The sequence below is a fragment of the Canis aureus genome, chromosome 7 (assembly GCF_053574225.1).
Source record: "Canis aureus isolate CA01 chromosome 7, VMU_Caureus_v.1.0, whole genome shotgun sequence".
NCBI classification, from domain to species: Eukaryota; Metazoa; Chordata; class Mammalia; order Carnivora; family Canidae; genus Canis; species Canis aureus.
Window position 1 is genome coordinate 5,570,132 of NC_135617.1, and position 205,003 is coordinate 5,775,134.

Below are 205,003 nucleotides of genomic sequence, written 5' to 3' on the forward strand. Positions count from 1 at the left end.
GTGTGTACATAACACACACATATGTACATATACATTCATATGTATGGCTGAATGCCCAAGAAAGAAAAATCTTCAGGCACACAAAGCTCAGCGAGAGCCTAGAAGGTATAGCAGGAACCTTCTCTGCAGTAGTCCTATGAGTTCAGTGCTCAGGGTGGTAGAGGCCTAAAGCCCAGAGAGAAGGTTGTGTTAAGGGAAAGGATCAGCATGGAGACAGCTGCCCAGGGGGACCTTTGGAGTGCCACAACCTCAATGTGAGAGTCCCAAAACACCTCCCTTCCTCATCCCCACCCCCCAGCCCAAGAAAGCCTATCCTTGCTGTAGCTCTGGGAGGAAAGAAGTTTCCCATGAGAATTTGAAACCTCTGGCCTGTTTAAGGAGTTGAATTTATATTAATCTCATGGGGTAGGAAAACCATAAGCTGAGAAATTAAGATAAACAGAGAGAGTGAAACGTAAGGGTATATGGCAGAAACAAATGTAAAACCACTGTGAAGGGGCCCTTCAGCTCAGGCTACAAAGGATTTCTTTCCAAAAAAAAAAAAAAAAAAAAAAAAAAAAGAAAGAAAGAAAAAAAGAAACAAGACCTGCTTAAGATGAATTCCTAATAAAAAATTACAACTGCCAAGGAAGTGAGATAGAATTGACAGACACAATAAATACTGGGATTTTCAGCCCAAGAAGTTGATGTAACAAGCCTTAAAGAATAATATAAATTATTTAAAATGATTAAAGGCATAAAAGACTATATAGCAACCTTAAGAAAGTGATATATGAAAAGCAGGTAAATATAAAAAGGTATAAATAGGGCTTCCATAAAGGGAAAGTCATTGGAATAAATTTAATAGATTAAGACAGATTAGACACAGCTGAAGAGACTGCAAAGCAAACTGGAAGATAAACTTGGAGGAAACTACCCAAAATGTAGCACAGAAAAATTTATATTCTAAACATATTTTCAGTAATTTGAACCTTAGAATTCCTTTCCGAAGACAAAGCAGTAAATATTTAAGCCATGGGTGTAAAGAGTGGTGCTAGACCTGTTGTGTGTAACATGGCAGCCATTAGCCACAGGTTGCTATTGAGCTTTAGAATGTGGCAAATGTAACTGAGGGATGGAATTTTATATTTACTTTTAATTAATTTAAAAACTTCTACCTCATTCAATTATTAGAAAATTCAGATATATTTGCAACAACTTGGGCGACTTGGTGTGAAACAGGTAAAATTATGAATATTTAGTGTCTGAATTGAGACGTGCTGTTATATGTGAAATACAAACCAGAGTTCAAAGACTTGGTATGAGGAAAGTAAAGTATTTATTTAAAAAATAATTGAGGGGCTCCTGGGTGGTGGCTCAGTTGGTTAAGTGTCTGAGTCTCAGCTCAGCTCAGATCTCAGGGTCTTGGGATTGAGCACCATGGCAGGCTCTGCCCTCAGCTGGGAGTCATCTTGAGATTCTCCATCTTCCTCTGCCCCTCCCCCCCAGCTTAGGCACTGTCTAAAATAAGTAAATCTTTTAAATTAATTGAATGTTGAAATAATACTTTGCATATACTAAATGAAATATGAAAATTAATATCCTGTTTTTTCAATGTGGCCATTAGTAAAAAATCATACACATGAAAAAAAATTACCCACATGACTCAACTCACATTTTCTGTTAGTACTATTCTGGAACATGTACTTAAAGAATGTTTGAGATTTGAGATAGTCCCTCAGATCTCAAATGCTGAAGGGTGTGAATAGGATGTAGGGAGCTAAAAAACTCCTAAAGATGGTGATTGCAAATACCGGAAGCTGTGCAGGCAAAGGAGTTGTCTCTGTCACTAAAAATGAAGCCACTCTAAGGACTCTGGCTGCAAGTTATGACTTCTTTTCCCTTAAGTTCCCAATAAAATGGCTGCATTTAGGTTAAGAAAGTGGTTTCTAGTTATTAAAATGATCATGAACACAGAAATATAAAAAATGTATATACATACACAAACCTAAATATGCATGCATGCACACACACGTATTTATTTTTGGTTAGCAAAATTTCTCTTGATTTTTTGTGTACTAAACAGTGCCATTTCTGAAATACTCAAGATAAACTCGGATTTTACTGCATTGGCTCTCCTCCTTAGTGTGACTATCAACTGGGGCCCTTGCTCAAAGTGCTGAGTTTGACCCAGTGACTGAATATACACATATTTTTATATATTCACAATTCATATATATAAACATATATTTATATAAATAGCAACATATTTCTCAATTGCAATCTTTTGTTCATTCATTCATTTTATTTACCTACTGATCAAATGAACATTTGAGAACGTGAATTTTGAGCCTTGTGCTGTGATGATAGAACCTTTGGGTCATCTCTTCTCCTTTGTAGGTCCCCTTAGCATTTGCCTTGTTTCTACTGTATTTCATCAATTACTGTGTGATCCACTAAGATTGAATGCTGCCAATTAAACTGTGACATATGATTGATTTTAAGACAGAACCCTATTTCTGAGATGTCAAAACGTGGAAAACTTGCATCTTTGATGAAGTATAGCATCAGCATTCCCTAGGTCTCACTTTCAGACCCAAATTGAATACCGCTGACAGGTATGTGGACCTGGATGGCACCTCGCACTTGCCTTCCCTGTACCTGAACTCATTATGGCTCCTCCAGCTAACTCCCATTTTCTTTTCTTCTGTATCTCAGTGGGTAACACCATCTCCAGGTGATTCTGGTGTAGATGGTTCTCAGTCCAACACTGTGGTTCAAGGAAAGCCTTCTACAATCATGGCTAGTGTTGCAGTCCTGATGGCTGTCATCCAAGGGTTTATTTGATAGTTCATCATCATTGTTTTCCTCCCAGTAATTTATAAACGTGCTAAGGACATCAACCAGCCTCACAATGCATTGTCAAGAATCACTCTATACTTTTTTCCTTAGAGAAATGCCTGCTTGATGCTATTCCCTGTTTCTTAAAACTGTCTCCTTAGGACAAAATATTCCCAGCTTGTGCTTCAATATTTAAATACTCATTTGATTAAAACTTTCAGTAAAGCCTCACGTTTAATCTAAGCTTTAGGAAGGAAATCTATCTTGGGTGGAATAAAAAGGTAGCAGTTGGGAAAAGGTAACCACTTAATTCCAGTAACAACACAATGTTGAGACTTTTTTAAGCTGGAAAAGAACCCTACTCATTTGTGTACTCTGAAATGGGTGCAGTCATGACTCAGTGCCACCACTGAGTAAACAAATATGGAATGTGTTAATCTGTATGCTCTCAGTGTGCTGTCCTGTATTTTTGTTACTTAACTAGAACCCATTAATAAGTCGTATTAATATACCATCCCCACCTCTAAAGCATCATATCTCCCCACAGAATAAAAACAACCCATTTAAAATCTGCAAATGGTTTGTTGTCTCAACGGTTAAGACTTAAGACTAAGAATGAAAAATTCGGTAACACTTTCTATAAAAAATGCTTTATTGAAAAATATGATCTTTTTTTTTTTTTTAAAAAGAGAACTTTTATATACACTTAGTTTAGAAAGTCAAAAACACAATAAAATAACCAGATTTAGAAATTATGATCTGTAACATACACAATACTGATGCTGAACAAGATAGTTTAAATGATTAAATCTTTCTGTCCCATCACATTTCAGTCATTCACATTTGTTAAAACCAGTGGTTAGGGACTAATGACAAGGTCTTATGTGACTTCCTTCCTCTTCAGGAAGTGACAGCCATGCTCCCTGGCAGATACAGAAAGGCAGCAGCCAGACAGTGTATTCTTATTTCTTTGAGTGTCTGTGTGCCCCAAAATAACATGTCTGGCCATTTTTATTCTTTCTATTTTCTTCTTTGAGATTTATTTATTAATGTGGCTATAGTGCCAGGTAGGTCATCTATACCAGGGCTTTTTAAAAATTAATTTTTAAAAATCGAAGTTCTAAGTATAGGGAGCATGAATTGCTATTGACAGCCCAGGACTCAGAACTAATGCCCTTAGGATATCGACATTCAACATGATTTTGGTCTCCAAGTCAGCCCTCTGAGCAGCTATGAACCAATGTTTTTAAGCATGGTACTGAAGTATTTCAAAGCACAAATACCTTACAGAGATTTATAATAAAACAGGAAAAATGGCTTGTCAACCAAAGTGCTGTTAGCTATTATATTCAAGAGGCCATCTTGATTTCACCATCTGAAGTTCTTAAACTTTTTTTTTTTTAAACCAACTAGTTATTGCTTCTCAAAATGGGGAACCATAGCCATCTTCCTGGAGTGTCAATTTTATTCAAAGATTTGGAAAGAAGTTAAAAATTTTTCTAATCTTAAAGTTCTGTCGAATATATTCACAAGCAAAATCAGAATAATTTTACAGATCAAACATACAACTTCAAAGAAATTACAAGCTGACATTTTGGACGATGCCCTCATACCCTATCTCCTATGAGGAGTATTTCAGTAGTAACATCCATGAATCAATGACCTAGGAGACCCTGATTTCTGGAGGTGTAGCCAGGTCTGTACAGATAGTAAACACAAATAAAATTCAAACTCTTGACTCAATTCTCTGGAGTTTCACCTTCAAAAATAACATAATTCTCTGATTATATATACTCCTGTCTATACTGATCAGGAAGAAAGCCAAGGAAAAAACTCTGGACTGCTTATTTTCCATTGTTTACTAATTAGAGGAATGCTGCAGTCCGAGAAGATTGCTGGCTTACAAGTAAACATACAATGTATGTCATAAAAAATAGTAGAAGTCCTGAATCCAAAAGATTTGAACTTGACCCACCAAAAATAATGGAAACCATAATTGTGGGTGGTTTTATCCTTCTTTCAGATTCACATTAAATTACATCATCCCTGCTCCTTGCTCCCCTTTGTGTGGAAGAGGTAAACATATGGTGCCTTTCAGAATTATCTGTCATTAATTATATTATCTCCTTTAACACCCCAAATCCACCAGGGATTCTTCCTCAACTCCAAAGAGATCCTTTCAGTATGTCAAGGGGGTAAACCCAAACTGCCTGCCAACAATGACTACTCCCCAAAGAGAAAAATCGATGGTCATTCTCTGTATAAATAACATCTATAAAGAATGAAATGAAGTTGCCAATGAATTTATAGAAGTCAAATTTACAAAAAAAAAATATATATATATTTTTCAACAATGGGTCAACTTCATAAGGCCATGTAAGGAAATCATAATTTGTAAATCAGGTTGTCATCCAACACATTTAATAATTAATTAAATATAGTTAAATAGGATAATGGATCAAAAAAGACCCTAGATAAGACTAATCTCATTAATCCCACAATTTAATGAGACCATCCCAACCACATGTTATGACTTTAGATGTCTCATGAGGATGCCACACTGCACCTATACACACTTTATCATGAGCTTTAAATCGACTGTAGAGTTTTGTGGTCTTCCAGTCCCAGATGTTCAATTTTCCATTTCCATCTCCCGAAATCACGTAGCTAGAATGGGAAGAAAAATAAATTCAAATTGTTCAAACACCTTAAACTGACAAAGTGGATAAGGAACAGAGTTTATCTTTTCACAGTAACATGAAAAAAAAGTCAGTGTGAATATACAGTACTCAGCGAGAATAACAAGGTAGAGCATAAAGCAGTCTTTATTTTAAACTTCTACCAAGAAACCTCTCCCCATTGAGCTACCTATCTGTGAGTAAAAATGTATTAACTTGGAAGACTGGGAAACCCAGGGGCCATAATAAAAGCAACATCAAATTACTCTTGAGATAGAAATAGTGCGGGGGAGTCGGTTTCACACAGAGCCAGGGACACTCGTTCTTACCTTAGACTTGACCACCTTCATAGTTATTTTTTGGCTTTAACGTCTTTTGAAAATGTCTATGACTGACTCAGAGGTAGGAGTCTAAGATACAATTCCCAACCTAAACATACAAGGTTATAGAGATTTCTGGATTACTTCTACCTATATATTTTAGTTAAGAATGGGGAAATGAATGGAGAGTTTCACTCATAAAAAGACTGGACCTGGCCTCCACAAATCCAGTGTGGCCTAGAAATAGGCAAGAGCTGAATTTGAGGTTTCACCACAGAAAAGTGCAGTGAAGTTGTTAATGTCAACGTGGCAACACGGAATTAATTCTGTCAGTGTTTAATCACAACCATACAGTGATTACAGTCCTCTTAGCCTTGTGAGAAAAGCAGAGAGGAGATAAGGCATAGCCCCTATAGATAGGAACAGGACTAAGCAAGATAAAGAGACCCACTAAAGGACTTAAGGCCAAATACAGTTCTCATAACTTGTTTTTGCCTTTCCATCACACATTGTTACAATCTGCACGATTATCATGCAGTTATCAAGTGAAAGTGATTTTTAAAGTGTTGTTATTTGTATAACAGTAGTTTATGTCATCATATTTGAATATGAGAATACATGAGAGGATTGAAACTTACCTCATGTCTGGTGAAAAGTCCACCTGACAAGCATAACCTGCTACCATATGGCCCTTAAAAATTTTTTTCTTATTCAATCTAAATCTGTTCTGTGCTCCAAAAATTAAGATTTGGTTGTCCATTGATTGGCATGCTAGCCATTTCCCTGTAAATTCAATAAATGAGACATTTTAGAGCAAGACTGGAAATTCTAAAGAGATTTTTTATTTTAAAAATGTTCAGACATTAATATTCTTTTGTTTTCAACTACTTTATAATAATATGAAAATGAATTTACCATACCATCTGTAAAGTGTTACAAATTTGTCACTGATAAGAGGGATTTATATATAAAGTAATGGATTTTGCTCATATAATCCCGTATCACTGAGCATTCCTCATATAAAAGCTTTTTTCTGTTTAAATAAGGATATACAGAAATTCTGAGTTTAGCATTAACAGAACTAAAGTAAAATTTTATGAAATGAAACTAATTTGGAGTAAGTACAGACAAAAGAGACTTCTCTATGCTAATTATGGAAAAGGAAAGATTAACTCTAAGTGAGAGAACCTAAGATTATTAAATAAAACTATATAAAAAAGAGGTATGATCAAAAAATTATAGGAACTGTTACTGAAAGGCCAAACTGCTTTTATCTACCCAAGATACACCAAAGTCTCTAGTGCCTAAACTACTGTTATCTTCTTGCATCTGATGCATTTGCAGCCATCAATAACTAAGGGAATACTTTTTTTTTTTTTAAGGGAATACTCTTAATAAAATTCAGTCTGAGTGGGTAAATAGCCTTGTTCAGGATGGGCACAATATTTGTAATGGGCAGTATAAAAATAAACTACATAAAATGTAGATACAGGAGAGACAATGTGACAGTGTACAATATGGTGATTATCAAAAGAGGGCCCAGTTAGGTTGCTCTTCTCATAAGATCACTGTTTACCTGTGGCAGATGCCTCGATGGAAGAGCAAACTATTTCTTGCCTCCTCTTCCTTGATCTACACTCACAGGAGCTATGTGCTATGTGAGTTAACAGTGGCTTTGATGACAGTGTTGCCCAAACATCAGATCCTCTACTTTAGCACCCTCAGATAGAGCTATAATTATATCAGCATACTGTCAGTATATTTACATCTGCAGTAGAGATTACTTTGTACTTAAAAGGCAATGCACTACTGAATAGAAAACAGTATTGGATTTATCTTTTTTATTTTGTCGGAGAAAATCTTTGATAGTAAATTGCTAAAGTATTCTTATTATGGGGAACCAGGTCAAAACTTCTATCTTCTGAAAGAAAAAGAGCTCAGGATAAATCATTAAATGATTGAACATGATTCTGCTGGAAGGAAAATTATTTAAAAAACCTGATCCTCCCTCATATGAAAATCCTTATATGCTCAGTCAATGTTAGTGTAATTCACTGTTGTTTATTATTATCATTTTTAAAGATTTTATTTATTCATTTGAGATACAAAGATACCAAGAGAGAACATAAGCAGAGGGAGGGGCAGAGGGAGATGGAGGAGGGAGCTTGATGTAGGACTTGATCCCAGGACCCTGGGATCATGACCTGAGCCAAAGGCAGAGGCTCAACCATCTAAGCCACCCAGGCGCCCCTATTATTATTAGTATTATTTATAAAGACAAGAGAATGGGTGAGGTGACTCACAGATGAAAACCAGTGACTATTTCTAATATTAAAAACGTTTCTTTATACAAGTATGGCACTGTGACAGACTTCCCCTAGGAAGAAATGGCCAAAGTTCTTTTGAGTACAGAAATCACACTTTGCGCCTTAAAGGCTCATTTATTTTTATTTTTAAATTTTTTTAGAGGCTCATTTAAAACCACATTTGCCTACTCACCATTTGGAGACAAAGTCACTGCAGGCATCGAGTGCATACTGGGCTCTGCTATATACTTAAAATCCACAGGGATATCCCTAAAATTTAAAAACAGTTTATCAGAATAAGTAATTTTAAAAAAGTATCTTTAGAAGAATTAACTTGGAAACTAAAGAGATATTCTTGATATATTTAAGAAATCGTTCATGAAACTTCCTGGGGGGAAGGAAAATCACAAAATGGCATCCTGTTGCTTATTACAAATCTGTACTTCACAAGTGCCTTTCCATGATAATTATAACAGTGTTACTGATTTAGTTTTTCAGCTCTATTTGACTTAAACTTTGGCCTTTATGTTAAAAAAAAAAGTCTGTGACTGAAGTTCTCTGACAATGAACTCATCTAAAAATGTACCATGGTAGGCAGCAGCAAAATGTTTGAGGCAAGCCTACAAGGAGGTATTCTTATTTTACCTGCCAGTCAGCCTTAACTTGGTACTCTGCAAGCAGGTGAGAGTGTTAAAGAGCCTTCAGTAATACAAAGGGATAGTAGGCGAAGCTGCACAGGGATCTGCAAGCAGGCGGAGCCCATCCAGAGATAATGAGATTTCTGGATGGGTAAGGGGGAGTAAGTGCTTGGTATCTGGACATCTTCTATTATTCTAAATGTGTATGGTGCAGGAGAAAAGTGCTTTAAAGAAATTCTTAGGTGAGTGATACAAAGGATAAAACAAAGACAATGAAAGTCCAAAACTAGTCACCTAAATCTAGAACCATGAAAAGTACCAAATGCCTTTTTGCTTTTAATATTCTCCGTGATAAAAATTTCTTTAGTAATTCTGAAGGATTTTGGTCTTGTGGCTTTTCATAAGTGACCAGAAATGTTTTTTTAACAGGAGCAAATATGTGGAAAATGTAATCTGATGAATAACAGAATACAAAGCAGCAGTATCAATTTCTAACTATGGTTCAAGTTCTAAAACTTTGATTACTTAGAAAATAATAATAATAACTATAATAATAATAATCTGCCTTTAAGTAAGGATCTTCTCTACCCATCTACCTACCCATCCAGAAGCAGCAAATGATTAGAAAAAACTTCTAGTAGGGTCTTGGTTAGAAGAAAATATTTTTAGGTGTAACCTGAGGAACAATATCATTTATCACATCTCCAATTGTTTACACCTCTAAGGTACCAATGAGAAGTGACATTCAAAATGACCCAAACATACTGAAAAGAAGCTCAGTCTGAAAAAGGTTCAACTGTTTTCCCCTCCTCATAGAAAATTATTAGCCAATAATAATCAATAACATAGATTAAAACATAAGAGCATTTCTAAACTAACCACAGTCTAGGTTCAGATCAATGATTTCCGAAAATTAAACAAAAAGAATGTACACAGATTCCTTATTTCAAGGACTCTGTACAATGATCTCTAGAACAAGAAATGGGTCTGAACACTGAAAATTGTTGCTAGTAAAAATGTCTGCTAGGCATAGTTATATTTAATTAACAACACTCTTTTCTAATTGAAACTGTAATTCATTATAAGCTAGTAACTTCTATCTTACAAATAATCTTCAGTTTGGGAATGAAATCATTGAATAAACCTTAATAAAAATCTATGACATTTTATTTTATTTTTTATCTATGACATTTTAAAGATAAAAGATACACAGTAGGATCAACCTCTGTCAAATTTTCTTCTAAAAACATTTTAACACAATAAATACCTATGGGAGAAAACATGTCTATGACATCTCATGAATTTAGCCAATTAGCATACCATAGGCTGTTCAATATCTAATTATAATCTCTTACTCTCCTTTAAAACTGTCTGCTAGTCTTAATAATCTAGTATTGTTTAAGAAAACCAAGTTTCCTTTAGTTTTTCTTGTATCATGTGCTACTCTTAGCAGGCATAGGATCTAAAAGTTTGGCAAACACCACCTGTCTGAAGGCTCTAGTAAATAAGACTTTTCCTACTGCTGGAGTCAGTTCTCACTTTGAGGTGGTCAGGGCCTCCCTTTCTTTCCCAAGCAAGTTGCCAGTAAACACTAGTAATTGCTGTCAGGGATGGTTGTATGTGGTAAAGGATAGCTCCAGGGATCCTGAGGTGGTTTTGCTTCCTGTCTTTGTAGCAAGACTGATCCTCACGTTTCCTTCTGATTAATCAAACTGGAAGCAAGTTATTTTCTCTTCCCACCAGATGCTTCGTTCATCTGACTATCCAGCCATATGATTAAGAATTCAAGCTCTGGATGCTTTATAGAAGCCTCATAGTATCCACAAAGCAAAAAACCTGTACACAAAAGATAAAGAGAAATCAAAGCATACTACACCAAAGAAAATCATCAAATCACTAAGGAAGAGAGAAAGGAGCAAAGGGACTATAAACAACCAGAAAATGACTAACAAAAGGACACCAGGAAGTCTAGACCTCTCAATAATTACTCTAAACATAAATGGACTAAATTTACAAAAGACACAAGTTAGCTGAATGAACAAAAACAAAAACAAAAACAAGACCCAACTATATACTGTGTATAAGAGACTCACTTCAGTTGTAAGGACACATACAGACTGAGAGTGAAAGGATGGAAAATATATCCCATGAAAATGGAAACTAAAAGAAAGCAGGGGTAGGTGCTATATTTGTATCAAACAAAATAGACTTTTAGCCAAAAACTGCAATAAGAGACAAAGAAGGTCATTATATAATGATAAAGGAGTCAACTCATCAAGAAGATATAACAAATATAAGTATTCATATATCCAACATCAGAGCACCTAAATATATAAAGCAAATGTTCACAGATCTGAAAGGAGAAATAGATAACAAGCAATATAATAATAGCAGGGGACTTCAGTACCCCATTGTCAATAACAGATATCATACAGACAGAAAATCAATAAGGAAATATTGCACTTAAATGACGCATTAGACCAGATGATCCTAATTGACATACAGAACATTCTACCAAAAATGGCAGCAGAATACACATTCCTCTCAAGTGCACATGAAATATTCTCCAGGATAGGTCATATATTATGCCACAAAACAATCTTAGTATATTTAAGAAGACTGAAATCATATTAAGCATCTTTTCTTACCACAAAGGTATGAAATTGGAAATCAATTACAAGAAAAGTGGAAAACATACAAGTATGTGGAGATTAACAATGTGCTACTAAACAAAACAAGGGTTAAAGATGGAAACAAAAGGGAAATAAAAAAATATCTGGAGACAAATGAAAATAGAAACAGAACATACCAAAACTTATGGGATGCAGCAAAAGCCAGAGCTAAGTTTATATGGATAAATACCTATATTAAAGAAGAATCTCAAATAAACAACTTAACTTTACACTTTGAGGAGTTAGGAAAAGAAGAACAATCTAAGATCCGAGTTGGCAGAAGAAAGAAAATACAAAGACCAGAGAGGAAACACACGAGAGACTAAAGAGATAATAGAAAAAGATCAATGAAACTAAGAGCTGGTTTCCTGAAAAAGAAAATAAAATTGACATTTAGCTGAACTAAGAAAAAAAAGAGAAAAACTCAAAAACAGAAATGAAAGAGACATTACAACTGATAATCCAGAAACACTAAGGATCACAAGAAACTACTACGAACAATTATATATCAACAAATTAGAAAATCTAGAATGAATAAATTCCTAGAAACATGCAACTTACCAAGACAGAATCATGAAGAAATAGAAAATCTGAACATATCAGTAATGACTAAAGAGATTGAAACAGTCCTCAAAAACCTCCCAACAACAAAAAAAGTCCAGAGTCAGATGGCTTCACTGGTTACACACCAAACATTTAAAGAAGAATTAATATTAATCCTTTTCAAATTCTTCCAAAAAATAGAAAAGGGAACACTTCCAAACTCTTTTTATAAGACCAATATTAATTATCCTGATACCAAAGCCAGACAAGGACGCTACAAGAAAAGAAAATTACAGGCCAACATCCCTGATGAATATAGATGCAAAAATACTCAATAAAATTTAGTGAACTGAATTCAACAGTACATTAGCGGAATCATATACCATGATCAAGTAGGATTTATTCTGGGGTGCAAGGATAGTTCAACACATGCAAATCAATGCAATACCAAAAGGAAGGATAAAAATCATAGTATAATCTCAATAAATGCAAAAAAATGACAATATTCAACATCTTTTCATGGTAAAAAGTTTCAATAAACTGGATATATAGGGAACACAGCCATGTGTGACAAGCCCACAACTAACATCCTACTAACTGTAAACAACTTAAAACTCTTTCTCTAAGATCAGGAAGGGTGTCTGCTCTAATCACTTTCATTCAACACAGTATTGAGAGTCCTAGCCAGAGCAATCAGGCCAGAAGAGAAAGGTGTCCAAATAAAAAAAGAAGTAAAACTATCTCTGTTTGCAAATGACATAAAATTATATACAGAAAACCCTCGTGACTTCACAAAAAAACCTGTTAGAACTAATAAATCATTTAATAGAGTTGCAGGATACAAATTCAATATTCAAAAATCAGCTGCATTTCTAAATGCTTAAAATGAACTATTGGAAAGAGAAATTTAAGAAAACAGTCCTATTTATAATAGCATCAAGAACACAAGAAAATACTTAGGAGTAAGTTTAACCAAGGTGAAAGATCTGTATACTGAATTAGTATTGTTTTTTTTTATTATTTTTTTTTTTTAATTTTTATTTATTTATGATGGTCACACAGAGAGAGGAGAGAGGCTGAGACACAGGCAGAGAGAGAAGCAGGCTCCATGCACCGGGAGCCCGACGTGGGATTCGATCCTGGGTCTCCAGGATCGTGCCCTGGGCCAAAGGCAGGCACCAAACCGCTGTGCCACCCAGGGATCCCCTGAATTAGTATTGTTAAAATGTCCAAAATAACCAAAGCAATCTACAGATCCAGTTGGTATCTACCAAAATTCCAATGGCATTTTTGACAGAATTAGAACAATTCTTAAATTTGTATGGAACCCCAAAAGACTCTAAAGCAATCCTGAGAAAGAAAAAAGGTGGAGACATCAAGTTTCCTGATTTTAACTATAGTTAAATAAAAGTTTTAGTAATCAAGAGTATGGTACTGGCACAAAAACAGATACACAGATCAAATGGAGCAGAACAGAGGGCCCAGAAATAAACCCATGTATATATAATCAATAAATTTTCAACAAGGAGCCAGGAATATATACTGGAGAAAGGATGCTAGTCTCTTCAATAAACGGTGTTGGAAAAACTTGATATTCACATGCAAAAGAACAAAATTGGACCCCTAACTTATACCATACACAGAAATCAATTCAAAATGGATCGAAGACTTGAACATAAAACCTGAAACTCCTGAAAGAAAACACAGGAGATAAGCTCCTGGACTTGGGTGTTTGCAAGTATTTTCTGGATTAGACACCTTAAGCAAGGGAACAAAAACAAAAATAAACAGTAGGACTACCTCAAAGTAAAAAGGAAAGTCAGTCAAAATGCGAAGGCAACCTAAGGAATGGCAGAAAGTATTTGCAAACTGCATCTATGATAAGGGGTCAATATCCAAAATAGATAAGGAACTCATACAACTATTATCAAAAATCCTAGTAACCCAGTTAAAAAATGGGCAAAGGGAAAGCTGCCATTTCAACATGGATGAACCTGGATGACATCATGCTAAGTGAAATAAGCTAGACAGAGAAAGACCCATACTGCAGTGTGTATATATAGTGCATGCTATATATGTGTGATAATAGGGATATTATCACTTATATGTACACTCTTCAAAAAAAAAGATCAAACTTCTAGAAATAGTGTAGATTGGTGCTGCCAAGGAGTCGGGTTGGGGTAGGGAACTACGTGAGGCTGGTAAAAGAGTACAAACTTTTATTTGTATGATGAATAAAGTCTCAGGATCTAATGTATGACATGGTGACTACAGTTACAATACTGTACTATATAACTGCAATTTCCTGAGAGAGTAGAAGCTAATTGTTCTTACCAAACAAACAAAAGAGGTAAACATCCAAAGCAGTAGACGGGCTAAGAATCCTTTCAGAATGAATATATCTAACAAATTATGTTATTCACTTTAAAAATATTACAATTTTATTTGCCAATTATACCTCAATAAAGCTGGGGGAAAAAATCCTAAGCTTTTTTTTTTTTTTTTTTGGAATCAGCTTAATATAAGCTTGAATTCTGGCTTTTCATATTTCATGGAATCTTGGGTAAATTACTTAACCTATATTAGTTTCCTCTTCTATAAAACAGGGATAACAAATTACATCTATCTCGTAAGACCACTTTGCACATTAAATCAGAGAGTTCACATAAAAGGCTGAGCATGCTCGATGCACACAAAGGGCTCAACAGATGTAGCATCATTAATAATTATGACAATAACATCTTCCTTAGGTACGCAGCGCATCCAATGTGCCGGACACTGTGCTGGTGCTGGGTATATGGCTATGACCATAGCTGACACAGAACAAATAGGCAAGCACTTAAACACTGTGAGAAGCAAAGTGTTGTATGGGATCATGGACAAGGGACCTATCCTCACGTAAGGACTAGTGAGGAAAGCTCTAATAGCAAATAAGAGGTCTAAGGGATGTTATCATTTAGAATGAAACACTATTATGACTCCTAGGAGCATTTCTTAAGCTCTGAGAAGGGAAAACACGAAACATGCTGACATTGCCCCTTAATTTAATCAAAATCTTTTGCTGACCAATGCTCTAATTTAGAAAGCACACACAAGTGTTCTGAGAGCCCCTGTAATTGGTGCATCATTTATATATTTACCAATTTCTTTTATACCACTCCACATTTGAAAATGGAGCTGAAATATCATCTTAAGATGGAAACATCTGAAAATTTAAGTATAATCAAACTGCTAATGTATGTAAACAAAACAAGTACATGTGTATGTTTATTCTTCAGAGTATGGTGCAAGTAATCTAAGGCTGCTCATACAAAACTTGACGTCCATATCAGATTCTCTGCATGTAACATCATGCAGAGATGTACATCATTTCTGAAGTAAGAAAGATCTTAGTTATAAGAGAGTCTCAAATCATACTTTTATGTATAATATATGGTTGGCTCTCCATGAATGTGGGCAATCTGAAGGGGTGTACTGGTGGTGAGCGTGGGAGAAACTACTGTTAAATTACACGCAACCTTCAATTACCCAAATTTCTCTGACAATGGTTAGGGACATGCTCAGCTCATTAGAGGGACTTAATTTCAGGAGCAAACTACTGGCTTTCCAATTCTTAAAGCAGAACAATTTCTGGACTGGGTAGTCCCACTTTCTAGTCACTGCAAGGCTATATCCAGGGCAGAGCTGTGCTTCCTAATGGACTATAAAAACAAGCTGGGCTCCATCCAAACATTCATTTGAACAAAAAGATTATCATACATTTCTTTGTAAATAAATTATAAAACATGATCTATGATACTTAGTGAAACTAGCTTTAGTACTTCTTGACTTCAGAAAAGTTTTTTTCTCTCTTGAGGAAAGCAAAATTCACCAATATATTCTACAAATAAAACATTTGTTTTCTACGATTATGTTGTTTTGAGTGGCATGGGGCAATTTTCAGTATTGAATAATCATAAGGTAAACATTTAAAAACTTATGAGATTTTTAAATATTTTTTGGGGGTTAACTCTGAGGCCAGGATCTAATGCTCAGTCTTAACCACATATAATGTAGTCTACACATTTGTAGGCCCTACATCTCATCAGTCATTTTGCAAAGACAAAGTACCTAAGGCAACACAATATAAACTTTTCACCACTGCAAGAAAAATGACTCAAAACATAAAACTTTTAGATAGACTGCCCAAAGACTATGAGACGTAACATATCTTAAATTTTTATTTCCATATTCTTGGTACTTAAATATTTAAAATAGTTTGGTTGGCAAGCCAGAGATCATAGCTGTGAAAATATTCAAATGGTTGCATATTATCAGGCTTTTCTTTGGCTACAGATTTTTAAATTGCTTGCTATAATTATATAAATCACATCTTCTACTGACAGAAACTTACCATTCCCAAACTCTTAGGCTCTTATCATCAGATGTGCTCACAAATCTCCTATTTTCATCAACAAAAACAATGGTGTTGACAGCTCCCAAATGCCGGTCATACTCCTGCACAATTTCTCCACTTCGGATGTCCCACTGTATATCACACGAGAGAAAAGGTAAAGACAGAAGTGGAGTAGATATGATAAAGACAGAGTGGAGTAGATATGAAAATATAGATAAAAACTATGGAAAGTGAAAAAAAAGATATCTAACATAATGTTTGCAATGACTGTTTTCTACTACAAATAGACCATTAGCAGTCCCTAAAAATAGCAAACATTAAACAAGTTAGTTTTACTTACTCCATCCCCTAATACAACATTAACTATAGGAATCTTACTAAAACTACTGTAAAAAGACTTACCTGCACAATCTTTTTATCAGACATACCAGCTACAAAGAGATTTTGCTTATCTTCATCAGGATTAAATTTGACACAATAGGGCACTTTGCGGTTTGTAAATCTTGATATACACTGTCCTAAAACCAAAGATTCAAATTAAAGTAGGTAAAATAAATTTGACCACTTACAAGACAACCCTGGGATTAGAATCTAGAGATCATCTACCTAATATATTTTGGGGAAGGGCAGCCTGCTTGTTCTCGATTATAAACGATGTTGTTCCTTGTCATAGATTCTTTATGTTTAAAAATATTTTTTTCAAAAGTAAATCTGTATCATCAGTTAGCAGAATAGATAAAGTAATTCTGATGTGTAGCCAGAGCTGAGAACCACTGTGCGCTAAGAGCATGGGCTCTAATATTAGGGAGATCTTGGTTTATTCAGCCACTTACTAGCTATGTAGCTCTGGAAAAGCTCCCCTTTAAGCTTCAGTTTCTTCATTAATAATAATAATAATAATAATAATAATAATAATAATAATAAGGATATTTTAAGAACCCATATTTTAAATGCAATGCTGGATATAAGTACATAGCACAATGCCTGGCAAACAGTTAAGTGTTCAAAAAATATTAGCTATTATCTTTACCCTTAAAACTTAGTAAGACGAAAGATGGTTCTCTAGTTATATGAAATCATACTAGCCACAATGTACTGATACAATTATGGTTGGTGAATATATAAAACCAACTGACCCATGGGTCTGGAAAGAGACTTACATTTTAATCAATGTGGGCAATTAAATTTAATTTTGTTCACCTGCATTTATTGTGCTTCTATTATGTGCCATGCAGTGTGCTTGGTGGTGGAGGGGAACAGAAAGATCAATTAAATGGTCTATGGAAGATTTCAAATTTGCTTGTCTATCAGGATGTTTGCTTTATAAGTTGTATTTGATGGAAACAAAATTTCATAGTAAAGGAGCTACTTATAAAGCTGAGTTTGAACTCTACAAACGTTTATGGTATTAGCTGATAGTCGATAATATGAGAATCAGCAGTTACAGAAAGGCACCGTTTTGCCACAGAAGACCACTCATGTTGTTTAATTTATAAATGCTAAGTTATAAGATAGATACATATTGGCATTAGTGTAAGTGAGCTCTTACCTGTTTCAGTGTCCCAGAGTTTAAGGTATCTGTCATAAGCTGCGCTGAGGAACTGTGTTCCTGCAGTATTAAAGCAGATGTCCCTAACAGCTTTGCTGTGACCTAAGGCAGGGACAATAGAAATGGAGGTAAGGTAAAGTATCTTCTCTTAAAACACAAACACTATAAGAGAAATAGCATATTCAAGACACACTGTGAGTCAAAATTTTTGGAATCCTATTCCCTGACTTAATGACTCACAATTATGTTAGGTGTGGGCTTGGGAAAGTAGGTGTTTTTTTATTCCCTCTTCAAGAAAGCTGGGTGTTTCTGATGCAGAACATTAGGTAAGAACCAAGAGAAAAGATCTAACTTTTTTTTTTAAAGTTTGTCATAGAAATCTTTTAATATGTAATATACATAATTGATGACTAAGCAGCCAAGAATTTTAGGAAACATAACAGACCAATTATTGCCAATGAGAGAGAAGGGTCTAGTGACATTTAGGAGGTTCATTCTCCAGATTACTAACTAAGTGAAACAAACCGACCTAACTCTAAAGTTCATGGAATCATAACCTTTCTTCAATAACTGCGAATTTCTGCAATCATATTACCAAGTTTCAGAGAAGTGAATTCAGAATCTCAGAGTAAACCTTTTTGAAACAAGTATTACCTTCAATTTTGTCTTAAGATAGCTTTTTGGCAACTAATTTTAAGGTACTTTGCTTAGAAATCAGTCTGCCAGACCAATCAACTCTTTGGAAAGTTACAGGGACAAATAAAACATGGCTAAATGAAAGCAGAAACTTTCCTATTTTTCACCACCCCATCATGACCAAGACTGACAAATACAATTGTGCAAAATATGCAGTGTACAAATCGGCAACCACACACAGCAGCCCTGGAACACCATCACCAATGCACTCTAATTAGGCTATGTGCCACAGTAATTAGACATTTATTCTATAGCAAGAGTCCCATCTTCCAAAGCTGGTCATTTTCAGTTTTCCACTGAAAAACAGCCTGCCAGTGCTGGGGAGACAAATGGGGACCAAGTCCACTACATATACAGGAGGCATTTTGTTCCCCTGTCTGCTGCTGAGAGTCTTCCTGTAGGCTGCTAGGGCACCTTGTGCAGTATTTATTTGTTCAGCAAGGCCCTAAAATCATAACAAAGGAGTGCAGAACGGACTCCCACTTGAATCTAAAAACAGAGCCACTACGATTCACACAGTGTTTCAATGATGTACAGTTAAAATTGGAAACGTAACCAGCCTTCCCATGAAATCTCACAGAGCCAGTAAACTATTCTCTACTGAAAGGGCTAGTTTGCCACAAAGCTGTTCTCTTTTTGGCCTTGTTTTCTCCTTCAAGGAGTTAGTTCAATCTTATCCTTTTATATGCTTTAGCTGCCAATTCTTAACTTCTTTTCAAAGCTCAACATCTGGCTAGTTGCTTACTGGACATTTTCATCTCAATATCCCAAAGGCAGCTCCAATTTAATAAGTGACACCTCATCATCCTCTTATGTTCCCTCTCTTGGCAAGTGGCACCACCGTTCAGCCAGCCAGGTGGGGGTCACCCTAGATTTCTGCTTCAGTCTTATCACTCATGTCCAGTGACTAAGTCCTGCCAATTTTAACTCTTGACGGTTCCTTTCCTCTCTATCTGCTGCTTTCATCCAGGCTCTCATCATCTCTAATCCAGACTGATGAAATAACCTTGTCATTCATTTCCCTGCCTGCAGGCCTGCTCCACCAGAGTATCTTCCATACTGCCATTGTGATCTCTGTAAACTTCAAATATGATCAAGTTAATTTCCTGCAAGAGCTGTTTAATTAAAGGGCTGGCTTTCCAAGGCCCTCTGGATAGATTCGACACTCCTTATTAATGGTGCATAAAGTCCTCCATGCTCTGCCTCTGGGTATCCTGCTGTTTCCTCTTGTCATCTCTCACCACATCCCATACCCTGGCAATTCTGAAATATATCTGGCTGCCTCAAAACACTTTTGCTTTTGCTATTCTCTCTTCCCGGTTCCCTTTTTTGTCTATGTGAGAGGACTTACTCCCTCTTAAGACTCAGCTTGAGTCTTGGAAGACTTTCCTTCATCATCAGCATAGTATTATTACTGTCAATGATGTTATCTTGTTAAAAAGTCTTTCCAAACAGATTTATAGATTTATATATAGAGAGAAAAGTATTACCAATAAATGTTCGCAGACAGCGTCTGTCTCCATAAACCTCCCACAGCTGGGGGAAAAAAAACCACATAGAAATATTAAATTTAATACAAGACTTTGATAAAATGACAATCAATAACAGTAACCATATGCCAGCTATGTGTCTGCGTATCTGAATGTACTGGGGATTTAACCAAAGGCATTATACATTGATGGACATGTTGCTTGGTGCTGCTAGGCTGTGTTGCACCATTTGGACTATACACACACACATAAATTTGAAATCTGATACTGAAAGATACACCAAAATATCAAGAGAACTTAGACGGAGCTAATACAAGTGATTTTCACTTTCTTCTTATTTATTTCTACATTTGATGTATTTTCTACGATAAAAGTTTCTAATTATGTCATATCACAAGCTTCTTTCGGAAGAACTAAATGTTATTAAAACTGCCATGTTTATGACATTTTGGTACAGATTTTTAAAAATTTTCTAAAGTAACAAAATATTATAGAAGCTAAATGAAAATGATGATCTAGACTAAAATGTAATAGGTTAATAATTCTTATTACACCTAGAGTGAATTAATACAATAGCTTCAAAACTACCTTTATTCTTGCCTGGCTCGAATCCAATCCTTGATAATGTTGCTAGTGTTCTAAAATAGCACTTCCTGGCCACCTGGTGCCAGTAGGATAAAGACTCAGTTCCCACAGCATACCAGGCAAGGATCTCCAACACCTGATCCTTTGCCTATGACTGTTACTATTCTGTATCTCTCAGATCTGAGACTCCAGCAACCATAAACTGCAGTGTTCAGCACATGCCATGCCTATTCATTGTATTCAATCATCTCAGAAAGACTCTCACTAACTACACTCCCCTCCCCCACCACAGCTTTACTCTGTTACCTGCTGAACTATGCTTCCTTTACCTGACTCTATAACCATCATTTACATCACAATGAAATGACTACCTTGAGGGCAGGGGCAGGGCCTTGATAAGTTTTTAGTCTCAGCCCCTTGCACATAATAGGTACCTGATAAATGTTTACAGATGTGAACGAAACAGAACTCTATGCTTTTTTAATTGGTCAAACAGACATTAATCTCAATGAACAATACTTTGTATGAAGTCAAAGTTAAACGAAACAAGGTTTTTGCTCCAAACTGTTGGCCTGTGATTTTAAGCTACTGAGTAGAGACAAATGCCTAAATGATGGCTCTCATCAAGAAAAGCTACCTTCATATATTTTTAATATCCATGAATTGTTTACAAAGAGTAAAATTTTAATGATTTGACTTTCCAAGCCTCAAGAGTACTACAGAGTTGATATTTCTTGACCATCATTAACAATCTAGACACAAAAGACACACAAAAAGATAACTATGCTTTCAGATTTAAGATTTTGAAAAAAGGGTTTCCCCATGTTCAAGCTGACATGCATTGGCAACTGAGTTTTTTTTCCTACATATTCTATTGCTGAAACTTAGCTTAAGGTGAGCTTCCCAGGACTATAAAAACTGAGAGAAGAGGCGGGGCAGATTTCTGCTACTTGGTATCTACTTGCATTTAAAAGAAAAAGGAAGAGTTACATTGTCTACTTTCTAAAATGGGATTTCTATTGTTTGTTCTATTTGTATGACTTTGAGGAACAAATGAACTCAGTTACATATCCAAAAACCTCAATAAAAGTGCATTATTAGTGGTTAAGTATTTATGTATCTGAAGCCAAAGTGATTGATTACCTTCTAATAGTTATCTAAGCTTACAAAAGAGCCTAGCCAATTGGACCACAGAGCCATATTTGAATCAACATGTTTGGAAGCAGTTCATAAATGGCTGCATTCATGGGGCCTAAGAGAAAATAATTAGCCTCTAACTGCCTAACAAACCCAAATTTATTTATAATAAACCAAACAGACTTTACCAAAGTCTGCAGCACTCCTACTCTGCCATTGAAAACTCACCTTAATTTTACAGTCCATGGAACAAGACAGCAATAAATGGCCAGAGAGGGGAAACAATCTGACAGCACTGACACCCTATAAAAAGGTATTACAGTTATTAATCAGAAACATTCTATCAGCTAAAAATTTAAGCAATCTAATTTACTATTTTTCTTCATTCCAAAAATCACGCCCCAGAATAACCTTTGTTAGTATTCTAAGAGCAGCTCTTATTGACACTAAGCTTTTGAAGATTTGTTTTTCAACCTTTTAATATTGACTTTCTCACCCAAGGGAATTCTTAGTCAATCAAGCTGCTAATGCTCTCTCTCCTCTTCTTTTACTTAGTTTTTTTGTTCTTCGCTTAAGAGCTGGGAATTATCAGTTGGAACAGTGCAGATGACAAGAAATATCCACATCAAAAGTATCAAGTATCTTGTTTCTCCATTAGTTTAAATATTACCACAGTTTACAAATCAGAAACCATCTAATCTTCTCTTCAGCATGATAATTCCAAGAGCTAAGGCAAAATTAATGAGGTGCTACTACCAACCCACCGTTCACTGATGTGGTACCCCAGAAAAAGCAGATTGTGGCAGCGATTTCTGTTGGAAGGCCTGGGCTACCCATAAGGGACTAGGACACCGAATTATAAATGTTATGTCATGGTCGATCCATATGAGCAATCTGCTTACCTTTGTATGTCCAGACCACACATGAATTTGTTTTTTGGGAAGGTAACATTTCTCAGGTGGCACAGTGGACCGCAGATTAACACCAACATCCTGAGGTATGTGAAGATAGGATCTACCTTGGTAGTCGTACATTTCTTTAACTAGAACAAGAAGACAAAGGAAAACAGTGAACAAATTCAAGTTGCAGTCATAAAATCTATATCCTAAATGGTAACACTTTATTCATAGGGATATTGTTCCTTATTAAGGTTTAGGTGGTAATACTCTGATAAAGTTAAGACCAAGAGTCAGCTAATGAAATCTTGAAATCACTGCTTGAAATCACTGCTATTATTTACAATTAGAGGTAGTATTTTGGAATTTCTAAATACACAGAGAATATCAGACCTTTAAATAAGATCTATACGTCTTTTACTTAGTTACACATTTTAATGGTATATAAAAAAGACTTCACTGCAGTGTAATTACAGCGAGGGAAGAAAAGAAAATACTTGGGCCTTCTGAGTTACTGGCAAAGACCAAGGAAAGAAAGAAGCTAAAACAAAAATATCAACCATCCTTTTACTCTGTCTTCCTCTTTTATGTTCTTCCAGGTTCCTTTTCCATTCTCTTTTCCACTTTCAACACAAATTGTTCAGTGAAGTCACTTGTGGAACTTATATGACATAGTATATATAAAGCATTCAGTAGCATGCCTGGCACAGAGTAAGGCCTCAACAGATGTTGGCTGTTATTTTTATTATGGTTGCAAGCACCACAGTATTAAATAGCATCACTGGAGAGAAAACTGAAGTTTAAGAAACCAAATATGGCCTCATCACACCTGAATATATTTGATGTGTGATCTAACATTAGAATAATCAATACATTGGTACTAAATTATTCTTTACAGTTTGATAATCACTACATAATTTTCCAAATATAACAAATTATTAATGAACCAGGTACATTCTAGAATAGTTGTAATTTATTTTGGAATAGATTTCCTGAATATGCATTTCCTTCCACATATCAAAATTAGCATAAGAATCTTAAATCTCCAACCTATTCACATGAAAAACAAAGCTTTCTTTTAAAGTATAATTTGGTAATAGTTATGAATTATGAGGATATCTGGAGATTATTTGACTAGAGTTAAAAACAAAAGGTTAAAATGACTGGGGCAAGAGTATCTTCATAGGAAAGAATAGATTGTGGACAATTCAGATTTCTTTATCTACTATTTTAAAAAATTCACTAGCACTTCAAAGAATCACTTGCAGCAATCATTAATCATGTTATTTTCTCTCCTTTATTAGAATATGGAAGAGTCTGCTGTAATTTCTTTGAGGTACAAATAGTCAAATACAATTATTCTTACTAGAGTGAAGGATAGCAGCTGATTAGTAAGGGCAATTGATACTGTATGAACAGGGAACAGAATAAATATCTGAAAGTTTACCATAAAAATGAAAAGGTCTAAGAAATATATTACCATGTAAGATTGTCTTCTCCTCCCCAGGTTTCTCTTCTTCCTGTTTGCCTTTTTTCTGCCTCTTTGCTGTGATTTCATCTAATTCTTTTTGTTCTTCCTAAGGAAATTAAGGAGTGAACTTTAAAATGGATGTTTTAGAACTCCACTGTGCCCAGAGCTGGTTATAAATACTTTATAATGAGGTCCAATTTTTGGTGAAGCGATAGCTGTAAGTATGTCTCCCGGGATAACAGTCTCAACTCTGACAGATTACAAAAAAGACATTTAACACAAAATGGGTAGTAGTTAATACTTTTAAGCTCATTTTATACAAAACCCATCCTTCTGGAACACCTAGAAATAAATTTAATGTATTATGCTAATTATGCACACAAAAAGACAAAGTGGTTAGAAAATCTAGTATCGGAAAGGAAACTCAATTTTTCTATACAATGTTGTTCTCTAATAAAGAGCTTTTACTAAATCATAAGGATATAAGCAATGACTACAGATTTGTGACACCACTTTTATGGGAGGAGTAGTGGAAGGAAGGTGGGGTAAATAAATCTTATCTATAATAACAAAGGAAAATCTTGTTTATTAATATAAATAACCTTCACAAACACAGCAACTACCTGAACTGGCAATGAAAAACATCAAAGCTTACTTCTGAGGGCTTGGCTACATCTTTTTCATCCACATATTTTGCCCATGGTCCCAGGAAACCATCAATATTAGATGCATCATTTTCTTTGAACTTTTTCCTCTTTTCTATCTTTTTCTGACCAGTTTCAAACACAGTTAAACCTACATTAAAAAAAAGTAGATATCACAAATATATGTATTTTCTAAAGAAACAGTAGCATATATATCATTTTTATTTTATATGGTTAGAGAAAATTGATTATTCAAGTAACCAAAGATTTATTAAAGAACAAAATATAAAATCTACATGAATCTGCCAGGTAGACCAACTCATGCTATACAAAAAGAGACTCAACCTTCTGGGAAGAGCAGCTTTCTACTACTGCAATATTTTGTTAAGTCCTAATATATAAAGAAAAGACCTGGCTATGTAATCCTAAAAGGTACACAATCCTTTTAATGAATCATGGACCTATATCAGTGGATTTTACCACTTTTTGAAAGGAATCCAGCAACTTAATATTGCTAAATAATGATAAAGCTACTCTTTTTTTTTTAGATTTTATTTATTTATTCATGATAGTCACACACACACACACACACACACACAGAGGCAGAGACACAGGCAGAGGGAGAAGCAGGCTCCACGCAGGGAGCCCGACGTGGGATTTGATCCTGGATCTCCAGGATCGCGCCCCGGGCCAAAGGCAGGCGCCAAACGGCTGTGCCACCCAGGGATCCCTACTCTTTGTTTTTTAAGAAAGAGAATGTACATGTGGTGGAGAAGGGCAGAAGGAGGGGGAGAGAGAGAATGTCGAACAGGTCCATGCTCAGCGTAGAACTGGACACAGGGCTTGATCTCATGACCTTGAGATCATAACCTGAGCTGAAATCAAGAGTTGGATTCTCAACCAACTGAGCCACCTACGCGCCCTGCCTGATAAAGCTACTTTTGAAAGCAAGAATAAATTAAAATTTATCATTTAAAAATGGAATCAGATTAAATTAGATTAAGTAATTAACAACTCTGATTCACTTGTTATTTAACTATATAAATTAAACAAGGTTTAACAAGAATCTGGTATTCTTCTATGTGATCTAAATCTAAACTTGACCTCAATACCATAAATCTTAGATTAAAAAGAAAAGAGGAAAGAGGATGTTTCTGGTTGAGATTCTTATTTGACCTGTAGAAGGTAGCAAGCTGTGTGTAGTCATTAAATTGGAAAAAGAAAGGTTTAGGGGAGTCATAGTCACAATTTAACTGTTAGCGGAGAATCTGATCACATAAGATATGGCTTGTAGAGGTTTAACTTAAAGAAAAAAGCTCACCTATATTAATTCAAATCAGTGCTGTTTAGGTTGTGTGCCACAACAAAAGCTTGTCAAGATTCTATTTTAACAATAATGCAGCTCATACACTGAAGGTAGCTGGATGATATAGGGTCTGTAGCTACTAATATATAGCAGCATATTCTTTTTCTAATGAGCATATTTTATGGGAAAGATACAGATGATGAGCTTTGTGACAAGTCAGCATTTATAGTATGATGCTTTGTCTTATAAGTACAAAATGAATGTGAGCACAAACATATATCCCAAAACATACTCAAACTTAGTCTTCAAAGCAACCCTAAGACAATCTCCATAGATAATGTATAATAAAACTTGTTCTGTTCAGTAAAAATGTAGCTTGACATTAGTGTTGAGAAATAAACTGCAAACGTTTGCTATACGTTAATTATAATTTATGGAGTGACTTCTCCATGGTAGCACTGTGTCAAGTACTCATAACAACCCAGAATAATAAGTATCAACATCTTCTCTACAAGGTTGAATGTCTCAGAAGTGGTAAAACCAAGCTCTAAACTATAATAGTTCTAAACTATATTGCTCTAAAATTTCTTACTGATTTGTCTCAACTTAAAAATAAAATCGACTTAATAAAATACTAGTTTCTTCTACTATCTCAAGTCAGTTTGAAAGACAATAATTACAAGTGTATGTGTATATTTACATATGCTTTATGAAATATTTCAAATAAATTTGAATAAATTACCTTGATTTTTTTCAGCTTCTTCTACAGAACCAATATATTTAGTAGACACTTGATGATTATCTAATGAAGGGTCTAATGCATAACCTGAAAGGAAAAAGCACATATTACTGACTCCATTTTTGCCATTTATAATTCATTTTTATTACTATATAAATACACTCACCTCACATTTTCCTTCCAGATGTTGAAATGGTCTTTTTAACTTAGGACCACTCTTTCTTTCCTGAGCTATATTCATATTTACAACAATTAACCCAAATCTCAGGGCTGATCATGAAGGACTTCAGGTGAGTAAGAAGTATCTTATAGGATGAATCTAGCACACTGACATTACATTAACAGTCTCTCTAGTCAAGGTATCAAACTTTAGTCCAAAATTTCTAAGATCTTACAAATACATGTATATCACACATTTGAAAGTTTAGAAACAATTTCCTTTTTGTTTTTGGTAATAGATAACACATGGCTTTAGCCTATCAAATTATAGAAGAAACTATTAAATAATTTAAAAATAGGGTAAGAAGAATTATATAAAACTTAGCTGTTACTTTGAAAATGTTATTCTCTGTAAAGACAGTCTTCCCTCTCAATTTTATTTTATTTTTTAAAAAAGATTTTATATATTTATTCATGAGAGAGAGAGAGAGAGATAGAGAGGGGCAGAGACACAGGAAGAGGGAGAAGCAGGCTCCATGCAGGGAGCCTGATGTGGTACTTGATCCCAGGACCCTGGGGTCACCACCTGAGCCCAAGGCAGATGTTCAACCCCTGAGCCACCCAGGTGTCCCTTCCCTCTCAATTTTAAAATAATACATTCATAAATCATTGTATCTGTTTCCTTCGTAAGAAAAGTAAGCAAGAAAGCAAGAATATTTACTGGCATGTGAATACACTCCTTTAAAAAGTGATGAAAGTATGTAGCTACTATCCATTTAAATGCAGTCTTCAGTGGGGTCTTTATTATTTTCTTTTTTTAAGATTTTATTTATTTATTCATGAGAGACACAGAGAGAGAGGCAGAGACACACGCAGAGGGAGAAGCAGGCTCCATGCAGGGAGCCCGATGTGGGACTCAATCCTGGGACTCCAGGATCACGCCCGGGGCCCCAGACGCTAAACTGCTGAGCCACACAGGCATCCCCTTCAATGGTCTTGGAGGACTTAAGAAAATCTATCTATATTAACTCAAATCAATTTTTCCTTAAGTGGGGGGTGCTATAACATGATATTTGTTTAGTAAAATTAGTTTTAGTAATCAGCATATTTACAAAAGAGAGCTAGGTCCTTAATCAGTTTACAGTCTACGTAAAGTTGACACTTTAATTTTTTCAACTAAAGATTAAAGAGAACTTTTTTGGGGAACAGAAAAAGATTTGTCCTCATACTTTTCAAACAGGCTAAGGATATAGGTGTTCAATTTATCCTCATGAGATGGTAGAAGAGGACCAACCACCTGGCTGTTAACTCAATTGCATGTTGTTTTTTCAGTATTAAAATATGTTCTTAGCCAGAGAGCTTGATGGCAGAAAAGCAGCTTTGGAGTAAAATCTCTGAAATCACAGGTTCAAATCCCAGGAGTTATTTTATCTTTTGTCTCTTTGATCTACAGAACAGTGTTCTCTAAAAGATTTTTAAATGGGATTTTATAAGGCTTATATAAAATTTAGACAAACATATCTGATGTTAAAAATCCCCATCTCAATCATATAAACTTATCTAGAATGTAATTCTGTCTTGACAGAGACTTATGTCTATTCAAATGACACTGTATATATTTGGAGGGAGATCCCTGGTACTTCCTGTGATAACCTATGTAAGTACCAATCCTCAACTCATTTGGCCATAGTCTTGTTTCTGAGGACAAGATTTTACGCTTTCTTGCTTTTCTATATCATCTATGGTAAAATAAATCCTTATTGCCATTATCACCATTACAACTACTGCCTCCCACAGGTAATTAAGGGACAACAATATTTTCCCTTTATAAATAAGAGAAGTTAAATATTTAGCTATATGCCCTACTACAGTCAGCCAGTGACAGTGCAAGATAGAATTCTAAGACTATAGAATTTTAGTCCAATTACTTTCCTATTATCCTATGTCTCAAGTAAGTGACTATGTCTGCATTTTTGTTTGCATTTTAGTTCTGAGATATTCTCATCCATCTTTCTAAAGTTTATTTTCCTTTTTATATTTTTAATACAGTTAATGTCTACTTTCTTCCTTTGTAGTCTTATTTGAAATGGCTCTTTTTAAAATTTTTTATTTAAATTCAGTTTAATTAACACATAGTGTATTATTAGTTTCAGAGGTAGAATTGAATGATTCATCAGTTGCATAGAACATCCAGTGCTTATTCCATCAAATGCCTTTCCTAATGCCCATCACCCAGTTACCCCATCCCCCATCCACCTCTCCACCCCAGCAAACCTCAGTTTGTTTCCTAAAGTCTCTAATAATACCAACTTTATTATTAGATCCTTAAGATTATTGATACTAATATCCCAATGTATAAATAAGAAGAACAATCTGCAAAAGAATGGTCACAAATATGTGGAAAATCTTCAACCTCACTAGTAGTCCAAAGGAAACAAATTAAAAAGATATAATATTTTTATTACCACATAAAGGAAAAACAATCAAATAGATCTCAGGTAAAGAGAAACAGGACTTGCACATGTGGTGGCAATGGAAGTTGGGAGAATTCTTTTGGGAAGCAATTTGATAATATATAACAAGACCTTTAAAAAGATTTATATTCAGTAATGTGTAGGAAACTATTACAACACCACTTGGGCTGTGTTCTCTGGCTGCTGCCGCCACCCCCTCCCTTGCCTCTGGTGCATATTAAAGATCCAAAACCATGACTGACTCCAAGCATTTCACAATCAAAAAAAAAAAAAAAAAAAGGAGAAATCTTTGAATTGAAGGCTGAACTCAACAATGAAAGGAAAGAAAAGAAGCAGGAGGCTGTGAAGAAAAGTGAGTGCTGCCATGACTGTGGGGAAAGGATGTTAGCTCTCTCTTTCAAGATGTAAACTGACAATCTGGAATTAAAGAAGCTTGTGTTTCTCTATTTGAGGAACTATGCCATGAGTCAGCCAGACATGGCCATCATGGCTGTCAACAGCTTTGTGAAGGACTGTGAAGATCCCAGTCCTCTAATTTGGGTCTTGGCAGTCAGGACAATGGGGGTGGATCTAGGTAGACAGGATTACAGAATATCTCTGTGAACCCCTCTGCAAGTGCTTGAAGGATGAAGATCCTTATGTTCAGAAAACAGCAGCAGTCTGTGTGACAAAACTCCATGGTATCAATGCCCAAGAGGTGGAAGATCAGGGATTTCTGGATTCTCTCTGGGATCTCATAGCAGATTCAAACCCAATGGTGGTGGCTAATGCTCTAGCAATATTATCTGAAATCAGTGAATCTCATCCAAGCAGCAACCTATTTGATCTGAACCCACAGAACATTAATAAGCTGCTGACAGCCCTGAATAAGTACACTGAATGGGGCCAGACTTTCATTTCAGACTGCCTAATTACAACTCTAAAGATGACTGGAAGGCTCACTGCATCTGTGAGTGTGTAACTCACTGGCTATCTCATGCCAACTCAGCAGCAGTGATTTCAGCAGTAAAAGTCCTAATGAAATTTCTAGAGTTATTACTTAAGGACTTGGACTACTACAATATGCTGCTGAAGAAGCTGGCCCCTCCACTTGTCACTTTGCTGTCCGGGGAGCCAAAAGTACAGTACATTGCCCTGAGGAGTATCAATGTAACTTTCTAGAAAAGGCCTGAAATCTTGAAGCAGGACATCTAAGTCTTCTTTGTGAAGTACAATGATCCATCCATCATAAACTAGAGAAGTTGGACATCATGATTCATTTGGCATTCCAAGCAACACTGCTCAGGTTCTGGCAGATTTAAAGGAATATGCCACAGGGTTGGATGTTGACTTTGTTCGCAAAGCTGTGTGGGCCGTTGGATGGTGTGCTATCAACGTGGAGCAATCTGCAGAGTGTTGTGTAAGTACGTTGCTTGATCTCATCTAGACCAAAGTAAATTGTGTGGTCCAAGAGGTTACTGCCATCAGGGACATCTTTCACAAATACTCCAACAAGTATGAAAGTATCATTGCCACTCTGTGTGAGAACTTAGACTCACTGGATGAACCAGACACTTGAGCAGTTATGATTTGGATTGTGGGAGAATATTTTGAGAGAACTGACAATGCAGAGGAGTTATGGGAGAACTTCCTAGAGGGTTTCGTGATGAAAGCAGCTCACTCTGCTTACTTCCATAGTGAAGCTGTTTCTCGAGAAACCAGAGAAATATAGGAGCTGGTAGAGCAAGTCTTGAGTTTGGCAATAAAAGATTTGGATACTCCTGACCTTTGAGACCGGGGCTATATTTATTGGTGCCTTCTCTCAATGGACCCTGTCATACCCAAAGAAGTAGTCTGAGAAGCCACTGATGTCTGAGGAGACAGATCTTTTTGAGCCTACTCTGCTGGGTGAGCTAATCTGCCACACTGGTTCTCTGACCTCACAAGGCTTTAGTGGAAGGCAGTCATGGAATCCATCACCAACACGTGCCAATACACCATGGGAGCACTGATGCACGTTGACAGCCCTGTTGGCACCACCGCTGCTACCAACCTGGAACAGTCTCAGGTTATCGTCTCCCAAGGTGACCTACTAAGAGGTCTTAATCTTAAATCTTGACTTTGGTCCCCTAGTTAATTTGCCACAGGTGTCCTCCATGCAGATGGGAGCTGTGGATCTCTTAGGAGAAGGACTGGATAGTCTGGTGGGACGATTCTTCATCCCCTCATCAGTGCCTGCAACCTTTGCTCCTTCACCTATTCCTGCTGTGATCAAGGGTGGTCTGAATGAGCTGTCTGAACTCTCCATGGGGACAGGCATGGCACCAGGTGGATGTGTAGCTCCTAAGGCTGTCTGGTTGCCTACAGTAAAAGCTAAAGGCTTGGAGACTTCTGGAACATTTACTCACCGCCAAGGGCACATCTATATGGAAATGAACTTATCCAACAAAGCTCTGCAGCACATGACAAACTGTGCAATCCTGTTTCACAAGAACAGCTTTGGTGTTATCCCCAGCACTCCTCTAGCTATCCATAAACCACTGATGCCAAACTAGAGCATTGATGTCTCCCTGCCTCTCAACACCTTGGGCCCCAGTCATGATGATGGAACCTCTGAATAAACTGCAGGTGGCTGTAAAAATAATATTGATGTCTTCTACTTCAGCTGCCTCATCCAACTCAATGTGCTTTTTTTGTAGAAGATGGCAAAATGGAACACCAGGTCTTCCTTGCAACATGGAAGGATATTCCCTATGAAAATGAACTTCAGTTTCAGATTAAGAAATGCCATTTAAATACTGACACTGTTTCCAACAAATTACAAAACAACGTTTATACTATTGCCAAGAGGAATGTGGAAGGGCAGGACATGATGTACCAATCCCTGAAGCTCATTAATGGCATTTGGATTTTGGCTGAGCTACATAGGCAGCCAGGAAACCCAAATTATATGCTGTCACTGAAGTGTAGAGCTCCTGAAGTCTCTCAGTACATCTATCAGGTCTACAATGGCATTTTGAAAAATGAATAGACTGGTCAGTTGCCCTCTGGCCACTGTGTGATTTGTGCAAGCCAAGAACTTTTAACTGGAAGAAATTGTATTACTGTGTAGAATCTGAACCCAAACACACTGAAACCACCCACCAAGGGAGTGACTAGTCTAACCTGTGCTAACAAGTTAGAGCACAACCTCTTGGATAGTTTTAGCTAATCTTTTGTCTTTAACTCATTAAATAGTTCAATCTGTGTCTTAGTCCACTATCTCCTAAAGAGAAAGGGAAAAAACACCGGCTATTTAAAAAAAACAGGCCCAGTTTTGAAACCAAGTCTAAAGCCAACTGAGTAGGTTTAAATGCTTACTCTTACCATAGGATAATTTAAGAAGGAAAATAGGTATCAGATAAACTTAATTGGACTTTTTCTTTTCTGTTTAGTTTTGAAGTAGTCTTAGCTATCTGTATTATTGTTTAAGTCCTTTCTAAAGTCTAAATAAATAAGCAAAGTCTTTAAAAGCCTGTCTCATTAAAGGCTAGAATATAATAAACTCATGATGCAATAAAGTTGATTTTTATGTGAATATATACTTTATATTTACTTGGGATCCCTTATACAAGTAATGGGTACAATGCACTGATAACCATTTTTTTGGACTGGAAGTATCCAACCCTTCTAGGTGATTTCAGAGGTATACAGTCTTAGCTTCTGGCACACTGTTAATTATAACCTTGTCATGGTGATATATGATCTAATATATGACAGTCTTTACAACCAGTTTCCAAGAATATATTGTGATAATTAACTAAGACTATGTGTATTAAACGCTTAACTAATTTACAGTGAGTCAGTTTACATCATTCCCTAAAAATTAGAGAAAAATAACATTCCAACATTAGAATAATTATGTAAATTATGGTATAGCCAATTTATGGATACTAGATAGTTCTTAAAAAGGACAGATTATAAATGAACACTGGAAAATGCTTATGATAGAACACTGAATAAAAAGGTGAGATGCAAATTTTTCAGTATAGAACAATTACAGTATAGAGTAACATGAAGGAATAAAGATCAATGCTAAGAGCAGATATTTTAGTCTAGTGGGATTATACTAAAGGTTTAAAATTTGTTTATAACTGCTATTTTTATAACTGCTACTAAAACACATCATGAATAGATATATTTCATATGACATTATTTTCTTAACCTTTTTAGATCCTATCTTCTAATGATGGAAGTTAATGGCAGATAGGACAGAAAAATTTGTTCAGAAAAATTCTATAAGAAATACAGGAAAGAGGCAGATTCTGACTGCAAAGGAAACTAAAGAAAAAAAAGACAACTTATTGATTTCTAAAGATGTGATTATTAAATCTGTTGTAAAACTCTAAGTTTTCTTTTTCAATTACCATTTTGGGAAAGAAACATTAGCACAAGTAACTAATGTATACAGAAAATCACAACTACAAAAGGCAAAAAGACACAGATGAGATTATAGAAAGAGAGAAGAAAGGCACCACCAAATATTAGCAAATCTGATTATCAGTGACCAGGAACTATATCAAGAAGGACATTACAAAGATCATCTTCTTTTAAAGGAGATTCCCAATCTTGTATGCATGTTAACTTTCTTAAATTCTACCACTGATAGGAATATACTTATTTTATACAATGAGTCTGTGGCCGTTCTATTTCCTGATGTCCTGTAGTGAACAACAGAAAACATTTCAGAGATAAGATCTGAGAAACAGAATAAAGTGAATCAGTAAATAACAAGATAAAAAGAATGTGCCAAAAAACCAAATAATCCAACGAAAAATGGGCAAAAGACATGAATAGACATTTTTCCAAAGAAGATATCCAGATGGCCGACACACAAAAACATGCTTACCATCACTCATCATCAGGGAAATGCAAATCAAAACCACAATGAGTATCATGTCACACTTGTCAGAATGGCTAAAATCAAAAACACAAGAAATAACAGGTGTTGGCAAGGATGAAGGGGTGGGGGTGGGGGAAGGAACCCTTGTGCACTGGGAATACAAAACTGGTGTAGCCACCATGGAAAACAGCACAGAGGTTTCTCAAAAAATTAAAAATAGAATTACTATATGATCCAGTAATTCTATCTACTATTATTTACCCAAAGAATGTGAAAATTATAATTCAAAAAGATACATGTAATCCTATGTTTATTGCAGCATTATTTACAACAGCCAAATTATGGAAGCAGCCCAAGTGTCATTTGATAGGTGAATAGATAAAGATGTAATACTTATACAATGGAATATTGCTCCACCATAAAAGAGAATGAAATTTTGCCATGTGCAACAGCATGGATAGATCTAGGGGGTATAATGTTAGTGAAGTAGATTGGTCAGAGAAAGACAAATACTGTATGATTTCACTCATATGTGGAATTTAAGAAATAAAAGAAATGAACAAAGAAAGAAGAGACAAAGTAAAAAACAGCCTCTTAACTATAGAGAACAAACTGATGGTTACCAGAAGGGAGGTGGTGGGGGGGGTGGGGGAAACAGCGGATGGGGGAAACAGGTGATGGGGACTAAGAGCACACTCATTGTGATGAGCACTGAGTACTGTATAGAATTGTTTAATCGCTATATGGTACACCTGAAACTAATATAATGCTGTATGTTATACTACTACCATGTTGTATACTACTATATTATACTACTGTTACTGTTTCGTAATATTGGAATTAAAAGTAATCTCTTAACACTATCCAGTCATTTACCAACTTCAACAGCAATCTGCATAGAATGGACATTCGATAACAAGTGTTCATTATCAAGCACAACAGAGAATATTCTGTTTTTAAGATCACAGAATATTTCTAATACTCAGAAATCACAGCAACTTTAGAAGGATAGCTAAAAATATTAGTTCATCTTCCCATTCGTATAACTATTTATAAACGTGTTTAAGAAAATGCACTACCTTTTTAAAAAGAAATCTAGATTAATAGATTTAAAAAGCAAGAAGATAAAACAGATTATCCACATAAAAATGTGTCAAACTGGAAACTGTAAATCTTATCACCTTACCGTATGTGGCAAAAGTTCTCCTTTGCTGTTCAAACATAAAATCATTGATATGAGCTGGTTCAGCATACCCAGAAAGCATATTTCTAGGGGCAGCCATTTGCTGTGTCCTAAAGGGATTTTCTGGTCCAAACTGCAATGTTATAAGAAAAAAACAAACTTAAATTCTGAGTATACAAAGCTAGAATTACTAGAATTATTGTACAATATGTTTTCAACTCTAAATCATTAGAGGCTGAGTAACCTAAATGGGAATATGCTCACCACACATGGTTCACTGCAGCTGGGCAATGGCTGATTAACATTGTTTGTCAGCCCTAGGACAGAAGAGGAATCCAGCTCACTTAAGTCTATGTGTGGCTATTTAAATTGAAATTAATTAAAATAAATATTCAGTTCTTTGTTCACACTAGCCACACTTCAAGACTTCAAAAGTCACTGTGGTTATTGGCTACTACATTTCAAATCATAGCAGGATTTCTATTTGACAGTGTGCTCTTGGTAACTGAAAGTTACTATATTTTTGTCTAAACCATGATTTGATTTGAGGGATTTTTGGTGACTTTTCTATCAGTCAATGGTGGCACCATGATGTAATTTTAAAAATACATGTTTCTTCTCCACTAGGTTATGAGTTCCTCAAAGGTAGAGATTTAAAATCCTCAATACTTACCATAATGCCTGGCATATAGAAAGCACTAATGAAGGAAAGATTAATGAGAACCCCACTGGGAGCAGAGAATAGGAAACAGACAATAAATGTAAAATGCTTGAAGAAGTCTCTAGAAAAGTCATTATAAATGAAAATAAAATTTCTCTGCTCTAAAAAGTCACACTATGAAAGTCTTACACAAAATAATACATTATTATCTTCCTGTTTATAATGCTTTGAGTTTTCATAATGGTTTTCAAATTATTTAATTTGATCTATACAAAAGTCCTAGAAAGTTAGAGAAATAGTCTTCTCATGTTAGAAATGAAGGAAAAAAGCCAAAGATGATGTGTTTTATTTGCCCTAAAGTCAAGTTTTATTCTTAATTGGTAGAACGAGGTTAGAACAAACCCTAGTCTAGGATTCTACTGCATCATAATATTCCTTAAATGTATAATCATACTAACTTTTAAAAAAATTGGGTAAAAAAAGTACCAGATAATGTCAAACACACTATTAATTTATAGATATTTATTTAATGGTAATGGAAAATCCAACTCTGTATTTTCTTTTTAAATAAAGAATAAAATGAACTCCCCACCTTGGAAATATTGGAATTAGACAAGATATTTTTATTTGAACTCTGGAAGGTTAATTGTCATAATGAAGTATTTGGATGTTAGAACATTTTAAGTCACTACCATTTGAAACCACCTTTCCTATGATACATTTCCAGAGCCATAAATATAAGTTATTGATCTTCTCTTAAGCAGAACGCTGCCTTTTCTAGATATCAACATTATACAATGCATAACAATATGAAAGTACATGTTACACTTGCCTTAGGGTTTTTTTCTGCGCAGAAGAAAATAAACTATTACAATATTCTTTTATATTGACAGCTTCTATTTCTTTTTTTTTTTTGACAGCTTCCATTTCTACATTTAAAATTATCCAATTTAAAAATATCTGATTTACATACAAAACTTTTATTACTATTTATTCTGTATTATAATAAAGGGTAGTGCCAAGATTTCACAGCCCCAAATAGCTCCTCCTTTCTTTTTTTTTTTTTTTTTTTAGCTCCTCCTTTCTAATGGGTGGAAATGTAGGGGAGAAAAAAAATTTAGACTGTTGAATGCTTGAAGTTACAGTAACTTCGTTCAGTCATGAAATTTATTACAAAGACAAGGAATAGCCATAAAATTAAAGATAATAAAGTGATTAAAAAGTTTCTTCGATGTTCTACCTAATATAGTCAGCTATCGTCTGCAAAGCAGTATCTGATATTTGTGGGGCGAAAAAATCTAAAATGATAAAAATCTCTAAGTTAATCATAACATTTATACTTTCCAATTTGAAAAAGGAAAATACAATTTCCATAGTCTTATTTTATTAAGATTTTACAAAAAAAAAAACAATTCTTCTATCAGCCACACATATCAAATCAGCTCCACCTTTTAAAGAAAAAATCTCAGTGTTAAGGAACTCTGATCTCTATATCAATACAGGTCCACATATTATAGCTAAGTATATCTTATATAGGTACTATTCAAAGGAGTCTAAAAACTTAAATGTGCTATATTTTATAGATATTTAAGCTGAGACAACAAAAAATCCTTCTAATGATATAGGAAGCTGGGTTGCGGGAGGATCTATCTACTTCTGGCTCACCTTAAACTGCCTGGTTACCAGCAGCTATTGGAACTGACCTCAGAGACATTAAATAAATGCCAACAGAGAAAGGGACCAGATGTTATTCAGCAGAACTCTCCTCTTCCCAATTACTTAAAAATTATGTGTCCCAGATTCCTGGTCTCTGTGAATATGCACTTCTTTTAATTCTGGGTTAACCATTAAAAAACAAAACAAAGCATAGGTGTGCCCGGCTGGCTAAATTTCTAAAGCATGTGACTCTTGATCTCAGGGTTTTAAGTTTGGGTCCCATGTTGGGTGCAGAGATTACATAAAAATAAAATGTTAAAAAAATAAAAAACAAAGCATATAAAAAACACACAAAGCTGACTTCCAAATATTCTTTTTAACCTCTGGTAATTAAGTTGAAGAATAAATTTGCATTCAAGGAATTTTTTAAATATATATTCAAATTAATTAGGCATGAGTATTTAACAGTTTTTGGCTAAAACCTTACTGAAGAACACCACAGTCAATTGTAATCTTAATCTCCCATATGAAATACACACATTTAAGTGGGTTTTTTTTTTAACACACATTTAAGTGTTAATGAATAATTCAGATCACTGTGTCTCAGGATGTTCCCAAGTGTGCTTACATCTTTCACCTGAGTGAAGTAGTGATTTATTTATACAGTAGGAGAAAAGCATTTTTTTAAAGATTTACTTATGTTTGAGAGACAGAGTCTGTGTGCATGTGTTGGGGGAGTAGCAGAGGGAGAGAATCCCAAACAGACCTCCCCCCATGAGGAGCAGGGAGCCTCACGCAGGCAGTTCCCACCACCCCTGAGATCAGGAACTGAGTCTAAACCAAGAGTCCAAGGCTCAACCAACTGAGCCACTCAGGGGCCTCCAGAAAAGCATTTTTAATTTGTTAAGACGCTGGTAGATAAATCTAAGAAATCTGTGTGTTGTAAGGCAGGGATTCCCAAAGGTCTTCAGAAGATAGAGTACCTGAGGGTCAATGTTGTAGTAGTAAAACATAACATCACAGTAATTAAGAAAACTTACATTAAAGTAAAAGCTGACAAAAGGAAATCATAATTGTAAGTTTACACACCGAATGCATCCCTTCAGGTTACTGAGCTAATAATCATATTATACTTTGATTGATGGTGAGTTTTTCATTGATGTTTTCTGTGGTCATCAATGTTTAAACACTTATAAACAGACTTTGAGGTGAGAAGAAACTACTGAATAATTTATTTTTCACAAATTTGGAAAAGATCACCACCATTCAATGCTATTGGCAGAATGTCTTAATCTCGTAACAAGCACAGTTTAAATATGACTAATATAAGGATGCTTTATTAGGGTGGGTTCTATGACCTTAGGCCTCAGTTTCCTCTTCTATAAAATAAAAGAGCTCAACTACGTGATTTCTAAAGTTCATTCCAACATTAATTTTTACAGCAGCTTTATGGCCAGATTTTTAACAGAAAATAGGGGTTTTTTTTTCCTTTTAACTTTGACATTTTTTTTCTATTCCTAAAAGTGCTATTATTTTAAATCTGAAAATCTCCCTAAGGCTTATGGGTTTTACATTAAGTCTAGAAAGGCTAACAAATACATTTTTCTCTAAGTAGATCCAAAAAAGATTGAGTGAAATGAAGAAAATCAGTGGACTAAAACCATGGCTATTATCTCTTCAAGTTCTAGCTATAATTTGAGGAAACTTATCTGGATACTAGGTTAGACCATTTAGGAAAACTCCTTGGCTGAGAGGGAAAAACATATTTTAAAAAACAGTCAATTCATTTACTGAACTAGCAAAGTCAAAGGCATAGAGGGGTGTAACATGGGAACTCCATAATGGTCTGCAAACCGGTCTTCTAGCCACAGAAGAATCCTTAGGAGTGATGTGAACTGACATTTCCAAATATGTTACTTGCTGGAGTATAACCCGAGACTTGGTTTTCTCGCTATAAAATAGGGATTAGAGTATTTAATTCACAGGGTTACTGTGAAGACTAATGGAGATAAAGTACACAAATATATAAATCCCTCAGTATGGTGCCTGGTATGCAGTAATAAATGATAGTTTTATTTCATTAGTTTTTATCCCTGTTCTTTTCCATCATGCAAGCCCTTATCAAGTTAACCTTCCTACAAATTCAGCTTTAATCATGCCACTCTTTATAATAAGGACCTTAAAAATCTATTTATCATTTATTAAATCAAGACCAAACTGCTTACTGTGGCCCCTAGATCCCTGTGCAACACTATACAAACTACCATTCTAGTCCTACCTCCCTATTTTCCCCTGCAGACAACAACCAGAGTATTCCTGTTCTTTGGATCTTTAATGATTTAGCTAATGCTTTTCTCTTCTGCCTGGAATCTTTCCTCATAAAAACCTTCCTAACATTAATGCCAATAATAGTAACATAAATAACAATAAGGGGCTGCTAGTTATTAAATGCTTACTCTGTGCCAGAGAGTTTCCTAAGCACATCATACATTAGGGCATGTATCCATATAACTCAGTAAAGGAGAAATTATCTTCATTTTATTTATGTTGGAAAACTAAGGTAATCCAAGGTTACACTGGAGCTAATAAGTATTGTATTTAACCCCAAATCTCAGGTTCTTAACCTGGATTTTATTGCTTATTTTAAATACTTCTTCCTCCACACAACTTTTTCTTATCTTTACAACCAGATACAATCTCTCCTTTAACTTGAATAGCACTGTAGGCATAGGAAACAGTCTGGTCTCTTTCTTTTTAAAAATAACACTGAGCCGATCATCTCTGGTGAACAGTAGGTTGAGGAGAAGGACTGTATCGTGTTTCTAATAATGAATTCTCAAAATATGGGAACTTGAATTTCATCAAAGTTCCTGGTGACACCTTTCCATACTTTGTTAAATTGTATAGATCCTAGTCATAAAATTCAAAGGTAATACTCTATTATGTAACAGATCATTCATTTGGCAACCAGGAAAAATATTTTCTTCAGTTTTTCTCATGTCTCTTTTCTTAATTTGGTGACAAGCATCAGTGTTCCTAACATAAATTTGTATTTTATTTTATTTTATTATTATTTTTTTTAAATTTGTATTTTAAATGTGAGGTTTCCTAACATGAAAAAAAAAAAAAAAAAAAAAAAAAAAAAAAAAAAAACCCAGAACACTAAAAAGACTGGTAATCTCACAAAAGAATGATAGGCCTAATGCCCCATCCATATCACCAAAACAATCATCATCTTTTAAATTTCGAAAACTGTAACCATAGCAATATATTAGTTATGTACAAGATCTAAAAATTGGAGAAACAGACTTCATATAATATACACTGACATAAGAATGTCACATACTACACTACTTCCAAATTTTCTCATTTTCTGAATTTAGTGGCCCTGTTTTATTGAAGTAGTTTTCATTTAAAAAATCATGAAGCACATATGTAACATATAACCATTCTGTGCCAGCTAAAATGGTGCCAAGGGATATGAAACAGTCTACAGGTTCAATAGGCTAGAAGGATTTAAGAAAAATAAAATAAAATTTAAAATGTACTACAGTCTCAAGAATATGAGAATGAGATTTTTGCTTACTGTACACCCAGAGAACTGCTATAGCACTGTCTAGATAATACCACTGACATCATCAGCTGTGCTACATATTTCAACTGCCACATTTTAAGTGATTACAGAAACCTGAGCAGGCAAATTATATAAAACAGCTTTATGACTCTGCTTTATCAAAAAAAAAAAAAAAAAAGGACAATGACTATATGCTAAAAACCAAAAAATTAAAAAGTACTTATTTTCCCACACAGTTGCAATAAAATATGCCTCCTCACCCCCATTTTTAAAGTATTTCTTAAAGATACTCCTACTGAAGGCTTATTTTATTTTATAATGACCATTTTTTGGCATTTCCATTTTTCTCAATCAAGCATTCTTTCCCTTTTTAAAAACAAAATATCTAGGAATTTAATTTTTTCTACAAAAGCTTCCTAAATGGACAATTTTGACTGGTTTTCTTTGCCTTTTTTTCTTCCTCATCTTCTTTATGCTTCCATCACCGTTTATCATCATCATCATCATCACCACCATTACCATCCCCATCACTATCATAAGATGTCTCACCCAGGGCAGGCAATATATACTGTGACTACTACTGAGCAATGAACATGTTAGCATGGCAGTTCTTCCTAGCATTTCACACAGGAGCATTTGTAACCAGATGTTTCATAATGTACTATGCACTGATGATGCTAATAAAACAAATTCTTTCTCCTTTATGGTTAATTTATAATACTCCCTTAACAATACTGAGGAAGATGTTAACTGCATTCACATCTAAGAATCAGATATTTAAAAATTTCCTTTTTCAAAAGACGTAGTTCCATTCTATCAGATGTTGTACATTGGTAGATGTAGAAGTACATTTTCTTTTCCATTTATTTAAAAATTGAGATATAATTGACATATAATAGGACCTATTTTTTGGAAGTTTCAATAGTACACTCTTGTGAGAAAAAACTGAAAAACTCACCAACTGTTTATCTACCTATGTATAATTCAAACGTTTTAGCAAAAGACAGAATCTTAAACATGATGTTTTCTCACCTCAGGAGCAAACATGGTCTCATAGGTAGGATTATACTGAACCTCTTTGACAGCAGGGTCAAGGTGCACTCCAGTCTCCAAATCTTCCTAAAAGAAAACCAAATGAACATTAAAGATCCGACAAGTAATACCAATTTTATGATTATGATGCTAGTGTCATATAATTAACAATTCTAATCCTCAAAGACTAATAAAGTAATGTGTGTAAGTATAAAGGTTAGAAAGCATAACAATTTTTTTTCCTTTCAAAATACTGACTTTATCCCATCTGAACAAATTAAAAATTTCTAAATAAGCTAATAAGCTACTCAAAGCTTTAAATTAGGAGCCCAAGTCTTCTTTCTTATGAATTCAAAAGACTTAACCTCTGGTTCCAAATTCAGAACAACTCCTTTATTCAGCAAGACTTATTAGACATATACCAAGACAGCACATGGTTTAGGGCTACAGAAATGGCAGGGCCCTAAAATCTTACACTCTATGCCAATATTTCAATCTTTCAAAATTCATCCCCAGTTTAATGAACATAAAAATCTCATGGACATGAGATTCCTGGTCCACTGGAGAATTCCTGGTGATCTCTACTTTGTGTAATCACACCACACTCTAGCCTGACCTCTCCTCTGAACTCTAAAGACTTGTGTATCTAACCCTTAACTCAGTATCTTTTCTCCCAGGATGCCTAACAGATCTCTTAAACTTGATATATCCCAAAGAGAACTTCTGGTCTCCTCTTCCCCAATGACTTCTTCCAGATTTACATTTGCTCAGGTAGAAACTCCCTGAGTTATTCTTGATTCCTCTTTTTTTTTTTTTTTAAGATTTTATCTATTTATTCATGAGAAACACAGAGAGAGAGAGAGAGAGAGAGAGAGGCAGAGACACAGAGGGAGAAGCAGGCTCCCTGTGGGTAGCCTGATGCAGGACTCGATCCCCAGACCCTCAGATCACACCCTGAGCTGAAGGCAGATGCTCAACCACTGGGTCACCCAGGGGTCCCTGATTCCTCTTTCTTTCACATTGTATCTCATTCCAATCAGCAAATCCTCTACCTTCTATATACATCCAGAGTTCAACCACTTCTCAAGTTCTCTTTCACAGTTATCTCACAGTCCAGTTTACCAACTCACACCTGGATTACTGTAATAGCCTCTTAAATGGGCTCCCTGCTTCTACCCTTCTCCACCTGCAGCCTCATTCCACGCAGAAAGCTGTGTGATTTAAAAAAAATATTAGATTATTTTTATTCCTACTCTAAACCCTCAGGTAATACAGGGCATTTTTATCTTCCTGTATTGTCCTGCCTGAGAACTTACATATTAAAAACATGTTATTCGTACATGTTTAATTTACATGTGAAACAGGCTCTAGGTACTTTACCTTTAATTAGGGCACTCAAGCTATATTTTGAAAGTTTTAAGGAAGTTACAGATCATCTATGAATTATATTTCAGTAACACAGAATGACTGAATTGCTATTACAAAATGAGGATGTCTGAATCTAAGTGGTTGAGAATAATCCTCCCCTTCTGAGATCTCCGAATGATCTGCCCTCCCCTCCCCAAACCTGTCCCCACGAACTTCTGTCTTCATCTGTCCTGCGCTGGTGCTCATCAACTCCAGCCTCACGGGCTCACTTGCTATTCCTAGAATTCATCAAAGGCCAATTCTGCCTCGGGGTCTCTGCACATACTATTCTCTTTTCCGGGAATGTTCTTTCCCTAGATATCCATGTGATTGTTCTCTTTTGTCAGGTTTCTGCTCAATTTTTCTACTTTCCTCTTATTACTTTATTTTTCTCCATTATATTTATCATCATCTGACACAGGTATTTATTGTCTATCACCCCTTACTAAAGTATAAGCTACACAGGTCAGATTTCACATGCACAAATGTATCCTCGACCCGTAGAATTATCCCTATCATATCACTATCTTTATTCTGTTGGCCTTTTGCTGACATAAGATACATTTGTCAACACAATACAAAACAATATTCAAAGTAACATCGAAAAATTTCTTTAAAAGGTGAGATATCACGAAGTTGACTGTGATGTCGCAGAAGCAGCAATGCTACTGGCAAATGAAGATTTGGTAAACTTAGCACAACTAATGACCAAAGACTAGAAAATAACAACAAAAAAATAATACTACAGGCACACAATTACTGTTCCAAAATTTTTACCACTTTTAAAGTGACCCTCACCCAAAGCAGGTAACTTAATTTCTCTGCTTCTCAAAGACAGGGTTCCTCAAGTATGATTCCCTTAAACTTCCATCCTTTCTGATTTCAAAATGGTCCTATCTTTACCTTATCTTCTCTTTCTCATGACTTCAATCTCCACCACAAATTTTTACCTGTAACCATGACCATACTCCTGGCCTCTGGACTCACATATCTAAGTGCCTACTGAACTACATTATATGGATGTTCCAACAGCATTGAACACTTTGCTATATCTTATCCCATGATTCCACTTTTACTCACTAACAAACACAGCACCAAGTCTTCTTGATTCTATCTCTGAAACATTTCTCCGGCATCCTTACTTCTGTCTTTCTCCACATCTTTGTCCCTACTATCCTAGTACAGATTTCATTATATTTTGCCTCATCTATTAGAATACCTCCTTATCTGGTAATACACTCCCATTTTGCCTCATTAGACAAATTACTCATTTTTAAAAATATCAAGCACTTTCATCCTTGCTGTGTGTTAGCCATGTTACTGTCTTTGTTCTTTATGCATTTCCCTTTATTATCTGATAATATGTCATCTTATAATTTTCTCTTGTACCTTCCCTTCTCTTGGCTCAGGAGAACTGCTTTTCTATAGTCCTAAGGAACGTTTTATGTAATTCTTTATAGCAACTGTGATTTTATATTATTTGTTGCACATGACTTTTACTAACATTACAACCTTACTGCCTAAAGAATGCAGGGTATTCAGTGCATGTTCAATAAGTATTTGTTAAATTGAAGAAGAAAAAGTCAAATCAACTGAGAAATTAAAGAGGATGAAGGTTGACTAAAGATCATTAAATCTGGCAATACCGTCACAAAAAAACTTTGCCAGAGCAATTTTGTTAGTGGCGTAGATGATAGAAAAGCAGTCCCAGAAGGCAAGGGTATAACTAAGGATTCAGAAAAAAGAATATAGCAATAATTTTTACTCTCTCAAGACATTCGGCAATAAAGAAAAGAAGAGATGGGGTGCTATACTGAAGGATTTTCGAGGTAAAATTAAATTAATTTTTCCCTCCTTAAGAAAAGACTAACCCAAGTTTTAATCATTTATTAAGCTACAGGATAGGCGTGAGTAGGAAGAAACATAGGAAAAAGAATGAGGGGAAAATCAATGGTATGATTACCCTGGAAGAGGTAGGGAAGGAAAGAGGCCAGGACACAGTTGGAAAATTATCTTCTGAGAAGAGGAGAGCCCTCTTTGACATGAAACGGAGAGGACCGACAAGGATAGGTGATGGTGACAGATGTTTGGAGCCGGTGGGAGATGTCAGAACTCATAACTGATCTTATTTTCTTGTGCAGTTGGGGGCACAGGCCTCTTCACAAAGCAAGTATGGTAACTTAAAATTCATTTATACATTCAACAAATATTGATTGGGTGTCTACAATGTGCCAGGCATTGTTCTAGGTCCATAGAAACAGACAAAGCTCCCTGTCCTTATAGAGCTTATATTCTAGTGGGACAGACAGACAATAAAGCAATATAGTAAGTGAATTATATAGTTTGCTAAAATAGGGTAAGTGCTATGAAAAAAAAAGTGTTTAATGACTTTAGCGTTGTCTCACCTTCTCTCATATAATTCCTATAGCATTTCTATGAAATAAGTACTAGCAAAATTAAGTCACCGCAAGATGCTAATAGAATAAATGAGAACAAATTTCAAGTAACCACAAGGAAAAATGTTAAAGACAGCCAATTAGCAGCAAACAAAAAAATCACCAGCAGATTATCAGTCAGGGTCTCTTAGCTGCAAGGAGCTGAGATCCTCACAGACCAATTAAACACTATTGAGTCCTTTCAGGTATGGAATCCTTTCTCTTAAAGAGTTGTCAAGAAGGGTAGAGAATCAGTTGGGGGAAATAGGCATAAATAAGGGTGAGTATACAGATGGAATCACATTTGAAAATCAATCATATCATAGAACCAGTCCACTGAGGACAAGACTTCGACATTACTAAAATCATTATTCAACCACTGTTGCTGCCACTGGACGCTGCTGTTGAGACTACTGGCCCGAGAAACTAGATGCTGGTCACCACTGCCACTTCACATATTCTCCTTCTTTGCTTCTTTGAGGATTAACTTTATTTATTTTAAAGATTTTTTTTTATTTGACAGAGAGTGAGAGTGAGGACATGAGCCGGGGGGAGCTGCAGAGGGACAGGGAGTGGGAGATGCAGGCTCTCCGTGAGCAGAGAGCCTGATGTGGGGCTCATCCCAGGCCTGAGCCGAAGGCAGATGCTTAACTGACTGAGGCACCCAGGTGCCCCTGTGGATTAACTTTAGGTTAGAATTTAGGTGAATGAGTTTGTCAGCTCAGCCTCAGGTTTGGTCCTGAGCCTTAGCTGAAAGGGAGGTGAGAGAACAAGAATCTGGGCTTTTGGCCTCTAAGGTTGGGGGCAGCAAGGGCTGCTCCTCACATTAAGAAATACCCTTAGGGAGGGGACTCAGATGCTGGATCATCTAAAATATGTTACATATACAGGTGACCGTTGACTAACCACAGGTTTGAATTTAGATGCAGATTTTTTTCAATAAATATGGAACAGTAGTATAAACGTATTTTCTCTTATGATTTTCTTAATATTTTCTTTTCTCTAGCTTCCTTCATTGTAAGAATACGTTATAAAATACACATGACGGAGTATTTTTTAATTGACTATGTTATCAGTAAGGCTTCCGTCATCACCAGTAGGCTATTAGCAGTTAGGTTTTCGGGTAGTCAAAAGTGATACTTGGATTTTCAACTGCACAGTGGAGGGGAGGGGTTGGTATCCCTAATCGATTCATCCTTGTTCAAGGGTGAACTGTTTATTACCCTAGAATGCACACTAAAATCTTCATTGATAAGAGATAGCATCTAATGTTGAATAGCAAAATTCAGTACCATAAAATTAAAAGGTCATATACAAATGGCTTCCACTGCATGAAAACTAAATTAAATGTGTTTCTCAATATTTAATTCCAGTATACACTGCTTAAAATAACAAGGCTTAGCCACATTCCTACCTCCCCAGTGGATTTCATAGAATACAGTTGCTAAAATCACTTTATGTTTTACCAGATCTTTCCAATTACAGGTATTTTAAATTTGAATTATTTTGAATAGAGTATCATGAGATACAAAGTTTTAAAGCAAAGTACAATATAAAAAGAATTACTCTTATATACACAATAGTGACAGCTAATAAAAAATATAAATAGGTCCCAGTCTCTGGCTCCTGCTAAAATTATAGAACAGATCCAACAACCCTCCAGAAAATGAAGAGTTTTTAATTATAAATTTAATTAGAAAATCTTGGACAATACCACAACCTTGTTTTAATACCCATGGAGTTCAATAATAATTAAGCATGCAATTGAAATTACCACAGAATTACAGAAGACTTCTATTCAGTTTTAATTATCCATAAAAATTAAAGTGTAGTGAGTGCAGGGTATCCTATGGGTCACATAAGTTTGAATAGGTTATCTTCTGTTGATTCAAAGTAATTCGAGAATAAAATGAAATAATATTTACTTTGGAGTCCTTTTCACATTTTCTACCCTTGTACAAATAAGAAAATAGATGGGAAAGCACTTTGTAAACTATAAGGCAGAAAACAACTATTAATCATTATTATGAACTATTTACCAATTTATAGTTTTTTTTTCCCCAGAAAGTAGAAATGACTAGACTTTCTAAGATGGAAGATTGATGAGATAAGAGAAGTTCACATAAAGATATCCTTTGAGTTTGGCCCTTAACAAATGTGATCTATTTGAAGTTCATTAAGTAGGAGAAAGATTGCCCAAAAAGAAGAAATTTTTTTAAATGCTCAAAATTAGAGGCAGAATTTTCATTTTACTCAAGTCGGCTATGTTAAGGCAGGGACCGCACTGGGGAAAAGTAACACAGTCACGGACTAAAATGAGAGAAAGCCAGGTCTGCTTTCAAAATTGATGTTAAATTTTAACATCAATTAACAAGCAACTCTTGCAACCCAGTGGGCTTTTGCCAAATTTGACAGTGTTGCATTAAAATACATTTTTAACCGGAAAACAATTATTGTCATATATCAGTGAACACAAGTATCTGGAGTTCTAGCAGAAGAGAAGTGAGAACAGGACTAAAATAATACGGGAAGAGATAGGAAAAAAACTTCCCAGAAACACCAAAGATCCACTCTCCAAACCAATCAATTCCCAATTAAAGACACTCCGCAAATTCTGAGCAGGAGAAACAAAGAGAAATCCACATCTGGGTACCCCATAATGAATACACAGACTGAAACTACACTCCAAATAAAAGGGGGCACAGGGTAAGGGTCTTAAAAGCAGTTTGAAGAAAAAAAGCAAAAAGCTACATGGACAACTGACTTGCTATCAGTGACACTGAAAATCAGAAAATAGAATATTTTAAATATGCTGAGAGGAAAGAATTGCCAGCTAAGTAAACTAAATCTGGTGAAAAGATCCTTTAAAAAAGACGGTTAAATAAAAACATTTAAGAAACCAACTAAGGGGGAACCTGTGTGGCTTGGTCAGTTGAGCAGCCAACGCTTGATTTCTGCTCAGGTCAAGTTCTCAGGGTCATGGGATCCAGGCTTATGTGGGGCTCTGTGCTCACTGGGGAGTATGCTGGAGATTCTTTCCTTTTGCACCCCCCCCACCCCCACCGTCCACATATGCACTCTTTCTCTCAAATACATAAATAAATCTTAAAAAAAAAAAAAAAAGACAAACTAAAACTGCAAGCAGTTGCCACCAGTTAACTTTCACAAGAGGACATGAAGTATACAGAGTAGGGAGAAAGAAAGCAACCTCCTGCATATGAGATGCAAGAATCAGCTTAGTGCACCGACATCTTCTTAGGTTTAAATATATATAAAAATAAGAGACAATAATAGCTAAAGTAGGGGTAGGGAAATGTCAATAAAATTGAAGTGTTCTAAGATTTTTGCACTGTTCAGTAAGAGGCAAAGGTGCTAATTAACTCAGATGTTTTAATTTCTACAGTTAACTACTCAAAGAGCAGAAACTGAGTGCAAAATTTACAAATGAGTACAGGAAAAGAATGGAATGATAAAAAAAAAATCAATCTAAAAGCATGGATGCCTAGCATACTAACTTTCTGTCTGCCTTCTTTTCCATTACTTGTATTTAAGACTACACTTAAAAAGAATTTTTTGCTATGGCTGCATCTCACATGTTCTGTTATTATTTTCCTTATTGTTCAGTTCAAAATATTTTTCCATTATCATTATTTTTTACTTTGGCCCATGGTTATTGAGGGACAATTTCATAATTTTCAAATACAGTAATTTCATTAGTTATTTGTTTAATGCATGGTAGTCAGAGAATGTGGTAATATGATTTAAAGTTTATTGAAACTTATGTTATGGCCCAGTGTAGGCGTTGGCAAACTAGTTTGTAGGCAAAATCTAGCCTAAGGTCTGTTTTTGTACCAATAAACTAAAAATGGTATTTAAAGGCTTGTTTAAAAAAGAAAATATGACAAACACTGTATATGGCCAGCACGGCCTAGAGTCTTTACTATTTGGCCTTTTACTGAAGTTTACCAGTTCCCGGCGTAGAATATGGTCAGCTTTTAAAAATGTTTTATTAGTGCTTGAAAACAATATACTGCATTGAGTGCAAGTTCTTTACACAGTTTGTTAATTTTGTTGTACAAATTTACCGTTTCATTATTGGTATTTTTTGCTTGTTCTACCAATTTTTGAGAGGTATATTAAAATCTCCAGCTGTGATGGTAGATTTGTCAATCTTTCATTGTATGTAGTTCTATCAACTTTTACTTAAATATCTTCAGCTTCGATTATTAGGTGCATATGAATTTAAAACTGCCGTACCACTTTCTGAATTGAGCCCTTCTATCATTAACGAAGTCTACTCTATGGATCTTAATACAACCAGTGCTACTTTTTTTTGCTTAGTATTTGCCAAATGTATTCTCTTTCCATATTCTTACTTTTGATCTTTCTGGAAAATTTAGCAAGCATGGCAAGAAAAGAAATGAAAGAAATACAGATTCAAAGAAAGAAAAAAATACTATCATACTTGCAGCTGATTTAACTATGTTAAATAATTAACAGTTATAGCACATGTAACTGACAAAGGATATCATCTAGAATATACAAAGATCTCCTATGAATCCGAAAGAAAACCACCCAATAGTCACTTCAAATAGAAAAAAAAAAAATCAAATCACCAATAACACATATGAAAAGATGTTCGATCTCATTAGTGTTCAGGGAAATAGGTTAAAAACACTGCCTAAGTTTATACTCTTGTTAAAATGCTTGCTGTCTGTTACAATACAATTAGTCAAATACAGATGAACGTATTTGCATGCTTTACATCTCCCTTTGTCATTTCTCTATCATCACGTTTACTACGTGTAAGGTTTTGTTTGTTTTATTTGCATATAAACAAAGTAGCGATAATTAACATCCCTAACTCTCTTATCACAGAATTATCTGGGTGGCGAGGGGGGTTGGGGGAATGCTTTAGCCTCAGCTCTGTGCTCTGCTTCTAACAGACCTCTGGTACCTTATGCAGCCTCTCTTCCTGGATTACTTTACTTAAAACTTGAGGTGACTGAACAAAATGAGTTCTAGAGACATTCCCTCGCCCCCACCCAATGTACACTGATTCTTAATGTATGTGCTTTTTCAAGACTTTCTTTTGCATTTACTCTTTCATTCATTCTCTCACCAAACACCTTTCCCTCGATCTTGTATACTAGGCATAGGAGACATGAAAATAAATAGACACAACCATCTCTGGTCTCCAGGGTCTCACAATATTTCAGGGTAAAGAAAAAGTTAATAAGTCACAGCAAGTCAATGCAGTGAGGGCTATAACGGAGGTACAAAGGAGGGCGCCTGGACAGAGAAGGAAGTGTGTGCAGTGAGATGGAAGGACAGTAGAATTTGGGGCAGGGAGTAGCATGAAGTATGAGGAAAGGGATTTCCAGGCAGAGAGACAAGTATGGCCAAAAATCTTGAGAGCATAAAAGGAAAATAAGGCTTTTGGGGCTTTGTAGAGCATTCAGCAGGCCTCATGTTACATAAGGATCTGAGAAATTATCCAGTAGTAACACAGTGCCTTTGGGCAGCGAAGTGGTAGGATGCTGGAATTTACAAAGATTACACTGTGAAGGGAGGAATGGTATATGGATGGAACTAGGAAACAAGAAAGGAGTAGAAAGACCAGTTAGAAGGTTATTATAATGGTCTTGCAGAGAAATGAGAATCTGAAATAAAATAATTGACAAATACCATTGTGTCACAATGAGAGGACCCACTACCCAAAAGCAGGGGTTGAGAGAGAAAGACAAGAATGACTCCTGGGAGAAGTAATGAAGACATGAAGTAAGCCTGTATCAGTGGAAATGCAGAGGAAGAAATTAATTTGAGAGAAATTAACGAAGCAGAAATGTTAGAACCAGCTAAAGACTAGCTTCAAGGCTGAGGCAGGAGGAAAAGGAGCTATCTAAGCTCCTTTTTTTTTGGGGGGGGGGGGGAGTATGGATTTTTCAGCACATTGGATTGCAGGTGCCTGAGAACCACCTGGAGAGAGAAGTTTAATAGTTCTGGAGCCAGCAAGGGATTTAGAGTGGGGAATAATAAGGATGGTGTGTCTGACAGTGTTATGAGTGCTTAATGTGCTTTACAATAGGTCTGTCCATGAGATGGGTCCTAGTGTCATCCCCACTTTCCAGAGGGGAGAAGCCTTTGGGACAGAACACTTAGGTAGCTCATGCGAGGTCACCGTTTGGGTGAAAGCCAGAACAGTATTTGAATCCTGACGGTCTGGATTCCAGAGGCTCTGTGCACCACTTCAGAGGGTTCACCTGTGAGGTGACACCTTCAGACTGAAGCTGAAGGCCTGAGAGAGCGGGAGAGATGAAGGGGGTGGGGGTGGACTAAGGGCAGGGTCCCAGGAAACACACATGGGAACACAGAAGAACAGGGTATGGGACGACCGACGATGGCCCTACAGAAGCCACAGGGAGAGAAAGTTCTAAGAATAGTGTCACTTGAGGCAGATACTCAAGTCAGATGGCAAAACCTGACAAGTTCTCACCATTTCTTAGGGAGAGGAAGTAGCTTCCTAAGAGGCTGGAGCTAGGTTGTGCTTGGTTGAGGAGACAATGAGATGAAGGGACAGCTCCAAAAAAGCCAAGCTGTGAAAAGAATGACGCCTTTCAGACGTGGCTAGAGTGACACAAGTTTGGGGACTTTGTCATAAAGATAGGAGGATCCTAAGCATTCTTTCCTACCATTCTATAAATGAAAAAAGCAATATTCATAAAAACTTGCAAAAGTCTCAAAAGTTATAACAGTAGACTTGGGAACATCTTTTTTTGTTTTTTTTTTTTTTAATTGAAGTCTAATCAGATACAATGTCATATTAGTTTCAGGTACGTGACACGTCGAGGTGACGATTCTTTTTTTTTTCTTTTTTTAAACAAATCCAAAATGGTTTAATGTCATATACGACGATTCTATAGGAAACATCTGAAGTCCAAAGTCATTCTTGTACGCTGCCTCCCATCACCACATGTTGAGCTTCCGGTCACCCCCACTTAGCTCTCCTGGGCCTGTACCAGCTGGTGGATGCTTTCCTCTGGTTCTAGACACACCAGCCCTTCCTCAGATCTTCAGACACACTAGGCTCTTTGGCCATGTCAAGGCTCTGCTGTCTCCTTTGGCAACTCTTGCCTTACCTTGCACATGTCTGGCTTCTCCTCCTTCTTCTCAAAGCTGCCTTCTCCGGAAAAGACTTTTCCCCGGCCCATCTACGGAAGCCACGCTCCTAACCTTATTCCCTCTCACAGAACTCTTTTATTTTTTTTATTATTATTTTTTTTCCTTCAGGGGGCTCAATCCAATCTGTAATCACTTTATTTGCTCACGTGTTAAAGGCTGCCTCTTCCACTATGCATCGAGATGGCAAAGGTGCCTGGCTCACTGGCCTCTGTGTCTTCAGCCCCTGGAAGAGTCCCTGGCAAATAACATGTCTCCAGCAAACAATTAAGTGAACTCGTACAGCCCGGTTTCTCCCTCTATCACTTTCCCCACCTGGGACCCAGCACGGCCTTTCCTCGCTGTGTTACTATACGTCTGAGTACAAAAATACACATAGGGGATCCCTGAGTGGCTCAGCGGTTCAGTGCCTGCCTTCGGCCCAGGGCGTGACCCTGGAGACACGGGATCGAGTCCCACGCCAGGCTCCCTGCATGGAGCCTGCTTCTCCCTCTGTCTCTCTCTCTCTCTCTCTCTGTGTCTCTCTCTCTATATATATGTATATCATGAATAAATAAATAAATAAAATCTTTAAAAAACATATACATAGACGTACCTACACACATACCTATAATCACAAGGGGGTAAACTGACATTTATGGCACTTTCAGTAGACGCTACAATCGTTATCATTTCACTTAATTTTTGCACAACGCTCTCGGAGAGAGAACGCACTTCTAAACGTAGCCCCGCCGGCCGGGTGATGGAACAGCGGAGGTTTGCAGGACTTGCCCAAGTTCACAGACGTGGCGGAGCTGCCATCAGAATCCAGCTCTGACCTCAGCAACAAAGCCGCGCCAGCGCGCACCTCGACGGGAGGCTAGTTTGGGAAGTTCCGATTCACACCTGCGCCACCCAGGCCACGTCCTGGTCACAATAAATTCAACGTTCACGCCCCCCCCTCACCCCCCCCCTCACCCCTCACCCCTCACCCCTCGCTCGGTGGCGGCCGGAGAGCGGAGGGCAACTTCCGAGCCCCGGCTCCCCCCCGAGGACCACGCCGGCAGGAGGAAGAGGAGAGATCCGAGCGCGGGCGACTTCTACCTCAGCCCCGCGGAGGAGGCAACGCGGGGCCTGACGATGGCCGCGGCAGAAGCGGGCAAGTCCCGCACGCACTGCCTCAGGGGCCCCAGAGCTTACCTTAACTGCCACCTCCGGAGCCGAGTCCACCGCCACTGCCAGAGAGGGCTTGGTCGAAGCCGACTTCGTCAGGTGCATGAGCGAGTCGGCGGCTGGCAGGCAACACCGCCCGCCCTCACTGTCCGAGTCCGATTCGGACCCTGAGCCCGAGCCGTAGGACGCAGCCAGAGCTGCAATCGCAGCCGACATGACGGCGACAGACCCTCTGCGGAGACCAGGCCCGGGCGGAAGAAGCGGCTTCCAGGTCCTGACAGATGACCTGACGGATTATACACACACACACACACACACGTTATTTTACTTCCTTCGCTAACAACTCACTTACGGCATTTTAAGATGTACACAACGTGGTATTCGAAGACGCACAAGAGGGCTGAGAACACGGAAGCGCTTATCTAGGAAAATTAAAGGAAAAATTCTAGTCCCTAAAAACTTCCAGGACCTACGTGGCCAGACGAAAGACTACGAGTCCCGAAGTGCCTCGAGGCAGCCAGGTCCTACACTCCCGGCGGGCAGCGCGGCGGGAAGTTGGCAGAGGCGCAGTGGGAAGTGTAGTTCGGAGGGAGGGGCGGGGCGGGGCCAAGTGGGCGGGCCTCTCCGCGGCCCCGCCCCCGGACGGAGGGTTCATTCAATTGGCTCTCCTCTTCCCTCACTCCCGGGCCGAGCGCTGTTCTCTCCATCCCCTTCCCCCAAATTGAGGATCGGGCAGTACCATAGAGCCTCGGGAAATGGGGGGGGAAGCCGTCTTCCTGCCCTGCGCCGGCTGAGGGGGCGGAGGCCGAGTTCTCCACCGCGGCGGCACCCGGGCGCTGGGAGCTGAAGAGGACAGTGAGGAGCTTGAGTTGGAAGCCCTTGAGTGGTGGAGAATAGGTCCTGATGGGAGGGACGGGAGATTAGGTGTCGAGGTCCCGCGGTCGCCCCCCCCGCCCTCCCCCGCTGCAGGCGCGGATCGCCGCGCCCGGTTGTGGAGCGTCGCGCGCGGGGAGGGGGCGGGTGGGGGGCGGCGGCGGCGGCGGCGGCTCGCGGCGTTGTTCGCTCGCGCGTCGAGCACACGGTGGGTCCGGCGGCGCGGCGGCGTTCCCGGGAGCCCGGAGCCCGTTCCGCTCCGGAGCCCGTCGCTCCTGGAGGCTCTGAGGTGGAGTCGCGGCGGCCGAGGGGGGACCGAAGCATGAAGACGGGGTAAGGCAGAAGCCCCCCCGCCCCCCATGATTTCACGGTGAGCGCGAGTCTCTCAGGAATTGTGTTTCGGGGGCGGGCGCTGCCGCGGGAGGAACTCCTCCTCACCGGCCGGAACGCGCGGAGGTGTGTGTGTGGCGCTCCCGCCCGGTAAAGGTGACGGGGATGGGCGCGCCGCCCCCGCCCCCCCCCCCCCCCGGCCGCGGGTTTCCGGAGCTCCGGCCGCCCACCCGCCAGCCGCGCCGGGGGCTGAGGGAGACGCCGAGGGAGACGCCGAGGGAGACGGCGGCCGCCCGAGGCCGCCCGAGGTGGGGACACTGCAGGGGTCACCTGGGCTGCCGGGCACCCCCTGCGGCCCCGGGGGTGGGGCGGGGGCGGGGGCGGGGAGCCCCGGCTCGCGCGACGTGCGGGAGGCTCCGCGCAGCCGGCCGGTGCGTTTGCGTGTGGGCGCCGCGCGTCTTTCTGTCACGGACCGAGAGGTAAGGCGACGCCCCGGGGCCGCCCGCCCCTCCGCCCCGACGTCGGCCCGACTCGCCCATTGTGCCGCCCGGATCATTATTCAACTCTGCAGCATCCATCCATTGCACCTTTTTCTTCCCATTTCTGTTTTCCCCTGGCTACAGCGTGCCCCCTAGCTTCGGTGTGCTCCGACGCCGCCGCCCGCAGGCGCTCGCCGGGGGATGCGCGCGGAAGGAGGACGCGACCGAAAGCGCATCCCATCCCGGCCCGAACCTTTACAGCCTGGCGCCGATTAATCCAGCCGATTAATTGATCTAGCTAACCCCCGGCTAGCGAGACGCTCGAATAGGACCCGGTCTCATCCCGCCGCCCCCCCCCCCCCCACCCCGTTTCCGCAGGAGGGGAGCCTCGGCTCACAATTTAACGTCGTCTTCGGTGGTGGATCCGCGGACCCGTTAAGTCCTGTTTCTCGTGCGGTAACTGATGTGTGGGTCCTCCGCCCCGTCTCCTGTGCCCACCCTCAGTGTGCGCGGGGGGCAACTTCCATCTAAGGGCTGGTAGTACTATCGCATAATTAGAAACGCAGGCTTGCCTCTGCTCCCAGGAGCGGTTTCTCCCCGCCCCCCCCCCCCCCCAGGTGCTTGACTTTGTGTTAGCAAAGTATTTTTTATTTTACGGCGAGTGTTGGAAGAAAGGACTATGATCTACAGTCTTCTGGAGTCTTGAATGAGAAAAGTTTTGGTGTTTGGTTGTTTTTCAGTAATAGAATATTTTATTGCTGATCCTAGCCTTCAGTTGAATGAAAGGAAGCCTTTCATATTGAAGGTGGGGGTTTTTCAACTGCCAATAATGAGCATTTGCTAATTCCTCTAATTTTATTTTATTTTCATTTATTCAGTTCTTTGCAATATCATGTATTTAACATGACTTGCTGTTAGGATATTTTCTGTCTCTGTCTCTCTCTCTCTCTCTCTTTTTTTTTTTTTTTTTTCTAACTTCTCTCTCCAAGGATGGGCAGGCTCCAGTTTTGCACCATCTACCTGAAAGATGGAATATGTTTCTGAAAATGGAAGGAACAACTGTTGGTTACGTGATTATGATGTTAAAAACTGTCTACCTCTCCTTCCTTAAAAATAAATGATTCACTACCAAAAATAAGTGTTTTTGTTGTTGTTGTTTGTTTTTGTTTTTTGTTTGTTCTTTTGGTAAGCCTCCCCTTCCAGCTTCTCTTGTTTAAGCTTGTTGCCATAACCCTCTGGATAAAACAGAATTGCACATAGGCATCGCAGAGGCAGTTGTTTTAAGATACAGTAATTGTTTTATGGCATTTGGAAGTGGCGCACATATAATATAACTTGATAGCGTAGTATCAGGTGATTGGTTAGGAAATGACCTTGCAATTTACAAAATGGACACCTCTGTGCCTTAGTTTCCTTATGTGTAAATGGAGAAAATACTCATTTATGTCACTGAGGAGTACGCATAAATTCAATATAGATGTTTTCATAATGCTTTTAAGGAAAATTTAGGTATTTTAACTGATGGATGATGAAAATATTTCAGAGTTAAGTACAAGGATGTCATTAGGATATTCCGTGGCATTTTAGAATGGCTGATTTACATTGAATTTTGCTTGGGAAATCATGGCTCTATATTGAAAAAGGTTTCTCATCAAGAGTTTCTATTAATTGCAAATTTAATGGGCATTATAGTTGATATCTATTTATAGTTATAACTATAGATGTAGTTTATATCAATGAAAAAAAGTTATATGGCTTGGTAATAAACAAGTAGAATCTTGAATTAAGTTAAAAAAAAACAGAAATTGAAATATTTGCACATGACATGGCCCAAAATACATAGTTGTGGTCATTTGTAAGGTATGATATGAAGTTTTATTATTCAAGTTTGTAAATAATCACATTCAGATGCAGTGTATTTATATTGTATCATACTATATTTAATTATACATTTTGCTTCATTTTCAGAATAGTTTAAGGTATCTATTTCCAAGTGTTTGCTTTTCAGTATCACAGAGATGGTAATAGTAGCTTTTGATTTCCTTACTGGAGTATTATTAACTCAGTTAATTTTCATAGCAAAAGCTACTGTTAAGATATTAGGGCTTTTTACCAAAGCCATATTTTTGGTTACTTTGTGGGGAAGCCTCATATAGATAAGTTTATACAAATGTCTTTAGAATTACCATTGTGTAGTTTCTGTTTTTGAAAATGAATTTAATTGGATTTTTAATGTTTTATCAAATGACCAACTTTAAATTCAACTGTCATTATCCCTTGGGTAAATACAGTTAAAGGGGGTGGGGGTGACTGAGGGGGGCACTTGACGGGATGAGCACTGGGTGTTATTCTGTATGGTGGCAAATTGAACACCAATAAAAAATAAATTTATTATTAAAAAAAATACAGTTAAAGGTTTTTCTAAGCTCTTTGAGGACAGGAACTAACCTGAGTCTTATTGTCATAAATCCAAAGTTGCTAGCATAGTGTTTAGCAAATAGTAGGGGCTTATTTTCATTGTTGTTGTTGTTGTTAGACAAATAAAATGAATGGGTGGAGAATACCCATTGATTTAATAGACTAAATAGAAAATTTTAAAAACAGATTTGTCAAACACACTGTAATTCATGAAACATAGCTTTATCTCAGGAGAAAAGAGAAAATGTTTTAGAGGTTTTTTGAACTTTATTTACCTGTTCAGATAGAATTCCTTACCTGTGCATTTTTTGAAAGAGTACAAAATACCTATATACTATAATGTGGGTTGTCAACCTTTCATTTATAAAATTATTAGTTTTACTTCTTTTAGGTCACTTCATTAAAAATATGCATTAAAGTTTTTTTGTTGTTTTTTCTAAATTAGATAAGTTTAAAAATGTTTTTGATTCTTTTTTACTTATATCAGCTTTCCAATGAAATAATATTAAAAAGATGTATATAAGTTATATCCTGTGCTAAATGTGCCTGACTACCAAATTTTAGAAATAAATGACACCTGAGGTAAAGCTTTTTATAAAATGAAGAATCTTGTATTTTTAATTTATCACATTCAGTTTATAATATTGAGTCTTTGTGTATTGCTGGTTCCTAATTTAGCATGAGATCTATATTTTAAAACTTGTAAAATGGTTTAGAACTTGGAACTTTCTCGAAAACAATATGCTTGGTGGTTAGATTTGCAGACAGCCCACCAAATTTAACCCATAATGTACCTAAATTATAAGATTTATAATACCAACTGTATTAATAGTAATTAGGATAAATATATTGAAAATACTTACACTATGTACAACAATTTTTCTTTGGGAAAATCCATTCAGAATTTTCCTTGAAATGCCAGGAATACACTTCTCTTGTGTTAGATATGACATTTTTAGGAATTGTTCTCTAACACCCACTGGTTATGAAGGGGAGGATCTTCCTCAGTTCAGTGATCCTTACATTATATGGGGCAAGAGGTGAGAGAATGAGAGAAATTGGAGCGAGGGTCTTCTGTGTGATGTTTGACAAGTCATTTTACTTTCCACTTTTCAGGGTCTTTGGTTTTCTCAACTGTAAAATGAGAAGGTTGAAGTAGATCATCTCTGAGTTTCCTTTCAGTTATAAGTAAAATTCAAAGACATTTATTTATTTTTTTTAATTAATTATTTTACATATACATAGAGATAGGCTGTCAGTTGAGCAGGGAGCCCAATGCAAGGCTCGATTCCAGGACACTGGGATCATGACCTGAGCTGAAGGCAAATGCTTATTAACCCATTGAACCACCCAGGCGCCCCTCAAAGGCATTTTTTTCTGATAGTTCATTTTTCCTTTCTAATGTTACTGCTTATGTACCTCCTCTCAGATAATTTCTCTCCTCTGAATCTACCTCTGAAAAGATTATAGTCTTAATCTTTTTCTCACATGCTTACTCTTGGAAGCAAGAGTTTTTAGGGTTTTTAAAGGAGTTCTTTGTAATGTTTGTCATTTCGTCTGCTTTTATTTTTATTCTTTTTTTGTTTTTTAACTCCTAGTACCACCAAGAAACAAAATTAAGATGATTTGCTTTGTTAAGTTTTTTACTGACAGCTTTTGAATAAAGTCAAGTTAGATTTTATTTATTCTTTGGAGAAAAATCATATCCAGTGAATCTCCAGAGAAATTTTTTTATAAGGAAAATATTGGAACTAAAGTTTTGGAGTGGGTTTATGAAAGTAAAGTGATGGAATATGGCTTGGGAATAGGGTTGTCACATACGTATGGGATATCCTGCATTTTTATTTGTTAAATCTGGCAGTCTTACATTGAGTGCTCTGGAACTTTGGGCATGGCAGGAGGGTTGGAGGCAGAATGAGAGAGTGAGTTCATGGATTCCTTGAGAACAGAGACAGTTTTATTGTTGTTTTGGTTGATTGTTTTGTTTTGCTTCATTTTTGTGTTTCCAAAACTTGTTCTATAAGTTAAATGGATAGTGAATACAGTTAGTACAGAAGAGCAGGTAAGTAATTCTCTTAGGTGGAAAGATCAGGATGCTCTGAGAAAAAGGGTCATGAAATGCAGCTATGTTGGTCATACACATTGGAGTATTTTAATTAACTTATCTGGAGGTTAATAATATTCAAAAACAATAGGTAACGTGTTTTTCTTAATGATAAAAAATAACATTACATGCTTGCTATATATACAAATCACTCTATAGCTACCATTATATCATTTTATTTAATTGGTATCATAGTCCCATTAGAATTTAATGGAAGAAGAGAAGTAACTGAAATAAACAAGTTTATTCTTCTCAGCAGAAGCACAGCTTCTCTGAGAATCACTTTCTCTTCCTTTTCCTCAGTAAGTTACTGCGGAACTTGATAACAGTAATTCTGCTAGCCTGCTACCCTTCCCCTCATCTGTAATTGGTCAGTCTAGTGGTAGTTACCACTCATCCTATGCTAAACCAATTATTAGCACATAATTATCGAAGGCCAGCTGGGTGCCAGAAGTCTACAATGGAGAGCAAAACAGAGGTCTCAATTCTCTTGGAATTCACAGTATAGTAAGAGAGACAGTTACTGAATAAATACACGTATCTGTAATCAGGAATTGCGGTGAATGCTATAAAGGAAAAAATAGGGAACCTAATTTACCTTGGGAGTCAGGGAAGGTTCTTTGAGGAAATATTAGTGGAAGTTAGCTATGTAAAAAAGGAGAATGCAAGGGGTACGTGCGTTAAGCAATCTTGAGGTGGGAGAGAGCTTGGTAGGTTCAACTAAGAACTAAGAAAAGGGCAAAGTAAATAAAACTCAACTATATAGTGAGCAAGGGGGATTGTGGCCTAACGTGATAAGATTGTAAAGATAAATGGGCGAGACATGTAAGGTCCACATACGTCGTGTTTCAACTAGGGTTGTGGATTTTATTTTCAGTGTATTGGGGAAAGCCTTGTAGGGTTTTAATCAGGTTAACAAGTGGACCAGATCTGTCTTTTTAAAAGATCGCTCTGGGAGATTCAGTCACAATTCTGCCCATGTCTGGTGTTTGTTGGTGCAGTTCTATACTTCTGCACTAAGCCGGGAGGACACTTAAGAGCTTTTCCTGAATCCTAAGTACCCAGAGGTTTGACTGCTTTGTTTTTGCTCTAGTGGCTGAAACTGTAAGATCTTCAAACCCAGAAACTGGTATTGTTTCTTGTCATGTGAACTAGATAAACAGGGGCATTTGGAAGAAAGAACGAGAAGCTGATACACAGTCTTGGCTGTGTTCACCTGTCTTTGTCCATGGTCCTGAGATTGGGTTAAATACCACTCCTTAAACTACTGGTTCTAATGGAATTCTGAGGGAGGCAGAGGTTGGGTGTAGTTGATTGATACCTGTTAGGTGATGATGACAGCAATGCTTTATTTTGGGTATGATTTGCAATGGTATGGCTTTTTGCCATTTTTTTCTCTTAAGTAACAGTTACTCAGGTCTACTCTAATAAATTAATGTTTCTATACTGACTTAACTCATTTGAAGAGAAAAAGAAAAATCTTGCATGTCAGGGCATAGATTAACTTACTTGATTTTTCTACCAAAAGTATGAAGTCTGTCATTTTTTTCACATTATGCTACAAAAGTAAGTTTTTTTTGTTTGTTTTCCACTCTTTAATAACACTCTGTTGTCTTAAATGTGTATATATTTTTTTGAGGAAGGATAAATTTTGTAATGTGCTAGAAATGATGTTGGAACATTGTGGAAAGGTTAAGGAAAAAAGGAACAGGAGAAGCATTTTATATTTTAGTTGAGGATGAAGACTAGCACTTATTTACTCTAAAAACCAAAGTAAATGCTTTGTGTGATGACATATCATAATATATGGCTAGAAACTTACCAATTTTGTTGATATTTTCAAAGAATCTTGTGGTTTCATTTGTTTTCTTTGTTGATTTTTTGTTTTCAATTTTGTTGATTTTTCTGCTTGCTTTTAGGTTTATATGCTATTCTTTCTATAGTTTCTAAGATGGAACCTGAGAGGGATGCCAGGGTGGCTTAGGGGTTGAACATCTGTCTGCCTTTGGCTCAGGGCGTGGTCTCGGTCCTCTTACTGAGTCCCACGTCGGTCTCCCTGCGAGGAGCCTGCTTTTCCCTCTGCCTCTCTCTGTGTATTGCTCATGAATAAATAAATAAAATCTTTTTTAAAAAAAAGATGGAACCTGAGATTATTGATTTTAGATCTTTCTTCTTTCCTACTGTATGCATTCAGTGCTATCAATTTCCCTCTAAGTACAACTTTTGATGGATTCCACACATTTTGATAAGTAGTATTTTCATTTTCACTTATTTCAAAATATTTTAAAATTTCTCTTGAGACTTCTTTGACTAATGTGTTATTTGGAAGTGTGGTGTTTAATCTCCAGATATTTTGGGATTTTCTAGCTGTTGCTTTCTATTTTAATTCCATTGTGGTCTGAAAGCATACATTGTATGATGTCTATTCTTTAAATTTTGGAGGGTATGTTTTATGATCCAAAGTGTGATCTGTCTTGGTGAATGGTCTATATGAACTTGAGAAGAATGTGGTTTCTGCTGTTGTTGGGTGAAGTACTATATAAATGTCAATTAGATCCAGTTGATTGATGGTGTTGTTCTGTTCAGCCTTGTCCTTACTAATTTTCTGCCTGTTGGATATGTCAGTTACTTATAGAGGGGTGTTGAAGTCTTTATAATAGTGAATTCATCTATTTCTCCTTAGAGTTCTATCAGATTTTGTCTCACATATTTTGGTGCTCTGTTGCTGGGTGTATATACATTAAGGATTGTTATGTCTTTTTGAAGAATTTACCCCTTTATATTATGAATGCCATTCTTTATCACTGAAAAATTCCCCAGCTCAGAAGTCTGCTTTCTCTAAAATTAATATAGCTACTCCCTCTTTCTTTTGATTAGTGTTAGCATGTCTCTATCCCTTTACTTTTCATCTCTCTGTATCTGTATATTTACAGTAGTATCTTGTAGATAACACATAGTTGGGTTTTTTAAATCCACTCTGAAATTCTCTTCTAATTGGTATATTTGAATCATTCACACTTATGGTTATTGATATAATTGGATTAATAGCTATCATATTTGTAACTTTTTTATTCTCTACAGTTATTCTTTGTTTCTTTTTTTCCCTCTTTCTCAGCCTTCTCTGGCTTTAATTGTGCATTTTATATGGTTCCATTTTCTCTCCGCTCTTAGAGTACCAATTATACTTACTTTTTTTTTTTTTTTTCAATTACACTTTTTAAATGTTTTTTAGTGGTGGTCCTAGAGTATGCTGCTTAATATAAATAACACATTGCCAGCTAACAGGTGTTGAGATTTTTTTATATGGAGAATTCCCAGTTTCTCTCTTCCATCCCTTATAACATTGCTGCCATACATTTTACATATCCATATGCTAGAATCACCTGGAACTTTGTGGCTATTAGCCCTTTAAACAAACAATTATGTTAGATTCAGGAATTTAAAAAATGAAGATTTTGTCTCCCCTTCATTTATTCATTCTCTGTGGTTCTTTATTTATGTAGATTGTAGTTTCTAAGCTATGTCATTTTCCTTTTCTCTAGAGAACTTTTTTCTTGCAAGGCAGGTCTACTGGTGACAAATTCTCTCAGTTTTTATTTGGCTGAGAAAGTCTTTATTTCTTTCCATTTTTGGAAGGTAATTTCTCTAATGACAAAATTTTAGGTTGGTGTTTTTTTTTTTCAACACTTGAAATATTTCATTCCACTGTCTTGTTTGAATGGTTATGGATGAGAAGTCCAACATAATTTTTATCGTTGTTCCTCTATAGGTAAAGTGTTTTGTTTCGTTCTTTCCTGATTCCTTTCAATGTTTTTCTCTTTGTTTTTATTTTTTTTTTGCAGTTTGTATGTACTTAGGTATAGATATTTTGGTATTTGTCTTTGCTTGATATTTTCTGAGCTTCATGGATTTATGGTTTGGCTTCTGTCATTAATTTTGGAAAATTCTCAGGTATTATTACTTCAAACATTTCCTCTACTCTTTTTTTTTCTTTTCTAGTATTTCTTACATATCTGTTGCACTTTCTTTAATTGTCCATAGTTTTTGAATAGTCTTTTTTTTATTCTCTTTTCTCTTTGCATTTTAGTTGGGGAAGTTTCTATTGATACTTCTTTGAGCTCATTGATTCTTTCCTTAGCTGTGTCCAGCTTACAATTATCCTGTCAAAGGCATTCTTCATTTCTGTTACAGTTTTTTTTTTTTTCTGATTTCTAATGTTTCTTTTTGATGGGTTCATAGAATTTCCCTCTCTCTGTTTATATTCCATTTGTTTATGTTGTTTACTTTTTTCCATTAGAGCCCTTGCCATGGTAATCATAGTTATTGTAAATTTCCAGTTTGATCGTTTCAAATCCGCTGTATCCAGATTTGGTTCTGCAGCTTTGTCATTGCTGAAAATGCTTTTATTTCTTTTAGCATGCCTTATAGTTTTTTGTTGAGAGCCACACATGATATGCAGGATAATAATAGAAACTGAAGAAGGTAAGTCTTTTGTATGAGGTTTTATATTTCCCTAACTGGGACACAGGCTGTGTTTATTGTTTGATCTTGCTGTAGGTATCAGAGATTTCAATTTCCTATAGTGTTCTTGTTTTTGTTTCCCTTCCTGTCTTCTGGTTTCCCTAGAAATACCTTTTTAAATAGTCTGAACCTTGTAGTTTTTTTTATTCTTAGCTATAATCTTATTGTTGTATAGAGGCCCTGTTGATATGGTGGTAAGGTGTGGGAAGTGGGGAAATAGTCTATAATCCTATGTCAGCTTTTTTTTTTAAGACTTTACTTTTAAGTAATCTCTATACCCAACTTGGGGCTCAGATTTACAACCCCAAGATCAAGACTAGCGTGAGACTAGGCTGCCTAGGACAATGTTTTGAAAGAAGATATTATGATTTATTGATAATTCTGAGAAAGGGGGCAGAGTTGATTCAGAGGAAGATAGCTTAGCAACAAGTACACCTTGAAACTTAAAGACTAAATTGATGAAATAATATGTTGATAGGGAATATCGTTCAACTTAGGTTAGAATACATTAGGTTTTATGAAGATAAAGACTGAGAAAAATAAGCAAAGCTGTTTTTAATTAGTTCTGCAACTGGGCAGGCATTCAGTATATTCCTAAAACTCTTGATAATCAGATAGAATTTAGATATTTCACTTACTTCAATATTATTCTCCAAACAACTTAGCAATTTTTGAGGTAACAGTTTTTAGTGACTTGACACTCAAAAGTGATCCATGGACCAGTAGCATCAGCATCATATGAGAACTTGTTAGAAGTGAAGAATATTAGGTATACCCCTTACCTGCTGAATCAGAAATACTGAGTCAGTTTAACAAGATCCCTGGGTGACTGGCATATGCATTAATGTTTGAGAATCTCTGACTTACTGTGCTTTAAATTTTGCAATAGAGAAAGACCATTGTCAAGGTTTTCAGTTATTTTTATGGCTTATGGTTTAAAGAGAGAAGTGCATACTGGCTTAAGTGTAACTTTAGCAGTATTGACAAAATTGTGCTAACTAATGGGATACGCTAATCTATTTTAAAAATCTTATATACTCGGGGCACCTGGGTGGCTCATTTGGTTAGATGTCTGCCTTTGTCTCAGGTCATGATCTCAGGGTCATTGGATGAAGCCCCAATTTGGTCTCCCTGCTCAGCAGAGAGTCTACTTCTACTCCCTCTGCCCTTTCCTCCTACCACTATACACACTGGCACGCTCTCTGTCCCTCTCAAATCTTTAAAAAATAAAAATGAAATAAAATCTTATATGCAAATCTGATGATTTATAGGTCAAAATTGAAATTTAAAAAATTTGGTTAATTTTTTGTTGGTTAATTTTTAAACTTGTAAAATGTGGTAATGTCTACATCTACACTGAGAATTGAGATATTCAATTTACATGTTTTTTCCAAAAAATATAGCTTCTCCCTTTAAAAGTAAAATTTGTATTTTAATTACTTTATACAGGAATAGTCCTGAAAGTATTATACAGTTCTCTGTTTCCTTAAAAAAAGTATATGGATTGTGATATAGCTTTTTCTTAATGACAAAGATACCCCTGTCATCTACTGAAGCCTTATATGTATAGGTGCTTTTGGGTTAAACTGATTAATTAACTCATTATGAAAACTTACTGTTATTGTAGTTTGTTGTAATTCAAAGATGTTGGTTATTAGGGAACATAGGATTATTTATCCATATAATAATTTATCCTACCTTGCTGGCCTATATTATTGTGTTTGATACTTTAATTTTTTTTTTAAGATTTTATTTATTTGAGATACAGAGGAAGAGCATGAATGGGAGGAGGCCAGAGGAAGAGGGAGAATCAGACTCCCTGCTGAGCACAGGGCTCCATACAGGGCTCCAAGTGGGGCTCAATCCAGGACTCTGAGATCATGACCTGAGCCACCCAGGCACCCCTGAACTTTCTTAGTATTTCTATCAATATTACATGCCTACTTCTAGCTGCTTCCCCTTCTAAATTGTTGGCTTCTGATCTACTACATTCTAGGAAACCAAATGAGATTATATATCATAGGAAGGTCTTGGCCTCTCCATTAATTAATTAATTAATTAATATTTATTCAGCAGTTGTTAAGTGCCATGTTCTGCTAAGTGTTGAGTATTCCAGTAGAGAACAAAATCCTTGCTCATATGTGGCTTAAATTCTTGTGGGGGAGATAGGGAGTAAGCAAATAGCAATGCAACAAAATGATAGATGGCAATAAGTGCAATGAAAAAAATAAAGCAGGGCATAGATATAGAAAGTATAGGAGGAGCAACTATGTTAAATAAATAGGGTTGTTAAAATGAGGGGAGCAGAGACCTGAATGAAGTAAAGTGAGATATAATAGTTTTTAAAAGAAGAATACAAAAATTTAAGCACTGGGCCTTCCTCTTTATGTAGAATCTCTAGGTATTTACTTAAGGTATACATTTTAAGTATACCTCAAAACCTGCGGTTTTGATTTTGTTGTATAACATGGGAACCAAAAGTATGATTACCATCACACCATCTAAGAATTTTTATGCTAACTTCTGGGTTGAAAGGCAGGCTGAAAGATGGAGTTTAGATGATAAAATGTTGGAACTTTTGGAATGTTGAAAGGTTTAAAGGACCATTATAATACAGTAATCTACATTAGAATTGCTCTAGAGGGGATCCCTAGGTGGCTCAGTGGTTTGGCACCTGCCTGCCTTTGGCCCAGGGCATAATCCTGGAGTCCAGGGATCAAGTCCCACATCCGGCTCCCTGCATGGAGCCTGCTTCTCCCTCTGCCTCTGTCTCTGCCCCTCTCTCTCTCTGTGTCTCTCATGAATAAAAAAAAAAAAAAAAAAAGAATTGCTCTAGAAAATTTAGGACATAGATTGATTTAAAATAACCCTGTAACAGATGTGTGCTGTAAACAGTCATCTGAAGAAACAGAATGGCTTCGCCCTTTGGCCCTACTGCTTCTGACTTAATAGTGACACCAGTAATAACAGTACCATTTTTTGAGCCATTGTTATATGGTTGGCCCTGTACTAAGCATATGTGATACAATCTTCACAACCATCCTACAAAAAGGTACAATCTAAGCTAATTTTTAGGAGATACAAACTAAGCTTTAAGCATAGATTGCTGCAGAATCTTTCAATACTAGCCAAAATTGAATTGTCTGTTCTCCTAATGCTTATTCATGACTCAAGCTTTCTCTGGATGTAAGGGAAAAATGGAATTATTTTTACTTATTTGTTAGGCAGCAAAACTGGAGGTATGTGTTGGAGATTGGTTCCAGAGTTCAAGCCATGCAGAGAGTAAAAATAGTGTACCAAATTAGTGTGTCATCAAAGGAATTAAATGAAAATGACTATATCATATTCCTTTGATGAGCTTGCAGTTATTTTGCTGGTAATTCACACACAATCAAAAGATCAGCAAACTGATTAGTAAGGAGTTCAGTACTTTGCTTTAATTTAAAGGTGTTCTCAAGTTCTTTTTTTTTTTTTTTTTTAAATTTTTATTTATTTGTGATAGTCACAGAGAGAGAGAGAGAATGAGGCAGAGACACAGGCAGAGGGAGAAGCAGGCTCCATGCACCGGGAGCCCGACGTGGGATTCGATCCCGGGTCTCCAGGATCGCGCCCTGGGCCAAAGGCAGGCGCCAAACCACTGCACCACCCAGGGATCCCTGTTCTCAAGTTCTAAGTATAATGTGCTGCTGTTACTGGAAATAGAAAAGTCCAAAGAATGAGTAAACTTTCTTTTTGGAGAGTCATGGAAAATGAATTTAATCTTGGATGTATTGAATTTGGGTTAAATGCTTGTGTTGTCTGGCAGACTGATAGCTCAGGGTTAAATATTTACAGGGATGTTGGGGTTGTTTGTAGAAGTAATTTTGAGGTGATAGTTCAAGACTTAAAAATAGATGGATTTATGGAGAAGAGAAAGAGTGAGGTATAACAAAACTGTTGACTAAGACTTAATATTTGCAAGGTTAAGAATTAAAAGGAGAACCAGAAGAGGAATGCTGAAGGTATGGTCAAAAAGGATATAATATGTTGTATTCTGATAGGACTGTTCTTTTGGGACCACAGGAGGTAAGATCTTGTGGTCTGGAGTCCTTTTCCTTTGAAAAGGAGTCTGAAATGGTAGTGAAGTAGGAGGGGAAGCAAAGCCAAAAGGATGTTGATGGTTTTGAAAATAGAGGAGAATGAAAGGATTGCAAGGACTCTAGAAGGACACAAATTTTATGATGAATTGAAGGGGTAAGATAGAATATTTAAATCAGAAAGAAACATTTCAGAAATGAAGGTCTTTGAGGTAGAACTGTATAAGAATCTGTATGTAGACACTTCATGTATTTAGTAGAAGGGAACGTGCTAACTCAATCCTCAGGTTTGGAAGTACTAACAGTGGAGCCCTCAAGAGAAGTGGGGTACACTTTGAAAAGCCTTGCTCTAATCTACATGCTCCTAATACATGATTTGGGGCTGGCCAGCAATACATGCCACATCATCTGAGGTGGAAATCTTGGAGGGAGGAAAGGAGTCATGGACTACTAGTGAGTGCTCAATTATAAATGTATTCTTGCTTGCAAAAATAAATCTATTTCATTGTGATAGAGGCAGCCAACATCCATGTACCTAATATCTAATAGATCAGTGTTAGTAACATAAAAATCATCATTTTCATTGTCAGTCTAGTCATGGAAATAAATGAAATTAAGCATGTGTCTCTACCGATTGGTCTATAAAGGATTTAGTTTCATTAATTAGCATTAAAAAGAAAATGTAAATTTCTTTTTTGTAATGTTATACTAAATACAGAAAGATGACATTAATGACCTGTCGTCAGTTGAACATGAATTTTAATATATATTCCTTGTAGTGGGGATGGATTTATGATTCTCCAAGTAATTTTAAATTCATTAAATTCACTCATTTAAAGTCTTACTGTTATGTGAGAGGTCATGCTAGGAGCAAGAACTGCTGGTTAGAATAGTATTTATTGTAATATCCTTGTGGAGTCTTTTGTAGGGTAAAATGAGATGATTGTTGTAAAAGGGCCTTTGAAACAAGTCTGTATTAATATAGGATGTTACTGTTATGTTATAGGCCCACAGGACTATGACTATAGATAAGGCCATGATTGACTTTTTAATGGAAATATTTAATGCGGTATTTAAATGTTTCTAATGTAATAAATGACTAGACTAAATACTAAGTATTTGTTTTGGTACTGATTAATTTGACTTTATTTTAAATTTTAAAGTAACTCCCTCTATCAGTCGTATTGAAGTGAAACTAAAGAAAGATGGTGAAGATTTATTGAAAATTAAGTCACTTATTTTACTTAGTTTTTTTGTTTCTATTTGAATCTGTTTTTCATCTGCAACTGCATCCCCAAATAATGGTAGAATTACCTATAATTGGTTCTATTTGATGATGACAGTAAAGCATATAAATACAAATTAAATATAGATGTATCTCACTTTACGAAAATTTAATCTGAAATTACTAATGGGATAAGTGTAAATAAAAACAAGAAAAAAGGTCCAGGACTAAGTACTGCCTGAAGTACTCTAAGATTTAGATATACAGAAGATGAGAAGTTAGTAGGAGAAAAGCTAGGAACTTGAGATCTCCTGAAAGCCAGATTAAAAACATGTTTTCAAGGAGTGTCGGATGTAGTTAAGAGGTTGAGTGAGAAGAGGACTGAGAATTAGCTTTTCTGGGTAGAGTAGATAACTGACCATGGTGAGAGGGCTTGGTACCGTGCTGGGAATGAAAACCTGCATGGGACAAATTTAAGTAAGAATTGGAGGAGAGAATCTGAGAACTCATTCAAGAAATATTGCCATAAAGGAGCGCAGAGAAATGGGGAGGAGAGTTAGAGTTGCTGGAAGGAGAAGTGGGACCAAGAGAGGTTTGTTTTTGTTTTTGATTTTTTTTTTTTTTTAAGAAGGGTGAAATTATAGCATGTCTCTTATGCTGATGGCAGTGATCCAGTAGAGGGAAAAACAGTGATGCAGAAGAAGGAGAGGATAATTAATCTCTACCATTAGGATTTGGGAATGGTCTGGAACTTTGCCAGCATGCAAAGTGGTTTCTATGAAAAACTATATGACTTTGATATTGGCAAATTACAAATTTCTAATAAACCAACTCATTTTCTGTTTTATAGTTGTGGATTATTTTTAGTGATGGGATGGGAATTGTTAAAGTTGCACACTTAACCAGTTTTCCATGGTGATTACAGTATTTATTTTCAAGCCAATAGGACTGTTGCATGTGAACAGAGGATGGTAAAGCTCACTGATCTACCTGAACCTGTCTGAATTTGCACTGTTTTAAATCATTAGTCTTTGAGTATCTGCTAGCATATTTCAAGAAAATTTTTTGAAAAACCATATCCTCTCATATTGAAGACGATGTCTAATATTACAATTAAGTTTAAATAGTCCATTTTTTGTTTATGGGTAGTAGAAAAGCACTTTATGAGTATTGACTATATTGGAATAATGAATCTGTTTCATTAAATGGATTTTTGATAGCTTTATTGAAATATAATTGACCTGCAATAAATTACACAGCTGGATAAGTTTTGACTTATGGATGCTTTCTTGAAACCATCATGACAAGAATTATCTTGTCTAATGAATCCCCCCAGATTTCCTAGTCTTCCTTTATATTTCTGTCCTCCCTCTCCCTACCTCTTCCACCAACCTTACCAACCCCACCAACCCCAACTTCCACCCTAGGCAACCACTAATCTACTTTTTGTCACTATAGATTAGTTTGTACTTTCTAGAACTTTATATGAATGGTATTATATAGTATATACTCTTTGTTTGGCTCCTTTCATTCAGCATAATGATTTTAAAATTGACTCATGTTGTTTCATCCATAATTAGTTCATTTTATTACTGAATGTTATTTTATTGTATATGAACACTCTCCCAGTAGATAACAATTTGTTATTCATTCATCTGTTGATGGACATTTGGGTTTTCAGGTTTTGGCTATTAGAAATACAGCTGCTGTGACCATGTAAAAGTCATTGTTTGGACATATGCTTTCATTTTTCCTGAGTAAATACATAGAAGTGGAATGGCTGAGCCATATAGTAGGCATTTGTTTATCTTTATAAGAAAGTGCCAAAGTGTTTTTCAAAGTGATTGTGCCATTTAATATTTATTTTATTTTTTTTTAGATTTTATTTATTTATTTGAGAGAGAGAACGAGCATCAGTTGGGGAGAGGGGCAGAGAGAGGGAGCAGCAGACTTCCTGCTGAGCACAGAGCCTGATGCCAGCTGATCTCAGGACCCTGGGATCATGACCTGAGCCAGCCAGTCAGAGGCTTAACCAACTGAGCCACCCAAGCTCCCCAGTTAATGCCATTTTATATTTCTACAAGCCATGTATGAGTTCGGTTGCTCTATATCATTACCATTGTGATTTTAGCCATTTGAATAGGTTGTATCTCATTATGGCTTAAATTTGTATTTCCCTGATGACTAATGATCTTGATCATCTTTTCATATGCCATTTGTCTATTTTCTTTGGTAAAGTATCTGTTCAAGTCTTTGGCTATTTATGTATTGGTTTTTTTGTTTTCTAATTGGATTTGCCACATTTTTTATTCTAGATAAATGTGCTTCATCAGATGGGTGATTTGCAAATATTTTCTCTTAACCCATGGATTGTTTTTTTTTGTTCTCTTAACGATATCTTTCAAAGAGCAGAAGTTCTTGATTTTAATGGATTCCAGTTTACTAGTTTTTCATTTTATGAATTTGTTTTTTTCTAAGAATTATCACTTTATATTCTACATTTAGGTCTATGACCCATTTTTATTTGGTGTGATGTAAAGAACAAGGTTTTTTTTTTTTTTAATGTGAAAAATTAATCGACCATATATATGTGGGATTATTTTTATAATAAGTATAGAAGTCCAGTAGTATAAATCCTTAACTAGTATTTTCCATTTTCAGTGGACTATATAAATTATTTTTTTCTTCTTGAATGAGCTTTAGTAGTTATGTCTTTCGAGGAATTTGTTCATTTCACTGAAGAAGTTGAATTTATTAGGATAAGTTGCTTATAATATTCCCTATTCTTTTTATTAATTGTCTCTTTATTTATTTAAGTAACTCTATACCCAGTGTGGGGCTTGAACTCATGACCCTGAGATCAAGAGTTGCATGTTCTTCCAACTGAGCCAGTCAGGTGCCCCTCCCTGACTATTCTTTATTATCTGTTACTCATTCTGGATATTGGCAATTTGTATCTTTGTTTTTCCTTCCCTGATCAGTCTGGCTAATGGTTTATCAGTTTTATTGATGTTCTCAAGGAACCAGCTTGTGGTTTCCTTTTTTTTCCCCTCCATTATTTTTGTTTCTGTTCCATTGATTTCTATTCTTGTCTTTATTATTTCCTCTCTTTGCTTACTTTTAGGTTAATTTGCTCTGTTTTTTTTCTAGTTTCTTGAGATGAATGTACTTGAGGCCATTCATTTGAGACTTTATAGACATTTTAATGCTATAAATTCCCCTCTATACACTGCTTTAGCTCCTAACTTCACATTTTGATATATTGTTTCCATTTTCAGTTAGTTCAAAATAACTTGTAATTTTTCTTTTAATTCTTCTTTGACTCGGGATTATTTAGAAATATGTTTTCTAGTTTCCAGATATTTTTCTATTTTCCAGGTATCCTGATTTCTAATTAGACTGGTTAGAAAACACACTTTGTAGGACTTGAATCCTTAAAAATTATGCTTATGCATTTATAGCACAGAATATGGTCTTTCTTAGTAAATGTTACTTGTACACTTAAAAAAATATGTCTCTGCTGTTTTTAAATAGAACATTCTATAAAACTTAATGAGGTTGAGGGTACCTGGGTGGCTTAGTTGGTTAAACATCTTCCTTCTGCTCAGGTCATGATCCTGGAGTCCTAGAATAGAGCTGCCTTGAGCTCCCTGCTCAGTGGGGAGTCTGCTTCTGCCTCTCCCTCTAACCCTCCACCCCCTCCCACCTGCTTGTGCTCTTTTTCTTGTGTGCACTCTCTCAGATAAATAAATTAAAAATACAAAAAAAAAATTCAGTTAGATCAAGTTGATTGATGGTATTCTTCAGCCTTTGTGTTCTTATTTTCTGTCTACTTGCCCTATCAATTATTGAAAGAGATGTTGAAAATTCTGACTATAGCTGTGCACTTTCTATTTTTTTCTTAAAGTTCTGTTTTTGCTTTACTTTAAAGCTTTTTATTTTTATTATTTTTTAAAGATTTTATTTACTTGAGAGAGAGCAAGCAGAGAGAGACCAGCAGACTCCATGCTGAGTGCAGAGCGGGATGTGGGGCTTGATCCCACCTTCCTAAGACCACGACTGAGGCCATCACCAGCACCAAACCAAGTCAGATGCTTACTGAATGGACTGAGCCACCAAAGCACCCCCAAAGCTATTTATTAGAAGTTGCATAAACATTTTAGATTCTTGTGTTTTTGGTGAATTAATTTTTATTATTATGAATGATCCTCTTTATCTCTAGTAATATTCTTTGCCTTTTTGTCTGATATTAATACAGTTACCCTAAAAAAATAATACAGTTGCCCTTTTTTTTTATTCATTAGAGTTAGCATATGTCTTCTTCCATTGTTTTACTTTTAACCTGTATGTGTCTACATATTTAAAGCAGATTTCTTAAAAAAAAAAAAAAAAAAACAGATTTCTTTTAGGCAGCATATGGATGGGCCTTGCTTTTTTTAATCCAGTCTCACAGTCCCTGCCTCTTTATTGGCATGTTCAGATCATTTATGGCTAATGTGATTATTGATATGGTAAAGTTTAAATCTACCATTTTGCTATTTGTTTTCTTGCTGTCTTGACTATTCATCAATCCTATTTATCTCCCTGTTATCTTTTAGATTGAGTAGTTTTGGGCTTTTTTTTTTTTTTTTTTTTTTTGGTACTAATCTCATTTTGTCTCCTTTGTTGGCATAATAGTTATAACTCCTTGTGATATTTTAGTGTTTATTTTATAGTTTATAGTATTCATCTTTAACTTGTCATAGTTTATTTTCAGGTGGAATGGTGAGCTTTTTACAAATTAATTTAAGCTTTCAGATTAACAGTATGTCATTTTGAGCTCATATTCCTTTAGAGTTTGAGGTCAAATCTACCTGATTCAAACCCTAGCCATGCTACTTAAGTCACTGTAGGATTGCTTACACTTTTTATGCCTTAATCTTCTCGTCTATAAAGTCGAGTTAAACTTTCTCATACTCTTCTGTGCAATAGAAAACATTTAAAATAGTATCTCACATGCAGAACTATAACTGATAGCTACTTTTATTAAAAGTCATGTTGATGAAAATGTCTTAATTTTTGTCATCTTGACATCATTCTACTTCTCAGCCACCTTAGTTAAAATACTTATGACTTCTTTACATTAGTCACTGGCCTGCTCCTCTTCCTTTTTCAATTTGAATCAATCCTCCTGCCAAGTTAAATCTTTCTCTAGTGTAACACCAGTCATATCATGTCATTTCTCTGTTCAAACTATTTCTACCCAACTACTCACTTTCTCCAGGATGAAGGACAAACTCTTCATCCTGACAAGCAACAAAGCCCATTGTATCTGTCCTTCAACTTTCTTTAAGTACTCTTAATTTTAGTCAATATAATTCAGTCAAACTTCGATTCTCTTTCTAGTATGTACTGTATGAGTGACCCTTGGACAACACAGGTTTGAACTGCACAAGTCCACTTACATATGTATTTTTTTTACAGTAGAATACTGTAAATGTATTTTCTAATTTTTAAACATTTTTCTCTAGCTTACTATATTATAAAAATATAGTATATAATACATATATAATATATGTTAATCGACTATATTATCTGGTCAGTAATAGACTATTAGTGGTAAGTTTGGGGTAGTCAAAAGTTACACGTGGATTCTCAACAGTGCAGGAGTCAGCACCCCTAAACCATGCACTTTTCAAGGGAAGTTTCCTGTTGCTGAATTTGTTGTTGCTGCTTTGCATATCTGAAAACTTTTGGGAACAACTATGTCTGAAAATTACCTTTTGTAAGGTTTACCTGTGTTCACCTGTCACAGTCCATTGCACCTTTGAAGGCTCTCATCAAATGCTATCTGTTTCATGAAGTTTTTAATGGTTGTGGTCTCTCCATTCATTATGTTTCTGTAGTTATCCTGTGCTTTTCTTATATCACTCCTCTTATGCTACCTTGGATTATCGGTAATTCCTTATCTGTAATTCTGAAGTCCAAAAGACTCTGAAGGCTGAGAGTACTTTTTTTTAACTCTTCTGGTGGCTATGGTGTGCAGAATATTGGACCCTCAAAGATGTCCATGTCCTAATCCCTGGAACCTGTGACTTTGTTGCCTTACATGGCAAAAGAGACTTTGCAGAGGTGATTAAATTAAGGATCTTAAAATGGGGAGATGAGCCTGGATTGTTGAGACAGGCTCAATATAATCACAAGGGTCTATATGAAGGAAAGAGAGTCAGGGAAGGAGATAGGATGGCAGAAGCACAGGTCAATGTGATAAGATAACTGATTCTGAAGAGGAAAGAAGGCCAGGAGCGAAGGAACCCTGACAGCCTTTAGAAATTGGAAAAGGCAAAGAACAGAGTCTCTCAGATTTTCTAGAAAGAACCCAGCCCTGCAGACATCTTGGCTTTGGCTTAGGGAGATGTTTGACTTCCAAAATTGTAAGATAATAAATTTGTATTGTGTAAGCCACTAAGTTTGTGGTAATTTGTTATAGCAGCAGTTGGAAACATACTGTGATAAAATCTTATTTGAACTAATGTGAGGCTATATGTAGTCATCATTTATACCAGTTGATATAAATATGTGTACATTTTACTATATAAATAATAAAGTTTGATCATACGGTAGGGACTTAGACCTTGCTAAGTGGTTATTTAATATGAGCATATATATTGTATTACCTTTCTAAAATTTGAGAAATTTTAAATTCTGAAACACATTCATCCCTAAGGGTTTCAAAAAAAGGGTCTGTGGATCTAGAGTCATTTACACTAACTAATGTCTCTTTCCCCACTGCAAGATTATGAGCTATGTGAGGGTAGAAATTGAGACTTATTGCTCATCTCTTTGTCCTCAGCTTAATGATTTACAGGTAACAGCTTGAAAGAATATTATGAATTGACTCAAGTTTTTGTGTACACTAAAAAAATATACACTATATATCTCTTCCCCTAAAAGTACCTGTGAACTGCCCAGATCATCTCAGATCCTAGTAAGGGAGGTAAGACATATATTGGCTCATGATGCGGTACCATAATATAAGTGACATACAAATAGTATAAGGAATGAAATAATCTGTGGAAGTTTCACCAAAGAGGTGACATTTATCTGTAACAGTGACTATCATTTAGATAGCACCTAAGGTACTAGGCTGTTAATGTGTAATATTATTATTATTTTAGTTGAAGTAGAATTGACACACCATGTTACATTAGTTTCAGATGAACAACATAGAGATTCAGCAACTCTGTATGTTATGCTTACTGCAAATATAGCCACCATCTGTCATCTCTGTCATCGTACAATGTTATTACAATGTCATTGACTATATTTCCTAATCCCATGATTTATTCATCCATAACTGGAAGCTTATAAAATCCACAGAAATTTTGTGGTAAAACAGATGCTCAGAGATGCTAAATAGCTCTTAATCTTAAAAGTGAGTAGATTAAGATTGGGTTCATTCTTTGAGGAGACAATGGCATGAACAAAAATCTATAATTGAATAGGGACAGAATATATAGAGAATTGGATTCTCTTTAAGAGTATACCTACATAAAAAAAAAAAAGTATACCTACATAATACTGTAGTCAATCTGAAGTATAGTTATTTTGTTGGATAAAATGTTAACTGTTCTCTAGCTGCTGGGATTTGAGATGATTTTATGTAAGTGAATATTTCCCACATTTTCTTCAAGAAACATATTGATAATGTAACCAGCAGTAAATGTTATTTCACAAAATAAAAAGACAGGTTTATTGTTTCTGCATATAATTGGAATACTTTGATAACTACTATTTGATATAGTTTTTGAAAATTAGTGATCTACTTAAATTTAGTTCTTAAACTAATTTACATGCCATACAGACATGTTATTCCTCTTTAACTGATCTTAGAAATTCTCTCCTTTCAACTACCTGAAAACAACCATTATTTAAAAATCTGTTTGAACACAGTTATGCTTTTATACCAAAAACAGTGTAATCCCACTTGAGAAAGTTATTTCTAAATATTTTCAGATTTAATTGCCATTCTGAATAAAAAGTTTATTATATTTTCTGAAAAAAAAAACAGTGTAATCCTGTTTTTGGAACTACACTATGCTGTGCTTGGGAATTAGTATATAAATTTCATTTCTGTGTGTTTCAGCTACCTGGTATTTAACCTGGTAGATGCTCTTATAGTGAAATAGGAAAAAATGGAAAACCTATTGTGAAGTCACATTAGCAGTGATATGATTATCCCGGTGTTTCTAAGTAGCAAAATGCTAATCCTAGATACTCCAGTCACATAGGAACTAGCTTTTATTTGTCAGACAATTAATAATTTAGGTGGTGGTAACAGTTACTTATTTTAGGTAATAAATTTTATTTTCATGTTGTGTGTTGACCTTGGAGACCTTTTCATTTTAATCCCCTGTGGTGAATTTAGTTTTGTCCCTTCTGCTTTCATTATCTGCTGTTGGACAATAAACCAGTATGATGCCATACAGAAAGTAAACTTGGCTTATTTTTAAAATACCTATTGAACTCGTACTATGGAGCGAGCAGTATCCTAAGTATTGGGACACTAATGAATGAAACATAGTTTCTACTCTCAGGGAATTTATAGCCTAGTAGGAAAGATATAACAAAACAAGTAAATATATATTTATAAATTGAAAAAAATGCTATGAAGGAAACAAATAGGACACTATAATGGGATAACAAGGGGATCTATTTAAGAGGAATTAGGAAAGGCCTTTCTGAGCCTTGAAAAATGAAAAGGAGCCAGAAATGCTAAGGGGAAACAGTGCATACAAAGGCCCTACAGTGGAAAAGAGTGGTGTGCCAGCAAAGAGTGTGTTACAGGACCCCTAGGATCTTGTAATCAATTCCTACACAACATAGGATGATATAGTGGGAAAAAAACATTGAACTAGGTAATACCGAGAAAACTTGATTTCCAATTTTGATTCAGCTGTGTATAAGTAATAGTATTTTGGGCTGGTAACTAGCTTCTTAAACTTCAAATTCCCTTTACTCATATAAAGTAGGAATAGTCTATCTCTCCCATAAGGACTTTTTGTAATGACTTAATGTAATGACTAAATACATAAAAACATATATATCTACATGTATAGCATTTAGCACAAGTTCCTGAAACAAACTAAGAGTTTTATTTCCTTAAAAGATCTTAACACCATACCCAGTATGTAGGTCTGTGGTAGATCGCAAAAATGAGCTTGGCTTGGTAGACCACCTATTTTCTCTCAGGAATGTTTCTCTTTTTCCAGCCATACCTATATGCCCCTTAAATCTAATTTTGCATTACTGCATCTCTATTCCTTTTCCTTTGATAAGATCTTGGCCTATCCATTTGACTTTTGTACCTTGCTCCCTTTCTTTATTTCTAGAATACATGCCCCCTGTGAGGAACCTATGAGAAGAAGTAGAGGGGTACTAAGTCTTCTAAAATACTCTGTGCAAACTTTATCATGCATCCTAATTACCTGAGGATCTTGTTAAAAAGCAGATTCTATCAGAAATTCCAGAGTGGGACTAAAATTCTGTAGTTCTTACAAGTTCCTAGGTCATGCTAATGCTACTGATGCTGGTTTTAGAACCACACTTTGAATGAGCGATGCTATAGATGATCTAAGCCAGAAGGAAGTAGTTAAAAAAAAAATTGCCTTAAAGGAGAGACTTAAATGCTAATTTAAAAAAATAATTAATAAAAGCTCCCTAGTTCCTTCCATCATGTGAAGACATGGTAAGAAGACAGTCATCTATAGAGAAGGAAGGGGGCTCTCATCAGACATCTTGATCTTGGACAGCTTTGATCTGCCTTAATCTTGGACTTCCCAGCTTTCAGAACTGTGAGAAATAAATTTCTGTTGTTTATAAGCCACCCAGTGTCTTGTATTACAGCAGCTCAGATGGGCTAAGACTGGGTAAAACTGAATAAGAAGAGGTGGAAATGAGACATCTAAATAAAATATCTTCTTGGTTCCTAATATTGCTAACCCTCTTAAGACTTTTTGAAAATGATGGTAAAGTATACATAACAAAATTTACCATTTTGGCCATTTTGAAAGTTCTTTTTTTAACAGTTCTTGGCATTACGCACATTCAAATTTTTTATGACTTAAATAGACTTTATTTTTTAGAGCTGTTTTAGGTTTATAGCAAAATTGAGGACAAGGTATAGAGAGTTCCCACACTCACCTTCAGGACACACATGTACAACCTCTCCCACTACCAACATCTCAACATCTCAACATCTGCACCATAGTGGTACATTTGTTACAATCAGTGAACCTACACTATCACTCAAAGTCCATAATTTACTTTAAGGTTCACTCTTGGTGTTATATTTCTGTAGATTTTGACAAATGCATGATAGCATGTATCCACCACTTCAGTATCCTACGGAATGCCCTAACAATCCTCTGTGCTCTATTCATCTTTTCCCTCTTCCCTAAGCCCTGACAACCACTGATTTTTTTTTTTTACCATCTCCATAGTTTTTCCTTTTTCAGAACATCATATAGTTAGAATTGTACAGTATGTAGCCTTTTCAGATTGGCTTCTTTCTCTTAGTAATATTCATTTAGTATTCTTCCATATCTTCCTGGCTTGTTAGCTCATTTCTTTTTAGCACTAATATTTCATTGTTTAGATATACCATACCCTGTTAACCCACTCACCTGCTGAAGGACATCTTAGTTGCTCCCAAGTTTTGCAATTATGAATAAAGCTGCTATAAACATTTACGTGCAGGTTTTTGGGTGGACATAAGGTTTCAACTCATTGGCTGTGATGCTAGATTATATGGTAAGGGCTTGTTTAGTGTTGTGAGAAACTGCCAGACTGTCACCCAAAGTGGCTGTACCAGTGTGCATCCTCCCCAACAATGAGATTTCCTGTTGTTCCACATTCTCGTCAGCATTTGGATTTTGACATTGTTTCAGATTTTGGCCATTCTAATAGGTATGGAGTAGTATCTCATTTTAACTTGTAGTTCTCTAATGACTTAGGAGGTTTTGCATCTTTATACATGTTTATTTGCCATCTGCGTATCTTTTTTTGGCAAACTGTTTAGGTCTTTTGCCCAGTTTTTAGCTAGATTGTTACTTTTCTTACTGTTGAATTTTAAGACTTCTCTGTATATTTCGGGTAACAGTCCTTTTTCAGTCTTTTGTGAATATTTTCTCCCAGTCTGTGGCTTGTCTTCTCATTCTCTTGACAGTATCTTTCACAGAGCAGTTTTTAATTTTTGTAAAGTCTAGCTTATTTCTTAATGAATCTGGTGTTCTATATAAAAAGTTATTGCCAAACTTATGGACATCTAAATTTTTGTCTGTTAACTTCCAGGAGTTTTATGGTTTTGCATTTTACGTTTAGGTCTGTGATCTATTTTGAGTTAATTTTTGTGAAGAGTGTAAGGTCTATATCTAGAGTCTTTTATTTTATTTATTTATTTTTTTTGCATGTGAATGTTCAGTTGTTCCAGCACCATTTAGTGAAAAGACTATCTTTGCTCTATTGTATTGGTTCTGCTTCTTTGTCAAAGATCATATATTTATGTGAGTCTATTTCTGGGTTCTCTGTTTGTTCCACTGATCTATTTGTTCTTTCATCAATACCACACTGTCATGATTACTGTAGCTTTATGGTAAATTTTGAAGTCAGATATATCGGTCCTCCACCTTTGTTCTCCTTCAGTATTGCATTGGCTATTCTGGTTCTGTTGCCTTTCTGTGTAAACTTTATAATCAGTTTGTCAGTAGCCATTAAATAATGTGCTAAGTTTTTTTTTTTTAAGATTATTTATTTATTTATTCATGAGATACACAGGAGAGAGAGGTAGAGACACAGGCAGAGGGAGAAGCAGGCTCCATGCAGGAGCCCGATGTGGGACTTGATCCCAGGTCTCCAGGATCAGGCCCTGGGCTGAAGGTGGCGCTGAACCACTAAGCCACCCGGGCTGTCCAATGTGCTAAGATTTTGATTAGGATTGCATTGAATCTATAGATGAAATTGGGAAGAACTGGCAAATAACAGTATTGAGTCTTCCTATCCATGAATATGAAATTCTCTCCATTTATTTAGTTTTTTTTTTTTTTAATCAGAATTTTGTAGTTTTCTTCCTACAGATCTTGTGTGTATTTTGTTAGATTTGTACCTAAGTATTTTGGGGTTTGGGGTGCTAATATCAGCATGCTTTTAATTTCAAATTTTAATTGCTTATTGTTGGTACATAGAAAAACAATTTGAGTTTCATGTATTAACCTGTATCCTGCAACCTTGCTATAATTGCTTACTAGTTCCAGGAGGTTTTTTGTTGATTCTTCTGTATTTTCTATATAGACAGTCATGTCATCTTGAATAAAGACAGTTTTATTTCTTTCTTCTCAAGTTGTATAATTTTTCTTTTCTTAATTGCATTAGCTAAGACTTTCAGTATAGTGTGATCAGAGGGGAGATCTTTTCCTTTGTCCTGATCTTGGCAGGAAAGCTTCTAGTTTCTCACCATTAGGTGTGATGTGAGCTCTAGGTTTTATGTAGATGTTCTTTGTCAAGTTGAGCAAGATACCCTCTGTTCTTAGTTTGCTGAGTTTATCATGAATGGATGTTGGATTTTGTCAAGTATTTTCTCTGCAGCCACTGATGTAATCCTGTGATTTTTCTTCTTTAGCCTATAGAGGTGATGGGTTACATTAATTGATTTTTAATATTGAATCAGCCTTCTGTAACTGGAATGAATCCCTCTTGGTTGTGGTGTATAATTTTTTATACATTGTTGAATTCACTTTGCTAATTTTCTTGAGTATTTTTGCAGCTATGTTCATGAGAGATACTGGTCTGTAGTTTTCTTGAAGTGCTGTTTTCTGCTTTTTGTTTTAGTGTAATTAATGCTGGCTTCATAGAGTTAGGGAGTATTTTCTGTACTTCTGTCTTTTATGACTTTTGAAGAAGAAATATGCTGTCTACCTGGCATATCTTAGTTTATTAGTTCTTGCGTGTCTTAAGAATACAGTACAGTGGGAAAGCAAAAATATGATTAGGTCAGAGTGGACTCACACAGAAGAATAATCATGGAAAGAATAGGGGAAGTGAAGTAGAATTTATCTCCCTATAGTCTAGGACCTGTCCCCCAAAATAGATATTTTTCTTCATATCTAATCATTCTTGATATGTTGACATTACTTTTACTCGCTCAAACACTTTGAATTAGTTTTCTTAAATATGCTGACATAAGTTCCCAATAATCACCAGAGATGTCCATGAGACAGACAGAATTCTGAATTTCATCACTTAATTGTACTCTTTCAAAATTGCCTAACAATAAACTTTGGATTTATTAAGTTCATTTGGAGGTAACCAAGTCCCCCTCATTGCATGTTTTGTTTTGAACCCCTTTTATTTATTTGCTTATGAGTGCAAAAATATTAATTGAGGACTTCACATATGGGCTAGGTTCTTGCTAAAATGCATCCTTCCATTGTGGTTAGGTTAAGGCTGTGCCATGGTTCTTGCTCTTATATAGCCTGTTCATTGAACATAAAGTAACATTCATCATAGTAAATGAGAAATCTGGAACACAGACATCTTTCTAATAATGCATTAAAATGTAAGTGTAATCTGTGTAATTAAGTGTAATCTGTATGATACTGTATTTTAGGCATATAGGCAACAGAATCAAAACATTGAAAATATGTTGGGGGTGGGGAGTAGAATTTAGAAAGAAGGGACTTAAATCTCTGCCTCTCAACTCATCATCATTCAAACAGTTTGTAGACTCCCACTTGTACAAAATAGTAACTTTATTTGTAATAACTCTAAACTGAAAATAATCCTAATGTCCATCAACAGATGAATAGGATGTATCCATACAATGAAATACTATTCAAAAAAATAAATGAATTATTGATACATGGAACAACACTGATGAATCTCAAAATTGTTAGGCTGAATAGAAAGAAGGCAGGCAAAAGAAAAAAAGACAGGTAAAAAAATACTTTATGATTCCATTTTTGTAGAGTTCTACAACAAGCAAACAAATCTGTAGTGACAGAAGGCAAGGCAGTGGTTGTTTGTGGGTATGGGTGGAGGGAGGGATCACAAAAGAACACAGAAAATTTAAGGGGTGACTTGTGATTCACAGTGTTAAACTGTGTTAAAACGGTTTTAAAACTGACCAGACTGTACACTTTAAGTATTTGCAGTGTGTTTTCTGTTGCTGGTTAATGAATTGCCACAAATTTAGCAGATTAAGACTATTAATTATCTAACAGTTTTGTAGGTCAGAAATCTGGATGGGCGTGTCTGTTTTTCTCTTTAAGGTCTCACAAGGCCAAAATCAAGGTGTCAACTGAGCTACATTCCTTTCTGGAGGCTCTGGGGAAAAATCAGCTTATAAGCTCATTCAAGTTGTCAAAATCCATTTTCTGCAGTTACAGAATTTGGGTTCCTGTTCTATTCTTGGTTGTCAGCCAGAGGTTACTCTTAGCTCCTAGAGGCCACACTCAGGTCCTTTTCAAGTGGCCCCCTCCATCTTCAAGCCAGCCATGGCATGGTGAATTTCTTATGCTTTGTATCTCTGATTTCCTCTTCTGCTATCAGCTGGAAAATACTCTGCTTTTAAAGGGCTCATGTGATTAGATTAAACCTACATATATAATCTCCCTATATTAAGTTAATTACATCTTTAAAATCTTTCTTAACGTGCAATGTAGCATAATCATAGAAGTAGCACAAGGGGCAGGAAATTTGGGGGCCATCTTATATTACATGTAGTATATCATGCCTCAGTAAACTATATATTTCCTCCTGAAAATAAAATGTAGATTGATTATTCTCACTGATTTGATTCAGCATAGCATTTCCATGTCCATGTCAGGGAATAGAATTAAAATGTTGGCCCCCCCGGAGGAAGTTACCCTCAGAAATGCGGAGAACGGCAGCAAAGAGCGGAATCCCTGGCCCCATGGCAACGGAGGCAGCCAGCGGCAGCGATGGGAACAGGCAAGGGGTCGATGGGAACGGGTAAGGAGTTGAGACCGCCATTGGAGGAGGTGTAGAAGTGCGACTCCCTGAAGGAGATCTAGCTGGTGATCCATGGGCGAGTCCATGATGTCACCGATTTCCTTAAAGAGCATCCTGGAGGAGAAAGAGGTCCTGTTGGAACAAGCTGGTGCAGATGCGAGTGAAAGCTTTGAAGATGTAGGCCACTCCTCTGATGCCAGAGAAATGCTAAAGCTGTACTATATTGGTGATGTGCATCCGGATGACCTTAAACCTGAAAGTGGTAGCAAGGACCCTCTGAGAGATGCCACGTGCAAAAGTTTCTGGTCGTATTGATTTTGCCCATCATAGGCGCCATTGTCTTAGGTTTCCTGTACCGTTACTACACGTCGGAAAGCAAATCATCCTGAGGAGGCTGTGGAAGTTGGAAGCATATCCATTGGGAGTGTGAGCTAGAGACTTGTTTGGAGGCCGAGCGATGCCCTCTTCTTGAATCCTGCCGAGTGTGTGCTTCCCCTTTGGAGCCCAAATGGTTGGCCAGACATCCACCCCAGACCTGGGGCCAGAGTCCTTCACTTCCCAGAGCCTTATTCCTAAAGCACCTGCTCATTGTTCTGTGTCCCTGCCAGTGGCCCCTCTCCCTGCTGGCTTCCACCAGCCCCTTTGCGTTTCCCAACTTTGTTTTATAATTACAATCCCAGATGTCCTAGTGACATTGTCCTTTGGTAAAAATGCCTGCTTTTCAATTCTTTGAATGCACATTCAACATTCTTAACAGGGCAACACACTCTGGTTTTGAAGCTTTCCTTTTTTCGTTTTCCTTTGAAGTAAATATATATATGAATTAAAATGTTAATAATATTTGTATTTTCTTTCACCTGTCCTGAAAGAAAACAACAAGAAAGTGAGGATGTAACTAAGAATTGAACATGATAGAAAAGAGATAATTTTGTAAGTTTCACAAGTTCTTGACTCAAAGTGGTGATTAATATTGTAACTTTATGTTTAGAAATATAATAAAGTCTCTATTTTTTACTTAAATTTATATAATAGATGACTCAGTGTAGCTGTGCATTTTGTTAATCCTATTGTTAGACCAATTATAGAATTCTCAAGTTTACAGAAATTTTACATTACAGAATCTATAGTGTTTCTATAGCATGGAAGAGGTTTTATCTACCGATTTACTTTCCAGAAAAGATGAAATCAAGATTAATACATTTAATATTTTATTATAATTATTTAATGGCTAAAGACATTAGAAATTAAAATTTTTGATAGACTAAATGAAACTTTAAAATGTGATTAGTCTTGCATGGGTCATCAAATTATTAATGTATAGGGGTGCCTGGGTGTCTCATTTGGTTGAGCATCTGATTCTTGGTTTTGGCTCAAGTTATGATCTCTTGGGTTGTGGGGTTGAGCCAGGTGTCAGGCTCCATACTCAACAGGGAGTCTGCTTGAAGATTTTCTCCCCCAACTTGCCCATGTGTGCACGTGTTGTCTCCTTTTCTAAAATAAAAAATCTTAAATCATTAGTGTATAATACCAAGTGTTAGCAAGGATTCAAACAGCTGGAATTATAAATTGCTGGTGGGGGTATAAATTGGTTCAAGTACTTTGGAAAACCGTTCAGTGATACTTACTAAAACTGTACGTACGTATGTGAATATATACCACATATATGAATGATCCAGCAGTTTACTGCCTCATCCTTTCACTTTTAGTCCGGAGGAAACAGTAAAATCTCCTTAAAATTGTCTAAAATCAAATGTTTGTGATCTTTTACTTCCTAAGAAGAATCGTGTGTTCTTCGCTGAATATCAAAAAGTTCAAAATCTTCAATTTGATTGCATTTATCTTTAATTTCTACCTTTCTACCTCTGTGTATCTTTTAAGCAAGTTTTCTTATATTTCTTCCTGTATGCCTATTTAACATGTCTTCTTGCCATTTTATTCATCTTGGGCATCAGTGCTGTCCCTTAGAACTTTCTGTAGTAATGGTGTAATGTTCTGTAGTTGTGTTGTCAGATGTGGCAACCACAAGCCACATGTGGCTTTTGAGTACTTGAAATGTGGCTAGTGTGACTAAAGAACTGATTTTTAAATTATTTAATTTTAATTTAGCTGCATGAGGCTAGCAGTGTATTAGATAGCACAGGTCTGTTACCAGTATTGTCTTCCTTAACCTCTAGCTTGTTTTGATTTCGTTCTCTCTGCATACCTAGTAATTTGTTTTATCCTAGTTTTTTTCTTTTGTTTTGTTTTGTTTTGTTTTATCCTAGTTTTAAACGTTAGCTATCCATATGTTCACTTTCATTATTTTTAAGTTTTTGGCACATGTCTTTGCTTCTTCATTATCTTGTAAGCTTTTGGGTGGTAAGGTATTTTGCTACTTTTATATCTCTTTTACCACCTATATTTTGATCATCATACATAAAAAGTATTTGTTGAAGGGGAGGTAGTCATCTGGGAAGTAGGGAACTTCAAAATACCACTGAACATTTTTTAGGGTATTGTGAAATTTGGGAGACTGATTTCTCAAGAATATAAAATGGATTTTAAAAATGCTTGGGTGGCTCAGCGATTGAGCATCTGCCTTTTGCTCAGGTCGTGACCCCAGGGTCCTGGGATCAAGTTCTGCAGAGAGCTCCTCACAAGGAGCCTGCTTCTCCCTCTGCCTAAGTCTCTGCCCTTCTCCCTGTGTCTCTCATGAATAAATAAATAAAATCTTAAAAAAAAATAGTAACAGATTAAGAGCATGACAGTAGATTTAAAATCTGGAAACCTAAAATCTGATCATAGCTCTGCTGTTAATTTTGTTAATAACTTAGATAAATTTCTTAACTTTTCAGGTAAATTTACTCATCTACCAAAATGGAAGATGAATTATTTGGCTTCTAATAATAAGATTCTTAAAAATAGCTGGGTTTTCTGAATTAAAAACTATTAACACTGAGAATTAATGTTGGTACTAGTTTTATCCTGTATTTTTTAAAATGTTCAGGAAGACAAAGTACACATTGAAATACCCAGGTTTAAAATGCTGAAACACTCTTCTGTGTAGGAAAATACCAAGATAAAAAATTATGTGAAGATCTCATGAGGCTGTGAGTGGGCAGGAAAATAGCAAATCAGCTTTTTTTGTATCAAACAGTAAATGCAAGCAAAGAAAAATAAAACTATATTCAAGTGATTATTTATTCCAGGTAATTAGTTGCAAATCCAGGAATGAAATGTAGGAGAAAATATCAGTATGTTATAATGAAGGAAACCACTGAACTGGAAGTTAGAGTGAGATATTTATTCCTCTGATTCCAGTAATTAGCTGTAGGACAGTATGTGGTAAAGTTGGAAAGGGTAGTTACTTCTGCATCATCTCTTGACACCTTTAGGACCATAGCATAAACCAAAGAGAATGCTCATATTCTTTTCGAAAGACTTAGAAATAATTCCATTATGTTTCATCTCACTGTTTCTGAGTCAGCTGGCAGAAGTACAGGCTGCCTTTGTTTTCTGTTATCTTCTGAACTAGCATCTTGATACTGCTTTGAACAGTTCCTCATTTGACCCGTTTCTTCATCTTCCTCAAATCCTTCCACTGTTTTCTAGAGAGTTTCTGCTTCTGTGACTTGCAAACTTCCCTGTGTATAATTATTTTTGTTCTCTTTTCCAAACTTAAACCTTCAGTCTCCCTGCGGTAACTGGTAACTAGCTAGTCCCTAAAATTAGTGTCATCTGTATCCTCTTGTGTGGAAGTGCTACCTATATTCATATATTCCACATATATTAAACTTGGGAAAGGTGTGGATCAGTATCTTCTTACTCTCTGATTTTGCTTTTGTATCATTTTTCCCCACTTTAAAAGGAGCCGAACAGGGGCACCTGGGTGGCTTAGTCAGTTGAGCTTCTGATTCTTGGCTTCCATTCAAGTCATGATCTCAGGGTTGTGAGATCGAGCCCTGTGCTCAATGCAGTCTGCTTGAGATTCTCTCTCTCCCTCTCCCTTGCCCCTCCCTCCCCACACTCACTCACTCTCTCTCTAATAAATAAATATTTTTAAAAATGAATCAGAGTACTGTCAATTCTCTTAACAATGTTGCTGAGAAATTATAATAGTAGTAATATTTATTGTGCACTAAACTGTGTAACAGGAACCCCCCCACACACACACTTTCTTGAGATGTGATTAACATATAACAACTTGATAACTTGATACACGTATATTGTGAAGTGATTACCACAGTCACACACATAATTACCTTTTTTGTTGTGGGCACATTTTAAGATCTACTCTCTTAGCAATTTTTAAGTGTATAACAATATTATCAACTATAGTCACCATGCTGTCCTTTACATTCCCAAACTTATTTGTCTTATAGCTGGAAGTTTGTACCCTTTGACAAATATTTCCCATTTCTCCCACCCCCACCCCCCCAAGCCCCTAGCAACCATTGTGCTCTGGTTTCTGTGGGTTTAGTGTTTTTTGTTTGTTTTTGTTTGTTTGTTTTCTCACCTTAATTTTTTTAGTTCAGCTTTTTTAGATTTCACATATAAGTGAGACCATACTGTATTTGTCTTTCTCTGACTATTTTACTTAACGCCCTCAGAGTTCAGTTCATCTATGTTGTTGTGAGTGGCAAGATATCATTTTTTTTATGGCTGAATAAAATTACGTTGTATATATATTTACCACTACTTTTTTATCCATTCATCCCCCAATGACCACTTAGGTTGTTTCCATGTCTTAACTATTGTGAATAATGCTGCAGTTAACATAGAGATGTAGGTATTTCTTCAAAATAGGGATTGCATTTTGGGGGGTATATATCCAGAAGTAAGATTGCTGGATCATATGGTAATTCTACTTTTAATTTTTTTTTTTTTTTTTTTTTTTTTTTTTTTTTTTTTTTGAGGAACTTCCGTACTGGCTCTCATAGTGACTTTGCCAGTTGATGATCTCACCAACAATGCACACGATTTCCCTTTTCTCCTCATCCTCACTAGTATTTATCTCTTGTATTTTGATAATAGCCATTCAAACAAGCATGAGGTTGTGTGCATGGTTTTGATCTGCATTTTGCTGAAGATTAGTGATGTTGAGCATCTTTTAATGTACCTGTTGGCGATGTGTACATTGTCCATAGAAAAATGTCTATTCTTTCCTCTGCCTGTTTTTTAATTGGATTGTTAGGGGCTTTTGCTATTGAGTTGTGTAAATTCCTTCTATATTTTGGATAGTAACCCCTTATCAGATAAGTGATTTGCAAATATTTTTTTCCATTCCATAGGTTGTCTCTTCATTTTGTTGATTTTTTTCTTTTTCTGTGCAGAAGCATCTTAGTTTGATGTAGTCACACTTGTTTGTTTTTGCTTTTTTTTGTTTGTGGATATGATGTTATATTCATAAAGCATTGCCAAGACCAGTGTTAAGGAATTCTTTTACTTTGTTTTCTTGTAAGAGTTTTATGGCTTTGGTTATTACATTTAAATCTTTAATAGGTTTTGAGTTAATTTTTGTGAGTGGTATAAAATAGGGGTCCATTTTCATTCTTTTGCATGTGAATATCCAATTTTCTCAGCACAGTTTATTGAAAGAACTATTTTTTCCCTATTGAGGATTCTTGGCTCCCTTGTCAAATATTAACTGACCATGTATCCATTAGTTTATTTCTTGTCTCTCGCTTCTGTTCCATTGACCTGTGTGTTTATTTCTATGCCAGTACAGTACTGTTTTAATTATTACAGCTTTCTCGTATTTAAAATCAGTAAGTGTGATGTTTCCATCTTTGTTCTTCCTCAAGATTGCTTTGGCTGTGCTGGGGTCGTTGTGGCTTCATACAAATTTGGGGTTGCTTTTTGTATTTTTGTGAAAATGCCATTAGAATTTTGATACGGGTTGCATTGAATCTGTAGTTTCCATTTATTTGTGTCTTCTTTAATTTTTCCAGTGTCTTACGGTTTTCATAGTACAGATCTTTCACCTCCTTAAATTTATTCCTAACAATTTTATTGTTTTTGATGCTGTAAATAGGGTTGTTCCCTTAATTTCTTTCTCAGATGGCTTGTTGTTTCTGTAAGGAAACACAGCTGAAAAAAAAAAAAAAAAAAAAGAAACACAGCTGATTTTTTTGTATATTTTGTATTCTCCAACTTTACTGAATTTATTAGTTCTAACATTGAGTAGTCTTTAGGGTTTTCTAGTTACAGTAATCATCTTTATATAGATATAGTTTTACTTCTTCCTTTCCAATTTAGATACTTTTTCTTTTCTTTGTTTTTTGCCTAATTGCTTTGGCTAGGACTTCTAGTACTACGTTGAAGAAAAGTGGTAAGAGTGGGCACCCTTGTGTTGTTCCTGATCTTAGAGGAAAGCTTTTAGCTTTTCACTGTTGAGTGTTACAATTACTATGATCTTGTCACATACAGCCTTTATTATGTTGAGGTATGTTTCTTTTATATCTAATTTTTTGATGTGGAAGCATGTTGAATTTTGTCACATGGTTTTTCTGCATCTATTGAGATGTTATTGAGATGTTTATCCTTCATTTTATGATGTAGTGTATCACATGTACTGATTTACGTATGTTTAATCATCCATTCATCTCAAGGATAAATCCTATTTAATCAATAGTGTATGATCCTTTTAAAGTGCTGTTGAATGTGGTTTGGAGTCTTCTGAGAATTTTTGCATCTGTATTCATTAGGATTTAGCCTGTAGTTTTCTTGTAGTCTCTGTCTGGATTTGGTCAGGGTGAATGCTGGCCTCATAAAATAAGTTTGGGAATATTCTTTACTCTTCAGTATTTTGGGAAGAGTTTGAGAAAGACTGGCTTTAAATCTTCTTTAAATATTTGGTAGAAATCACCAGTGAAACCATCTGGTTCTGGGCTTTTTGGTTACAGATTTGATATCCTTAACTTGTTATTGTTTTGTTTGTATTTTCTGTGTCTTCATAATAATGTCATGATAATTTATAGGAATATTTGTAGGTAATATTTCTAGGAATTTGTCCATTTTTTCCTAGGTTATCTAATTTGTTGCTGTATAATTGTTCATAGTAGCTGCCTGTGAACCTTTGTACTTCTGGTATCAATTGTGATGTCTCCTCTTTCAGTTATGTTCTTGTGTATTTGCATCTTTTCTTTCATGGTTAGTCTAGCTAAAGGTTTGTCAGTTTTCTTTATCTTTTCAAAAATCAGCTCCTAATTTCATTGTTTTTTTTTTCTATTGTCTATTTCATTTATTTCTGCTCTAAACTTTATTATTTTCTTCCTTCTCCTAACTTTGGGCATAACTTGTTCTTTCTTTAATTCCTTGGAATATAAATTAAGGTTATTTGAAATCTTCCTTTTTTTCTTAATGTAGTCATTTATCACTATCACGCTCTCTCTTAGAACTGCTTTTGCTGCATCCCTTAAGTTTTGGCATGTTGTGTTTTCATTTTTGTCTCATACACCGTAAATAACAGAACTGAGAAAGTATTAAAGTATTCTCATGTGTGGTAAAAGTGAAAATGGAATGATTTTATTGGAAGCAATTTGGAAATAAATATTTAAGAGTCCTGAATTTTGGGGCACCTGACTGTCTCAGTCAGTTAAGCGTCTGTCTTCAGCTCAGGTCATTATTCCCAAGGTCCTTGGATGGAGTCCCGCATCTGACTCCTTGCTCTGAGGGGAGCTTACTTCTCTCCCTCTCCCTCCCTCTGCCTGCTGCTCTCCCTACTTGCGCTCACTCTCTCTGTCAAAGAAATAATCTAAAAAAAAGGATCTTCAATTTTTCATACTCTAAGAAAATAACCAGGAACTTATATAAATATTTATATAATGTAAGTTTATCAAGTATGATTTATTATAATGAAAATTTGGAAGTAACCAAAATGTCCACAATTAGGAGAATGTCAGATAAATTATGATATACCTTACAGAGTATAATAAGGGTATTTGAAAGCCTATGTGTTTGTATGTAGAAATATAAATATATACACAAAAATTCTGGAAGATTTTCAAAAATTTTAAGGAAAATGTCAGCAGTTTGATATCAGCAGATCATCTGCTAGGAATTGAAGAGATATTCTTATACAGATTGGATTTGATAAGATTGAAAGGAGTCAAAATAACTAGGCTATACTTTGATGGAGCTGTTAACTAATAAAAGAAATAAAGAGCTAGGTTTTTGCTGGGGAAAAATAATGACTTTAGTTTGGGGCTTGTTATTTTGCGGTTTTATTCATGGGGCTATCCAGAAAGAGATAGTCAATATTTGGAAATATGTATGTGGAGATAAACGAAGAAAGAACATGAAAGAAAGATAGTGGGAAGGGGTTAAAATTTCCCATATTTTGGCATGTCAGGTACAGAAGGAGTCCATTGGTGGGCTTGTTATCATCTAAGATATATATAAGTGATGTACTTTCTACTTAAAAATATGTGTTCATCTGTTTCAGTTTGTGAAAGAATCATTTTGTTTCTCCTCTTACATGAAATTTTGCTCAGTCCCTGAATGGTTTTTGAAAGTGCACATTGTATAAATTCAGCTTAAAGTGAAAGAAGCAATAGAGTTTGATACAACATCCATGTATACAAATAGGTTCTGTTCCTAACCCTGCCTCTTGAACAACTCATTGCACCTCTTTGAATGAGGTCTTCAGCTTGGCCTAGAATGGGTCTCAGCCTGGACGTATTTTTGAATGTTTGTGAGTTTTCTTATGTGAATTTTTAAAACTGTTTTGAGTATAGTTGACAGAGAGTTATGTTAGTTTCAGGTGTACAACATAGTGATTCAGTATCTCAATACATTGTGCTAACCTTACCACAAAGTGTAGTTACCATCTGTCACTATGCAACGCTATTACAGTATTATTGACTATATTCCCAATGCTGTACCTTTTATTTCCATGACTTATTCATTCCATAATTAAAAGTTTGTATCTCCCACTCCCTTTTACCCATTTTACTCTCCATTCCTCTTCCCTTAGGCAATCTTGGTCTGAATCTGCTTTTTGTTTGTTTATTCATTTGTTTTATTTAAAAAATTCTTTACTTTAAAAGGACTTAGTAAAAGCATATTTTGAATCATTTAAATGTCTACCTTATAATGAGTCCTGGGAAATAATTTTAGTATCTCTGTTTATGATTGTGTTTAGCATAACTTTGGTGCCAACTGGTACAACTTTAATTGTTTCAGTCTAATGGTATTACAGGGACATATTTGTACCTAAATGTTGTATTTGAACATAGTAAAGCCTAAGGGTGTCTGGTAACAAATAAAATTTCACAGTAGTTCAAATAAAGGAAAGACTTTATGTAGCAGGATAGTCATGAATAAAATAAAGCGGATTTTGGAGCAGTCAGTACAGGATTTATATAGCCAGCAATGATTGAGTTAAAGCAAAGTGATTTTTGTCATATCTATTACTGCTATTTGGAATTTTATGGACTTTTCTATTTTGGCTTTCGGGGTGCCTGGGTGCTTCAGGCAGTTGAATGGCCAGGTCAGGATTTCATCTCAGGTCAGGGTCTCAGGGTCCTGGGATTGAGCCCTACAGTTGTCTCCAAGCTCATCAGGGAGTCAGCTTGAGGATTCTCTCTCCCTCTTCTGTCCCCCGACTCATGTTCTCTCTCTCTCATCCTTAAAAAATACATAAATAAATAAAAAAAATTTAATTCTGGTTTTATAGTTGTATAAGGAGTTATAAGCATAAGGATTTTACATCTGATTTTATATATGTATACTACTAAGTAACATTATATTCAAAATAAGTATCAGGGACCTGAAATATTTTTTCTTTCAAAAAGCAATGTTATTAAATTTTTAATGTACAAACACAGTTTTTCCTGTACTATATGTCACTTCACTGTTAAGATACTTAAGGAGGTCTTTTAAGTGCTCTTTTGAGTGGCAAATTTCAAAAAAAAGAGAAAGAAAGTAATTGGCCCCATAATGAATGTACAGTTCCATAGAATAGTGTGACTGTTGCCCTTGTCAGCGGTCACCATCCATTTTGAGTTTTAATACACATGAAAATGTTTTACAGTTAAACATTGGAGAAATTGAATTTTTCATAATGTAGATATGTATTTTTGCCATGCTTATTTCTTCATTTCTTTTCAGCTTAGCCTATCAAAATTTAATACTTTGTTATTGTGACTCGAGATAAAAGATATAATTATCTACCTATTTATTTTTGGTATAAGGTAGCACTGTTTTTAGGGCAAATTCTTTAATAAGGCCGGAACATCTCAAAGCAATCAAATAAAGAGAGATGTTTAGCATGACTGGTAGTTCTTTAATCCTAGGAGTGTCTAATTTGGAATTGCCATATCTTTGTTTGTAGAATTTTAGAGATTTATGATTGATGAGTAATTTTGAAGTTTACCTTATAACAAAAAGGAGAATTGCTATTTTTATATATTTCCACTGTTGTTTTATATAAATTTATATTGTTTCACCAGTAAGTTCAATTACTTTCTATTTCAGTTTACTTATAATATGAGAACAGTTTGGGATATATACATTATAGATTTGGGGAGAAGGTAAGTTATAAAAATTCTGTTCTTGATATATTTAAACATCCTTTTTTATATATTTTAAATTATAGCACTTTATTTAAAGACCTATGGTTTTACATAATTGAAATATTTTAATTAGATTTGATATATTTGTTAATGTGAGCTCTTATTTTGTTCATTCTTATTTCAAAAATGCTTTTTATTATTTTAGTCCCTTGTGTCAGAATTATAAAGCATTTTGTCACTTGCATAGAAGCTTATTGGGAAAACTATTTCCATGAAGAACATATCTCCATTTAAACATTCCTGTGCTCAAATTACTTAGGTTATACATAATTAAGTAGCTTCTAATCTTAAGAAGTAGGATGTTTCTTAAAAATCACTGGCTTTCTTAAAAATTCTTAAAGTATTCAAAATACTGATTTTTTTTTAATTAGAATAGTTATTTTATTCTAACCCATTCTCTTAGGTATTCCAGTATAATCCTTTAGTTTAAATAGTGTTAGGAAAATTGAAAATTGTATTTCTATAATTTAACATAAAATTTTCCTTATTTAATATTGTTATTTTATAAATACAGAAACACCCTTAAATGATCATAGATTAGTTGTTTCATTGATGTATCAGGATAAGGAATTAATCACTTGTCATCAGTGACATAATAGAATACTCTTAATTCTTACGTTCTTTATATAATCCAAAGGCAATTATTAACTATAATTATCTTATGGAGGTTTTTTTTTTTTTTTAAAGCAACTCTTCTTATTTTTCTTGCAGTTGATAATTGGAGGAATCCTTTAAACATCTTAAAGTTTGCAAACCATTTTTGAGTTCTGAAAATGAGAATTCAGATAATGTAATTTTCTGATTTCCAGTGCTCTGAGATCACTGTGATACCTGATCTTGGGTTATTTTTAATACCTTACATCATTGCTTTATACTTTTAGACAGATATATAGTCTCAATTTGGGTCAACAGAAGCATTCTTAAAATAACTTAGAGAACATATTGATATTAATAATAGTCACCAAAATAGAATTTTAACAAAGAATTGTCAAACATCTTGCTATGCTCAGATTTTAGTTTCATTTTCCTTATTCTTCTGTAAGAGGGTTTTTAATAGGCTAGTTTAATAAACATGATTCCTGGCATGCTTGGCTGTCTCAGGTGGTTAAGATCTGACTTGATTTTGGCTCAGGTCATGATCTCAGGGTTCTGAGATTGAGCCCCACACTGGGCTCTGCCCTCAGTGCTCCTCCCCCTGCTCCTCCCCTTTCCCTCTGCTCTTCCCCCTGCGCGCATTCTCTGCTCCCCTCCCCTGCTCACACATTCTCTCTTTCTCAAATAAATAGCTGAATGGAATCTTTAAAAAAAAAAAAAAAAAGACAACAACAACAAAAATATGATCCCTTTAGCAGTATTGGAGCTAATTTTATATTTTAATTTTAATATTCATATCAGGATTTAAAATTAAACCCATAAAATGTTCTTTGAATTAAGAACAGATTTATTGAAATTTTGGCTGAATTATTTTATCTTAAATAATTTAAAAATCTTTAGAGGATGTAGACTTTCGTTTTCATTCTCTCAATCTCTTGATGTTTCCATCAATAATTGGCAGTTTAATTGCTAGGAACCCAGGAAAATAAATGAAGAAGTGTAGGAATGGTTTTAGCAAACAATTACTTTTTTCCCCCTTTTTTAAAAAGATTTTATTTGTTTATTCATGAGAGACACAGAGGGAGAGAGAGAGAGGGAGAGAGGTGGAGACATAGGCAGAAGCAGGCTCCATGCAGGAAACGTGATGTGGGACTCGATCCCAGAACTCTGGGATCACGCCCTGAGCCAAAGGCAGACACTCAACCGCTGAGCCACCCAGGTATCCCAAACAATTACTTTTATAATCCCATGGATTATGTAATAGTTGGGAAATTTTTGTTTGCTATGATGTTTAGTTATGACCTAAGAAAACAGATTAACAATTTTTAGAATTATTTTGTTTTAGCACAATATACTTTAGCTTTTTTATTAAATAAAAGATTTTCGGGATCCCTGGGTGGCGCAGCGGTTTGGTGCCTGCCTTTGGCCCAGGGCGTGATCCTGGAGACCCGGGATCGAATCCCACATCGGGCTCCCGGTGCATGGAGCCTGCTTCTCCTTCTGCCTGTGTCTCTGCCTCTCTCTCTCTCTGTGTGTGACTATCATGAATAAATAAATAAAATCTTAAAAAAAAAAAAAGATTTTCACCCTTAAATAGGCAAGTTAGTCAATGATGGATTAAAAGATGTTAAAATTTATGTTATTGGTTCAATTCTATGTAGTATTTTTTTATTGTTTTCAAAGAGAAAAATGTATCATATGCAGTATTTAAAAAAACCTCAAGTGAATTTGATTTTAGTTTTGCTTGCTAGCTAAATTATACCTTTTAGCATTTAGGATTTTTTTTTTTTTTTTTTTTTTTTTTACTCTTTCCCAATATGACAAAGGTTCCTACATTAAAAATAGTGTTGTAAACTCTCTAAAACAGGAATTAGGCTGTTTTCTCAGGATGTAGGAAACAAAGTTGTTAGGCTTTATTTTACTTTTGCCACCAAGATTTCGATAGTTGAGTTAGATAAGTGACCATTAAAATCGCCAAGGAGTAAGACAGAAAGGTACAAAAAAGAATCTAATATTGAAGTAAAAGGATGAGGAAGGGAACTTTTCTCTACCAAACACTTTGGCACTATTTTAATCACAACAAAATTTGTCCATCCTTTTTGAGATTAGGGTAATGTTTTGAAACAACTTCCTTCATAACCATTATTTGGCATTGGTTGAGTAGAGGTAGTCCTCACTTTTCATGGTAGTGTGGGACCAAAAAAATGGTCATACAAACTAAAACCTACATAATGATTTTAATCATTGGGAAAAATTACAATTGTTCTATGATCTTTAAAAAATTTTGTCAAGATATTAAAACTTTTATGTTGGTTATGAATGTATATAAGGAAATGAAAAAAATAGTAAAACTATATAAAAATACATTTAATACCATGTATTATAAAACATTAAAAACAATTAGAATTAAAATGTTTTATTTCTTTGTAAAAAACTTATCAAGAGTAGCTTGAACAGTGCTTTGCCATCTCCTTGTATAAATTAGAATAGTAGATCTAGCCAGAGTGAGCATCTTTTCTGTGCCTTGGCAAATTGTCCATTTGGATCAGCTGCCAACATTTTATTTTTGCATTTTCAATGTCAGGAAATAGCTGCAAGAGTTTCTTTAATGTGAAGTTTTTGCTGGCATCACTTTCTCAGGGACATCTTCCTTTTTGTCACAACCACTTTCCTCATTTATGTCATTAAGTTTACCTTCACTTAATTCTTTCGACTATGGATCTAAGATCTCTCAAGCAGTGATAATGCAACATTTCCACAATTGGCTATTTCTTCTATTACTCCATTTACATTTGAATTCACTTTCACTTCCAGCTTTATCATTTTTCATTTCTTTGCTGTACTTTCACCTTTGTCAGCCAATGCCGCCTTTTAGTTATTTGTTTTGTGAAATTTCAGGTAGGTTTAGGAGGCAAGAAGGTAGACAGGTGAATTGAATGACCAGTCACCAACTAACTTTGGAAGGAAGTGATCAGTCACTGATTATGATATACATCTCTTATTAGCATAGAACTTTGTAGACTGACATGCTAGCAAGGAAGTTTGTATTTATGCAGTTGAAGTTAATATAGTATGGTAAGTGAAATTGCAACCATGTTTTTGGAGACTGGTGTTATTGAACTAAATCTATGATAGCTGAAATCTGTGCCCTGGGAAGTAAGGACTGCCTGTAATTGGAAGAAGGTTGAACTGTTTGATCAATTAAAGATAGGGCCCATGTTGATGAGATTAAAGATGTAGGGCTATTTGTACTATTTGATCTCTGAGCCATTGAACACCTGATATATTTTACGTGGAAGTAGAAATTTGATACTGCTCTTCCAACTTCTTTAATTCTCTTATGTGCTTCCTTAGAGAAGACCTTTCACACCGTTTCTCTAAAACAAAAACAAAAACCTAGTTGTAGTAAGTAAAAACTGTGGTTTTAGGAGAATAATTGTGATTTATGAATTCATTATGAAGCAACTGACTTTGAAAGTTTTTTTTTCAAAAAATTTTTTTTCCAATTTTTATATAAGTTAACATTCTAATAATTGAAGATGAAAGGTGGCTAATAAGTAAGTTTTGATTCATTTAGTCAGTAACTCCATTTTCATTGTCTTTATACTAGCAAATATTTTATTGTTAAATGTGAAAGATGAGGTCTTACTCTATTCTGGGTACAGTTGAATGATGTTAATTTATTGTTTGATTTCCTACAGGTGAACTGGCACAGAGGTTGATCTCAAGATGCCATTAGTGAAAAGAAACATTGATCCTAGGCACTTGTGCCACACAGCACTGCCTAGAGGCATTAAGAATGAACTAGAATGTGTAACCAATATTTCCTTGGCAAATATAATTAGACAACTAAGTAGCCTAAGTAAGTATTTTTATTTATATCAATGAAAATATTTCTTGCAAACCAGAATGTTATGCTTTAGAGTATTAAGAAGATGTTCTTATGATTAATTTGGGGAGACGTTTGGTGAGAAGAATACAAAGTTATCTTGAAAAGGGTGGCTATTTTAAATAAAATTAATGAGTTTTTGAATCATTTCTTCTCTGCATGTTTCTTCTGGGAAAGAGAAATAAGGACAATTTTAGGAACAGGATCACATGATAGATAAGAATTACTGAAATTGTTTTTAAAATATGATTTGATCTATGAAGGATAGTGCTAGGGTTGAACTTTTGCTTGCTTATTATCACTATTACTTTTTTAGAGGCTTCAATTATTCACTAGTATCTCTCTCTTTACATATATTTTATTAGCCTAAAGAAATACTTATATATTATCAAATATCTAAAATTAAAAGGTGTGGAGTAGTCACGACTCAGGATTAGGTTAGTCAAGTAGTTGTCTAAAGGATAAAGGACATTAGGAGTCTGACAAGCAGCCTGCTGTGAAAGTAGCAAGTGAACCTGGCCTCACAGACAAGAGGCAAGCAGGCCAGATAATAAAAGCCAGTGTAATGAGCAGGTAGGGAAGGAGACAAGCAATGTGTTCCCATTATAAGATTGCAGAACGGAACTGCTAAGTTAAGGCATTAAGTAAATTATATCCAATCTGTCTTTTGAATTGATGCCTTAGCTTTTTATTTTTTATTTTTTTATTTTTTTTTGCCTTAGCTTTTTAATAAGATATTTATATTTCATTTTAAAGGAAAAAACAAGATGTTCTTGGCCTTAGACATATTCTCTGAGTGATCCTAGATATTTCTTAGCCATACCTACCCACATAGATTGTCCTGATAAGCAAGACCAATGCTTTGCTTTTCCTTTTAACTTTTGTTCTTTCTTTTTGTGATTGAGTACTTAGCACAAGATAAAAAGAGAGGTTGTTAATCAAATTTGTTTCAAGTGAGAGCATTTGGACATATACACGTATGCAGCTAGAGCAATATAAAAATTACTTTTGAATGCACTTGGTTAGAGCACTAAATTTCTACATTGCCTCTGAAATAGTTTTAAAAATAAAAGATTTTTTTCAGGTTAATTATTGGCAGTGAATCACTAACATATATTTTATTATTTACCTGTTTCTCTCTTGGAAAAGTCAATATAGAATATACTTTTGAGAGAAGTCAAAAGAAGAGTCCTAGATATCATATTGATGTATGTTTAACCATATTTTTAAAGACATTGCTGACCTTTTTTGTGACCTAGCCCTAATTAAATCTAACGTGACTTCATATCAGATTTGTATTACCACATGTACATGAGTACATCGGTTAACATTAAAATACATATTAAGAGCATAGATATGACAATGAACTTAGTTAAAAGATTTCTTAAAGTGAATTTTGGATCTGATACAGGCATATTGTTTTAGGTATATTCTCAATGTAGAATTTAGAACTAATAACAATCATTAAGAGTGTTAATTTGCTGTACTAACCCATTTTTTATATAACCTAAAGATGGAAACTTAAGTAATGTTCAAGTCTGATATAATCCATATAAGCAACATCCGTCAGCAAGCACATGGTCATTGTTATAGCCAAACTCTGAAAATAGAAATAACTTGTAAAAATATAACTAAATTCGATCTTAGATGCTTCAGATTTAGAATCTGAGACTATTATAGGCATTTTCTAAGCAGTTTGTAGAGATTCAAAAACAAAAGAAAATCCATAAAATATTGTAGCAAGGTGTAACAATAGTTTACTGCCCTGGAATTAAACTCTCTGGCAGCTTTCCCACTGACCTAGTGGGAATCTGGAATTAAATTTAAAAGGCCCGTAGCTAGCCAAAATAAACAAACCCATGCACTTTTAAAAACTATGTACATAAAATAGCCAATTGATCCTCTCTCAGAGTCTGTTTACTTTTACTTTGATATTTCATACAGGATTGATGATCTGATTTCCAAACATTTATGCTTCAGAACATTAAAAGAGGAGAGGTATAGGGGAGATAAAAATAGAAGCAGGTATTGCCTAAGCCAGTCAAAAGAAGTAGTTTACAGCAAAGGAAGAAGTGACATAAGGGAAGAAGCAAGATAAAAACCAGAAAGAGGTCATTTCATGTAAAAGCAGATATTCTTATACATTTCAGGTCTGCTTTCTAGCTTAGAACATTTTGATTTCATAATCAACTCATCACTGAGTCCTCAAGAAAAGGTTAAATTCTGTTTAATATTGTATTTCTACTTAAGTTTTCACCCAAAGTAGTTAAAATAATTAATGCATTAAATAATCTCTGAATTACTTTGTAAACTTGGCTATCCAAAATGGTTTCAGGTAATTGAGATGTTGACTTTGGTACTGTTGCTAGTACCAAAAGTGTTAAGAGAACACAGAAATAAAGGTAAATTGCAAGGCTTGGCATGGCTTGGGGGACATCCTCCTGTCTTCTTCCTCACAAGAATGTTTTTCCTAGTAGAGCACAATTCTGTTTTATAATAGTAACTGAAAACATAGAATTCACTTTCTATAAATTTCTTCTGTTTTACCAAAATTCTTATCCATTTTATTGTTGTCTTATTTAACGACCATTGAGACTCTAATTACCTGAGGGATCTTTTACCTTTGTCTCTTCCCAGGGCCATCCTTCTGTTAAACACAGTCAGTTTATGCTACCAAGATAAGCTGATAGAACCTAAATTTGACAGATATATAGCAAGGTGGGAAGGAGGATAAATAGATTGGCCTGATAAGACTAATTAGAAACATAGACAATGGACAGATAACACTGAATATTTTGCTGTGTGATAAAGCTACATGGTTCTTTTTTGAAAAGAGCATATACCCCATTTGAATTGAAAGAGTCAAATATGATTAATACTGAAATCATTCTGACCATTGTGAGCATGTATATAATTAAAATCCTGAGTTTTAGATTACAGGAACTGAGAAAAAAAGAGATAAAAATAAGGTGAAGTCATTACAGGAGGCTTGCAGCATGAAATGCGAATTGAATCAGTCCTTTAAGAAACAAAAAAATTTGGAAAATGGAGAGGAAAGGGGAAGGAAGGCATTTTTAGCTGGTATGAAGAATAGGCAAATGAATAGAGGCAAAAATAAATGTATAAGGGGGATTAAAGGGACAGATGATATTGGATAAATATGGCAGACAATGATTTTGGAAGACATAGGATGTTGAGAGGATTTTGATTTAGATTTTTAACATCATAGATGATAAGATAGTAAAGAGACCAAGTAGGTTCTTGAAGGGTAAGAAGTGTAATAACTTCTAAGGTTAGTTCAAATTCAGATACATGCCAAATCAATTCTACATTGCAAACTTTATGTCTTTTACCTCGAAGAGGAAGAGGAGGTAGATTTGGAAAGTAAGAAGGGCTATGCAAAGAGAACAGATGGGATGTTTATTTTATCCACTGAAGTACTTTAGTACTTAAACCTGTAATGGGGGGAGCATAGACTCTTTTTTTAAAAAATCTTTTGAAAAACTGTGGGCCATTTCTTCAGAAAAATGTAAAAGCACATTTTTAAAACCCTGTGTATAATTTCTGTTGGTTTACAGATTATAAATTAAGGATCCCTGTACTAAACTAAGCTCCTTTAAGGATGAAATTGTCTCTTCTATCACTGTATTCCTAGCATTTGTATCCCTAACATTTGTTGGATAAATGAATAACTTTTACCTGCCTTTTCTTACACTTGGGACTTGGGGTGCTCTCTTTATCTGCCAGAGAAACTGTGTCTCTGGAAGTGTCTCAGACACCATCCCAAACCCAAAAGTTTTTTCTCTGTGTTTTGTGGCTCTTACCTTGTATTACAGTAAGAGATTCCTGTTGCTGACCTCCTGCCCTGTATGTGGCCAGGTTCTTTGCTGTGTGTCACCTTTTCTTATAAATTCTTTTTGAAGCAGATATTTTTGTCCCTGTTTTACAGGTGAGGAAATTTGTATCAAGGCCTCAAAGTGAATAGAATAAAGATTTGGACTTACTTATTAAATTGCTTTTCATATTTGTTTAGATGTCTGTTTCCCTCTCTGTTCAAAACTCATCAATGGCAGAGACCTTCTTCCATCATTTTATATATCCAGGGTCTGGTACAATGTCTGACACATAAGACATTTTCAGTCAATTTGGTTTAAAGATACATATAAGTAAGTGAATATATACAAAATATTTTTATTATATTTTTGTGGGCCTTAAAGTTCTTTATTACAGAGACTTAAAAGTTCTGATTTTTTTCTTAAATATTATAGGATCTTCTAGGAAAGGAATTTTATGTTTTGCTTTTTGGTGCCGTCAGAAGGTCATACACTGGCTTGGCACAGGGCGAGCCCTCATTCAATGCTTTTTGATTTAACTGTTAATATATTGAAACATTTTGAAAAAATGCAATATTATTCAAATATAAACTAGTGAGATTAATGTATTCATTTAACATATTTCTGACATAGGCACTGTCTCAATAGAGTTCATTTAGGGTTAAACTTATTGAGCTAGATTTAACATACACAGTATTCTTGGGTCTGAAATGTCTCAATTTAGGAAGGCCATTAATTTTTTCTTTTTTACTCAAAGGTACACATAGTAATTGACTCACCTTTATATTGCAAGTATATCTTATTTTATATGTTCTAAATACACTTGAATGACGTTTTTGTTGTACATTGCCTAAATTTCTCCCTGGCTTACTTACTAGGTAGACATTTCTGTTTTTTTTCTCCTTTTAGTATAGGGTTATTTTCACTTACTCTTTTCAGTAGTAGAAATTTATATGACTAGAGAAAATACAGTGATTTTAGATTTATGATTTTTTTAAGAAAATAGAATAAGAAAATATAAAATACCTCCTAAATTTTCAGAGTCCACGTTTTGGGCATATCTGAGACTGGTCTTCTTTTGGGCTTGTGAAGACTCTTAAGTTCTGCCTGAAAATCAGTTCTAGGGTAGGGCTCATTTATGAATGATAATTTAAAAGAGGTATTATTTGTATGTATTTTTACATCATAATGGTCTCTAACCTCAACAGCTGGGCAGATGTAGTATTTGCATTTTAGGCACAAGTCACCTAGCAGGAAGTGGTAGTATTTAAAACCAGATTTCCCAGGGTTTATGTTGTTTTCCCTCCCTGTCTCAATTTGGTTACTTTAGTGTTTAAAAAGCATAAACTTGTTCCAAACAAATGCCAGACTCATCAGGGCGGCACTTTTAAAATGTTAAATTGTTTGATATTTATCTCTGATTACATTAAATTTATGGTATATGTTTCATTTTTGCATAGGTAAATATGCTGAAGATATATTTGGAGAATTGTTTAATGAAGCACATAGTTTTTCCTTCAGAGTTAACTCATTACAAGAACGTGTGGACCGTTTATCTGTTAGTGTTACACAACTTGACCCTAAAGAAGAAGAATGTAAGTTTTATTCATATTTTCTTTCACATGTATTTTAGGTTTGGTGAGATGAGCAATATATTGAAAAACAGTATTAAGCTCAGATTTTATTAGGGGTGTTTTTTTACTCATGGCCTTTGATCTTCGTGTTGTAATAAATCAGTGAATTATCTATAAATAGTAGTATGACTCTCCTGGCTTTTCTATTCTCTTTCTTTTTGCTTCTTTTTGTGTATTAAATAACTTTTAATTTTTTGACATAAAAAAGATTTTAAGATTTTATTTATTTATTTATTTATTTATGAGAGCACAAGGAGGGAGGGAGAGGGAGAGAGGGACAGAGAGAGAGAGAGAATCTGAAGCAGACTCCACCCTCCACCAACAAAGTGTGGAGGGTACAGAGCTCATACAGAGCTCAATCTCATGCCTCTGAAATCATGACCTGAGCTGAAATCAAGAGTTGGACACTTAACCAACCTAGCCACTCAGGTACCTATGACATAAAAACATTTTTAGCTAGACTTTTTCTCTATTCTTTTTTCTTTTCTTCTTTATAATTTATTTGTATAGTTTTGTCCCAGAAATAAAAATTGTTTGAAAATCACTTGAAATTTTTAGGTTTTATTCTGTTATAATTCCTTTTAATATTCTTTTGCATGTACATATTGTTAAATTACTAAACTAATTATTTGAATGTTATTCCTCACTTTAAATAACCATTTCTCAAAAAAACCAAATTGCCTGTATGTAGGACAAAAGTATTCTATACTGAGTATTAAACCAGGGATATCAGGTGTAAAACAATATATTACAGTCTGAAATAATGGTAAAAACTTTAGTTGTAAAACAACATTTTATACTTTGATAGAATTCACTGAGAACTCTTGTGTCTCAAAATCCTCTTGGTTTTTTTTTTTTTTTTTTTTTTTTTTGGTGGTTGTTTCCCTTACAAAAAAAGAAATGGAACTATTCAGAACATAATTTCTACATTTTCCCTAGAGAATTATTAAATGTATGTCTCTTATAACTTTTTATTCAGAATATTTTCTTGCTGAATAACATTTTTAGTATAAGTACAAGTTATATAATAGACCTAAACTTGAATGAAAATAATAGAAGCTATCACTGGAAAAAGCAAAAAATAGAGTGTAATAATAGATAGCTTCATGATTGAACCAACTTCTTTTGATGTAACCCAATTTAAAACCTAAATAAGTAGACAAGTACCGTGTTAAATTTCTATGCTTCCAAAGATATAAACTCAGATCTGGATGTGAAAAATTCAAAACAATACTTTTTCTTCTTGAACAGCATTAATGAGATATATTCCATTGCCCTACATTTAACCTGTCTAAAGTTAGTGTACAACTCAGTGGTTTTTAGTATATTCACAGAGTTACACAACTATCAGCATAATCAATTTTAGAACATTTCATCGCCCAAAAAAAACCATCCATATATCCATTAGCAGTCTATTTTCCCTTTCCCCAGCCTCAAGCAATCACTAATCTACTTTCAGCCCCTATGGATTTACCTATTCTAGACATTTCTTATGAATGGAATCATGCAGTATGTGGCCATTAGTGATTGACTGATTTCATTTAGCCTAATGTTTTCATTATTGGTTCATGTTGTGGAATGTATTTGCATTTCCCTCATGACTAATGATGTTGAGCATTTTCTCACGGCTTGTAACCATTTAGAGACAAGTGATCCAACAGGAAGTGGTAGAGCTAGGATTTAAAATCGCTGTTTAAGTGACTTATCAGATGTGTATCTTCTCTGGAGGTTGTTTTACCATTTTTAAATTGAAATATTTTTTTTCCTTGAGTTTTAAGAATTCTGTGTATATGCTTGGTCCAAGCCTCTTATCAAATACATGATTTACAAATATTTTCTCCCATTCTCTGGGTGGTTTTTCTTAGTGATATCTTTTGAAGCATGTACATGTATATTAATCATACTTCATGAAATTCTTGAAATAATTGCTACTAGTGGAAAAATATTTTATGACCACACTTTTAAATATGTAATTTACCTCCAAACTTTTTAAGTTAAACACTTAAGTTATAAATATATGCCATCTAATAACAAAAATACAGAGGTAGTTCCTATATGTAACAAATACAAATCAACAGTTTCAAAATGCTGTTAAATTTTTTTTTAAGATTTTATTTATTTATTCATGAGAGACACAGAAAGAGGCAGACATACAGGCAGAGGGAGAAGCAGGCTCCATGCAGGGAGCCTGACATGGGACTCGATCCTGGGTCTCCAGGATCACGCCCTGGGCTGCAGTCGGCACTAAACCGCTGTGCCACCGGGGCTGCCCCAAAATGCTGTTAAATTTTAACAAATATCTTAGCACTCCAGTTAAAATTGGGAACAAAAATACACATACCAGTTAAATAACTTAAACAATATGTTTAAGTGTTTTAAAAAAAATGTGCCAGTAACTATCACAATTGTTTATAGTTTCCTTTAAATTTATGGGGAGCATTGGAGAAGGATTCAGAATCTAAAAGCTGAAGTGAAAAAAATAAAATAAAATAAAAGCTGAAGTGCTTAATTTGATATCATTTTGGGGATGTTGAATAAATTTCAAAATTATTTAAACTAGATTTTTAAACTCAGAGTTCATGTAAAATAACATTATGAATAGAATACTAAATTACAAAGTATAATATCAGTATTTTTGTTTTCTAAATTACTATTTTTTTAATTAAAGATTTTTATTTATTTATTCCTGAGAGACAGAGAGAGAGAGAGGCAAAGACACAGCAGAGGGAAAAGCAGGCTCCCCCCAGGGAGCCCTATGCAGGACTCAATACTCTGGGGTCATGCCCTGAGCCAAAGCCACCCACGTACCCTGTGTTTTCTAAATTACTAATTAAATAATTTAAGTAATGGTGAGAACTACCAATATAATTTAGAAAATGTTAATAAGACAAATGATGAATGAGAGCAGTTGAAGATGGAAAAGTGCTTATTAATGGAGCACCTGGTTGTCACAGTCCATTAAGCATCTGACTCTTGGTTTCCACTCAGGTCATGGTCTCAGGGTTGTAAGATTGAGCCCAGCTTTCGGCTCCACCCTCAGTGCACAGACTGCTTAGAGTTTCTCTCTCCTTCTCACTCTGTCCCCCCACCCCCTAACTCTCTCTCTCCCTCTCTCTCTCAAATAAATCTTTTTTTTAAAGCGCTTATTACTTCTATATATTCTTTACATCCTTAACTAAGAAAGTTTGGGAGGTTAAACACTAGGTTCTATCCTGGTTTTATACTTATGGTAAATAAATGAGGTGGGAGAATGGCAAAAATTGATCCATTTTGATTATAGAAAACAGAAGACCCATTTGACAGGAGCCAGAAAACAGTGTGTGGTGTTACGGCTAAAGGATCAGTCTCAGAGGCAGAGGCAGCAGATCTGGGTTTTCTGTTCTGGCTCTTTAGCTTATTAACTATTTTGGCTTGGGCCAATTATATAGTGTTTTCTAGCCTTGGTTTTCTTATGTTTAAAATGGAATAAAAATTTTTATTCTCATTGAGTTGTAGCAAAGATTAAGTAAAATAAAAATTAGTGAAAACATCTAGCACATATAGTCTGTACTCATTAAATATTTCTTATATTATTCTTTAGTGATAATGAAAAAAATTTTTTTTTCCTTCTCTGAATTTTATTTGGTGTTTTTGAGCGTGTTGAAAATCATGCAGCAGTAGAATTGCTGAGAAGACAGTCATGGTGTGGCCATTACAGAGCCACATTGCTCCACCTATTCCATAGATCCAAATATTCATGCTGAGTGAATTTTACTTATGAAGATGCTGAAGATACTATTTTAGGGAGAAGAATAATTTAAGAAGTGATTAGTACTGGCCTTGCTATAGTATAAAGCATTTATCTGCATACAGAAAGCCATATTAAATATGTAAGAAATCACCTACCTTTTTAATATCAGAAAGTCATTCTAAGAGTTAAGAATGTACTAATTTAGTACATTTCTTACTTAAACATGCTGCATAGTCCAAGAGAAAATGAGTAAATGAAGTTATTTTAGATTATCATGTATGCGATGGAACTCTGCTAGTTGCTAGAGATACTAATGTACAAGACAGTGTCAATCTTCAAGAGCTTATAGCTAACTAGAGATCCTTACAGTCTAAGATAAAAGGTAAGTGAAATAGAAGATGATATAGATTTCCTAGTACTTGATAATATTTTCTTTATGGTAAAGTTTGTTTTAAGTTTGAAGCATATGTATAATATTTATAGTGTAGATATATCATAGAGGCCAACAGTATGTTTAGTCCAGAATGCCACTGAGGACTAAGTCATTCCTTCAGTGTTATTGGTATAAGCTAAATAAAAGTAATAAAGGGAAATGGGAAAAAAAGATTATTAAAAAAAGGAAGAAGAAAATGTGGGTTGGTGGGGGCTGGGGATGGCAAATAGGAAAAAGATATTTGATGAGAAATGTAGATATGCTTTAGGTATGCAATTAGAGCCTTTGAGCCTTAAAAATCAAAGATGCCTTCAAACGTTTCTGGTTAGAATGATATTGGAATATAATAATAGAGCATTTAAAATGTGGTGCCTGATTCATAAGCCACTATAGTCACAACTTCCTGAGCTGTGCTGATGCTTAAATACAGTATGTGAATTTGCCTTTATATTAAATCCACTTAGTAAAATAAATAAAGTACATTTTTTATTTTTGTTTTAGTGTCTTTGCAAGATATAACAATGAGGAAAGCTTTCCGAAGCTCTACAATTCAAGATCAGCAGCTTTTCGACCGCAAGACTTTGCCTATTCCATTACAGGAGACATATGATGTTTGTGAACAGCCTCCACCTCTCAATATACTCACTCCTTATAGGTCAGTGGGCTAATAAACATGAAGGCTGGCTGTTTACTGTTGACTTTCAGTCCAAATAAGTAGCAGTCTACCTTTAAATGCCAAATCCACAAACATTCTTTATGTCAGTGGTCTTTTTACCAACACAGAGAACCCTCCTTATCCATCACCTGTAGAAAACTTGCTTTTTTCACTAGGTGCATTCCCAAGGTTCTGGCATACAAAAGACAAGACTTATTCAAGGGAGTTGTTTTGAGAAGTATTATTAATCAAAGCCAGTGGCAAACTTATTAATATGAAGGGACAAGGAGTTACTGTCTTTTTAATGTAATAGCTGGTCAGATGAAAATAAAATGAGCTCAAAATTCCATCCCACTAACAAAATAAATACCATTTTTGCTTGCTCATGCCTACTCTTGATCTATATGCATTAAGATTCTACAAGATGAATGTGCAGTATCTATTTTAAAAATATGTTTTTATCATTTAAAATAAAATCTGGAATTCCTCAGGCTTTCTTTCAGGATACTTTCACATGATTTGTTAGGTGGATAATTTAAGATACATAACACATATCTGGAATGAAATGGTATTCAAATATTTATTTGAAACTTTTGTCAGTATGCAAGTCATTGAATAAAAATAACTGTTACTACTAGAATGAGTTTTAAAGGATATTTTTGGGGTTTGGTGAAATAATAAGTAAATTAGAGTATGGGCAGAAACTCTGTATAATTTCTTTATTCTAAATGATGTTGTCTTTTCAGGCTTTTATCTTTGGCAGAACCTTTTTTAACTATTGGTATTTCCCAGATGACTTCTAGAAAAGTTGGTGTTCAGCACAAGTTAGGGATGAAAATTGTCCCAGCTGTTCTTCAGATTAGTAACTCTGAAAAAACCTGGTTTTCCATTTTCCTTAGTTTTTTTGTCCGATTCGTGACAAATATTTTATTGATGAAGCATTCTAATTTACTTTGCCAATATTTTTACATATGCTGTATTTCACTGATATAAGAGAAAAAACATTTTAGTAAAATTATTTTGATTGCCTAAGTCTTACTGATATATGTTTTGATAATTTATATTTCAGAGATGATGGCAAAGAAGGTTTGAAGTTTTATACCAATCCTTCATATTTCTTTGATCTATGGAAAGAAAAAATGTTGCAAGATACAGAGGATAAAAGGAAGGAAAAGAGGAAACAGAAGGTATTACAAGAGATTGAAAAAATTGAAGTTAGTTTTCGTGTATTTGTGTTTTGTTGCATACATGGAACTTTATTAAGCTTCTGCTTTGACAGTTTTATACTGAAATCTTTATAACCATACAGGAAGATCACAGTCTAACGGAGAAACAGATGAGCAGTCAGATTATTATAATATGGTATGATAAGTGCCATTACAGAGGTATGCGTGGAGGCTTTAGGTAGAACAAAACAGCATCTGCTTTAGCCAGAGGACAGGGTTGGTAAACACTTGAAACAAAGCTTACAATAAATATTTCAGAACAAATAGTAGTGAAATGGACCAAGGAAGAAAAGGGCACTCTGGTAAGAAGGGATGAAGGAATATTGTGCGGATATTAGCAAAGTAGATTAAGCTAACATTTTCTTACACAGATCATATCCTAAGTGTTATGGAAAGATTATTTTATATTCTCACTAAACTCCTGTTATCTATCTGCTGTGTTGCCATTTTCTACTTTGTAATAAAATTCACTTGGATCTTCTTTATTCCATGTTGATTCCATATTGGTATTCAAAAGATACATGTTAAATATCTCCCGTAGAACACTTTACCAGTAATTCAAGAAAAGTACACTGATAATAGAAGTAAAGAAGGAGGAAGCAAAATTGGGATTTAGGCAGAATTATGAAGGAAGTAAATTCTGTTTTCATCATCCCTCTGTTTCTCCTGTAGTTCTCTCGCTCCTCCTTCCCTTTCCCTATAATGCCTTCATGTTATTATTTTCTGTACTAGACCGTATCCTGGCGTTCTAGCCAGTGTTCACAAACTAGTGACTGGCAGCTCAGATTATGCCTGCAGTCAGTGCTTTGTTCGACAAACACAGTGGTTTTAAAATGCTGAACTGGAAAGCCTTAGATGGACATACCTGTTTATTCATTGCAATCCCCATCTTAGACCTGACTTTCTTCATTCATGTATGCCATCTGCCTGGCCCCCATAGGCGTTTGACTTTGTTATACCAACTCTAGACCTCTCTATGCTTTCTCCCACAATTAGAATTATTTTGTGTTTTATTTTTTGAATATCCTGTTTTTTGTTGAGTGACACAGTTATTATGGGTTAATTGCATAATTGTATTGGCTAGCTAATGGGTCACTTTCCAGATTATATATCCTTAATAAATTTTCGGGTTTTGGTGAGAGATAGTGCCATTAGTGATAGAAATATCACTCATTGCAAAAACTAATAGATATGGGAGCAGAGTTGGTGAATCTTTTTTCATCTGAAAGGATTTTCTGACCTCAAATTTTATTATTTAGGCATACAATTCAAATTAGAAGTTAAAGAAACATGACAAGAAATTGGGATTGCAAGCCAACTAGCTAAGATTTAACTCTGAATGTGCAAATGAACTGTCCTTGTGTTACTTTATATTATGAGGGCATTGTCTTTTTCAGTATTAATATTCTAATTTTATTTTGATTGTTATAACTTCTTTTAAAAACTTAGCACTTCAGCATTTGGCTTTTTTTCAATACATCTGTTACAGCAGAAAAATCTAGATCGTCCTCATGAGCCAGAAAAAGTGCCAAGAGCACCTCATGACAGGCGGAGAGAATGGCAGAAGCTGGCCCAAGGTCCAGAGCTGGCTGAAGATGATGCTAATCTCTTACATAAGCATATTGAAGTTGCTAATGGCCCAGCCTCCCATTTTGAAACAAGGTTTCGTTTCTTTTGTTTGTGTTTTAACAAAATTAATGATAAAATACTGGATTTATTTCTAATATCCAAGCCTCTAAGTCTTAGGTCCTGAACCAGCAGACCCTGCTTTAAGCTATAGAAATACTTTTGAAACCCTGACCAGTGTGAGCCTTTTAAACTCTGATTTTGGGCAGGCCATTTTCATACCTGGATTTTAGTTTTGTCATCTACAGAAAGAGGTGGTTGGAATTGATGATCTTCAGCATTGTTTTAGCTTTCCTATGAAGTCCCCTTGTTCTCTCTTCAGGCAGAGTCTGCTAGAATTTCGTAATAGAGGAATGGGGTCTAGAATTTTTTTGAGATATCACTGATATACTACATATAAAATCAGAGCTGAGAAAGGGTAATATTTTGTTCCTTTTTCTTTCTCCTGACTCCCTTTCTGTGTCACATGTCCCACCTCAGTTACATCAGGACTTTTAAACAAAATTACTCATCTCCTTTTGCAGAACTATAGAATAGGTCTTTTTCCTTTCTTAGTAGCCATAAACCCCATCTAAATAACATGCTACCCTAACTAAACATTATATGAGCATCTCTCTGTGAAGGAATTTGTATATAGTTGAATGAGCATAGTTATTATATATATTATAATATTGATTTTTAAATGGAGGAAACTTAAAGTTTTCTTTGGAATAATACATGTAAATTATTAGGCTAATATCTTGGCCAATTTTAGGAGTAATTATATATAAGATATTATTTATATGCATTACTGAAAAATAAAGACTGAAAGGATTTATTTTTAAAAAATCTATAGATAAATATTTTTTTCTACTAGTATTAAGTATTACGATATTACCTGACCCAGTGTAAATACAATACAGTTGATCCTTGAACAATGCAGGGGTTAGGGCCACCCTGTGTAGTTGCAAATCCACATGTAACTTTTGACTCCCCAAAAACTTAACTACCAATAGCCTACTGTTGACCAGAAGCCTTACTGAGAACATAAATAGTCATGTAACATATTTTGTATGTCATGTATATTATATAGTGTATTCTTATAATAAAGTAACCCACAGAAAAAATGTTAAGAAAATCATTTAAAAAATACATTTACAGTGATGTGCCATAAAAAAACCCTCATATAAGTGGACGTGCTCAATTCAAACCTGTGTTCAAAGACAGCCATTATTTCTTTTTGTACATTTGTCCCCAGCATGCATTGCAGTCAGTAAATATTTGTAAATCTTCACATGCTCAAGGCATCTAAAGTTTTGCTTAAATTTGATCTTAAGTCACATGTTGCTTTGTAACTCCATTATTTTCTGAGTACCCTGCCTACCATCTTTGAAAACACTGAAAAGACAAAACAATGTAGTTAGCCATCTCTGTGGTGCTAGTTATCATGGAGGCCCTTCTTACTGATACAAAACATTCAGAAGTCATTTAGGCATAAAGAGATAGATATCCCAATGGTAGAAAATTGTAGTTTCCATATTCCAGCTTTTTATCATTGGTATCTTGTTTTAAAGAAAAAAATTAAATAAGGGCTGATAACTTTGAACACAATCTGCCAAAAATTACTTTTCTTGTTTATACTATTCTATATATAATACTTTTTATCCTTGTGAATTGAATTAGTATTATAAAATAAATAACTGCAAGGAAAGTTTGCATTGTGAGCAGTGTTCTTTATTTTGAAAGCAAGAGGAATGTAATTTCTGAAGTTTCTTAGTAGTGGTTAAAATATTGGCATTCAAAAGATACATGTTAAATATCTCCTGTAGAACACTTTACCAGTAATTCAAGAAAAGTACACTGATACTGTTTTTTTGTTTTTGTTTTGTTTTGTTTTTTTCTAGACCTCAAACATATGTGGACCATATGGATGGATCTTACTCACTATCTGCCTTGCCATTTAGTCAGATGAGTGAGCTTCTGACTAGAGCTGAGGAAAGGGTCTTAGTGAGACCACATGAACCTCCTCCACCTCCACCAATGCATGGAGCAGGAGATGCCAAACCCATACCCACTTGTATCAGGTATGTCGGGACTGACACATGATATTTGTTCTCAGAGGTAGGTAACCTTTTTTTTTTTTTTAAAGGACCGGTTAGTAAATATTTTAGGCATCGTGGGCATATGGTTTCTGTAACAGCTACTCAACTCTGCCTTTGTTGCATGAAAACAGCCGTAGACTATATATAAATAAATGACTTTATGTTTCAACAAAGCCTTATATATAAAAGTGGAGAGCAGTTCAAATTTGGCCTGTGGGACATAATTCGCCAGCCTCTTCTTAAGAGCTGACCCATTCTCTTGGAAAATTTAGTGAATGAGAATTTACTTTAAAAGTTAAAGTATGCTTCATTTTATTATAGCTTTATTATCAAGCACATGATGTACAGTATATTAATAAAAATTAAGAATTTTTGGAATGTGGCAAGGGACTAAGAAATGGGAACCAAAAATGTGATTCTATGTGTTAATTTGGTGTAATGGGGAATACTCTGAAAATTTGAGAGAGAATAAGCGATTGCTCATAATAATCTTTCAGTAAAGCAATTTTGAAGTTTAATTTTGTCCATCGTTACCCAGATTATAAAATTTCTAATAGGTAGATAGAGATCAGCTTTATAATTTTCAGTTAAAAAATCAACCTTCTATCATTGAGTCAATTTGATGTTCCATCCTCAGGAAGAAAGAGAGCCATAAATTTCCTTTTGTGGTTTATAATTAGTGGTTATTGATCTAACTGAAAACGACATATGAGGAGTCTTAATAGCTTCAATATCAATGCAGCATTGTAATGGCCACAGGTATTGCTACAAATATCGTAATATGATAAATGTTGAGTCATTATAAAGACTCCTATCACAGCATAAAATTAGCATTTTATATATCAAAGTAAGCATAAAATGCTTGAGTTTATATGACAGGTGCATGGAAGGATGAGACCATTTAGAATGTGACAAACGAAAGCACCACCTATTAATTTTCTTTTTGGTGTATTCCTTTCATCCTAAACACTGAAGAATTTTTAATTTTTATAAGAACATGTTAATGCATCTACCCTTTTATAATTACTGGTAGTCATATATTTCATGTGGTTTTTTTCTCTTTTAATAACTCGCTAGGACTTCTTTATCATTTCAGTTCTGCTACAGGTTTGATAGAAAATCGCCCTCAGTCACCAGCTACAGGCAGGACACCTGTATTTGTGAGCCCCACCCCCCCACCTCCTCCACCACCTCTTCCATCTGCCTTGTCAACTTCTTCATTAAGAGCTTCAATGACTTCAACTCCTCCCCCACCCGTCCCTCCCCCACCTCCACCTCCGGCCACTGCTTTGCAAGCTCCAGCAGTACCACCACCTCCAGCTCCTCTTCAGATTGCCCCTGGAGTTCTTCACCCAGCTCCTCCTCCAATTGCACCTCCTCTAGTACAGCCCTCTCCACCAGTAGCTAGAGCTGCCCCAGTATGCGAGACTGTACCAGTTCATCCACTCCCACAAGGTGAAGTCCAGGGGCTGCCTCCACCCCCACCACCGCCTCCTCTGCCTCCACCTGGCATTCGACCATCCTCACCTGTCACAGTTGCAGCTCTTACTCATCCTCCCTCTGGGCTACATCCAGCTCCATCTACTGCCCCAGGTCCCCATGTTCCATTAATGCCTCCATCTCCTCCATCACAAGTTATACCTGCTTCTGAGCCAAAGCGTCATCCATCAACTCTACCTGTAATCAGTGATGCCAGGAGTGTACTTCTGGAAGCAATACGAAAAGGTAATTTCCTCCTGGCCCTTAAAAGCATTATTATGGTAGATTAGAAACTTTCTAAGTATTTGACACAACAGTTTCCTCACTTAGAAAATTTTATTTGATCCTGTTTTTGCATAAATGGTTTTTAGAAAAGAAATCTATGTTCAACTCACTTTAAATCATTTTCCAGAAAATATATCACATTCAATTATTTTTTCATACTTCAGTAGAGATTCTTAAAATGTTTATTGAATAAATGAGAAATTAAAAGCAAAGACTTACAAGTTACAGAAAATTTAGTTAAATCCCTTTTATATTATGTTTAATATACATATTAACTCCTTTAAAAATGGTATTTTCTTCAATGTTAAGGCTGTCCATTTGGTATATCAGTGACACTTGCCCTACCAGATAACCTTTGTAGAATTAAAGTTCCTCCTTTAGTAACAAAGGAAAGACCTCTCATATCCATTCATGTATTCAGCCAGCATTTCCAAAGCAACTACTATAAGTCAGGAACTAACAGTATAGAATAAATAATAGTACCTTTCCCTCAAATACTGGGGAGAATAAAGCCATAGAAAATATACTCAACAACGTTTATTTGACCACTGGTTAACTTTTTAGGGGAGGTGCTGAGTAGGGAGGCACAGTAGACCATCATGGCTGCATAGTCTATAGATATCCACTGGGATAGCTGGCAAGTTTGACCAGCTAGTATTACAGATAATGAAAGAATTTATTGACCAAATTAATATGATTCTAAATATGATCCCTTCAAATTCTTTTTAATAGATCTTGCTTTTCTCTTTCCTATTAGTATTTGATTTTATTCACATGTATTTGATTTTATTCCAGAAAGATTAATAGTATGTAGTATTGAGTATTTCAATTTACAACGAATGCTTTGGCTTTTCTGTACCAGGTATTCAGCTACGCAAAGTAGAAGAGCAGCGTGAACAGGAAGCTAAACACGAACGCATTGAAAATGATGTTGCCACCATCCTGTCTCGCCGTATTGCTGTGGAATATAGTGATTCAGAAGATGATTCAGAATTTGATGAAGTAGATTGGTTGGAGTAAGAAAAATGCATTGATAAATATTACAAAACTGAATGCAGACGTCCTTTGTGGTGCTTGTTCTTTGAAAATGTTTGGTCATTCCAGTGTTTTGCTTTCTTTTCCTTATGGTAAATAACCCTTTTCCTCCATAATTTTTGATTTCTAAGAAAATATTAGCATACATTTCAAACTAAATGTTTTACAGTGGCTTATCTTTTTTATTTTTTCCCTGAAAAGATAATTTGGTCAAATAAACCACTAAGTATTAAGCATGGACAGCCGTTGTTAGAGTAGCAGATTCAGTTTTTTGATATATCTTAATTGTGCACTTTGTGAATTTTAATTTAAAGAAAGCAACTGAGATTGAAATCTTGAGGGCAGCTGTATCTATTAATGAGCCTTATTCCATTTCCTGATGTTTTAAAAGAAGAAACACTGCCTTGATTATATGAATACACTCAGAAAGTACATTTAGCTAGTAGTATTGAATTCTCTTAAAGGAATGCTTGAATTTTTTTTAATTATTGTTTTACCGTTTTTAAATACTTGCCTTATTTGAATGTTTAGCGGTACCCCCCTTCCCACTTATATATTGTGTGGTACGATTTTGCTTGCCTATAAGAGTTTAAAAAATTTCCATGTGAAATACTCTGACATAAACATACATGTAACTTACATTAACTGTTAAGAATAACAGTCTGATTTAATAAATGGTTCATTTTAAAGGTTCATAGGTGTTGCTCTTTGAATAAATTATTTCTGGTAATTCATCAAATATATATAAAGTAGGCTTTTAATACATAGATAGTAAGCAAAAGATTTAAAAACCACGTAAGCTATATAGTTTCCGCTTAATTATATAGATTCACATTGGTAGGATAGCTTTTATATCATTTTTTCCTAAGGTCACAAAATCATTATTTTTCAACTCCTCATGCTCTTAAAAATCTCAGTTTGCTGTCTAATTTCAACACATCTTGTCTTTAACAGCATTCTTGAAATCACATTTTATAATGATAAAGTGAGTTAATGTTTACATAATCCAGATTATGGATGGAGGGAAAGCAGCATTAATATTAGATTGTTTAATGTGAAGTTTTTGTAGTTGGACTATAAAAGTGACTGCAATCTTCATCCTTTTACAATGCTGTCTCTGGTTCCTCCCATCAAGAGATGGGGTTTTTTTCTCACCTCCCTTAGATCTGAGTGATGCTGAGACAATAATAGATAGCTGATAGATGAGGTCATTGGCAACTTGATAATTTGGGGGTTATTTAGGTAGATAACTAATGACCTATACTCTTTGTGGAATAAGAATGAGGAACTAAGTTCTGTTGTGGCAATAGGACATTAAAAAAAAAAAACAACTAATAGCTCTAATTAACAAAAGATTTGCTTTGTTCTTTTGGGTAGCTTTGCCTGGAATAAGAGATTAGATAGTGAGGGTGCTTCCATGGCTCAGTTGATTAAACATCTGACTGTTAGTTTCGGCTCAGGTCCTGATCTCAGGGTCATGAGATTGAGCCCTGAGTTGGGCTCTGTGCTGAGGGTGGAGCTTGCTTAAGATTCTTTTCCTCTCCCTTTGCCCTTCCCCCCACCCTTTTGCCCCTCCCACACATGCACATTTGCTCCCTCTCTCTCTAAAGAAAAGATTGGATAGTGATTAGAAGTTTCTTTCAACTTTACAAAAATATATAGTGATGAAGTCAACTCAAGAAAATATGATACAATTTAAAGTATCTTATTAAAATAAATAAAGTTTATCTTATTAAGTGTGCTTATGGTCAAAAAGGCAGTGGCGGTATATAGTTTTTGTAAAGCTCAGTTGTGGCCAGCAATCAAAATGTAATGGTACTGGCACTGAAGTAGTTCAGGGTGATAAAAAAAGGAAATGGCTGAAGATTTCTTAATAATAGAAGTCGATCTGTTTTAAAGCTTGGCAGTGTGTAACCTAAATAGTTAATGAGATTATTTTGTTTTTCAGAACATTCCTGAAAGATAAGAAAGTGCCTGTAGACGGAAGAGGCCGTATATGTCATATCTATTTTGAAAGCAATATAACCTTTCACTCTAGATATTTATTCAGCTTAACTTGGTGAGAGAATTTTGGAGCAACTATTCAGTGGTCAATTTTAATACCCTAAGAAGAATGAAAGTTATTGGATAATTACTTCTTCTTATTGAATTATACCACTAGGTATAATTCTTTATTCTATATTCCACTAGGTCCTGGAACATAGAGGCAGGAAGAAAAATAAATTGTATATCATGGAGAAATAAATTGACTTCACTTGTTTTGGTCAAAATTGTCACCCATTTACCTCCATATTACCAAATTCAACAAATACTTTTTTGTCCCTAAGTTATTTGACCTTTAGGCTGTATATATTAAATACATACAGAATATATTCTGTGTATATTTTTCTTTTCACTCCACTGTTCCTTGAAGCTGCCTCTAGCTTTTTTGTGTGTGATGCTATCCTTGCCCCTCACAATAATGATAGCAGCAGTGGAGTTTAGGATGACATTCAGTCATTATAGAGGGAAAGAGAGTGTGTCTATAACTTTTTCTAAGGAATATTTGTAAGCTCCATATTTATAAGTAGTTTTAAGCTATAACCACTGCTTTCTTTTTAAAACTTATTTAGTTAGGCAGATGAGATGACTTCTGAGCATTTTGTGTGTAATAAATATTTATAAAAGACAAGGAAAGTGTTCCTTTGGATTGTGTTCTGTAAATTATGAAGCACCTCCTTTTATTTCCACTTTCAGAAAGCCCTACCCTTTTTTCAGCATCTATTTCATATCCTTATTTTCATGAAGTCTTCTCAGATCACAACTGGAGTTCATATATATTCCTTTTCAATTTCTCTAATTTTTTTATTGTAAACTTTCTTCAGGTATACCTAAATACCATTTTACATTACAGTTATTACCTATTTGAGCTTGCCAAATAGATTACTCACAAGAAAGCAGGGACCTTGAACAGGCAACTCATAATTATCTCTTGTTGTAAACAGGTTCAGAAATACACTTTTTTCTTCTGTCTGTGAGAGCTCTTAATCATATCTTCCTAGGCACTGCTCCTGCTTAGAAAATTTTCTCCACTCATCTCAGTAATACAGTTGAGCTAAAACTGAATCTAATTTCATCAAAACTGTGTGTGTGTGTGTGTGTGTGTGTGTGTGTGCGCGCGTGCATGTAGCATAAGATTGACTCTTCTGGCCAAAAGTTAAAAGTCACTAATATTTCTGAAGTCTTTTCTTAAGGCAGAGAGCAAAATTGATAATGTGTTTCTATTTAATGAGAATATCATGAATTACTTTTAAAACATAGCTTTAACTTTGCCCTTAGTAAACATGCTACTGCTGTTTATTTTTTTCATTTTCACTCCACTGCATTTACCTTGATCCCAGCTTTTTAAAAACTGGAATAAATGGGAGTAGGTATAAAATAAATTACTTAAAGCTCCTAAATGGTTTAAGAAATTCCTTTTGGAATTTATGAACTCTGTATTGTCTACTTAGTAAGTAAGTAAGTAAATAAATAAATAAATAAATAAATAAATAAATAATCTACTTAGTAAATAAATAAACAAACAAACAAACCATTGCAGGATATTAATCATTCAGTATCAGAATTTGAAGATGGTTTTGCTCCATTGCTCCATTGACCTAATGCAAATGAAATATCAAAAGTATGATATTTCTAAGTTGTATCATTTAACTGTAATTAATAAACTAATCATCTTACTGAAGCCAAACAATGCATAGGAGACTCTTATAATACAAAGAATAAGTCTTTTCCTCTCTTTATTCATTGCTGTACGAAGAACAAATTTATTTATGTTCTCCATGACTTGGCTGTAGAACGCATCAGTAATTTCTTGCTTTTCAAGCCTGACAGCCAGGCTCTGAATAAAGAATGAATACCAGCCTTGAATGAACATTTCAGGCACTTTTTTTTTTTTTACAGACTAGTTATCAATACCTTTTTCTCATTATTGTAAGGCCAGCTGCTCTGACTTCTTTTCCTTTAGAAAAAAAAATTTAAACCACTGACCATGTATTGAAGTCATCTTCCCAGTATATTTATGGTTTCTCCCCTTGCTTACTATAGATAAATTTGCTTAGTGGTAATGGTTTTGAATATTTTATAGTATCTATATAAATACGTTCCTATGTATATGTGTGTGTTATACTTGAGGCTTCTTGATAAATTTCTTACTTATTCATCCTGCCTTTTAGGCTAGCTTTTTCAATAGTACTCTTCTGATATAGGACCCTGATGTCTTTAGGGGTAATAATATTTCCCATCCATCTTTTTTGGCTCAGACACAACATAAAAGACATAAGAACCATCAAATTGCAATATGTCTTCTATTATAATAGCTTCCAATATAACTTAAAAGTATCTATTTTATTCTTATCTTTGAAATCCACAAAATGTTGCGCTTCTAACTTTAAAGAAATCTGTAGGAATGATCTACCTAGACCATTCCAGTTGAAGGAGCTCCTCTATCATTAATGCTTTATTTTTATTTCGTATTTTGTATTTATGATATTTCTTTTCACTTATTCAGTAGATTTTTCTGATGCCTGCAGAGTTACTTTGCTGGGAATTGGGGCCACAGCAGTGAATAGACAGAGCAGTACTTTCTGAGCGTACAGATAAATTAACAAAGAACAATGAGTGTTATGTTAGGGAAGCACGTAGCACAGAGACCAAACCTAGTCCAGGAAGTCAGGAAAGGCCTCCAGAAGGAAATGACATTTAAAGTTTGAGGTCGACCTAGGCAGATAAATATTGAAGTGAGAGTGGACATTCTTAGCAGGTAAAGGAAATAGGCACGTGACTGTCCAGAAATGCAATGCAAAGCATGCACGGACGGAGTGGTATAATTAGAAATAAATGAGAAAGGGAAGCAGGAGCAAACCATGAGAGAACCAGGAACCATAGTAAGGAGTTTGCATTTATTTTATGGAGAGTAAAATTGAAGAAGTGACATATCAGAATAGCATATTGGAAAGATAATTGGCAGCTGCAATGTGGTAAATGAATCAGAGTAGTAAGCTTGGAGGTCAAGAGGCCAGTCAAGCTTTGTAATAGATGACAGATAATAACTAGGGATGGTGGTGACAGAGGAGGTAGAGTCCAGAGAAATTCAGGATGTGGAATACACTGGACTTGGTAATTAGAGAGGAAGGAGTTGGATAACTTCAGAGTCCTGGCTTACTGATAGACTGTTAGAAGAGGAGCAGCTTGTGCAGGATGGATGATGCAGTTTGGGACCTACGGTAGGGGAAGGATCACGTACATGACTGAAGGGAAGGATTAATCTTGGATTTGTAAAAGGAAACCTCTTCGCAGGGAGGAGAGAAGGATAGATACGTAAGCGGTTAGATTTAAAGGTCTGGTCCTAAAAAGTTGAGAAAGTTTCCTTCTAATGGGATCTGTTTTCTCTTTGAAGTAGATGACCATGCTCCTAAGGGTGATTGAGGAGACAGGAAGAATGTCAACAGTTTTAAGAAAAGTTATTTAAAATGACTATTTTAATGAAATAGTCATTGTGATAAATGGGAAATCTTACCAGGAAAATAGGAAATTTTCAGACAGTATTGAAAATATCGCTGAGATTGGTGACCATGAATTTATAGGGTCTCCAGGCTACACTCTGATTTTTTTCCCCAGAGTGTGAAGACAGTTGCCAGAAGGAAACCACTGGATTCTTTCAGAGTCGGGTTTTGACTGTAGTACGGGATGAAAGGATGATCTCTAGGATAGATTAACTGATCTCCTTACTGTCTTAACCTCATGATAAAGCTCCTATGTTGGAGTTCTCCTCTATTTTGCCATAATGCTAATTTGATCTCCTTTTCTCATTAAGTATACTTATAGGCTCTTCTAGATTATCAAATCATGCAGAGAAGTCTTGTGTTGAGACTATATTCCACCTTATGCTCAATATCACTTGGTTTTCTTTTCTGTTTATTACACAGCTCCTCCTTTCTATCCCCTCACACCTACAGAATTCCTGCTCTCTTCCTGTTTTATCATGCTCAGCTACCCTTTATTCTGTTATCCTTCAGATCTAGAAATCTTCTTCTAAAGATTCTGTCAAAGATAAGTCTGCCACAAAGGTAATGTAATTCAAAACAAAGAAGTAGCCAGGGATTTGACTTTTTATATATCCCTTTCAAGTCTAAGCTGCCTCATCTGCCTCATTTACTTTGTCGGCAGGAATCCATTTTCTTTTGAAGATACTTCCCTCAGCTCGAAAAATAAATACTATGCTTGATTCTTCTATTGATTTTGTTTTTTAGAGCATATGAAATGAGGCTAGATTTTTAGATTTGATTCTTGGGTTGGTAAATAGCCAACCATCTCAGAAATGTCTGGCATAGGGTCTCGGTCAAACAGTCTGGGTAATTCAATGTGAACTGCTTACCATTATCAAAAAAATAAAGAGTAGGGCCTGTTAACCAAGCACTGAGCCTTTCATTTTGATATCAAAGACCAGCTTATTCCTTTCGTTTGGTGGTTTAATCTTTTTTTGTTGTGAAACATGCATTAACAGAAAAGTGGGTAAAATTTTAAGCTCATTTACCACAGTGTGAGTACCAATATAACCACCATCCAGGGCAAGGAATCGAATATTATTATCATTCTAGAAAGCTCATGCCCCCTCCTAACTACTGGCCCTTTCTTCATTTCCAACCCCAAGAATAACCACTATCCTAATTTATGGTAGTCACTTCCTTGTTTCTTAGACTTCTACCAGCTAAGCATATGTTTCAAATATCATAGTTCAATTTTGCCTATATTTTGAACTTTTCATCAGTGATATCTTTTAGTATGTACTTTTTTTGTGTGTCTGACTTGTTTGTGAGTTTCAGCCATATTATATGTAAATTACATTATTCATTTTCATTGTTTTATAGTAATCCGTGCTATAAATATATCACTCTATCCATTCTACTGTTGATGGATATTTTAGTTTGTAGTTTGGGTCTTTTACAAATAATACTGGTGTGAACATTTTTGCATACATTTCTTGTTCATGTGTTGGCATTTATGTTAAGTATGTACTTAGAGGTGGAATTGAAAAATCATAAGATAGGAGTATCTTCAACTTCGGTAGATAGTGCCAAACAGTTTTCCAAACAAGTTCTACCAATTTATACTCCCACCAGCAGTCTGAGAATTCCTGTTGCTGCACATCCTTGTCACAGCTTCTGGTATTCTGTTCAGTTTTAGCTTTTCTAGTGGGTTTGTGACAGTGTATGATGGTGGTTTATTTTCTTTACCCGGATTACTAATGAGGTTGACTATCTTTCCATATGTTTATTAGCCTTATCTTTTGCCCATCTGTGGCTTCTCTTCTCTCTTTATTGGTGCTCTTTGAAAATAAGTTATTAACTTTCACGTGGTCCATTTTATCGATTTTCTTCATGGTTAGTGTGTTTTGTGCCCTGAGAAATATTTGCCTATGCCAACTTTATAAATGATTATTCTATATTGTCTTCTAGAGACTTTGTTGTGTTACGTTTCACAGCTGGATCTATAATCCATCTGGAATTGATTTTTGTGTGCCATGTGAGGTCAGGGTTAAGTTTCATTCTCTTTTCCTGTGGATAGCCAATCAAGTTAATACTATTTATTGAAAAGACTGTTCTTTCCTCTCTGTTCTGCAGGGCCAATTTATAAAAAAAAAAGTCATATGTATTTACATTGGTGTGATTGCATAATATGGCTGTATAATGATGACAATACAGATACACACAAATGAGTCTATTTATAGACCTTGTTCTGTTCTACTGGTCTACCCTTCCATCAGTATCACAGTGTTTTAAATGGTTTATAGCCTTATAGAAAGTATTGATATCCAAGAAAGCAAATCTGTTCACCTTGTTTTTCTGTAAGATTATCTTGACCATTCTTGGCCCTTTGCATTTCTACATACATTTTAGAATCAGCTTGGCTGCTAGCAGATTGGACATTTAGAGGCACTATAGCTAGGTTGGCCTTGGTAAGTGGAAGCGTACTATGTTATCTTCATTTCTGCCACAGTGACCACTCTGTTCATATGCCTTCATGTAAATTTTCCTAGCCTTCACATAGTAGACCTCCATCAACTGAGCAATTAAATGTCTCTGAAATTCTGCAACTCAAATGAATAAATCTTGAGTCAGCCATTCAGTTACATCTGTTCTTACATAGCCAGAAATAGGGGCCTTTTTGTAAGCAACCCAACTATGTTCTCACCTAGTGTTGACCTGCTTGTTAACAGCCCTCACGTTCCCATTACCGCTCTGCAGAACATCATAGCAACTTGGCAATAACCAGCCAACCCTGCTGTCCTTTTAGGCATTGTTCTCCTCATTTCATTCAAATGTCTGAGTTATTAGGCATGCAAAAGCAATCACCTCTCCAGGATGTTTTCCCATGACACCTTTGGTGAAATCTGTAGCAGTTTGGCCCTTCCCCTGTGCCAGGGACTATCCATGCCCCTTATACCGTTCAGGGTAACATTCCTCTTTGCCTGCCAGGTAATGAATAAGCCAGACCAAAACTCCATCCTACCACTTGTGTTCTTACCACTCCTGCCTCTACCTATGTTAGTTTAGGTCCTCTGAAATACATATATATAAAAGACAGGCTTAGACAGCCCTTAGATTCAAGGACTTCTTGAATCTGTGGTTTGATATCTATCATCAGGCTTAGACATGTGCAAGATATTTACCAGGGGAAGAAAGGGGAGGGAGCCAGAGAAGACATGTGGAGAGCCTTTGGATGGGAAAAAGGAAGATTGGTTGAAAAGTGTCTTAGACTACAGAGCTATTCTAAAAGTTTTGGCTAGGCCTATGGCAGTCTTCATGCCAGAGTTGCCTGTTAAAGGGATGGGCCACTACTGCTGTACTTAATCATTGGCTAGGAGCAGCATAAGATAAGCTTGGCCTTGGCATGAACATAATAGTAGATCCAGAAGGGTAGCAGCTGGGGCCTCAGTTAACTATGCTTCCCCTCAGCAGGAGATCTCAATACATTTTTATGGCCACCAAGATTGCTTTGGTGCCTTTGCCAAATTCAAATGAATATCTGAGTTCAGGTTTATTTCAAGGCTCTCTAATATCCCATTGGTTTATTTGTCCTCTGCCACTACCCCCACAGTTTTGATTACTGGTATCTTTTATAAGTTTTGGAGTCAGGTACTAAAAACCGTCCAATTATTTCTTTTCAAGATTGCTTTAGGTAGTCTAAGTATTCTAAGTCCTTTATATTCTCATGTGAATTTTAGAAGCAGCTTGTCAATTTGTACAAAAAAATTCTTCTGGGAATTTTGACTAGGATTACATTTGAATCTATAGCTCAGTTTGGAGGAGAATTGACAGCAATATGGAGTTTTCCCATCAGGGAGCATGGTCTGCCTATTTAAATCCTCTTGAATTCTCAGCACTATTTTGTAGTTTTCAGTGTAAAGGGTTTGCATGTTTTCTGTTAAGTTTATTCCTAAAGAATTTCATGTTTTTGACAATATTAAATTTTTTAAATTTCACTTTCCAGTTTGCTCTTAGTATACAGAAGTACAATGAATTTTGTGTACTGACTTTGTGTCCTTACAACTTGCTAAATTCACCTATTCTACTAATTGTTTTATAGAATCCATAGAAATTTTTATGTGAATAATCATATCATCTGTAAATAGAAACCATGTCCTTCTTTTCTGATCTGTATGCCTTTTAATTACTTATTTTTTTGTTTTATTACTCTGGTTAGGACTTCCAGTGCGATGTTGAATAGGAGTGGTAAGAGCAGACATCCTTGCTTTGATCCCATCTTTAGTGAGAAAGCATTCATTCAGTATGATGTTACCATTAAGAATGATGTTGGCTTTGGGGTTTTTGTAAATGCCTTTTATCAGATTTAGGAAGCACTCTTCCATTCCAAATTTGGGTTGCATTTTGTCAGATGCTTTTTCTATATCTGTTGAACTGCTGATATGATTTTTGTCCTTTCTTCTATTACTAGGATGGATTACATTGATTTTCAAACATTAAATCAACCTTGCTAGAATAAGCCTTCGCCTGATCATGATCCTTTGTATATGTTAGATTTGATTTGCTAATGTTTTATTAGAGATTTTTTCTCTTATCACCGTTCAGGAAGGCTAATAGTTTTCTCTTTTTGGAATGTCTGTGTCAGATTTTTACATATGTGTTATGCTACCTTTATAAAAGTATTCCCTTCTCTGTTTTCTGAGTTTGTGTAAGATTAGTATTCTTTCAGAGATTTGATAAAATTTACCAGTGAAACCATCTGGCCTTAGAGTTTTCTTTGTAGGGTGGTTTATTATAAGAGATTTAACTTCTTTAATTGATGTTGGGTTATTCAGATTTTTAGTTGTGTCCATTTCATGTAAATTATTGAATTTATTGGCATAGAATTGTTTATTGTATGTCTTTATTATCCTTTTAATGTCTTTAAGGTCTGTGGTGATATGAAGTAGTTTTGCTTTGTTTTTTAATCTTCCTTGGAATCTAAAGGGTTTCTTGAATCTGTGGTTTGATATCTATCATCAGTTTTAGAACATTCTCAGTCATTATTTCTTTAAAAAGTTCTTCTGGCCTATTTTCTTTCTTTTCTTCCTGGCACTCCAATTACATACATGTTAGACCGACCTCCATGTCTCTTCTTTTTCTCTCAGTCTTTGTTCCCTATTTACCGTTTTTTGTCTCTCTGTTAAATTTGGATATTTCTGTGTGACCTCTTTTGTTATTTATTTAATCTGCATCTAATCTGCTTTTATACCTATTGAATGAAGTCCTAATTTCTATGTATTTACCATTGCTAGAATTTCCAATTTTTTAAAAGTTTCCAGTTCTCTGTCATAATTTTTAATCTCATCTTTAATCTCCTTGAAAATAGTAAGGATGGTTATATATCTGATAATTCCAGGATCTGGAATGAATCGTGATAAATCAAATATCCCCTATTTCTAATGTCTGTTATTTCTGTTGGTTTTCTTTATATTGTCTTCCCTCCCTATGTACCTACTTATTTATGATTATAGAAATAATTTGAAACCTTTTTTTAAAAATCATTTTCCAGAGAGGAATTACTTTTGCTACTTTTAGGCCCAGCAATCAGTATAGGATCACTTCAGTCCAGTTTTAGGAATGGAGGTATTTCAAAGTTGAGTTGCAGTCTTTGCAGAGCCTATCTACTTCTGATTCAGCCTTATTCCTGGGGTGCAGTCCTTTAGGGTCCCAGTTAAAGTGAGGAAGTTCACGTGACCTCTGCCTGTGACCAGTGGCCAGTCTCACACTCAAGTTGCCATACATTCCACCGTAAAGGTGCTAGAAGTACTGCTTATTTTCTCAGTAGCCCCTTAAGGAATCATTAAATTCATCCAAGAAGAAGTGATGGACCCATCAAATTCCCCCAGATCTTGGCTTGCCAATTCTTTACAATTTTGTTATCTTTCAGGTAATTTCACATATCTTTAATATTTTGTCTAGCTTTCTAATTGTCCTCAGCAAGAAGGTAGAGCCCCATTACCAGAAGAGATTGGTCAGCCCAGTCTCTTTTTTTGTACCCATATCAATGAACAGAAAGTGTGAAGCCCATTTTTAGTACTAAAGAAAAGTTAAAATTAATAACCATTTTTCCATCTTGAGCATGAGTTACACAAAATGCACAATTTCCAAATTTTAACTCAGTGTTTTAAACTCACAATTAAACTGTTTGCTGTGAAACTGCATGCAGCTGTATTTAAAGACACATCAGAACAAAAAAAAGAGAACTGTGAACAATCCAGGTTATTTTTAACTAACAAAGGGAAGTGTTCAAAAGCATAGATACAGAAGCTTATATAAGTGGAGACAGTGCCTCCCTAGAGTTTTCTGAAGAATGAGAAAAAGCAAGTGACAGATCTGTCAAACAGCTCCCAATTTACTGTTTGGGGACTTACAGGATACTATTTGAAGTTACACATATTGTAAAAACTTCATCATAAATTAAAATTCCCAGTGGCACTTTACTTTGAAGCAGTCTTGCTTGAGGGAAGAAGGTGTGTATTTGAAGCATTTATTTGTACTTCCAATTCTATTTTAACTTTTTGATGACTGTAGAGTCTTTATAGAATTACAAACGGTGCCCTAAGAGGTATCACCAATAATACCTCTCTTAGAGGATGTATCTTTCTACTTACAGTTCTTGGTATAATATATGTTTGTTAAAATATGAGTTATCTAGAATTCATGAAAAATAAATCCTTCTGGGTAAATCTCATTTCCAGATAATTAAAGATTAAAACTGTACATATTGTAGAGGAAGTACATTATTATTACTACCATTACCATACCCTCTCCCCTCTAACCATCTGTTTAGGCATGTCCTAAGTAGTTTACCTTTTTTTTGGTTGAGGGGCACCTTATTTATTTATTTATTTATTTATTTATTTATTTATTTATTTATTTATTTTTATTATTGAAGTATAGTTGACATACAAGGTTATATTAGTTACAGGTGTACAACCTAAGGGTTTGACAGTTCTATATATTACCCAGTGCTCACTGTGATAAGTGTAGTCACCATCTGTCACCATATAACATTATTACTGTATTATTCAAGTACTATACTGTACTTTACATCTCTGTGACTTACTTATTTTATAACTAGAAGTTTGTACCTCTTAATCCCCTTCACTTATTTCACCCATTCCCCCACATCCTCCCATTTGGCGGCCACCTTGTATTTATGAGACTGTATCTATTTTTGTTTATTCATTTGTTTTGCTTTTTAGATTCTATGTATAAATGAAATTGTATGGCATTTATCTTTCTCTGACTTATTTAATTTAGCATATTACCCTCTAGGTTTATCCATTTTGTTGAAAGTGGTAAAATCTCATTCTTTTTTATGGCTGAGTAATAGTCCTGTGTGTGTGTGTGTGTGTGTGTGTGTGTGTGTATGTGGTTTGTGTACCACTTCATTATCCATCCAGCCACCCTTGGGTTGTTTTGTGATGTGATATCTCACTGTGGTTGTGATTTGCACTTCCCTGATGATTATGATGTTGAACATCTTTTCATGTGTCTGTTGGTCGTTTCTGTGACTTTGGAAAAATGTCTATTCTAGCCCTCTGCCAATTTAACTGGATTATCTGGGGGGAGGGGTTGGTATTAAATTCTGTACGTTCTTTATATATTTTGGGTATAAACCCTGATTGGATATATCATTTGTACATACCTTTTCCCATTCAGTGGACTGCCTTTTCATTGTGCTGATACAGTTTACATTATCTCATTTAATCCTCCTAACAACAGAATGAGGTAGGAACCAGTATTATCTTCATTTTGCAGAGGAAGCAGCTGAGTTTCAGGGAAGTTGTGACCCATGTCTCACAGTTTATAAGGAGTAAAACCTGAATTTGAATCCAGTTCTGTCTGAGTCCAAAAACCATGTCCTTACTATTATTGCTGAAAGCTACCATGAATTTTCTACCTTTTATGAAAAAGATATTGTGGACATAATTTACATTTTAAAAAGTGATAATAAATGACAATATATTAAAATTACTTATGTGACTATCTTCTTATATTAGACTGTGAGCATCTTAAGAAGTCCAACTTGTTCATTTTTGTATCGTTAGCCCTCAGTATAAGCCCTAGCCTCATAGGAGGCTGGAGGCCTTTGGTCAATGTTAAAATAATGAATGAATGAGTTACTGTCACTGTTACCGGTTTTAGTTATTGTGAGGTGCTAAATAGCAGATCTAAGGTAGTTTGTGGTGCATGAAGCTAAAAGGGTAGTGTGTCGATCCTTGTACTTGAAAGTCCCAGGTGTCATTTTTCTTTTTTGCTCATTTCTTTAAATCATTCAACAGGTATTTACTAATTGTTGCTATGTGTCAGGTGCACGTGCTTATTATGTGCTTGTAAGGAAAAGAAAGACATCTAAAGTAACTTGCAGTCAATCTCTCATAAAAGAGTGAAGCTAGTACAGCTGCACTTCTCTTAGGAAGGGTAGGAGGGTTTTTTTTTTTTTTTCCAGAAAAAAAATTATTAGAAATTAGAGACTGAAACGCCCCTATCATAGAGAATCTTCTGGTTCTAAACAAAATCCTTTACTGTTCTATTATGTTGACTTGTCAGCATGATTGATGCTTCATTAACACAGTGAACACACAGATACCTCTCATAAAGCATCTATCTGTGCTTCCAGTTCACTTGCACTATTAGTTCATGGAGTGAGGAGGAATTGCCTACCATTTACCCAGTGGTTTTTAAACTTGGCTGGTCATCAGGTTCATCTATGGGACTTTTAGAAACTTCTCAGCCATTATCTTGGCAATTTTTTTTTCCCCGCCCTGTTTTGTTTCTAGTCTTCCTCTGGAATTTTAATTACAGATGGTCGATTATTTGATATTGTCCCACAGCCCCTGGATGCTCTGTTCTGTTTTCTTACCCACCCACCAAAACACTTCTTTTTTTTTTTTTCGTTTGTGTTTCAGATTGGGTAATTTCTTTTTTGAAAGATTTTATTTATTTATTCATGAGAGACACAGAGAGAGAGAGCGAGGCAGAGACAGGTAGAAGAAGAAGCAGGCTGTGGGGAGCCGGATGTGGACTTCATCCCTGAACCTCGGGATCACACCCTGAGCCAAAGGCAGATGCTCAGTTGCTGAGCCACCCAGGTGTCCCAGATTGGGAAATTTCTGTTGCTAATTTATCTGTGAAGTTCGCTGATTTCATTTTTGGCTCTGTCAAGTTTACTAATGTCAAAAGCATTCTACAGCTCCTTACTGGGCTTTTTATTTCTAACACTTCCATTTCATCTTTCTTACCATTTCCATCTCTCTGCTGAAATCCCCTTCTGCTTATGTGTGTTGTTTGCATTTTCCATTAAAGTCTTTAGCATAGCAATCGTTTTAAAATTCCCTGTCTCCAAGGCACCTAGGTGGCTCAATCAGTTATGCGTCTGCCTTTGGCTCAGGTCATGATTCTGGAGTCCTGCGTTGGGCTCCTTATAATATTCCCTGTCTCATTTCAGCAAGAATAGGTACTGACAGTCTGCAATTCTGGTGAATGTGAAACAGTATCACTTTAGTTATTCTCTTTCATACCTTTGTTGGCCATTTAAGTTTCTTCATCTATATCTGTTCATATCCGTTGCCCATTTTTCTAACAGAATATTTGTCTTTCTCTTGTTGATTTATATTATATAATAATATAAGCTGTAAATATCTTCTCCCAATCTGTTTCTTGCCTTTGAGTATGAAGAGTTCTATCATACACAAGTTTTCAGTTTTGATGTACAAACTTGTTACTATTTTTCTTTATGGTTGTATTTTTTTGGCTGATTAAAGACAGTTTTTTGTACCCTAAGGTTGGAAAGATATTGTCATAAAATTTCTTCTGAAACCTTTAGAAGTTAGCTTTTTCACAGTAGGTCTTTAACCATCTGTTAAATTTTGAATTTATTTTTGTATAGGGTATAAGATAAAGAATCATTTTTCTTTATGAATAAAAAGCAATTACACAGTCTTTCCTATCTCCACTGAATTGTAATGCCACCACTGTCACATATCACATTCTAGTCTGTCAATGAGATGGTGGTATATTAGTCTTTCTTTGCAACACATTTTCCTAATTACTATAGATTTCTACATCTTGATTTCTGGTAGGCCAAATTTCTTTTGATTTTCCTAAGAAGAATATCTATCTCTGGCCCTCTAATCTTTTACATGAGTTTTAGGACCAACTTAACAAATACGATAAATAACCTTTTTTTGAGATTTTGATTGAAATTGATATCAATGCATAGATTATACAGATAGACTATGACCCTACTGTCCAGGGAATGCATGTCAAGCCACTCCCAAGAACTCCCCTTCCACACTTGGTTGACAATCTGGGTTGGCCTACAAATTTTGCAGCTCATTCAGTACCCAAATAGAGAACATCGCCAATCTCTATTAGTCTCTTTTGAACCAACGCCATCTCTCAGCTAACTATGAGTTACCACATTCATCTTAAGGTTACTGCTGACCACTCCTTCTTTATCCTTGTAAATGCTCTACCTAATACACTGGGCAGGAGTAGAAGTGGGTGGTAGTAATTCTGTACTCCCTAGAGGGAAGAGTCTGGTCCCAAATGTGGTTGGTTGATAGCAGTGTTCCTGAGGTGGTGTCCTGATACCTCTTGACCTCACTTCTGGTCTTAACAGTTCTGGGATGACACATGAGAAAAGTCCCATTCAATATCTTGTTTACATATATACCTTACAATCTTTGTTTGTAAGGCAGAGATTGTAAAATCTTTGGGAATAGGCACCTGTCTTGATAAATGTGGTATCTCTAGTATTAACACAGTACCAGGACAAAGAAAGTGATAAATAAATGTTTTTTGGAATGCATGGAACTCATGTGACTTTTTTTTTTTCATTCTTGAAAAACATTGAGTATCTCTGTACCTTTGAGATCTTGGGACCAAGAGAGAAGTTTCTGGATATTTGAGAAATTAAACTTTTATTAGTTTCAATGTGAAACCAGAACCTTCAGTAAAGTCTAAGATACAAAAGAGGGACAGGAACATGAGGCAAATGACTGTAGCTAACATCTCAGAAAAGCAGTCCACAGTAGGGCCAGCCACCAAAGTGCCATCCCATAGAGGACAGAGAAAGAAGCTAAGGGAAAGAAACAGTACAAGTATAAGAGACCTTTCCTACTCTCCTTGGGAAGTTTCAGCCTCCTTAATTGGTTAGCACCTGCTCTCTTCTTTTACCCTTTCTATTTCTTCATCAAAGATACAACCTTGAATGGGTTGTATTTGCCTGCCCATCCACCTTTACCTATTATTTTCCTACACAATCCACTCCATTAGCTCCATTCTGAAAATGTTTTTTGGTTTTTTGTTTTTTTTTAAGATTTTATTTATTTATTCATGAGAGTCACAGAAGAAGAGGCAGAGACATAGGCAGAGGGAGAAGCAGGCTCCCTGTGGGGCCCAATGCGAGACTCAATCCCAGGATCACGCCCTGAGCTCAACCACTGAGCCATCCACGTGCCCCTGAAAATGTTTTGATTATGACATAACCTGCACTGTGCTACTCACCAGCTATCACTGAGAAGGGGCTCTGCCGTGAGACAGTCGTCCATACTCTTGCACCCTTTATACGGACCATATCTCAGGGTTGTTTTTTGCAGTGAGCAGCCTTGAAGGATGAGATAATATCTCTCTCCCCAATAAAGAGCAAACTTGCTAGCTTCCTGCTCTAAAACACAGGTATCCCAAGCTCAGTGTTGTTCTCCTGCAATGTAACCCACTGGGTATCCAGGTCCATCTACTTGTAAGCCCATTCGCCATCCCCTCAGTGGGACCTGGAGCTTGGGGAACCACTGAGAACAACTGACACTGGCTACTGATTTTGCTGTGAGTAATACAGTATTTCATTTCTTACTCAGCTGTCTCATGTCTTCTCTCAGGATCTAGGAAAATAGCTTGCAAATAGGATGAAATCTCAAACTCTTTACAGTGCTTGACAGACTAAATAAATTGTAACCATGCAGTCAGTGAGGTGGTCTGCCTGCATCTGGAACCATCAGAAATGACTGTATTTTCTTTTTTTGCTACCAACCTGTCTACATCATTGTGGGAATTTTCTGAAAATTGGGCATATCTTAGAGGAGGACCTTTTAGAACTTGTGTTTGGGACTCTGACCCAAGGCCAAAAGGGAACACTTTCTTCCCCCCCCCCCCCCGAAAATTGGCTATACAAAATCTTTCTTCCTGTAATTAATGAAAGATGACAGCCAGTATCAGAACTGGAATTTATAGGGTCTAGGCCTCAGCCGACTCCTGTGTGCTTGGCTGGAAATTTAACATCTGTGCTTTTTCTTCACCTTCCCTCTTCCTGCCCTCTCTCTCCCTTAAACCCACAAACTGGCCAATTAACTTTCAAAATATGTCTTATTTGGAAATAATTTCAAACTTAGAGAAAACTTACAAGAATTAAGAAATAGTACAAAGAACATCCAGAAACCTCTTGTATATAAGCTTACAGTTAATTCCATTCTGTTGTGAATAATGTTAGCCTGAAGTTGCTATGTACTCAGAACATCTTTATTATCTCGAGAATTTAATAAGGAACTTGGTGATTGCGAGTTTGGGCACCTAGGATTTCTCCAATAAAATTATCTTCACCTCACATGAATATTAAGATATTTTATATCATAGTTCCACATGTATAATTTGTTATTGTCTTCAAAGCATGATTTCTAAAGGTGCCATTAAAGTTTGTTTTTTTTTTTTATTTCATTCCTTCCTTAGGATGAGATACAGTTTCAAGTTCATGGTGTCTATTGTTTGGAATGTTTGACTTTGAAATATTTATTTAATTTTCTCAGATCTTATAGATGTTAGTGACAAATGGTTTGTATTAGAAAACTACGACAAAGGAATTCTGAATATCTCAGATTAAAACCCTTTGCAAACGCCAGCACCACACAGATACCAGTTATGACTTGCAGTGACTGCACAGGGTGTCAGTCTTACATGTAGAAAAAAGAAAAGTAGCTTGAAGGAAATGGACAAGCAAACCAGTCGATAACAGATTAATTTTTTAATTATCTGGGATTCTGCATGCATGGTCTTGGTGCCAATCTGCGGCCAGGTAAATACAGCGGAAGATAGAATATTTTAATGAAAAATTCATAAATTCAGAAATGCTAATGGTGGTTATATTTCATTAAAATCTGATTTTATTATTGGCCAGTGGCAATTTGTAACATTGAAACCCGAATAGAAATGAGCAAAAATCATAGCAAGTTTGCTTACATCAGTTTAAAAACTTAGTGCCAGATCCACATTAATTCCACAGTTAAGAAAGAAAGGAGCTGGTTTTAACTAGGATTGAAGTTTCCCACTGTGACTTGTACTTGAAGAGCGTCACATTAACTTAAAATGGCATGGAAAGCTATCTTCCTAAAAAAATAAAGCCAGCACGTTCTTACCAGAATTGTACATTTTGGGAAGGCAAATAATAAATGATTCTATGAACATTTCAGCTAAGTTTAATAAAATTTCCGAACTAGCTTGTTGCAGCAAAAGCTGGAAGGCATTTTCATAAGTTTTGCAATACATAAAATCTGTAAGGTATATAAGTCGAAGCATATGAAATTTGTTTGCCCAGGAAACTTTCTAACATGCTAATGTGTACATGAACAATGTGATTCATGAAGGATGACCTTCCCTGATAATGACAGATATTCCAGGGACAGAGACAGGGTCTACGGCAATAGGAAGCTTTTCAGAGCAGACGTGGATGTAGGCATACCCTCCTGGGAATCGGAATGAAGTAATTCTGAATAGAGAGAGCCTGGAGACGCTCAGCTCACCACAGTAAGAATCCTAATGGCAAGGACAGGGAAGAAGAAACTTAAAGGTTGGAATCTGCTAATGCAAATGGTTGGTTCTGATTAGTACATGGGGTAAAGAGCTGGGGAGCCAGGGCCAGGAGAGAAGGCATATTAGTGATTTCTTAGCAGAGCCCAGAAGACGGCAGTCAGGTTGTCTAGAAAGCATGGAAAGCAGTTTCGATGTCAGTATGGTGGACATGGCCCAGACAGGGAAATACCATGCTGCTCCAGAAACAAGGACGGCCTGTCTGAAGGAACTCAACATGGGCTTAATAAGCCCTCAGGCAGGCAAACAGTATCCTGTCTTGCCCCCTCTCCATCCCCAGGGCTAGGGAAAGCCTTCCCAGGGTGGTCTGCACAAGGCAGTTTAATCTGCCAGCCATTTGGGTGACTTAAGATGTGCCTTGTACTACAGTCAAGATTACAACCCACAACAATCACGCTATGTTACAGGGAAGGGGGGAGGGATAGGGATTTGACTGTGACGGAAGAGAATAAAGTAAAACCCTGAACGCAAAGGAACTGACTCTTTAGGTGAGATTTACCTTGTCTCATTTTGGGGGGCAGGGGGCAGGGGAGAAGGGGCTTCCAAAAGGCAGCTCAAAGTAAACCAAAGCAAATGATTAAACTGTGACAAAAGGGTAAGAGTTTAGAGGAAGGAGAGGGTATGCCATGGGACTTAGGTGTTATCCCTAAGGGAAAACAACATTGTTTAAAAAACACCACCACCAAGATAATAATTACTATCATAAGAAGTTAATTTTTTATGTTGAAAATTTTTTTCCTTAGGGAACAATTGATTTTTTCTAAGTTGAAGAAACAGGGGTACCTGGGTGGTGCAGTCAGTTAAGGACCCGACTCTTGGTTTTGGCTCAAGTCATGCTCTCAGGGTCGCAAGACTGAGCCCCATGACAAGTTCTATGCTCAAGGCAGAGTCTGTCCCTACCCGCCCCTGCCCCCATACTCTCTCTGTCAAATAAATAAATCCTTTAAAAAAAAAAAAAAACATATATCCAGATTCTTAAAAGTCTTACAGACATAATCCCCAATTATGCAAAAATAAAACATAGAACTCTTGAATGAACTATATCAGATATATCTCTAATCCTAAGATTGCCATTTTTCTATAGCTCATATCTCTAATCCTAAAATTGCCATTTTTTCTACAGCTTATATGCATTTTCCACATAAAATTTATTTCAAAAATAAGACATTTTTAAAAACCATGCTTTAGAGCTTTAAAGTATATATATATATAATATATATATATTATATATATACACTTTATACACACAAAATGTTTACTTTTTATACCTTCCATTCTCTCCTGGGATAAATTTCCCACCTCAGGCATAAGGCCCCCTTCATCTCATCCTACCCCACCTACCCCTTCCTACCTACCTCAGTGCTGCCTCTGTCCACTGTGCTGGCAACTCTGCAGCTCCCTAATACAACTGGGCATACAACACCCCCATAATGCTTCACCCCCATCTCACCAGCAAAATGCACTAGTCCTCTTCCGTATTTCGAGTGGGCTTATTGTACACTCTCAGTAAGTCAATAAGCTCTAACCACCCGTAAGATTTTTGACTAATGGTTTATTACCTATAGCATCTTTGACAGGAGAGCTTGAAGACTGGAAAAGCTTACCCCAAAAGAATGCTAAGTTAACAGGTGATTTTGGGCACTTCAGGAAAGCTTTGGGCCAAGGTTTCCTGGATGCCTCTCAACTCACACCCAAGACTTGAGTTGTCTTGGTTATCTTGTGATGTTAGTACTGCAAGAGAGCCCCTAAGTGATGTCCAGTAAACACAGCTGTAGAGGAAGGAACATCATGCCAAATCCAGCTGTGTCAGCTGAGCTCATCCAACCCTACCCTTGCATATTATATAACCCTAAAAAACCCTGTTTTTCTTTGGTAAAACTCATGTTATTCTAGATATAGCATTTTGAGATCTTTGGATAAATTAAATTGTGCCAGGTATCCCATTATCCAGTATGAGAGCTAGTCTTTCTAGAAATAGGATAAAAGAATAAGAGATTAGGTAATATAGGATATGAAACAAAGCCATCTCTGGGCTGGTTTAAACTTAAAATACTTTATTCAGTTTCTGGGAAAATTGATTGAAGGAAGAAAGTACATATTATGCATGCAAATTTATTTAATATATTCTAGAATGAGCTACCTTTTAGATATATTTATGTACTTCTGTAATTCATCAATGAGATTTATTAGACCTCTATCATCAGTATTTGATTCAGGCTTATATTTTCAGCAGGAAATGATTTGTCTTCTCAAAGAAAATGTGTAATCCCTGGAGTTCTTTCAAATATGTTCCATTTTCATACCTAAAAATAATGCTATCCAAGTAAATTTTTTATCAATAGCAGTGCAAACTGTCATGAGTTATATGTGGCTTTAATTTGATGTTCATTAGTGAAGCTAAAAGGTAAAATACTAAACTCACTATATTTCTTTCCTGGACTCCTGCTGAACACCACAAAAATAGAAACTGTTAAAAATAATATGGAGTAGAATTTTTTTCCTGCTATGGTATTTTAGAAAAAGCTACCCTAGTTAGATGCTGGAACACAGAGGATATAGTATCTAAATGATAATACTTCTAAATAATTTTCAGCCGCACAATTTAAATGCTTAAGATTACCATTACTTTTCAACAGATCAACAAACATTAATTAACACTTATGTGAGAGGCATCTCATATACAGGGAAAACACCAAGCATAAATATTCAGTAAGTATTTGTATAGCTCCACAGCACAGTAATAATAAAACATTAGGATGAAAAAGACCCATTCATTCAGTACGTCTTCAGATGTTCCTAAGTCCTCAATGATAATCAATTTTCTCCAAATCCTGAGGTATCACAGAAAAAAAAAAAACCTGCAGGACACCGTACTGATTCAGAATCACCAGCCAGGGTATACCTGGGTTTCTCAGGGGTTGAGCATCTGCCTTTGGCTCAGGGTTGTGATCCCAGGGTCCTGGGATCGAGTCCTACCTCGGGCTCCCTGCGTGGAGCCTGCTTCTCCCTCTGCCTGTGTCTCTGCCTCTCTGTGTGTGTGTCTCTCAGGGATAAACAAAATCTTAAAAAAAAAAAAAAGAATCACCAGCCAGGGCCAGCCTGAGGTAGGAGGAAAGGAAAGACACGCACACATGTGTGTGTTTGTATACGTGTACATGTACGGACCCTGTCTCTCCTTTAGCTGAAGAAGCTAGTATTATTAGCACATCACTTTTTAAAAATCTCATTTGGCATAGATTTTTCTTTTTTTAAAGACATGGATGTGGAATATATTTCTGTGTGGTGTCTCCATTGTCGGGAGTGCTTGCTTGAAGCAGAAGGGAGAAGTTGGCTGAGTTCAGTCAAAACCAGATAGTCTGCCAGAGGACAGTGTGACAGTGAAGGGACACACAAAGGGTTTATGTTGCCCTGATGGGCAGTGGGAATTCAAGGATGACTCTCAATGGTCCCCTGACATCTCTGCCTTTCATTTTGTGGCCTGTCACATGTGGACATCGTTACTAGACCTTGAGACATCAGAGGGAGACTGGAAATGGTTAAAGAAAGCAGCTGAGCACTGCTTTATTTTCTTTTGTTTCATTTTAACTAAAGTCAATTGCAAAATTGAATGCCTGCAAAACCCGAAATAACAAAGGTTTCCATTAGTCAGTAAAATCATCAAAAGCTAATACAGCAGCAGTGCTTTATATACATTCTATTATTTCATCTTCGCAGCCCCCTGGAGGGTAGGCATCAGGGTGGTCCCCATTTTACAGAGTCGAAGGCACAGCAGGTTAGATGGGTGTCCTGAGCCACCCACCCCCAAGTAGTGACTAGCAGAGTTGGTCTTTGAACCCCGATAGCCTGGCTTCCGAGCCAGTGCTTTGCACCACTACCCCCCCCCTTGCATACAGCGGGAACACTTGCAGAGTTGGGTGCCTCGGGGAGGTGAGGCGGTCCGCGTCTGCCTCGGCCGGAGCTCTGGTAAACCCAGCGAGTCGGAGTTGGGGACTGTCGTGTGCACGCTTACTGAGTTCCCGGCTCTGGTCTCCGTGTGATCGCTGATGACGACAGGTGAGCTCTTTCTCTTGCTTTCCACTTACCTGCGGATGTGGGGGCAATTGTCTCTTTTAAAAGAGCCATGTGTGTCTACTAAACCTCTGGATGTGGTGATGGAGTTTTCGTTCTTCTGAGACATTACACATGACGTTTTCCCAGTAAGAGAAGACCTATTATGGACCACACACACACACACCAAGGAACAAAACCCACAACACCTCACCAGAACAGACCACCATGAAATACGGAAGAAACTTATTCAAACTCTACTGTTATCTTTTAAAACAAATAAATGGGTGGCGAGAAGGTAATTTTGTACCTGCCACAATAATAGGACTAAAGCTCCAGTGATAAGCAAGAGTCCATCAGGCAAGAAGAGCTTTGAGATTAGGTGGTCCCCACAGAACAGAATTAACCTCGTGATTAACCAGTCATGGGATTTTAGGACTACCAGCTCATCTAAAAAATATAACCCTATAACCTGCTAATTCCACTCTTGCAGGTGCATTCTTCTTCTTCTTCATTTTTTTTTTTTTTTTTTTGTCTTCAGGCTTTCTTTCTTCCTGAGACTCCTTCTAAAATGCAGCTTCCCCTGGGAGAGGGCACAGCTTTTGCCTTTATCAGCCCACACCTGATACTGCTCATCACATTAGCAGGGGTTAGAGGCCAGGCAGCCAAGTAGGAGAACAGCCCGTGGAATCCGGCAGAAAAGGTGCCCAGAAGGGCCAGAGAAAACTACATTAGCTCATAGATTTTCCCATGCCTGGGCCGCCTCGGAAATTTGATAAGTACAGTGTTCAACCTAGAAAAAAATAAGGCTTTTGAAAGCCCTTTACAAAGGGAGTCTTGTTTAACTCTGACCCCACCGTTCTTCTGGTTGCTTGAGCTTCGAGTCTTAGATCTAAGGCAGAGACAGTTGTCCACTCCTGTCTCTCCCACGTGAACCAGTCGGTTATCAAGTTGCACCGCATTTCTCTTTGCATTCTTTTTTCTACTTACCCCTTCCCTTGAATTCCGACTTTTAACATCACAGCTTGGACTCTTGGTACTCAAATTACCAAGTGACAGCTTGCCTGGGGTGACCGTGTGACCGTGTGACCGTGGATCACAAATTGCTCTGAGATGGCCCATGCCTAAATGAGAGTAGGCCGCCCCGAGGCCCGCTCTTCACGAGCACCGTTTCACCCTAATGTCAGTTCAGGACCGCTTCCTAGTGAGAGGTGCTTCCACAAAGAAGGACAGCCAAGAAGCACCGAATGGGGTCAGGGACTCAGGAGGCGAGGGGAGGGACGATGAGATTTGGGGAGTTGCACCTTCGGGTATAGAAGGGAGAAGAAGAGAGCCAGAAGGTTCTTCGGGGCCAGGAACACAGAAATCTGACCATGACAACTTTTAAGGCTCTGGATCCTCTGTATGAGCTCTCCTCATTATCCTTCTCATTCCCTTTTTTAAAAACCTAAAAGAAGAATGGCCTCCAGCTTAATTTCAGAGAAAGAAAAGAAAGGAGAAAAAAGCAAGTTACTGATCAGTGTTTTTTTTTTTTTTTAAGATTTTATTTATTTACTCATGAGAGACACAGAGAGAGAGGCAGAGACACAGAGGGAGAAGGAGGCTCCTTGCAGGAAGCCTGATGTGGTACTCGATCTAGGACCTTGGGATCACGCCCTGAGCCAAAGGCAGACGCTCAACCACCCAGTGGCTAAAATCCCTAAAATAATGTTTTTTAAAAAAGAGAAGGTTATCATTTGGGTAAATCCATACACATAATATTTGCTTGTATGTGCATAGACCGTCTCTGCAAGGGCACCCCGAGAACTGGAAACTGGTGGGCCCAGGTTGAGAGGGGGAAAGGTAGGAGACCCATTTTTGCTGCATATTGCTGTGTGCCTTTTGAATATTTTTAACACGTGAGCACAATATCTTCCCAAATTAATAATAAAGTAGGAAAAGAACAATATAGAGGTACATACTCCTCCAGAAAACTGTTCTAGGTGGAGTGAGAACTGCAAAAAAGAAAGAAAAGCCAGGTTAACTCCCTAGGAAACTATGAAAAGAAAGAATGGGGTATGTGGGCAACCCATGATTCAAGAGTAACCCCCAAACTGGGAGCGTGGGTTGCAGAAACCTAGCTTTTTCACAAAAATACTATACAAATTTCTCTCCAATTAATGCATATGAAAATCTGAACAACTTCCCTAAAAAACATACATACTATTCCCCAAATCATGTTCCTGCTCAAACAACCTTCAATGGTTTCTGGACTTCAATGTTTTCAGTGATCAGTGGGTCCCAAATTTCTAGTATTTTTTTTTAAGTTCCTCAGATGATTCTAATGTACAACCAGAGTTGGGACTCATCGCCCCAGTCTAAAAGCAACCTAAAATTCGAGAGTCTGTAGATGGTGTGAAGGAGCAATGGTGTAAAAGACTCGTTGCTTTAGGGCTTAGCACGTGGGATAAAATGCAGGCACCCCGTGATCAGTTCAGCCTCAGCCTTCTGCAGACCTATCCCGCGGTGGGTTTGAGGGGAAAGTTCCTGTAAAGAAGCACTAGAGCATCCTATTGACAACTAGTAGCATCCCGTGTGAAACCTAGATTGGATTCTGGACACAAACTCCAAATAAAATGTTAGTTTAAAAAATAATAATAATAAAGGATAGGCACATCAGGTCAGGCTTAAGCCTAGCATAAACCTGTAGAAATCGAATGCATGGGGGATGCCTACGCTGCCCCAAACTATTTTTAATACGTTCTTGGATAGAAGGTGAGTAAACCAGGCTCAGAGTCTGACTGGAAGCCTGTTGATGGGGAGATGTTCATTCTCCAGAGTCAACCTGATGGGACAGTCACTGTAAACATCCAAGAAGAGAATTCCTGTCAGCTCTAACACTGCCTGGTAATGTGACTGTGCACAAGTCACTCAAATTCCCTTGGCCTGAGTGTACTCATCTGGACTCTGAGGGAGGATGCTCTGCGGGCACCTCTGCTCCCCAAGGTTCTGTAAGAGAGCCCTCTCCCACCTCAGGGTGGGCAGGAGGGTAGGATCTGAGCCGTGCCACCCGGCTGCTAGGGTGTGACCGTGGGCACACATCCCAACTTGGCTAAGCTTCCTTTTCTTCATCTGTACAGCAGGGATAACGATGGTGTCTATCTCATAGAGATGCTGAGAGGATTTAATGAGAAATGCACACAGAACACTCGCACATGCCTGGAAACAGTAGATGACTACGGAGTCTTTGTCTAGAACCAGAGGGCGTCACAGAGTACAAGCAATCCATGTGGGCCTATCTACCCCCTTGTGTTAGATGAGGAACCTGTGGCCCGCAGGTCCGACTTGCTCCAGGTCACCTATTTCACCTTGTGTGTTTAGGCACGAGGACCAGGGCAAGTCCTGGCAATGCTGGTTAGCCACCCAGACTCCGTGGGGGCCACACACAGTGGTTAGTCTTTGGAAGTGATAAAATTAAGGAACACAGAGGGTACTGTCTGCACCAGGTTTAAAATAAGTATGCTTACTCATGGGGCCAGCAGAGAAAAACTCGGTCAAGGTACTTTTTTTTTTTTTTTTAAGATTTTATTTATTTATGAGAGGCACAGAGAGGAAGAAGCAGGCTCCCTGCGGGGAGCCTAACGTGGGACTCGATCCCAGGTCTCCAGGATCAGGCCCTGGACCGAAGGCGGTGCTAAACCGCTGAGCCACCCGGGCGAACCATGATTAGGGTACTTCTTAAGCAGACATCACATAATACCTTGTAGTGAAAGAAGTAAAAAGGAAAAAAACTCCGAATTCAAAAGGCACTTTTTAATTTAAAATGAGATTAAGGGATCCCTGGGTGGCACAGCGGTTTGGCGCCTGCCTTTGGCCCAGGGCACGATCCTGGAGACCCGGGATCGAATCCCACGTCGGGCTCCCGGTGCATGGAGCCTGCTTCTCCCTCTGCCTGTGCCTCTGCCTCCCTCCCTCTCTCTCTCTCTCTCTCTCTCTCTCTCTGTGACTATCATAAATAAATAAAAATAAATAAAATGAGATTAAGTTCTGGATATTTGCTTTAATTAACTCCCCCCTCTTTTTTTTTTTTTTTTTTAATGCTCGAGGCAATTTCTTCTATTGGTTTTACATCGTAGTTGGGACTGGTTCCATCCTAAAGCCTCCCCGCTGCCCACTCACCAGGGAAGAAATACCTCGCTGAGGTCTTTCAAGCTGACTGGAGAGAACAGGGAACATAGCCTTAGATGTGCCCCCCTTCACCCATTGCCTGCTGTGTGACCTTGGCCAAGTCACCCAGCTTGTCACTGCCTTAGCTCTTTCCTCTTTAAAATGGGAAACCCTTCCAGCTACGAGCGGAGAGATTCTGCAGGCGATGAAGAGCACGGATGCTGACAACAAGCCGCGGGCTGCAACCTGGCTCCGCATGGCATGAGCTTCATGACCTTGACCGAGTCTGTGCTTTGCTCGGCCTCCTCTGTGAAACGGGCCTAATAATAGTGCCACCTCCTAGGGTCGCTTCCAGGATCACACCAGTGAATGGCAAGTATGTGGCAATTAATTAGTTCATGCTCAACACATGGTGCTGTCATTAAATAGGCTGTAATTCCGTAATGATACAGAGAGATTTTGTTTTTTTTTTTTTTTGGTAGCAACTAGAAGGAGGGTTCCTCGGGGGGAGGTACCTGTGTTGGGAGGATGGCTTGGTGAGCCAGCGTGGGGTAGGTGAGCCCATGGGACACGGGGTGGGAGGAACAGTCTACGTGCTTTGGAGGAGGAGGGTATACGTCTCCCTTGAGGGGACAGGTCTCTTCTAGCTCCAAGTCCTATTCGACTTCTGCACAGACTCCTGTTAGCCAATTTTCTTTTCCACCAGAGACACGAGCTAGCACCAGGTTTTGACCCCAGGTATTTTTAATTCTCTGGCAGAATGATTTCTTTGACCACCTCATTTGTTACAGGAGCCAGATCATTTAGCAACAGCATCAAAAGAAAGTAGCTTTAAAAAAAAAAAACACACTAAGGGATCCCTGGGTGGCTCAGTGATTTAGCGCCTGCCTTCGGCCCAGGGCGTGATCCTGGAGACCCGGGATCGAGTCCCACATCGGGCTCCCTGCATGGAGCCTGCTTCTCCCTCTGCCTGTGTCTCTGCCTTTCTCTCTCTCTCTCTCTCTCTCTCTCATAAATAAATAAAATCTTTAAAAAGGATAAATAAAAAAACCACTAGACTATTACATGTCACAGCCAACGCATGTACACAAATGTACGGTGGTTTTCTTCACGCGTCTGTTTCTTCCACCGTGTGCCAGGCTCTGTGCAGAGTCCCGGGGGAAAGGCAGTGAACTCTATACAGCAGCAAGTCCCTGTTTTTAGGAACCTCACACTCTCCTGAGGGAGACAAACCCTTATGACACTAACACAGGTGGTGATGAGTGTGGCAAAAAGAAGTAAAGCTGGGTAAAGGGATAGAAGGGAATTGGTGGGGGGGGGGTGGGGGGGTGTTAAGTAAAATAGGCAGGGCGAGGGGCTAAGGAGAGCAGAAACCTGGAGGGAGGGAATGAGCTTCTGCAGGTGTTCCAGGGAGAAGGACAAGCAAGTGGGAGGCTCTGGGGCCAGGTGGGAAGCAGCGAAGAAAAGCAGGGTGTCGGGAGCAGCGTGTGCAGAGGGGAGGGTGCTCTGAGCGGAGGCGGGAGAGGCGGGCACCCCCCAACGTGCTGGGCCCCAAAGGCCCGGGAGGAACTCCGGGTTCTGCTCTCACTGCAACCAGAAGACACTTGAGCTGCTGCGTGGGGAACAGACTGGAGGACAGAGAGGAGGCAAAGGCACGGAGCTCAGGACAGCCTTGGAGCAATCGAGGCAAGAGAGGAGGGGCCCAGCCAGGATGGGAGCTGGGCAGGGGTTCAGGCGCTCATCTCGGGGTGTTGGCCTCAGGGGGACGGTTGGGGTGTGCCAGGTGCACGACGTGGCACAGGCACAGGGCCAGAGGGGGTGAGGGGCACAGGGCCAGAGGGGGTGAGGGGCACAGGCCATGCCTGGAGTCCAGGAGCGGCAGGCGGACCGTGGCCCCAGCAGCACGCAGGTGTAGCGAGGGTGCTAGCGGGTAGAGCACGCGGGGTGTGGGCCGGGGCGGGGATGACCTCCAAGCCCCAGGTCGTGGGCTTTGGAGGGAAAGCGGAGAGCGAGCCAAGTGGGGGAGATGCTGCCAGCCCGAGGCTGCCACGAGGTGGGACCCCTGAGCCCGGGTCCTCGCTGAGACGCCACCCGCCAGGCCGCTTCCCACTCTTCGGAGCAGATCCCGGGCTGACGCTAACGCTAGGTCAGGGGCCGCCCTCACTGCACGCTCTGTGCAACTATCCCGGAGTCGGTGAGAAGAAATGAGCTCACCCTCTGGATCCACTCTCGGCGGTTCACGAACAGCTGAAATGTGCAACTTTGCCACAACGCCAGGACCTACTAATGAATGGGGGGGTGGGTTCTGAGGTTCCCCCCAGTCCCTCCTCCCTCTTGCCTGGGTGCAGCCTTATCCAGGAGGAAAGAGCCCTGACCCCCTGACGCCCCCGCTCTGGGTCCCATCTGCTCTCTCTTCTCCACTCGGGCCTGATGTTTTTCCCGTGTCCCCACCTAGTTTGCAGCAGCCCGGTGGCCCCTGGGCCGATTGGACCCCGCACCCCAAAAGAGGTTTCCTTTCCTTCGAGCGCCCCCCGTGCAGCCCGCCTGCCGCCTTGGCCGCATGGCCCCCTCCCGCCGTGGGACAGGGCCCAGCTGAGTCGTGGCTGGGAAAGGCCAACTTGCACAGCCAGGGGCTGCAGTTACCGCGGCTTTCCCCTGCGCACCGAGTCCTGACTCTCATCCTTTTGTGCGTGTGTGTCGCGGAGCCGCAGCTCGGGTTGTGTTACCAGCACTTCCCGCTCCGCGTGGGCCCCGCCGAGGAGGGTCTCTATCAGGAGGGGCACGTGCTCCGCACCACACAGTTCAGCCACGGCTTCTTGCCCCGAGTCCGTTTCAGAAGCCTGTCTACACTCACGGCAGATTGTGGACGGAACCGCTTGGCACATTCCTGAGAAATGGTTGTTTCCGTGTGTCTGGGCCCACATTAGGCACGTGGAAAGTTTTCCCCATTCTTTTCTCAGTTATTATCTATTTTCTATCTCTAGGAGGAAACAAAAAATAAATAAATAAAACGCCAGTTGATTGCAGATGAAATGGTTCATTTGTGAGCATTTTTGGACGTTAATGTTTCGAATCAGACCCACTGTTGACTCCTGCCCCCCCGCCCCCGCTGGTGCATGACGGTCATCACTAGACATTGTGACGCCTGGAGCCTCCCTGAGCGCCTCCTCTCCTCTCTAGCAGGCACCAAGGAGCTCAGCAGAAATTCGGGGGGCTCGTGCGGTGGGCAATGAGCAGCATCCTGGGCTGGCCCCAGGCACTCTCAAGGAAGGCCAACCGGGGAGCCACTAGGTCCGTGTCACCATGCGGCTCCTCTCCTCCCCCGGCCAAGCTGGCCCGGGCTGGCCCGGCTGCAAGTGCCTCTGGGAGCCACCGGCCTGGCCCCTGCCTGGGCGGACTTCCTGGCTGGAGCTTCTTGGCCTGGGCGCCCCCGGCCCCGGGCTGCATGCCTGGCACGTGGCCGTCGGGACAGCCCTGGCTCCGGGGGACCCGGGGAGCCTGCCCGCTGGCTGGCGGATTCGGGGACCCCCGGCCCTGTGCCCTAAGGACAGGCAGGAAGCCTCTCCCCGCGGCTGCCTCGGGTCCAGCCGGGAAGGTCAGCAGGTGACCGGCTGCGTGAACCAGGACACGGGCGCTGTGTCTCCTCCACGGCCTGGGCTCTGGATGGGCGGGGGGCTCCCCCCAGCTGTGACGGCGACCTGGCAGGCACCGGTGGGCTTGCACACAGCTCTCCAAAGCCGGTGAGTCCGAGCAGCCCCAGGGGGGAGGAGAGGTGCTAGGCCAGCTGGCCCCGAAAGGGGGGGCTGGATTACCCCCGTGGGCTGTGGGGGCCCCTCTCAGCCAGTCCCTCGCCGCCAGCAGAGGGGAAACCTCTCTCCCTCTGGCCTTGAACCTTCCAGGAAGAATGGGGCCTCTCTGTCACCCTCCTATCCAGGCTGCGTGCTCTCGCTCTTTTTTTTTAAGATTTTATTTATTTATTCATGAGAGAGGCAGAGACACAGGCAGAGGGAGAAGCAGGCTCCCTGTGGGGAACCCGATGTGGGACTCGATCCCAGGACCCGAGGATCACCCCCTGAGCTGAAGACAGATGCTGAGCCACTGAGCCCCCCAGGGGCCCCTTGCAGGCTCTACATTTATCTGCTCCCCAGGATACTTGCAGCTGGTTCTAAGCAGCCACCCCACCACCACGCTGCGCTCTGCCCCCCACACACACCCCATGAGACCCAGATTTCAAAACACTCAGGGTCTCTGGAAGCAGAGAAAGGGATGACGGGGACTGTCTCCCCAAACTCTCACACCTGTCCCTGGAGTAGGACGGCCATCTGGCCTGCACCTGTCCCCTGGAGCAGGACAGCCATCAGGCTCCACCTAGGTCCCCCCCCCAGGTCCACGCCCAGGGCTGCGGTGACCGCCCACTTCACGAATTGGGTGCCTCGCCCCGAGTTCCCGTCGCAGGGATCCCGCTGCCTCTTTGTACAACTGGGGTGTCTCTCAGCACCTCAAGCTAGAGTCTGAAATGTGTTCCTTCTCTTTCACTCTCAGGTATGATCCTCTTCTTACTCTACAACCAGTTATGAAGCCAAACATTCCTTGACATTCCTTCCTTGACATTCCCTCTCCCTCGCCCCCCACCTGAAACTTATCACCCAGTCTTGCTGACCCTGCTCCCCAGGATCTCTAAAACCCGTTCCCTCCTGTCCATCTGTACTCTCACTCTGGTCCCAGTGGTAACTCCTAACTGGTCTACACCATCTTTTCCTACTTGGTTCTCTGCTGCAGCCAATACCGATCTTTTATTTTTATTTTTAAAAATATTTTATTTATATTCATGAGACACAGAGGAAGAGTTAGAGACACAGGCAGAGGGAGAAGCAGGCTCCCTGCGGGGAGTCCGATGTGGGGCTCGATCCTGGGACCCCGGATCATGACCTGAGTCAGTGTCCCGAATACCGATCTTTTAAATGCAAACCTGATTGTTTCCTGTGGCCGGTTCACGGAGGTTAAGGACGGGGCATTTGGTGGCCCGTCTGGCTGTCCCCAGGCTCACGGCACACTCGCCCTACCACGCGGGCACCTTTCCGTCCTGACAGTCTGGTGCCCTCTCCTGCCACCGCTGTCCCCGCTGCCCAGGAGGGCCGTCACCCGCTTTGCCTGCTCCTGCTTCGGAGTCAGCTCAGTGGCCGCTTCCGAGGGAGGCCTGACCAGCTCAAGTCCTTTCCTCGGCACCGGCATAACCATAGCTTTGCCTCTATTTGTCTAAGTCTCTGCATTTGGTGTCGCTCTTCCTCCCTAGACTTGGTAAGTTCCGTGATGGTTTTTAAGTTTATGTTTCCCCTCGCCATCCTGTTCCCAGCTCCAGTGCAGGGCTTGGCCCTGGGTGGGGACGCCAGCAATATCCTGGGGAGCACGGGAGTGCCACATGGGTGTCCACGAAGCGGGCGGCGCGGCCCAGCAGGGGGATGTGCACAGACGGGGGTGCGAGGACCGCAGCTGCTCCACCAAGAGGAGGAGCGGATGAGCACCTGCTGGGGCTGGGCCCCCCGCAAGCTGCTGCGCTTCCAGGGTGGCAGTGCCCTTCCTGCTACCAAAATGGCTTCACTCTGCCAAGCATTTCAGGTGATTTACTCAAGTTTCTTTCCAGTATTTTAATACAACTTTTAGGGAAGAAAAGCCGAGCAGGACAACTGGAGCGCTCGCCTCCATGCCCAGCAGCAAAGGCTGCTCCCCTAAGCTGCGGGCGCTTGGCTGGCCTGTGGGGCCTCACCCTGCACCTCTGTCCGGTGGCTCTGAATACCCCCCCCACACACTCGCTCCTATCCTCTCTTCCTCTGCTCTTCCAGCACCAGGAATGCGGAGGGCTGGCCAGAGCCGGGTCTCAGGGGACCTCGAAGCCACAGGGGTCCCTCAGGCACTTTGGATCCCCTGTGTGAAACGAGCAGCATGGATCGTGCACAGGATGGCCTAGTGGTTAGAAATCCAGCAGGAGGTTCTGTGCAGGCAGGGTTTTGCCGTGGGGCCCAGCTGGCCCTCTGTGTGGGCTGAGGTTGCACCCACGGCTCCCCCAGGGTGCCTTTCCGACACCAGGCGGGCTCAGGGTGCTTCTGCTCCAACACAACAAGACCACCTCTTTAAAAGACCCCAGGCAAAGACTAAGTATGTTTGCCCTTAGAAAAGATTTCAGCATGCAGCACAGGAGCGCGGGCCTTCGGGGGAGGGGAGTGAGTGAGCTGTGAGCGAGCTACAGCGGAGGCCCCAGGCCCCGGGAGAGTCATTAGCTGAGCTCTGACAGCAGATGGCATTTGTTCTTAAAGAATACATCAACTCCTGATTCTGTCTTAAAAACCAAAAACCAGCACTTCCCTAGCTCTGATCTCTTCAGGAGTTGGGGGGTAGGAGTAGAAGAGGTGGGGAAGTTGAGAGGCCCTCACGGGGGCAGCAGCTATTGTTGGAGCCTGGTTGGTGGCTCTCCCGGCTCAGGGCTCTGGGGGGGACACAGCGTGAGCCCTGAGGGGAATGCCAGTCAGCCAGAGCCCCCCTTGCCCAGCCCCAGCGCCTGGCACTGTGTTGCTGAAGTTGCGATGGCATCAGTGCAAACCTTCACAGCCTGCGGTTCCTACTCCTCTTTGAGAATTGTTGTCATGAAAGAGATGGTAGCCCTGGTGCAAAGAAGTGTGTGCGTGTGATGTCATTATAGGTTCGGAGCATGGTGCCACTTAGGAAGGATCTGGGAGCCAAGAGTTGAACGAATGTTCTTTACTCCACATTCCTGCTCTAGTGAGGGCAGGAATCCCTCAGACCAAAACTACCCAAAGGCCTGAGAATTAGATTTTATAATCAAATATCAAATTTCCAATTTGACCAAGTTACTTGAGCTGCCAGAGCCTTGGTTTCTATATCTATGAAGTGCGAATATATGACATCCACCTCTTGGTGCTTTTCTTGGGAAATAGACTTTGAGGCAGAGATCTGTGTGCAGGGAAGAATGGCCTTGGGGAGCCAACCCATGTAGGAGAAGATTAAGGAAGCAGGACTGGGCAGCAGGAGAAGGGACAGCCAGTCACAAGGCCTCTGCCACTTTCACAGGGAGCTCCAACATCAGCCTTCCAGAGCTGTGCCACCTCGAGCCAAGAGGAGCCAGGACTTTGTACCTCACCCATTATCCCTCATCAACTAGCCACAGGACACTGGCCATCCCTGGGGAGAGGCTGTGACCTTGGGTAAGGAAAGTGACTCAAACACCCTCCCACCCCCACCAGCTTGGGTGGATCTGGGCAGCGAGCTGCAGCAACTACTATGGGGTGTGGGGTGTGGGAGGAAATGAAATGATGTAACATCTACATGATAAGGCAAGAATGAAAAATAAATAAACAAAATTTAGCTAGTTCATCTTTTCCCAGCTTTGCCCTTGGAAAAAGTGGCATTGTGTTATTGATGTTCTCAATTGTCATCCTTAAACTCAACACCCCACAGGGGAGAAAAAGAGTTTTCGTGTTTCAAATTCATGAAGCGGGAACAGGCTGAAGGGTCCCGCCCAGGCAAGTTGGAGGCATGTTTCGAGGTAAAGAGATGGGAAGGCCTTGATTTTAAAGAGAAAGGAAGAGAAATTCCCTACAACTGAGGAAAGATCACTGGACATGGATTCTGATTTGTGAGGGTTGGTCTCCTCCTATGTCTATTCAGCCCCCAGCAGGTGGGGTGAACATTTGAGAGGAGGAAGGTTGTACATTTTCAGTTGTTGCTTTGGAAATCTCCGAGAAAACCTCCTGGGCTGATGCCTGGCAGAGAAGCAGGAGAATGGCCTCTGTCCAAAGACTGCACAAAGTCCTCCAAAAGAAGCCAGTAGAAATTGAAAAGTAAATGCCCTTTCCAGAACATTCTAAGCTCCATAAGACTCACTCTCCTGGGACTTCTGCATGACTCTAGGAGGGAAAGCTCCCTCCATCAATGAAATAGGTTTTTTTTTTTCTCAATAGTCAGGTGGGTGGAGGCCCAGAGTGGTTATCTGATTTCCACTCTTACGTGGAAGAAACCAGAGGCAGTACAGTGAGGAGACCAATTGGAGAAAAGCCTTTTTTAAAAAAAAAATTATTTATTCATTCATGAGAGACACACAGAGAGAGGCAGAGACACAGGCAGAGGGAGAAGCAGGCTCCACATGGGGAGCTCGATGTAGGACTCAATCCCAGGACTTGATCCCAGGACTCCAGGATCACGCCCTGGGCAGAAGGCAGGTGCTAAACCACTGAGCCACCCAGGGAATCCTGAAGAAAAGCCTTTTAAAGACCGTCCTTTCATCTCCCCAGGGTGGTCTCCTGGCACTCATTGCCTCTTAAATGCAGATTCCTGTGGCTGTAGCCTAGACTATTGGTAGAGGTGTCTCCAGGGCAAATTCATGGCAGCACAAAAGCCCAGCCAGGAGGAATAAGAGATGAAAATGGATGTGGACCAGGGACCCCTGGGTGGCTCAGTCAGTTGAGCATGTGCCTTCGGCTCAGGTCATGATCCCAGGGTCCTGGGATTGAGCTCCAGGTCAGGCTCTCTGCTCATTGGAGAGTCTGCTTCTCCCTTTCCCTCTGCAGCTTCCCCTGCTTGTGCTCTCTCTTACACACACACACACACACACACACACACACACACACACTGTCAAATAAATAAAAAATGGATATGGGTCAAATAGCTAACCTCTAAGAGTCAGCCCTTTCCTCCTCCCTCTCCACACCCCAGGGAGGGGGCATTGAATGCTAGGGGACTACATCCTCCCAATCCTGCCTTATCCTAAAGATTTAAAGACAAAAGCTTGCCAAAGCAGTTGCGTGATGGAAGGCCAACAGCCCAGAAGGATCAGTAGTGATCCCAGGCTGCTGGGGACTCTCCACTCTAGGGCTCCACCCCTTCCTTCCTTCTTAAACTCACTGGTACAGACGCAGTCTGGTGTCTTTGGCCCTATGTATTGGGAATACATATTACAAAATAGAGGAGAGGAGAGGAAGAGAAGTTCATAAGCCAAAGTAGCTGGAGAAATACATAGCTAAAGAAGTAGATAAATAAACTGCACAACGTATGCCATTGGGCAGAAGTATTTGAATGGATGGACCCAGAATTTAAAACAAGCACTATAAATACACCTAAAGAAATAAAGGAAGATATTGGCAAGAATAAAAAAATCACCAAAAAGAACCAAGAGAAATATTAGGTATGAAAAAGATAAGCAATAAAATAAAGAACAGGAGATGTGGGATAACTGGTAAGATTGATAGAGATAAAAAGCAATCAGTGAGCTAGAAGGTCAGCTTGAGAAATTCTCCCAGAATGCAACAGAAAAGGGTAAGATGAGAAAGGAAATAGGTATTTTTTTAAAAAATTAAGATAAAGGAAATGGAAGATAGAGAAATGTCTACAGCCACATAATTAGAGTCCTAGAAATGGAGAAAATAAAAACCAGAAAAGGCAATATTTGAAGAAATAGTAACAATAAATTTTCTAATACTAAATTATTTTATCTAGCCAAGCTATTATTCAAACAAAAAGACACACAAAAAATGTTCTTGGGCTATAAAACTTCAGAGGTTTCACCACAAAAAGACCCGTATTGATAATACTTTTGGAGGAAGTATTTAAATAATAGAAGATTTCCCCCATTCTCACTGGTATGAGGTGGTATCTCATGGTGGTTTTGATCTGTATTTCCCTGATGGCCAGTGATGCAGAGCATTTTCTCATGTGCTTGTTGGCCATGTCTATGTCTTCCTCTGTGACATTTCTGTTCATGTCTTTTGCCCATTTCATGATTAGATTGTTTGTTTCTTTGCTGTTGAGTTTAACAAGTTCTTTATAGATCTTGGATCCTTTATCTGATACGTCATTTGCAAATCTCTTCTCCCATTCTGTAGGTTGTCTTGTAGTTTTGTTGACTGTATCCTTTGCTGTGCAGAAGCTTCTTATCTTGATGAAGTCCCAATAGTTTATTTTTGCTTTTGTTTCTCTTGCCTTCGTGGATGTATCTTGCAAGAAGTTACTGTGGTCAAGTTAAAAAGGGTTGCCTGTGTTCTCCTCTAGGATTTTGATGGAATCTTGTCTCACATTTAGATCTTTCATCCATTTTGAGTTTATCTTTGTGTATGGTGCAAGGGAGTGGTCTAGTTTCATTCTTCTGCATGTGGATGTCCAATTTTCCCAGCACCATTTATTGAAGAGACTGTCTTTTTTCCAGTGGACAGTCTTTCCTGCTATGTTGAATATTAGTTGACCATAGAGTTGAGGGTCCACTTCTGGATTCTCTATCCTGTTCCATGGATCTATGTGTCTGTTTTTTTGCCAGTACCACACTGTCTTGATGACCACAGCTTTGTAGTACAACCTGAAATCTGGCATTGTGATGCCCCCAGCTATGGTTTTCTTTTTTAATATTCCCCTGGCTATTTGGGGTCTTTTCTGATTCCACACAAATCTTAAGATGGAATATTCCTCCAACTCTCTGAAGAAAGTCCATGGTATTTTGATAGGGATTGCATTAAACGTGTAAATTGCCCTGGGTAGCACTGACATGTTCACAATATTAATTCTGCCAATCCATGAACATGGAATATTTTTCCATCTCTTTGTGTCTTCCTCAATTTCTTACCGAAGTGTTCTGTAGTTTTTAGGGTATAGATCCTTTACCTCTTTGGTTAGGTTTATTCCTAGGTATCTTATGCTTTTGGGTGCAATTGTAAATGGGATTGACTCCTTAATTTCTTTCTTCAGTCTCATTGTTAGTGTATAGAAATGCCACTGACTTCTGGGCATTGGTTTTGTATCCTGCCACACTGTCGAATTGCTGTATGAGTTCTAGCAATCTTGGGAGTCTTTTGGGTTTTCTATGTACAATATCATGTCATCTGCGAAGAGGGAGAGTTTGAAAATTAACAAGGCAGGAAACAACAAATGTTGGAGAGGATGTGGAGCAAGGGGAACCCTCCTGCACTGTGGGTGGGAATGTGACCTGGGGGCAGCCACTCTGGAAACTGTGTGGAGGTTCCCAAAGAGTTAAAAATAGACCTGCCCTACAACCCAGCAATTGCACTGCTGGGGATTTATCCCAAAGATGCAGATGCAGTGAAACACCAGGACACCTGCACCCCGATGTTTCTAGCAGCAATGTCCACAATAGCCAAACTGTGGAAGGAGCCTCGGTGTCCATCAAAAGATGAATGGATAAAGAAGCTGTGGTCTATGTATACAATGGAATATTCCTCAGCCATTAGAAATGACAAATACCCACCATTTGCTTCGACGTGGATGGAACTGGAGAGTATTATGCTGAGTGAAATAAGTCAATCAGAGAAGGACAAACATTATATGGTCTCATTCATTTGGGGAATATAAAAAATAGTGAAAGGGAATAAAGGGGAAAGGAGAAAAAATGAGTGGGAAATATCAGAAAGGGAAACAGAATATGAGAGACTCCTAACTCTGGGAAACAAACAAGGGGTGGTGGAAAGGGAGGTGGGCGGGGGGGTGGTGAATGGGTGACGGGCACTGAGGGGGGCACTTGATGGGATGAGCACTGGGTGTTATGCTATATGTTGGCAAATTGAACTCCAATAAAAAAAATAATAATAGAAGAAATAAGTCCTGACCATGAAGCGAGAGTTGTGAGAAGTAAGAGTTTTCATGCATCTTGGTAAAGTTTTCTATTATCTTAAAAGCTAGGATGGAAGGAAATATATTTACATAATGTGGTATAATAAGAAAGATATTTGGTCTTTGTTCCCTGATTGCTGGCACAGAGCTCCTACAACTCTTGCAATAAGGTGGTCAGAGCATCTTTTGTGTTAATGAGACAAGTCCTGGCAGGCCCCTAGATAGTTTCAGGATAGGGGCTCGTGGCCAGAAAAACCAAGCCTTGCTTAGAAGTGTGGCACTTTCAACCTTACTTTCCAACTCCTGAGAGAGAAGAGGGGCTGGATATAGAGTTGCTCACCAATGACCAATGATTTCATCAATCATGCTTATGTAGTGAAACCTCTGTAAAAACCCCTAAACGATAGGGTTTGGGGAACTTCCAAGTTGGTGAATACATCCACATGCTGGGAGGGTGGTGCACCCCAACTCCATATGGACAGAGACTCCTGTGCTCGGGGCACCTTTATTTGTAACTTTTATAAGAAGCCATAATAATAGGGAGAGTGTTTTCCTCAGTTCTGAGTTATTCTAGTAAAGTATTGAACCTGAGTGGGGGTTATAAAACCCCCGAGTCTATAGCCAAATTGGACAGAAGCTTGGGTGACCCAGGAACCCGATACTTGTGACTGGCATCGGAGGTGAGAGCAGTCTTGGAAGGCAAGGCTCTTGAACCTGTGCAATCTTACTCACTCTGGGTGGTTAGTTTCAGAATTGAACTGTAAGACATGAAGTTGGGGTTAGTTGATGAATTATTGTTGGGAGAAAGCACTATGGATTTGGTGTCAGAAGGGAGAAAACCGCCTCACATAATAACTCAGAAATAAAATTCTGTCCACATTACGTAGCAAAGGAAGTGGGAGATAGAGTAATGCATTTAGGAGAATAGAGGTAAATAGGAGTCTGGGGCTTAAGGTCGACCGCCAGAAGGACAAAACCAGAATGTATCATCTCAATCTTACAGAAGAAAACTTGCTAAAGCCAGTGGAATTTAGAACAGAGAAAAGAAAGAGAAAGCAGGTGGAACAAATGGAGGACACCTAGTGGAGGCAACATGGATGGATCTTCAGGGTACGATGCTAAGTGAAGTGAGTCAGATGGAAAAAAATAAACACAGATGATCTCACTTATATGTGGGATCTTAAAACAAAACAAAGCAAAAACCGAACTCACAGATACAGATACAGAGAACAGACTGGTGGTTGCCAGTGGAGGGGAGGTGGTGAAATGGGTGAAAGTGGTCAAAAAGTACCAACTTTGGTTGTAAGATAAATAAGTCCTGGGCATGTAATGTACACCATGATGACTATAAAAGATTATTAAAAAATAAGTAAGATAGTGGAACTAGATTCTAGTGTAGCAGCAAAAAGGGTAAATTCACCAAAGGTAGAGGCTCTCAGAGCTTATTCAAAAACAAGCAAAATATGATACAATGAGTTGTCTATAAAGACACACTTAGGGATCCCTGGGTGGTGCAGCAGTTTAGCGCCTGCCTTTGGCCCAGGGCGCGATCCTGGAGACCCGGAATCGAATCCCACGTCGGGCTCCCGGTGCATGGAGCCTGCTTCTCCCTCTGCCTATGTCTCTGCCTCTCTCTCTCTCTCTCTCTCTCTGTGTGTGACTAACATAAATAAATAAAAATTAAAAAAAAAAGAAAATAGAAAAAAAAGACACACTTATTTTTTTTAAGATTTATTTATTTATTTATTCATGATAGATATATAGAGAGAAAGGCAGAGACACAGGAGGAGGGAGAAGCAGGCTCCATGCAGGGACCCCAATGCGGGACTTGATCCTGGGACTCCAGGATTGCACCCTGGGCCAAAGGCAGGCGCTAAACCACTGAGCCACCCAGGGATCCCCAAAAGACACACTTATGACAGAAATACAGAAAATTGGCAATAAAGGCAGATAAAATATATTCCAGGCAATTATGAACAAAAAGAAAAACTGAGACAACAATATTAATATCTTACAAAATAAGAATTTAAGGCAAAAAATATCACAAGAGATGGAGGATTGACATTATATGTGCATAAAAGGAATAAAGGAAGAAAAGATATACCCATTATAAACATGTGTATACTATTAAGAAAGCTTCAGAAATATTCCAACCATCTGAAAGAATGGCAGAGAGGAATAGATAATCCTACTTAAAAAGAAAAAAAAAAAAAAAAAGCAGAGCTCTCAGTGACCTAACAATAAAATAAAACAAAGATTTCTTTTCAATCATAATGGAACATTTACAAAACCAGATTATGTTCTGAGCAACAAATTAATTATGAATACATTCAGAAACTAATAAGAAAACCAGAACTGAACAATTCCTTTTGTTAGGAGATAAGATAACATGCTACTGAACAACCTTTGAGTTCCAGAGAAAATCATGAAGGAATTGCAGGAAGAACAGAACTACCCTGAACACCGCCCATCAGAACTGCGGGCCCCCACCAAAGGTTTCAGGAAAATGTCCAGCTTTCCATACGTTTATCAGGAGACAGGAATGTGAATAACAAGTGAAGTGAGCAATCAATAAGAGAATTTGGGAAAGGACAACAGAGCAAACAAGAACAAAGGAAATATTTGTAAGGGCAGAAATCAATAGAGTACTGAAAGACGCAGCACGGTGGACAGGATAGCAAAAAGTATTTTCAAGAATTAACAAGACAGATTTCTGGCAAGATTGATTAAGAAAAAATGAGTTGGTGTATATTTAAGTATACAAAATAAGGAGAGGGAAAGAACTACAACAGAAAGATGAGAGGAGTAGAGAAGGATGAGCACACACCTAGCTGCCACTAGATCTCAAAGCCAGAACAAAAGAAATGAATGTATAGAAAAATTATGAAATGTTCAAATTGGTACAGGAAAGAAAGAGTTTGGCCTAGAGCAATGAGCATGAAAGAAACTAAAAAAGAGGTCAAAGACCCACTTCTTCCCAAATCCCAGGCTCAGACAAACACACAGGTGAATTTCACCAAATTTTCAAGGAATAGACATTTCTATCTTGTGCAGTTGAACCGGTTGTATCAGCAAACAGGGAGAATGAAAGTTGCCCAGTTCATTTCATGAATTTAGTATCACCTTGATTCCAAAGACGGAAGATAAAGAAAATCATAGTCTCGTTTCATTTATAAATGTAGATATATCAGCAGGGAGTAAAATACTGACTGAATACATGGGTTTATTTAGAAAAATAACACGTCAAAATCAAGCGAGGATTATCCCAGAAATGAAAGGACGGTTCAACATCAGAAACTTAATCGGTGTAATCCACCACATTCCACACATATAAAGGAGAATTATATGATTATCTCAATCTTTACAGAGAAGGCTTTTGGAAAGGATTAATACCTATTTATGATTTAAAAAAAACTCTTATCAAGTTAGGAATAGAAAGAAATTTCTTAAGTTGATCAAGCTTATGTGCCAGCATCTTACAGCAGATACATACTTACCCATAACAGGAGAAGTTTAGATGCAGCTCCTTCAAGATAGGGATCAGAACAAAATGCCCCTTACATACTAATGAACACTACTCGTGCTGCTACAGATACCCTTTAATACTAACTTACAGATGACTACAGGTCCTGGATAATAGTCAAAAGGAAGAAAAAAAATAAGTGTTAAGATCGAAAGGGAAGAGTTGAAACTTTCACTCTTTTCAGTAGTCTTTCATTTTCATGGTCTTTCTAGAAAAATCAACAGGAATTATAAATTATTAGCAGTAATACTAGCATCAGTTTGCTGCATAAGCTTGACCTGTAAATATTAATAGAATCTTTTATAATACATAATCATAATTAAGATACTATTTATAATAAGAGAAAATGATAAGTTATCCAGAAATTCACTTGACCAATACTATATGATAACTCTGTGGAGAAAACTTTTAAATTGTTATAAACACCATAGAATATGTCAACGGAAGAAGAGAGAGTCCATAACCTTCAATGGTGTGATATGATATTATAAAGAAGTCAAAGTAAGTTATAAATCAAGTGTGATTTCAATCGATATTCCGGTTGGATTTTTTTTTGGGGGGGGAACTTGATTAATGTACTCTAACATTTATATGAAAGAATAAAGATTCATGACTAATCCACCTTAAAAAAGAAGAGTAGGGACACCTGGGTGGCTCAGTAGTTGAGTGTCTGTCTTCAGCTTGGGCGGGATCCTTGGGATCCTTGAGTCCCAGGACGGAGTCCTGCATTGGGCTCCCTGCATGGAGCCTGCTTCTCTCTCTGCCTTTGTCTCTGCCTTTCTTTCTGTGTCTCTCATGAATAAATAAATAAAAATCTTTAAAAAAAAAAAAAAAAAGAAGAGTCAAGACAGGAAAGGGTCTAATCCTAGTAGATCCTGACACACTACCAAGGCATTATTACTCATTTGAAGTGTGGTTTTGGAGTAAGAACAGACAAATGGATCCACAAATCCAAATGTGTGCGGAAACTAATAGTATAGAGATGACACCACACATCAGTAGGGAAGGGAGAGATTATTTAGTACAAATGGGAAATCTGATTCAGTATATAGAAAAATATAACTGGATCCTACATCACATCATCAGTGAACTGAAGAGGAATGAAAACCCAAAATATAAAAGATAAAATTACAAAATTAATCCAAGAAAATACAGGAGTTACTTTGGTGACCCAGGAACAGGGAAAGACTGGCTTTTTTTCTTTTTTAAGATTTTATTTATTTATTCATGAGGGACACAGAGAGAAGCAGAGATACTGGCAGAGGGAGAAGCAGGGTCCCTGGGGGGACCCCCGATGGGGGACTCGATCCCGGGACCCCAGGATCACACCCTGAGCCGAAGGCAGATGCTCAACCACCGAGCCACCCAGGCGTCCCAGAGAAAGAATTTGTTTTTTTAAATATTTTTTTCTTTATTTATTTATGATAGTCACAGAGAGAGAGAGAGAGAGGCAGAGACACAGGCAGAAGGGGAAGCAGGCTCCATGCACCGGGAGCCCCACGTGGGATTCGATCCCAGGTCTCCAGGATCACGCCCTGGGCCAAAGGCAGGTGCCAAACCGCTGCGCCACCCAGGGATCCCAGAGAAAGAATTTTTAAACAAAACTTTGAGAGCACAAATCACATGGCAAAACAAACAACAAACAAAAGAATTGGATTAACCCAAAATTAAACATTACTGTCCAGTGAAAAACAAAGTTAATGAAGAGATGATAGGATGACAAAACATTTCGAAGTCTTAACTAGACCTTGGATTAATATTTAAGCACACAAGAGCCTCCTGCAAATAAAAAATAAAACGGCAGAGGCCCCAGTAGAAGAAATGAGCAAGGGACAGGGTTGGCCAGTTGCAGCCACCCCAGCCGCTAATTGTATGACACTATGTAGTGCAGATGAAGAGATGCTTCAAATAATGAGCCACCAGACAATGGAAACCAAAACAACAATGAAATGTTAATTTGTACTAATTAGCCTGGTAAAAATAGGAAGTTACATAACCCCAGGTATTTGTAAGGCTGTAGAAACCCTTTAGCGCCACTCAAGGAAAGGAACGATTCATTCGATCCTTCTGGAAAGAGCAGAAAGGTTTCTGGCCCTACTTAGAAAAATGTGGTATCTGCACCCCCCAATGACCCCTGTCAATTCTCTCCCGGGTGTTCGGCCAGAGAACTCTCCCGGCTCTGTAAGGAGATTGCTCTTGACAGTATCCTTTGTGGGGACAGAGAGTTGGAAAGGAACCCAGGGTCCCGATGATGAGGGCGGTGCTAAATGTGATGGGTGCTGTCCGGCTACTTTGCGGCACAGGTACCCGTCTGGTTACTGAGATAGTAGCTTAGAGGGACACTGAAGACATACTGCTCAGTGAAGAAGTCACAAAGACGAGCTTCAGAAGGCAGTATCACCCATATCAATCAAACAACATGAATTTTATAGGAACACAGATATGCAAAAATACATACATGAAAAATTCTGCCTTGTTTGCCCATGGGAAAGTGATTAAAGAAGAATGGGTGTGGGGGATGAAGATAAGAGAATAAACTCGTCAAAATGAATGAATAAGCAAATAGAAAGGATGTGGAACTCATATAAACAGCTGGGTGGAGGTCCTTTCAATAAGCACTTTGCTGCAGAAGTTTCTGCTTAACGAAGTTAATTTTGATTAATTTGCTTTGCGCAAACATTAAAAAAAAAAACCAAAACACTGTCATTTCCAAAGTGTTCCCACAATGCCTCAGGATATCTCATATAATGAAGTTCAAAGGATAATTCTAAAAGCAAAGTGCTGTTAATCTGTTTAATTAAAAAAATGAACCTAAAAATATATATAGCATCTAAGAGGGAAAGGAAAGAAAATCATGAAGTCAGACAACGATAGGACAGGGTGGTGAATCGTTTCAAATAATTATTGTCATCTGTATCCAGATGACAATAATTTTTTTTTTTTTTTTGTATCCAGTATATATTCCATACTGAAATGTAAACTCATCTTCTCTTGTTTTGTCCTCCGAAGAAGGTGCTCAGCCTCCCTGCGGCAGACACCAGTGCAATGGGCTTCTGTTCTCCATCTCCTCAGCTTGGCCTTCTCCAAAGTTTTGGCCTCCCTCCCTCCCCCGGAGGCCGCACGACCTCTACCTCCCCAGGCCTGCACTGACTGCTGATTTCTGGAAGCTTTTCTATCTCTCTGGATCCATTAATAAAACGCAAATTGCTTTGGGTTGTTTATTTTTTAAAGATTTTATTTATCCATGAGAGACACACACACACACACAGAGAGGCAGAGGCCTAAGCAGAGGGAGAAGCAGGACTGATGCAGGACTTGATCCCAGGACCCCAGGGTCACAACCTGAGCCGAAGGGAGCTGCTCAACCACAGAGCTACCCAGGTGCCCCCCAGATTGCTTTTTGAAGGGAATTCTTGGCTGAAGCAGCTCGGCCAGTCGTCTTGGACGTGTGGGTTGGTTGGAAGGCGGCCTGCAGCTGGACGGCTGGGGCCGGGAAGTGAGGATTAGGGTGGAAGGAGGAAACGAACAGGGAAACATGCTGTGGCTTCCTGACACCTCTTCTGCGGTGCGGCCACCGCCGGGCCTCGATGGCAGCCCACCGGGCCGGCTGTGGGTGAAGCTGACCGGGACGGCTCCGCAGGGCCCCGGGGCTGAGTGTCCGTGGGCTCCCCGCACCTTCTCTCCCTGGGCTGGTAGCCGTCTGCAGCCCCAGGAGGTGCGGTGGGCCCTGGGGGGCTCCGGGGCCTGCCCCTCGCCCCGGCGGGAGACTCCAGGGGGAGAGGGACAGTGGCCCCACTCCCCTAGCGCCCTCATCTGCCAGCCCCTAGTTCCTTGCTTCTGCAGAGTCCTCCTTCCCAGACTGTTCTCGTACCTTCCTGACCTTGCGAGAGTGAACCCAGCTGCCCCTCTGTGGCCTCCTGCTGTGGGCAGGGCAGTCCAGACGCTCCCAAGGCCTTCGCAAGGCCACTGTATGGAAAAGGCAGCTGGCTGTTGACCTCTGCACAATATGAAAATAACCAGTTTTATTTTTTTAATATTTTATTTATTTATTCATGAGAGAGAGAGAGAGAGAGAGGCAGAGACACACGCAGGGAGCCCGAAGTGGGACTCGATCCCGGGTCTCCAGGATCAGGAGATCCTGGGCTGAAGGCAGGTGCTGAACCAGAGCCACCCCGGGCTGCTGCCCAATAATCAGTTTTATATCAGGAATAGCCTGGAATGCCCCACGAAGAAACATGGAGGGAACGTGTGTGTGTGTGTGTGTGTGTGTGTGTGTGTGTGTGTGTGTGTGTCGGGGGGTGGGGGGTGGGGGATCCATCAGTTTAGAGGATGAGGTCACTTTGCAGACCTGGGCTGGGGCTGCCACCTGGCGGCCTGCGCCCCAGGGCCCTGGTCCCTCCGTGGTGGCCGTGGCGGCAGGGAGGCTGCGGGAGGAGCTCAGTGGAGACTCGAGAACAAGGCCCACACTGAAACCCAGGGCCTCTCCTTTGGGGGCAGTTGCGTCGCCGAGGGCCCCCCGGAGGAGGTTTGTGGCCCGCAAGGCGGTGGCGAGGTCCTCCGACCTTCTGAGGCCTGACGTCTGGGAACACGCGAGCCACACTGGGGCACACGCTTCAGACGTGGCCGGCGTGCCCCCGAGCGTGGGCAGGGTTCGGAAAATTCCACCCTCTAAGGTCCTTTTCCCATTGCTGTCATTCGTGACTGGTTTTTCCGAGGTTGAGCAAATGTGTCGCTTTATTTTCATTTTGAGGTGGAACAGGCCGGGGCTGTTGGGGTGCCTCTGCGCGCCTCTGCTCGTCCATTTCTGGGGTTCACCAGGCGGCCTGCTGGGCCCTGTTCTTCCCGGTGGGAGACAAAGTCCTCACGGGGGCTGCGAACCGTGCCCAGGAGTCGGGGCGGGGGGGAGGGCGTGGGGACACTCCCAGGCAGTGGTCCCAAGCCCTGACAGTCTCTGGCCCCAGGGGTTCTTCACATGATGTGCGTGTGCGTGTGCATGAGTGTGTGTGGGGAGGGGGGCAGATCTGGGCTCCCCCTGCCTGCAGCCGCCAAGGGTGCCAAGGGCGCCAGCGCACCCCACCTTCTGTTTGAAAGGACGAGATCCCAAACGTGGGGAGGATGAATGTGCAGCCCCCCAGCCCCCCCTCACCTGGGGCGCGCACCTCTTCTCCATGAGCCCGACCGACCGTTGCAGGGCCGGACGGCACCCTGTGGAAGCCTCATAGAGAGTCCATTAATTTTCTTAGAGCATCTGCAGTATAGTTTTCTGCAGTTACCCGTAGTCCTTACAATGTACTTGCGACGCCTTGTCCTGAGGTGTTCCTGGGCGCCCAGAACCTGCAGGGCCGGGGCTGGAGGTGCCCCTTTTCCCCACCTCCCAGAGGGCCCCACAGCTGGCAGCGGCCAAGCAAAAGCACCACCAGGAACTCTTGAAGCTCGAGGCTCCTTCACTCCTCTGACCTCATAGAATGTTCGCAAATGTGTAGGAAGTGGGCGCCTGGTTGGTCAGAGGTGGCTTTTCCAATAGGAAACTGGGCCCGGAAGGTGACGTTTAAGTCAGTTTGCCAGTTATTTGTTTAAAAATTGACGCGTGGAGCGAGAATACAAGATAAAGAATGTAGAAGGAAGTATTCGGCAGTAGAAAAAAGCTGGATTGAGTTTTGCAAAGTGTGTGTGTGTGTGTGTGTGTGTGTGTGTGTGTGTGTGAATGTTGGTTCGGGCTCCAACGAGGATTCGGAGTGATCAACAGGTGGCAGTGTGTCCCCGCCTTAGGCAGCCCTCTGAGCCCTGAGGGAGGGCAGCCTTCCCGAGCCTGGGGCTGGTGATGCACTTCTCATTAAAACCCTAGACGGATTAAAAAATAAGCTTATAATGAAAAAAAAAAACAAAACAAAACCCAACACTTCTCCAGAAACCTTGCCGCTCCGAGAGGAGGAGCTGGTGCCCGGCAGGCCCCCGGGGCCTGCGCAGCTCCCAGCCGGGACCCTGATGGAGGGGTCACAGGGGTCACGGGCCACAGGACCCACCTCTAGAACCGTCTGCCCTCAGCTCTGAGGGGGAGGCCCAGAGGAGGGGAAAGCGCGGCCCGCCCCGGGGGCTCCACCAGGTTGCTGCTTCACATTTAATTTATGAAATGCTTGAAAAGGATTTTCTTTTCCCTTCACTTTGAACTGAAAGCCTTGGCGGGGCTTGCCCAGGTAGGAGTGGGGTGTGGCAAGGTGCTCCCAGGGGCACGGGACGCCCCGCCGGGGCAGAGCCTGCAGGGCCGTGGGCCGGGGGACCGCACACCGGGACGGAGGCCCTGGTGCAGGCCTCTGCGCCTGCTGCCGCGCTGCTCTCTTATCACCCACCCATGGGGTAGCCGTCGAGGGTCAGAAAGGGAAGCCTGACCCCAGAACTTGCAAGGGAGCCAGACGTGAGCTGCGAGGCCAGGGAGTCAGGCTGCACCTCTGCCTTGCTCGGGCCCCGCTGCCCTGAGCAGGGGGCACCTCCGGGCCGTGGAGTCCAGGCGTCCATCCCGGGCAGCCCGTGCCTTTGGAGAGAGTGGTGTCGTCGGCGGGGAGCAGTCTGGTGCCCAGCCAGGCCGCCCTAACCAGGCCTCGCCGGTCAGAGTCACACTCGCCATTCCGGAATGACGACGGTCTCAGGTTCCTGTGGCTTCACCAAATAGCAGGAGTCGAGGCTGGGAGCGAAAGTGGAGGGGGCGTCAGCCTTCTCCGAAGAGTCCCTCGGGGCTGTGTGGGAGCCCGTTCTATGGAATCTTACTCTAGGCTATGGTTGGACATAAACAACACTGAACCCCCCCCACCCCCTTATTGCAAACTTGAGAGATGCTTGTGAAGGTCTGTGGACTGAGGAGCAGCATTGTTCGAGGGGCATGGATGGGTACTGATCTTGCACTGGGGTGAAATCCCTCGTCTTGACATTTGGTTCGTTTTTGTGACTTCTTCAACTTACAGAATGTGGTTTCAATCTTCATTCATTCAATCCTTTTGAAAGCATATACTGATGCCTCTTATGCACTTTGTGCATAAGACTTTGTGCTCAGCGTAGGAATGACAATAATAACAATACAATAATAATAATTAATAATAATAATAATAAGCAACAGCAGCAGCAGCTAACATTTATTGAATGCTTATCATATACCAAGTCCTGTGCCAGGAATCTTTAAGTCTTAGGAAACTGGATCTGCTCTGCATTCATAGTGGGTGGCTGTGGTCTCCCTTGCCTTAAACCACACTATTACCATCCTCATTTACATATGGAGAAATTGAGGCACAGAGAAGTTACATAACCTGTCCAAGGTAATACATTTGGAACATATGGATCTAGAGTTTGAGCCCAACAGTCTGAGTCCTTGGGCTCAGCCACCGAGCCCTGGTCATGCTGATGACATATGATACATGAATAGTTGTCGCTCAAGTAGGTCTACAAAGCAGCCGTCAAAGAAGATGAATACAAGAATCAGGGAGCCATCCTCCTGGACAGAGGCAGGATTTGAACCCAGATCTGTCTAACTCCAGAGGCCTGCTTCCATCCAGTTGTGCCGTACTACCTACTGGGAAGTAGATTAGGATTCAAGTTTGGATATGGTGGCAAAGATTGAAAGAAGAGTGGAAAAAAACTAGAAGTTAATTTCTCTTATTTCCCAGTCAGAGCGCTGTAGTCCAGGGCAGGCCTGGTGGCTGTGGGGTGGACACCCATGCTCCTGTCATCACAGTGCACAGCATCACTCAGCTTCCCCCTCATGGTGTGAGCTGCTCTAACTCAGTGACCATGTCTGCATTCCAGTTTTTGGAGAAGAGTAGGTCTCCCTCCCTTTGAGGGCACCTTCTAGAAATCATTCACATTATTTCTTCTTATGTGACAACGCTCAGCACTTAGGCACATGGCTGTGCCTAGGGAGGCTGGGCTACAGTGGGAACTGCCTACAATTGCATTGTTTCATAAGATGGAGAGAATGAATAATGACATGCATCTAGCATTCTCTTCCATGGGGAATATGTACCAGAGGTGAGACACATAAAGGACAGACAGGCGAGGGTGGCCATGCCCTGGTGCAGTCAGAAGTATGGGATCTAGGGTCAAGTGTGTTGGATGCTCTGCTCACAAAGCTGTGGGACTTTAACCATAAGTTTACTTTATCTGTAAAAGAGTGATAATACTACCTTCTGTGGGTGTTGTAAGTATTAAATGAGATAATTCGATCTGAAGGTTGCTATTTTTTTAATCTTAGCCTGCGTTGCCTGGAAAGCAGAATGTGAAGCAAAGCCTAAGTGTTGATGCTTTAGCATGAAGTGCAACTTTGGGGCAGCCAGGGTGAGATGGGGACAGCCGGGAAGCAGGTGTGGGGCAGTGTGCTCCCGGGCTGGCCAAGGCTTCAGACGAGACCCACCTGTTAGTTGGCCCCATGAGATGTCTGTTGGAGAAGAGGAGGGAACAATGGAGAGGACCTTTATCTCCTGGGTCCCTCCTGACTCCTACCAGTCACTGGTCCAAGTTCAACTCCTGTGTAGCTAAATGTCCCACACTTTTGGGTTGCATCCCCTCACATCCTTTGGCCCTTGGGGCAACCACTGAGGAATCCTACACCATGCCTTATGGTGTGGCTGGACCCTTCAGGTCTAGGGGTGGTGTAGGGAGTCATACATTCTGGGTGTCAGTCTTAAGCGATGGGCCATCTGGCACAGTGATAACAAGAGTAGCTGAGGGCCAGAAGACTTAGAGCTTAGAGAATCCAAGGCAGCTCATGGGGTGTATCTAACAGATCACCATTCTGTGTTGGGAAGAACAGCAGCTTTGGAGTTAGACCCAGCTGCCGTTTCTTTAGCTGTGGGAACTTGGGCGTAGTGCATCCTCTCTGAGCCTTGGCCTTCTCACATGTAAAGATGCAGCGATGTGGCCCGTTTCACAAGGTCATTGTGAAGATCAGGTGATGTGGTTCCTGTGAAAGGACCTAGTGCCATGCCTGGTGAGAGAAGCTTCCTGCCTGGTCTCCTCCTCTGGAGCTGTGGGAACCAGACTCTCTTTCCACTGCTAGTGTTTGATGAGAAATTGACATCGATTTTTCAATCCTCTGTACAGAACCATGGAAACAAGAACCAAGACACCTCTCCTACTCACCTTCCAACAAGACTGACGTTCAGTCTTGCTATGTTCAAATTCTAGAGCCAAGATGGGCACCTCGGGTAAGGGTAGGGAGCTCCTGGCCATGGCCCAGAAAAGCTTCTCCAATTATAAAGTAGGCTTTGGCAAACCCCCATCCCCACAGCTCTTCACATCATTCTACCTTTGACATCTAGACATCAGGCAACACGCTTATCTGGTCCACTGCTATTTCCCCTAAACCTAGCCCAGAATGGAGGAGAGTGGCGGTAAGTTGTTGTTGGGTGTTTTTTTTTTTTTGTTTTGTTTTTTTTAGCATTTTGTGATGCACGAAGTACCACTCGGACCACTTTTGTGAATTTAATCTACTTTAAGTCTCATGCAAGGCTCTAAGTAAGGTCACCAGCCATCTTTGCCAGAATCACCTGGAAGCTTAAAGTGCAGACTTCCAGGGTCTTCCTCAGTCCTGCACCAGGATCTCTAGAGCATAGCCCTGAGGCTGCATTTTTGACAAGGTGTTCAAGTGCCTCTCTTATCCCAAAACTCAGAGGTCCAGCCTTGCCTCAACTTCCTTTTGGGATTCTAACTGGCCAAATCCTATAAATTAATGTGCATTATTCATCCCCAAGGAAGAAAGTCTCTTTAACCATGTAACTCTGCCACATATAGGGAACTTGAGTGCTTTGCCCCAAAGTATGGGGTTAATAAAAATAGTCAGTCACCAAAGCACAGCATTCTTTCTTGATAAAAAACTCTTCACAGTGTAGGGATAGAGGGAACATACCTCAAAAAAACATAAGACACCTAGGAATAAACCTAACCAAAGAGGCAAAGGATCTGTACTCAGAAAACTATAGAACACTCATGAAAGAAATTGAGGAAGACACAAAGAAATGGAAGAACATTCCATGCTCATGGATTTAAATAATAAATATTGTTAAAATGTCCATGCTACCTAGAGCAATCTATATATTCAATGTAGTCCCTATCAAAATACCATCAACATTTTTTACAGAGCTAACAAATAATCCTAAAATTTGTATGGAACCAGAAAAGACCCCAAATAGCCAAAGGAATATTAAAAAAGAAAACCAAAGCTGGAGGCATCACAATTCCGGACTTGAAGCTATATTACAAAGCTGTAATCATCGAGACAGGATGACACTGGCACAAGAACAGGCACATAGATCAAAGGAACAGAATAGAAAACCCAGAAATGGATCCTCAACTCTATGGTCAGCTAATCTTCAACAAAGCAGGAAAGAATATCCAGTGGAAAAAAGACAGTCTCTTCAACAAATGGTGTTGGGAAAATTGGACAGCCACATGCAGAAGAATGAAACTGGACCATTTTTTACACCATACACGATAATAGACTCAAATGGATGAAAGACCTAAATGTGAGACAGGAATCCATCAAAATCCTAGAGGAGAACATAGGCAGCAACCCCTATGACCTTGGCCCCAGTAACTTCTTGCTAGGCATGTCTCCAAAGGCAAGGGAAACAAAAGCAAAAGTAAACTATTGGGACTTCAAGCTAAAAAGCTTTTGCAAAGCAAAGGAAATAGTTGACAAAACCAAAAGACAACCGACAGAATGGGAGAAGATATTTGCAAAAGACATTATCAGATAAAGAGCTAGTATCCAAAATCTATAAAGAACTTATCAAACTTAAAACCCAAAGAACAAATAATCCAATCAAAAGACGGGCAGAAGACATGAACAGACATTTCTCCAAAGAAGACCTACCAATAGGTCTTGGCCACGTGGCCAAATGACACGTGAGAAAATGCTCCACGTCACTCGGCATCAGGAAATCAAAACCACAATGGGATACCACCTCACACCAGTCAGAATGAGTAAAATTAACAAGTCAGGAGACAACAGTTGTTGGTGAGGACGCAGGGAAAGGAGAACCCTTGTACACTGTGGGTGGGAATGCAGGCTGGTGCAGCCACTCTGGGAGACACTATGGAGGTTCCTCAAAAAGTTGAAAATGGAGCTACCCTATGACTCAGCAATTGCACCACTAGGTATTTATTCCAAAGATACAAATGTGGTGATCCGAAGGGGCGCCTGCACCCTGACGTTTATAGCAGCGAAGTCCATCAGAGCCAAACTATGGAAAGGGCCCAGATGTCCATCGACAGATGAATGGATAAAGAAGATATGATACATATATATGAAGGTACTCAGGCATCAAAAAAAAAAAAAAAAAAGGAAATCTTGCCATTTGCAACGACGTGGATGGAACTAGAGGGTATTACGCTAAGCGAAATAAATCAGAGAAAGTCAATTATCATATATCTCACTCCTTTGCGGAATTTAAGAAATTTAAGAAACAAAACAGAGGATCATAGGGGAAGGGAGGGAAAAATAAAATAAGATGAAATCAGAGAGGAAATGAACTGAAGGTCGCTGGAGGGGAAGGAGAGGGGGTAGGAGGATCGGGTAACTGGGGGATGGGCATTAAGGAGGGCAGGTGATGTGATGAGCACCGGGTATTATATAAAACTGATGACTCACTGAACTCTACCTCTGGAACTAATAATACACTCTCTGTTAACTAATTGAATTTAAGTTTTAAAAAAGTCACTCATATCGTAATAACGTTGTATGGTGACAGATGCTGAGCACCGAGTAACCTACAGAGTTGCCGGATCAGCATGTCGTACACTTGAAACTGATATAACGTTGTCTGTCAACTGTACTTCAATAGAAACACACAAATAACCCAGGCCACCGTCACAGCTCTAGAACCCAGACAGCCGTTCTTCCCAACACAGAATAATAATAATGTAGTAGGTACATTCTGAGTTGCCTCAGATTCTCTAGGCTGTAAGTCTTCCAGCCCAAAGTGAGCTTGAGTAGGAAGTGGCCAAAGCCCGGGACAGGTGGGTTGAGTACTGGAGCTCCACAGCCCCCTGTGCCCCTCCTTCCAGGCCCTTGTGGGCGGGCTGTGTGGCCACTGGTGGGCGCCTGCCTCCCTCCTTCTCCGTGGGCCTTCCAATGAGGCCCCTGTAGCTGATATACTCCAAATAAGCCAGAAGAGCCTCTTGAGATGGGGGTGCGATTGGGGTCCCAAGGATTCCTAAAAACCTGGACTGTACCTCACAAGAGGATGGCCTGGTCCAGGGCCCTGGCCCTCAGCTCACAGCTCCTGAGTAAGAGAGGCACCTGGACACCTGGTTGAAAATGCCAGTTTCAGGGCCCCAGGTCCTCCCAGGAAGCCCGACTGGGACGTTCTGGGTGATTTGGGGGAAGGTGACCTTGTGGCGTCACTGGTGCCTCAAACTGCTAAAATCCCTGCTAAAATCCCAGGCCCCGCCCAGCAGCAGCATGGGCTCCGGCCACCCTCTCAAGCTGCAGGAGCACGTTGCTGTCAATCTGATTTTTTGGTTAATGTTTCACTTCCCCAAACATAAAATGCCTTGAAAAGAAAGGAAGAGAATGAAAGCCAAGGGGGAGAAATGGGCTGTCCAAGAAGACTCAGGAGATTAAAAGCATTCATTCCTCCTCAAAAGGCTCAGATTCGTGCGGGAGATGTTTGAGGATCCCTCTCCTCTGACGGAGGTCGGGGAAGCTCCTGTGCTCCTGTGCATCCTGGCAGGATGTCCGTCTGTCCCGTTCCCCGTCCCCCTGGGGAATGCCCCAGCCGCACCCTGCCAGGGCCAGGGACAAAGTTGACCTGATGGTGGCTCTTGCCTTCCCATTGAGGTCCCAGCTACTAACCCACCACTCACATTATAGCAACTCACCTTGTACCCAGGCACCAAATAACGTGCGTGATCCACCTGCAGGTGCGGACGTTTCCTCTACACGTGTAACTATTACTTACCAATGCCTTTCGTATATGGGCCAGCTGTTTGGGGCGGTTTGGAGGACGTCACTGCTGCTGTTACGAGGCCGACTTCTCTCTGATGGGTTTAGTTATTTCCTTAGTGACTCCCTGCCAGGGTTCCATCCAGGGTTTGTGGGGCCCTGAAGCTCACATAATTTTGGAGGCCCTCTTGGAAACAAAAACACACCTTACAAAAGTAAGTAGAAAAGTGAGTATTCATTGGGGCGCCTGGGCGGCTCAGTGGTTGAGCTGAGTGGTCGGGCTCCCGGCATGGAGCCTGCTGCTCCCTCTGCCTGTGTCTCTGCCTCTCTCTGTGTGTCTTTCATGAAAAAATAAATAAAATCTTTAAAAAAAGATAGTGTCTATTTAGAATGAGAAAAGAAATCACAAATAAAAAAGAACACAAATATTATGAAATTCAAACAATGTAGTATTTTCATTAATTCTTTGAAATGCCTCTATAACCCTATTTCTTTTTTTTGTTTTTTTGCTTGCACACTCTTTAATCCCCTCGTCATGTGACAATGATTTTGTAATTTTTTTTTATACGGAGAAAGAGAAAGATACTTCACTTTTCATCAAATCTGGTAGATCAACATTTGTTTTTCATTATCATACTTGAGTCAAGTTTCTTCCGACTTCACAAATCTTCATTGGCAAGGTCATGTTTAGGCTTGTTGTCAGTGTTGGAAAACGGCTACCAAGTTTCTTTTCTGTATGAGCTGTAAGAACTGGGTGGATTTTCCTTGTTTCTGCCTTCGTATGTTCCAGATCTTGGCTCTCCTTTGCTAGCCCACAGAATGTTCCAGAATGTTCACACACTGCTACACTGCCCCTGGCCTTGCACCTGAACGTCAGAAGGACAAGTGAGAATGCCCAGAGAGCGCAGGATATCTCCGGGAGGCCATCCCTCAGGGTGGCCCCCTTTCACAGCACGTGGAAGTCCCATGAAACCCAAATTCAACAGACCCTTCCCCCGGCTCCTCCTCCGCTGACGCCCGAGTGCCTCCCACCACTCTACAAGAGTGTGATGGAGGGGAGGTCAGAGGGAAAGCGTGTTCCTTGACTAGGGTTAAAATATTTCACACCTACAGTCTTCACAACCACATAGGACGTGTGAAGGCATCACTAGGACCCTTCCCAGCCACCTTGAAGCGAGGCGTCCTGGGGCTGGAGGCTCCTCAGCCTGGGCGTAACCCCCTCTGCCGCTGCCCCCTCGGGAAGCAGAGCCTCTCCCTGTCTTGGCTCTGTGGTTAGCTGCTCTGTTGGACTCACCAGTGACAGGGACAGGCCTCCGTGTGCGTCCCTCTGTGCTGAGGCGGCTGGGAGATTAGCCGTGGGCCCAGGACACAGCAGGCCCCAACTGCTTTGAACCCCCAGCTCCTTTGCTAAAATACAGGAAATGCAAACCCTCAGTGTTCTACTTCTTAAAAAACAGCCTTGGGAGCAGTTGTCTCTCCCCTTCTGGTCCCTCACAGGCTGCTAGGGCCCCTCCCTCTGAAAGGAAAGGGCTGGGAGAGGAGGCCAGAGCTCTGGACCCCCCAACCTGTCCTCCCAACACCTTACAGGGCTGGTGCCCTTCCTGATAATCCCAGACGTGAAGTCTGTGGAACGTAGCTGCTGAACGTGCTCACCATGATGTGAATAAACACGGGGACACGAGTCACCCTCCCAAGGGTGCTTGCCCTATGGCAGGGCCTGCGCTTTGCCAAAGACGATCGTTACAGGAAACTAGTACAGGGAGGGACCATACCGGCCCGCCAGCCCCAATCCTTCATCTCTGATGATAAATTTGCCGCCTTGCACAAACATGAAAACTGATACCAAGCCCCTAAATAGAATGTCTTATGTGACTTGCAACTACCTGCACCCCAATTTCCCTGTAAGCCGGGCTATTGGTGCTGACCTATGTTTTTGGTTCCGCAGAGACAAGCCACTCCTCCCAACCACCCTGCAAATGCGATTATTATTTCCCGTGTTGCCAGTAAGACAGTAATTCCTAGGACAGTGTCTGAAAGAGGAGACTCTGGTAGAATGAACTAGAGAACAAGTAAGTGAACAGAGGCACCACGAAGGTAAGTGGCTGACCCACAGCCACACAGCTCACGAGCCAGAGAGCCTGGGTCTGGTTTTCTAGACGACTGGGTGGGGTTAGAATCTCCTCTGATTCTGGAAACAAAGGCAAGTAGGCCTCTCCCTTCCAAGCTCATCATCACTGCTTTCACCTTTTTCCCTCCCTTCTTTCTCTCTCTCTTTTTATCTTCCCCTCTCGCTTCTTTTTTCCCATCCACCCCCACCCCACCCTTTCCTCCTCGTCCTGCTGCTTCTCAGCAGATCTCAGCAGACAGGACAACCAAGACGTGGCTGTCCTTCCTGGGGGCCTTTGGGCCAGGAAAATCAGCTGCCTCCTGGACAGTGGTGTGCAGTGATGAGGAAGCTAACGGGAATCCCGTAGTGCTCACCTTGGTGCCACACACCCCAGGAAAGGCTTCCAGATGGGACTGGCGAATACTGATGAAACAATCCATTTCGAGAAGACTCTTACAGGTTGAAATGTGTCCCCCAAATCCATACATTGAAGTCCTAACCTCTACAACCTCAGAATGCGACTGTATTCAGAGATCCTCTTTAAAGAGAAGACTACGTGCAAACGAGGCCGTTGGCATGGCCCCAATCCCATCTGCCTGGTGTCCTTACAAGAAGAGAGAGTTGGGATACACAGAGACGCAGGGGGCATGTGTGCACGGAGGTACGAGCATTCTGAAGAAACAGCAAACCCAGCACAGAGGCCTCAGCGGAAAGTCATTCTGCAGCCACCTTGATCTTGGACTTCCAGCCTCTTGAACTTGTTTTTTTATTTAATTTATTTATTATTATTTTTTTGAACTTGTTTTTTAAACCACCCAATCTGTGGTATTTTGCGATGGCTGCCCTAGCAGACTAATACAATTCTTATTCTCATATCCTCAAAGTCCTGAGGTTGGAGATGCTTCTGCTTGTTCAAAACTTCTCAGAAGACAGTTAAGAACCTTCTTCCCCGTGTCCTCTAATGAGGAGTGGGTGCTGTGAGTTGGGATGCCCGGCCGGGTGGTGTGGGCCTCCCCTCCAGGGGCCTTTCTCAGCTCTCCTGACCTGCGCACCTGAGACGGCTGGCAGGTGCTGTGGTCATTGGAGGGGGACAGTGGGCCCCAGGGCCCAGGGGACAGGGCCAAGGGCTGTCAGCGTGCATGGCTATTCTGGGGCCTAGAACTTATGTAACTGGAACATGGAGTCTTAACTCCTGAGGCCAGAGAGGGATTTGGGTCAACAGGAAGTTGAAAATAGAACTAAAATGAATCAAAGGAGCTCCATTCACGTGAAGCAGGACTAGCCTGGCCCCGGAGTGGACAGTGTGAAATAGGAAATAATTACACGTTGCGCGGTGCTCACGCAACCTGCAGGGTACACTCAGAGCCGGCGGGGAACAGCTGCCAGAAGCGGTCATGTCCGTTTTCAGAAAATTTCTAATGGAAATAGCGGCTTATTCCAAAGTCAGAACAACCGGTTTCATTTTGTTGCATGTAGGCCACTACGAGAGGAGCCGTTCTTTAAAAATCAGAGAGGGGGCAGCCCGGGTGGCTCAGCGGTTTAGCGCCGCCTTCAGCCCAGGGCGTGATCCTGGAGACCTGGGATTGAGACCCACATCGGGCTCCCCGCGTGGAGCCTGCTTCTCCCTCTGCCTGTGTCTCTGCCTCTCTCTCTCTCTGTGCCTCTCATGAATAAATAAATAAAATTTTTTTAAAAATCAGAGGGTACACTTGGGTGCGAGCTCCGGCTGAGTCTCTGGCTGGTAAAGAATTCAGCAGTGCCCCATCCTTCCCCCTCCAGGTGAAGCCACCTGCGCCCCCTCTCCGACTCCCGTGCACTTGGCAAAATGAGCACCTTGAGAGCCTTTCTGGCAGGCTGTGGATTTCTTAGGGCTCCGGCCACGCCTTACTCACCCTGGTGGACGTCCTGCGCCTTCGGAGCTCTGTACGTGTGTATCGAATGAACTGAGTAAAGGAATAAAGAACTGACCTGGTTAATGCTCGGGGAGGACGGTGGGGCTGAAGCGAACCATACCCGCTGCTCAGAGTCTGGCAACCAGCGATTCCAATGGAAGTTATTAATTTCCTTAAAAACAAAAACCCGGCAGGGGCACCTGGGTGGCTCCATGGGTGAAGCGTCTGCCATCAGGGTCGTGCTCCTGGGGTCCTGGGATCGAGTCCCACATCGGGCTCCTTGCTCCGTGGGGAGCCTGCTTCTCCCCCTCCCTCTCCTGCTCCCTCTGCTGCTCCCTCTGCTTGTGCTCTCTCTCTCTGTCAAATAAATAAGTCAAATCTTAAAAAAAAAAAAAAAAATCCCTGACATTGGTACAGTGCTCCATCGTGAGAGGGAAGTGTGGCTCATCTCCACGTGTTCCAGCTTGGAGTGTGGCTCTCCGGGCGCACGTGGGGGCTGGCCCCTTGCCTCAGGTGTCGGCCTCTTGAGGATGGAGCCTCCCGGGGCCTTTGAAGGTGACCCCTGAATTCTCTTCTACTCTTCTCTTGACACCCTCGCCGGCGACAGTGGATCGGGATTTCTCACCCAAGCTCTGGTGGCCCGGATGTCTGCGAGGCCGGCTTTAAACTCTGTACATTCCCGAAAGTTCCCTCTCTGCCCGGGTGTGTGCCTGCAAGGGCTTTGTTACCTTTCTGACCCCGTTTCCAGCAGTCCCTGGGGTCTGCTGAGACCTCCAGGCTCAAGACGGCCTGATCCTGCACCTGCTCTTCTGAGTTCTTTTGAAACAGCCAACCTGTCAGAGGTGGAGCATTCCCCTCCCTGCCTCTTTCCAGGTTTGCTGCCCCTTGGCTGCAGAAAGATTGTTTTTTGTACCGGTGAGGCCAAGGGCTTAGTGTTAACCCCTTGTGCTGATTTGGCTTGAAGGCAAGCCTTCAGGGCAGGTGGCTGAGACTGTTTTGCATTTCAAAGCCGTTTTAAAAGCAATAAATCACCAGCATGCGCTGCCCTAGTTTACTATCATATTTTTGCATCAAAGTGAGCCCAGAAGCCCATTTTACTCCTTGGTCTCCGCAAGAGAGGGGGACACCCAGCAAAGAGGGCAAAGCTGTAGGGTGCTTGGCGGTGGCTCTTGGAGGTCTGAGTCCCTTTGGACCCTTCCGGTGGGATCCATAAAGGCAGAAGGAGCTGTAGCACCTCAAGGCCGCCCTCCACAACCAGCCACAAGCCACAACCAAGTTCCCAGACACCTTCTTATTTAACCTTTGAAGTCCTACTTGCTGAATTCAACCGAGCGCTGAGGAAGACAAATTGCAGGTGCCAGGAATCAGGAGCCAAGGCTCAGGGCAAGCACTGCCTCTTCCACGCAGCCCATCCTGATGGCCCAGGTCCCATCTGGTGCCATTCCTCCTCCTTTCTCTTCCCTGATCCCAGAATGCCGGCCTGCCCCTGCATCAGAGTGCTTACTGTGTGCTATCCTGAGTTGTGGGTTATCTGTGATATGTCCCAGCCGTCTGTGTAAACCTCTTGAGGCTGAGGAGTGTCACCGAGGCCACACACATCTGCAGCACGGTAGGTGCCTGGGGTTTGCTGAATTGAAATAAACTTAAAATGTTAAGTTCCCACTTTTTCCAAAAAACGCTTCACAGCCAGTTTCTGGGAGTTGCCGGGTCCTGGGTTCCAAGTGACCTACGGGTGTAGGACGGGGAGGAGAGCTCCCCATACCTGGAGCAGTGAGTGGGGTGGGGGGACCCCTGGGCTAGTGCGGCCCGCCCTCAGGGTCCTCAGCCCTGCAGGTGCCCAGGGCTATCTTGCTGAGGGATCTGGACTCCCTCTCTTTCCCCCGCCCTTGGGGGGAGCGAGGCCCCATCCTTGCCCTTTCCAGCTCCTGCCACGTGCTGCATGAGACTCCAGACAGCCTAAGTCTGTTTTTAGATTTTGCCTCACGTGTGCTCAGCTAACTTAATGAGCTCTCTATAGGGGTAGCTGTCTTGAGAGACCGTTGCTAAGGGCCAGTCACACGTTTCTCACTGTGTTGTGATGGAAACATGATTAGATGCTGATCCCAGCTCGGCGGAACCTGCTGGAGTGTCTGGTTGGAGTGGCCTCTTGCACGGGAGCCTGTGGGATCTCACAGGCCAATAGAGACAATCTTGTGATTTCAGCAGATGGACAGAAGGTGGGGAAATGCTGGGAGTTGGGGGTTCAGGAAGACTTCAGATCCATGCACTTAAGGGCATCGATGGCTGTGCCTGAGCGCCACCTGCAGTGGGCCCCCAAGAAGCGGGCCCCCCATGGCCCCTGCCCTCAGAAGTGGTTGGGGAAGTGAGAAGAGCCAGAAATGGTTAATTGGCAATCGGGGGATGCCTGGGCCTAAGGACAGAAGGTCGGGGATCCAGGTGAAGGAGGGTAGTGGCGGAGGAGTTGCCATGGGCTGGAGTGATCGAGAAAGGTGGAGGGTAAGGGGCCCTCAGCACAGCAGGATGGGCCAGCATGAACTGGGCGGGAGGCAGGAGTGGTCCTCCTGGCAAAACGGTGGTGACGGGCATCGCTCACTGATCACCAGACCCCCATTCTAGGTGTCTCTTCTCTTTTCCTCACCACAAATAGTTGGTGCCATCGTCCAGTTTTACTGATGAGAACCGAGGCCCAGTGAAGTAACGTAGGTGTCCATGCTCACACAGCTGGTAAGCTGCGGTCTGGAGTTAATGCCAGGTTGTTCTGACTCAAAAGCATGGAGGGGGTAGTGGGGTGAGCTGCCTGACAGAGGAAGAGGTCTAGACTGGGGTAGAGAAGGTGACACGTCAGTCCACAGAGAGACAGGAAGGCCCCTGAAGGGTTTGGCCTGGATCCTGTGGTTCAGGGGTCTCCAGAGGAGGGTAGTGCACTTCAACCACATGAAAATCCTTGGTATAGAAAACATTAACGCGTATCTATACATTAGACATGCACCACTATGCCAGTGGTTACATACTTTCATAACGCACAAAAGCATGAAAAGTGTTGAAGAATAAGATAAAATGAAGCATACCCTCTCTCATATATTAGGCAGACACTAATTTTTAAGGTGTTGAATTCCTTATTTTTTAAAATGTTATTTGTTTTCCTTTTTGGGAGAGAGGTGAAGAGGCAGAGGGAGAGAGAGAGAGAATCTTGAGCAGGCTCCACGTCCAGCACAGAGCCTGATGCATCAGGGCTCGATCTCACGACCCTGAGATCATGACCTGAGCCCAAATCAAGAGTCAGACACCTCACCGACTGAGCCACCTGGGCTGCCCCCAAGGTGGACTTCTTAAGGTGGAAAATATTAGTGTGGATACTACATAATATATATAAAATATTAGTGTGCATGCTGAAGTGCTGCGATTATAATATGTAGCATATAAAATATTTTAAAAAAGAAGAGTACTGTATCTCAATCCTTAACACTTTCCATATTTTTTGTGCTTTCTGAAGTATATGAAATATTGGTACAGCATGGTATGTCTATAATTTATATATAATTAAATGTACAGGTGCAAAAATGTGTTACTGATGGGATTGGTGATAACATTTGGATGTCTGCTGCTGAAGATGAGGTGCAGGGAAGGGCAAGTGAAGGGCAAATAGAGTCCCTATCAGCTTCAGGATTCTAAACTACACAGAAGCCCAGAAGAAGGTGGAAGCTGGAAGGCAGTGGGAAGTCTGTCAAATCCAGGGTCCAGGGAGCCACAGAGGCATGTGGCTGACAGGGACAGGCTGAGATCTGGAACTGGCCCCATCTCCTAGTCAGAAAGGCCTGGGGGAGGTCAAGGCCCGGGGCCAACAGCTGAATACCACAACAGAGTGTTCATAGCCCTTGATGTGATCCCAGAAGATCCGTCCCAGTGGAGTCCAAGGTTACACCATGAGGTGGGCAGTGGGATCAGGGATGGCAGGATACAGCAGGTTCTGGCCATGAGTTTGTGTCCAGGCCAGGAGAGTTAGCAGGAGCAAGCAGGGCTCCAGGCCAGTGTGCTGAAACACTTGGGGGATTCAGGGATCATAACCCGTATAGACAAGATCTGTGAGTAGCGGTGGTGTGGTCTAAGGGTTAAAAGTAAGGCTTTAGAGAAGACCAGTCTGGGCTTCAAATCCAACCCTGCTGCTTCCCAGCTGCATGAACTTGTACAGGTTCCTCAGCATCCCCTGAACTTCGCTTTCCTTACATGGATAAGGGGCAATGAGACCTACTTCAGTGAAATCTGCTGGGCATGATATAAAATGTTGGGTATGGTATAAAATGTGATAACTCCTCTCATTATTTTAGAATTATTATTGTTTCAGTGAGTCTTGGGAATAAGGCAGCTGCCTGGGAATCACACCTGGGGCAAAGACTAGAGGTAGGTTCTCTACTTGGGTAACTGGATGCCTAGCCTTTCAATTTCACCAGCCTCTGGTCAGGGGAGCAAGGAGGATAGAAAGAACCAGTCCAGGTATAACAGCAGCTCTCCAACCCTGGAGTGAGCATGAATTATGAGAGTCTATCCGTCCAGTGATGGCAGCTGTTATGGGGTCTACCTCGCACCTCAGGGTCTTTACACTAGCCACTCCCTCTGTCCTGCCTGCCCTTACCCTGGTCTCTACCTGGTTGCTTCCTCTGTGTCATTTATAATTTTAACCATGGTCTTCCCTGAAAGGCCCTCCCAGACTGCTCTAAAGCTGCCATCATGTGTATAGCATTCCACCCAACTACTCATTTATTTCAAGTATTTCAAGTATGTATGGATCATTCATCAAAGTGGGCCAAGTGGTAGCCATAAATCATGTCTCAGTAAGTTTGAAGGGCTGACTTCCTACAGAGTATATTTTTTGACCACAGTAAAATTAAATTAGAAATTACTAATAAAAAGGGCACCTGAGTGGCTCAGTTGGTGAAGCATTCACCTTTGACTCAGGTTGTGATCCCAGGGCCCTGGGATCAAGTCCCTCATCAGGGCTCCCTGCTCATCAGGAAGTCTGCTTCTCCTCCCTCTGCCCCTCCCCTATTTGTACTCTCTCTCTCAAATAAATAAAGTCTTAAAAAAAAAAAAAAAAAAAGAAAGAAAGAAACCACTAACAAAAAGAAATCTAGAAAATCTCCAAGTATTCAGAATTAAGTGACACCTTTCTAAACAACCCATGGGTCAAAGAACAAATCATAAGAGAAATTAGAAAATATTTTTAAAGTTGAAAGAAAAGAACAAAAATTTTAAAAGATTCTATTTAAGAGAATAGAAACAGAGGGAGAGGGAGGGAGAATCTGAAGCAGATTCCACACTGAGCATGGAGCCCAATGCTGGGCTCGATCCTACAATTGCGAGATCATAACCTGAGTGGAAACCAAAGGTTGGATGCTCAACCAACTGAACCACCCAGACGCCCTGAAGCTTCAATATTGTTAAGATGTCAGTTCTCCCCAATTGATTAATAGAGTGAACCCAATTCAAATAAAAATTTTAGAGGCATCTTTAAAAATGGAAATTCATGAGTTGATTCAAAATTTGTATGAAAATGCAAAATGACCTTAAGTAGCCAACACTATTTGGAGAAAGAACAAATCTGGAGATTTTATGCTAGCTGACTACAAGGCTTACTGTATGGCTACAGTCATCAAGGCAGTGTGGTATTGACATAATGATAGCTATATCCATTAGTGAAACAGAATAAATACCAGAAATAGATCCACATATATATGGTCATTTGATTTTCAATAGCATATTTTTAGGTGTTAATGTAATTCAACAAGGAAAGGATAGTCTTGTCTGTCTTTCTTTCTTTCTTTCTTTCTTTCTTTCTTTCTTTCTTTCTTCCTTCCTTCCTTCCTTCCTTTTCTTTCTTTCTTTCTTTCTTTCTTTCTTTCTTTCTTTCTTTCTTTCTTTCTTTCTTCCTTCCTTCCTTTTCTTTCTTTCTTTCTTTCTTTCTTTCTTTCTTTCTTTCTTTCTTTCTTTCTTTCTTCCTTCCTTCCTTCCTTCCTTCCTTCCTTCCTTCCTTCCTTTTCTTTCTTTCTTTCTTTCTTTCTTTCTTTCTTTCTTTCTTTCTTTCTTTCTTTCTTTCTTCTTTCTCTTCCTTCCTTCCTTTCTTTCTTTCTTTTCTTAGATTTTTTTTTTTTTTATGATAGTCACACAGAGAGAGAGAGAGAGAGAGAGAGAGAGAGAGGCAGAGACATAGGCAGAGGGAGAAACAGGCTCCATGTACGGGGAGCCTGACATGGGATTCGATCCCGGGTCTCCAGGATCACGCCCTGGGCCAAAGGCAGGCGCCAAACCGCTGCGCCACCCAGGGATCCCAGATTTTATGTTTAAATGATCACTACACCCAATGTGGGGCTTGACCTTACAACCCTGAAATCAAGAGTTACTTTACCAAATGAGCCAGTCAAGTGCTCTGAAAGGATAGCCTTTTCAATAGATGATGCTGGTATCCATTTGGAAAAAACTAAACCTAGAATCTTACATCAAATCACATGTAAAAATTAATTCAAAATGGATCACAGACCTAAATATAAAAGCTAAAATCGGGAAACTTCTAGAAGAAAACATAGGAGAAAATCCTTGTGATTCTGTCGTAAGCAAGGAGTTCTTAAGACACATAAATCACACACCATGAAAAGTAAATTGAGATATTGGATCTGTTCAAAACTAAAATCTCTGCTTTTCAAAAGATGTTAAGAAAATGAAGAGGCAAGCCACAAACTGGGATAAAACATTCACAAATGTATGTGTTTATATTATACATAAATTACATATGTAAATAATATATTTATTTTCTACACTATATAGCCCACATAAAATATAGAAATTAAATAAAAATTCAATATTTGTATTTATATTCATAAATAGATAAAATATCATTACTAAATATAAAGAAATATATTTGTGAATATTTTGTGGATTTTCATATCCAGCTATCATCATAAAAAATTTGTATTCAGAAGATATAAGGAACTCAACAATGAGAAGGCAAAAATCTGGTGAAAAAAATGGGCAAAAGATTTGAACCAGCATTCCACAAAAGAATGTATACAAAGGCCCATGAGCACATGAGAAATGCTCAGAATTTTTAGTCACCAGAGAAATGCAAATTAAATCCACAGTGAAACACCATGACATAGTCTCTAAAATGGCTAAAATTTCAAAAGACTGACAATATCAAGTGTTCACAAGGATTGAAACTCCTGGAACTCACACATTGCTGGGGGGAAGTATAAAAGAGCAGAATCACTTTGAAGAGCAGTTTGGCACTTTCCTATGAAGTTAAACATACATTTCCTTACCGTATGACCCTGGGTATCTACCCAAGAGAAGTGAAAACATATGTCCAAAAAATTTTTTTAATGTAAATGTCCATAACATCTCTATGAGCATTACACGGGAAACAGCCCAAATACCTACGAGCAAAAGAATGAATAAACAAAATGTGCCACATTCATAGGATGGAATACTGCCCATCAATGAAAATAATCAAACTCCTTATACATGTAACATGAATGCATCTCAAAAACATTAATTTGAACAAAATATGCCGGGCAGACAATAGCACAAACTGTAAGATTCTATTTGTATGAAACTTTACAGGGAAGTCTGATTTATGACACAGAGCAGTTAAGTGGTGGCAGGGGTAGGATGTTGGGGGAGGGTTTGAGTGGAAAGTGGGACGAGGAAAATTTTGAAGTGATGACAATTGCTACATCTCAATTGGGATGATTGATCTCTAGGTGTCTGCATTTGTCAAAAGTCATAGTGTGCCCCAAGCTGTACTTCTTCAGATGGGCAGATGCTAGAGGAGTAGGCTCAGGAACTCTGACAATAGACATAATTCAATATTTGACTAATCTGCGTGCTTCCTTCTTTCAAAAATGGACTGGAGTCACTTTAAAAAATTATCCGGCACCGGATAAAAGATAAGTAGTTGAGAAAACTGAAAATAAAGGGAAAATAATGGAAGGAAAAGCAGATAAAAATTAGAGGTGAGGTAAAAACACTGAGATCGTTACCGATCATTAAGTCCTGGACAGCAGATGCGGACTGCAAAATTGACTTTGAGCTTCCTAGCAACCGAAGCAAAAAAGGGAACATAATCACAGTGTAATCACAGTGGCCAAAAGAGAAAACAAGCCTATTGCTAAAAATGGGATATTTATCGTATCCGCTTTCTGAGAAAAGTGGTTAGGCTAAAAGGAGACTTTCTTTTTTTTTTTTTTTTTTTTTAAAGATTTTATTATTCATGAGAGACACAAAGAGAGAGAGACAGAGACACAGGCAGAGGAGAAGCAGGCTCCTTACAGGGAGCCTGATGTGGGACTCATCCCCAAACTAGGATCATGTCTTGAGCCAAAGGCAGATGCTCAACCACTGAGCCACCCAGGCGTCCCTAAAAGGAGACTTTCTGATGTAAATTTATGTGGGGCCTATCAGGGAATCTGAATGCTTTTTATTATCATTACTGTTTTAGATTTTGTGACAATTCTGTCCTAGTCTATGTGTGAGTTGGAAATACCCGCACTACTGAATATTTAGTTCTTGTTAGCTCCGGATCAAACTGAAAATCATAAACCTGCCGGTGGGTTTTGGACTCAGCCCAGATTCTCACTGTACTTTAGCCTCAGATATATCCCGTTTCCCCCCAGTGTTATTGAAATATGATTGGCATACAGCACTGTGTAAGGTTAAGGGGTGCAGTGTGGTGATTTTGTCTATGTACTTATTGAGAAAAGATTCCCACAATAAGGTTAGTTAGCACGTTCATCGCTTCACAAACAGTAACGGTTTCGTGTGTTGTGTGTGGTGAGCACTTTCTTTTTTCTTTTTTTTTTTGGTGAGCACTTTCAAAATCTGCTCTCTTAGCAACTTTCAAACATACAATAGTTTGTTAACTGTGGTCACCATGCTGTACATGGATTTATTTATTTTATCACTGGAGGTTTAACCCTTGGCCATCTTCACCCATTTCCCCACCCCCGTCCCTTGAGCCTGGCCACCACCGATTTGTTCTCTGTTTCTATGATTTGGTTCTTTTTAGATCCCTTATGTAAGAGAGATCTTTCAGTATTTGTCTTTCTCTGTCTGACTTATTTCATGTAGCACAATGCCCTCAGGCTTCATCCATGTTACTGCAAATGGTAGGATTTCCTTCTTTCTCATGGTTGAACATGACTCCATTGTATATGCATGTCGCATCTTCCTTATCCATTCTTCTGTTGATGGATGCTTAGGTTGCCCCCATATCTTGGCTTTTGTAAATAATCCTCCAATGAGCAGAGGGGTGCAGATATCCCCTAAAACAGTGCTTTAGGGCAGCCCGGGTGGCTCAGCGGTTTAGCGCCACCTTCAGCCCAGGGTGTGATCCTGTGTCTCTGCCTCTCTCTCTGTGTCTCTAATGAATAAAAAAAAAAAAAAAAAAAAAAAAATATATATATATATATATATAAAAGACAGTGATTTAATATGTACCTAGAGGTGAGATTGCTTTATCATATAGTAGCTCTCTTTTTAATTTTTTGAGAAACCTCCATCCTGCTTTCCACAGTGACTAGTCACACCAATTTACATTCCCACCAACAGTACATGAGGGTTCCTTTTTCTCCACATCCTCACCAACACCTGATGTTTCTTGGTTTTTTGATAATAGGCATTCTGATACATATGAAGTGATACCTGGTTGTGGTTTCAATTTGCATTTCCCTGACGATTAGTGATATTAAACACCTCTTCATGTACCTGTTGGCCATTTGCGTTATCTCCTTTGGAAAAATGTCTACTCAGGTCCTTTGCCCATTTTTGAATTTGAATTGTTGGGGGAGTTTTTTGCTACTGAGTTGTGTGTGTTCCTTATTAGGTATGTGGCTTGGGTATTAACCCCTTATCAGATACACGGCTTGCAAATATTTTCTTCTATTTCAAGGTGGCTCTTCATTTTGCTTTTGCTTTTGGTTTTTTGGTTGTGCAGAAGCCTTTCAGTTTGATGTAGTCCCACTTATATATTTTTGTTTTTGTTGCCTGTGCTTTGGGTGTCATATTTAAAAAATCATTTCTAAGAAGTGGCCTTTGTTGGAGTGAATCCCAGAGAGGAACAGACTTTTTGAGCTCAAATGTGACTGAGATAAGATTGCCTCTTTGGCACCTGGGGGAGAAATGAAGGATTGTGGGAATCCAGAGCTGGGGCAGTGGATTCTTCTAGGGCATCATGGGCCATAGGAGATATTCTAGTAGGCCATGGGGAAAGCTTGACATTCGCTACTCCAGTTATCATTCTTGATAAGATTCACAATTTAGTTTTTTTTTTGTTTTTTTTTTTATTTATTTATGATAGACACACACAGAGAGAAAGAGAGGCAGAGACACAGGCAGAGGGAGAAGCAGGCTCCATGCACCGGGAGCCCGACGTGGGATTCGATCCCGGGTCTCCAGGATCGCGCCCTGGGCCAAAGGCAGGCTCTAAACCTCAGCGCCACCCAGGGATCCCAAGATTCACAATTTAAAAACCATATTAAATTAGATACTAATTCTAGGGAAAGAACTCTTCCATTTTATCTTTTAACTAAGTTAAAAGATAAAAAGTAGTAATTCAAATGGGTACAGATGTTTTCATATTATATTCTTGAGATACCTATATCCCCTAATGTTAGAAGCTATTTACATTTATTAGCTGTGAAATTTTTAATTTTTCAGTTGTGTGGACATTATTAATAGGTTACAAGTATAAAATTTGTAAATTTTATATTTATGAATTATGAGTGAAAAAAATTATGAGATTTTGAATTTCATAATTTGAAAAAATTCACTCATTTGAAAAAAATGAAATTTGAAAAACACTCAAATGAAAAAAATTTTCAAGAAATTGAAAAAAAATTCACTCATAATGTTTTCACCACAGTGTATCAGACTTTTTTCATTATTTTGTTCTCCTGCTTTATGCTGGATGGTGGCCCTGAAAGGCAGAGGACTGTCGCTTTGTGGGATGCCCAGGCCGGAGAGCAAACAGGATCGGTTAGTTTGCATATCAAAGCCATGCTCCTAGCTGAGGCCTTTGTTGTCTCTAAGAACTGGCTAGCCTGAGAGGGCCAATCTCTCCTTAGCCAGAAGGCTTTCTTAAGACATCAAAACATCATGATACGCAGAATACACACACACACAAGCACACACACACACAATTTGCAAGTCAAAAGATTTGAAGATTTTTATGGCTTTCAATATGTATTGACAAAGTAATTTCCAAAGTTCTGTATCAAATTGCAGTAACGCTTAACAGTGTACAAATGTACAAGTTTTGTTAGTCTCATCAACACTGGGTTTTATCAGATTTTCGACATTTTGCCAATTTAATACGTGCACTCTAGTTCTTCTATTTAGGTTAATAATTTGTTTTGGTGGTTATTTTAAGAGATGGAGGGGGATGTGAATGTTCACATTTCCCTATATATTTGGCTAATTATATCTGCTTTTGTGTGGATTGTATGTATCATTTCTCACAAATAAGTCAGGGATTTAATGTTTTCTTAATGACTGAGTTATTCATCTAATCTTTTGGATTTTTAATAAAAATGTTTTTTCCTAGTGTACTATTCTTTCAGTTTTTGTCCTTTCAAACTATTACACTCTCATGTAGTCAGTTCTAGTGATCTTTACCTTTGTATTTTCTTAAGAAACAAATTTCAACTGAGAAAATTGTAAAGATCATGTTGGCTTTATTCAGTGATTCATGAATTGGGCAGCATCCCATCTATCAGATAGAAAGGAGCTCTGAGGAGCTGCACAAAAAGGAAGACTTGTAGAGCCAGAAGGGAGCAGGAACAAAGACGTTACAAGAAGGCAAAAAAAGCCATTAGTTGCTGCAAGGTTACTTTCCTATAAAGCATGGCAGGGAGAAGAAATGTGTGGGAAATATCAGAAAGGGAGACAGAACATAAAGACTCCTAACTCTGGGAAACGAACTAGGGGTGGTGGAAGGGGAGGAGGGCAGGGGGTGGGGGTGAATGGGTGACGGGCACTGAGGGGGGCACTTGACGGGATGAGCACTGGGTGTTATTCTGTATGTTGGTAAATTGAACACCAATAAAAAATAAATTTATTAAAAAAAAAAAAAAAAGCATGGCAGGGGTCTATCAGGCAAATCACCTAACTAGTGCTGATCAGGTAATTCCTGATTGATTGGCTTACATTTCCATTTCTAGGAAAGCCGAAAGTGGAATTAGGTTTTCTTGGTTTGGTGATGTGGGACTTACTCTAATCGACTGCATTTTGGACGTATTGTCTTGTTTTTAACACTTTGATCACTTCAGTGGGGGTACAGAGGACTAGCTCAGGGCCAAGCACATTGATGAGTCCTTGAAACAGTGAGAGGGACATTCCTTTAGGGATTCAATTGCCTGATGTTAATACTCCCCTAAGGGCAAAACGCAATCTTAGCCCGACCCCCCAGGATCCGGTAAATCTCCTTTAACATATAAAAATTCCTTTAGAAATTTCCTTTATCTCTGAGCACCCAAGATATGTGTTGGCGATCATCCCCCAAGCACATAGCCCACTGATGTATGTCTGAAGGGTCTCATGACTCCGGTTTTATTAGACGATAATAAATGACCTTTTCCCAGTAATAGCTAGCCCCATCCATATCCTGGAAACTTTGCTTCCAAAATTCCTTAGAGAGTACGCTGTCCTCAAACCCTTCCCAACCCCGAGGTATGTAATCAGCCACCCCTCACAGGCCCAGGGCAGTAGCTCTTCCTGCCCACAGGTCCTGTCCCCAGGCTTTAATAAAACCACCATTTTGCACCAAAGAAGTCTCCAGAATTTTTTTCTTGGTCTTGGGCCCCTGACCTCACCCCACCAAACCTCACCTATATTCCAAAACCTCATCACATGTTATAGGTTTAAGTTAATTAATCCACCAGAGACCTTATAATCACTGTTTTGTCTTCTGCTAATTTTTCTGTTTTATAAAACCATGGTAAACTAATACACGTATGGAATTTATTCTCAATGCACGGTATGAAGGGTTAATCTAAATTGTTTTTTCCAAATAGCTTGGTCTTTTCCCAAGAATATTTAAGGAATCCTTCTTTTCATCATCATTTTGTCATAGCTCCTTTATTATCTATTAAATTTTCACAATCAGAATAAGTCCCCCCATACTTTCTATTCTCTATCTACATGTCCACCTTTTTTTTTTGGCCAATGTCTTGCTGTTTTTACTCATCACTTTATATTGGTTTTTTTTTTTTTTTCTTTTTAAGATTTTTATTTATTTATTCATGAGAGACACAGAGAGTGAGGCAGAGATACAGGCAGAGGGAGAAGCAGGCTCCATGCAGGGAGCCCGAAGTGGAACTCACTCGATCCAGGGTCTCCAGGATCACGCCCTGGGCCCAAGGCAGGCGCCCAACCGCTGAGCCACCCAGACGTCCCTCATCACTTTATATTGTATTTAAATATCTGGTAGAACTAATTCTCTCCGCTTCCCTTTAAAATTATGTTTTGGGGGATCCCTAGGTGGCTCAGCGGTTTAGCCTTTGGCCCAGGGCATGATCCTGGAGTCCCGGGATCGAGTCCTGCATCTGACTCCTTGCATGGAGCCTGCTTCTCCCTCTGCCTGTGTCTCTGCCTCTCTCTCTCTCTCTCTCTCTATATATATATATATATATATATAATGAATAAATACATAAAATCTTTAAAAAAATAAAAAAATTATGTTTTGTTTGGTTAAAATTAACTAATAGTCCTAATAGTTAACATATAGTGAGTACTGGCCTTGCTTTTCTTTTTTTTTTAAATCTTTTTTTTTTAAATTTTTATTTATTTATGATAGGCACACAGTGAGAGAGAGAAAGGCAGAGACACAGGCAGAGGGAGAAGCAGGCTCCATGCACCGGGAGCCTGACGTGGGATTCGATCCCAGATCTCCAGGATCGCGCCCTGGGCCAAAGGCAGGTGCTAAACCGCTGCACCACCCAGGGATCCTTGGCCTTGCTTTTCATTGACACCATTCCACATAACTTTTGCCAGAATCCATAGGTAAAATTATTGTTACCTGTAATAAGAGAACAATTAGCATTTTATCCCTTACTTTGCAAGCCTTTCAGGTTTCATTTCCGTATTCAGGGCTTGTACAGCAGCCCTCTTCACCCATGTCTGTCACAAAGCTTTCTCATTGTCTTTAGGCAGGTCTCATACATGGAAGGCGAAGCTTCTTTCTAAGTACATTCAGTGTGTTGCTCTTATGAGTGTGGCTTTTCCTGCTGAGGCTACATCAAAAGGTTCCTTTGGGAGGCACCTCGAGCATATTAAAATCTGTTTTAATTTCCACAAATTGCAGGTCCATGCAGTAGACAAAATCTAGCATTTCCTGACTTAGGCTCTGTCACAGCCGGGGCACCCTTTCCTTTCATGCTGACATGGATATGAACATAAATTATGTTTCTTCCCCATTATCTCATTTTAATGGAAAGCAGGTTCCCAGGCCAGTGTAAATAGGGAGTTGGGTAGGGGAGGGGGAATGGAAAGAGAGGAATTGTATTCTATAACCAATCCAGAAGTGACTACCAGCACCTGCCATTTAACCACCTGTACACATGATGAAAGAGAATTGCCTCCCTCTAAAGGCAGCATGAATTATGGTGATAGCCAGACAGACCTGGGTTTGAATCCCAGCTCTAAGACCTGGACAAGTTACTCAATTCTTGAGCCTCATTAATATAAGTTATAGAAAGAAAGAGCCTCATTTCTTATCTCAAAATGATCAACACAAGTAATAGAAAGAAAAATAAAGTCCGCATAAGTGCCTGACTGACAGGTATTTTCAAGACCTATATCCACTTTGAGATGCACTAACATATTATTTTTGTAAGATTTTTGTGAGAATCAAAATAAGATAATGCAGATATTGGGCACATAGAAAGTGCTCAAGAGCAAAATCCCCGTTGAACAAAGACACAGAAATTCTTTAAAAATATTAGCAAATTGGGCAGCCCCAGTGGCCCAGCGGTTTGGTGCCGCCTTCAGCCCAGGGCGTGATCCTGGAGACCCTGGATTGAGCCCCACATTGGGCTCCCTGCATGGAGCCTGCTTCTCCCTCTGCCTGTGTCTCTGCCTCTCTCTCTCAGTGTCTGTCATGAATAAATAAATAAAATCTTTAAAAAAAACTATCAAATTAAATCCAGCAAAAAAAACCATTATGACCAAAGTGGGATTTATCCCAGGAAATGCAAGTTTGGTTTAGCATACAAAAATTAGTCTGTGTAATCCATCACATAAAACAAACTAAAAATGAAAAATACTATGATCATCTCAAGAGATCTAATGTATAAAAAGCATTAGGTAACATTCAATATTGATTAAAAAAAAAAACCTCTCAGTAAACTGAGATTAGAAGGAAATATTCTCATCTAGATAAAGATCATCAACAACAACAAAAAAAACCCCTATAGCTATCATCATACTAAATGAAGAAAGACTGAATGCGTTCCCCCTAAGACTGGGAACAGAGTAAGAATATCTATTCTTATCATTTCTACTCAACATTGTATTGATTCTAACTAGTCTCATAAGATTAGAGAAGAAACAAAAGATATATAGATCAGAAATGAAGAAATAAAACTATTTATAGATGACATGATTGTCTATGTAAAGAAATCCTAAGAAATCTCCAAAAAATCTATTAGAATAAATAAATGAATTTAGTAAGGTTGCAGGATACAAGGCAAGTATACAAAAATGACTGAAATTTTATAAATAATCAATGAATAATTTAGTAATACTATTTATAATGGCATCAAAATTATGAAATAATTAGTAATAAATTTAGCAAAATATGTCTAAGACCTATACAATGAAAAATGTAAAACACTGCTTAGAGAAATTAAAGGAAATATAAATAAAAGGAGATATATACCATGCTTATGGATGGAAAGATCATGTTATTAAGATGTCAGTTCTCCTCCAATTGATCTATAGATTCAATGCATTTCCAGCCAAAATCCCAGGAATTTTGCAGAAATTGCAATTGATTCTGAAGTTTATAGGGAAATGCTAAGGACCCAGAATAGCCAAAATAATTTTGAATAAAAAGTTAATTTTGAATAAAAAAAATAAATTTGGGAGCACCTGGGTGGCTCAGTGGTTGTGCATCTGCCTTTGGCTCAGGTCATGATCCCAGGGTCCTGGGATTGAGTCCCACATTGGGCTCCCTGGAAGGAGCCTGCTTTTCCCTCTGCCTGTGTCTCTGCCTCTCTCTGTGTCTCTCATGAATAAATAAATAAAAATCTAAAAAAATAAATAAATAAATTTGGAGTTCTTTATTTATACTGCATGATTTTGTGACTTAACATAAAGCTACAGTAGTCAGGACAGTGCAAACATAGATATATAGAAAAATGGGTAGTTCTGGACATTAGGGTACCAAGCATTTAAGAGAAAGGTGAACTCTGTGTGGGCTGGGGCAGAGAAGTCTTCATGGGCCAGAATGGACGGGGGACCAGAGGGTACACACCCCAGATTTATATCTGCAGATCTGAAGCACTTGATGGAATTTCAAGGTGTAACTGTCTGGGTTCTCCAGAGAAACAGAATCAGTGGGAGATATATGTAGTTACGGAGGCTGAGAAATCCTCAGACCTGCATTTGGCAAGCTAGAGACCCAGGAGAGCAGAGACCTCCAAATTGGGAAGGGCTGTCTGCTTTACTCTCATTCAAATCTCATCCAGAAACACCCTCAGAATATTATTTAATTAGGAGCACGGGGTGGCTTAGTCGGTTAAGTGTCCGACTCTTCATTTTGGCTCAGGTCATGATCTCAGGGTTGTGAGATTGGGCTCCAGGCTCATATAGAGTCTGCTTGAGATTTTTTTTCTCTCCCTGATCCTTTGCTTCTTCCCCGCTCATTCTCTCTCTCAAATTTAAAATAAATAAATAAGTAAGTAAATACATAAATAAATAAATATATGATTTTTTAAAACACACCTATTTTTTTTAAAAAAGCGGTTGTTTAATTAGATATCTAGGTATGAGGAGGCCTAGTAAATTTGATACAGGATTAATCATCTTAAAAGGCCTTGGCTCTGCCTTGGAAAATTTTGATTCTGTGGGTCTGAAATTGGATCAAGGAATTGTATTTTTAATAAATTACCCCTGAGTGATTTTGACATACAGGTGTCTTTAGTGTTGTGCCCAAGATTGTGAATCCGAGAAACCACCAAGGAGCCGACACCGATGCAAATACATGAGGGTTTATTTACAAGCTCGAGCTTGGGTCCAAGTATACTCCACACGGCAGAGCAGGGGTTTGGACCCTGAAGTGGGTTACAGCTGGGTTTTTTATGGGCTGGTCTAGGGGATTTTCAAAAGGGATGGAGGAATTTTTTCCATTCCAATATGGGGGAAAGGGTGGGGGAGTTTCTTAAGATCTGATATGGGATTCTCTGCCGAGGGCATTCTGAGCTCTGTTGTCTTTCCGACATGGGATTCCCTGTCAAGGACATTCTGAAGTTTTCCTGTAAAGTGCAGCTCTTATTCACAGGGGCCTAAGATGGCTGTACTTGTGCTAATGCTAAACTTGAGGTGGAATGGCCTTAATTTTCTCGGCCTCCACATTTAGCTGTTTCTTAACCAGAATGCTGAGGAGGGTTCCTGCATGGGTGAGAGGATAGTACTGCACACCCAGGGCCTAGTGACCTATACAGACTAGCCTGGTCCCTTGTTGGAAATGAGAGAGGAGGAAATGAGAATTGCAGGGAAGGACATCAGGTGATGTTTTTTTTTTTTCTACATTTTATATTGCTTTGACATCTTGGGGCCTTAGAATCCTGGAAAGATTGTCCCTCCCCAGGGTTAGCTAATTCCTGGAGACAGTAAACAACTTGCCCGTGAGCACACCTTTCATATGCAATACAACCAATCCAAAGTCCATACGCCCAATCACCTCCTTTATCTCTCTCATAAGCCAACTGCAAACCCTGATAAAGGCTTTGGCCTAGGCTTTCCTTTCACTCCCTTTGCCTCCTGACCAACTCTGGTGCTTCCTATGTGGTATGCAGCGCCTCCTGTTTCTAGAAATCTGCCAGTAAAATTTTTTTTTCTAATTTTTTTTTCTAACTTTTTTCTGTCCATGTCTGTGTGTCTTACCATATGTGGTGGAGACAAATCCCAGATACGTTTTAAAACAATGTGCCTATAGAAGATCAGGGAAGAGACAATGTTCATTGCTAACACTTTTTGATTTTTGTCTTAACAAGCTCTTTGGATAAAAGAATCTTACCACCAATGACTGACAGCTGGCCCCAAGAACCATTACCTCTGGGTGGCTTGGTCGGTTAACTGTCTATCTTCAGCTCAGGTCATGATCACAGGGTCTGGGGATCAAGCACCCCACCCCCCTCAATCAGGCTCCCTGTTCAGCAGAGAGCCTACCTTTCCCTCTCCCTCTCCTTCTAACTGCTGCTCTCCCTGCTGTGCTTTCTCTGTCAAATAAATAAATAAAATTAAAAAAAAAAAAAAAAAGGAACCATTATCTCCATGGGCCAAGGACAAAAATGTGGGCTCCTGTTCGAGCATGCAGCACACATACCCATTCAGACCTCTTTTCTTTATTGATGTTACAATGCAAGTGCTAAATTTGAACAAGTGCCAGAGAGAAGCTGCCTATAATTCTGTAAGCTGCTAAGGGGCTTCTGGTTTTTTGAAAGGCAACAGAGACCCTCCCTTAACAAGACTTAAAGGTATCCGGAGGACACACTTTTGATTTTTACCTGGAGTCAATCTCACTAGGTGACCAATTTAGAAGAAACAACGTAATCTCAGGCTTTCATGATGAGTGCTTTAGGTTTGGTGCTTCTGCCTCAGGAGTAATCTTTTGCCAAAGCCTCAAAGGAGGCAGTTAGGGGCTCCTTGTTCAATGAGGGAGAAAAATGTCTATTCTATCCTAAATAGCAATTTTTTTAAAATAGCAAAACTTTTAAAGATAACCAAGGTTATGATTTTTTTCCCTGTTTCCTTCCCTCTACTCCACTGTGCAAATCATTTTGAGCTGATATTGCGTGAATGCGGTTTTGAAATACATTTTTGTTTTGTAGTTGAGTTATTTTTAATGACTAATTGCATTTGTTCTTTCTAATATTGTTGGCTTGCTCCTTTGGGACATCTCTACCAGAATGCGAAATATTTCCTTGGAAATAAAGAGCTCTAAAACCCACAGTGCTTGAAAGTGAGGAATTTGTGGATTGGGGATGATTTGCGGAGTTTGGTTAGAAGCTGCACATAGTACATGAAAGTCATCCTGAGCTTAAAGATGAGTTGTCATTTATAAGGAGTTGTAAAAGGTACTCGAAGTTTTTATTGCAACTATTCTATACAAGGTACCTCACAGGTGTTTTCCCTTCTTGGTTTTGCAAAAGTATGTGGAAAAACATTCCATAAAACATTACTCTTGGAGAAGTTTTCTGTTTCATCAATTCTCTGTGCCTCTGCTAAAAATTTGAAAATAGTAATTTGGTGTTTGCCTCCTACCTTTTTTTGCAGTGAAATTTCTCAGTGTTTGTAGTGTCAGCTCTGGCCCTTTCCAAGTTGTACTCGATTTAATGGGTCTAATGAGAACAAATGAGAGATTTTTCAGGTGGAGGCTGCCAAGTGAAGTCTCTGATTCTCTTCAGAGTCTGGTCCTCATACTTCAAGTCTCACATTCTGCTCTGTCCTTGAAGAAGCTCTGGTGTCCTCAGCACCCCACCCCACCCCACCCTGGCCCCTTGAGCTCCGTGCTCTAACTCTGGCCCTCACCTCCCTCCCAAGACCAGGTCTGCATTTTAGTCCTTTCCTACAAGTCTCCGTGTCAATGTGCCTGGAGTCCGCTGCGTTTCTGTGGTTCTAAATCTCCAACAAGTGGGAGACTATGCCTGACCTATCCTTCATCAAAGAAAGCCGGGGTAAGGGGGCTGGGATCCTGCCCCATGAAAGGTCTGGCCATTCACCAAGCTTAGAGCACCGCAGTCTTCTCTGTCCTAGAATTAAGGAAACACCAGAAACACCAGAAACACCCTTTAGATAGGAAACCGGAAATGCGGTGTGCAGCCTCAGTGGCCTGTGGACTTCAAAAGAGGACAGAGGCTATCCTGTCCTTCCTCGCAGCTGGAGAAGCAGCCAGGCTCCAAGGGACAGGATGGTTCCACACCTAGAAAGCTGGGCCAGGGAACAATCCAAGAACAAGAGCTGCAGTCGTCTGAAGGCTGCCGACAGTGACCATGCTTCAGACAAACCCAACGGAGGTAAGAATGGGTTGGGGGAGAATGGAGGATCCCATCACCCTAAATGCATTCCATGGGATACTCATGTCCTGAGAAATAAGTCTCCAGTGAGAAATAGTTCTGTAATCAAATATATTTGGGGGTGGGAGGGAATGGGTAAATAAAGTTCAATAGGTTTCTTGATTATAGAAATTCTGGGGACTCTTAACAGGCTAATGTGCTTTGATAAGGGGGAGTGTGGTACAGTGTTTCCCATGTAACAATCTCTCTCTCTCTCTCTCAAACACACACACACACACACACACACACACGAGGTTGTGAAATGCTAGAATCGTGTGGACAATTTCTACAATAGCTAGTTAGTAAGTGAAACATTACCTGCCTCTACTATTACCAAACAAAAACATGGTAGAGGACTTACTGGGATCCAGGACTGTGGAATGATTGGGGAGGCGCAAAAACGATAAGATAAAGTCTCCATACAGCCATTGGAATGGTCCAAGGTGAGGACCAAGGGCTCTCCTGGGGCCAGTATGCCTGAAACGAGGGTGCATGCATGGTGGGTGCTCCCAGGCACGTGAAGCCAGAGGCAACCACTCACACCCAGCTAGGATGACTGATGAGCAGAGTGCCTCATGGCCCAGACTGGTTGGTAGTAGATTCTGGAAGGGATTAAGGACCACTCAGAGAAAGAGTGAAGAAACCTGGAACATCTGCTTTCATTTTGCAGGTCACCAGTTCTCTATAGGCTTCGAGTCAGCTGTGTAAGCTTCTGGGAGCCTTTTCCCCAGGAAGGCAGCAGCTCGGGGGACCGTACCTGAGGGAGAGGATGGGGTGTAGTCCTGGTACCCCTCTCCCAGCCAGGTGATCTTGAGTGAGCCCCCTTCCCCTCATCTCTGCAGGGAAGGCCCTACCTCACTGTCCTTCCTCGCAGAGGAAGTAACTCGAGCCGCCCTTATGTGTGAGTGGACTTCACAACAGAAAAGCCCTATTGGAAAGTCAGGAGTCATCACCCTGTGGGAAGTGGGTGGAGGGCAGGTAGGGTGGGGAGATGTGTTTGCACGAGACCTTGGCTCACCCTTTGGGCGCTGCTTACAAGAGGGAGTCATCGGAGGGCCCGCCATGGGTTGCTCAGGTGAAGCTCTGGTGGTTTTCTGTCCTTGGTGCCTGTCACTGGGCCATTGCTCTTCCTCAGGCACTGTCCCTGCTGACTAACCAACTGAACATTCCTCAGAAAGTGTGCAGGACTCAGCTCCCAGGTGCTCACTATTAGCATCCCCGGAGTAGGAAGTGACTTAGTTAAGGGTTTTACAACTTGAGTGCATCCTGTTACAGCAGAGTTTCTGATTCAGCAGGAATGTAAGCACATTCCTAACAAGTTCCCCGACTAGGCTTTGAAAACCACTGCCTCGGGCTGACCCACTTGAAGAGTCTAGGGAGTCCTCGCTTGGGGTGTTCAAGACTCAGGCTCTCTGCTGGCCTCTGCGCCTCCACCCCCATCGGAATGGCTTTCCCTAAAATCCCATGGACCCTGTGTGTCTGCCAGTGCTAAGGGGTCAGTGGGGTCTGGCTGTCCACCCCGCCTTGGGTGAGGACTGGGGAGGGTCCTGTTTGTTCCGCGGCATAGACACTCAGCCCCCTTGCACACTAGGAAATGTGATAGTGCAGCGCCCTGGCACCACGTTGTGTACCTTTTCTCAAAGGATGCATGCACCTGTCTTCCGGGTTGGAACATTAGCCAAGGTCTGTCTCAGGGTGCTGTGTTTTGACTTGGTCAGTTTTGGGGTTTTGCCTCCATGGGTTGAGGGCACTTAGCTGAGTGCCAGCTGTGGTCCTGTGACCTTCAGCCAGCAGATGGGCCCACTGGTGAAGGTAGTGGTTACAGCTGGGTCATCCACTTATTGCTTCTGGTCCTCACCTCCAGGCTGCCCAGGGCCCCTCCTCATCCGTGTTGCCAGGTCACCTGCCGGTGCTTGCTTACTCCATCCAGTCCTCGCCGTGGCTAGGCCCTGGAGTCTTCCTTCAGACACTGTTTTCACGTCCCCAAACACAGGGCTGGCTCCTTACGCTGAGTTTCGTGTAACTTTTCCTTACCTCCTTTCCCTACTTTTCAACTAGTTTGGTTTATATCATTTCCTTTTGGTGCCCAAAGGCCTGGGGTTCAGTTTTTCTCCAGATTTTATTTTATGGGAGTGGAGTCAAGCCCTGTGACACTTGCTGTATATGAAATAATAAATATGCATCTCATAAAGGCGTTCTCCTTCTAGCACCATGGGTTTCCTGTCAAAAACTTAGCAACTTCTGAAAATGGAGTTTAAAAAAAATAGCTTTTATTGAGCTACAATTCATATACCATACAATTCGCCCAATTAAAGGACACAATTCATTGGCTTTCAGTGTATTCACAGATCTGTATAACTATCGCCACAATTTTAAAACATTTTCATCACCTCCAAAAAAACCTCCACACCCTTAGTGATTCTACACCTCCCTGGGCCCCAGCCCTGAGCACCACAAATCTACTCTCTCTAAAGATTTCCCTGTTTGGGGAATGGAATCCTATGACATGTAGCCTTTTGTGTCTGGCTACTCTCACTTAGTAGAATGGTTTCAAAGCTCATCCATGTTGTAGCATCTATCAGAACCTCATTCCTTTGATGGCTGAATAATATTCCAGTGTACTGCTACACCACATTTTGTTTATCTATGTGTTTCTCTCTTCTGTAGAAACAAATCTGCTGGAGAAATTTGAAAAATGATCCAGGCTTTCCTGAGGCAGTTCTTGGTTTCATAAATGTTTTGAGTCTTCCATCCCTTTCCGAAAGTCATTAGAAATTGTTGAGAGGGACACCTGGGTGGCTCAGCGGTTGGGCAGCTGCCTTCGGCTCAGGTCATGATCCTATGTCTCTACCTCTCTCTCTCTCTCTCTGTCTCTCATGAATAAATAAATAAATCTTAAAAAAAAAAAAGAAATTGTTGAGAGAAGTTAAAATGTTTTATATGTATTCTTTCATGACACTGTCATCCTCCATATTGAAATCACAAACATCTATTTAGTAGCCAATAGTTCTGTGGCAAAACAGAATAAGCATAGAAGTACTGCTGGAGAGAGAGCATCTATTGTCATGGAACACTTCTTCATTTATTTGAATTTACTTTAAAAAAAGGCACTGACATGGTTTTATAAAGACAAAGTACATCTTGAATAGAGTCAGACAGGCCTCCTCTTACTGTGGCTTCCAGATCTGTTTCCTTCAATGGAACACCTCATGGTCCCCTTCTCCTGACCTTCTCTGGACTTCACTACCACCTTCCCTTACACCTAATGCCCACTCTGCACCCCACCCCTTCCTCCGCCAGGCCCATCCCCCACCCCTAGGAATTCTCAAGTACTCTGGGATATGGAATAGCTCTTTTTTCTCTCATAGAGGGTCAGGAAATCCTGGCTTAACTCGAATAGAGTTTCTGCAAGTAAGGGACAATTAATTAAACATGAGAAACAGCTGCCTCTTGAGGGGAAATTGCATTGGATGATTTTCCTTTTTTTCTTACTAGCTGTGGGAAAACCAGATCAGTGAGCTGCAGAAATGACCTAGTTCACACTGAGCAGCCTAATGACACACAGGAAAGCAGGACCGGGTTATTCTGTATTAATGTGAAATCATATAGTTTAGGATCCTGGGGGACAGGATCCATTCCCCCAAAGATCCCAAAACGACAGCTAGAGAAAAATCCAAAGGTGTTAGTAGTTATTTTTACATAAAGAAAAGAAAGTGAAAATGAAATCAGACTTAAAAAAGAAACCTGGGACATTTAGAAATTTGGATTAAGTAGTTCCAAAAGGAAGCCAGGAACATGAATTTCTAAAAATTCCCAGGTCATCATGAGGCTGCCAGTCAAGGGCCATACTTTGAGAACCACTGATTTAGAGAATTTTCCAGCCGTGAGTTCTTCCTTTCTCATTCCTGACATTTCCTCCCTCTTTCTCCCCTAAAAAAGTTTACTAGGGAACACCAAGAACAGCTCTTTGAACTAGCTCCAAAAAATCATCCACACATGCTTGCCCCAATACTTACACTACAAAAGCGCCTCACTGCATGCAAAAACAATTTTGAAAGAACTATTACCAAAATGTTTTTGATAGGATCAGCACCAATAAGATAATGTCACAGCCTCCACTAGCCTCCACATCTTTGGATCTAGAGGTTGCTTGGATTCTCCTCGTGAAACATACCTAAGCAGCCGGTCCTGTTACCTTATAGTTCCTTCTTTTATGTTTCTTAGGAAGTTCCTAGAAGGCTAGTGGTAGGGGGCTAAGGGTGGGGTGTGCATATGTTGATTGATCTCTAATTTCTTCTGGCATCTTCTATTGAACTCAAAGCAAGTGGGGAATTGAGGGAGGGATTGGGTATGTGGTTCTGGGGAGTTGGTGAGGGGACTGTTCCTTTTTTCTTTCTAGTTCACTGGATGTTTCCCTTTCCCAACCCAAACATATTGGGAAGGAATATGTTTGTAGCCAGTACTGAAACAATTATTATTATTATTTTTTTTTTCTGTTCAGATCAGAGACCTAAGCTTTCAGTCATTTGTTTTCTTCCTCAACAAGGAAAACCCTGGGAACAAATATTTTCCCTTTTGCCTCACAGGTGGTAACAGTATGAAGTTACAGGTATATCCTCAGTCCAGCATGCTCACAGAAAGGTGCCTGTGGGTTCCCGGATCTCTGGACAGGAATATGCTGCACGTGACCTTTACCAAAGCAAAACTCAATCAAACAAAAAACATCATGAAAAGAATGCCACAACTTCCATCAAGAAGATATTTTGGTCTGAAAAGGTAAAAATGTGATGAATCCCTCCGCCTCATCTCCATGTACACCCATTGGTGGTACAGGATGGTCCTTAGGTGAGCCTGGGTGGTCACCCTGTCCTGATTTGAGACTTCTCTGAATTCATGTTTCTCAAAGGGCCTGTCAGTGCCTCTCAAGCAGGAGACATTCACCTCTGAGGAGAAGTGAAGGCGGGGGAAGCTTTGTTGGTGATGCAGCTGTCACATCCTATTAGTGCATGGGTGGGTCTCACCGGGTACAGGAGGTATGTCATTGACAGACAGAAATTGCATAATTAAGCTTGATAGAATTTTGACGCTTTCTTGGCAGTGCAATTTGTTCATCAAGTAAAATGCCTTTAGGAAGCTGGTCACATGGAATTTAGAACTCTGGAGTTCAAGACTAGGTATCTTTCCCAAGTGGGACTTGGAACGTGAGAGCTGATTTGATTTAGAGCAATAATAAAGGCCCTTGGTAAGACTCATGCTTGCCTTTGGTTTCTGGCCTCATTTATCCAGCTTTGAATGGATATAAGGATGAAGACAAAGCCAGGGTTGCTTTTTGTTTTGTTTTGTTTTGTTTTTTTTCTCTTTCTCAAATTGTTGGAGGATATGAACCATACGCATTGACTCTAGTTACTTCCTATTTGTTTTCAAAAGAAGCGTATCGTCACTGTTGTGAAGTATAGCTCACATATGGAAAAGAGTAGCAAACACACACTACTTAGCCCAGGTCATGATTACAAAGCAAACATCACTGTATCCACTATTGCTAGAAACTTTTTTTTAAAAAAATATTTTATTTATTTATTCATGAGAGGCACAAAGAGAGGGAGAAGCAGGCTCCCTGCAAGGAGCCCCATGTGGGACTCCATCCCAGGACCCTGAGCCAAAGGCAGATGCTCAACCCCTGAGCCACCCAGGTGGAGACTTTTGAGCTCCATTGTTCAAGTGGACTCAAACAACATACATTCTTTTGTGCCTGGTTTCTTGAATGCAACACTGTTTATGAGATTATTCATGTTGTTGCGTGTAGCAATAGTTTTTCATTTTCACTGTTGTGTAGAATTCTATTCTGTGACTAGACCTCATTTGTCCACTCAACCTTTGAGAGACATTATGGTTGCTTCTGTTTTTTGACTATTACGAATTGTGCTGCTATGAATATTCTCGTACATGCCTGCCTATTTGAGGCACTTGATAGAACTACAATGCCTGGGGCTCCACCTTAGGAAATTTCAATTTTGTGACAATGAAAATGGCTGAGGTGTGGGGCATGCATCTGTTCAGCTTTCATAGTTATTTTAGTATTTAAAAAATATTTTATTTCCACAGCAAAACCATTTCTCAAAGATACTGTAACAATCGATCACCCAATGAGGTAGCTGTACTCAGGATCCGACATTGTTTATTACTAGTCATGCCATTTTGGGAACACCACCACCAGGTGACCACTGATAACATATCTCCGGG

At 39.0% G+C, this 205,003-nt stretch overlaps 3 protein-coding genes, 1 long non-coding RNA gene and 1 pseudogene across 9 annotated transcripts; 3 read left to right on the forward strand and 2 right to left on the reverse strand.

The window, feature by feature from the left end:
* Positions 1-3,454: 3,454 nt before the first annotated feature.
* Positions 3,455-55,349, reverse strand: CDC40 (cell division cycle 40). The gene is made up of 16 exons (XM_077902762.1): positions 55,133-55,349; positions 54,687-54,945; positions 42,487-42,573; positions 35,567-35,696; positions 26,890-26,973; positions 24,853-24,992; positions 24,207-24,303; positions 22,733-22,872; positions 22,059-22,133; positions 20,109-20,154; positions 17,923-18,024; positions 16,776-16,891; positions 16,371-16,504; positions 8,318-8,394; positions 6,457-6,601; positions 3,455-5,487 (listed from the first exon to the last, which is right to left on the reverse strand). The coding sequence occupies exons 1-16, from the start codon at positions 55,312-55,314 to the stop codon at positions 5,310-5,312; spliced, it is 1,992 nt and encodes a 663-aa protein (XP_077758888.1). The 5' UTR covers positions 55,315-55,349; the 3' UTR covers positions 3,455-5,309.
* Positions 29,427-34,997, forward strand: LOC144316984 (AP-2 complex subunit beta pseudogene; annotated as a pseudogene).
* A 345-nt stretch (positions 55,350-55,694) lies between the features above and the next one.
* WASF1 (WASP family member 1) lies at positions 55,695-119,440 on the forward strand. Of its 4 annotated transcripts, none has more exons than XM_077902782.1 (9): positions 55,695-55,902; positions 100,543-100,703; positions 106,024-106,158; positions 110,862-111,015; positions 112,085-112,202; positions 113,734-113,903; positions 115,751-115,930; positions 117,045-117,673; positions 118,575-119,440. In XM_077902782.1, the coding sequence occupies exons 2-9, from the start codon at positions 100,571-100,573 to the stop codon at positions 118,730-118,732; spliced, it is 1,677 nt and encodes a 558-aa protein (XP_077758908.1). In that variant the 5' UTR covers positions 55,695-55,902; positions 100,543-100,570; the 3' UTR covers positions 118,733-119,440. The 4 variants fall into 4 exon arrangements, with proteins under 4 accessions (XP_077758908.1, XP_077758905.1, XP_077758906.1 ...); XM_077902779.1 differs by having other exon boundaries at positions 55,696-55,902; positions 113,731-113,903; XM_077902780.1 differs by having other exon boundaries at positions 55,696-55,865; positions 113,731-113,903.
* LOC144316998 (uncharacterized) lies at positions 94,950-105,698 on the reverse strand. Of its 3 annotated transcripts, XR_013382850.1 has the most exons (4): positions 105,590-105,698; positions 104,735-104,848; positions 100,120-100,218; positions 94,950-95,300 (listed from the first exon to the last, which is right to left on the reverse strand). It is a non-coding gene; the product is annotated as an uncharacterized LOC144316998 (long non-coding RNA). The 3 variants fall into 3 exon arrangements; XR_013382849.1 differs by lacking the exon at positions 100,120-100,218 and having other exon boundaries at positions 94,951-95,300; XR_013382848.1 differs by lacking the exon at positions 94,950-95,300 and having other exon boundaries at positions 99,508-100,218.
* A 30,123-nt stretch (positions 119,441-149,563) lies between the features above and the next one.
* Positions 149,564-153,587, forward strand: LOC144316754 (uncharacterized). Its single transcript, XM_077902623.1, has 3 exons — positions 149,564-150,110; positions 151,724-151,986; positions 153,454-153,587. The coding sequence occupies exons 1-3, from the start codon at positions 149,674-149,676 to the stop codon at positions 153,579-153,581; spliced, it is 828 nt and encodes a 275-aa protein (XP_077758749.1). The 5' UTR covers positions 149,564-149,673; the 3' UTR covers positions 153,582-153,587.
* Positions 153,588-205,003: the final 51,416 nt, after the last annotated feature.

Bases quoted from the DNA above. Each gene is read 5' to 3' on its own strand.
- LOC144316754 (XM_077902623.1), top strand. From the start codon at position 149,674: ATGCGGCTCCTCTCCTCCCCCGGCCAAGCTGGCCCGGGCTGGCCCGGC. The intron at 150,111-151,723 runs GTGAGTCCGAGC...TCCTGTTCCCAG, and splicing joins CACACAGCTCTCCAAAGCCG to CTCCAGTGCAGGGCTTGGCC. The intron at 151,987-153,453 runs GTGATTTACTCA...CCACTTTCACAG, and splicing joins CACTCTGCCAAGCATTTCAG to GGAGCTCCAACATCAGCCTT.
- CDC40 (XM_077902762.1), bottom strand. From the start codon at position 55,314: ATGAACCCTCCGTCCGGGGGCGGGGCCGCGGAGAGGCCCGCCCACTTG. The intron at 35,697-42,486 runs GTGAGAAAACAT...ATAACATTGCAG, and splicing joins AGACCATGTTTGCTCCTGAG to TTTGGACCAGAAAATCCCTT. The intron at 16,505-16,775 runs GTAAGTCTTTTT...TGTGATATACAG, and splicing joins CTGATAAAAAGATTGTGCAG to TGGGACATCCGAAGTGGAGA.
- WASF1 (XM_077902779.1), top strand. From the start codon at position 100,571: ATGCCATTAGTGAAAAGAAACATTGATCCTAGGCACTTGTGCCACACA. The intron at 100,704-106,023 runs GTAAGTATTTTT...ATTTTTGCATAG, and splicing joins TAGACAACTAAGTAGCCTAA to GTAAATATGCTGAAGATATA. The intron at 115,931-117,044 runs GTATGTCGGGAC...TTATCATTTCAG, and splicing joins CCCATACCCACTTGTATCAG to TTCTGCTACAGGTTTGATAG.